General features: G+C 38.1%; 3 protein-coding genes across 7 annotated transcripts; 2 read left to right on the forward strand and 1 right to left on the reverse strand.

Annotated features, from left to right (window-relative positions):
• Positions 1-14,351: 14,351 nt before the first annotated feature.
• On the forward strand, positions 14,352-130,609 carry MTMR2 (myotubularin related protein 2). 4 transcript variants are annotated; one of them, XM_045483559.1, is made up of 16 exons: positions 14,625-14,663; positions 24,200-24,270; positions 54,625-54,730; positions 79,559-79,634; positions 84,546-84,640; positions 84,792-84,902; positions 88,264-88,365; positions 89,794-89,877; positions 101,497-101,646; positions 102,395-102,583; positions 117,356-117,541; positions 118,699-118,905; positions 125,217-125,309; positions 126,513-126,626; positions 128,366-128,542; positions 129,247-130,609. In XM_045483559.1, exons 4-16 carry the CDS (start codon positions 79,589-79,591, stop codon positions 129,406-129,408), a joined length of 1,716 nt encoding a protein of 571 aa, XP_045339515.1. In that variant the 5' UTR covers positions 14,625-14,663; positions 24,200-24,270; positions 54,625-54,730; positions 79,559-79,588; the 3' UTR covers positions 129,409-130,609. The 4 variants fall into 4 exon arrangements, with proteins under 4 accessions (XP_045339514.1, XP_045339515.1, XP_045339516.1 ...); XM_045483558.1 differs by lacking the exon at positions 24,200-24,270 and having other exon boundaries at positions 14,352-14,663; XM_045483560.1 differs by lacking the exons at positions 14,625-14,663; positions 24,200-24,270 and adding an exon at positions 29,869-30,137.
• A 7,266-nt stretch (positions 130,610-137,875) lies between these two features.
• Positions 137,876-179,592, reverse strand: CEP57 (centrosomal protein 57). Its single transcript, XM_045483562.1, has 11 exons — positions 179,072-179,592; positions 164,389-164,545; positions 154,982-155,161; positions 154,480-154,601; positions 153,025-153,141; positions 152,364-152,441; positions 149,280-149,387; positions 148,658-148,735; positions 142,066-142,307; positions 141,344-141,488; positions 137,876-139,700 (listed from the first exon to the last, which is right to left on the reverse strand). The coding sequence occupies exons 1-11, from the start codon at positions 179,114-179,116 to the stop codon at positions 139,467-139,469; spliced, it is 1,506 nt and encodes a 501-aa protein (XP_045339518.1). The 5' UTR covers positions 179,117-179,592; the 3' UTR covers positions 137,876-139,466.
• Positions 179,593-179,961: 369 nt separating this feature from the next.
• FAM76B (family with sequence similarity 76 member B) lies at positions 179,962-200,056 on the forward strand. Of its 2 annotated transcripts, none has more exons than XM_045483565.1 (10): positions 179,962-180,439; positions 181,265-181,329; positions 182,200-182,254; positions 183,279-183,434; positions 185,209-185,408; positions 188,931-188,978; positions 189,169-189,249; positions 189,913-190,045; positions 192,757-192,858; positions 197,373-200,056. In XM_045483565.1, exons 1-10 carry the CDS (start codon positions 180,353-180,355, stop codon positions 197,460-197,462), a joined length of 1,017 nt encoding a protein of 338 aa, XP_045339521.1. In that variant the 5' UTR covers positions 179,962-180,352; the 3' UTR covers positions 197,463-200,056. The 2 variants fall into 2 exon arrangements, with proteins under 2 accessions (XP_045339521.1, XP_045339520.1); XM_045483564.1 differs by having other exon boundaries at positions 179,965-180,439; positions 189,910-190,045.
• The last annotated feature ends 88,302 nt before the right edge of the window (positions 200,057-288,358 follow it).

Consider the following 288,358-nt stretch of genomic DNA (forward strand, 5'->3'; position numbering starts at 1 on the left):
TGAGTGAAAAACAAGTCATTGCTATTTTATTTTATTATGCTGTTTTAAATTGATTTTAGAGCGAGTGCAAGCAGGGGAGCAGCAGAGAGAGAAAGGGGGACAGAGGATCCGAAGCGGGCTCTGCCCTGACAGCAGCGAGCCTGATGTGGAGCTTGAACTCATGAACCACAGGATCATGAGCTGAAGTCAGACGCTCAACCGACCGAGCCACTGAGGTGCCCCAGTCATTGCTATTTTAATTGTCGTCTCCACCATTATCAGTGAGGTATATATTATTGGCTAATTTTATTTTTTCATCAAATTTTTTTTGTGTGTTCTCTGTCCATTTTTCCACTGAGTTGTTGCCTTTCTTATCTCATGTTCATTTTTTTTCCTTTTTTTAGTATGTCCAGTCCATCAACTTTCTTTTATCTTTGTTTATGGCTTCATTCACCAGAAACAAATTATGTATTTATATAATCAAGTTTGTTAGTGTTTTCCTTTTTCTTTTTGGTTTCTAGTTTCCTGTCTTGCTTAAGAGACTCTTTCTTGGGGTGCCTTGGTGGTTCAGTCAGTGAAGCATCTGACTCCTGATTTTGGCTCAGGTAATAATCTCATGGTTCCTGAGATCAAGCCCCCCAGGGGGCTCAGATCATGATGTCACTGTTCCTGAGATCCAGCCCCACATGAAGCTTTGCACTAAGAGCGTGGATCCTCCTTGAATCCTCTCTCCCTCTCTTTCTGCCCCTCCCCCACTCTCTTTCTCCCTCAAAATAAATTAATAAACTTAAAAAAAGAAAGTCTGTGTTTTCAAAAATTATACATACCCTATGTATTCCCCTCCCCCTGAGTGTGGCAGGATGTGTGAATGTGATAGACTTTTACTCATGTGATTAGCTTGCATTACGCAGCAAAGCCAGAGGGACTTTGCAACAATCTGAATTGTTTTGGAAATAGATTCTTCCAGTCAAGCCTCCAGAGGAGAACACAGCCTGGCTAACACCTTGATTTCAGCCTGATGAGATCCTGACCAGAGGACCAAGTGAAATCTTGCCAAGATTGCCTGATCCACAGAAACTGTGATAATAAATAAATGTTTCATGTTAGGCTGCTAAATTGATGATAATTTGCTACACAGCGATAGGAATTGAATAGAGACACATATCTAAACATTGTATTTCTAATCTTCTCTTACAGTGGGATGGACGGTGACTAAGTTCTGGCCAATCAGATAAGAGCTGAATTCAGGTGTGCAACTTCTGGACCAATATCATAAAATTAAGTGATGGACATACTTTCAATTCTTTTGGATATGATAGAATATGGATCATACGATAGTTATACTCTTATTTATTTATTTTTGTGGTAAAAAGTACATACACTTACTATCTTAACCACTCTTAAGTGTAGAGTAGCGGTAACTATATACAACTTATTGTTGTATATAAAAAAATCTTTTCATCCTGCATAACTGAAATGCTATACCCATTGAACAGCAACTCTCTTTTTCCTTCCCTGCTACCCCTGGAAACCACCCTTCTACTCTTTGTCTCTAAGAGTTTGATCACTTTGATTACCTTGTATAAGTGGACTCATATAGTATTATCTTTTTGTGACTCGCTTGTTTCATTTAGCATAATATCCCAAAGGCTCATCCATATTGTAGCATGTGACAGAATTCCCTTTCTTTTTAATAATTTTCCATTGAATGTATTTACCACATTTTGTTTATCCATTCATCTTTTGATGGACATTTAGGTTGCTTCCACCTCTTGGCTATTGTAAAAAGTGCTGCTATGAACATATTGTACAAATAACACTTTGAGACCTTGCTTTAAATTCTTTTGCATATATACCCAGAAGTGGGATAGTGGATCATATGGTAGTTCTATTTTTAATTTTTTGGAGGAGCCTCAAATATCATTTTCCATAGCAGTTGCACCATTATAGCAGTGCACCAACAGTACACAGAATTCCAATTTCTCCATATCTTCATCAATACTTCCTTTTTTTGGGGAGTTTTTGATAGAAGCCATCCTAATGGGTGTCAAACAGTACTCCATTATGGTTTTGATTTGCATTTTTTCAATGATTAGTGAAGTTGAGCTTCTTGTCTTGTGCTTATTGGCCATTTGTTTATCATCTTTGCAGAAATGTCTATTCAAGTCCTATGCCCATTTTCTAATACAGTTATTTGATTTTTTTGGTGTTGAATTGTTAAGTGTTCTTTATGTATTATGGATATATGTCATTTATCTTATATATATATTTTTTAATTTTTTAATGTTTATTTATTTTTGACAGAGAGACAGAGCATGAGTGGGGGAGGGGCAGAGAGAAAGGGAGACACAGAATCCGAAGCAGGCTCCAGGCTCCGAGCTGTCAGCACAGATCTCCACGCGGGGCTCAAACTCAAAGGACCACGAGATCGTGACCTGAGCAGAAGTCAGATGCTCAGCCGACTGAGCCACCCAGGGGCCCCTATCTTATATATTGATTTGCAAGTATTTTCTCCCATTTCATTAGTTGTCTCTGCACTTTATTGATTGTGTCCCCTGAAGCACAAATATTTTAGGTTTGACATCATCCCATTTATCTATTTTCTTTTATCTTTATTTATTTTGAGAGAGAGACTGCGTGTGAGCGGGGATGGAACAGAGAGGGAGGGAGACACAGAATCCAAATCAGATTCCAGGCTCTGAGCCATCAGCACAGAGCCTGACACAGGGCTTGAACTCACGAACCATGAGATCGTAACCTGAGCCGAAATAAAATGCTCAACCGACTGAGCCACCCAGGTGTCCCCCATTTATCTATTTTCTTTGTTGCCTGTGCTTTTGGTATCGTATCCAGGAAACTATTGCACTTACTTGACGCTGGCCTGAACTTATTCTCTGCCTTGCAGAAGTACCTGGAGTATATTGTGCATGTGCAAACTTTCTGCTCTTCAGAATGAAGGCATCTCAAGCTGTTCTAAGAGAGGGAAGTTTTTCTTTTATCTTTCTTTTCTTTTCTTTTCTTTTTTTATGTTTGTATGTAGGCTTCACACCCAGCATGGAGCCCAATGCAGGGCTTGAACTCACGACCCTGAGATCAAGACCTCAACTGAGATCAAGAGTTGAATGCTTAACCAACTAAGACACCCAGGTGTCCCTAGGAGGGAAGTTTATAGCAATACAGGGCTATATCAAGAAGCAAGAAAAATCTCAAACAACCTAGAAAAAGAAAAACAAACAAAACCCAAAACCAGTAGAAGAAAGGAAACAAGAAAGATTAGAGGAGAAATAAATGAAACAGAAATTTAAAAAAATAATAGAATAGATCAATAAACCAGGAGCTGGTTCTTTTAAAAGATCAACAAAAATGTTAAATCTTTAGCCAGACTCATCCAAAAAAACGGAGGACTCAAATAAAAATCAGAAATAAAAAAGGAGAAATAACAACTGATACCACAGAAATATAAAGAATTATAAGAAAATATTATGAACAATTACATGCCAACAAGTTGGACAACCTAGAAGAAATGGATAAATTGCTAGAAACTTATAATCTTTGAAAACAGAATCAGGAAGAAATAGAAAATTTGAACAGACTGATTACCAGCAATGACATTGAATCAGTAATCAAAAAACTCCCAACAGGGGTGGCTGGCTGGCGCAGTCAGCAGAGCATGTGACTCTTAATCTCAGGGTCATGAGTTTGAGCCCCATGTTTGGTGTGGAGCTTACCTAAAATTAAAAACTAAAAAAAAAAAAAAAAAAAAAAAACCAGAAAAAAAAAAAAAAAAACACCACCAACAACAGAAAAACTCCCAACAAATAAAAGTCCTGGACCAGATGGCTTCACAGCTGACGTCTTCCAAAAAATTAAATACTATTCTCCTCAAGCTATTCCAAAATACAGAAGAGGAAAGGAAACTTCCAAATTCATTCTATGAAGCCAGTATTACCCTAAAACCAAACCCAGACAAAAGCACTAAAAAAAAAAAAAAAAAAAAGAAAAAGAGAAGGAAAGGAAAGAAAAAAAAAAGAAAAAGAGGAAAAAGAGACGAGAGAACTACAGGCCAATATCTCTAATAAGCATCCATGCAAAATCCTTAACAAATTATTAGCAAACTGAATCCAATAATACACTAAAAAGTCTTGATCTTGATCAAGTGGGATTTATTCCTGGGATGCAAGAGTGGTTCAATATTCACAAAAATCAACCAACATGATACATCACACCAATAAGAGAAAGAATAAAAACCATACAATTATTTTCATAGATACAGGAAAAGCATTTGACAAAGTACATTTATTCATGATAAAAACCCTCAATAAAGTAGGTTTTGAGAGAATATACCTCAACATAATAAAGTCCATATATGAAAACCCCACAGTGAACATCATACTCAATGGTAAAAAACTGAGACCCTTTCCTCCAGGATCAGGGACAAGACAAGGATGTTCACTTTCACCACTTAAAAATTATTTATTTATTTATTTTATTTTTTAATGTAAACTCTATGTCCAACATGGGGCTTGAACTCACAACCCTGAAATCAAGAGTTGAGTGCTCTACCAACTGAGCCAGCCAGGCATTCCCACTCTTACCCTCTCTTTCAACATAGTACTGAAAGTTCTAGCCACAGCACTCAGACAACAAAAATAAATAAAAGGCATTTAATATTGGTTAGGAAGAAGTAAAACTTTCCTATTTGCAGATGATATGATACTATATACAGGAAACCCTAAAGAGTCCACCAAAAACTACTAGAACTGATAAATGAATTCAGTATGGTTGCAGGATACAAAATCAATATACAGACATCGGTTGCATTTCTATACACTAATAATGAAGTAGAAGGAAGAGAAATTAATCAATCCCATTTGCTCCACAAATAATAAAATACCTAGGAATAAACTTAACTAAGGAGGTGAAAGACTTATACTCTGAAAACTATAAAACAATGATGAAGCAATTGAAGATGTCACAAACGAATGGAAAGATATTCAATGTTTATGGATTGGAAGAACAAATATTATTAAATTGTTATACTATTGAAAGCAATCTACAGATTTAATGGAATTCCCATCAAAATAACAATCAGCTTTTTTTTTTTTTTTTCACAAAACTACAACAAATAATCCTAAAATCTGTAGGGAACCATAATTACTTCCCAAAGCCAAAGCAATTTTGAAAAAGAAGAACAAAACTGGAAATATCACAATCCCAGATTTCAAGATATACTACAAAGCTATAGTAATCAAAACAGAATGGCACAGTCACAAAAATAGACACATAGATCAATGGAACAGAATAGAGAGCCCAGAAATAAACCCATGATTATATGGTTAATTTTCAACAAAGGAGGCAAGAATATGCAATGGGAAAAAGACAGTCTCTTCAACAAATAGTGTTGGGGAAACTGGACAGCTGCATGCAAAAGAATGAAACTGGACCCTTTTCTTATGCCATACCCCAAAATAAATTCAAAATGGGTTAAAGACCCAAATATGAGACCTGAAACCATAAAAATCCTAGAAGAGAACACAAGCAGTACTTTGTCTGGCATTAGCTGTAGCAACATTTTTTTTAGATATGTCTCCTCAGGGAAAAGAAATAAAAGTAAAAATAAACTATTGTGACTACATCAAAATAAAAAGCTTCTGCATATCAGAGGAAACCAACAAAACTAAAAAAAATAGCTTACTAAATGGAAGAATATATTTGCAAATGAAATATCCCATAAGGAGTTAGTATCCAAAATATATAAAGATATAAAACTCAAAACCCAAAAGACAGATAAACTAATTAAAAAATGGGGGGACATGGACAGACATTTCTCTAAAGAGGACATCCAGATGGCCAATACACACATGAAAAGATGCTCAACAAGACTCATTATCAGGGAAATGCAAATCTAAACCACAATGCGATATCACCTCACACCTAAAATAAAAAATACAAAAAACAATAAGTGTTGGCAAGGCTGGGGAGAAAAAGGACCCCTTGTGGACTGTTGGTGAAAATGCAAACTGGTGCACCCACTGTGGAAAACCATATGGAGTTTCCTCAAAAAATTAAAAATAGAATTACCATATGATCCAAAAATTCTGCTCCTGGGTATTTACCCAAAGAATACAAAGACACTGATTTGTAAAGATATATGCACCCCTCTGTTTATTGCAGCATTATTTATAATAGCCAAATTATATATATATATATATATATATATACATATATATATACATATATGTGTGTGTATATATATATATATATATATATATATATATATATTCCATTGTATATATATATATAATGGAATGTTACTCAGCCATAAAAAGAATGAAATCTTGCCATTTGCAACAACTTGGACGGATCTAGAGAATATAATGCTAAGTGAAATAAGTCAGTCAGAGAAAGACAATACCATATGACTTCACTCATATGTGGAGTTTAAGAAACAAAACAAATGGGGGCGCCTGGGTGGCTCAGTTGGTTGAGCATCCAATTTCAGCTCAGGTCATGATCTTGCAGTTCGTGAGTTCACGCCCTGCATCGGGCTCTGTGCTGACAGCTCAGAGCCTGGAGCCTGCTTCGGATTCTGTGTCTCCTCTCTGTTCCTCCCCTGCTCACACTCTGTCTCTCCCTCTCTCTCTCTCAAAAATAAATAAAGATTAAAAAAAATTAAAAAAAAGAAACAAAACAAATGAACAAAGGAAAAAAGGAGACAAATCACAACACAGACTTTCTTTTAAAGGTTTATTTGTTTATTTTGAGAGAGTGGAGGAAAGGGTAGCGAGAGAGGGAGAGAGAGGATCCCAAGCCGGCTCCGTGCTGTCAGCACAGAGTCCAACGCTGGGCTCCATCTGATGAACTGTGAGATTGTGACCTGAGCCAACATCAAGAGTCAAACGCTCAACCTACTAAGCCACCCAGGCACCCCCCAAACCACAGATTCTTAACCATAAGAACTGATGGTTACCAAAGAAGAGGGTAGGAGGGAGGATGTATGAAATAAGTGAAAGAGATTAAGAGTATATTTACTATGATGAGCCCTGAGTATAGAATTGTCAAATATTGTACACATGAAACTAATATAACACTGTATGTTAACTATACTGGAATTAAAATAAGGAAGAAAGAAGGAAAGAAGGAAAGAAAGAAAGAAAGAAAGAAAGAAAGAAAGAAAGAAAGAATTTTGCATGCATATTATATTGCTGTAATGAATTTATGAAATATAGCTTTCTTGGGAAAATGCACAGATTACAGGGTGATTTACTCAAGTAGCATAATTTGCCAACATCATTTGTTTTCTGGAAATCTGGGAGAGGACCATTAAATATATGGTGGTGAGTTCTAAAACTCCAAAATAAAACTAGACTTCCAGACTAAAGAGGAATTTAACTAAGAAGCTTATAGAAGTACACAATAGCAAAGGAAAGTTTATGGCCAATCCCTAATCAACATTTAACTGAAAGGATTGTCATGAGAATTGCATGAATTTTTCATGAAGAATCACAGCATAGTGTGATTAAGGAGATGGGCATCAGAGTGAAGTAGCCCTAAACTCCAGTCCCATTCTGCTTCCTGTGACCTTGATATTTAAACTTCCAAGGCTTCAGAATTTTTTTCATCTATAAAATAGAGATAAAAATAATACCTTAACAATAAGATTGCTTAGAATTCATGCTGAACCACTTCACATAAAATATACAAACTTTGCAATTATTTAGTTCCATTTACAATGAATCCTTGACAAACGTTATGCTCTAATTTTCATATGTATTACATACACATACATTACAAACTCCACAGAAAGTGTAATTTTCACTTTAAACAGTCTTATACATTTTAAAGAAATTAAAAGGGAAAATATTCTTACATTTACCTAAATATTTCCCATTTGTTTTACATTTATTTATTTTTGAGAGACAGAATGAGACAGTGTATGAGTGGGGGAGGGGCGGAGAGAGAAGGAGACACAGACTTGGAAGCAGGCTCCAGGCTCTGAGCAAGCTGTCAGCTCAGAGCCTGACAAGGGGCTTGAACCCATGAACCATGAGATCATGACCTAAGCTGAAGTCGGACACTCAACAAACTGAGCCACCCAGGCTCCCCAAATATTTTCCATTTTTTATCTTCCTTTTGAATGTCCAAGTTACCTTTGGTATCATTTCTCTTTAGCCTGAAGAATTTTCTTTAGCAAACTTTGTATTTCTATTGGCAACACATTGTCTTAATTGTCCTTCATCTATTTTGTTTTTCTAAGTAAACTCTATGCCCAACATGGGGTTTGAACTCATAACTCGAGATCAAGAGTCACATGCTCTAACAACTGAGCCAGTCAGGCACTCCTGTACTTCACCTGAAAATGTGTACTTCACTATCATCTTTGAAAGATGTTTTTGTGGAACCTAGATATATTCTGTTTTGACTTTTCTTCTTTAAGTACTTTAAAGATGTTTCTCTATGGTTTTCTATCATCCATAATATCTGCTGAGAAAACTGTGACTCTTAGAAATGTAGTCCCCCATATGTAATGTGTCATTTCTCTCTTGCTGCTTTGATGTGTTTCTCTTTATCTTTGGTTTTCAGCAGTTCAATTATGATGTGCCTAGGCATGGTTTTCTGTGTATTTATCCTGTTTTGTGTTTGCTGAGCACTCGAATCTGTAAATTTATGCTGTTAGATATATTTGGTAGGATTTGGCTATAGTTTTTTTAAAAAATAGTTTTCTCTGCCTTTATTTTCTACTTCTTCTAAAACTCCAATTATTTGCGTATTAGATCTTTTGATATTGTCCCTCATGTCCCTTGGCCTCTGATAATATATATTTTTTATGATGATGTTTTAAAAATACTCTCTTTTTCATATTGGACAATTTCTATTGATTTGTCTTCAGATCTCTGACATTTTTATCTGTTAAATCCATTTTGCCATTAGGCCCAGCCAGTAAATTTTTTTTTTTCTTCTTCTCAGTATTGTGCTTTTCCTAAAGTTTGTATTTAGATCTTTTTTATGTATATGATTCCCCTGCTGAGTTTTAGTATCTTTTCATTGATTACAGTATATTTTCCTTTACCTTATTGAACATAGATATATTAGTTGCTTTTGAGCCATTGCCTGATAATTCCAATACATGTGTCATCTGGAATTTAGCCTCTCTTTAATATCTTTTTCTTTAAGAATACATTCCATTTTCCTATTAGTTTTTATGCCTAGTAATTATTTTTATTTTTTTATTTTTATTTGAGAGAGAGTGCATGAGCAGGGGAAAGGGACGGGGGGGGGGGAGAGAGAGAGAGAGAGGGAGAGAGAGAGAGAGAGAGAGAATCTCAACTAGGTTCTATGCTCAGCATGCAGCCCAAGTGGGGCTTGATCCCATAGCTCTGGGATGATGGCCTGAGGTGAAAATCAAGTCTGACACTCAACAGACTGTGCCCCTTATGCCAAATAATTTTAAACTTTGTACTTGACATTATGAATGTTGTTTTGGCGTCTCTGGATTTGGTTTTATTTCTGTGTAAACTATTGATGCTTTTGTTTAGCAAGAAATTAGCTTAAAATTGAAAATTTTGACTTGTGTATAGTGGGTAACAGCTCAAATCTTGCTTCAGTTCTTTTATCTGGTGGAAGGATATTCTATTTTAAGTTAGTTTATAGTAGCTCTTTGCATTCTGCCTTTGTTATTCAAAATGAATTAGGGCTTAGCCAAGGATTGTCTCAGTTTATAAACAGAGTTTAAAGTTCTCTGGTTCTGGTTTTTGGATTTCCTCCCTCAATCTCTAGCTGCCCTGGGCTCCCTTCTCTTGGTTCCTCAGGCCAGAAAGATAGCAGGCTTTCTTGCTTTCTCTTTCTTTCTTCCTTCCTTTCTCTTCCTTTCTTTCTTTCTTTCTTTCTTTCTTTCTTTCTTTCTTTCTTTCTTTCTTTCTTTCTTTCTCTTTCTTTCTTTCTTTCTTTTTCTTCTTTCTTTCTCTTTCTTTCTAATATTTTTTTAATGTTTATTTATCTTTGAGAGAGAGAAACAGCACAAGCAGGAGAGGGGCAGAGAGGGAGGGAAACACAGAATCTGAAGCAGGCTCCAGGCTCCAAGCTGTCAGCACAGAGCCCAATGCAGGGCTGGAACACATGAACCTCGAGATCATGACCTGAGCTAAAGTCAGTGTTCAACCGACTGAGCCACACAGACACCCCAAGATAGCAGGCTTTCTATATGAATTTTTGCCACCTTGTACCACACCACAATTCTGGTTTGTCCATAGGTCAAAGCCACTCAAAATGGAAAAGCACTCTGTACTGGTCACTTCCTATGCATTTTGCTTCTGTGTACTTCTGTCCAGTCTCTTTACTCCTCAGGGTGTTGTTTTATTGTCTGGAGTTTCCAGCTGTTATCTGTGGAAAGGTCAATCTGTTAGAAGCTTAATTCTCCGTACTAGAAGTGGAACTCTTTAAACCAAAGGAATAAAAAGATTAAATTTTTAAACATAAATAATTATAAGAATTATGCATGCTTGATCTCAGGATTATGCTTTTTTTTTTTTTTTTTTTGGCATGTGTGTTTTAAGAGAAGAATCCCTCTACTTGTCCATTCCTAACCCACCATTTTACTATCTCAAGAGAAGTTTATTTCCTTATTCTGATTCTGATTGTCTAATAAGCAGCCTTTGATAAGCTGACAGGCAACAAGCCTATAGATCCAAATCAGTGCTACTCAAATACATGAACTATTTATTGACTGTCCATGAGATGAGAGTAGAATTGAGAATACCTGTTTAGAAACATTCATGCAACTTTTATGAAGTAATTTCGTTATCTGTTAAATATAAGAAAAATAATTTGGCCTTGTATTTTGCGTGCCTTCAGCTTTTGCTCAAGTTTCATTTATCCAGTAATCAATTTTCTTATATTTTAAAAAGAGCATTAGTTGATGATGGCTTGGAAATTAAAAACAAAACATTGGTTCTTCTCAGAGAGAACTTGAGGAACTCTGGCCTTGATTTCAAATAAGAAAATTACTTTCGGGAAGATCTCAAGTTAACCATTTAATAGGAGAGATTGAAAGAGGACTTCAACTACCTCCATTTTCACTTCAGGTTATACTTTTTAATTGGTCAAGTTCTTTCTAGCATATTTCTTCTTTGTTAAAAAAAAAATGTTTATGTATTTATTTTGAGAGAGAGAATGAGCAAGAGTGGGAGACGGGCAGAGAGAGAAAGACAATCCCAAGCAGGCCTCACATTGTCAGCACAAGTCACCAACTGTGAGATCAGCCCTGAGCCGAAATCAAGAGTCAGATGCTTAACCAACTGAGCCACCCAGGAGTTACCTTGGTGTGCCCCTGCCCCACCCCCACCTCCAGCTTGTTTCTTACTCAGGCAAAAGACCCCATGGGCAAAGCATTCCCTGATGAGAACCAAAACTACTCTCAGGCAGTAAGGACTGCTTTGAACCAGCGAGACTCTGCCCATGATTGACTCAAAGATAATGATTTAACCTTTACTGCCCACCTGCACGTACCCACCCTTTGTCTCACACTTTCCTTATATAAACCTGGAAGTATTTTCAGCATTTTGGAGATACTGAAGAGGATATCCTGCTGTCTCCCCAGTGTTGGCCTCACTGAAATAAATTCCTTTCTTGTTTCACCACCAGTCATCTCTCTGCCTTTGGATTTTGTCCACAGGGAGTGGCTGAACTTGTGTTTGGGACCCCTGGAGCCAGGTGCTCTTGTGCCCTTGTGCCCCAGCTACAAGATGAACCTACACTATAGTTTAATTGTAGCAGTAGTTCCCGAAGACCTGGGATAGGCTAACATGTTCTTTTAAAAGATAAGGAAACCGAGGTGCAGAAAGTCCTACTAATCAAGGCGACTTCTCTTGGCTATATGACATAGCAGCCAACATGTCAGAAAAAGAATTACGCACTAATTTAACTTTCAGCTGAGATTCAAGTATTTTTTGCTTGTTGTTCACTCTCAGAAATTACTGCTTTAATATTTAGAAGCAGTTAAGTTCAGAGGAAGCACAGATGATAATAGCAAGATCCATTTACTGAGATCCTACTGTGCAACCAACTCTATGTAGGTAAAAACGAGTGATTATGTGGAGTTTTGTATTCCCATTTTAGAGATGAGCAAACAGTATTGGAGAAGCAACCTAATCAATACCATAGAGCAAGTAGGTGCCAGAATCATGATTCCAATTCAGATTTGTCTGGTTACAAAGTCTCTACGCTAACGTTATTGTTCTTTATTAATCACCAGATAGACTCATATACAAATTATGACATCATCAGGCAGATGGTTTTAACTGCTTTATTAATACAGTGATAGAAACAAACTGGGTAATAGAGAGTGCATGGGTCTCCCATTCAAGGATTCATCGGCATTCACCAAATTTAGATTAGAAAACCTACATCAAAGTATCATGTGACAATGAGTCAGCATTTTGGAAGGCAGGTAGAGACAGGGAATCAGTAAGTAAATTCTTTTATGAAACACTGTAGATGTTTATGCTTGTTAAGTGTTTGTGACTGCTTATTCTCTTTGACTATTAAAGGAGTACAGTTGAAGACCTCTTTAAAAACTATATAAACTATCAGCTGCCGTCCTATCCTTGCCAAGCTAGAGAATGGAAGAGAAAGGCAAAGTCGTTTGTGCTTAAACCCATTTTATTTTAGTAAGTATGCTGAACACAAGGTTAGGTTGTTCTTTGGGGGAGTGTACTTGCATGTTAATATTCCACTGGGGCTATACTTTAAGATTTTCTTAAAAAACATCAGTAGTCACTATGAATTAAACCTAGTTTGGGGCACCTGGGTGTCTCGGTTGAGCATCCAGCTTTGGCTAAGGCCTTGATCTCCTGGTTCGTGAGTCTGAGCCTTGAATGGGGCTCTCTGTTGTTATGGCAGACCCTGCTTCAGTTCTTCTGTCCCCTCTCTCTCTGCCCCTCCTTCCTGGATCATGCTATCTCACAAGTAAACAAACATTAAAAAAACAAACAAGCAAAACAGTTTAAGTGAACAGAATTCTCTTCATCCTAGCAAGGGCTTTTTTTTTTTTTTTTTTTTTTTTAATTATTCACTGTTATTCTACAGAAATAGTCTTTGCATCATTTTATATTTCACACATGAGGTAACTGGGATTCAGTCTCAATCAGAAAAATTCCTTTATGCTTTCCTTTTTTTGTCCTTCCTGTGTCTTCCGTAACAAAAATTACAGCAGAACATTTCCCCTTCACCCAGTTCCTATTCTCTTATCACAATTCTATCTCTCTACCCTCCCTTCCTGCTCTGCAGGGGAATTTGTGAGGGCAGGGAAAGATTGTTAGTTTGTCCCCTATCCAACACAACCACATACAATAGTATATAGATGTGTCTCATTCTTTTCGCGCATTTCTTGGTTCCCATTTTCCTCTTCCATACCCCCTTGTGTGTGCCATGGACTAACACCAAAGCGCTTCTCCCCTGCACACTTCCAGACCACACAGACTTTAACCCAAGTTATAGCAGGACTTAAAATTTCTGCTTTTCTAGTGCCTCCTCTACAATGTTGGGTCGGTGGGGGGAATGGAGATAGAATGAGGAAGATTAATTTTTTCCTACCTGTCCTGTACTTTCTCCACTACCTTTCCCATACCAATCACTTCTTCTCTGCCACCCTTCCTATATGTTCCTGTCCGTTTCTTGCAGCTGTATTAGAAACTGTTTATATGCATTAAAACATTACATGCATCCTAACAACCTTTACGAAGTAGGGAGTAATACTAACATCTAATATTTGAGTGCTTACTATGTGCCAAAAATTGTTTTAAGCATTTTACCTGCATTAACTCATCTAATCTGTGAAGTCATTAGTCTTCCTATTTTACAGCTAAGGAAGCCGATGTTCAATGCCTTGGGTTACACTGCATGTAACTGGCAGAGGCAGGACTTGAATTCACGTCCGACTCACTAAACCAGCCTTTAATCGCTATTTAATAATAATTAATTAGTATTTTCAGCCCCAAATCTGGTGAACACTTTTGCCATTTCGAGTTTCCTCATCCTTTACGTTCCCGTACGTTCTTTCTCTTCGTGATCCCCCACGTCCTTTCTGCCCCTTCATCCTACCGTTGGCCGGCATTCCTTTATTACTCCGTCTTCTCACTATCCTTGACCAGCACCATGCCGGCCTCAGTCATCCCCATGCCCATCATCCCTGCCCCTTTCTTCCCCGGAGACGTTCATCCCTAGTATTCCCTTATTCCTCTCTCTCATTTCTAAAATTCCCCCTCCTCCCACGGGGTCCTCGTCCCTCCAGCCTCAGGGGACCCTCTCACCCCCGGTACGGCCACCTCCTTTCCCAGGGTCTAGAGGCCGCGCGGGGCACGCAGCGAGCGCACGCAGCGAGCGCAGCGCGTCGGGGCTGCAGTCAGAGGGGCGCCGCGGGGTCCTCCGGCTCCTCGGCGGCCCCCGGGCGCGGTGCAGTCTGGGGGAACATGGCCGCTTCCGGTCTCCCTCCCGGGCCGGCGCTGGCCTGACCGCGGCCCCTGCCCGGCGCACTCCGCCCTCCGCTCCTCCCGCCCCGCAGCGGCGGAGGTCGCTTCAGCCTTTCCCTCCCGCTGCCCCCGCCGCGCCATGGAGAAGAGCTCGAGCTGCGAGAGTCTTGGCTCCCAGCCGGCCGCAGCACGGCCGCCCAGCGTGGATTCCCTGTCCAGGTAACCAGGATGCCCACGGCCCCGCCCAGCGTCCGAGAGGGATGGAGAGGGGCCGGGGACCCGCTGGATGGTGCCCCATCTCTCGGACTGTGCTTCCGAAGGCTGCGCCGAAATTCCTTCCCTGGGACTTGGGAGCCACTTCTTCCTCCCTCTTTGGGGTTTAGAGGCTGGGAAAAGGGAGGTTAAAACTCACTGCCGCCTTATCGGTGATTCTCCCTTTCGTGCAACGATCTCGTTTCATCCCTGGTTGAGGCAGCCCCAGTTCATTAGTTTCTCTTGTTTCTCATTCCATCTCGAATTATTTTTTTTGGGCAGCCCTTCCCCCAGCCACCACCCCTCATTTCCTCTCTGCCTGTCTTTCTTTACTATTTTCAAAACCATCCTCCAGTCTTTCTTCCGTCTGTCCGTATGTCTTTGATTTTTGGATTCTTGCCCACCCTTTCCTCTTTTTTTTCCATCACTTCACTTCCTTATCGCTTTCATGATTTTCCCTATACTCTGACCACCCGCCACCCTTTTCGTTTTAAAAATGTAAATAAAAATGCCCACTGTACGTCTCTTTTCTAAATCTTCCAGCTGAAAGTCATTATCTAGGAATCTGACTAGTCCTTAACCCCGAGTGAATAATGAGTGGTAGTTTTCTTTCTTGGACTACCGGTTCTCCTGGTTATTTCTCTTGTACCAGATGGGATTTTTTTCTCCCTGGAATTTTGAGGAGGACTTTAGTATGCAGTTTTGGAGACAGCTGTTGCGAATATTAACTAGACATATTTTTGATGAATTTTTTTCCTTTGGTTTTAAAACAGTGATTTAAAATTTCGGGAAGAAATAATAGAAGACCTGTGTATATTATATATCCATAACAAAATAAGGTTCTTTTCCATCGAAAAATAGTCTAATTCTTATTAGAGAGTTATTAAGATACTGATCTGCTATGTGAAAACATAATTTTCATTATCTTCTGAATAAACTGAAGTTTCTCTCTTTTAATTCGTTTTGGGGTTTCATTAAATACGGGTGATACTGCTGTGTTTTCCTATTACTGTTCAGATCTCATTGGGAAATGATTAGCTGATATCATCATTATAAATTAAGATTCTCTTCCGAAAGCATTCATAGCAGCCTACCCACACCTTTTCCAGAGTTCTTTTTTTTTTTTTTTTTTAATTTTTTTTTCAACGTTTATTTATTTTTGGGACAGAGAGAGACAGAGCATGAACGGGGGAGGGGCAGAGAGATAGGGAGACACAGAATCGGAAATAGGCTCCAGGCTCTGAGCCATCAGCCCAGAGCCCGACGCGGGGCTCGAACTCACGGACCGCGAGATCCTGACCTGGCTGAAGTCGGACGCTTAACCGACTGCGCCACCCAGGCGCCCCACCTTTTCCAGAGTTCTTAACAAACACAGTGTAATTGCTTGTTTAATTGTCTTTTTTGTTAGGCTATAAGCTACTGGAGGACAAGGACCTTACTCATTTTCTTATCTCCAGCATTTAATAGAGATGCTGTGTGTCAGAGGTGCTCAACAAAATTTTTTTTGAATTTGTAGATTTAATAATTTTCCAGGAGAGAAGAATTTTTCTTTGCATTCAATTACATATATTGTACATTTGTTTCAAGTATTTTTAAAATTTTATGTTTATTATTCTGAAATTTAGAAAGCTGAGGATTTAAAATTAAAGAGAAAACAGGTTGGAAAATTATATTTTATAGGAAAGTTATAAATGACAGCTATGGTTCAGAATAGAATGTAAAGAAAACAAATGAGGCAACCAGTAATCTCACCCAAGTAAGAGGATTTAGAACCACAGGAGGCAGCATAGTCTGTTAGAATGAACAATATACTGGAAGTTAGGAACTCTTAAAAGTCCCTGGCCCAGCTAGCTCTTTGGCTTGTATCATAATCTTTCTAGTCTACATTTTCTCATCTTTCAAAATAAAAAAAGTTGGTCTAGAAAAACTGTAAGGTCTCTGGGTGCTCTAAAATTCTATCATTCTTTATCTTAATGACAATGATTATTAAGATACATTCTTATAAACTACTAATTCCCTTTACAAATACTTTTTGTTAACGGGTGTTTGAAATTATACTAAGTAAATGTCTGTTATTATTACAAATTAACGTACCTAATTATGCCACTTAAGCACATTTATTGCCCCCCCCAAAAGAAAGCCCAGTAACTTTAACGTTTATACATACATTTTAAGTTTTAATTAAAGAATTGTTTTCTTTTAAAATTTTTTAAAATTTTTAAATTAAATTAAATTTAATTTTATTTTTTTAATGTTCATTTATTTTTGAGAGAGAGAGAGACAGAGTGTGAGCAGGGGAGGAGCAGACAGAGAGGGAGACACAGAATCTGAAGCAGGCTCCAGGCTCTGAGCTTCGAGCTTCTAGCACAGAGCCTGATAAGGGGCTCGAACTCACAAACTGTGAGATCATGACCTGAGCCAAAGTCGGACACTTAACCGACTGAGCCTCCCAGGCACCCCTTAATTAAAGAATTGTTACTGACAGATGAATATGAGAAAAGTAACTCCTTGAAAGAGTTTTGACTGGAATATGTTATCCTCATCCTCTCTGGAAAAAATATAAGTATGATCTACTTTCCATAGGAGAATGCCAGCTTTCATTCCTCTCCTCTGGAAAGTAGAAAAAACTAACATTTATTGAGTGTGTGCTAGGTAGAATTCACCCTGCTAAATTTTTACATATCTTTTATTTTATGAATCATTACACTTGTTTGATCAGTGTAGCATAGCTGCATTGGAGACACGTGTTAGAAAGCTTAAATTTAAACTTAATCTAGGCTAACAATCAATTGTAGGTGAGTCTAATACAGAGGCAAGGTAGACAACCATGATTAGAATAGCTATGCTAAGTGGCTATCCAGTAGCTTAAATTTTTGATTTGATAGCTTATGGTAAAGAAAACCATCAGTGTTTGGACTGTATTATCTCAGCCTTTTGCAGAAACGTTGCCCTTAAAGTGTAGTTTATTTTTTATGCCTTCTGTTTTTTACAGTTAGGACATTTTTAATTTCATATTTTCAATTAGGGAATTGCCATGTGAATTTTTTTGATACCTCCCATACAATAATAGTTTATATGTTCAATGTATTTCCTATGTCTTTTCCAGACTAGACAGACTGACACAGATTTCTGCTGAGTTTGGCTCCAGGAAAAATTGTTTATGTAAAAAATGTATGCTTCCCATTTGTTTGAAAATAGAAACTATGTAACTGCATCTTTCTCTCCAATTTAGCAAAAAGATTTCAGTCAGATTTGTAACTGAAGTTGGTAATACACCCCTCTCTAATTTCTTCAAGTACTTCTACTATTAGATGAATTCAGTTTAAGTATCATGTTATATTCGAATGTGTTAATTTGTAAGTTTTTTAAGCTTTTCTGGGATAGCGGGGTAATATAAATCTGAAAAATAATACACTAGTCTTTCTGGTTGCCCATTGTTTTTGTGAAAATGACACACCATTGCAGTGGGGTGACTGGCTCTCGTGGGATCTGTAGTTCACACTAAATGCATGTTGAATCTTGGTATCTATATCTACCTGTCTGTCTGTCTATATCTTTAGTCATCTCAGAGTTGCTATTGCAGCTGTAGGCATTGCCTTCTAGGTCATCATTGACTTGATACTTTTTGGCCAGAAAAGAGTGATTTTATTTTTCATATGATATCCGGATGGCAATTTCCTAATCAGCTATGGTCATGTCGTCTTGCATCCTTAAAAAAAGTAATGTTCTTTGGTGAGTCTTGCTTGGAGTTGCTCAACTTCAGTAGGCTGTTCAGTAACTCTTGTATATTCTGCTGTTGTCCATTTTTCAGTGCGTCCAGCTGATAGAGAGAGAGCTGGGAGCAAATTCACTTCAGCACACTGACAACCTGGCTGTATTCCATAATTTAATTCTTGCTGCTCTTTCTCTGATTCTTGACATAAGTATGACTTATACAGGATAGAGTTAAAACAATACTGTGGGCTAGATATGATAGCTAGGGTAGGCCTGTGCCTTAGAATTGTATAAGTTATGCAGCAGGATTTGACACACTCCTGGTAGTATTCTGCCTTCTTAGTCTGGTTTTCCATTTTTTTCAGTTTGTACGCTGTTATAAAATGTACTGCTTGAGTGGGTTTCTTTGATTATTTTTTACTATGCATAATCAAATGCTGACACATGTGATGCCAAATAGGTGCCCAGTGAACGTTTAAATAAAGAATGGTTGAATGTTCATTGCTATTTTATATGTTGTGTCCACTCAAAGGATTAAAAAGGGTTTTCTTATGTTGAATTTGGCCTGTAAAGACACAATTTCAGGTTCAAGCTAAAGTTATTCTTAAATGAAGTCTCTTGACACACTGAGCTGATTTAATTGACTACATTATCTTTTCTTGTGCCCAGTCCTATATATCTTCACAACATTGTGTTCCTGTAGCCTACCTGCTTTTCCATCTGCTACTCTTTATCATTTTGGTTTCTTTCTAACTTATCTTGTCAGTCATTTTATTTAATGCCTGTTTCTTTCATCCTTTATATACCCTCATGCTGGGCACCACTTGTTTGTCTCAGATTATTTTGTTGTATAAGTTGATTTCTAGTCTATAAATTCATTAGCATTTATATTTACATATTTATATGCACATATTGACATTTAGCTTAGATAAAAATCAAAGTGTGGCACCCAGAATATACTCAAAAAATAGCCTTCAACTAATTACATTTTTAAGTTACATGTCTTCCTTTAAAATTACCATCATCTGAAAACAGCAAATCCTGGATTTTTGTTTCCATGAATTTTGACGGTACTTATAATCTGAAAAGGGAGAAAAGTTTTTGAGATTTCTGAGACACATTTTGTTGTAAGGTCTGACCTTTAGTTTCAGCCTCAAGGTCACTTAGAGGTAATATGTTGGTAGGAAATATGCTTTAGGGTTGTTTTCCAGTAGTGGTGATGGATTTGTGTCCAATCACACATTCTTACCCACTTCCTTGTGACTCTTGGCATGTCTTCGGAGGCAGCTGACCAGGATTAGTGGTAGAAACTCACTGTGGAACTTAGAGAAACTCACAGGTTGAACTTCCAGCCTTGGCCATATAATTAGCACTTTGTGTCAGACATTGAGTGTATTGGTCACTTAAAAATTACTTATTTTGGATTTTATTTTTCCAGGACCCTAAAAGAACTTTAAAGTTTTGTCAGAGGAGATCCAATATTATTGTGAACTAATCAATAATTACTGTGTAGATTTTTCTGAAAGAGCATTTATTTTTTTTTAATTTTTTTTTTTCAACGTTTATTTATTTTTGGGACAGAGAGAGACAGAGCATGAACGGGGGAGGGGCAGAGAGAGAGGGAGACACAGAATCGGAAACAGGCTCCAGGCACTGAGCCATCAGCCCAGAGCCTGATGCGGGGCTCGAACTCACAGACCGCGAGATCGTGACCTGGCTGAAGTCGGACGCTTAACCGACTGCGCCACCCAGGCGCCCCCTGAAAGAGCATTTAAAAAGATTAATTACTAGTCAAAAGTATACAAGTATACTAAAGCTGAGATTGGGTCCCCTATATGTTTTCTTCTTTCCTCTTTATGCTATCATCAGTAGTCTTCTATTAACGTAGACCATTAGTTCCCAGATCAGTAGCATCAGCATCCCTTGGGGATTTGTTGAAAATACAGATTCCTTGGTCTTACCTCAGATCTAATTGGATAAAAAACTCTAGGGGTAGAGCCTGCGGTTTGTTTTAATATGTCCTCCAGGTGATCCTAAACTAAAAGTAAGAGTTTGAGAGCCACTGCCTTAGGTCTTTTACTAATTGTTTTCTAGTAACTCCATCAAATTTGCTGAAATAGACTAAGTTAAGGTCTGTGTTACAGCTACCATAAGCCTATTACTTGACAGCATTTTTGTACAAATATTGATTGAAGTAGTGGAAGGTAAAAGTCATCTTTTGTGGATTTATGATATCTAATTTTAGGAAATTTCTTGAGGGTTTTTTTTTTTTTTTCCTCAGCCATGAGTAACACATCAGAAATACGTGTTTTAGGCCTTTTCTTAAAAATGGGTCTTTGGAAAGATACATTAGGGGTAACATTAAAAAATATATTATAAAGAAGTAATTCCAGGAAACCATCACCTGAACCAGTGAAGTCTGGATTACGCCCAAGGGAAGGAAATAACCCTGATACAGATGTCCAGAAAGCAGTAAGTTTATTTTGTAAAGCTGCCAAGTTCATGCTATTGTATTCAAAATCACCAGGGCCAAAGGTTGTATGTGATTCAGGACTTGACCAGTGGAAATTCTCTAGATTTTAGTAGAGAGTATTTTTTCTTTTTAAGAAAATTATTTTTGAATAGGTAAAGCACTTGCCATCTTTGTCCTATTGTTTGATTTAGTTAAATCTGTGGATAGGATTGAAAACTATTGAGAGGTTATAATTAAGGACAGGGAGCGATTTTATAAGCCTGCTTTCCACAGGAAGTCAGGTTAAAAATGGAAATATTGGGGGAAAAAAAGGTTGGTACAAGGTTATTAAAATGAAAGACACTGGTGAAGATGCCCTCTTAATGAAAATAATAACCTCAGTTCACTTTCCTGTAATTCTATTACACAGAACTGATTGTGCTGTCCTTCTTAATGTGTTTCTGTATATGTACCAATGCTGTCATCACTATAGACTGCTAATGCATCAACTTTGTAGTTCTTCCCCTGCCCAAGTACTTAGTACTTACTGTGGCAATACTCGCTGATGAGTTTTCATTCTTTCAGAGACTCTTACTGGATGTGATTATCTCTTGGGCCCTTTAAATACTTTTTAGTCTATATTAAATAAGGGCAGATGCTATGTTTTCAATATAATAAGAATTAACTTTTAAAATATGTTTCAGGGGTGCCTGGGTGGCTCAGTCTGTTAAGCGTCTGACTCACAGACCACGAGATCATGACCTGAGCCAAAGTCGGATGCTCAACCGACTGAGCCACCTAGGTGCCTCGCGTCTGACTCTTGATCTTGGTTCAGGTCAGGCTCCACACTGGGCATGGGGCCTGCTTAGGATTCTCTCCCTCTCTCTCTGCCCCTTCCTTGCTTGCATGTGTGCGGGCACACACACGCACACACACACACTCTCTCTCTCTCTCTCTCAAAATAAATAAATAAACATTAAAAAATGTGTTTTAAACTATATACTTCAAAAACCCTAACTAGTGATACTTGGAAAACTCTTCTTATTTTTTTAAAGTTAAGGTTTTGATTTCACAGAGTATAAGAGAAAATCCAAACTAACTGGCTTAACAGAGATAATTTAAGTTTTTCACCCACATAAAACCCCAGGGGTAGTCAGTACAGATCCGATATAGTGGACCTGAAGTGTCAAGGGCACAGACTGGTTATTCCAGTGTTATCTCGTGAACCAAAACATTTGTTGAAGCGCTAACCTTTGCATTCATTGTAGTCACGAGAAAGGAGGAAGGGAAGAAGAAAGGTATGTTCTCTCTCTTTAAAGGATACTTTTTTGGAGTTACATGTAGTCTTTTAAGCTTCTATCCAGTTGGTCAGAACATGTTCCCATGGCCATATGTAGCCAAAAGGAAGGCTAGGATATATAGTTTCTTCTGGGAGGCCTGTGTTAAGCTAAAAATGGGAGGTTCTGTCTGTAAGAAATAGGAGAGAATTGGTATTGGAGGTAATTAGCAGCTTCTTCATATTATTTAAATGAATCATTTTAGCAAAGAAGACATTTTCCGGTTAAAGTCTACAATACTTCACTTCTGAGACTTGCAAAAGCAGTGACCAACGTAGAAAATGCACTGGGAGACATGATATATGGTAGCAGACTAGCAAAGAAAACTGTATCTTGGAGCACTCTCAACTCTTGAGTTTTTTTTTTTTTTAACTTTCTGTTTTTTTGTGTATTATTTTGGGCCAGATTTTTATAATCCTAATGTGGGATTATAGTGTAAAAGGGATATGCTTAATAATCGTCAGCTTGTGAAGTTAAAGGCAAATGGAAGTCAAATGAAGAATGATCGGCTGTACTATTTCATTGTTTATTTCCTTTGAGGAGCTCAAGGAATTGCGTGGTAAAGTGGCCGTGATGGTGAGGATGGTGGCCTACACTGCTTACTCTTCCGCACTTCTCAGCTCATTTCCAAGCCACGTGTCCATGTGTTTTATTTCCCACCCCCAAAATACTGCATCAGGTTCTATTTAGGTATTTTCTCTCATTTCAATTCTAACGGTTTGGTACCTGTAAGGGAAATAAAGCTTGCTGTTTGGGGCCATGTTAGTTTCCGAGTGCTTTTGCCAATATTTTGTGTGTTTTTATACCTTTGACCTACAAATTTGAAAATCCACAGAAATCTGTTTATTCATTTTTGTGTGTCCTAATTTAAATATTACTATTTTAAGCATGGAATGTCAAACATAGGTGTTTAATCATTTAGGGGTGAGTAGGAGAGGGTAGAGAAGTCTCCTGTGGATTGTATTATTCCTTGGATTCAGAGGGTTTAATAGGCATGAGTAACCAATATATGCATCTCCTTTCTTAACAGAATTGCATTCACAGATGACTGCAAGTGAGCAGTTTTTCAAGTAGGACTCTGTTAGCAGGTCGTGTGTTAGCAAAAGGAATAATAACTTTGGCTGATGATAGGCTCCTGGTTACCAGGAGCTTAATTTTCTTGAGCTGAGCCAGGATGCTCAGCAAGGTCAAAAATAAAATTTTATATGATACAGATGTCCTCTGCTACTGGTATTGAATAATATTCTTCCATTACCACCAAAGGCAGTACCTAAAAATATAAGCCCCTGGGATAAGCTTTGCTTTTCAAGTGGTGGACAGTTATTCTACTAGTAAATTAATATTGTTGTTGTGATTATTAATACTAATATAAATAATAAGTATAAATAATAACATTTCTGAGTGCTAAATCCTTTAATATGCATTTTCTCGTATCATCATCATAATTGGATAAAATAAACAGTGTTAACTGTTTCCATTTTACAGATGAGAAAACTGAAGATCAGGGAGAGCAGTTTGACATTTGGACCCAAGTCTTTTTAATGTTAGGGTCTTCGTAAAGAACTGATCATACCCGAAGATCTAGTGTTCAAGGTCCAGGCCAAAACCTGGTGGTTAGAGGGCAGTCCCGAGGCAAGTCGATGGGTGGTAGAGTGATTGGCTGCACTACCGAGAAGGAAAAGGATAACGTGTACACAGTAATTAGTGCGTTCAGAGTGTCCATATTTGGAGAGAATTTTCTCTAGCTTCGAATGTTGTTTTCTTCTGACAGAAAATTGGATGATTTTTTTTTTCTTTGCTTGATGATTAAGAGGATAGTGTCATTAGAACAATACTACATTTTGAACGTCAGATAAATTATGAAGCAGGTAGACATGGTACCAGAACCTCCTCTTGCCATTCCCTACCCCGCAGGCTTTATAGAATAATTTAGAATACTTTACTGTAGGGTTCCTTAAATATCTGAATTCCCCTAAGTTCCTTTGTGTGTTTGTTTACAGTTAATGTGTTAAGAGCCATTGACATTTGAAGATCATCAGAAGTGAAGATAAAACATCTCAAAAATTATAATGTAAGTGAATGGGAAAATGGAATTAAAAATGGACAAAAGTTAATATTGCCAACAATTATTTCTGGAATCCATATACTTTTGCCCCAAATGAAATTTATGCATTTGAGTAACCAGTAACTTCAAACTTGAGTCCCAATTCCAAGTCCCAGTCCTTAAAATTCTGTGTTGGAGTAAACAGTTGCTACGTTTTAGTCACCAGTAATTTTCCATTAAAATTCTTTGGGCTTCCGCATAATGTTTTTTCCCTTTTTCTCTTAGTAGTTTGCAGTTTGACAGCGGCTCCTGCTATATTTAAAATTATATGTGTGTACAGACTGAGGTTTTTGCTCTTCAGCTGGTGATGTATGTTCTACCCAATTTTAATTTTACTACCATTTTGTATGTTTCTTAGCCAAAAATATGACAGCTAGTCTCTTCCCTTCCTTTCTTCCTCTTTATAAATATTTATTTATCATCTACTGTGGCCTGCACATTATGCTAGATCCAGAATTCCTAAGACCTTGGTGCTTACATGAGTTGTGTCATTTTTTTATACAGTTAGGGACTTCAGAGATCATTTGTGAGTCACAGTGATGTGACTAGGACTTGTGATGACCTCAAGTATGGCTGAGGACCACCTGCATATTTCAGTCACCTGTGTTGCTTGGTGGACATTTAACTTCCTAGCTTCCAGTGCAGACATTCTGAATCATGGGGAGTGGGCCCAAGAATCTGCACTTAAAGTGAGAACCTTCAATCCAGATACTTTCTAGAATCTATAAGTTTGTAGATGCAGGAACAGACCTAGAGAAGTTTAATAATTTACCCAAAGGTACAATATGTGCTAGAAGGCCAGAGAAGATTGGTGTCGTTTCAAGTCCTTTAAAGTCACAGAGCTAATTAGTGTTAGAAGTGTTCTGACTCCCAGTTCTAGACTTCATTAAATCATGTAGTGACTTTTGTTGGGTCAGGCAACTTCACTGTGTATGTATAAAATCATAACTAATCTATCACTGGTATTGAAAAAATTAAATGCACATATGGGTTTTGTGTATGAAAAATATGGACTGTTTTTTCATCAGATATGTGACTGGTTCTGATTTTGAAATCATTAGATGGAAAAAGACCTTAGTAGTCCAAGTAGATCCCCCCACCCCCACTCCGGCCATGGTACTATTCCTACTTGGCCTTTAAGTTTTATGCTTCTGAGGAGGGATTTGATTTAATTTTTGCATCATGGTAACTAGCATAGTGCTTTGCAGATAGTAGGTGCTTGCTAAACTATAGTATGAACAGTTTACTGTTAAAACTTTGTCCCCCCACCCCCTTTGGATTCTGTTATATACTATTAGGAGTGGTTTTATTTTCTTGATATTTTATTCTGTTATTTTTTATTTTGGCGGGGTGGGGGGAGAAAAACGGAGGGAGAGAGAGAGAGAAAGAGAGAGAGAGAGAGAGAGAGAGAGATCTTAAGTGGACTTCTTGCTCAGCGTGGAGCCCAGTGTGGGGCTCGATCCCTCAACCCTGGGGTCATGACCTGAGCCAAAATCAAGAGTCACTGACTGAGCCACCCATGCGCCCCATGAATCTGATATTTTATATACCAAGCCAGAGACCTTAAACAATTGGTTATTTTATATTTTTAGTATTGAATTATTATAGCTGATAGTCACAGTATCTCTGAGGGATTGAAATAGTCTAAATTATTTTCTGAATTATAGAAGTTTGACTTCGTTTTAGTATTGTGTATATTTTGTATTGCGTATGGTATACTGATAGTTACTGAATTATAATCTTACATTAGGAAATGTAGTTTTCTAATTTTTGGGAAACATTCTGTAATTCTCAAATTTGTTAGTAAGTTTAACTATAAAATGCCATTTTCCAATTTTCTGAATATTTTGGAACATGTTTTAATTGTAAGATATAAGAAAAGCAATATTTAAAAACAACTTTTTCATTTGTAATAAGTTTAAGTAATGTAAATTTTCTTTCCATTGAATTTTTTTGCTCTGTTTTAACCACAGACCCCAATAAATACCATATAGCTGTAAAAGAGAACTTTATCCACTATGTAATCTAACTTTTTCATTTTTTTATGCTAGGACATTAAAGCTAAGTGATTTGCCTAAGAGTGGAAATTTTATGAATATTGCCATATATTTGTGAACAAACAGAATAATATTTATGGTATTTCTATGATGCCATGTGTGAAAAGCTTTTAAAAAAGTGTCACACAAGTAGAATGTATTATGATTACTGCTATGATGATAATATGTCTGCTAAGTTCCCTCGTGACTTGATTGAAAATTTTCACTATTGTTTAATTTAAAGTCAGAAAAAGAAACTGGTCAGATTTTACTGAATTTCCTTTTACTTTGCAGGTTCCCTAAATTTCTCTTTCACTGTGTGTGATCTAATCCAGATTGTCACCTTATGAAATTACACAAAATACTCAGGATGATATTTATTGGAAGAGTTCTGTCGGCCATTTTCCATGGGAAAATGATGAATGCCCAGTTTTATCCCTCAGTGTAATCAAAGTAGCTAATAGTAATAATAACACATTTTGGTGTAGTTTTTGTGGTTACAAAGCTCTTTGACCTACACCATCTCCATTGTTTCTCATAACAGCCTTGTGAGGTAGATCTTTGATAGATGAGTTACTGAAGCTCAGAGAAGTGATGTGATTGTCACAGTCTCCTGTGCATAAGAGATGGAGTTAGGACTTAAACTTTGACTCCAAATGCCATTCTGTTTCCACTTCCCAGCATAAATCTTAACATGGAACCCCTGAAGTTTCGTGGGGTATACATCTTGCTATTTGAAAGAAATTCTGAGTATTGGAAAATCGATGACCCTTTCATCTTGTCCAGCCAACCTGATTATTCAGTGCATACTTCTCTTTAAAAGTCTGACTCATGTTGCTACTTTTAAAATACTTAATAAGAGTTGCAGGTATCTTTTGGATCAAAGACTCATTCTCAGCATGGCTACCAGTGTGTGCTGCTTAAAATTATTTGAGTGTTTAAATGTTTTTTTTTTAATCCTTTTTTTTAACGTTTATTTACTATTGAGAGACAGAGAGACACAGAGCATGAGCAGGGGAGGGGTAGAGAGATGGGGAGACACAGAATCTGAAGCAGGCTCCAGGCTTTGAGCTGTCAGCACAGAGCCCGACACGGGGCTCAAACTCACAAACCACGAGATCATGACCTGAGCCGAAGTTGGTCGCCTAACCAACTGAGCCACCCAGGTGCCCCTAAAATTATTTGAGTGTTTAAATGTTTGAAACAGTAGTATGTTGAACTATACAAGCTCAAAAAATAAACTGTGATATGACACAACACAGTGTACCGAAATGTCTTGATTCCTTCTTAGTCCTTAGCTCTTTAGTTCTGATTCTACTTCTTGACTGTGACTCTGGATGGGTCACTTGATTTCTGTGAGCCTGATTCCCTTATCTGGAGAAAGGGTAAAATGATATCTGCTGTCCTACCTTTTATAGGGCTGCTTTGAGGCCTAAATATGAGGATTGATGATGCTGACAATAAGAAAAAATCAGCTAACTGCTGTGTAATGGATATCATCTGGTAGGCACAGTTTTAAGTATAGTTGGTTAAGCATCTGACTCTTGATCTCAGCTCAGGTCTTGATCTCAGGGTCTAGAGTTCAAGCCCCGTGTTGGGCTCCACACTGGGCAAGGAGCCTACTTTAAAAAAAAGTATTTTATATATGTTCATTTAGTTCTCATAACAGTCCTGCAAGGTATAAGAATTGTTACTATTGCCACTTTGTAGATGCAAAATCTGAGGCACAGAGAGGTGAAGTAACTTCCTCAGGGTCATACAGGGTGACCGAACCAGAATTTAGTACCAGGCAGTGTAGCCCTAGAGTTGGTAGTATGTGTGGAAGATAGTGTGCTTTGACCCTTGTAAAGGGCTGTGCTAATGTTAAACATTAATACTTTAAAAAATTGTTTAAAAAGAGAGATGTGTTCCTCATCCTTGTTATACAGATAGAGAAAAATGACAACAACAAGCAAGAAAAAAGTCTTTATGATTTATGATTTTTAACAATTAACTGACCTCACAAATTTGGAAGAATATTAGAAATTATGGAGAGATAAATTACTGAATGAGGCTAATACATTTGATTTTTAATTTAACCTTTCCAGGCTAGAATGAGAAAGAGACATTGAGTGCTTTTCTTTTCCTACTGAATGTTTTAACTCAATGACTGGAAAACAAAGTGAAATACCTGTGTTATTTTCTGGGATTTTGACGTTTGTGCAGAAAAGTTTTATCTCATTACACTGCCAGGGAGTGACTAGTTAATAGTAATAATTAGTTTTGCTTTGTCTAGGATTACAAAAAAAAAAAAAAAAGCAAACCTTTAGATAGTCTGAAGAATGAATATGTGACTTTATGGTTTAATGCTGAATTCAGATTTGCATGATGGGATGAGAAAATCATATGTGAGGTCATTTGTGAAGGAATGAATTCCCTATATGTTTTTCTGTTTGTCCAGCTCAAAGTGTTTTTGAGAAAGCATTTATTGCGTAATAGGTCAACTGCCTTTTTTTAGTGTTTCTGACCTTGTATTTCAATTTGGGATGGACGTATTTGTTTCTAAAAGGAAATGCAGTTTCAGAGTCGGGCACTTTGAGTTCTAATGATGTGACCAATTTTCAGTTTAGTATGACATTTTCTCAGCTATACTTAACTATAAATAACTTCCCCTTTAGGCTACTTATGAATCCGTATAAGTTTTAATTTTAGCTCTTGTCTTCAGAGTTTGAGTCAGATTTAGAAGTTCTGAGAAATTCTTTTAAGGGGCTGCTGAGGGTTTTGGGATTGGCACTGGGACTCAAGGTGCCTCTTACTCCATTTTTGCCCCATTCTCTGGACACACGCTAGTATTGGCTAGAATATTTTGGTTTTTACTTGTCCATTTATTTATATTTCCAGATAAGTGCTTTGAAGAAACACTACTCTGCAGAAAAAAAAGCATGTAAGGCATTTCCTTTATAGCCTGGTTTTTCACACTTGCTGGTGCATTACCACATAATATGCCCTGACTTTTGGGAAATATAGTTGACAGACCTGAAAACAAAATAATGAAATTAAAATGTCCCCAAGGTCACGTGTACCTTAGAACCTTGGGATTTTCCAGACAGAGTGCCAACATGCGCCAGCTGTCCCAGAGCTCAAATCCCCTTTGTTTCTCGGAAGAATACAAAATGTATTCTCTCATCTGTATCCATCAGATGCCATGATGAGAAGATCATTTATGCTGTATCTTTTTATACTATAGATCGGTTAAGAAATTTAGGGTTCTGGTGTAGCATTTCAAAAAATAATTATAAGCTATAAATTAATTTGGTTTTGGTAGTTGTTTTTCTATTTTGGGGATCCTGCAAATATTCTGACAATAAGTCTTTTGTGTGCCAATGTTTTATACACACTGCAGGCTTTTTATTATTTTTTTTTTAATAAAATTTTGAACAGAATGACTGATAGAACATGAACAGTGCTTATGACACTGTGGTCCATTGTGTAAGCGCTGAAAGCAAATTTGCATTCCTCGAAAAGCTTGTTCACAGGCAGAATATAGAACACATTCTTTAATGTTCTTGTGCAAACATGTTATGCGTGTGCTCAGGACATTAGTTTCAAGAGAATACTTTTTAAAAAGGACCTTTTCTTTCCATGGACTACTGAAGAAAAGTTAAATTGGCAGTAGGAGGGAGTGAAGCAATTTAAATAAGGCAAGTGGTTTAGATTTTATTGTAATGACTATGGTCAGTAGTACCTGGAAGTAAAAGACATACAACCTCTCCCAGATCCTCTGGAGGCGTTTGTTTACTAGGATATACGAAAAGATAGGTGAGTTGTTTTCAGGCTGGTTTGAATGAAGGGTATATATCATGCTGCTATGTTTATCTGTACCTTTAATTTTCATACATACTTTTTTACTTTCGGTAGAAATGTTTTTATTGGATTTTGAAATATTAGATCAGGAGAAATAAGAGTACTATAAATATACTTATGGCGTCTGTTAGTGCTTGGGTTTTATATTTCTGTTCACTATTGCAAAATACCTCCAAGTGTACTATGAATGACAATAAAGTAATGATAATTCCATTAATAGTCCAGCAAACCAGTAAAGCCAGAGAGGTTCAATACTTTGCTAATGGCTACACTGAAAGATTCAGGTGATGGAATTGGTTTTGTGAGTGAAGCTTTGGGCAGTCTTCTGTTTGACTGTGTCAGAAGTTACATAAGATGTGTGTGTATGTGTATGGGTGTGTAATATATGTATAAATATATAACATAGAAAAATATAAATATATTATTTATAGATGAATAAAAAATGAAAAACATAAATATAGTATATATTTATACATATATAAAAAACAACTTCATCCTGATATTTGTTCTTTGTTTTAAGTGATTCATCAAACTCTTTTTAAGTTTAAAAGTTAGTACATGCAGTTATCTTAATCAAATGAGGACATTTTACAGTATAGACCTAAGTGTAAAGTACTTTTGCGGCCAAATGCTTTGCTTCATTTTAATTTAATTAATCGATTCCTTCTTAAAAGGAGGCCCTTATTTCTGATCTCATTCAGTTTTCCCTTCTGAAGAAGATACTCTTATATTTCCACAGGGCTATTTGTTGAATATTTTCTATCACTGCCCATTATTTAGCACTAATAACTTTCAATAGGCCATGTTTTTGATCCTTATTATAGTCTTACACGGTATTGTTAACTTATAAAGAACAAACAGAGGCAGATGTAAGTAACTTGGCTGAATTGTTATTTGCTAAGTGGTGAAATCAAGTCTCTGTGACCCTAAAGCTTATGTTTTCAGCCACTAAGCACTTCTACATCTTGTTCTGTGCTTTGTGTTCTCTTCTGTTTCAGTTGTGTCCTGTATATTCCTTCATTGCTATACAGTACTATTATGAGACACTTTCATATCTGGCACCTTCATTAGGTTGTAAGTCCCTTGAAGAAAATGAATCTATTTTCAACTTTATCCCTAGTATGTAATCCATTGCTGATGTTAGTAAATGTCTGTGGAAGAGATAGATGGGAGGGCATGATAAGGGAGGTTCAGGAAGTTCCTTCTCCCCAAATGGAGGGGAAGCGTGGGAAGAGCAGGGGGGCAGATAGCTAAGAGGCCTTTAGCTAGAGGTAGGCTTTCTTAGTTTCTATCCTTCCAAGGAGCTGAACGGTACTTTGAGGCATGGGAATATTCGGAGGCGATAGGTGAACCCTGCTCTCTGGAGGCAGATTTCTCTGCCTTTGCAGCATTAACAGTGATGCTTGTAAGCCTAGTAGCATTGAGGCAAGAAGTACTTCTGTAGTTGGTACCCCAATTTATTTGTTTGAACATAATTTTCTTAATTTGCAACTTTTTAGCTTGATTAATTCTCAGGAATGATTATAATTTAAAAAAATCTCCTAACTGAAACAAAAAAATAGAATAATGGAGAGGACTTTATCTTATTTAATGGTACGCTTTTGAAAAGCACACGGAGAGTAATTCCTGTCCCCCTACCAATAATTAGTTTGTATAACTGCTCGCCTAAATGCTATACTTTGAAATGGCAGAACTTTTGATACCAAAAGGGTGGAGCATTGTTCTTAGGAGTAGTTTAGCAAAGGAAAAAGACACTCTGTTATAACAACAGCAGACCAGTAAATGTGTGGGAATGACTAAGAGTCAGATGATGGGATTTCTGTTTTGATCTTGTGGTGGAAGGAAAACTGTGTCACTCTGGCTAAGATAGTGGCAGAGCTATTAAAAAACAGAGTATGACTACAGCTGTTCTCTATTGTGCCTCCCTTACTGTAGACCTAAGTTCTGTTCTTCCATGGGTATGTGTGTTATTTTGTGGAACTAGAAGTTAACATTTAAATAAGATCAACTTGCTTCTTTTTAATTAGGAATAAAGAGAATAATATAGCTTAGGGTGGGATGAGGAGTGGGTTAAAGAGCAGGGAATTCTGAGGAGAGGGACTTTCCATTTATAGAGCCCATGGCCCTGCAAATTTGGATAAATGCATTTGTGAATGTAAATCGCTTGCACGTTCATATAATCTTTACTCTTCCTAAGAGTTGATAATGAATCAGAATTTAATACATTAGACTATAATTATAGATTTTTTTAAGTTTATTTATTTTGAGTGAGAGAGAGAGAGAGAATGTGTGTGTGTGCACACAAGTGCTTGTACTTGTGTGAGTGGGGGAAGGACAGAGAGAGAGAGGGAGAGAGAATCCTAAGTGGCTCCACAGTCAACGCAGAGCCCAGTGTGGGGCTCCAACTCATGAACCATGAGATCATGACCTGAGCCGAAATCAAGAGTCGGACACTCAACTGACTGAGCCACCCACGTACCCCTAAAGAGTTCTGATTTTTATTTGGGAAATTTTCTTGGATTAAGCATTTACTGAGTTTGTGCATTTTACCAAGTAGAACACATACACTGGCTTGAAAACATTAGCAAAGAACCAGTAAGAAATAGCTGTGAATTAAGGGTGAATGTGCTGAAGGGGACATATATCTGGGAGGAATGCTGTTAATCTGGAAATTCATCCTGGAAAGATGCCTTGTTTCTTAGACAGCCCCATATATATTTGTTTTTTGCTTTAAACTTAAATCTTAAACATTTAAACAGTGACTTCATTTTCTACATTTTAGCATGTTATCAGTTGCAGGACATTCCTGCCCTCTGCCTTTTTTTTTTTTTTTTTTTTTAGCAGTAGGATTTACCTATAAAAGAATCTTACAATTTAGGGGTGCCTGGGTGGCTCAGTTGGTTAGCTGTCCTACTCTTGATCTTGGTTCAGGTATTGATCTTGGGGTCATGAATTCAAGCCCTGTGCCGGGCCATGCAGGGTGTGAAGCCTACTTAAAAAAAATTTTTTTTTTTTTCAAAAAGAATCTTAAAATTCAGATAGCATTTTCAGTTATTTTTTTTAATAACTATTCAGTGAGATAACGAGCAAGTATTTTTTATCTCTACTCATAATATGAAGTTGAGGCTCTAAAGCCTAACCGACTTTCCATAATTTATGAGACCTATTTCTCTTCTTGTAGTTTAAACTCACATGTCTGGTTGGAGTGGGAGAGTAGCTTATCTATGTGTTAGCATTTGCCAAAGCATCCCTTGCTTTATATTGTGAAGATGCTTTTTAGTATGGTAATGTAATCGACTATAAAACACTTAACTATAGATCTCCTTTTTTGGTTGTGAAATTGTACATGGCAGTTGTGGTGAAAACAGAAAGGATCTGTGTTTCCAACAATGATTTAATAATTGGAACAGGTTGCTACAAGGGAAATGTAAAATTTTCTTCTGTAGAGGTTATTTTGGTTTGCTCATCTTGTTTTAAATGAATTGTATTAAGTTTCCTCAGGAGAGACTATTTGATTGTTGACAGTTTAGTTCCTTGGTTCTTTTAAAAAAATTTTTTTTAATGTTTATTTTTGAGAGAGAGAAAGGGAGAGAGAGCAAGCAGGGGAGAGTCAGAGAGGGAGACACAGAATCTGAGGCAGGCTCCAGGCTCTGAGCTGTCAACACAGAGCCCAACGTGGGGCTCGAACTCATGAACTACGAGATCATGACCTGAGCCGAAGTTGGATGCTTAACCAACTGAGCCACCCAGGCACCCCAGTTCCTTGGTTCTTTATGGACCAAATTATTAGAGTCTCATTTGCTTGGCTCCGTCAGTCCTGTGTTTAACCTTATTCTGATAAACTAGAGTTCTCTGATGGCAGTGGGAGGTGTCCTATTCCAGGCTCCATTAGGTAGAAATAGTTTAAATTGTTTTGGTGTTTCTGTTTGTCAAGTAATGTGCTAAACTCTTTGCACACATGATTTTATTTAATCTTTATAGGTAGGTGAAGTCTTCCTGGCAGTCAGTAATTATTAACTAAGTAAAGGAGATATAAAATAAATAAGTAAAACAAAAACTATGTCAGATGATAATAAGCACTCTAGGAAAAATGAAGCAGGGAAGGGAGTAGAGAATGAGTGGGTGGGTTTAGAGTGGTTTGCAATTTTAAATACAGTGGTCGGGGAAGATCTTACTAAGAAGGCAATATTTGAGCAAAGAAGCTGAAGGAGAAAATGGGAAATATGGGAGAATAAAGTTAGAGATAACTGAAGGAATAAAGGTCTTCAAGTAGGAAGTTGCCTAGTGTGTTTGAGGAACAGAAAGGAGTCAGTTATAGGGCAAGGGAGCAAAAGGAAGAATGGTAGATCAGGGAGGTTAGGATGGGAATGGATTGTCAAAGGCCTCATAGGCCATTTTGGAGACTTGGGCTTTTATTCTGAGTGAGATGGGAAGGTAGTGGAAGGTTTTTTTGCAGAGGAATGACAATATCTGATGTTTCAAAAAGTCTCACTCTGGCTACTGTTTTAAGAACAGACTGGGGGGGGAGCTACGAGAGTGATCCGGCTGCAACATCCGTCACCCCATTGATTTCCGGGGTTGACTTGGCCGATCTGGCTGCCTAGTCAGTTGTCCTCCTCCTCCCTCACTGGTCCATGTGCATCTGTCCCAAAGCTGTTTTCTTAGTTGAAGAGGACGCCCTTCCCTGATAGAGGAGGAGCATTCTTCTTAGGTCAAGGGTATCCGAGTAGCTGCGCTCCCCCACCTGAACCTCTAAACAACTCTCAGCGTCCGTTTGTAGGAGAACTTAGGGTAGTCGAATTTCCAGGACTCCAGATACCCCCAGATGAGGTGCTGCATGAGACAGTTTGCCTTTCTTAAAAACAAAACAAAACAAAAAAAACAGACTGGGATGCAGAAGCAAGGACACTGGTTTATCGGCAGTTAGAAGCATCCAGAGGAGAGAGATGTAGAAGAGGTAGAAGTGATGGATATGGGTACTGGACACGTTTTGAAGGTGCAGCCGACAGAATTTCCTGAGTGTTTGAACATGTAGTTTAATGGAAGTCTCAAAGATGACTCCAGGGTTTTTGGCCCAAGAAAGTATAGAAGGCTGGATTACCATTTACTAAGATATTAGAGCTGGTTTCAGGAAGAAGGGTAGGAGCTAGGTTTGGGCATCTTAGGTATCCACCTGAAGGTGTTAAATAACTAGGTTATCGGAATCTGGAATTCAAGAGAGAAATCTGGGATAGCACTAAAAATTTGGGTTCATCAACTCATTGCTGTTAAAGCTGTGAGACTGGGTGAGATTATTAAGGAGGGGAGGTGTTGTCAAGGACTAAGAGTTCAGGGGTACTCCAATGTTAAGAGGTTAAGGTGAGAAGGAAACATTGTAGGAGATCTGTGAGAAAGAGTAGCTAGTAGCTAGTAGGGTAGCCATGAGTTTTGGAAGCTGAGTGTTGAAAGTATTTCAAGGAGGAAAGACCAGTTATCTCAACAGCCGCTGATAGATGAGTACTAAGTATTGACAACTGAGTTTAATGGAGTGGATGTTGTTGATGACCTTGACAAAAGCATTTTGGCTGGCCTGATGGAAGTGGGTTCTGAGAGAATGAGAGGTGAGGGATTGGAGGTAGTGAGTGTAGACATCTTCTTCAAGGAGTTTGGCTAGAAAGAAGCTTAGAGGAATGAAGTGGTATCTGGAGAGGTTGACAGAACCTCTGTAGTCACAGTGCAGAGCCCGACGTGGGGCTCGAACTCACAAACAGTGAGATCATGACCTGAGTCAAAATCAAGGGTTGGATGCTTAACCCATTGAAACCCAGGTGCCCTGAATGCTTGGGGTTTTTAAACACAGACAGGAAGAATAGTCTGAAAGTGGCAGTGAGGAACAGGGCCCGATTTGCAGGGCCAGTGGTGGGAGAGGGGTATAGGAGAGAAAATGAAGATTTAATTTTCCATTTGAAAGAGCTATGGGGAGAGCAGTGTTTTTGGGAAAACCAGGCTTCAGTTAAGAGTAAAAGGTGAAGAGACCATTTAAGAGAGAGAGTAGAAGAAAAATTGCTGATGTTTGACCTTGAAAATCCAAAGTACAGGAGTTAGGGGTGAATGGAAGATGAGATCAGAAGAGAGGTTTGGGGTCTGGCCGTTCTGACTTCTTGTGGGAACTGTCGAAAACGGAGATGAAGGATATGATGAAGTTAGTCCTTACAGTTTTTGAGATGGGGATGTGGTGAGACTGAGTATTGAAGGGGGTGGGAAAGGTAAGGTCCTGCATGGACCACCCACAGTTCTGGTTGTTTCCTCTTCACTTTGCTGATAGTGGGGGTAAGGCCAAGGGAGAGATGGAAGGACAGTCTTACTCCTCTAGAGCATTTGGATTTCTGATGCCCTTTCTTAACTCCTGCAGATGGAGGCTAGTTGCTGGGGGAGAGTGGGTGGTGTCACTTGGAACCCAAGGAGCTGAATTAATGACCAATTTGTCATCTCTGTTTTGCATATAAAGAAACTAAGACTTAGAGAGCATCCTGCCCAAGGCCACATGGCCACTGGGTAGTGGAGTGAAAGGAAATGATGCACTCTTACACAGTAAAATAGATGACGGGTCAAGGAGCGGTAACATTCTGTGCGATAACACCACATTGTCATTGGAGCGTTATCTTCATTTACTTTCAGATCCTGCAGTATCACTTGGTTTTATACTGGATTCTAAATGAGGGATCTAATTAACAGTCTAGTCTTCTCATATAGAATGTGTTCCCTGTGTTTGTTGTCCAAAAACTTAAAGCAATTATGGGAAACAGGCCGAAAGGTACTGTTTTGGGGTAGTCTTATTCTTAACCTACTTCTAAATTCAATTCAGCTTTATCTTCCCCAGGAAGTATTCTTTGATTGTTCTTTTTTTTTTTTTTTTTTTTTTTTAATTCAAGATCTCATCTTGTCTTGCCTATTATTTTTTTTAATGTTTGTTTATTTTTGAGAGAGAGCGCGCGAGCGAGTTGGGGAGGGGCAGAGAGAGAGGGAGACACAGAATCTGAGGCAGGCTCTAGGCTCCGACCTGTCAGCAGAGAGCCCCCATGTGGGCTTGAACCCACAGACCATGAGATTATGACCTGAGCTGAAGTTGGATGCTCAACCAGCTGAGCCACCCAGGCACCCCAGTTCTTTGATTGTTCTTAACTGACCTTCATCCTTATACAGTGAGCTTATGTAGAAGAAATGTTGGCATGTCTGTGTGTGTGCTGCATGCATGCGTGTGTATGCATGTGTGTGTGCTCTATCTCCCCTGTCAGATAATAAGCACCGTGAAGGTATTTCTTCTTTTGGTTCCACACTCTTGTCAGAAGCAATGTGACTTAGGGGAATCTGATTCTGTAGTTGGCTCTGCCACTAATTTGATATGATATTTCAGACCATTCCCTTCACTTTTCTGGGCTCTACTTTATCTGTATAAATGAGAGGAGTTTCACTAGAAAGATCTCAGGGTCTTTGAAAGTGATAATATCCTATAATTCACTGGCCGACCATCAGAATAGTTGGTTAACTGATGCGTATAAGCGTTTGAAAAAAAGAATTTGAAAAATACGGTGTAATTCTAGTTACCTACTACACAGCTTAATGTCATTGTAAGGTGTGGGCAGTCACCAAGCAGGATCAGAGTGAGAAATAGGGCTGAAGAGAGGGTAGGCCAGATGGTACCAGTAGCAAGTATTTGTGGATGCGGGGCTGAGAAGACTAAAGATATGTTCGAAAATCTTTTGCACAGAGGTGATAACTGGAGCTGTGGGAGTCTGTATTTCTGAGAGATTGAGTACAGAGCGCAGAGCCAAGGTTAGAACTTTCAAGAGAATCTATATTGAGAGGGCAACTGGAAGAAAAGAGCAGAAAAAAACAGTGTAAAGAAGGGCAGTAGGGGTGCCTAGGTAGCTCAGTTGGTTGGGCGGCTGACTACGGCTCAGGTCATGATCTTGCGGTCCGTGAGTTCGAGCCCCACGTCGGGCTCTCTGCTGACAGCTCAGAGCCTGGAGCCTGCTTTGGATCGTGTGCCTCCCTCTCTCTCTGCCCCTTCCCTGCTTGGTCTCTGTCTCTGTCTCTCAAAAATAATAAACATTAAAAAAAAAAAAGGGCAATAAATTTTAATGGCAATGGAAGTGTAGGGAGAAAAGCAACTCAACAGGGAGGCAGTGATAATACTATCTACCTCTGTGGAGAGGTTAAGGAGGGTAAGACTGAGAGGAATGAGGTGCCCCTGCATTTGTTCCTCAGGGCATTAATGACATCCAGAGAGCAATATCAATTGAATAGTTGAAGGTAGACTTCAGTGTGTTATTAATGATTCTGACATAGATTCAGCATCTCACTATTGAGTTCCTGCTACCTGTCCAGTGTTGTGTAAAGCCTATGCATGCCTGTACACACACAGACACACACCTTCCAAAGGTGGAAAGACTGCCCTTAAACCTGAGAAGAGATATGTCATCATTCTTCTTTTTTTGAATGTTTATTTTTGAGAAAGAGAGAGAGAGAGAGGAGAGCAGAGGATCTGAAATGGGCCCTGCGTGGACAGCAGCCATCTCGATGTGGGGCTCGAACTCACAAGCTGTAAGACCATGACCCGAGCCAAAGTAGGACGCTCAACCAACTGAGCCACTCAGGCGCCTTGAGAAATGTCATCATCTAAGATAGGAAGAAGGAGTCAGTGTGGATATAGATAAATTTACTGAGAGAGGGACAAGAAGTTAAGACAGTTCATGCCTCATTATTTTAGTGTTTCCATTTATACTACATTATTGTCGCTAGAACATTGTATAGACTACGTTGACATAGTAATTGATTTAACCTATTAATAAATCCATTGGATTTTACTCTTATTTTCCTTTACTGCTCTGTAGTATTATATACTGTTAACTATTGATTTTAAAACATTCTTTTGGTTTTCACTAAACTCTTTGTTTTTTCCATCTACTTTTTCTACAGTTCTACCTCCAGTCTCTATTCTGTGAAAATAAATGTAGTTCCATTCACTAAATCTCACATCTCTTTTTGCTGTGTATGCTGTTCCAAAGCTACATGATTCAGTTTCATGGCTTTAGCTATCACGTAACTGTAACCTCTGCAGGGAATGTCAAAACTAGAAAAGTTTTGCATTTCCACTTACTTAATGAACACATTCACGTGGATATTTTGTGAGAACCTCAGATTCAACAACATCAAAATCTATTGCATGTTTCCACCTATCTCATTCAAACTTTTTCTCCTGTATTTCCTATTTTTGTTATTCTGTGGCCTATTTCAGTTGTCTATTAAGAGACCTAATTCAGTAGGCTATTAACTCAGTTCCTGTAGAATTTCCCCCCCATCGATATTCCATAAGCCAGCAAAATCTATAACACTTCTACTCAGAAATGTTTAATGGCTTCCCCTGCCTCTAGAATGGGATCTGAATTCTTGGTATCCAGGTTTCTTCACAGAACATAGTTCAGTCTTTCTCGCCTCCACCCCTGCCATGACCCACAAAGCCAGTCACATTTGCTTTCCCAAAGAATCTATGCTGTTCTCCCTCTCTCAGATGTTTTCACTCTTCCATTCTACCATTAAATCCTACTAACAGGCCAGTGTCCCTCAGAAATGACACATCTTTCAAGCCTGCCTCGCCTGTCCCATCACATTCAGTCTTTTCTTCCTTTATTCTCCTGTGGTATTTTTAAGCTACCCTTATAGCATTCATCACAATCAGATCCCCAGATAGTTAAATAGGAGTTTGCCCTTCCCACGAGGCTGTCATTTGGGAGCACACCTAATATTGTTGTATCGTACATACTGTCACAGTTGTCACAGTGCACTCATGTAACAGAGTAAGTAGTAAACCGACACTGCCTGCCTGCTTGCCTGCCTGAATGAATTGAATGAATGGATGAATGAAGAAATGCATGTCCAAGTAAAATGTGAAATCTTTTGGCCTACTAGTGTATGAGGTGCTGCATGTTTTCCCTGTGGATGCCCTTGATGCCACCTCAGTCTTAAAAATTTCAAGACGAAACTTGTCAGTTCCCCAAACTACCTACTTTTCTTTTTTGCTGCTTCGGCACACTGGTTGCTCAGTCAGCAAGACTTGGGATCGGATTTTGATCCCTTGCTCATCATGTCGCATTATTCGTCAAGTTCTATTGATTCTGTCTCCATGGTGTCCCTTGTATCCACTCCCGTTTCATTTTTACTGCTAAGTTAGGCTCTTAGTTCTTCTGACTTGGGGAGGTCTCCAAATAGATATTCCTGCCCTTGTCATCGGTTCTTTGACCTGTTCTTAAAATAATCTTCCTAAAACACAGAAACTTTCAGTAGCTTCTCACTGCTTTCAGAGCTAAGTATCTGAATATCTACTTATTTGTCATGACCTTCTACCATTTCAGGCTTTTCTCTGATTATGTGTTACAAGTATCCTATACTCCAAAGTGGTCTGTGTCTTACCGTAGCTGTAACATCCCCTCACTACTTTATTTTTTTTTTCCATGCTGTGTCTTTGCTTAGTGAAATTGTTCAGAAGGTGTTGAACCTCTTCCATATTTTGGCTAACCTCCAACACTGTCTCTTTCATAAAGCCTTTCTCAAGCCCGTACATAAGAGCTGTACATGAGCTTTTCAATTTCCAGACCTCTAAGTGGTTTATTTTTCTCTTATTCATTTTTCGTATTCTACATTTTGCTGTGTTTTGCGTGTGTGTGTGTGTGTGTGTGTGTGTGTGTGTGTACTTGAATTAAGGATATTAGAGTGAAAACTCAGCAGAGGCAGAAATCCTGTGTTATTTACCTCTGTATCTCAAGGAGTTCCTAGAACGGTACTGCCTGGCATACAGTGGGTACTCAACACTATTGATTACATTAAACTGAGATACGGGATAACTGAAACCATATGCTAGTGAAGGGAGATGACAATTTGTAGTATCAGGACTGAGAAAAGACCCCCGCCCCTTTTTTTATTTTTTACAATTGGGTCATTAGTAATTACAGAAAGAGCCATTTTATGGGATTCATTAGAGGCAGAAGCCAGATTGCTAGGGATTAAGGAGTGAGTGGGTACTGAGAAAATGGAGCCAGTGAGGATAGACACTTTGTTGTAATGTGGAAGGTGGCTAACCTCTTAAGAAATGGAATGTGATCTGCAGATTTGGAAAGAGAGTTGTGAAGGAAAACCACATGTGGTGTTTGAAGGAAAAATGAGTGTGCTGTCAGAAACATGAGTGCCAAAATTACTCCAAATCATACATTTTCATTTTTCACCCTGGCGGAGGAGTGCTCCAAATGAGTCAGGCCTCTGAAGCTAATACCAAGTTGCAGTGTATGGAGGGCACAAGGTTAGAGTAAATGAGCACACGTAGCATAAGAAGCCTTGGAAACATAACCATGCTGGGCATTGGGAAGGGTGATGTTCTGAGTCAGTGGAGTTTATTTTCCTGTGTTCCAGTTTAATGTGATGAACTTATTTAGAAGAGTTACTGAGCCAGTCATATATATATATATATATATATATATATATATATATATATATTTATTTATTTTAGGGAATCTCTTCCCTTAATTATTATACATATATGTTTTGAAATGTAAGATACTTAAAAAAGAATCATTACTTAGCTAAATTAGAATATTTTTCAAATGCATTTTAAAAGATAGATATAGTTCCTACAGTTTCATAGTTCCTATGAAAACAGTGAAAATATTTAAAGAAATTGTGGCTTAAATATCTTGATAGGCTGTCATTCTGTGTACCTGTAGGCGGGGGTGTTGAAGTTATACAGTGATAACTCAGAGCTCCTGAAATAAGTGTAGCTGTTATATTTAGTTTTAGTTTCCCTAAAGGATATTTGCAAATATCCCCTTAAAAACTATGTTGTCAGAAATACAATATTGGAATATTTCTATTTGGTCCGAGTCTTAACTTCATATTTAAGACTGAGGCTGTGATTATAGAATTAGAAAACGTAAGTAGATACAAACACATAACACTTTTTGGACAATTTAATTTTTCAGCACTTATTTAGATATTATATCGCTATAACACAAGGTAGAATACTCCTTTCAGAAGCCATAGACTATGTTAGAACTAAAAGGGATCATTGGGCCAGGGTTCTTAATCTTCAAGTCCCTGACATTGTAAGTAAATCAGAGAACAGCTTTCATGAGACTCTCAGAGACATCTAGGATCACCAAAAGGCACCACTAAAATGGTCTAATTGTTACTTTTCACAGATAATAAACCAGAATGGGGAAATGGGGAAAAAGTCATTTGTCCAAGGATATTGCTTGTTTTTTTGGTTCCCTACTACTTTTTAAACCATCCCAATGGAAATAACACATAGTCCAAAACCAATTCCCAGCTGTTAAGGATTATTTGTTACTCACTTAAGACATAATCTCTTTAAAGAAATGTTTGTTCCAGTGTGCTAAGGAGTTTTTAAATGTAAATGGAAGACTATATATGGTGTATAAAACAATATACACACATTAACTCCAGAAGGAAAATGAGATCATTTACCTTCCTCTGTCCTTGTTCTGTCCCTCCCTCTCCCCCCACTCCCTTTACCAAGTTTCTTTTTCATTTTGTCTTGGATATGCTAGTCATGGCCTCTGATGAATCATCCAGTCTTTGATCATTCTCATTCATTTTTTCACTCACTAGTTGATTCAAGAAATATTTCTTGAATGCCTGCTCTATGCCAGGCACCATACTAGGTCCTAGGAATAGAATGGTGAGCAAAATTGACATGGCACCTTCCTTCCTTGAAGTATGTGTTCTTGGGGGACATAGATGTTAATCAAACATTTGTAAAGATACGTAAGAACAGGATTTTGTAGTTAGGAAGAACTAAAAACACGAAGTACTGAGAGAACAACAACTATTAAGGTGTCTGAGGCATCTGTTCAGATTTCCCTGAGGAGGTGATGTTTCAGTTGAGAGCTTAAGTCAGGAAGGAGTTTGGCATAACCATGCTCCCTGCAGAGGGGCCAGCATATTTAAGGATCTCCAAGAAGGCCAGTGTGATTGGGCTGAGGAGAGCAAGGGGAAAGAGAGATGCACAAGAGGAAGCTGGAGGAGGAGGTGGGGAGCAGATCATGTAATGACTTGAAGGCTGTTTGAGGTAAGAGGAAGGGGGAGGCAGGCCATTGGAGGATTTCAAGCAGGGGAATGGCCAGACTGGTTTTGACTTTCTGGTTCTTACGAATAATGCTGTTAGGACCATTTGTGTACATTTATATGTATTCATGTGTTCTTCTTGGTGGACATACGTTTTTATTTTTCTTGGGAATATATTTAGGAGTGGAATTGCTGGGTCATTTGGAAATTCTGTGTCACCTTTTAAAGGACTGCCAGACTGTTTTCCAAAGTGGCTCTTTATCACTTTACAGTTCTCCCAGCAGTGTAGGAGGGTTCCAGTTTCTCCTTATCTTTGCTAACATTTGTTATTGCCTGTTTGACTATAGCCACCCTAGATGGTGTGGAGTGGCATCTTATTGTGAGCCCCTTGCTTTTTCTTAGCAAGGCTTTTAAGTCTGGCATTTAGGATTCTCAGTGATCTGGCACTAGGCTACCTATTTGCCCTTTTATCCATTTAGTTTGAGTAACTATTCAAAATCTGCCCTGTACTTTCCCAGACTCTTTTTAGAATTTTCTTGTCATATGTGCATATTCTTGTGATTTGCAAAGCCCTGATCTGTGCCTTGCAGTCTTTAAAGGCCCAGTTTTCTGTCTTCTTCATTTTATCATTGAGCCGTATGGAATTGTTGATATTTGACCATTTTACCTATAGAAATAGCAATTTCAAATGGTTCATTTTAATGTATTTCTTGCTTTCCTCTAATCCTCAGATTACTACCATTTCCCCTGAGTTTTTTTTTTTTTTCCTCCTAGCCTTTGTTTCTGCCTCTCATGGTATTGATGTGCTGATGTGGTATAGCTTCTCTTACAGGGCTGAGATCTCAAGGGCAGAGGCTATTCTATAGCCCAGTATTTTGTACATAGTAAAGGTTTGGTAATTGTTAACTGTCTTTACGAGGAATATGTGCACTATATAATGAATCAGTATAAACATAGTACGTCAGTATAAACGTTAGCTATAACTGAATGTACAACATGCAAACATGTTGGAATGCCTGGACTTATTGGAAGGAACCAGTAAGAATCACTTCGGGACTGGCTTCTTAGGGGAAATGAACCCTTGACAGAAGTTTTAGGTAGTTAAAAGCCACAGTTGGTCAGAAGAGAAGACATTTGGAGAGGAGATTAAAAAATACTCAAAGCGGAAAGTGGGAAGAGTCTAACTACATGAGAATCGGGTTTGGGTAGCCAGAGTCAATGGAAGCATGAGCTAGAATTAGATATGGCAGAGAGCTCTGACACTCTGAAAGCTGTGATGCTGAGATTTGATTTGATGAGGAGGCAGCTGGGGGCCAGTATAAGCACCTTTGTCATAATAAATGCAAGTGCTAAGGAAGTGTTGGAGAGATGCTTGAGGAAAATTCTTCTTGGAGGTTTGAATATAATAGAGAGAGATGAGACTAACATCCCTGAGTGATTGTAGGCATGAGCTGGTTCCGGCTTTTTCACCAAGTTTTATTGGCTAGAATTAGACATGAAAATGGGAAAAAGGGGAACCTGGGTGGCTCAGTCAGTTAAGCATCTGATTCTTGGTTTCAGCTCAGGTCATGACTTCACAGTTCCTGAGTTCAAGACCCCTGTTGGGCTCCACACTGGCAGTGTGGAGCCTGCTTGAGATTCTGTCTCTCCCTGTCTCTCTCTCTCTCTGTCCCTCCCCTACTCATGCTGTGCCTGTCTCTCTCAAAATAAATAAACCTTAAAAAAATTAAAAAAAAGAAAATGGGAACTAAAAATTATATTCAGTGTGAAAGAAAGGAAAGGAAGAAGAATGGAAAATACAAACTGTTTCTTCTTGGAAATTAGTTTGTGCAATTGGAATAGCTGTTAAGTTGAGGCAAACAGTTTTGGGAAATGTAGTTAGTTCTCTGGAAAACAAAAATAGGCCAAATGAATGAATATTCAGCTTCTACTCTTGGTTTTCTCAGAGAAGCGTTCTTCCTGTTACTATTTACATACTCTGGATCTGGACAACGCTGGCTCTGTCACTTATTAGCTGTGTGACTTTGGGCAAATTATTCAGCATATCTTTCTAGAGCATTTAAAGCTGTTTTTAAGAAACTGAGAGAAAAGCCCAGGGTCACGTATTTCTTATTTGATGCTGTCAGAATGATAACCTAAGGCCAACTGTATTTCCATCTAATGATATTTCCATCTTACACCACTGCTTTTAAGACTGCTGCTTGTCAACAGCGTGGTAGCTGAGTTCAGATAAATACTGGGTTCCTAAGCTTACTAGTAGTTTTTTCTTTCTTTCTTTTTTTTAAGATTCTAAAGCTTTGATATTTTGAATTTTTTAAAGAAGTTTTCAAGTATACACAAAAGAGAGAGTTGTACAATAAGCCTCTGATTACCCATCACCCACATTGAAGAGCTGACCAAGAGTTTGTCCTATTTGCTGTATCTTTTTCTTGTTTTCTCCTAAACTATTTTGAAGCAGATCATGTCTTCAGTGTGCGTATTTAAAAGGTATAAACATTTTTCCACATAATCTCATAATGACACCTGAGAGTATTAGGAACGGTTCTTTTTCTCATGTAAGGCTCCTCCATACCACGTTCCCCCAGTTGTCTAAAAACTATCAATTTGTCAAATAGATACAAAAGCCAGACATTACAAATGATTATAACCGTGAAGCCTCTTAATTTAGAGCAGTTTCCCTCGATTTAATTGTGCTGTCCTTGTCCATTTGCAGACTTTTTCTATAGTCCATCTCTCTGTGGTTTATTTACACGTTCGTCTGTACCTGTGCTATCCAGTGCATTCGCCATTAGCTACCTGTGGCCGTTGAGCACTTGAAATATGGCTAGTCTGAATTAAGATGTGTTGTGAGTATAAAATCCACATCCGATAGTATGAAATAAAGAATGTAAAGTATCTCATTAATACCTTTTTATATTGACTACATGTTGAAATGGTAAAGATTATCATTGATGACATCATTAGGTCTCTTCCAGTGGGACTCTTCTGTCCATTTTAATACTTTTTAGAACTTCATATCTTATTTTGTATAGAAGGAAAATACTTTTTTTGTTTTGTTTTAGAGAGAGAGAATGCACACAAGCACATGTGTGAATGGGGGAGGGCAAGACAGTGAGAATCTTAAGCAGGCTCCTCGCCCAGTGTAGAGCTTGACCTTTGCTCAATCTCATGACCGACCATGACATCATGACCTCAGCTGAAATCAAGTTGGACGCTTAACTGACTGAGCCACCCTGGGTGCCCCAGAAAAAAAATACTGTTAAATCAGAAATCTTCCACTTCAAAATCCAAGAGAAACTCCTTTGGTGACTTTCATCTTCTGTGACCATCAGTTCAGGGTTGCTTCCAAAATACAATATAAGCCAGGGCAGCTTAAATCACAGTAATTTATTTCTCTCAGTTCTGGTGGCTGGGAAGTCCAAGATCAAGTTGCTAGATGATTCAGTCCTGACGAAGGCCTTCTTTGACTGGCTTACAGGTGGCTGTCTTCTTGCTATGTCCTTGCGTGGCCTTTCCTCCTTTCCTCAGTGCATTTATTGTTTGGGGATGGGGTGGGGGAGGGGAAAGACTGAGGCAGGTGAGGGATGCAAGCCTTCTCTCTTTCTCTTCTTATGAGGCCACCAATCTTAAGGGAATAGGACCCCACCATTATGATCTCATTTAAACTTAATTACCTCCTGAAAGCCCTATCTCCAATTACAGTCACACCAGGGGTTAGAACTTCAACATAAGAATTTGGGGTGAGGGCACCATTCAGTCCTGAGTGATGACAGGCTTCATTTTTAAATGGCATTGACAGTGTCAACGCGTGTGCTTCTATAGCGATGGTAATATTCATTTTTAAAAATACTTTAGCATAACAGTGTCCAAGAGAAATAATTTCTTATTTTGTAAATACCAGATCTTTAATGTTAGTTCCTGCTATTTTACTCCCTTAGCAAATCTTTGGTTACAGTCACTGGGGGAATTTATATTCTCACTTGTAATATGTCACAGCTGGAATAGTATTAATGAGAGGTGACCCAGCAGCTTTGCTATTACGAATGTATTTATTCAACTAATCTGACTTGGGGGATAATACATGTTACATGTACAGTGATATTCCTTTGTCATAAATAATAATAACCAACACTTACATGTGCCAGATATTCTTTTTCAGACATTTTACATGTTGTATTGAGAGCAAGGAAGAGGAGAAACTATCTGTGCTAAAGAAAGAATCTTGGAATAATATACAATAACAAAAGTATCTGAGAGGAGCTTGTAAGTGAGTAAATGCAATAAAGTATACAGGTCTTATGATCAAAATACATACAGTGTACAGTAAAGGGAGATGAATGGGGCAAAGTGGGCATGGAAGTGCACGGAGGCCATTGCAGGTAATGTCAGCAGGATTAGCAAAAGACAGAGGTATGAAATTGCTAGAAAATACAGGGAATCTGCAAGCCATTCCCAATGACTTCAGATGAGTAAAAGCTATCGCTGGTTATATAGAACAAGGGCCAGATCATGGAAGACTTCAAGTGTTATGTTAAGGAGTTTGGGCTCGATTTGAGAGGGATTGAAGAATCACTGAAAATTTAAGTTGGGGAATGATACGATCAAATCTCCAGTTTTGAAAGGTCACTTTGGTATTCGTTTGGGATGCTATATTGGGTGTGTAGGAGAAATGAGACAGGTGATTTGCTATAGTCCAGGTAAGAGATGTTGAATTAAAAGAGTAAAAATTAGGATGGAAAAACGGATGCATTTGAGATGATAGGGAGGTAGACTGTATACAACTTCGGATTGATTGGATGTGATGGGTTGCTGAGCACTGCTGAGCACTTATGTCCTAAGGGGCCCCAGTTTGAAGATTTCTTCTATTAGTAGCCAAGCTTTAGCACAGGCGAAGACAGATCATTATATTGATTCAAATTTAGGGATTAACAGAGCAGTGATGGCCAATGGATAGGATATAAGGTGCTGAATATTTGCCAAAGAGATTTTAAAATATTGCTATACATTTTAGGTTGGATAGGGAGGCAAGTGAGAGGCAAAAGGAGAGCAAAAAAGCATGAATGATAATGACAAATGGAGGGGTTGAGGGATGAGTTGTCCCCATTGTGTTGAAGATTAGATGAAGGGAAAGTTAAGACAGTGAGATTTCTGGAAAGGATACCATCTGTCTGTGGACAGAGATTGGTTTCCTTGTGTTTAAGATTACCGAGACTGCGTAGTTCCCAGAACACCCTGATGAAGTCCAGGGTGTGACGAGAGAAGTGCATTGCTAAAGTGGGAATGTGGGTGAGGGATGTAGGAACTGAGGAGTTTCGAGACAGGTTGTCGCTGGTTTATCCTTGTGGACCTTGAAATTCCCATGATGATGGCTTTGCAGCAGAGAGAAACTCTGAAGAAGAGGAAGTAAGGCAACTGAAAAAAAGTTCTTAGTGAGTGACGAGGAGTAATGAAAAGGTAGGTGGATGACAGTAATAAGGAAGCTGTATAGCCAAATGCCAGGAACCTCAGAAGGAGCCTTTTACATAGGAAGGTGGAGAGGTAATACTAGTGGAGAAACATGGGAGTGGAGCTGGGAAAGTGCTGGTTTCACCTTCGGGTTTTGTTAGATGTGGGGGAAGAGTGTCTAGAAAAGGCTGCAGGGCAGTGGGTTCCCGGGAGGAGGTGTCAGCAGGGGCACAGAGAAGGAGGGAGAATTCTATTGAGGATGTGAGGCAATCAAGTCACTCTGGGATACAGATTCTGGTACAAAGGTTAGGAAGCGTTAGTAGCTGAAAGAAGACCTGAGCTGGGAGAATGGACAGAGGAAGCACATAGTCCAGAAGACCTGGCATTTTTGAAGAGAGGCTCAGGCTGACAGGGGCGGCAGGAATGTTCGGACAGACTGCAGTGAAGTTTGCGGGCCTAGGAAAACCGAGGACTAAAGTGGTGGTGGTGGTTACTTGATGAGGTTAGCAGACTGCAGTCTTTGCTCCAAGTTCAGATGCCTTGCCAATTACAAGATTCTTATCCTCTAGCAGCTTATAATTTAAGAAAGAGATGGCCACATAACCAAAGAACTCTAGTCTAATGTGGAAAGTGTTAGGTGTGATTATAGAGTAGAGGCAGAAGTCTGTGAAAGTGTAGAGGAATGGGACTTTAGTTCCAGCTGGAACACCAGGGGAAGACTTCTTGGAAAGCTTGCTTTTCAACTGGGTCTTAAAGAGCAGGTAGGATGTTAATAAACAGATGGGGAGAAAGAGACGTTCTGTTTTGGAATAGTGTGAGCAAAGACATGAATTCAGGGAAATAAAGAGCTTGTTTGTGGAATGGCTCATAAAAGATACACAAAGAAAGTTGGACTTCAATATGGAGCAAAGGAGCAGTGGAAAAGAGTAGTGGTCGTTAGATTGTATTATACCAGTGGCCCTTGACGATCAGAAGCACTCGTAGAACCCATCTGACGGAAGAAAAGCTAACTGAAAATAGAGCTCTGCATTTTAGGGTATTTATGGCTGCCTTCAGTCTGAGTAGCTGTAAAGGGCAGCACTTCCTGTTTATACCAAGAGAACTTTTAATGGTTCTGGGGCGTGTGTGTGTGTGTGCACGCACGTGTGTGCCATAATCACAAGAACAGCACTAGGATATATACCCTACTGTGGTCTCCTCCAGCCTCTCATTACTTGCCTGGGGATTGAAACCTTTTGTAAACTGGTTATATTGAAGTACACATCAGTGCTGCTTTACATATAACATTGTGCATCATAGTATCTTCTCTGAAAGAAGTTAATAATTAAAAGCTGTTTGCCACACGTTTGCTTGAAAGACTGATTCTTTGAATCCGAGACTACAAGTTATTAGTTGCAGAACTTAATTTTTTTTTGTTATTTTATTTCCCTTCGATTTATTTGCTTCATGCTTTGGCTTTAAAGAACCATTTGCTTTCTTAGTGGGACACGCTATTATATCTTCTCTGTCAGAATTATTTTTTCTGAGTAATATACTACCCGTAGTTCCAGATTGGTTTATTGCCTTTAATTTTATCTGTTCTCTCAGAAGGTCAACTATGCATAAGAAGTAGTACACATTTGAACTTGGCCAAAATAGACTTTATGAGGTGTTGCTATATCATTTAGAATTGTATTTGGCTGTATAGAATATAAAACTCCATTGCTGTGATTTAAGAAATTGAGCTTCATTTTTTTTACATAACAAAATTACACAAGTAGGGAGTTGGTGTGGATTCCGCTGCTCAGTGATACTATGAGGACTTTCTGTTCTTCCCGTTGTTTGGCTCCTTGTTCTCAGCAGGCCAGCATGTTGGTCATGTTTACAAGATGGCAGCAGTATTTCCAGGCTTTACTTTCTTGCTCCAGGCAAGACAAAATGGGAAAGGTTAAGGACTACCCTGCTGTTTCTGCTCTCCTTTATTAAGAAAATAAAAGGTTTCCATAACCATTAGCATGGTTCCTCTTAAATTCACTGACCAAAATTGTGTCCCATGGTTCTCCTAGGCAGGAGGGAGCCCAAAGGAAGCTTGTTATGTTGGGCTGGGCACATACTGCCCTCATCAAAGTCAGGAAAAACAGAGGTTCGTATGTACATGGAGTAGGCAACAAATCGTAGCTCTCAAAATACTGTGCCAAAGTTTGATTATTTTACCTGTTACTTTAATACAGATGGTATTTAATTAATCAGAAGTTGGCTACAACAACAAAAAAAAATAAAAGAGGAGGAAAGGAAGAAAACATTCTCAGTCTGTCAATTTCTCTTTCCTTACATTATAAAAAATTAGATAATAGAATTTCTTATGGCTGCTCCTTTGTGTAATATTATAGGTTCTTGGGTGTAAATAAATAACCACAGATCATACCTTGAAATAGTTAATAAAATAAATATATGTTTGCATTTGAAAAAAAATATTATGAAGTGCTTCCACTGGAATACCGTTTTTAATACATTTAAATGGATTTCTTTTGGGAGAGATGATTTTCACATTGTATAAATATACAAAAGTGTTTTGCAGATGGCATGATCTTATATGTGGAGAACTGTAAAAGCTCTACGAAAAAACCGTTAAAACTAATAAGCAGATTCAGGAAAGTTACAGGATAGAAAATCAACATGCAGAAGTCAGTTGGGTTTCTATTTACTAACAAACTCTCCAAAAGAGAAATTAAGAAAACAATTCCATTGCAATAGCATCAAAAAGAGTAAAATATTTAGGAAAAAATTCAACCAAGAGGTTAAAGACTTGTACAAAGAACACTATAAAACTGTGATGGAAGAAATTGGAGACACAAATCAATGGAAAGTTATCCTGTGTTAATGGATTAGAAGAATTAATCTTAAAATGTTCATGCTAACCAAAGTCATCTACAGATTCAGTAGATATTTTCTATAAAAAAATTCTATTTTCTATTTTCTCTATAAAAATTCCAGCAGCATTTTTGATAGCCTGAAATCAGTGTGTAACCACAAAGCCCCAAAATAGCTAAAGCAGTCTTCAGCATGAAGAGTAAAGCTGGAGCCATCATACTTCCTATCTTCAAACTGTACTACAAAGCTGTGGTTATCAAAACAGTATGGTACTGGCATTAAAAAAATAGATACATTGACCAGTAGAGCTGGATAGAGAGCCCAGAAATAAAACCACACACATACAGTCAACTTATCTTTGAAAAGGGTGCCAAAAATGTATAGTCATTTTGTTAAAAATGGGTATCCACATGCAAGAGAATGAAACTGGACCCTGATATTGCACGATACATAAAAACCAACGCCAAATGGACCAAACGTTTAATTTTAAGATCTGTAAAACTCCAAGAGGAAAATGGGAAAGGCTCCTTGGCATTGGTCTGGAGAATGGTTTCTTGGATTTGACACCACTAGCACAGGCAACAAAAGCAAAAGTAAACTAGCAGGATTATATCCAATTAAACAGTTTCTCTACATCAAAGGAAACAACAAAATGAAAAAGTGACGTAAAGGATGTAAGAAAATATTTTCAAACCATGTATCTATCTGTTAAGGGGGAAATGGGGAGATTCTGAGCAAAGGGACAACGTTTTAGATATACAGTGAATAGTTCAGGGACCTCATGTATAGCCTGGTGACCATTGTGAGGAATATTGTATTGTTTACTTGAAATTGCCAAAAGGATAGATCTCAAATTCTCTATACACACAAAAAAGGTAACTGTGTGAGGTGATGAGTGTTGAAATTAGCTTGATTGTGGTACTCATCTCACAGTGTATACATACATCACATCATGTTGTACATATTAAGGCATTGTACCTACACTATTTCACAATCACGCCTCAGTAAGGCTTAAAAAAATAACAGTAAAAAATGAAGTGACAGTTTCTTTTGGAGGAGATGATTTTCCCATTGTATAAATAATGTACTTAAAGGCAGGTTTATGGTGGACAAATTTTAAAACAAAAACAATTTTTTAAAGTTTGAGACACAGAGTGTGTGTGCACATGCAAGCAGGGGAGGGGCAGAGAGAGAGGAAGAGAGAATCTTAAGTGGCTCCCCACTGTCAGCACAGAGCCTGATGTGGGGCTTGAACTCAGGAACTGTGAGATCATGACCTGAGCTGAATTCGAGTCGAATGCTTAACTGACTGAGCCACTCAGGCACCCCAAATGTGTTTTTTAAGTATCACAATCTCAAGATGGATTCTTTTATCAAAATCTAATGAAAAAATTTTTACTTTTGGTGTGAGAAAGACTTTTAGTATGTTGGGAGTGAAGCTTCAGAAAAATATATTTTTTAATCAGAACTTTAAGCTTCAGTTCAAAGTGCCTGAAATTTCTCCACCATTGGTTTTTCTTACTTTGAATAATTTTAACTTTCTTTTAGTGATAAGAGGAAATGATGTAAATCATTCAGTTTTTGGCATAGGTATATTTTCACTGTGTTTTGGAATTTAACAAACATAATACATGTTAACAGTATACATAGGCACTGAAGTAGATTTTGTGGGAAAGGAAGACCCAGCTCTCCCTTTTGGGGTGATTAAAATGTAGGAAAATGTATATGCCTTAGGTCAGTATATAATTGGAGAATAAAAGTAGAGCGTGATTACTTAAGGTAATGGAAGAAGAAGACAGGCTTGTTTAAAGCATAGAATTTGATTTAGTGGTGAGGTAAAAGGTGCAAAGACAAGCTCCTCTTTTTGTCTTTAGCTTCTGTTCTGCTTATCCAGCCCTGTTGAACTCTTTGTAGTTTCTCAGAGTGTTCTGTGTTCTTTGATTATTCTACACCTTTGCAGTGCTTTTTGTTTTTGTATGTTTTTGGAATTCCCTTACTTGTTTTTCAGCTTGGCAATTTCCTGTCTTTCAATAACATCTCCTCTGTCACATCTTCCCTGATCTTCCTGAGTAAAGTTAGGTTCCTCCTTCTCCTTTGTCCCATTTTCCCCGTTTCGGTCTCTCTCTTTGTGTTTGTAATGTGTTAACCTCGAAGGTAAAACTATCAGTTATATTTCCAGCAAAATGGGTTTATTCAGAAATGACAGAGAATTGCAGTTTGAGACATGCAAGTTATGGCAAAACCATAGGCAAGTCCAGAGAACAAAGGAGAAGAATGAATTCTCTTTTATATGGAAAAGGGGGCTTTAGGAGGGGCTGTTCCAAACAGGAGGGGCTGTTATAAACAGAGAGTCCACTGGAGTAAACTGGGTTTTGAAGTGTAGTGTCTTTGATTGGCCTACTTGTGACAATCACTCTTTGGCTGGGCTGTTGCCAGGCAAGGAGATCATCTTCCTCCTACTGGGGTAGTAAAGGATAGGCTTCTTCTGTTGGGAATTCAGAGGGCTGCAAGGAGTGGTAGGGCACGAGAGTTCCACCTTCTGGCCTCCCGACTCCATTTTAAATGAGGCTTCCTTTATTCAGTTTCACAGTGGCCGGTGTTCTTATCACCACGCACCATTTACTTATTTGTCTTTGCCACCGCTTGTGAACTTCGTGAACATGAGGATTATATATTTATCTCCAGATCCTAGTGCCTGGTGTAATGGTTTTGCACATTGGATCATTCAGTGAGTGTTTATTGGATGAGTGAATGGATGGTTGAATGAAAAGAAAGAATTAGCCCAGAGTTTATTTGGGAGTACCAGGGAAGTCTGTTCAGAGGAAATGTGGTAAGAATACTTAACCCTGCAGGTATGGAGAGTTTGTAATTTACCAGTATTCGGAGATAAGATTGAATAGGCAATGTAGGACAGGTTGGCAATGAAAGTTTTAATACATAATGGAGTAATAATTAGTAAAATTTCTGAAATCATGTTTTAGAGCTCCCCTTTTTCAAGTATGTTTTTCAAACACTGTGCTTTTGTATTTTGTAGTGCTTCCACTTCTCATTCAGAGAATTCAGTGCATACAAAATCAGCTTCTGTTGTATCATCGGATTCCATTTCAACTTCTGCAGAAAACTTTTCTCCTGATTTGAGGGTATGTATGCTGCTTTTATGTTTTGATGTATCTTGTTAGCTGTTTGTTGCCAACACTATGAGTATAGCCTTGCATTAAGTACACAGGAGGTCTTGATGGAGCAGCCTCCCAAGACGTCAGTCTTTATAAAATATCCCAGAACAGCCCAGCAGATTTGCAAGTCTTATTTATTTGCAAAACAAAAATGTATAATTTATTTCTACATTTGATAACTTTTTAGTTCTTTGCCAAAAGATACTTAGTGGATTTTGTTGTGGTATAAAAGATTGTCACGATTACTCCCTTGCTGATGGCCAATAATAGCTAACATTTTATTGAGTACTTACCATATGCCAAGTGTCCTTCTAAATGCTGTAATGAAATGTCTCTTGTAATACTTCTTTCAATTCTGTGAGGTAGAGACTATTTTCATTATCATTCTGCAGGTAATAATAGCTCAGAGAGATAAATAACATGTCCAAAGTCTCATCGCTAATAAATTCTGTGGCTAATATTCTAGCTCATGTAGTCCACTTCTGGAGCTAAGTCACTTAAATACTATGCGATAGTTGCTACACATCTCGCTATAGTTTAAATACTCTTCTATTTGTTCAAGGTCTTGTTGCTATGAAATTAATCACATCAGTGATATCCCGTAGCATTTTGTACGTTTTTGGATTCATCTGCTTTTCTACAACTGTTTATCTATGAATGATAGAGCAAATGAATTTCATGTGCAGTGCCGACCCTTAATGCTTAGAATCTTTTTATTCCGATCAAGTGGCTACTTTCCCAGTGGTTATACTTCCAATTTTAATGAGAACATTGTTTACATTAATGAAGTCATTTGTTGGTGAGCATATACTGATACTGTATCTTTTCCTTATATTTCACTTTCAGAACAGAATCCGACAAATGTAAGAATGTAGGTTATAAACGTCTGTAAAGACTACTGCTTATTTGTCCTTATCTATCTTTTGTGAAATGTCAGAAAATAATAGCTTGAGTATGACATGACTTTAAATATCACTAAAAATAATAGAGATTTATCTTTATAATCTGGATATTTATTGTGCTAATTATGAAGGCTTCATAATATTGTATTATTTTGACACATAACATACATTTAAGGCAGGGTTCATCATTAATAATACGGGATATAAATCCATCATTCCCTGTCATTATTTGCTACTTAAAAATACATGTTATATATATATATATATGTATATATATATATATGTACATATATATATATGTATATATGTATACAAATATATATATATACACATATATATGTATATATGTATACAAAACAAAAGTTAGGTGTGTGTGTATATATATATATGTATACATGTATATATATATATATGTATATATGTGTATATATATATACACACACCTAACTTTTGTTTATTCATTATGTTAATGCAAATCCACTGTGGGCCTATAGGCCTCTTGATAATTTTGAGTTTTTTGGCCAACTTCTAGGCAGATTGTATTAGTTAAAAACACCCTTTGTTTTTAACTTTGTATTGTGACTGATAAAGAACTCAGAAATGAGAGAAATGTCACTTAGGCTTCTTGATATACTTACATTATTAATATTACATTCTACCTGCTGTTTCTTGCCTGAAATAAAATACAAATACATGGTTCAGAATAAACCATTTGTGTGTTCTTGTGAGGATTTAGTTAAACTACTTGAGTGGGTACATATGTGAATTGCATCGCTTCACAGGATGCTGACAGATGGCCTCTGCTGTCAGCTTCTTTGCAGACAGGTCCCCTGTCATTTCCTCACACACCATATGTATTATAAATAAGAGTGACTGACTTACATTGGAACAAATGAGGGTCATAATGTTAATCTGTATGTTAAACATAATTTATTTCTTATTCTTTTTAAATACTTCTTAAAATTTAGAGCAGTTTTGGATTTACAGAAAAATTTCAGAGATAGTGTGGAGTTCCTATATACTTGACACTCCGTGTCCCCTATGAGTAATGTCTTACACTTGTATGGTACATCTGTCAAAAATAATGAACCAATGTTGAAACATTGTTATTAACTAACGTCCATACATTTTCCAAATACCCTTAGTTTGTACCTAGTTTTCTTATTTTTGTTTTAGGATCCCATCTAGGATATCACATTACATTTAGTTAGTCATGTCTCCTTAGGTATCTCCTGGGTGAGACAGGTTTTTAGACTTTGTTTTTGATGATCCTGACAGTTTTAAAGAGCACTCAGGTGTTCTGTGGAATGTTTGATATTTTATCCACTATTAGACTGGGGTTATGTCTTTTGGGAAAGAAGACCACAGAGGTAAAGAGCCATGCTATCAACATGATTTATCACTGTTGATGTTAACCTTAATCACTTGTTGGAGGTAGTGTTAGGATTTTCTTTGCAAAATACTTTTTCTTTTCTCTTCTTTTTATACTATACTCTTTGGAACGAAGTGCTATGCACAGCCCACGTTTAAGCCCACCTTGCTGTCAGTGGAACATCTACATATTTTTCATAATTCTTCTACATGGAGATTTGTCTCTTTTCTCTCATTTATTGCTTTATGCAATCATTTATATCAGTATAGACTCGTGGATATCTATTGTATGTATATATTTTTAAATCTTTTGATTTTTTTTAATGTTTATTTCTGAGAGAGAGAGAGAGAGAGCACGAGTCGGGGAGGGGCAGAGATAGGAGACTCAGCATCTGAAGCAGGCTCCAGGCTCTGAGCTGTCAGCACAGAGTCCGATACAGGGCTCAAACCCACAAACCATGAGATCATGACCTGAACCGAAGTTGGACGCTTAGCTGACTGAGCCACCCAAGCGCCCTTCTATTGTATATTTTGAATTGCAGTTCAGTACTACTTTGTTGCTCAAGTTGTTCCAGCTCCAAATTAGGAGTTATTTCAGTCAGATCTTGTGTCCCTTTGACATATTCCCATCGTGTTTTTTTCTTCTTTTGTTCTGAGCTGTTTTAGTTTACTAAGGAAGCACTACAGGATGCTCCAGGCTCATCTTGATATTTCCTAAAATTATCCATTTCCCAAGGAGCCCAGGTTTCTTTTTTGGAGAATGGTATTGGAAACCAAAATCTGGGCACTAGGTGTGCTTACTTTCTTATTTCATTTTATAACTTGCCAAAAAGGAACAAAGCTCTTTTATTTTCTTTCTGAAGCAAAAGATCATTTGCATGCATTTTATTTGGAGGTAATATTGCGGATAGGGTGATCACACATGCACATCTGTCTAGAGTAGGCTTATTTTATGCCTGTTTTCCCTTCAGATTTAATCTTAGACACAAATGTCCTGAATTATTGACTTTCTCAGTACTATGGGGTACCAAGGGTATCTTTTGAATTTATACATCACCTTCATGACAGTAGGAATTATCTCCATTAGTGCCTTATGAATTTAGCATCTTTCACAGATAGAGGGTCCCTCAGAATTTTTATGAGGTGAATGAACTGTACTTTCCATAGTAGTGTGTAGGCTGCCTGTTACCCTATTCCCTCAGTTTTGTTGTTGTTGTTGTTGTAATGTTTTTATTTATTTTTGAGAGAGTGCAAACAGGGGAGGGGCAGGCGGGGACAGAGGATCTGAAGCCGGTTCTGCACTAACAGCAGCAAGCTTGATGTGGGGCTTGAAGTCATGAACCATGAGATCGTGACCTGAGCCAAAGTTGGATGCTCAACTGACTGAGCCATGCAGGTGTCCCCCTGTTCCCTCAGTTTTAAAGATATGTTTAGTTGTTAGTCTTCTTTTCAGGTGGGGAGGGAGAAGAATGATTAACATTACATCAAATGTTAGTATCCTTTAAAAAATGCAGCCCAATTTCGGGTGTGTGCTCTTTTCAGAGGTGGGATGGGAAAAAGGAGGTGCTTCTAATACTTGAGAAACATCCAGCTTGCTATTGATAAATATGTATACGTGCCTCATCTCATTTAACTTTCACAACAATCCTGTGAGACAGATATTATTACTCTGTTTGGCCAGTGAGAAATCTGCTAATTCAGAAGAGATGAATTAAGTCCTGTGCTTAAAGGCACACAGCTCAGTGTTGTCCTTACGCGGTCTCAGGTTGGTCATATTCCTGTACAGCACATTACCCAGAGAGACTGTCCTTCCAAGACTTGGCTGCTCTTTTCGAATGTGCAGTGAGATTTTCTTAAGTAACAAGGAATGTCTTTAATACATTTTTTGAGGTAGTAATAACAGCTTTCAATATTACTTCCTTAATACATGAACATTGCCTTTCTGAATAATCAGAAAACGAGGCTTTTTGTAATGAAAATCTGATCTCCCCTCTCCCCAATTTTCTTAGCGGATTGATATTTTACTTTCAGTGTGTATACCTTTACTGGCCATAAGGTAGGAGTGAGCTGTTAATTATAGGTGGACGCTAACTGGAGACAGCTGCGTGCTGTTCTCTGCCTGATCGCGGTGCGGCTCTACTCACGAGGTGAAGGGCTTGGTGCGGAAGTGATGGAAATCATCATTCACAGATGATCTGAAGTTGATTAACCTTTAGGCTCTGAGTTCTCCACAGAACCTCAACCATTTACCCCTGCCTTAATCTTTTTAAAACTCCTTTGTAACAGCTTCTAAATAAGTATAAGCAACACCGTGCATTGAAAAGCTAATCCAATTTCGTAAAAAATCTAAAATCACATTGCATAAGTTTTCTACTACAGGTGACACTTGCCTGAAAGGATAGTGTGTTACTTGGTCCAGAGGTGAATGTGAGAGCTTCTGTTAAGGATTTCTTACTGAAACAAGATTTGTTGCTTCTGCGCCAGTAAAGAAGGGGAAATTAGAGGACGTGTGGAACTGTACTAGACATCTCAAACTTGTATTTATCCACGTGCATTTCTCTTTGTATTTTTCATTTTTAGCCCTGCTTGTTGTGGAAGAAGTCAGATACAGATAAAATCCAGTACATGTGTTTCCAAAAAATTGAGCACAAATTCAGCCTTTGTAAATTGAATCATGCTTCCTCGTGAATAATTGTAGAGTGTGTTCTCTTTGCCTCATTTGCTTTTCACTTTGCAGTGAAACTTATTTAATTAAAAAAACAAAAAAAAATAATTTTTTCCTACATTTTTTCCCACCCACCCCCCTTTTTTTTCTCTGCCCCTCTTTCATACAAAAATTCTAAAGCAAATCACTTTTTTGTTTTTAAATAAATCTGCAGTGTTTAAAGTTAGGCTTTCTTTAATAAGAACATACTTTTAAAGTTTGACACGTGGTGGAATTAAGAACCTAGGAAGCTTGGCGTCTGTTTGGTTTATTTGCTGACTAAAATAATTTCCACGAAATATAGGATTTTAAGATTCAAACCCACAGCTCTATTTATTTATAAAGTGCAATTTGTATAGCATTGGGTTTTAGTTAAAGTAAGTTCCTTAAATGGTGGTAATTAAAAGATAACTTGAAAGTCGGGCTATGCAGCATTTTTTTTTCCTTTGTGATGGATGTGATAGGGCACTTATAAAAATGTTTATCTGTGATCCAAAATCAAATATTGAAATGGAATTGTATTTTATGTCTGTTATCCCTTTATTTTAGAAGGCCCTATGTTCTATATTATAAACATGTATGTATATATATATGAGGTAAAAGTTGTAAAATTCTAGGTTTTGTTTTTAGTCATCTGCCCTTATCTTACAATATTTAATAGGCTTAAATCAAGTAAATTTGATTATCTTTTTAAAATTTGTTATTCATATTTTCTTTATGAAACAAAGGTCAGAGATAATTGGATTATTTCTTATCTAGAATGTGTTCATGAATGTAGTATTGATATGTTCTGAAAGTATGCACATGCAGCCAGAATGAGTTACAACTCATAGAACAGATGTTAGATAGACAGTCAATAGTTGTCTATCACATATAATCATTTCAGTAGCCAGAGAAAAAAATGATTGAAGTTAGCACTTACTCATGATTAACACCACTACCCCTCACACCAGCATCAACTCTTGAGAACCTAGGAATTGAAAAGAACAACTTTAGCCAGATGAAGGATACCCAGCAAAACTCTATAGTAAGCCTTATACTTAGTGGGGAAATGTTAGAAGCGTATCCTTTATATGGATACAAGAAACCTGATGCTAGAATTCCTAGCCAGTGAAGTAAGAAAAGAATAAGTTATATAAGAAATGAAAAGAAGAAAGAAAGCCTTTTTTATTTACACATGATTGTCCATATGGAAAATTTAGGAAAAAATCTATATGTAAACCGCCAGCTCTGTTGCTGGATACAAGATAACTTCAAAAAGATAAATCATGCTTCTGAACCTTAGCAAAAATGTTTAGACAGTGTGATTTTAAAAAGATTTCCAGGGAGCCCCCGGGTGGCTCAGTTGGTTAAGCGTCTGACTACAGTTCAGGTCATGATCTCACAGTTAGTGGGTTCAAGCCCTGCATAGGGCTCTGTGCTGACAGCTCAGAGCCTGGAGCCTGCTTCGGAATCTGTGTCTCCCTCTCTCTCTGCCCCTCCCCCGCTTGTACTCTGTCTCTCTCTCTCTCTCAAAACTAGATAAACATTAAAATATTAAAAATAAATAAAAATAAAAAGATTTCCAGTCACAGGAGCAACAAAATTACATTACTGAGGGATACAACTACTAAAAGATGTACAAGAACTTTATGGAGAAAGTTATAAACTTTGTTAAAGAACTTAAATCTAAATTAATAGATGAGTAGACACAATAGCCTGGAGATGTCAAATATTTTTACTATATGTTTGTTACTGCAATATAATTTCAAACCAAATTTAAAAGTTTGTCTTGCAGAAGTTGGCAGCTTGATCCTAAAATTTATATGGAAAGGTAAAAGGTCAAGATTACATAAGAGGAAAAATGAAGAGGGGGGATTCACGTAATCCGTTGTAAAGCTAACGTAATTAGGACAGGAATAGATGAAGGAGACACATAACAAAGTTCAAGAATGATATTTTAGCAGTTCTGTATATATGACAGAGATGGTATAACACATCAATGGGGAAAGAATGAACTGTTTGGTAATCAGTGCTGAATTTGGTAATCAGTGTTGAAATAACAAAAAGTTCACACATACACAAACAATGAATTTGTTAGATTAAAAACCTAAAATTGAAAATGAAAATTTTAAAATTTTAAAAGAAAATATGTGATAATATCAGTATAGCTTGTATCAGGAATGAATTTGTAAATAAGACCTAAGAATATTAGCCATAAAAGATTATTATTCAATAAAAAATAGATTTTAAAAGTTTTATTTATAGAAAAAATAAAAAGTTTTATTGTGCTAAAGTGGTAAGTAAGGACCTTTTCTTGTTTATTGATTATGTTTTTCTGACCTCTGTCTTATATTAAGCTCTACAAAGGCAGGAACCCTGGTTACATCCCTAGTGCACAGAATAGTGCCTGAATAAAGATGACTTAAAACAGCTATTTTATACTTGCGGCCCCTTGCAGCCTGGAGTTCCCTGGGGCACTGGAAACCTTTGCCCTCTCATTTGCTTTGTTTCATTGGTGGAAAAGTATGAGGAGCACCCCTAATTGAATGTCTCTTGGAACCACTTGTTAGCTACATCTGGGAAATGAAAGAAGGAAATTCTCTATTTTATTCAGAGTTCCAAATAAAATCTGTGCATTTGTTCACTAACTCACTCCACTCTCTTGAAATTTCTGGAGTGTTATGGGGAAACAGTGTCTAGTAAGATGTGGTTTCTGCCAGCATGAAGCTTAGAGTCATGTAGTGGGAAAGGAGGTAAGCAAGTCAGTGATTATTACATGATAGATACTATGAAGATCCCTTGGGAGCAAAGAGGGCAGAACATTCTAAAATATTCTAAAGCAGAACATTCTAAAGTTTATATTATAGGTAAATAAGGTGCTGCTGCATTTAAAAATACTTATGAGAAAGTATTTGGATGGCATTTACAAAAAGAAGAATTTAAAGAAAAATAAATTTATTGGGTAAGAAAAAAGAATATACTATAAGCCCCTTGAGGGCAGACATGTTTGTCATATTTCCTGTTGTATTCTTAGAACTCACTATCTAGAATGTGGAAGGTACTCAAGAAAAATTTGTTGACTGAATCAGTAGAAGAGAATGAGAAATACAAAGTTACTTACTCATTTTCCTGTTTACTTTCCATTCTTAATAGTCCCCTAGTTGTTATGTCTGGTAGGCTTGCCTTTCTCTGGTTCAGCTAATGCACCACCATAAGGCTAATCCTCCTCTGACATCACTTTCATAATATGATACCCTTGTTTAAAAATTCTTCAAGGGGATCCCTGTTTCTCTGAGAAAGTGGAGACTTTTAAGCCTTGTGTTCAGGGTTCTCCCTGTTTGGTCCCATCAAAGCTGTCACACTGTATGTCCATCTTTTCAGAAACATAAGCCCACCACTTCAGATAGGGATTCTTGTTATCATCCCTTAAACATCATGTGCTCATTCCTACTTCCGTTCATGCTTGCTCACACATCTGGAATGCACTTCCTTCTACTCTTCAGTGGAACAGATCATGGTCAGTATGTTAATAATAGACTCAGCCCCATCAGGTGATTCCAGTCCATTATCTTTTTTTTTTTTTTCCTGATAGGAGATATTTGGATAATAATCAGAAAATGTTGAAAAAAACTTTGAAGAAATTAGGAAAATTTGGAAGAGAGACAAGACAGAAGGCAGTCACTAATTCACCTCTGTCATCAAAGAACCACCAAAATCCACCTGAAAATATTCACAGTGGTCTCATATTCATCCTTAATAGGGAAATGATTTCAGTCCAAACTGTCATGATTTCCATTTTACTGCAACTTTTCTCCCCAAAATTACCATTAACTCTCTTTTGTAAGATTTTGTATCTTTTATAACAACACTAGTTTTTTTTTTTTTTTATTATACAAGTAGTATAATGAAATAAAAATTTGTGGGAAATAGAAATAGGATTAAGGAAAAAATTAAAATCACCAGAACTTTTACTACTAGTACTCTTAGTATTTGATACACAGAGACTCTTCCATAAAAATTTCTACTTTGGGGGTGCCTGGGTAGCTCGGTTGGTGAAGTGTCTGACTCTTGATCTTGACTCAGGTCTTGATTTCAGGGTCTTGAGTTCAAGCCCTGCATTGGGCTCCATGCTGGGCTCCACACTGGGTGTGAAGTCTACTTAAAAAAAAAAAAAAAAAAAAGAGAATTCTACTTTGACATTTACAAGATTGGGTATCAGAGTAAAAGATCCTCAGCTCTGCTCACCACAAGTTTATGTTACCAGCAATTGGCTAGGCTCTAGTAAGTAATGTCTTGCCTACTGTACTCCATCTATGGTGTGTTCATTGGGTTTGTAACTAACTTGATGTGGTTTGAAGATATTATTAATCCCCTTAAGGCTTAAAAGAATAAAATCTCCAAATATCTTAAAATTTTTAGTAAAAAGAGCCAAATAATTATAATAGAAACATAATAGAGATTGTTTAAAAATTAGAAAGTATGAAAAGCTGATAAATGGGAAAGCATATTTAATATGTTCATGATGCAACAGAAATAATATTGACTGTATTCAATCGATATTGAGGAGATTAGGAAAAATGTATGCACCTAAAGGTTATTTAATTAAGTGGAATACTAATTAACATGGTGCTAATTCTGGAGAAGACAAGAAGTGTTTCAGACTTCAAGATTAAGCATAATGAAAGTGCTGCTGATAGAATTTCTGTTATAACACACACAAGATTCCATATAATCATCTTTATATAGAGAGAAAAGGCACATAAAAAGGTATTTGACAAAATTCAACATCTATTTCAGGTTTTTAGAACTTTTAATTAGAAAAGAATAGGTAAATACTTATGTAAGCATCTTGCTTAATAGTAAAATATTAAATTAGTAGAAGTAATCCCACTAAAGACCAAGATAAGATTACCTGCTATCATGCCTGTGTTATTTAACATTGCATGTAAGTACTGTCCAATGCAATTAGATAAGAGAAATGCATGGTAGGCATATTATTGAAAAGGAAGAGGCAAAATAAGCATATCTTTTACCTGGAAATAAAAATTGAGTGAAAATTATTGGAAACAAAAGACTTTAATTGAATGACTGATTATAAAAAGGAGTTTGGAAGTCATCAGTCACTCTGTCCTAACAAGTAAAAAGCAGAACAAGCTGAAAGTCAACAACTCTTCTTAGATCCTTCAGAGAACTGAGGTGACAGGGCAGATAGCTGACCTCCAAATGGGACAGATGGGTAGAGCAGAAACCCACAAGCAGAAACCTTCTCAGGAACCAGTATCAAAACAACTGTAATTGATGAATTGCTGGGGGCTCAGTATGGACAAATCTGAGAGTTAAGAACTCCAGGGAAGCCCCACACTAGTTCTACATACTTATGTGAGTTTTACCTACAAAAACCCTACCAGGTTCTCACACTGAAGAGTGAGAAAAATCTCTGTTGCTCTTCGGCAGAGGGAGGGGAAAAACAGCCAGTTTGAAATATGTTCAAAACGTTCTGTTTTTCTCTCTCTTTTTAAAAAAAAAAAAATATTTATTTTTAGAGAGAGAAGGGGGGAGAGAGGAGCAGAGAGAGAGAGAATCTCAAGCAGGCTTTACGCTCAGTGCAGAGCCTGATGTGGGACTCGATCTCAAAACCCCAGGATCATGACCTGAGCCGAAATCAAGAGTTGGATGCTTCAACTGACTGAGCCACCCATGCACCCCCAAAATGTTGTTTGTTTGTTTGTTGGATAAGGCCTGCCGTTGAGAGAAACTGTTTTACTAGCCTATCCTGCCTGATTTTGTCAGAGCCTACCTGACCTGGGAGAAAGGAAATACCCAACTCCAGCCTCCTCTAGTCTTCTGCCTGGGGGAAGAGAAATACCCATGGCTAGTCAGCCAAATTCAGGGTTGGGGAGATGTGGGTGTGGGGACTTAAGAACTTGTGAGTGTCACAACCCAGAGGCACAAGCTCACTGAAAGACTGACAACTATAGGACTTAGTCCTAGGACTACGGAACACTTCCCTTCCCACCTCCACACCTTACCACCACATCACTGAAGGCCTGCGTATTAAGTACTTTTTACCTAGTCGTCATGTCCAACTTTCAACAAAAAAATAATGGACATACTAAAAGCCAAGTTTGATATGTAAGAATCAACAGCTTTCTCTTATGAAAATACTTATAAAATATCAGGGGGGAAAGATCCTATTTATAAGAACAATGAAAAAATATAAAATATCCAAGAGTAAACTTAAGGTATATGTAGAAATTTTAAAACTCTGCTGAATAATATAAAAGAATGCTTAAATGGAAAGACATACCTTGTTGTTTGACAGAAATGCTCAATAGGGGTGCCTAGGTGGCTCAGTCGGTTAAATGTCTGACTTCAGCTCAGGTCATGATATCACAGTTTGTGAGTTCAAGCCCCGCATCGGGCTCTGTGCTGACAGCTTGGAGCCTGGAGCTAGCTTCTGATTCTGTGTCTCCCTCTCTGTCTCTGCCCCTCCACAGCTCACTCTCTGTCTCTCTCTCTCTCTCTCTCTCTCTCTCTCTCTCTCAAAAATAAATAAAAATTAAAAAAAAAAAAGAAATGCTCAATATTGTTCAGATTTTAATTTTTGTTTATTCTGTAAGTAATATGGTTAAAACTTGACAGGCTGATTCTAAAATTTGTAATAACATAAGTCTGGAAACAATAGAAATGTCTTTTGGTGGGGTGATGACTAATTTATATGTTTTTAATTGAATACTATGCAGTCTTTGGAAAACAGAGGTGGATCTCCATGTGTTAATGTGAAAGTGTATTCAAGGCAGTTAAAAAATCAAGAGTCAAACAGTGTGTATAAGTTCCCATCTGTTGGGAATTGTTGAGGGGAGGAGTAAAGAAGCTGTGGATACACAAGGAGGTAGTATTAATTAGAGGCAAGTAGAATGGAAACGAGGAAACATGTTTGGAGGCTCTTTGAATGATTCCAAGTGAAAATTGATAAAGGACAGGTACTAGGATGTGGCTGTAATGTGTTAAAGCTGCCTGAATGTTGCAGATCAGGGGAAGGTAGAAGTCAAAGATGATGGCCCCAGATGTCAAACCTGGTGACAGATTCTGGTTTCCTTCTTTTCTGATGCCCGTCCTTTCTACACTTTCCTATTCCTTTCTCCTCAGCCAAAGAGATGACCACAGTGTTCCCTTCAGCCCTTGTTCACCTCCCAGCTCCCTTCTTCTTTCTTCCTTGCGCTCTCTTTTATTCTCGTAGCTCCAGCTATTGTTTCTTTGTGGATGACTTCCACCCCTTGTCTCTGGTCCTGATCTCTTTCTCAGCCTGCGATCCGTCATGTCAGTTGCTTGCTGTGCGGTTGCTCTAGGATGCTGTTATGCTGTGATCATAATCTTAGGACAGTCCTACCTCTGTTCAAGTTCAGCTGCTGTTGCAAGGTGTATGCCACCTTGGAAAAGTTGCTTAACTTCTACAGGGGGCAGTTACTCCATTTATAAACGGGAATAGCACTACTACTTCTCTTCTGGGGTATTAGAAACACTAAATGAATAATGATCTTCTAAAAGCAGTACGTTAACTAGGCCAGTTCATGATATTTTCCTTGGTGTGAGGCGAAATGAAAGTAATTGAGATAATATTTTATTGGTCTACTTATCTACTTCTGTTTCATTTTTGACAGATATTCTGTTACGAGCCATCTTTTATCGAGGAAAGACTGTTCTGTATTACAAGAGTATATCCTCCTAACTTTTTGGTTTTAAATATCTGTTTTCTGTTATAAAATGATGTTGCTAATGGATAGTAGTCATTATTGTGGTTCTTTTAGTGTTCTCAGTTATAAGAAAATAGTCTGCAGCCGCATAATACCCCTCCCCCGTCTCCTGTTATTTACTTGGTGTATTAGTTTGGCACATTTGTTACAACTGATAAACCAATACTGATACTTTATTCTTAGTTAAAATCCCTAGTTTACATAAAGGTTCACTCTTTGTCTTGCACAGCTTGTGGGTTTTGACAAATGTATAGTGACACGTTTCCACCATTACTGTATCATGCATAGTAGTTTCACTGTCCTAAAATGTCTGTGCCCCACCGATTTGTCTCTCCCTCCCTTTCACTGAACCCCTGGCAACCCTTCATCTGTTTACTGTCTACATACATTTGCCTTTTTCAGAATGTCATGTAGTTGAAATCCTCTAACACATAGCCAGATTGACTTCTTTCACTTAATGGTATGCCTTTAAGGTTCCTCTGTTTCTTCTTTTGTCTTGATAACCCATTTTTTTAAAGTTTACTTAGAGAGAGAGAGAGAGAGAGAGAGAGAGAGAGAAGGAGAGAGAGAAGGAGAGAGAGCACGAGTGGGAGAGGGACAGAGAGAGAGGGAGAAAGAGAGAATCCCAAGCAGACTCTGCTCAGTGTGGAGTCCAGTGTAGGGCTTGATCTCACGACCCTGAGAGATCACGACCTAAGCCATTATCAAGAGTCAGTTGCTCAATTGACTGAGCCCCCCCGGTGCCCCCCCACCTTGTTTTTAAGTGAGAGAGAGCACGAGCAGGTGAGAGGGGGAGAGGGGGAGGAGGGGAATAGAGAGAGAGAGAGAGAGAGACAGACAGACAGACAGAAAGAATCTTAAGCAGGTTCCATGTTCAGCATGGAGCCTGATGTGGGGCTTGATCCCATGACCCTGGGATCATAACCTGAGTCAAAACCAACAGTCAGAGGCTCAACCAACTGAGCCACCCAGGTGGCCCTCATTTATTTTTTATACTGAATAATGTTTCTTTGCATAGATGTACCATTGTTTGCTTATCTGTTCATTGTATGAAAGACTTTTTGGTTGCTTCCAAGTTTTCACAGTTATGAACAGCTTGCATTCAAAATTTGATTCAAAGGGCACCAGTGGCTCAGTCTGTTAAGCATCCGACTTCAGCTCAGGTCATGATCTTGCAGTTCATGGGTTTGAGCCCCGTGTTGGGCTCTGTGCTGACAGCGAGGAGCCTGGAACCTGCTTCAGATTCTGGGTCTCTTTCTGCTCCTCTCCCGCTCACGTTCTGTCTCTCTCTCAAAAATAAATAAACATTAACAAAAAATTTTTTAAATTTGATTCAAGATTCAAAGTTGAAAAATTTTCCTGATATTAGGTGTATTCATTCTTAGGGCTTCTATAACAGAGCACTGCAAACTGAGTGGCTTAGAACACAGGAATTTATTTTTTTCACAGTTCTGGAGTGTGATATTGTGCTATATATAATAGGAAATATATATTTTGGTTTTCATTCTCAGCTCCTGGCCAGAGCTTCTAAAACCTTTGTAATTTACTAAGCGATAAAAGCCATAGGAAGATCTTTTATTCTAATACTTGGTTTCTGTTTCTGGCTCCTGAAGCAGTCCCAGAGTGATAAAAGTGAAAGGAACATCTTTTGTTATAACACACCCCTTTCAGCCATACTGAGTTAATGTTAGCCAGGTGCTTTTGGAAAGCCTCTAAGGTTGGGGGCCTCATTGTCAGGGGGAACCAAACCTCACCAAAGCAACTAGAGGTTTGGAACTTTTAGCCCCACTCCCTTCTCTGGGAGTGGGAGAGGGGCTGGAGGTTGATTTAATAATTAATGGCCCAGTGATTGGATCAGCCATGTCTAAGTAATGAAGCCTGCATAAAAACATCCCAACTGAAGAGGTTTGGAGAGCTTCTGGACTGGTGAATATCTAGAGGTGCTGGGAGGGCGATGATGTGCCTGTCCAGAGAGGGCATGGAAATTACATCCATCCTCTTACCTTGTACTTTGCCTTTGGGCCTCTTCCACCTGGCTGTTTCTCACTTGTATCCTTTATAATAAACTGGCAAATGTAGTTTGTAAAGTGTTTCCCTGAGTTTTATTAGCTATTCTAGCAAATTATTGAACCTGGGAAGGGAGTCATGGGAACCTGATTCATGGATGACTGGTCAGAAGTACAGGTGACAGTCTAGGGCTTGAGATTGGTGCTTCAAGTGGGGGCAGTCTTGTGGACTGAGCCCTTAGCCTGTGGGTTCTGTGCTACTTGCGGGTGTTAATGTAATAATTGGATTGTAGGACACCCAGCTGGTGTCCACTGAGAATTGGAGAATTGTTTCCTATGGAAAAACCCACAGTGTCAGAAGTGTTGAGAGTATGGGAAACAATTTTTTTTTAGGAGGTTAGAATCTGAAATCAAGGGGACAAAATTGGTTTCTTCCGAGGGTTCTAGGGGAGAACCTGTTCTGTACCTCTCCCCTAGCTGCTGGTGAAGGCCAATTTTCCTTGGTGTTTTTTGGCTTGTAGATCCATCACTCCAATCTCTGCCTCCATCTACACATGGCATTCACCCTGTATCTCTGTGTCTTATAAGGACAGCAGTTATATCAATTTAGGGCCCACTCTCCTCCGGTATATCCTCATCCTAACTAATTATATCTACAGTGACCCTATTTCCAAATAAGGTCACATCCCCATAGACTGTCAGTCAGGACTTCAACCTATCCTTATTGGGGAGAGAAGGGCACAACAGTTCAACTCATAGCATGAAATGGTGCTTGCCAGACTGTTCCTCTTTAGATACTTACCCTTTTTTGTTGTTGAATCGTTGATGGTGATATGTTATCCAGCTCTTGGTAGTTGTGGTTTCAACAGAAAACCAGATTGTCCTTGGCAGTGTTATAATAAGAAAGGGCTATCCTGTGCTCAAAATTGTGCTTTTAAATGTGTAACCAATAAGATTTATCCCAGATGCCAGTTTGTGGCTCTACCCGTTCAGTATTTTGTTTGTATGGTTTGTTTGCTTACTTTGTGGTTTGTCAAGTCAAGTTGTGTAAAAAATAAAGTAAAGTTGATGTTAAAAACGTTTTTTACAAGAATTATCCAATGAAGAATGGATACTTAATTTTTTCCTTCACAGTTTGAGTGTATAAAGAAACTAGAGAGGATAGTTTGTAATTTCTACAGACTCATTGTTCCCTTTCAGGTGATTATAATGTAGTGTTTTGCAGATTTCCAAAATATTCTTTCCTGTTTTTCTGTCATCTGACATTCCATGTGAAAACTGACCCATAAACCTGCTCCCTTCCAGATCATCATTATAGACAAGGTTTCTGAATTTCCTTTATAGTAATTTCCTGATTGGAGTGAAAGGGGAAGAGAGGGAGAGAAAGGGAGGTAGTTTAAAGTCACATGGAAAGTTACTGAGCAGTTTGAAAATAGTTTGATTAAGTGGGCATAGAAGAAAATGGGGAACAATAACATCATTGGAGAGCAGAACTGAACTGATTATGTTTTGGGAATAAAAGAATTATAAATTTTAGTCTGTTTGGTAGGGTTTTTTTTTCACCAGTAAGATTTTAATATGATGGATAGACTTTTCTTGGTAATAAGAAAATGGTTAAATATTATATTAAATGGTACCAAAGAGCAGACCTTACATCATCTTATCTTATTGATAGGCGTCCAGAGCTCCTGAGGCAGGCTGGGATCTCATCTGTACCAGGTTTTATGTATTCCAAGGGATTTCTCTCCTCCTCTCATCTGAGAGTTCTATGACTTTTTCTACACCAAAGATATGTCCATGTTAATGCAGAAAAACCTAATGAATCAGTCTGGCTTGGCTGTTTTCGTGCCCCAGCCCCCATTTTAGGAAGATAGACCTCTTGTTTTTGCGTGGTCCTCTTTTGATCTTGACTCCTCTCTTTGTTGAATCTGTATTTCTTCTTCCATTACTGACATATCTGGGATACAGTTCTTCTCAAGTAAAAACCATCCAGTATTACTCAAATAATTGCTTGTGTTTGTTTCATAAACCTAGGGTCAAATTTGATCACTTCTTCCAACAAGTGTCAAATATTCCTTTTTATTTCTACTACCACAGAGTAATCCAGGATTTTGATATTTTTCTGTTAGATTATTATAATTTCATCTTTATCATATTTAGTTTTGTACATGTTCTTGACTGTGCCATTTACCTTTATCAGAGACCTGCAGTAATTTTCCTTTACATGACTGGTCAAGTTTAAAATCCTTACTCCACCCCCACCTAATATTTTATCATAAAAATTTCCAAATACACTGTTGAGTTGCATGAGTTCTTCATATATTTTAAATATTAACCCCTTATCAGATATGCAGATATTTTCTCCCATTCAGTCAGTTGTCTTTACATTTTGTTCCTGGTTTCCTTTGCTGTACAGAACTTTTTTTGTTTGGTATAGTTCCACTTGTTTATTTTTGCTTTTGTTGCCTTTGCTTTTGGTATCAGATCTAAAAAATCATTGCCAATCCCAGTGTCAAGGAGCTAAAACCCTCTGTGTTTTCATCGAGGAGTTTTATGGTTTTAGAAATTACGTTCACATCTTTAATCCATTTTGAGTTGATTTTTGTGTATGGTATAAGAGAGGGTCCAGTTTCACTCTTTTGCACATAGCTGCCCAGTTTCCTCAGCTCCGTTTATCGAAGAGAATGTCCATTCCCTGTTGTATATTCTTGGCAACTTTATTGTAATTAATTGGCCGTATATGTGTGAGTTTATTTCTGTGCTCTGTATTTTGTTCCACTGATCTTTGGGTCTGTTTTTATGCCAGTACCATATGGTTTTAGTTATTACACCTTTGTAATATAGTTTGAAATCAAGTGTGATACCTCTAGCTCTGTTTTTCAAGATTGCTTTGGCTATTTGGGGTCTTTTGTGGTTCAATGTAAATTTTAAGATTTTTTTTGTTCTATTTCTGTGAAAAATGGCATTGGGAATTTGATAGAGATTGCATGAAACCTTTTATGTTTTTTTTTTAAGTTTTTTTTTTAACATTTATTTTGAGAAACCGTGAGTGGGGGAGGGGCAGAGAAAGAGGGAGAGAGTAGAGAATCTCAAGCAGACTCCACACTGCCAGCACAGAACCTGACAACATAGGGCTTGAACTCATCAACTGTGAGATCATTACCTGAGCCCAAGTTGGACGCTTAACCGACTGAACCACCCATGAGCCCCATACTTTTCTGTTTTTAATGTCACAATTTAACCCTTTTTTTTAAGTTTTAAAAATTTCTTTGCAAGGGGGTGGAGGAGCATAGAGAGAGGGAGAGGGACAAGTGCAGAGCCCTATGGGGGAATTGAGCTCATGAACCTGATCATGACTTGAGCCAGGATCAAGAGTCCAATGCTCAACCAGCTGAACCACCCAGGCACCCCACCTCTTTTTATGTTGTGTATTCATGAAGAAATTATACTGTCTACAGTTATTCTTAATGTTCTTTTCCTTTAACCTGTATAATATAGTTAAGTGTTTACATACCATCCTATTATAGAATCAGAGTTTTCTGAATCTATTATATTTACCATTACCAGTGAGTTGTATATTTTGCTTTGTTTTCATGTTACTGTTAGTATCTTTTCATTTCAGCTTCAAGAACTCCTTTCAGCATTTTTTTTTAAGGCAGATCCAGTGGTGATGAACTCCCTCAGCATTTGTTCTTCTGGGAAAGTCTTTATTACTTCTTTATTTCTGAAGGACACCTTTGCTGGATAAAGTATTCTTGGCTGGCAATTTTTTCCTTTCAATATTTTGAATATATCATTTCATTCTCTGCTGGCTAGATTACCACTGAGAAGTCTGCTGATAGCCTGATGGGGGTTCCTTTTGTAGGCTGCAGAGGGAGGAGGTCATTGACCTGGTACTTGGGATGTTGAGCATTCCTGTGGCTTAGATGAGGGCATCTTTGGAGGAGGTTTTCCCAGTGACTCATGGGTGGGTTTCCTTTTGGAGTCCAGAATGGAGAACTGCATCCCTTTAATGCCTTCTGAAATTCTTATCTGGCTCTTTCCTGAACTCCTCCGTTCCCCCACATCATGGAACTCTTGTTTTAAATCTTTGGGTGCCGCAGAAGAGAGATGGGTTTCTTTAGCAGTGTCCCCTGCTAGAGAAGCTGGGCACTCACTGCTCTCCCTTTTCCTCTATGGGAAGGATCCCTCACCTGCTTTTTCTTTGATCTGTGGAACCTTGTGGGGAGGGGTGATGCTGGCAGAGTTCCTCTTACCAACTTTTATGTATCCAAAACTTTATTTTTTCCTTTTCCTTCCAGTGGAGTGTTGGAACTTCTCTTCCAGAGTCCTGGACTTCTTTAAAGGCTTTCTCATCCATGGGTGTCTGCCCAAGTTAGTGTTTTCCAGGTGCTATAGCTAGGTTGGAGGTTTGGAGTCAGTTCACAGGCTCCTGCGGTTTCCACAGCCTGTACCAGGTTCTGTCTACCTATTACCTGATGCACAAGTGTGTGAGACTCCTCCAGGGTCCCTTGACATATGGTGCTGGATTCCATTGCTCCCATGGAGGTATTTTTTGTTGTTGTTCATGGACAGATGCCAAATTTTAGATGTGAGTGGGCAAAAAAAATGAGGTCCATCTTACGGTGCCATGATGATATCGCTCTTCTTGCTGTTTTCTCTAGAATCGTAAGATGGTTGCTGTTTTGTAGCTAAATTTAGAAGTTAGTAGTTCAAGGATTAGGGAAATTTATGACATGCTGTCTCAAATATTAATCCCGGTCTATTTTAGAGCAGAGGAACAAAGCACCATGTGATTAGGCCATTGTAGAAAGAGATGTAAAAACTTACAGTGATGCTTCTCTTAAGTGAATAAGTGTTTTTTACATTTTAATAGCACCTTGCAAATCGCCTTATGATGCAGCTGTCTCATGTCATATTCACAAACCTGTAAGGTAGATGTTGATATTATCTCGATAATATAAATGATGAACCTAAGATTCAGAGAGGTTACTGTGGTGGCGGTAAGTGGATTTTGGTGGGGGGCAGGAAGGTAGTTAACATGTAAAACTGAAGTCTTCACTATATACCATGCATTTCTTATATGTAAGTTTTAATTTTGATTTCCCCTTTTCAGCTTAATTACCACCTCAGGTAATTTTTTTTTTTCCTTTTTTAAAAGCAGGACATGTGGGTTATATTTTTGGTAGCCTGGCATATCTGAGAATAATTTCCTGTCGCCGTCAAAGATGTCAGAGGGGTCACAGCATTTTTCTCACAAAGATCCGATAACATTTTGTTACTGTTTTCTAGAATATAGTTTTACCAGATAAATTGAAGCTCGCCTGATCTTGTTTTTGTACATGACATCCCCCCTCCCCCACCTCTCTCTTTTGGCCTGTATTCTCAGAGGTTGTCTTAATTCTTAACAGTTCAAAAAATTTGCTGTGATTCACTTAGACCTATCTGTCATTGACTTTTATGTGGAACATGGTAAACTATTTTGATCAACAAACTTAGAACCTGTGTTCATTTCAAAAGCATGTTCTTCACTTATGTATTGGATTATTGCTCTTGATTTTTTTCCTTCAGGAAATAGAATTCTTTTATTGATACTTTAACATCTTTTGTCTGTTTTTCCTACAGATTCTTAGAGCAGTTTTCATGTTTGTCCTCAACATAAATGCTGTTTTCTGAATAATCAACTCAGTTCTTTATTATTTCCAACACAAATTTTGTTACTACGTTTTTAATTTTTGCAATCATTCCTTATCTTACCATTTCTCTTAGTCTCCGTGTGTCTGTCCTTATATCTTTGTTTTATTTCTTAGGGAATATGGTTGATTTCCTTTTGGGTGTATGCCAGATAGCTTGTAAATGTTTCTACTAATGCCTAAAAGAATTCTTTTCAGAAGACTACTTTTTTGTTGAGCTTCAAGCTGGTACTCCTTGTCCTTGTCAAATAATCTTTTTTTTTTTTTTTTTTCCCCTAGGCCCTGTTGTTTCTCTTCTATTTAAGGGTAGATTTGTTCATAGTCAGTGTTTGCCAACAAAGGGTCCAGATTGCCCTTGGCCCTGCTCTGTTTACTTGGGTTCCTTTTTATATCTTCAGCTCTAAAGTGAGTTGTTTTGTATATCCTCTAGGGCATGCCTTCTGTTAAAAATCTGTCATCTGGGGGCAGCTTTTCTGGGCAGATAATGGGATCTTGACTTGCTTCCCTTCGTTGCCTTGTTCTCTGACATTCTCATCAGAACAAGAGTGAGAGAGTCTATGGCTCTCAACGTGACTGCCTGCATGAGTTCCTGGTCTCACCTCTCACTTGATAAAGCTTTACTTACAAACCTTACACCTTCTGTACTACTGTGTGTCTGTGCCAGAACTGCCTTCCTCCCTACTTCTGTTTACAACACACGTTTTCTGGGGTGTGCAGTGTTCTTCTGAGTGTAGAAATACAGGAAGAGAGTAAAGTCATGGGAACAACACTGTGGCAGCTACGAGGATGTATACCTGTGCAGTATAGCAACTATTGCCCAGCTTTGTAAGTGACACGATATTTGTATTTCCAAGTCAGGTGGTTAGATGATGGGCAAAAGATAAAGCATTTCATATGATCTTTCACATGTGTAGCATGCTTGAGTTTTGTTCTTTTGTATACTGTGTGCTCGTAATTACTTGTATCTTTCAATCCAGTTCTGTTGTTTTCATAATTAGAAATTCTTACCAGATTCCACTTATCAGTTGTTGGTCTGAATTTTTATTATGACGATTAATAGAAACACAAGTATATATTATATGTCAGTCAGCACTGGTATAAATGTTTTAAATGTATTAACTCATTTAACATTTTTGGGAGGTACCATGACTATTATCATTTCATAGATGGGAAAAATGAAGCATAGAGAGGAGTCGAACACTCTGCCCAAGAGTTCTTAGCATGTGGCATGGTCAGGATTTGAACCCAGGAAGTCTATATATTTTCATATTGCAAGTTTTTATCCTGTTTTTCTGCTTCTTCATTGCCTCATCCTTCGTCTCTCCTTCCTTCTGTCTTAATTCTTTCCTTTTTTTTTTATGGTTTCATAAAATGCTATATCAGGAACTGGCAACTAGATGCCATTCAAAAATATGACCTTTTAGGAGTTATAGGATGTGGCATATAAAAAATTATATGTGTGTGTATATATTTTAGTTCTTTGGGTATTGCATTAAGGTTACTTTATGAAACAAATTGTTAAACTTTCAAAAGTATAATATTAATTTGGTTAGATTATAAGTTTGTTAAACAGAATTAATTTGTTCTTTGTAGTTCCTACTTTATTGGCCTTAGATGAGCGTTGGGCTATGACAATAATGTCTAACCCTTTTGTCTAGTCTTCCCTAAGCACCTGACTTAAACTAAAGAACGCTTGATCATCAGGAAGATTAGATTCATTAGGTTAGTACTGATCAGTATGAGCACCACTAGAAATATAGGTGATTGAAATGTAGCTGGCCTGGATTGAGATATGCTATAATATAAAATACACTCTAGAATGTAAAAAAAATTAAAAAAAAATATGAATGAAAGGATATAAAATGTCCCATTACTACTTTTAAAAATATATTTTTAAATTCTTTTTAACATTTACTTATTTTTGAGAAACAGAGAGAGACAGAATGAGCAGGCGAGGAACAGAGAGAGAGGGAGACACAGAATCTGAAGCAGGTTCCAGGCTCTGAGCTGTCAGTATAGATCCCGATGCGGGGCTTGAACTCACAAACCGCGAGATCATGACCTGAGCTGAAGTCAGTTGCTTAACTGACTGAGCCACCCAGGTGCCCCTACTACTTTTAAAAATATTACATGCCAAAATGACAATACTTTTATCGTCATTTTATTTTATTTTTTTATTTACTGGATTAAATTAAAGATATTATTAAAATCAGTTTTGCCTGTTTCTTTTTACTTTAAAAATTTTTAAATGTTTACTTATTTTTGAGAGAGAGAATGCAAGTGGGGAGAGAGAGAGACAAAGACACAGAATCTGATGCAGGCTTCAGGCTCTGGGCTGTCAGTACAAAGCCCAATGTGGGGCTTGAACTCACGAACTGTGAGATAATGACCTGAGCTGAAGTCAGACACTTAACCGACTGAGCCACTCAGGCACCCCTCTTTTTACTTTTTTAATGTGACTACTAGAAAATTAAAAATCACATATATGGCCCATGTTATATTTCTATTCGGTATTCAGAGTGTATAAGATATGACACCTCTTCTCTCAGAGTCTGGTAGCAAGAAAGTAGATGGTGTGGTAAGTGCCAGATAGGAGCTCATGCATAGGAGAGCCCTGAGTGAGTTTGAGGGCCTGCAGAAGGTGACCTTTAAAGTGGCTGCAGTACATTGTTTTCTCTTCCTTTTTACCTACTTTTGAAGACTCTACATCTGCTTTTTGGACCAAAGGAAATAAAAGTCAAAAGCTACTTAAAAAGTGTTTGGGCATCTTTTTTCTAGTGGTGTTGGTTCTCAGTCTAATGAAACAAGTCAAGGTTGAAGCAGAAGGCCTGAGTCTGCACAGAGACCACTGCTCAGCCCTCCCCCAGATGTGACTTAGGCAACGAAATGGATGCTGGTGTCGTTTGTGAAGTATGAACACAGGTCAGCTTGAGATCTGTGGAGTTCAAGGTGTTTGGGGGACATCTGGATGGGGAGGAACAGTAGCAGTTGGTTGAATGGAACCTAGAGTGCAAGAAAAATCTGAGCTGGCAGCATAGACCGAAGTTAGTAGGTAAAGCCATAGGTAACGTATGAGATATCAGGAAGTGAGTAAAGTGAGGTGTGGACAAATCTCTGAAGAACAGGGAAGGTTGGGGAAAGGGAAATAAAGGTTATTGAAAAAGAATGGTCAGAGAAGGAAGAGTTTTACAGGATGGTGTGCTTTCAAGAAGCAGGCAAGTTAGGGTGCCTGGGTGGCTCAGTCGGTAAGCATCTGACTCTTGATTTTGGCTTAGATCATGATCTCATGGTTCATGGGTTCGAACCCTGAGTTGGGCTCTGTGCTGAAAGCACTGAACCTGCTTGGGATTCTCTCTCTCCCTCTCTTTCTGCCCACCCCCCCACCTCAAAAATAAATAAATACACATTAAAAAAAAGAGGCAAGTTCTAGATGAGGTCAGATGTAGTTGAGAGATAAAAATAAAGACTGAGAAATGTTCATTATCTATAATAATGAGAAAGTTATTGGGAAGAAAGTGGGTTCCCCGGAAGGATTGGGTTAGGTGGCAAAACCACATTGCGGGATGTTGAGGAATTAACATGAGCTAAAAAATTGGAGACAATAAAGATTAATGTCTAGAAGTGTAAGAGGTGGAGGTGGGGAGGCTTGTGGTAGCTAGGGGGATGTATTTAGACTTAGCATATGACAGTTGTGTGTGTGTGTGTGTGTGTGTGTGTGTGTGTGTGTGTGTGTATGTGTGTGTATGTGTCTTGCTTGTTTCATAAATCCATTATGCAACCATGTATCTGTATCTTTACATCCTTGGAATCCAGTGTAGCATCCTTTGTAAGCTAACTATTCAGTAACAGTTGTTGGTCATGATTGTAATATATTAATACCTCTTTCTCAACAAGATACTTTGTCGCCATCATTTCCAAATTCTCTAAACATTAGATCCGCATAAGACCTTGATATTATCTGAGTTTAAATGCACTAAGGCCCCTGGTCGTAGTTTAATGGAAAGCACATGGGCTTTGCAGTCCACTAAACTATGATTCACATCTAGATTCTGACTTGTCAGCCACGTGGCCTTGAAGAAGTTAATGGTCACTTTGGGCCTGTTTTCCCTCATCTGCGAAATGAGGATAATAAGACCTACACTTATAGGGCTGTTGTGGGATTGATTCATTGAGAAAACACGTAAACTGTTTTGTATGGTACCTCATATGAAGTAGGCACTCAGTAAATGCCCTGTAGAAAATCAGCAGCTTCACGTGTGGCACGTGCCAGCACCATAGTTTTTGTAATTTGATTTCAGGTAGTGTGTGTGATACAGTGTGAAAAATTGGCCTTTGAATAAAACATGTTTCTTTTCTTGCTCCCTCCTCCCCTTTCCGTTCCAGGTCCTGAGGGAATCTAACAAATTAGCAGAAATGGAAGAACCACCCTTGCTTCCAGGAGAAAATATTAAAGACATGGGTCTGTAATGGTATTTTTTGTTGAATTTCCTTCTCCTTTCTGAGGATACAGACTGTTCAATACTCTCCGGGTACAGAGAGCAGCCTCACTGTCCAAGACACCTTATGTCTGACTGCACTCATTACTGCCAGTCTTCCTAGCATTTGGTGTGTCCTGTAAGCCTGGATCTACTACGCTTACTGGTCATGTGTGTACTTGGACTACTGGGAAACATACATAGTGAATTACACCCTGCTGCTCCTCTTTACATTCATTTGCTTTACATTCATTGAAAGTAGGTGGCTTTTTGTCAACTGTCACGAAATTTTTTATTTTTTTAATTAAAAAAATATTTTTTAATGTTTATTGGTTTTGAGAGAGAGAGAGAGACAGACAGACAGAGAGCAGGGAAGGGGCAGAGAGAGAGGGAGACACAGAATCCGAAGTAGGCTCCAGGCTCTGAGCTGTCAGCACAGAGCCCAACGGGGCTTGAACTCACAGACCAAGAGATCATGACCTGAGCTGTAGTTGGCCACCCAACTGACTGAGCCACCCAGGCGCTCCCTGTCGCGGAATTTTTTAAAGAAAGCTTCATTATTTTAAATGACTGCAGTAAGATATTGGCTTGCCTAGATAAAACATTGACTTGTCACTTTGTACAAGTAATTTTTCTCAAAACACGTTCTTTCTGCTTCCTTTATTTTTTCTACTCTGAATAAACTTAGGCTGAGTTTTGGATGAAAATATCTCATCTCCATTGCAAAGCAAACCTTTTGCCTATGGCTGCTTTTCTTTTGCATCCTAAAGAACTAAGCCTTAACGTATTGTATGGACTGGAAACAAGCATTTAATTTTGTTTTGTTTTGTGTTTTGGTACTCAGGCTTTTACTTTATTACATGTGTGTGGTAAACTACAAAATACCATTGCTCCTGAAATAAGAAGTAATTAATTAAGAGAATAAAGTAAATGGTTTCCTAGCCAATGAAACACCACCTTTCATTTTATTATCAATTATAATTTTTAAAAGGACTTAATAAATGCTTAATTTATCCTGGCGAGGTGTCATTCCCTCATGTAAAAATAAGAAAGTCAAAAGGCTTGCCTACCGTACATTTAGTTCCTTCGCTCTTGCAACATACATGTTTCTTTTTGCTTTTAACTCTTGATTGAATACCTCCCCAGTTTCTTTTTTGCTCCCTGCTCAGCCTCGTGTATGCCCTAAGTTCTTGTTCTGCTGAGCTACTAAGTTAGTATTCTATGTTATCAGCATTGGACATTACATAATAAGAATGGTTATCATTATTCAATGCCCACTGTCTCATGTAAGCGTCCTCACATCTTTTGAGAAAGACGTTAATCCCATTTTGTAGATGAGGAAACTAAGGCATAGGGAGATTACATAGCTAGTAATGTTACAGCTAGTCTTATGACTGACAGTGTTTTGCTCTTCTGAGCCTGAAGTACATGCTATTTCCACTGTGATAAATAACCTTATCAAAGACTCTGAAGTTACCACTCCAACTCTCGTTGGCTTCTGTTCCTTTAAATAGCGATACTCCTTTAGCACCTTGATCTGTTTCCCTTTTTCCTCTTACCTGCTCTTTTTGGTTGACCATATCTAAATTAGTAGCTCTACCTACCATATATTTACTGATGACTCTAAAATGTGTTGTTTTTAGTGTGAACTTCTCTCCTAACGCATATAAACAAATGCCTGTGTCCTATATACATGCCCTTGGATATCGTGTAGATGTCCGTTATACCCAGCATCTCCCAAACTGAAATCATCACCTTTATTCCTAAATTTACTCCTTTTCTTTTCTTCTCTCCCTCTGTTAGTACTAACACCGTTGTCCATTAACTCAAAGCAGAAATCTCAATATATCATCCTAGACTACTACTTTTTTTTCTGAACTCTGACATCCAGTGAGATCCAGAGGACTCAATCTCTAAGAATTTCTTGAATTTCTCTTTTTCTCTCAACTGTCCTGAGTCATTGATGTCATATGTGTGTATATTGAATTTCAGGTACCTTTGAGAAACTTCAAGTGAAGGTATTAAGTGGAGATACCTTAGGAGCTTAAGAGAGAGTTCAGGACTGGAAGTCCAGATTTGAATCATCAGAACATAGATATCCATTCAAAGTGAGAGGAGGAAATTAACCTTTGGAACATATAGTGAGGAGGGAGCCAAGAACATGGCTTTAGTAAACAGTTTACAATACTTGGTAGAAGAGGAACCCAGGAGGGAACTTGCAGAGTGAAGAGTGCGTGATACAGTGTATCACTGTAGAGAGAGCCAGACTGTATATTTACCTTTTTCCCCAAAAGTACTTTCCTTCTCCACTTCTGTATCTTGGGTTCGGTTCTTCCTCTGCATTGAGCGCCCTCTCTCTCTCTCTACCCACCTAAAGGATACCTGTCACTGGGGCACAACTCACATGCCGATGTTCCTGGAACATGTTTTCCATGTTCGATGTTTCAGTGTTTTCTGATCCTCCAGCTGGATGGATTTCCCCTTCAGTGTATTACTTAGAGTATGTTTGTGTGCCTCTCTTTCTGTACAGATTGTATGCTCTCATATATTATATTTGTGTATATTTTATATCCTTATAATATGTATTCTCAAGGTCACTTTAGCTCACCTCACAGAAACTATTATGGGTCTTTCCTCTGTGAACTCGGTGAAAATTTGAGAAGGTTGGTAAATCTAATCTCTCAGTACGACTAGGTGGTATTAGTGTTGCAAAATTCAGAGGAATACCTAATCTATTAAATATTCTGATTCAAAATAATCTATGTAGACTTATGTGAAAAATTTATGTTTAATATAAAGTGTAAGGCTAGAGTAACCTAGAATATGTTAATCCATGTAGATAAGGCATTTGATTTTTAGTTGGTCTAATATAAATCTGCAGTTTAATTTTTTAAAAGTTAGAGTAGTGTTAGGAACATCACCTGAATGCTTTAAGGAGGTAACAGTATCAGAGTATTGTGGCCTGGGTGTATCAGGAGTAGAGATAACTCCAGACTACAACCTTTCAACCTTTAACACAGGAGTCAGATTACGCTATATTAGTGGTTTAGCTTTGCATGACGTGATGGAAAGAGATTCGAATTTGTAGTCAGAGGAACCGCATTCAAGTCTTAATCTTAGTTACTAGTTCTGAAACGTTAGGCTATTCTCTGAGCCCTGGTACTCTCATCTAAACTTTGTAAGTGTAATTATAGGTCTTATATGCAAGGTTTATTAGGAAGGTTAAAGGAAGTACACAGGTGAAAAATACTTTATAAACTATGCAGTGCTAAGCCATCCATGCTGGTTGTTACTATTGTCATTTTCTCTGGAATGGTTCCTGGTCATAATCTCTCATCTACTTGGTACAGACCCTGATAGGCATAAATTCTCTCTTCATTGTGACTTAGCTGCCACCAGCCTGAGGAGGAGCAATAAAGTGGGCAGAACGAAGCAGAACCTAATGACTGATGATAATAGTAACATAGATAGAAACGCTTTGTGTATGTATACGGCTTACAATTTTGGAAGTACTTTCATGAATTTATGCATGATTTTAGAATAAAGGGTAAGGTGTAACAAAAACATTGGACATATCTTGCAGTAGCATATAGAATAATGAGATTGATTTTCTTGTGTGAGTAAAGAAACTGGGTCTGGAAAGAATCCAGAAATGTTTTAGTAGCACTGAGTAAAGCTTTTCTCATTGAGGTAAAAATTTATAAGGGCAAGAAAATGTATGGAAGGCAAGTTTATGTATCTTTCCTTAATGATGGGTTTATTTAATTTTAAAAGCTTCCCTCTAAATGAAGCATGCATTGGAAACAGTGATATAAAAAATGTAGCTCATACTTGAACATTCCCAAGGGAACTATTTTGAAGGTTAGAAATGTTTGTTGTAAGGTCAGTCTCATTTCAGATTCCATACAAAGCATTCAGTCCTCCAAAGTGGTGAGTAAAAAGCCAAGTCAGGAAGTTGCAATACCATATTAATAACGTATTTTATGTCCCTAAGTTCTCCCAGAAGCCCCTTGGACAATTCTTAGCAATTTGTTGCTGTTGCTTGTGCCTTACTTTCTTGGAGTGATGAAGATATTCCTCTGTTTGCTCATTTGCTGCTATAATGACATCACAGGGATTTATGAATATTTTAAGATGTAAAAAAGCTCATAGTGGGCATTATGAACTCTACCATATTAAATATTATTTTGAGCTAGTGGTAGCTGAGTTATCCTGCTTCATTAATGGATGTTTAAAAAAGCATAATGCTGTGTAGATTCATCGTTAATCATGTAATAGAACAATGCTTGTGATTATTTCTCTACAAAGTTTGACATCAGTAGCTTGGTCAGAAATACAACGTCCTCTTATTCTGTTATTTTTCTAAGAAATTATATTTCGAATACATTGCATTTCTCCTACAGTATTTTCCCTGTAAACATAATCATGTCAGGAGTTTCTGGTATTCGATCTTCCAGATGTATTTTCGGAGGGATGTTGATAAATTAGACTGACCAGAAGCCCAGCAGATTGGGGAGGTGATCTAGAAACTATAAGATGACTGGTGTCTGTGGCCTGAGACATTTCCATTTGTTAACCACACCTTCACCCTTCAGCCACGACTCCAACTCCCACACAGAACTTTATCCAGCGGGGAGCTAGCCTGCTCTTCTGTCTAAGGGCAAGTGTTTTCTCTGCCTCTTCAGTCCTTCCCACTTACTCTGCATCCCTTCCCCAGATTGCTATCCGGTCGGAAGCTTGGATTTGACCTCTGAGTTCTGTTTGAGTCACTGATTCTGTGATTTTTGAGCCCAGGTTAGAATAGCAATAAGAATTATTTTACTTGTGAAAAGATGAGAGCGCAGTTTTTAAAAGTGCACAATGTATGGTAAACTGTGGACTCTTTGCTTTTGCAGCCAAAGATGTGACTTATATATGTCCATTCACTGGTGCTGTACGAGGAACTCTGACTGTCACGAATTACAGGTTATATTTTAAAAGCATGGAACGGGTAAGACTGGTGGGACTAGATTTTTTACATGTACTTCTGTGTGTGGTTTGTAGTTTTGTCCATTTTTGATCATTTTTAGTTAAAGCATTTCTAATTACGATCATTATATCAATTGTTCCATTTTAATTGCTGTTTTCTTTCCTTCCTTTAGGATCCCCCATTTGTTTTAGATGCCTCTCTTGGTGTGATAAGTAGAGTAGAAAAAATTGGTGGTGCTTCTAGTCGAGGTGAAAATTCTTATGGACTAGAGACTGTGTGTAAGGTAAATGTTATAATATTTGTGCAATTTTTATTTGGTTTGAAAAGCTTTCTATTAAATAGAACCTGTGTGTAGAAACTGGTTTCCAAACTGTCAAATAGATTTCATACTGAAACATCATTCTAGAAGACAAAAACAACAATTAGGAGTAATAAAAGGTAGTCTCTCATGAATTAGGCTTGAATTCTTTTGGACCCAATACAAGTGACTTTGACATTGATTATTTCATGTTGAGCCTCAAAAAATCCTGAAGTAGGGATGATAGAAATGATTACCTTTAATTTACAGAAGCCTAGGGGTGAGCCTTCGTACTGGAAGAGCCAGCTCTGATGTATTCGTCATCACCTGTCGTTCCAGTCTCACAGTTTTTCTGCTTCTGAAAAAATGGTGTGAAAAACTTGACATTATAGACCTTCTCTATTTTCTTTTTTTTTTAATTTTTTTTTTCAACGTTTATTATTTATTTTTGGGACAGAGAGAGACAGAGCATGAACGGGGGAGGGGCAGAGAGAGAGGGAGACACAGAATCGGAAACAGGCTCCAGGCTCTGAGCCATCAGCCCAGAGCCCGACGCGGGGCTCGAACTCACGGACCGCGAGATCGTGACCTGGCTGAAGTCGGACGCTTAACCGACTGCCTCACCCAGGCGCCCCAATTTCTTATCTAACTCCTATCCTTTTTTCTCCTCGTGGTTGGCTCTGTTTTATTTTCGTCCCCGTATTTTCCTTTGCCATTTTCTCTAACTCAGAGCATTTACCTATCATATTTATCTTTAAAAAAAAATTTAATTCCAGTGTTGTTAACAAACAGTGTTGTATTTGTTTCAGGTGGACAATACAGTGATGTAGCAGTTCCATATTTTACTCAGTGCTCATCATAAGTGTACTCTTAATCCCCTTCACCTGTTTTACACCCCCACCACCCCCTTTCTGGTAACCAGGAGTTTGTTCTCCATAATTAAGAGCCTGTTTTTTGGTTTGTTTCTCTCTCTCTATTTTTTTTTTTTTTGTTCATTTATTTTGTTTCTTAAATTCCATATATGAGTGAAATCATATGGTGTTTCTTTTAGCATTATACTCTCTGGATCCATCCAGGTTGTTGCAAATGGCAAGATTGCATTCATTTTTAACACTGAATAATATATACATGCACACATACACACACACACACAACTCATCTTCTTTATCCATTCATCTACCAGTGGACACTTGGGCTGCTTCTGTGGTTTAGCTATTGTACAAAATGCTGCAGTAAACATAGGGGTGCATGTGCATTTGAACTAGTGTTTTTGTATTCTTTGGGTAAACACTCAGTAATACGATTATGATCTGAGGGTAGTTCTAGTTTTAATTTTTTGAGGAGCCTTCACACTGTCTTCACTGTGGCTGCACCAGTTTGCATTCCCACCAACAGTGCATGAGGGTTCCTTTTTCTCTGCATCCTCGTCAACACTTATTTCTTGAGTTTTTGATTTTAGTCATTCTGACAGGTGTGAGGTGATATCTCATTTTGGTTTTGATTTGCATTTCCCTGATGATGTCTAACTTGTATTTTTTAAATGCATTGATATTTGAATGAAACTTAGACTTTTAGATTTTCACCGTTCCGTTCAGTCATAGATCTTTCATATCAGGTGCCACTTCTTTGGTTGCTGTTCTCAATGTGGTCTAATTAATACCTGTGCGCATGTCAATTCTAGATCACCTTAATTTTTCTTTGGTTCTTCTGCCAGTGCCAAGAGTAAAAGCAAGTTCCTTTCTTATGCTACTCTTAGAAGTTTTGTGTATCTAGTAATAAAAGTAGTGACTTAATAATTATTTTTATGCTTTTCCACTGTTTTTTTTTTAATTTAACGTTTATTTATTATTGAGAGACAGAGAGACACAGAGCGTGAGCAGGGGAGGGGTAGAGAGAGGGGGAGACACAGAATCTGAAGTAGGCTCCAGGTTCTGAGCTGCCAACACAGAGCCCCACGTGGGGCTTGAACTCACCAACTGTGAGATCATGACCTGAGCCGAAGTCAGCCACTTAACCGACTGAGCCACCCAGGCGCCCCAATGCTTTTCTACTGTAGTCAGAAGGGATCTAAGAGTGCAGTAGCTTTCAACCATGTGTCAGGCATGTTTAGCTTTCAACCATGTGTCAGGCACGTTGTCTCCTGGTCACTTTTCTGTAATCTAACAGTAAATAGAGTAAATTTGTAGGCTCCCTGCTGTGGTACTTTTAGATAGCTGTGTGGTTGACAGAGTGATTCTGAATATCTCTACTAGTGGTAAAGATTTTTACTGAAGAAAAACAAGGTATCAGCTTAGATTTCCATACATGTTTGTTTCATAATATGGTAGAACTAGCATCCTAGTTGTGGGTCAGATTTCTAATAAAATGTTCTACTCATTCATGTACTGCAAGTGCATTGTAGTGTAGTCTCTGTATTCAGTTTTACAGGATTGGGTATAGTTTGAATTCTGCCTAGATTATAAAATACCTATATAAAATGGGTTGTTTGAAAGTATTCTTAATCCCCAAGTTTTTCTTAGTGCAGTTAAGATGCCAGTAAACCAGAACATGAATATCTGTGTTCAGCCCGAGCACAGAAAATTGCTTGAGGACAAATAACAGAAACGGGAGCCTCCTTGGTCTTTAGATCTGACTCTAGAGCCCGCATAATATCAACCAAACAATTGAGAATTCACCTGTTAGGAGATGGTTAAAGAACTTGGACATGGAGTAGACAAGGAGATTTAGGCAGAGTTTGATTCTATCAGTCTAATAGCAGGAAGCTTACAAAGATCCAATGAAAATGAGTCCTGGGAAGGGGTCATAAATAGGAAAGTCATCACTAGGCATAATGGGAATGAAGATACTTATGAAATATAACAAGAGCTAATCAGGTTTTTAATAGGGAAATTGATGACAAAATGGGTTTTCACAGGGGAAGGACATACGTGAGCTGTGTATCAGTCATAGTAAATTTCAGATATAATATCTTTTATCTCTAGTGCCTGTATCAGATGCTGTCTCCTTTACTGGCTTATCTTGAGTAAATACACAGAAATAAAATTTCTGTCCTCTGAATAAAATGAAAGATATATAAGAACATTATGGAAAGTTATAAACATTATTAAAGAACTTTAAATAAATAGATGAGTAGGCACAATAGCCTGGAAATTAGAGTACCTTGTGGTTTTGAATATTTCTTTCAATAAGGCATTGTGATTTCCCTGTCTCCAGGAGCTCTTGTCCTATTTTTGTATCCCACATTCACAGGTCTTAACATTTTACAAGATAGTTCCCAGTTACCTTATGTGTTTGTTCAATAAAAGGTGAACAATTACAGATGACTTGGATCCTAAATCTTTTCTAGGATATTCGGAACTTACGGTTCGCTCATAAACCTGAAGGGCGGACAAGAAGATCTATATTTGAGAATCTAATGAAATATGCATTTCCTGTCTCTAATAACCTGGTAAGGTGTTTTTTTTTTTCTTTATCTTAGAAAAGTGTGTATTATAATTTTTGGAGTACTATAAAGAAACTTGTCTAAGCTACCTAGAAACTACATTTACGATCCTACTTTGCCATTAAACCACATGCATAATTTAGGTTTAACCTAATCTCTTGGAATAGTTCTTTTTTGGTATGAAATGAGGAAGCTGGACTAGCTGATTTCTGAGGTCAGTGTCTGCCCACTGACATTCTGTAATTATATGATCTTTCTATCCAGGGCATTCCCATGATGAAAAGCTGTCTGTGGTCTTCATTAGGATTTGAAATCTTTTTGTTTGTTTGTTTTTGTTTTTTGTATTTTTTTTGTTTTTGTTTTTATTTTTGTTTTTTGGTTTGTTTGTTTATTTTGAGGGATGGAGAAGGGCAGAGAGAGAGAGAGTCCCAAGCAGGCTCTGCACTGTCAACACAGAGCTCAATACGGGGCTCGATCTCACACACTGTGAGATCATAATCTCAGCCAAAATCAGGTAGTCGGACGCTTGACCGACTGAGCCACCTAGGCGTCCCTGAAATCTTTTTTAATTAGGAGATGAGAGTTAAGTGTACCAATTTTAGGAGGAAAGGGTGGACAAATACTTAGCTGAGCTCTTGCTATCTGCTAGTCATGATGTTAGGCTTCCTCATCTATGTTACATAACCCAGCTTCCATGGTGGGTGTAGCCCTAGGGTGGGTGGCAAATATTATTTATCCCTATTTTGGAGTTGAAGCCAGGAACAGGTAGGCAGTTACCTCAAGGGCACAGCTAGTAGGGAGTAAAATTGGAATCACTACTGGTCTTTTGAGTCTCCTTTGAATGTTTTTCATCATAGTTGTTTCTGTCATTCTGTCTATTTAAATGATAAGTTTTCTTTTTGGTATACCGATTGTATGCCAAGAAATAATACGTTCAGTATGTTTTAGAAAATGTAGCATCAACTTTGGCTGCCTAACTGCTGACATCTGGGATGTCAAACCGATTAATTATATCAGAAGATGTCTTTTGTTATGTAAAGTCTTTCATTATTTAGAAGAAAACCTAAGCAGCTGATATCTGAAGGAAATATGGTGATATGTTAGCATTTGATAAATCTTGGTGGTGGGCCTCTGTGCTTTTCTATATGTTTGAAAAATATGAAAAAAAACCAATATATTTTCAAAATTATAAAACAAGAGCTAAAACAGCAATATGAAATAGGACACCAATACAAAACATCCTTACAGATGAGTAAATGAAAATTTTGGGTATGATAAGGATATATTTCTGATTATCTCCTTAAATGTCTTTTTTCAAAACATCCTTACAGATGAGTAAATGAAAATTTTGGGTATGATAAGGATATATTTCTGATTATCTCCTTAAATGTCTTTTTTTTTTTTTAGCTATTAACTCTGTTTACTGTTTTGTAGCCTCTTTTTGCTTTTGAATACAAAGAAGTGTTCCCTGAAAATGGGTGGAAGCTATATGACTCTCTTTTAGAGTATAGAAGGCAGGTATGTACTTTTTTTCTTTCAATTTTAATGTTATGGATTATTTTCATTACAACACAAAGCTTAAAGGTAGACATAAACAGCTTTATGTAAGTTGTATGGGTTTTACTGTTGTTCTTTCAATGAAGCCTAATCCTGATTTCTTGTCTGCTTTCAGTTTCTTTAAACTGGGTTGAGACAGTGCCAAACTCTGTTTGAGACAGAGAGCTTTTAGAAATCTTTGTCTACCTAAGAGCTTACAAGTAAATCAGCTTGTTTAAAAAATGGTTAATAATGGTAAAAATTAAATGGTAAATATGTTTACATTTTGATATTCTTATATGCCATTCAACATTATTCACACATATTCTTCTCTTTTGGATATCCTATAACATAATTCTAAAAACTTTTATAGTAGTTCTCCTTACAGCTTAGCTCCCCATGAAATTTTAGAAGTTTTAGATCTTCATAGAGGACACACGTCTACATAAAATGTTAACAAATCAAATGTGATAGTATACCAAAGAGATAATACATCGTGACTAAGATGAGTTGGTTTAATATTAGAAAACCTGTTGGTGGGATTCACCACAGCAAGAGATGAAAGCAGAATTCAGTCTGGAAATGTCTGGAAATCTGCAGCACAGTCTATCATTCTCCCTCTTCTTTCTCGACCCACCACTTCCCAGAGCCCTTAAACTGACATTTAAACTCTCCCTACAATAGTCTTTATTTTTAACTTTGCCCGTGTTCACTGTGCTTTCTTGAGAATTTAAGTTCAGAGACATTGATTGTTTCTTTGGTAATCATTAGATCTGATACCCAGTTTTTCTAGAATTCAGATATGAAAATAAACTGATTTTGTCTTTAGATTTCAAACATTTCATTTGAATTATAAAGCTTCCAATTGACTGAAGTGTGTTTCACAAAGCAAGGAGAGTAAAAACCCGTCACACCATTAGAGAACTAAAGATACCCAGTGGTTTGAAGCGCAGTTTGTTGCTCAGTAGCATGTGGCCAGTAAAATCGAGAATTTCTTATTCAGTTATAAAGCCAGCAGCTTGGCAAAGTATGAAGCAGAATACACAATCAATGGATCAATTAAAAATCAAGAGTCTACAAGTAACATTGCAAGATATTTGCCACTTCAAAAAGTCAGTGTCAGAACTGGGTCGGAAAGCAACCAGAAAATCCAACCAATGTCCTTGGAATGGTCAAAATGAGGAATATTCTGTGGGGATCTGGGCAGAAATTGCCATCTGTTCTAGTAGCATTCAACATAGAACTTTGGAAAGCAGGTGGGAGACCTGTGGCTACAGAAAAGAAATGTTATTAACAGAAAAAAATAAGTTAAAGAGTAAATGAACAGTTATACCCTAATTATAAGATTAGGAAGTGTGGCAGTCAGAATAGAGTCTCTACATTAAATGATATAGATGCTTTATGATCTTTGACTTACTGGGTGAATTTTTGACTTTTTTTTTTCTTAAAGAGTTAGATACTTTGTCTCTGAGTCAACTAAGCCAAATCATACTATAAATAACACTGCATTTTTTGTAGTTAGAAGATTCAGGTTTTGGGGTTTATTTTGGTGTATATTAAGTTTATGATAGGAGAAAATGAAAATAATACTTTAATAGAAACCTTAAGACTAAAGATGAAACATCAGAGTATTCCTTTTTTTTTTTTTTTAATTTTTTTTTTTTCAACGTTTATTCATTTTTGGGACAGGGAGAGACAGAGCATGAACAGGGGAGGGGAAGAGAGAGAGGGAGACACAGAATCGGAAACAGGCTCCAGGCTCTGAGCCATCAGCCCAGAGCCTGATGCGGGGCTCGAACTCACGGACCGCAAGATCGTGACCTGGCTGAAGTTGGACGCTTAACCGACTGCGCCACCCAGGCGCCCCGAGAGTATTCCTTTTCAATTAAAAAAGATTTAAAGTGGTAACCCTTACACCCTGCATAGAATTCAAAAGTACAAAAGGGTCTATTGAAAGGTAGGTTTCCCTTCCAGGACAGCCTTGTCCCTCAGCCACCCCAGCTCCTCTCCCGTTAGGAAATAAAGTTACTGGTTGCCTGTGTATTCTCTCAGAGATCTTATGCCTGCAAACCTGAGTATATGTGTGCATTATTTTTTTAAGCAGATAACAGCTTACTGTGCACACTGTTCTGTACCTTTCTTTTTCACTTAATATGTTTTGGAGATCATACCATCTCAGAACACACAGACCTCCCTCTTCTTTTTTTCTTTCACGTTGAGGTATAATTCATATTCCATAAAATTTACCACTTTAAAGTGTACAGTCCACTGTTTTTTAAACTTGTTTTTTAATATTTATTTATTTATTTATTTATTTATTTATTTATTTATTTATTTATTTTAGAGAAAGAATGTGAGCAGGGGAGGGACAGAGAGAGAGGGAGACACAAAATCCGAAAGCAGGCTCCAGGCTCTGAGCTGTCAGCACAGAGCCTGATGCGGGGCTTGAACTCACAAACCACGAAACCATGACTGAGCCGAAATCAAGAGAGAGTCAGACGCTTAACCGACTGAGCCACCCAGGCGTCTCTCCGTTGGTTTTTAGCATATGCCCAGAGGTGTACAACTATTACCACGAAATCCAGAGCATTTAGAAGACTGAGTTTGAATCCTATCTCTCTAGCTCTTACTTTGCCCTCACTCTTAGGTATGTGCTCTTGAATGAGTCATTCATGTCAGAGTGCTTTTATTTTTTACTTGGTCATAGGAACTCATTTATAGGAATGTCTGAAGGATTGTTAATATACAGGAAGATATTTTATGAATCAAAGAAATCTATTCAAATTATTATTGTATTTATTACATTGTAAAGCTTTAAAAAAAGAAATCATGACTGCTTAGATTCATTGTGTGCAGCTGCTAAAACATGAAAGAAAAGCCACATTAATTCTGTAGACCTATACATTATAGTGCTAATCATACATTATTTTTTTTTTTTTAAATTTTTTTTTTTTTTTTTTTTCAACGTTTATTTATTTTTGGGACAGAGAGAGACAGAGCATGAACAGGGGAGGGTCAGAGAGAGAGGGAGACACAGAATCGGAAACAGGCTCCAGGCTCCGAGCCATCAGCCCAGAGCCCGACGCGGGGCTCAAACTCACGGACCGTGAGATCGTGACCTGGCTGAAGTCGGACGCTTAACCGACTGCGCCACCCAGGCGCCCCAATCATACATTATTTTTAATGGATAAACCTATTAACAACTGTTTAAACTTGTTACGTAAGAGGATGTTTCTTTAGTTTACTCTTTTTTTTTTTAAGTTTATTTATTTTGAGAGAGAGTGAGCATGAGCAGGGCAGGAGCAGAGAAAACAGGCAGGAGAGAGAGAATCCCAAGGAAGCTCTATGCTGTCAGTACAGAGCCTGATGTGGGGCTCAATCTCATGAATCAAGAGATCATGACCTGAGCCAAAATCAAGAGTTGGACACTTAACCACCTGAGCCAGCCAGGCACCCCTCTTTAATTTACTCTTTTAAAAAAAATATTTGTTATGCTAAGTGAAATAAGTCATACAGAGAAAGACAGATACCATATGTTTTCACTCTTATGTTGATCCTGAGAAACTTAACAGAAGACCATGGGGGAGGGGAAGGAAAAAAAAAAGGTTGGAGAGGGAGGGAGCCAAAACCATAAGAGACTCTTAAAAACTGAGAACAAACTGAGGGTTGATGGGAGGTGGGAGGGTGGGTGATGGGTATTAAGGAGGGCACCTGTTGGGATGAGCACTGAGTGTTGTATGGAAACCAATTTGACAATAAATTTTGTATAAATAAATACATAAATATTTATTTTTAAGAGAGAGAACACATGAACAGGGGAGGGGCAGAGAGAGGGAAACAGGATCTGAAGCAGGCTCTGCACTGACAGCAGACAGCCCGACGTGACTCGAATTAACAAACCAAGACATCATGACCTGAGCTGAAGTCGGATGCTTAACCAACTGAGCCACCCAGGAGCCCCAAATTTACTCTTTTTTTAGAAAGTTGTATTTACTTATTTTGAGAGAGACAGTGCGAATTGGGGACAGGGGAGAGAGAAGGAGAGAGAGAATCCTAAGCAGGCTCTACACTGCCAGTGCAGAGCCCAATGCAGGGCTCACACTCTTAAACTGCAAGATTATGACCTGAGCTGAAACCAAGAGTCAGACACTTAACTGACTGAGCCACCCAGGCCCCCCCTAATCTACTCTTGGTGCTTGTAGTGATTATACAGAGGAACCTTGAAATTTGTGGATAAGGTCAAGAAAAATCATCAGTTGCTAAAACAGTAGAAATCAGTATTAAATAAATGAACATGGGTCTTCTGCAGAAATATTCAATCATAGGGTAGATGTATTATTGCTTAACAAATTTGGAAGACATTCAAATCCAGTCAAGGAAAACAGAATTTATCCTCAGAACTGGAATATATATAACTAAGGAAAGCTATAATCCAGTTAATTTAGTTGTAACTTGATTCTGATAAATGGGAACATTAACTGAAGGGCAGTGATTTGCAAGGAGAGTATAAACATGTATGCCAAAATCAATACTTGTCGGTATGTCTTTAGTACTGTCTACAAAGAGTGTATGCTGACTAGCCAACGCCACTTTTTGGTTTGGAAGCGAATTCCTGTAGTGGAGATAGGTGTGTCAACTTATCTAAGAATGAGGAAGACTGTAGTCATAAATGTAATTAATGTAACATAAGTAATGTAAGTCAGTGGTTCAACCCCCACTCTGACAATTTCCTGAAGCATGTTACGTACTGGTAACAGTCGTTCTTCGTGGGAGTGGTTTTCTTTAAGGATGTGTGAAGGGATTGACAGATGGGAGTACCTACCTGGGTTGGGAGTGGTACATTAGGTGATGTATGCTTTTAGGTGATCCAACCCTCTTAGCTCTCAATCCATATTTTCTAAGAAAACTTCAAAAGCCAATTTTGCTTCTTATGAAGGCTTCCATTTGGTTCATTGATTTATCCGTTAATACATTCCTTCCTTCCTTCACTCATTCATCCATCCATTTATCAAATTTATACAGCACTACTATATACTAGTGGCTAAGTCTTTGAAACAGGAAGATACAATCCTGACTTGCAAAGAGCATATATTTAATGGAGGATTCAAAGAAGTAAACTAACAATTAGAGTACACAGTGATGAATACAGTGACTGATAAAGCAGGTACTCCAGTAAGAGAATATGAGGCCGTTTGGGAACTAAAAGTATTTGGTACAGGCTAGACTAGAGTTTGGAGGGGCAAGACATCAGTGTGGAGAAAGTGGGAGGATGAAGGCCTTTGCTAAGTCCCATAAAGGAATTTCTTTTACAGTTTTATTGAGAAACAATTGACATACATCACCATACAAATTTAAAGTGCACAGCATGATGGTTTGATTTACACATATTGTGGCATGATTACCAGAATAGGTTCAGCTAACATCCATCTTGTCACAATAGACAGAATAAAAAAAAAAGGAGAAAGAAAAAAGGGGAAAAATTTTTTTTTTCTTATGAGGAGAACGCATTGGATTTACTCAGCAACTTTCCTTGTATATCATACAGCAGTGTTAGCTGTAGTCGTCATGTTGTACATTACATCCGTAGTATTTATCTCCCTTGTAATGGAAGTTTTACCTTTTTACCACCTGACCACTTTCCTTTAGTTTCCCTTCCCCCACCCTGTGGCTCTGGAAACCACAAGTCTGTTCTCTTCTTCTGTCCTTTGCTATGAGTTTTTTTTTTTTTCTTTTTTAAAATATTCCACCTGTAAGGGAGATCATATAGTATTTATTTTTTTCTGTTTGACTTCTTTCACTTGGCATGATACCCTCAAGGTCCTTCCATGTTGTTACAAATGGTAAGATTTCCTTGCTTTTTATGGCTGGATAATATTCCATTGTATAAGTATACCACAGCTTCTTTACCCATTTATCCACCAGTAGACATTTAGGTTGTTTCCATGTCTTGGCTATTTTAAATAATGCTGCTATGAACATGGGGGTGCAGGTATCTTTTCAAGTTGCTGTTTTTGTTTCCTTTGGATATATTCCCAGAAGTGGAATTGCTGGATCCTATCATAGTTCTGTTTCTGATTTTTTGAGCATCATCCATACTGTTTTCCATAGTGGCTGAGGCACTTTACAATCCCACCAGTAGGGTTTTCTTTCTTCACGACACCAGCATTTGCTGTCTCGTGTTTTTGTTTTTGTTTTTGTTTTTCTGGGTAACAGCCACTCTGACAGATGTGAGGAGATATCTCATTGTAGCTTTAATTTGCATTTACCTAATGACTATATTGAGAATCTTTTTTTTATATCATAATCGGTTTTATTTATTTTTTTAATATATGAAATTTACTGTCAAATTGGTTTCCATACAACACCCAGTGCTCATCCCAAAAGATGCCCTCTTCAATACCCATCACCTACCCTCTCCTCCCTCCCACCCCCCATCAACCCTCAGTTTGTTCTCAGTTTTTAAGAGTCTCTTATGCTTTGGCTCTCTCCCACTCTAACCTCTTTTTTTTTTTTTTTTTTTTCCACGTATCTGTTGGCCTTGTATATATACGAAACATTTTTTTTTTTTTTTGAGTATAGTTGACGTACAGTGTTACATTAGTTTTAGGTGTACAATGTAGCGATTTGGTGTATTGCATGAGTTCTTTATATATTTTGGATATTAACCCCTTATCAGGTACACAGTTTACAAATATTTTTTCCCAAACTGTAGGTTGTCTTTTCACTTTGTTGATGATTTCTTTTGCTGTGCAGAAAATTTTTAGTTTGACGTAGTCCCTTTTGTTTTTTATTTGTTTCTTGTGCTTTTGGTGTCCTATCCAAAAAATTGTTGCTGAGACCCATGTCAAGGAACTCTCTATTCCTATATTTTCATGGTTTCAGGTATTACATTTAAGTCTAATCCATTTTGAGTTAATTTTGGTGAGTGATGTTATACATGGGTCCAGTTTCATTCTTTTACATGTGAATATCAAATTATCCTGGCACCATTGATTGAAGAGATTGTCCCTGCTCCATTGAGTTCTTTGCTCCCTTGTCAAATATTAGTTGACTATCTATGTGTGAGTTTATTTCTAGGCTCTTGATTCTGTTCCATTAGTTGTATTTGTCTGTTTTAATGTGAATCTGTTTTGATAACTGTGGCTTTATAGTATAGCTCAAAATCAGGAAGTGTAACAACTCTGGCTTTGTCCTTCTTTCTCAGGATTTCTTTGGCTATTCGGTGTCTTTTTTGGAGACACAAGCTACCTTCTCACTTATTTGCATCTTGGTTCAATTTTTTTTTTGTCAGTGTCTTGTAGTTTTCAGAGTAGAGATCTTTTACCTCCTTAAGTTAAATTTATTTCTAAGTATTTTATTGTTTTTGATGTTACTGTAAATGACATTGATTTGTTTATTGTTTTATCGGAAATTCGTTCTCATCGTATAGAAACACTTGATTTTTGTATATTAATTTTGTATCTTGCAACTTCACTGAATTTATTGATTAGATCTAACATTTCTGGTCTTGGGCTTTTCTCCTTTGAGGGATCTTTTTAAAATTGTCTATTTATTTTGAGAGAAAGTATATGAGCAGGGGTAGGAGCAGAGAGAGAGAGAGAGAGAGAAATCCCAAGGAGGCTCTGCACTGTTAGCACAGAGCCCCATGTAGGGCTCAAACTCACAAACTGTGAGATCATAACCTGAGCTGAAATCAAGAGTCGGACACTCAACCGACAGAGCCACCCAGGCACCCTTGCATTGAGAGATTTTTAACTACTGATTCAATCTCCTTACTAGTAATTGGTCTATTCAGAGCATCTGTTTCTTCTTGATTTAGTTTTGGTAAGTTGTCTAAGCATGTTTCCATTTCTTCTAGCGGTCCAGTTTGTTGGCAATTAGTTTCATAGTAACCTCTTACCATAATTTGAATTTCTGTGCTATCAGTTGTAATATCTCCTTTTTCATTTATAATTTGTTAATTTAGACCCTTTCTCTTTTTCCCTTAGTTAGTCTAAGAGTATAACTAAGATATAGACTTAGGTTGTTAATTTGGGATCTTTCTTACTTTTTAAGGTAGGCATTTATTGCTATGAACTTCTCTTTTAGAAGTGTTTTTGCTACATCCAGCAAGTTCTGGTGTATTGTGTTTGTTTTTGTTTGTCTCAATAAACTTTATTTCCCCTTTAATTTGTTCCCTGACCCATTGGTTGTCCAGGAGAATGTTGCTTAATTTTTTCATGTTTGTGAAGTTTTCAGTTTTCCTTTTGTTACTGATTTCTAGTTTTAGGACACTGTGGTCAGAGAAGATACCTGGTATGATTTTATTAGTCTTATTGATTTTGCTAAGACATGTTTTGTGACCTAACATGTGGTCTATAGTAGAAAGTGTTCTGTGTGCACTTCAGAGGATGTGTATGCTGCTGTTGTTGGATAGAGTGTTCTGTGTATACCTGTTAGGTCCACTTTGACCATAGTGTTGTTTATATCCACTGATTCCTTATTGATTTTTCTGTCTAGGTGATCTATCCATTGTTGACAATGGGGTATTGACATCCCCAACTATTACCATACTACTGTTTATTTCTCCTTTGCTCTGTTAGTTTTTGCTTTATACATGTAGGATTTACTTTATACATTTAGGAGCTCCAAAGTTGAATGCGTAAATATTTACAGTTGTTTTATCTTCTTGATGTATTGTCCCTTTGCTCAGTATACCAAGACTTTTTTTTCCTTTTTACTATTGTTAGTTTAAAGTCTATTTTGCCTGTGTGGTCACCCTGCTTTTTACTTTTTTTTTTTTTTTTTTTTTTTTTTTTAAGTAGGCTTCACACCCAGTGTGGGGCTTGAACTCACAACGCTGAGATCAAGAGTCCCGATGCTTAACTGACTGAGCCAACCAGGGTCCCCACCCCTGCTTTTTTTTTTTTTTTTTTTTTTTTAATCATTTGCGTGCAATGTCTTTTTCCATCTTTTCATTCCCAGTCTGTGTGAGTCTTTGAGACTAAAGTGAGTCTCTTATAGGCAGCTGAATTCTAGGGCTGGCACAACTCCTCATTTGAGGATCTAAATTAGGGAGTTTTGTACCCTGCTGAGTTCCCTAGTCAGAGTGTACATGCCCCGGGCTTGGCTGTGCAGGTGAGCAAAACCATTGGTTTGAATTACTACTTGGACACAGCAGGTATGAACTCTGTTTCCCTGTAGTGTGAGATCAGAGTAGGGACTCCTACAAAGCGGATCCACAATGCTGGGGTGAGGGAGGGATGCTGCTGGTAGTCTGCTCCTGGCTTGTGCTTCCTACTGGAGGAGCCAGGGGTTCAGAGGAGACCTCTCTGTGTGGTGGTGCTGGGATGGCCTTGGGGGAGGGACAGTGTGGTCAACATGCAGCCACTTCTCTTCCCCTTCCATTGCAGGCTTTCTGGGTCTCCGTGTTGTAGGATTCTCTCGATGCTGTCTTGTTCCTGAATGGTTGTTAGTTGTTCTTCTTGCGTGGAGGAGCAAAGTCAGGAACACCTGTGTTGCCACCTTGGTGACTTCACTCCTCCCCATGAAGGATTTATACTTTATCTGAAAAGGAATAGGTAACCAGAGACAGGGGAATGGCATGCTAACTTGCATCTTAGATGATTATGTGGAGGCAGCATGGGGAATGACTTGCAGAGGGACAGGAGAGAAGTGGTAATGGCCTGAATTAGGGAAGTTCCAGTGAGGATGGAAAATAGTGACCAAAGTTTTCTTTTGATACTTTTAGAAGAAAAAAGTCATAGAAACCGGTCGTTGATTGGATGTAAGGGGTAAGGATGTAAGGAAAGGGATGAGTTAAAGATGGTATCTAAGGTTTTTGCTTGAGTACCACCTCTGTAAACTTGCCAGTTCACCATACTTTTTTGTTATAGCATGGGAATACATTTTTAAGCCTTTAATTCTTTCTTTTATTTCTAACAATAAGTAAGGATTTTACCTGAACCATTTTTTAGTATTTAAAAAGTTAAGGAAAGCAAGAGGGAAAGAGTGATGTGTATCATAAGAAGCTAGGTTGAGACTAGGCTAATGTAAATAGAATATAAGGCACTGATGAAGAAACACCATGGCTAAGAATTCATGGAAACTCTATTGATAGCATTTACCATATGATTACTGGGAAGAAATTTTCTTTCCTTTCTTATTTTTAATATTGTCTTGGGTATTTGGCAGTCGCTTGAGAAATACCTCTTTAAAGGGGAGTACGTTCTACCCTTTGATTTCAGATTTTTGTTAACAATTTCATGAACTAGGATATTAATTTTTTTTAGGAACAATGTACTTCTAAATAAAAAGGATAGGTTTGGAATGTACATGGAATTCTTTGTTACCTCCTTTGGTCAAGTTGCAGTGTACCACAATTTCTTAACCTATAAACTGAAGTTAACAGAACCTGAGTACAATAATATGTACATGTGTGTGTGTAAAAAGTCTGCCGACATGCACCTGTGCATAACAGGTACTCAGTAAATGTGTGTGTGGTGGGGGAGTTTACTATAATTTGGTTTCTTTCTATTCTTTCTTTTTCTGATTGATTATGTGAGTTGTCAGGGGCCATAAATTTTAAATATATATATTTTCTTAATTCCAGTTAATTAATGACCTTCTTTTCTGTGGAACGGAAGATGGGAAATTTTAAGTGTCTTATTTAAGTAACCCTTTATGTGAAGTAGTAGACTAGTTATAGCAAATCCTGAAGGACCAAATGAGGGCTTATTAATTGATTTGTTTTCAAAAATATTTCTCTCGCCTGTTGGTTTTGCCTTCTGATACTCCTTTTTTTTTTTTTTTAATTTTAGAGAGAAAGCATGAATGAGCAGGGGAGAGGGAGAGAAGGGCAGAGGGAAGGAGAGAGAGAGAGAGGGAGGGAGAGAGAGAGAGAAGGAGGGAGGTAGGGAGGGAGAGAGAGAGAGGGGAGAGAGAGAGAGAGAGAGAGAGAAAGAAAGAAAGAAAGAAAGAATATCTTAAGTAGCTCCACGCTCACACAGAGCCCCACGTGGGGCTCAATCCTACAGCCCGGGGATCATGACCTGAGCTGAAACCAAGGGTCAGATGCTCAGCCCACTGAGCCACCGAGGTGCCCCACTCTCTTGCTTTTCTACTGTGTGTTAGATTAGCAACATTCCATTACTACTATAATTTAGGAGGGAAAAATTCACTTCAGGTATGTAAGTGATAAGCATATGTATAGCATTCTGGTGGATACTTGGATACTTGATAGCTGCTCCCTGACATTACTTTATTTAAGATATTTGAATGGCAACAAAATCAATTATCCAATCAACCTGAATGAGACTTTTTTTTTAAAGACAGGGAACATTTTCAGTGTTACTGTGTCCTTCCTTCCTACTGGATATGTTTAGCACAGACCCAACAATCGATCAGTATTTAATGATTTAAGAAATCTTTCAATATGTAATTGAGTACCAAACTGAACACAGATCCCTGCATTGGAATAGCCTGGCCACTATACCAGTAGACAGTGACTATTCCAACAACTTAAGAGATAGTGGAGACGAGAGGTTAAATAGGATAGCTTTTATTTCATTATATTGTAATATTTTAGGTAGTAATTTGTCCTGTGTTTTATTTCACATGTAGGGAATTCCGAATGAAAGCTGGAGAATAACAAAGGTAAATGAGAGGTATGAGCTTTGTGATACATATCCTGCCCTATTGGTTGTGCCAGCAAATATTCCTGATGAAGAATTAAAGAGGGTGGCATCCTTCAGATCAAGGGGCCGTATCCCAGTAAGTATGAAGCTTTGATGAGACTTTGCAAATGCTTTTGTACTCTGCGTGATGCTGAAGTTAATGAATGGGAACATGGATGCAGGATAAAAATAGCTATAGCAACAGGCCTTTTATGGGGGTATTAGAGGATGAGTTATTTAGTAAAATGAAAAGTGGAGGAAAGACTTAAAGAAGTTTCTGAGAATCCGATATGGGTATTAGAGAACTGCACAGAATTGCAATTCTTAACTTGAAAACAAAGTTGGCTCTGTATTGTTCACTCTTTATTTTATTATATATTCTTTAATCATGGTGATAACTGCTCTTTTCCTTCAAACCCTGGAAAGAAGAAAACTTTGTAAATTTATGATGAAGTATTGTGTTTTAGAAAGATTGGCTTAAATAATTTTTGTTACAAAACTCATAGATTCTGAGGATGTTATAGTTAGACAGTTTGCTGATTTAGTAATAAAACTTTAAGAGGTTTACTTAACACTCTTTTAATATATTTTTTCCTAGAGACAGCACTTCCGAATAATCATGACTTTCATAACTCAATACCTGATTAAAGAATTAGACCAAATTGCCCATATGCCAGAGTTGGCTTGAAAGAAAGGCAATGATTTTTTATAGCAGCCTTATATATCCTTTCATGGTTAGGCTTTGGAACTAATCAGAAAGCAGAATTTTATAGAGTAATGTTTTTGAGAAGAATTATAAACAGAAACATATATAAAGGGTGTGTCACTGTTTTTCCCCCATTAAGGTTTTATCATGGATTCATCCTGAGAGTCAAGCCACAATCACTCGATGTAGCCAGCCCATGGTAGGAGTGAGTGGAAAGCGAAGCAAAGAAGACGAAAAATACCTTCAAGCTATCATGGATTCCAATGCTCAGTCTCATAAAATCTTTATATTTGATGCCCGGCCAAGTGTCAATGCTGTTGCCAATAAGGTGAGATTGTCTTTCAGTAATTAAGATTTCAGTTCCATGAATCAGCTGAGTTTGGTGGGAGCCACAATGTAGTAGAAAGATTTCGGGCTCTCCAGTGACAAAGATATAGATTCTAATGCTGGCTCTCCTGCTTGATGGTGTGACTTTGAGTTAGTTACTTAATCTTGTAACTTTTTATTTGTTTACTTTTTTATTGAAGTACAATTGAAATACAACCTTATGTTACAAGTTTACAATATAATGATTCAGTATTTGTACACACTGTAAAATGATGACCACATCACATCTGTTTACCATCTACTACGATACAGATTTTCTTAGAATGAAAACTTTTAGGATTTACCTTCGTAGCAACTTTCAGAATCATATCATTGACTCCATGGGGACTATAGTCCCCATGTTGTATGTTACATTCTCATGACTTACTTATTTTGTAACTGGTAATTTGTACCTTCTTATCTCCATGCATTTTGTTCCCTGCCAAACCCCCCACCCTGCAACCACCAATCTGTTCTCTGTATCTGTGAGTTTTGTTTGTTCATTTGTTTTGTTTTTTAGATTCGAGGTCTGAGTGCAGTGATACAGTATTTGTCTTTGTCTGACTTAGTTCACTTAGCGTGATACTCTTGAGGTCCATTTGTGTTGCACAAATGGCAAGATTTCATTTCTTTTTATGGCTGAGTAGTATTCCACATTTTCTTTTTAAAGTTCATTTATATTGAAAGAGAGAGCACAAGTAGGGGAGTAGCAGAGAGGGAGAGGAAGAGAGGAGAGAGGAGAGAGGAGAGAGAGAGAATTCCAAGCAGACTCAGCACTGTCAGTGCAGATCCTGATGCAGGGCTTGAACTTATGAACTGTGAGATCGTGACCTGAGCTGAAGTTAGGCACTTAACCGAGTAAGCTATCCAGGTGCCCCTATACCACATTTTCTTTATACATTCATGCACTGATGGACAGATAGATTCTTTCCATATCTTGGCTATTGTAAATAGTGCTGCAATGAACATAAGAGTGCATAGCTCTTTTCATATTAGTTTTTATTTTCTTTCAATAAATAGCAAGAAGTGGAACTGCTGAATTGCATAATGATTCTGTTTTTAATTAAAAAATTTTTTAATTTATTTTGAGAGACAGCGAGTGCACATGTGTGAGTAAGCAGGGGAGGGGCAGAGAGGGAGAGGGAGAGAGAGAGAGAGAGAGAGAGAGAGAGAGAGAGAGAGAGAATCCAAGCAGGCTCCATGCTGTCAGCAAAACAGCAAAAGTCTGAATTAGGGCTCAGTCTTACAAACCATGAGATCATGACCTGAACCTAAATCAAGAGTTGGACACTTAACTGACGGAGCTACCCAGGCGCCCCTATTTTAATTTTTTGAAGAACCTCCCTACTACCATTGCCGTCATGTTTATCTTTTTGATAATGGCCATTCTGACTGATGTGCAGTTATATCTCATTGTGGATATAATTTGCATTTCCCTGATAATGAGTGATGTTGAGCATCTTTTCATGTGCCTGTTGGCCATCTGTTGTCTTCTTTGGAAAAATGTCTATTCAAATCCTCTGCCTATTTTTTAATAGGATTGTTTGTTGTTATTGAGCTGTATAAGTTCATTATATATTTTGGATATTAATTCCTTATCTGATGTATGATTTTCAGATATCCTCTCCCATTTGCTAGTGGGGAGGTCCCTTCAGTATGCAGAAGCTTTTTGTTTGGTGTAGTCCCATTTGTTTATTTTTGCTTTTGTTGCCATTACTTCTGGAGTAGGAGCCAAAAAGATACCACTAAGACCAATGTCATGGAGCTTATCACCTTAGTTTTCTTCTAGGAAGTTGAGGGTTTCTTGTCTTACATTCGAGTCTTTAATCCATTTCAAGTACAGTTTTGTATATGGTGTAAGGTAGTAGTCCAGTTTTACTCTAATGCATGTGACTCTCCATAACAGTTATTGAAGAGACTGTCTTTTCCCCATGTATATTCTTGTCTCCCTTGTATATTAATTGACCATATATACATGGGTTTATTTCTGGGCTCTCTGTTCTGTTGTATTGCTCTATGTATATGTTTTCATGCCAACACCATACTGTTTTGATTACTATAGCTTTGTAGTATAGTTTAAAAAAATTTTTTTAATGTTTATTTATTTTTGAGAGACAGAGACAGTATGAGTGGGAGAGGGCAGAGAGAGAGAGAGCGAGACCCAGAACATGAAGCAGGCTCCAGGCTCTAAGCTGTTAGCACAGAGCCCGACGTGGGGCTCGAACTCATGAGCCGAGCTGAAGTTGGGTGCTCAACTGACTGAGCCACCCAGGTGCCCCATAGCTTTGTAGTATATTTTAAAATCAGCATGATGCCTCCAGCTTTGTTTTTGTCAGTATAATGGGATATTTTGTGGTTCCAAACAAATTTTGGGATTGTTTTATTTCTGTGAAAAATGCCATTGGTATTTTGATAGGGATGGCATTGAGTCTGTAGATTGCTTTGGGCAATACAACATTTTTTCAAATTAATTTTTCCAATCTAACATATATCTTTCCATTTATTTATGTCTTCTTCAGTTTCTTTCATCAGTGTCTTACAGTTTGCAGTGTAAAGTTTTCTCACCTTCATAGTTAAATTTACTCCTACATATTTTATTCTTTTTGATGCATGTGTAAAGAAGATTGTTTTCTTAATTCTCTGATAGTTCATTGTTAATGTATTAAAAAAAGTAATAGATTTTTATATTGATTTTATGTGATTTGAAGTGATTGTTACTTCACTCCATTCATATATTAGTTCTAATCATTTTTTTGGTTGAATTTTTAGGGTTTTCTCTATATAAAATCATGTCTACAATTAGTGACAATTTTACTTCTCCTTTCAATTTGGATGCCTTTTATTTCTTTTTCTGCATAATTGCTCTGGCTAGATTTCCAATATTTTGTTGCATAAAAGTGGTGAGAGTGGGTATCCTTGTCTTGTTGGTGATCTTAAAGGAAAAGCTTTCAGCTTTTCACCATTGAGTATGATAGTTGGGGACTTGTCACACATGGCCTTTATTGTGTTGAGTGTTTTCTGTACTCACTTTGGTAAGAGTTGTTGTCATAAATGGATGTTGAATTTTGTCACATGCTTTTTCTGCATCTTTTAAGATGATATGATTTTTATTCTTAATTTTGTCAATGTGTTTTATCACGTTGATTGTTCTGTAGATGTTGAACCATTCTTACATCCCCCAAATAAATCCTACTTGATCATGGCATATGATCCTTTTAATGCATTGTTGATTTGGTCTGTTGAGTATTTTTGCATCTACGTTCATTAGGCATATTGACCTGTAATTTTTCTTTCTTTTTTTTTTTTTTTTTTTTTTTTTTGGTTTGCTTTTGGTGTCAGGGCAATGCTGGTCTCATAAAATGAGTTTGGTAGTGTTCCTACCTCTTCAGTTTTGGAGGAGTATGAAAGGATGAAAGGATAGGTATTAAATCTTATTTGAACATTTGGTAGAAATCCCCAGTGAAGCTGTCTGGTCCTCGACTTTTGTTTGTTGGGAGGTTTTTGATTACTGACTCAGTTTCCTTACTAGTAATCCTTCTATTCAGATTTTCTGTTTTCTTCATGATTTGGTTTTGGAAAATTATGTTTCTAGGAATTTATTCATTTTTTTTCTTGGTTGTCAAGTTTATTGGCATATTATTGGTCATAGTCATCTCTTATATCCTTTGTATTTCTTTAATATCAGTTGGGACTTAACCCTTCTGATTTTATTTATTTGAACCCTCTCTTTTTTCTTAGTCTGGCTAAAGGTGTGTTGATGTTATTAATCTGGCTTAGTTTCATTGATCTTTTCTAATATGGTTTCAGTCTCTGTTTCATTTTTTTCCATTCTGATCTTTATTAGTTTCCTCTTTGTATGAATTTTGGGCTTTGTTCTTTTATAGTTTCTTGTTTCTTTAGGTAGGCCTGTATTGCTGTGAATTTGACTCTTAGAATTGCTTTTGCTGCATCCCATAGATTATGGTGTGTTATATTTCCATTTTCATTTGTCTCAAGCTATTTTTAATATCTTCTTTGATTTCTTTGTTAACCCATTGATTGTTCAGTACCATATTGTTTAATTTCCATATATTTGTGATCCACCACACACCCCCCCCCCCCCCCCCCAGTTTTCGCCCTACAGCTGATTTATAGTTTTGTACCATGGTGTGCAGAAAAGATGCTTGATATGGTTTCAGTCTTCTTCAATTTATTGAGACTTGTTTTGTGGCCTAACGTATGATCCATCCTGGGGAATATTCTATGTGCACTGAGAAGAATGTGTATTTTCCTGTTTTTCAATGGAATGTTCTGTTTGTATCTAATAAGTCCATCTGGTGCAATGTGTCATTTAAGGTTGATGTTTATTAATTTTCTGTCTGGATGATCTATCCACTGATGTAAGTAACCTGTTAATCCCCTACTATTATTGTATTGCTGTCAGTTTCTCCTATTAGCTCTGTTGGTATTTGCTTTATGTATTTAGGTACTCTTATATTGGGTGCATAAATATTTACAAATGTTGCATCTTGCCAGATTGACCCCTCTATCATTATGTATGGCCCATCCTTGTCTTTTATTACAGTCTTTTATGACAGTCTTCCTAAAGGTCTATCTTGTATGGTCAGTATACATATAAGAAAGTGATACCTGGTTTCTTTTGGTTTCGATTTGCAGGAAACATATTTTTTCACGTCTTTACTTTCAGTCTCCACATGTCCTTACATCTGAAATATGTCTACTGGAGGCAACATATTGATGGGTCTTGTTCTTTTTTTTTCTTTTTTAATCCATTCAGCACTCTTTTGATCAGAGAATTTAGTCCAGTTACAGCTAAAGTGATTATTGATAGGTAAATACTTATTGGCATTTTTTTTTTTTTTTTTTTGTCAATTTGTAGTTCCTCTCCATTTCTTTCTTCTTCATTTGGTTTCTTCCCTTTTGGTTTGATGACTTTCTATGTTCTTATGCTTAGATTCCTTTCTCATCATTTTTTGTGTATCTAGCATGGATTTTTGCTTTGTGGTTACCATGGGGCTCATATATTACTGCCTTTATATGTAACAGTCCATGTTAAGATGATAGCAGGTTAAGTTTGAATGCATTCTGAAACTCTACACTTTTAGTCCCCCTGATACATTTTGTGTTTTTGAATTCACATTTTACAACTTTCTGAGTATCTTTTAACTTTTTATTGTTTATACTTATTTTCACTTTTTAAAATCTTTATCCTAACTTTATAAGTGATTAATGTGCTATGCTTACTATATATTTCTCTTTACAAGTGAGATTTTTACTTTCATTTTTTTGTTATTAATTAGTGCCCTTTCTTTTCAGCTTAAAGAAGTCCCTTTAAAATGTTTTGTAAGGCTGATGAACTTCTTTAGCTTTTGTTTTCTGGAAAGCTCTTTATCTCTTCTTCAATTCTGAATGATAACCTTGACAGAAAGAGAATTCTTGATAGGAATGGTTTCCTTCAGCAGCTTGAATATATCATGCCACTCCCTTCTGTCCTGAACAGTTACTGCTGAAAATACTGCTGATTGTCTCATAGAGTTTTCTTTATACATAACATGTTGTTTTTCTCTTGCTGCTTTTAAGATTCTCTCCTTATTTTTAACTTTTGACATTTTAATTATAATATGACTTAGTATAACTCTTTTTGTGTTTATTTTATTTGCAACTCTCGACTTCCTGGAACAAAATGTCTCTTTCTCTGGTTTAGGGAAAATTTCAGCCATTATTTCTTCAAATAAGTTTTCTGCCCCTTTCTCTTCCTCTTGACCTTCTGGCATCCCTATAATGCAAATTTCATTCCACTTAATGTTGACCCATAGGTCCCTTAAGCTATGTTTACTTTTTAAAAATTCTTTTTTGTTTTTGCTGCTCTTTGGGGACGAGTTCCACTGCCCTCTCTTCCAGCTCACTGATTTTATCTTGTTTTCATCTGGTCTGCTGGTGAACCCCTCTTGTACTTTTCTGTTTAATTATTGAATTCTTCAGTTCTATGATGTCCATTTGTTTCTTATATTTTCTATATATTTATTGAAGTTTTGCTGTGTTCATTCATACTTCTGAGTTTGGTGAGCATCTTTATGACTATTATTTTGAACTTTTTATCAGGTAAAGTAGTTTTCTCCATTTCAATGAGTCCCCCCCCCCCCCCCCCAGGGTTTTAGCTTGTGTTTTTCATTTGGAACATATTTTTCTTTCTCCCAATTTTGCTCAAGTCCCTGTGTTTCTATGTATTAGGTGATAAAACAGCTATGTCTTCTTATCTTGCAGGAGTGGCATTGTTTAGGAGATGAGCCTTATCATTTAACCTTGCCCTAGTTTTTGGTTGTCTTTCAAATCTTTGGGATTGTGTAAGCAGCCTGATGTTTTTTTGGTAGGTCCCAGTTGGTGAGGTTGTACCAGGATCTTGAGTGTTACTGGAGGGTGGGGGGGATCTTAGTCATCCCCCAGTTGGGGGCCGATTGGAAGCTAGACCCTCAGGTAGCGGCTTCTAAGGTATGCAGATATACACAGTCCTATGGGACTGCAATTGTAGACCTTGCTGGCCTCCAGACCAAGTGATCTGGAGGTGTCCCCTTAGTGACAGTTGTAAAATTTAGGGCTTCAGACAAGTATATGGGCTTTTTTTTTTTTTTTTTTTTTCTGGAGGTACTGCCAAACTATAGTGGGACATAGTGAGAGCTCATAGGTAGTATCCCTCAGCTCTTGTTTTCTGAGAGCATTTCCATAGACTCAGGATGTGTTATAAACCTGAAGCTATAGATCACGTAGTTAGGCCATTCTCAGAAAAAAGGTTGAGGATATATTTAAACCTGCCAACTATACAATGCCCTGAGGGTGGTTGCCTACCAAGAACTGCCTCTCCAATTGTTTCAGACCCACAGGGCCCAGAAACACAATCCCCCTTGGCCACCAGAGCCAGGCACACAGTGGGTGTCCCCTAGTGAGCTACATGCACCAGCTGCCTTTGATGGTTCCAAAGTGAGGTGGCATGTGGGGGTGGGTTATTTAATCTTTTTAGACTTTAATTTGCTCTCTTGTAAAATGAGAATAATAATAGCTAACAGGGTTGGTGTGGGGGCAAAACCCATCTAATAAAAAGTAGTGCATGACCCTGTGCTCACTTACATAATAAATAAGTATTCAGCAATTATTTGTTTCCTTCCCCTTCTCCAAACTTGACAACTAACTGAGTTTATGACTGGCTAGAGTGTGCACAGCAGGGCTGTAGAAATCAGTGTTCTCCGTGACCGGTGCTGCCCTCTTCTGACTGTCCTCCACCTCTACGAGTTATTCAGACTGGAGACTTGCAGTTAGCTGGGGCAGTAGTCCTGGTTTCTGCTATAAAGATTTTCATTGTGGAAATAGAAATTTTGGTCCAGTTGACAAAATCTACCATAGGAGAAGGAGAGAGAAGAGATACAATTTCGCTTTAGTAAGTTACCTTTTTTTCTTTTTTTACTCCCAGTAAGTAATGTATCTGTGTCATAGAATTAGCTAATGCAGATAACCAAAAAGAACATATTTTAAAATTCTCCAAATCCTGTAATTAAGAGAGAAACACCGTTAAACACTGGTTGTACCTCCAGACCTATGAGTATACGCATGCGCACGTACACTTGAAATAGTGGGATAATTATACCTTCCTTTTAAAAACATTGACATTGTATCTTTCTATGCCAATAAACATTTATCTATAACATGATTTTAATGGTACAGTAACTAACAGTATCAACTGTTGTTGGATGTTTAGGTCATTTCTGGGTTTTTTTTTTTTTTTTTTGCCTTTATAAACAATGCTGGGATGATTGTCCTTTAATTAAATTGTGGTGCATGTGCCTAATTATTTCCATCCTGTTTAGTGTTTCGAGGGCATTGTGAATTCCAGGCATTCTCTATTAAACTTTAAATATTTCCCCTCAGGGGCGCCTGGGTGGCGCAGTCGGTTGGGCGTCCGACTTCAGCCAGGTCACGATCTCGCGGTCCGTGAGTTCGAGCCCCGCGTCAGGCTCTGGGCTGATGGCTCAGAGCCTGGAGCCTGTTTCCGATTCTGTGTCTCCCTCTCTCTCTGCCCCTCCCCCGTTCATGCTCTGTCTCTCTCTGTCCCAAAAATAAATAAAACGTTGAAAAAAAAAATTATTTAAATATTTCCCCTCAAAGGAGAAATGAGATAATGTGTACGTGAAGGCTGCAGGACAGGCACTAGCATATATTGTTCTAGTAATTACTTGTTCGTTCCCCTTCCAAAACTTTACTCTGAATTAGCAGGAGGGAGACTTAGTATGTTTTCTAGCATGAGAGGAGAAAGGAGAGAGAAATATAATGCAGAAAAGGTGGTAAAACAGACTTATATTCCATATCTTATTTTTTTAAATTATTCTGATACAGATTTCATATGGAAAATCCCCTCTTTTTTTAAAGACTGATATATTTTATTTATTGATACATTTTGCTGGTTATATAATAGACAGTATGGAAAAACTAGGCAGGCCTAGAAAAAAGAAATAAAAATCACCATATCCACTAATACTTTAATATATTTTCTTCCCTTATTTTTTTTTTTTTTGTGCATTTATATGTTGATTGTTTTGTTTCTTTGTTTTTCCTCTTAATATTATAGGAAGTATTTTCTCTAATTAAATATTCTTGAAAAATAACGTAATACTCATTATAGCTGTGTCATTCATTTAATCGTGTTTCTAATATTAGGTGTTCAAGTACTGATTTAGCATTTTAAATATAGCTGACATAAATATCTTTTGTTTGCATCTTTATTTCCTTAAAAGAGTATCCTAGGTATATGATTACCATATCAAAATTTAAACTGTGCATTTTTAAAGAGCTTTGTTACATATTATCAACATTCTTTGGGAAAGTTGATTCAGTTTACCAGCCTAATGTCTTCTCCCCACTGCCCCCGCCAGTTTTACTGAGATACAATTGACACAGAACATTGCACAAGTTTAAAGTACGCACTATAATGATTTGCTATGTTACATATATTATGAAATGATCACCACAATAAGTTTAGTTAACGTCCATCATAATTACAAGTATCTTTTTCCTTGTGATGAGAACTTGTAAAGTGTATTTTCTTAGCAACTTTCAAATATACAATATGAGATTGTTAACCATAGTCATCATGTTTTACATCACATCCCCAGAACTTATCTTTTAAGTAGAAGTTTGTACCTTTTGACTCCCTTCACCCAGTTTCCCCACCTACCACCCCCTTTTTAATTTGCAAAAGTGTACATCCTTGTTGCAACAAATATTTTTTTACCTGAGCTGTAAGAATATTCTCTGTAGCTTAATCACTGTGAATATGACAAGTCCTCTTGCAGTCATGACACATGTCAAGAATTAAACCTTTGCCAGCCACGAAGTCTTCCATGAGTGCCCTGCTCCAATCTAGTTCACCTTCTAATCCTACTAAAAGTAACCATTATCCTAACTTATATAATAATCGTCTTGTTGCATTTCTTTATGTTATTACCAAAGTGTATACCCCTAGACTATGGTTTAGCCTCGTTTTGAAATTTAAAATTTTTACTTTTTTTATGTTTATTTATTTTTGAGAGAGAGAGAGACAGAGCAAGCAGGGGAGAGGCAGAGAGAGAGGGAAAAACAGAATCTGAAGCAGGCTCCAGGCTCAGAGCTGTTAGCACAGAGCCCAATGTGGAGCTCGAACCCATGAACCGTGAAATCATGACCTGAGTAGAAGTTGGATGCTTAACCAACTGAGCCACCCAGGCGCCCCCAGCCTTGTTGTTTTAATACTGCATTTGATCTTTTTTTTTTTCTTCCTAATTTTATTTATTTTAGAGAGAGGCGGTGGGGGTGGGGGTAGGGAGTGTGAGCAGGGGGTGGGGGCAGAGAGAGAGGGAGAGAATGAGAATCCCATGCTGATGGTGTGGAGCCTGATATGGGGGCTCAAACTCACAAACCATGATATCATGAGCTGAGCCAAAATCAGAAGTCAGACACTTAACCGTCTGAGCCACACAGGCACCTTGTATTTGATGTGTCTTTTAAGTCTCTCTTAATCTGTAGTCTACCCCTTGCCCATCTCTTTCTTTTCTTGACATTTTATCTGTAGTTTCCCATAGTCCAGATTTTGCTGTTGCATTATGGTATGGTTCAACTTTTTTTCTGTCCTTTGAATTTCTTTCACATGAATTTAGAGGTTTATTCAGATCCAGGTTCAACACCTTTGGCAAGGCTATAGGGGGTATATCAGGAGGGAGGCACATCATTTGTGGCTGATTCTCCTCTGGGGGTTTTAGCAACTGTTTTCTGCTCAGCACCTAGACAAATTAACTCACTGGATTTGCAAAATGGTGGTATTTTAATTTCATGATTTCTTTTTCAGCTGTTAGTTGAACTCTCTCTATAAAGAAACACTTCCTATTGTCTATATTTTGGTTAACCAGCAATCTAGTTTATGTAAGAAAGCCAAGATAAATACTTGGTTCTTTCTTATTAGCCAGTTTTCCCAGTAATGAACTTGCTATCATCCCATGAAGGTGACTAATTTTTTAAAGTATCATTATGAATGTATGTATTTAAACATATTCAACATTTTCTAATCCATTGCAGAAAAAATATATATATTTTTAAATGTTTTATTTATTTTTGAGACGGAGACAGAGCACGAGCAGGGGAGGGGCAGAGAGAGAAGGAAACACAGCATCTGAAGCAGGCTCCAGGCTCTGAGCTGTCAGCACAGAGCCCGACGCAGGGCTTGAACTCACAAACCGCAAGATCATGACCTGAGCTGAAGTCGGACGCTTAACCGACTGAGCCACCCAGGTGCCCCAGAAAATATTTTTTTGAAGTTTAAATTTCTCATCTTTGGTCAGGGGGAGGCTTTTCAAGTTACCTCCTGAGTTCTTTTGACATAACCCTAATAATCTTCACTATCTGGTGTGAGGTGATATGCCAGACTCATCAGGAAGTCTTGTACATCACCTGCCCCAGACTTAGAACAAGTATTTCTCCAAGAAGTTCTCGTTTTTGTTAGTACTAAATGGTATCACAAACCAGGATGCTGAGGATATTTGCTTACTGGGTGTGTCCTGTTTCGAGGTCTTTTCAGTGAATAGGGTTAGGGAATATTTACATAATTTTAAAGATAAAGTACCTCCTAAGTTCATACTGGTGCTTTCAATTTCAATTCTGTGCCAAACATTGTTTACATAGCATCTTCTCAATTACATGTGTATCTCGTTTCTTCCATGCCAGGAATCCTGGTTCTCAGAGACACCAGGGAATGATATCTATGTTCCGTAACTACTTGTTTCCTTTATCCTCCCAGTCCCAGAATAACAATACTAATCCCACCATCACCAGTACTTACTGGAAAGTTTATTTTTTCTCATTTGCTCTCCCCATTCACCCCACTTTACGAATACATTATATTTCTTTACATCGTCAGCACATATAGCCTTGACACATTCTCCCTTTTGAACACATACTCTCCCTTTTACCTCTGACTTCGACAAGCAGCTCTAAGTTTTGTGCTCACAACCAATTCGTATATGGATGTCTTTCTAGACATCATTATTATTACTATGACTATTATTATTATTAATTATTATTGTCTGAAGTTCCCCTCCAAATATTTCAGCAGGGGCTCATGGGAACCATATTCTGAGTATTTGCATGCTAATCAGAGCTTGTGTCCTTTTGTTTGAAAGTCAGTTTGGCTGGACGTAAAACCCCTGGCTCACATGTGATTTTCTTGAGTTTCTTAAATATGTTGCTTATTTTCTTTTGGCATAAAGTTTCAAAGGCTAATGATGAATTAAGTTTCTTTACCTTCTAAGTCCCTCTTTTTTACTTGGACATTCAAAGGACTTTTTTTCCTTTTCTTTGAAGTGCAGTTATTGCCAGACTGTTGTTTCATGTTGTGTGTTCTGGGTCAATATTCTTGCAATTTTTTTAAAATCTTAGTTCTTAGTATTCTGTTTCCTTGTTTTGACTTTTTTCTTCAGGACTTCTGTGTTAGCTCCTCCTTGCCTTTCTTCATCATTTGTCACTTACTCTTGATTCTTTCTTATGTCTTTCTAATTTCATTTTGGTTGTAAATATTTTCCTTTTCTCTATTTCTTTTAACTTGATGTCTGCTATGTTTGTTTCTTCTTCTTTAGTCTTCCTGATCTTTTACTCTCATTTCTAATATGTTCCCAAGTTTTTTCACTTCATTTTTGAGTTTTCTTTTTTTTTAAATTTAATTTCATTTAACTTTTTATTTAGTTTATTTATCTTTTCATTTTTGAGTTTTCTAATTCCAACTTATTTTGTTTTTCATACCTGGTGTTATTTTTTAATGTATTTATGTTGCTTGAGAAGAGAAAATTTCAGTTTTGTGGGACATTTTTGTTGGATGTGTTACGAGTGCTGCTCATTCTCTTTTTAGGAAAGTGTCTATGCGACTTGACCTTGATCCTTTTCTAGCTCTCATTCTTAGGTGAAATTAGTTTTCCTGAACTATCGGGATGGTTGTTCAGTTAGAGGGCATGGCTCAAGGTAGGTGTACTCAGAGGTTAGAAGAGTTCATTTCACTGAGCTGCCTCTTGTATTTTTTGCATGTAGCGTTAAAAAATAAGAAGTCTTACTTTCGGAGATTTCCTGGCTCTGTCCTGTCTCTCCCACCCAGCACCCTCCCCCCATTTTTCTTATCAGAAAGATATTCTCTTCCTTGGTCTTGTTTTGTCTGGACCTTCTCTTCCTTTGTCTCTGTCCTGTTCACCTTTGATTATGTACGTAGCAGAAGTGGTCCCTGGCTGGACTGTTAGGGGAATGCATAAGCGTTACATTGGTTTGGCCCCTTCAGATCTGCTATAGATCCGTTAGACTCCCCAGCTGTTAGTATGGACAGAACCCTTCCTGGTTTACACTTCTGAGATTGACCTGTTGGGCTCTCCTGTAGTGCCAGAAGACGAAGGCCAAAACCAGAAGCAGAACAAACACTAAAAAGTATAAGGCTCTTTTGTGTATATGGTATAAGTTCTCCTGTTCTCCAGTCCATCTTATATCCATTACTCCCTCTACTGCTTCCCACAGGTTCATTGACAGCATTCAGCTCTTGTGGCTCTTGGTGGTATTGAAGTTTCACTGAATGCCTTGTATCCATTTCTGTTTTAAATGATTTGTGTGGTTTTAGCTTTACTATCTGGTTGCTATCTGGTTTTTTTTAATTGTTGATTTTATTGAAATGTAATGCACATGCCATAAAATGCACTCTTTTTAAGTGTGTATTCAAATATTTTTAGTATATTCACAAAGTTCTACAACTATCTGATTCCAGAGCATTTTCATTCTGTTTGTTTTTGTGACTGGTTCTGTGTAGTTTCCATTATCATCTTTCCAGAATATGTTGTAACCAATTTGAATTGAAAGTCTGTCTCTCTTACCCCTGACCTGTTGTGTTTCCACTCTCCAGGAGTAATCCTTGTTAATAGGTCCCTGCCGAAACACTGTTAACTTTGTACTTGTGCCAGTCTTGAATCCAAACTATTTCCCAGACTATCTAGTGTCAGAAAGGAAGCTTGACCTTCTGTGTTTTTTTCCCTAATTTGTTGTTGGTTATGAGTTCGTGAGTTTTGTTGTTTTCAATGGTGTGAGTCATACAATCACTTAATTTTATATAACTACAGTGGCCATTCTAATATTTGTCTCACTTTTTTCCATTAGTTCTCTAAGAAGTTTATTTTTATACATGAGAGGTAGGAGATAGAATACTTTGTTTAAAAAACAGAGAAAGATTCAGTCCAGAAGAATTAAGTTCTTTCCAGCCACAGCTTATTTTTAAGACCAAATATTTCTCAGTCTGTTCTGCAGATGTAGATTTAAGTATTTGAGGGTAGAGATAGTAATTTATTCTGGTATTCTGTGCTTTTATACTTGTTCCATCTTTTTTCTTTAAAAATAATTATGTGGCTAAAATAGAAGCAAGTCATTACGATTGCAAAGCATTTTACAAATATTCAGATTAAATGAGGTGAAGAGGAAGGGAGGTGGAGAAGCATGGGCCAGTAAGAAACTAGATAGATGTTGTCCCTGCACATGGAGCTGGTGATTTCAGTCTAATGTAATAAATTATGTTTGAGTAGAACTTGAAATGTAGGTAGGAAAAATTTAGTGCTTTAAAATGCTTAAGTATCAGGGTACCTGGGTGGCTCAGTTGGTTAAGCATCTGACTTGATTTCAGGTCATGATCTCACAGTTTGTGACATTGAGCTCCATGCCGGGCTCCACACTGAGCATCAAGCCTGCTTAGGATTCTCTCTCTCTCTCTCTCTCTCTCTCTCCCTCCCTCCCTCCCTCTCTCCCTCTCTCCCTCTCTACCACTCTCCCACTCTCCCTCCCTCCCTCTCTCCCTCTCTCCCTATCCATCTCCCTCTCCCCCTCCCCTGCTTGCACACTCACTCTCTCAAAAAATAAAACTTAAAATGTTGATCTTCATATATGTAATCACATTTAATTTTTATAACAGCTGTATAAGGAAGTCATGGTAAGAGTGTATCTTCCTGTTTTATAAAGAACATGTAGCAAAGAGTAGTTGTGTTAAGATGTCCTGAGCCATTGAAATTTTCCCATGGAGTTTTCCTATTCATTAATAATGTGTGTCCTCTTTCATGCTATTGGATATTCTGTGGCACTTTTTGATGTATGTTTACATACAATGGGTGTACACTAATTTATGAATTCCTGTGGTGTGTGCTTTTTTTCCCAGGCAAAGGGTGGAGGTTATGAAAGTGAAGATGCGTATCAAAATGCAGAACTCGTTTTTCTGGATATCCACAATATTCATGTTATGAGAGAATCATTACGAAAACTTAAGGAGATTGTGTACCCTAACATTGAGGAGACTCACTGGTTGTCTAACTTGGAATCTACTCACTGGCTTGAACATATTAAGGTTAGGCGTATGTTGTTATTTCTTGTATTATTGTGGAGAATCCAGCAAAGACTTTCTCTGTCCTTTTGTCTGTTTGTCACTTTTCGTACAATTGAAATTAAGGTGAAAATCTCTTTCTATACACTGAAAAATTGCTAGCTGCTTTGATGATTAGAACTACTTCTAAGGTGTGTTGCTTGAGTGAATTAGTCTCCTATACTGTGCATCTGGTTCTGTTGTAATCTATTCTTTCCCTCTTACCACCGCCTCCCAGAATTCTACCCACCATTTTAAAGGACGTTATAGTGTTGTCTTTCTTTTTGGTTTTAACTCAAGATCAACTTCAGAAGAGGTAATTCTTTTGCAGTGTCTGCATATTTTTAAACATAACTGAAGTTATTTTAAATACCATTTAAATTGCCATAGTAATATATTGATCTGCTGAGCAGTTTTCAGAAAATGCAGACTTCTATAGGCACGTACATATTAATATGATGAAATAAAGGGAAAGGAGATTTTTCGTGTTAAGGAGCAGACTTGTACTCACATTAGAATCTCTAAAATTCGGACAAAATTGAAGGCCAGTTTGACCTCATGAAAATTAGAGACTATTTTTATTGTCTGATACAGAAAGGTAGCTTACTCTAAAGTTTTATACTGTGCTTGCTGTAAGCGCTGTGACATACATCAAACCGGTAAAGTCAAAGCTATAGGAGCTATAGAATACATTCAGAGAGATCCAATATTATTGCTTTCATAGCTATTCTAATTTGGTGAAGTAAGCATTGTTTAAGTAATGTATAGGACTTCATTTGGCGAATTATTTTTATTTAAATAGATGATGTTGGGATATTTGAAGATTCTTAGAAACAGACCTCTTACAATTTAATCCTTCTTTTCTCTCACTCATACTGTTGATTTGTATAGAACCCAAAGGTTCTTCATTTGGCTTTTTCATTGTGCAGATTAATAGCCTGCATATATGACATTTTTCTAGTTCTAAAGGCAAAATGTTATAGATATTCTTCCATTTACAAGAATTCTTTTTAGGAAGGGACTGGTGTTTTTTCTCCACATATTATTGAGATAATCATCCATAATAAAACTGTGTTAGTTAATTTTAAAGAAGGAAGTACTTACTTTGTTAAAAATTTCATTAAAAAAAATCTGTTTTGCAGCTTATTCTTGCAGGGGCTCTTAGGATCGCTGACAAAGTAGAGTCAGGAAAGACGTCTGTGGTTGTGCACTGCAGCGACGGATGGGACCGAACAGCTCAGCTAACTTCCCTTGCCATGCTCATGTTAGATGGCTACTATCGAAGCATCCGAGGCTTTGAAGTCCTTGTGGAAAAAGAATGGCTAAGCTTTGGACATCGATTTCAGCTTGTGAGTAAAGAACCTTGACTTGATCTATCTATCACAGGCATTTCTCATATGGCGTGTGAAAACAATGCCTTTTATTCATTAGATACTCATCTAAAACTTACCCCTTTATACTAAACGGATAAACTTCTAGAGGGAACTTTGTTAGTTTTGGAAAGCATTAGGATGTCCTCTTTTGGCTGTGTAGTCTGGTGTCTGGCTCGGTCCCTTCTGTGATCACTACCAGGGGAAACATTAGATGCCATGCCTTGACTTCCACAAGGTGTCTCTACCATTAAATGCAGTTCGGTTTGGCATGAATGGTTATGGAATTACAAGGCACTTTTAATCTTTCCTATAGATGTAAAAGAAGCCAACAATTGTTTAATTATTATTCTTTAAAAAAATTTTTTTTAATGCTTATTTTTGAGAGAGAGACAGAGAGACAGTGTGAGCAGGGAGGACAGAGAGGGAGACACAGAATCTGAAGCAAGCGGGGCTTGAACTTGGGAACGGCGAGATCATGACCTGAGCCGAAGTCAGACACTTAACTGAGCCACCCAGGCGCCCCTAATTATTATTCTTAATTTAAGAATACTTCAAAGTAGCAGTGCTCACACAGAAACAGGGTCTTAAAAAAAAAAAAATCAGGCTGGGACCAAAAGAAGTATCAGAGAAAAAAATAAAACTTTCACTCAGAGTTGGAATAAAACAGCTTTTTGATTATCCTTCTTCAAGTACTAACACTATAATGACCATATATATGGAGAGTATTATAGTTAGTTTTATGGAAATGACAAATTTTTGTGCCCTCTATATGCCTCCACATTTATTTTGATGTTTTTGTTGGTTTCAGATCTGAGTTGGCAAGACCTCAGAGGCCAGACATTCATTGTTGCATGTCTTCTGTGGTATCCCCATGAAATGATTATTTAGTTTCTTCATTAACACCTCCAGAAATCAGCAGTCTCTTCCTCAGGCTATCTGGTCTCACTCTAGAAAGTATACCCACTAGAAAGTTCTTCCTTATAGTGAACTAAAATTTCCTTCTCATTCTCTTACATTCCCCTTTGAAGACAAGAACAAATATAACTGCTTATCCAAATAAGATAGCCCTTCAAGTATTTGGAAATAGCTATCGGCCCACTTCATGCATAAACTTCAATTCTTCTGGCTAAACATTCATTTTTTTTTTTTCCTCAATTTTTTCCCATCTTAATCCCCTCTTCACTCAAGTTGTCCTCTGGACTTTGATCATGCCTTACTTCAAGTGTGGTACCCAGAACTAATCACAGTTCCCGAAGCAGAGGAATGGGGTTATTATAGCCCTTTCAAAGGATACTAAGCTTTCACATTTGCTTTTCTGTTACATGATACTTTGGATTCAATTCCTGTACCTGTTAATTAAATAAACATTCAAGTGGTTTTTAGCTGTGTTTCTGTTAAAGACTAAATTTGCAATCCGAAAAGTTGGGAACAGTAACCTGGTAGGCCTTGGTTCACTTGTATTGCTTATCTGTGTTAGTTGTAATCATAGAACTTAGAGAGTGAGCAGTAGGAATATTTTCCCAAAAAAGAGAAACAAGGTGGGGAAAAGTCTAGGTGGGATTGAGTTTGGCAAGAGTGGAGTTTAAGGGGGTGGGAGGAGTTAGAGAATCACGGAGAGGAGAGTTAGATTGTCAGAGGTGTTGAAGCCACTGAGAGCTTAGTTCCTGGCAGCATTTTCTAGATTAGATGAAAGACTTTCTGAAAGATGTTTGCCCAGACACTGTCTCTAATGTTAACCTTTACTATTCTGTGGTTACCAGGGTGTGCCAGCAGTGTTTATAAATACAGATGACCCTTGCACAATGCACAGTGCAGGGGTTGGGGTGCAGTCAAAAATCCACATATAACTGTTGATTCTTCCCCAAAACTTAACTCCTTATATAGCCTATGGTTGACCGGAAGGGAGCCTTACTGATAATGTAATCAATCAACACATTTTTTTGTATGTTGTAGGTATTATATACTATATTCTGAAAGTAAGCTAGAGAAAAGAAAATGTTATGAAGAAAATTGTAAGGAAGAGAAAATACACTTACAGTACTATAAAAAAAATCCACATCAGTGAACCTGTGCTGTTCAGCCTGTGTTGTTCAAGATTGACCTATAACTTGAAAGAAACAGATATTTAAGGGTAGTCTGCTCTTTTGAACTTGAACTGTTAAATAAAATTGGGCATCTGGAGTATCTTTTCAGATGGCTTACATTTTTCAGTTCTCTCTAAAATATACTTACCATGAAAAAAAAAATGGGAAAAAAACCCCTCTTACTTCAAAGAATGAAGTTTTTTTTTTTTTTTTTTTTATGTTTTTATTTATTTTTGAGACAGAGAGAGACAGATCATGAGTGGGTTAGGGGCAGAGAGAGAGGGAGACACAGAATTGGAAGCAGGCTCCAGGCTCTGAGCTGTCAGCACAGAGCCCGACACGGGGCTTGAACTCATGGACTGTGAGATCATGACCTGAGCTGAAGTCAGACGCTCAACTGACTGAGCCACCCAGGCGCCCCTAAAGAATGAAGTTTTAATCAGCCAAAGCTGCCCATGTTCATATAAATGTGACCAAAATAGTAAACATTTCAGACTGTTGGAATTTTCTGTGGATTCCTAAATTGCTAACTCTGGATTCCTACTCCATTTTTTGCCCATAGTTTTTCTGAAAGCAGAATTTGACAATTAAGGGACAGCTGGTAAAGAGGATACGCACACCTTGTTAATGTAGGGTGGTGCTTCTCAAACTTTTCAATTTCAGGACCTCTTTCCATTGTTAACAGTTATTGATGACTCCTAAGAACTTTGCATATATGATTTATACCTACCAATATTTGCTGCCATTATAGAAATTAAATTTTTAAAAAATGTTTAAATATTAATTACAGAAATGATAAATTGTCTTAGTCTGCTTGGGCTTCTGTAACATAATACCACAAACTGGGTGGGTTGTAAATTTCAACAGAAATTTATTTCTCACATTCTTGAAGGCTAGAAATCCAAGACCAGGGTGCCAGCATAGTTTGGTTCCATTGAAGGTTCTATTCTAGGTTGTAGATTGTCAGCCTCTCACGGTGACCTCACATGGTAAAGAGAGCTAGGAACCTCTGTGGGGTCTTTTTTTTTTTAAGTTTTTTTTTTTTAATTGTTTTTGAGAGAGAGTGTGTGTGTACATGTGTACATGCATGCACGAGGTGGGGAAGGGCAGAGAGAGAGGGGGACAGAGGATCCGGAGCAGGCCCTGCACTGACGGCAGAGAGCCTGATGCAGGGCTTGAACTCGTGAACTGTGAGATCATGAGCTGAGCCAAAAGCAGATGCTTAACCATTTAAAATTTACTTATTTTGAGAGAGAGAGAGACAGAGACAGAGACAGAGACAGAGACAGAGAATCCCAAGCAGGCTCTGCACTGAAAGCACAGAGCTCAACATGGGCTTGATCCCACGAACCAAATATGAGGTCACGACTGGAGCCAAAATCAAGTCAGACATTCAACCGACTAAGCCACCCAGGCATTCCTGGGGGCTTTTGATAAGAGTGCTAATCCCACTTACTGGAGTTCTACCCTTGTGACTAGGAGCTCCCAGAAAAATGACTCTTGCCATTACATTGGGCATTATGATTTCAGCATGAATTTTGGTGGGGACATAAACATCAAACCATGGTACTACTATATGTTATCCTAGATAATTTTATTTATTTATTTATTTATTTATTTATTTATTTATTTATTACTTTATTTTCACTCTCTACACCCCATATGGGGCTCGACTCACAACCCTGAGACCAAGATACAGACTCCATGGACTGAGCCAGCCAGGTGCTCCCAACCTAAATAACATTTTAAAGAAAACTAACTATATTTTCCGAAACAACAACAAAAGAATTTTTTGCAAAGAGTGGCATTGTTTTACATTTTTTGCAAATTTCCTTCAGGTCTGGCTTATTAGAAGATGGCTGAATTTCACAACTACTTCAGCATTCAGTTTTCTGCAACGTTGCTGTTGCTTGAAGGCAGTGAGGAAAATCTGACTTTTGAGGAAAACCACACAGAGATATGTAGGTTGAGAATCAGAGAGTGTCCTCATAGATTTTTATAGGGAATTGTGGATATTCTTTTTTTTTTTTTTTTTAATGTTTATTTCGAGTGAGAGCACATGCGTGCACGAGAGCAGGGGAGGGGCAGAGAGACAGGTAGAGAAAGAATCCCAAGCAGGCTCTGTGCTGTCAGTGCTTAACCTACAGAGCCACCCAGGCGCCCCTGGATATTCTTTAATACTATGCCAAAATTTAACAAATGCTAATTTCTTCTATGACCCTTGTACACATTACATGTGGAGTCCAAAACTAAATTCATGAGGTTTTCACTGTTTGTTCCATTAAATTCCATTGGTCTGTCTTGTACTTGGAATACATTTTTTCTTTTACCCATGCGTGATTCTGTAACATCATGTATTGGTTCTTTGGAAAGTACTGGCTTACAGACTTATCCAGCTCTTCCAATGTTAATGAATTTCATTACATAATATCATAATATCCCATTTGTTAATATCACCAATGATTTTATCAGCAAAGTTTGTATAGTATTAAACTTATTGTGGCAGGTAGTTTTCCACAAATCTAATTTGCGCTCAAAGCTTGAATTTTGTCGTTTTTCTTTTTCTTTTTTTTTTTTTTTAATTTTTTTTAATGTTTATTTATTTTTGAGACAGAGAGAGAGCATGAATGGGGGAGGGCAGAGAGAGAGGGAGACACAGAATCTGAAGCAGGCTCCAGGCTCTGAGCTGTCAGCACAGAGCCCGACGCGGGGCTCGAACTCATGGACCGCGAGATCATGACCTGAGCCAAAGTTGGAGGCTCAACCAACTGAGCCACCCAGGCGCCCCTTTCATCGTTTTTCTTGAAATGACGCATTCATTTTGTACATTTAAAATAAATGTCTGTGGGATATTCAAGTCTTAATAACCATAGTTCATATATTAGTTGTTCCTTCAAGTTAAAATGACGTTCCATGAAAAAGTAGTGTTTGTATCATCAACTTCAGTTTACACTAGAAGAACATCATGCGTATTTTCCACTTTGTTACACAGGATGTTAAAAACAAAACAAAACAAAACAACTGTCCTTAAGGGGAGAGATTTTTTAGAAAAATTTTTTAATGTTTATTTATTTTTGACAGAGAGAGAGACAGAGCACAAGCAGGGGAGGGCAGAGAGAGGGAGACACAGAATCCGAAGCAGGCTCCAGGTCCTAAGCTGTCAGCACAGAGCCTGATGCGGGGCCCGAACTCGTGAACCGTGAGATCATGACCTGAGCCGAAGTCGGACGCCCAACCAATTGAGCCACCCAGGCGCCCCAAGGGGAGAGACTCAATAAGCTTAATTTTTACTGCTTCATCAGGGAAACTGGCTTTTTCCCCCTTGCACTTAACGGCAAGTGTGTGGCAAGGCGGAATATAACACTGCTAGTGCAGCTTGACCGCAGTGCCTTGCTTCATTTCCCCTAAAGTCCCCCAAGTTTTATCCTTCATCGCTTTTGCACCATTAGTACAAATGTCAATGCACTGAAAGAGGCAAATAATGTCTTAGTATCATTATGAAAATAGTTTGGACCTCACAGAGTTCCCCAGCCCCCACGTGAGCCCTAGAAATCTATGGACCATATTTTTAGAATCCCTGCTTTGGAGTATAGAGGTCTGTTTCAGTCATCCAGGGCAAAGGTCCTTTGAAAAGAAAAAAAAAAACAAAACAAAACCAGAAAGCAGGTGAGTACATGCTTGGAAGGTAGATGTCAAGCATTCTTTAAAGGTTTTCGAAAGTTTGTGTTAACGTGATTCTTCTGGATAAAGACGGGTGAGACCTAAGATACAGCAGAGTATCACACACTGGCCAAAAGTGTTAAAGGAGGAGGTTGCTTCCTGAGGCTTTTGCACAAGTGACTGTTAATATTTAGGGAATATTAAATCTCTGGGACAAAACATCAGGTTCTGAGATCTGACTGCTGCTGTCTCTATTACTAACTGTTTAGATTTGGGTCTCATTTATTAAACAATGTTGTATTCCTGTGACAAGCATGTCAGAAAATAATCTGGCAGTTTGTACGTCATAATGGTAATAGAGACTTCTATCTGGTAAAATTATGAGTGATTTCTATTTTCCTTGCTGTGACTCTTTTTAAAAGAGTTTGAACCTTAAAGAATATTGAGCCAGTATTACTTTTATTGGAAAATAAAATTATTTCCATGAAAAAGAAAAGTCCCACAAAGCTCATACAGTATTTCATTTTGCTCTTTCTCCTTCAGAGACTTGGCCATGGAGATAAGAACCACGCAGACGCAGACCGATCGCCTGTTTTTCTTCAGTTTATTGACTGTGTCTGGCAAATGACAAGACAGGTAACTTATCTAGGAAAGACATTCTTCCATCTTTCTTTTAAGCCATCCAGAATTGGGAGATTTGGTCAATGATTATCCTATATTTCATGTAAAATGGAAATTCTTGTAAGATTTCTCGGTAAGTTAAAGAATATCATTTGGAGATAGCAAGAAAACTTGACAGTTTGATCCATTAGCACTTCAGCCAGAAGAATCAATAATAACCCAAGAGGTTTCCTCCCACATTTTGCACAAGTAGTTAAGTCATGGCGATATATTTACCCAGAAGCTCATCTATACATTGCTAAGAACGGTAGAGGTAAAGAAATGAATAGGCTAGGTAACTCTAGCAAAATAAAATCCTATTTTAAGTAATTTTAATGGAAAAATATGCTTATTTAAAAAAAATTTTAATGTTTATTTACTTTTGAGAGAGACAGACAGAGGCATGAGCGGGGCAGGGGCAGAGGGAGAAGGAGAGGGAGACACAGAATCCAAAGCAGGCTCCAGGCTCTGAGCTGTTAGCACAGAGCCTGACATGGGGCTCGAATTCACAAACTGCGAGATCATGATCTGAGCCGAAGTTGGATGCTTAACCAACTGAGCCACCCAGCTCCCCTAGTAATTTCGTTTTATTTTATTTTAAAAAATTTTTTATTAAAAAAATTTTCTTTTTAACGTTTATTTCTGAGAGACAGACAGAGCATAAGCAGGGAAGGAGCAGAGAGAGAGGGAGACACAGAATCCAAAGCAGACTCCAGGCTCTGAGCTGTCAGCATAGAGCCAGATGCGGGACTTGAACTCGTGAACTGCAAGATCATGACCTGAGCCGAAGTCGGGTGCCCAACTGACTGAGCCACCCAGGCGCCCCCACCCCCCACCCCAAGTAATTGTAATGGAAAAATATGTTTAGATGTTTAGAGCTGCCAAAATTGCCAAAGTCAAAATTCATTACTCCACAAGTTTAGGAATAACAGACCCAGGGGATACAGAAACACCAAGATCAGACCATTCACACACAAGAAAAGGAGATTTGGGGAGAAATCTCAGAAAAGTGGTAAAGTGGTGAAGCAGATAATGCCATAATGGATTAGAAATATCTAGTTCTGAATATTGTTTTACCTAATTTTAGGAAGTGTTACAAATTATCTACCCATATGTGGGGATGAATATGCTTGAAAAAATGTGCTAATTTTATTTTTGTTTATGATATTCAATTTGCAGTTTCCTACAGCATTTGAATTCAATGAATATTTTCTCATCACCATTTTGGACCATCTATATAGCTGTTTATTTGGAACATTCCTCTGTAACAGCGAACAGCAGAGAGGAAAAGAGGTAAAATATGAGCCATGACCCTCCCCCCTTTACTCCCAGTATGTGTGATGTTTCCTAGACTAGGGTGTATTCTCTGATAGATTTCAACTTAACAGTTCTTTGGGATGATGTCTTTGGCCATATTTTCTTTCACATGTTGTAAGGTCCATATATCTGAACCTGATTTAGTTTTCAAGTACCTCTGTTACAAGGCGGAAGGTACCAGCTAGCTGTCAGGTGAGTTTATGGGTAAAAGTAGTGCCTGAACTGAAGTTACGTGTAATCTTCGGAGCGCCATTGCTACTCGTTAGTCCCTACAGGATGGAAATCCTTCCAAGCAGGTACAGAAAAATGCTGTTAGCAAAAAATATACATATGAATGAACGGACAGCTCAAATCCCCAGATGCCTTCTGCATACATATGAGCCATCTCAGGTTTTGTTTTTTTTTTTTTTTAATTGTAAAACAATACTGTAAAACATCCAGACACTGAAGAGATACTATGTAGAAAGTGTATGTTGCCCCGCTTCACCAGAGATAATCACTGTTAAGTGGTCGGGATTCTTTAGAGGAAGCTGTGTGAGGATTACATTTCAAATTTTACTTCTGACTTCCTCAAAATACATCTGTCCTGTGTATGAAATTCCAAATCATCTTGGTGTCTCCTTCTGCATCACTTCACTCTAAAAATGTGGTTGTAAACGAGTTTATTCATGCTCTTCTCTAAAGCATCGTGGCAGAGTGCTTGCTCTGGAGCCGGGCTGCCTGGGTTGAGATCTTGGATCTCTCCCTTACTGTGTAACCCTGGGCAGGTTAATTTCTGCTTTGGTAAATTAGGGAAAATACTATTGTGTGAGAGTTAACTAAGATAAACTACAAAGCACTACAGTGACTGCCATGTAGTAGACCGTAAGCTCCTTGAAGACGGATATTAAAAATTTTAGTACACCAAATCTTCAGTGTCCAGCATGCAGTCAGTATTGCTGTGCATGGGGACCACTCAAGAACTTACCAAATGTTAGCTAATTAAAAATACCTAGGTTCCAGAGATCCTTCTCCTCTCTTGGGAGCCTTGAATAGAATTTAACTCTATCTTGATTTTTGAAAAAGAAACTTTTTTGGGGGAGATAATTTGTAGTCCATAAAATTAAAATTAAAATTTAAGTACTTTTCAGAACATCTACAGAGTCGTACAAGTATCAGCATCACTGACTTAAAACATTGAAAAGGAACCGTGTACCCATTTGTAGGTACTCCTCAGTCTCTTCTCCTAGTCCCTGGCACACCCTGATCTCTGGACTTGCCTCTTCTGGATACATCATATAAATGGACTCATTCACAATGAGGCCTCTGTGTCTGGCATCTTTCACTTAGTGTGTTTTCAAGGTTCAATGTGTAGTAGGTAGCAATACTTTATTCCTTGTCATGGCCAAATATTATTCCATCATAAAAATGTGCCACATTTCTATCCATTCATCAGTTGATGGACTTTGGATTGTTTCTTCCCATTGGCTGTTATAGTGAATAATGTGGATTTGGACGTCTGTGTCCAGGGTTTTGTGTGCCTGTGGTTCTGTTCTCTCGGTATATACCTGAGAGTGGAATTGCTGGTATGGGGCTTGTCTAACTTTCTCATGAATTGCAGGGTTTCCCAGTACCCTCTGATTTTAATGTAAGCAGGGCTTCTCACTAAAGTGTCCCCGTTCTCTCCCTCTAGAGAGATTTTAATAATCAAAACTACCTATATTTCCTTCTTACAGAATCTTCCTAAAAGGACGGTGTCACTGTGGTCTTATATAAACAGCCAGCTGGAAGACTTCACTAATCCTCTCTATGGGAGCTATTCCAATCATGTCCTTTATCCAGTAGCCAGCATGCGCCACCTAGAGCTCTGGGTGGGATATTATGTCAGGTGGAATCCACGGATGAAGCCGCAGGTATATGCTCTTAATATAGTCAGTGGGGGTTTTCATCCATTCAGCTGTATCCGTTAGCTTTGTCAACTCCAAAGCAACTAGAAAATTTAGGTATATTTAAAACCTGCCTTTTTCCTGTTAATAGTTATAATAGGGTAGTAGAAAAAGCACCACATGGGGGAGTGCGGGTGGGTCATCAGTATACTTGACTCTTACTGAGTTTGCTCATATGGTCTTGGAGGAGACACTTGTCTTTTCTTCCCTCCTCTGTAAAATGAGTGTGCTGGACTGGATATCTTCTAGGCCATTTTAATAGGTTTGAGGAAATGGCTTTAGGAAAAAAGCCTGACACAATTCTGGTCCATTTTGAAGCAGGTTACGGAATATATACGTACTACTTAGAACTGCTTAAAAGACTGAAACTCTACAACTGAATGATAGGAGATCTTGAATTTTGGCCTGTAGGTTTTCTTGTTGCTTCTCTGTTGTATTAATAACTGCCAGTTTCAGGGTATTCTGTGGAAACAGTTGGGGGCACCGGGAAAGAGTGGTGTTGTCAGGGTCCAGCTAATTCTCGCCCATATGCTGGAAAGGTGGGCGTGGCCCCACAGCTGAGATCCTGCAGCCTGCAGCATTCAGGGAAAGACCTATACACTGGAATGATTTGACTCGGGTTCGCTTACGATTGCCTGCCTGAACGATTTGACAATGTTTTTCTCTTGTAGGAGCCCATTCACAACAGATACAAAGAGCTTCTTGCTAAACGAGCGGAGCTCCAGAAGAAAGTAGAGGAACTACAGAGAGAGATTTCCAACCGATCAACCTCATCCTCTGAGAGAGCCAGTTCTCCTGCACAGTGCGTCACTCCCGTCCAAACTGTCGTGTGAAAGGACCGTTCGAGAGGGGCCGTCGTTGCCATGAACTCTGGATCCCAGTGGCAGCTTTAGGAGCATAAAGTCTTCTGAAGTTAGAACCCACCTGTGAGAGAAATTCAGTTGCTTTATTTATTGTAAATCTCTCCAGGATGGGTTTGGAACTGTAGCAGTGCAGGTGGCATAAGTGAATAAACCCCATATGTAATTACGTGATTATGACACTAATCTTCTAAGTCACCCAAAGAATATTAAGATGCTTCCATACCGGATCCACAGTGGGAACAAGTTTGATTTTAAAATCAAACTACAAACCACTCCAGAAATATACCTCTTGATGGAAGAGAACTCACTGGACAGAGGGAAGGAGCATCAGTTTTCACACCAAACCAACACTGAAATTCTGTGGCATTATATATATTGAGCCTCGATGTCATGAAAGTTGAAAATCATTGGATACACCTTTCCCCATCATGGGTTTTTCTTTTTTGTAGTAGAGTGATTTACTTTGGTCACCTTTCTGCACCCACACGCTTCACATACGGTATGGCAAAGTCTTGAGGACATTATGATGTTAGTAGTAGTTGAAAACTATTGCTGTTGTTATTCACGTACTTAAGATGTGTTAGGTAGCCGTTCCAAAATGATGCCTTAGAGAGGTGCTTGGGGTTGGGGGGCGGGATGGAGAAGAGAAAGCAGTAGCCGTCCAGGATTTCAAAGAATCATATGCCCTTCGGATTACTTTCCGTTGCCCAATTACTAGAAAAATAATGGAACATATTTTACAAGTTCATTATCACTTTATTTCATTTACATTTTTGTGTGTGTGTCTGAATATAGAAGTTAATTGGTAAGTTGTGAGGCAATATTTTATAAGTTTACTAGGATTGACTTTTTTCCCCTGAAGTCTGTATAAATAGCTTATGGGTGAGAAGTACTACGCTCAAATTTTACATGAAATTATTTTACTACTACTTTACTTTGCAAATTCCGTAATTCCACTGAAAGATTAAGTCTACCAAAGAGCTTACTGCATGTCAAAATGTATTACAGTCTCAATGCCAGTAAAGGAAATACTGCTTCACTGTTCACCTGCCAGTAACAGTTCAGCACTGGTGTAAACATTTGACTCCCTGATACCCTAAGAGCCATATGTTATGTACTGTAACAAAGGAGCTTCTTCTTGGGTCTTTCATTAAAAGAAAACTTCAACTGACTTTTAAACTTTGCCCTTATTCTGTTTGCCTGAAGTTTCTTTTGCAGAAATGTTATTTGGCTAGTTTTCGAAGAAAGGGGTCTCTCAGCACCGGTTCCAAATTGAAATACTCAGTTTGAACCCATTTTGCTTCTAATACCCAAATCAAACAGTACTCAAAAATGCAGTATTCTTTCACTTTCTGATTCACCATAGTCTGAACCTTAGCCCCTGTTCTTGCGTCTTGCAGTGAGGAACTAGAATTTCTCTCAGTACATCCAATATTAGCAAAATCAGTACCAAAATGATACAGTCTTTATGTGATATTGGTTATAAGAAAATGAGTAATGGTATTTAAGTGGCCAGCCTATCAAAGCTAACTTTTCTATTCCAGATATTTTACAGATTTATTCTTTCCTGCCCATTCTACCTATTTGCTTATTTAAGCCTTTGTCATCTTGGTCTGATACTACATAAAAGAATACAGATGACTGAAGAGATCAAGAATTTCAAACTTGCAGTCTCAGTACCCTCACATCCACTTTAAATTCCATTCAAAGGCCAGAGCAATCTAAATGCAAATCACTTATCATTTTTAAACCTTACAGGGGCTTCCTTTCCTCTTCTGCAGGAGCCTCCAAAGTGGAGCACATTTTAGATAATCCATTGGTGGTGATGTCAGCATCACAATGGCATGAGACATTCCTTTCTCTCCCCCTCAACTTACAACTAATTGGACATCCATGACCGAATATAAGTGCCTCTGCCTATGACACCAGGACATCCATCTATGCACCTGAAGTCCAAGGAGGCTATGGAGCCAGGGGTGTTGCAGTGGCAGTGAGAGTAGCCACCTTTCTAGCAAAGGCGGTGGAAAAGGGGGTGCGTGAAAGTCTGCTCAGCTGCATGGGCTGCAGCTGGAGGGGTTCGCTTGCCTTTCAGGAACACCCAGATTTCTGAAGAGAGACCTCCGTGACTAGGTAGAGGGAAATTAAAAAGGCAAAGATTGCTGAAGGGACGTGTTTTCTCCCATATGTCCTGGGACTCCATCAAGAGGTCCATCCACGAACCTCTGGGAATCACTCAGTCTGGGATTGCCCTAGCAGGCTGTGAACATGCCTAAAGCCCCAAGTGCTAACTAAGCACACCTCCCCCCACTCTGTTTCCAGTCGTTTTTAAATGCCATCTTTTTAATACACACTTCCAACTTAGTCACTTCCACTATGGAAACCCCAAAACTTGTGCTATAGCACCACCTTCTGGAAAACAAATGAAAGTTTTCTAATTGTCAACCTGTTTTACTATTAAAATCAAAGTGAACAAAGCCTTACCTAAATAAGAAAGGTGTTGCTACTTAAAATGTGGCAGCACAGGCACATTTCATCAAATACTATGAAAAATCATGATAACACAGTATCACAAAAAGACGGTGACAATTCCCCAGCAGGTGCATCCAAAGATATGGAATACTGCAATCTAACTAATAACGAATCCAAAATTCCAGCCTACAAGAAAATGCAGAAAGGCAATCCACTGAGCTTAGGAATAAAATTAATGAACATAAGGAGTACTTTACCAAAGAGACTGAAAATTCTAAAAAACAACCAAAAAGACAAAATGAGATGAAGAATGCATTAGAAAGCATTGAAAATGGAGCAAGATCGGATGGAAGAGAGAATAAGCAAGCCACAAGACAGGAATTTAGAAATGATTCAGGTGGAAGAGGAGAGAACTAGTACATTTAAAACATGAACATACCCTAAAACAACTATCAGACTCCATTAGAAAAGCCAACATAAGCTTAAAGGGTAGACCAGAAAGACAAGAGAGGAGGAGGCAGAGAGTTTATAGAAAGAATGGTTGAGAACTTCCTAAACCTGGGGAAGGAACTGGATACACAAGAATACAAAGCTAACTGACCTTCTCCAAGGCACATTATAATGAAACTGTCAAAAGTTAATGATAAAAAGCCAGGGGGAGAAAAGTAAAAGGAACCCACACCAGGAGGCTATCAGATTTCTCAGCACAAATTCTACAGGCCAGGAGAGAATGGAATGACATTCAAACAACTTAAAAACTGCCAGGCAAGAATACTCTAAGTGGCAAAGTTATCCAGATATAAAAGCTACAGGAAGATTTCTGAAACCAAAAAAATGTGAGAATTCACCACCACTAACACCGCCTGAAAAGTTGGAAGTAGCTCTTCAAGCTGAAAAAATGAAAAGGGCATCAACAGACAGAAATAACTATTTTCGACTATAAAATACAGTATAAAGCTTAAAGGAAAGAGCATTAAAAATAACAGCTATTAACATTTAACAATCCACAGAATAATTTGTGAAAAGTATAAAAGGAAGGAATAAAAAGATGAAATTAAGTAAATGAAGATAAATTTTTATCAGTATAAAATGACTCTTTTATCTATGAGATATTTTGCATAAATCTCCTGGTAACCACAAGGCAAAATCTAGACCAGAGACCCAAAACAAAACAAAAAAAAAAGACTGAGCAAAAAAACAAGGACAAACACCAGCTTACAAAGGAAGACAGAAAAAAAAGGAAAAAGAAACAACGGAGAGAGAGAAAATAACTAGAAGGCAAAAGATAAAATGGCAGTAGCAAGTCCTCACATATCAATAATCACCCTACATATAAAATGGATTGAATTCACCCATCAAAAGGCACAGAGTGGCCGGATGGGTTAAAAAAAAAAAAAGACCCAACCGTATGCTCACTACAGTACACTCATTTCAGCTCTAAACAAATACACAGGCTCAAGGTGAAAGGATGGAAGAGGATATTCAAAGCAAGTGATACCAAAGGAAAGTGGACATCGTCTTACACAAGACAGACATCAAGCTAAAAATGGTAAAACTGACAAAGGTCATTAAAGAGGTCCATACATCACAAAAATATAGCAATCATAAATTACCTGACCACCAACACATATTGAGCAAATACAAGTCTTAAGGGAGAAAGAGATAATAAAATAAGAATAGGGGACTTCAATACCCCACTAGCACCAAAGTGAAGATCATCCAGACAGAAAACCAACAAGGCAAACACTGGAATTGAACGATACGTTAGAGCAAATAAACTTATTAGACATAACAGAACAATTCACCAAACAAGCAGAATACTTAAGAAATGGTTCTCAAGTGCACATGAACATTTTCCAGGACAGATCGTATGATAGGACACAAAACAAATCTTAGCGAATTTAGATTTAAATCATATCGATTATCTTTTCTGACCACACAATGGTATGAAACTGGAAATCAACAAGGAAGAAATGAGAAGATCTATAAATATGTGGAAATTAAATAACATACTTTACACTGAACAACAAATAGGTCAAAGAAGAAATGGGAAAGAGTTTATAGTAATAAACACAGATGTTAAGAAATTAGATCTCAAATAATCAAACTTTATACCTCAAGAAATTCGACAAAGAACAAAGCAGAAGGAAGGAAATAATAGGGGTGCCTGGGTGGCTCAGTCGGTTAAGCATCCGACTCTTCATTTTTGGCTCAGGTCTTGATCTCATGATTCATGGGTTCAGACCCCACGTCCGGCTATGCATTGGCAGTGCAGAGCCCGTCTGGGAATCTCTCTCCCTCCCTCTCCCCTGCTTGGTCGGTCTGTCTGTCTGTCTGTCTCTCTCTCAATAAATAAATAAGTAAATAAATAAATAAGATCTAAAAAAAATGCAAAAGATGCAAGGATGGTTTAACATATACAAATCAATAAATGTAATACCAATAAAATGAAAGATAAAAAAACCACACAATCATTTCAATAGACACAAAAAACATGACAAAATACAACAGCCATTCATAATAAAAAACCATACACGACAAATCCAGAGCTAACGTTCTACTCACTGGAGAAAAATTGAAAGTTTTTCTCCTAAGATTGGAATAAGACAAGGATGTCCACTCTTACTTCTTTTCAAAACACTATTAGAATTACTAGCTACACAAAGGAATGAAAGGTATCCAGATAGGAAAAGAAGTAAAATCGTCTCAATCTGCTGGTGAAATGCTTTTATATGTAGAAAACTCTGAGTCAAACAAAAAACTGTTGGAACTAATCAACAATTGCAGGAGAGTTGCAGGACACAAAATCAGTTGCATTCCTTTACACTAATGAAACATTCGAAAAATAAACTCTCACCATTCACAATAGCATAAAAAACTATAAAATACTAAGGAATAAATTTAAACAAGGAAGTGAAAGATCTGTACAATGAAAACTGTATGACTTTGCTGAAAGAAATCAAAGACAAATGGAAAGACACCCTGTGTTCATGGACTGGAAGAATGTTGTTACAATGTTCATGCTACCAAAAGCCATCTACAGATTCAACACAATACCCATCAAAATATGAAAGGCATTCCTCACAGAAATAGAACAATCCAAAAATTTTTGTGGAATCACTACCAACCCCAAATGCCCAGAGTAATCCCAAGAAAAAGACCAGTGCCAGAGGCATCCTTGAACAATCGAGCAGTTAGGGGTACAGACCCCTCATACAGTTTAAAATCCTAGTATAACTTCTGACTCCCCCAGTACTTAACTACTAATAGCCTACTGTTGACTAGAAGGCTTACCAATAACAAAGAGCTGAAAAACACATATTTTGTATATGTATTATATAGCGTGTATTCTTAAAGTAAGCCGGAGAGAAAAAAATGTTAAGAACATAAGGGAAATACATTTACAATATTGTACAAATTTCATGTGTAAGCGGACCCACACATGGGACCCACACAAATTTCATGTGTAAGCGGACCCACACATGAATTCTAATTCATGTTGTTCAAGGGTCAACTGTATACTGCAAAGCCAGAGTAATAAAACAGTATGGTACTGGCACAAAAATAGACACAGACTAATAAATAGAACAGAATAGAGGCCAGAATTAAACCCTGGCATATATAATCAACTAATACTTGACAAGGGAGCCAAGAACACCTAATGGGGAAAGGACAGTCTCTCTAACAAGTGGTGCTGGGAAAGCTGGAGAAATACATGCAGAGGACAATGAAATTGAACCCCTATCTCATAACACTCACACCATTAACTCACAATGTACCAAACACTTAAACGTAAGACCAGATACCACAGAATTCCTAGGAGACACAGGAGGAAGCTCCTCGATGCTGGTCTCAATGATTTTTGACACGATGCCAAAAGCACAAACAAAAGGAAAAATTAACAAATGGGACTTCATCAAACTCAGAAGCTTACACACAAACAATAAAAAGAACCTACAGAATGGGAGAAATATTTGCACACCATTTATCAGATGAAGGGTTAATATCCAAAATATATAAAGAATTCATACGACATTCAAACAATCTGATTAAAAGTTAGGCAGGAAAAACGAAATAGACATTTTTTTCCAAAGAGGATATCAAAATGGCAAACTGACACATAAAGATGCTCAACATTACTAATCAGGGAAATGCAGGGCAAACCCTAAGTTCTCATCTCACACCTCTTAGAAGGGCTAATATCAAGAAGAGACAACAGGTGCTGGCAAGGATGTGGTGAAAAGGGAATCCTTATACACTGTGGGTGGGCATGCAAATTGGTCCAACCACTATGAAAAAACAATATGGAATATCCTCAGAAAATTAAAAGTAGATGTACTTATGATCCAGCAATTCCACTCCTGGGTATATATCCAAAGGAAATGAAAACAGACTTTCAAAGAGATGTATGTGTTCCCATGTTTACAACAGTATTATTAACAATAACCAAGATTCAGAAACAACCTAAATGCCCATCAGAGGATGAATGGATAAAAAAAGATGTGCTATAGGTACACAATGGAGTATTATTCAGCCATTAGAAAGGAGGACATCCTGTCATTTGCAACAAAGTGGATGGAACTTGAGCACATTACACTGAGAGAAGTCAAAGATGAATACTCTATGATATCACTTACATGTGGAAGAGTCAAACTTGTAAAAAAGAGTAAAATAGCAATCACCAGGAGAGGAGGTAGTTACCAGGGATGGGAAAAGAGGATAAGACTGATGCTGTTTAAGGATATAAAGCTGCAACAAGTAGTATTAAAAAGCCAGAGAGATCTAATGCACAGTATAAGGAATATAGACAACAATGTTGAACTGTAAGTATGTAAAGTGAAATACCACAACAATGGCAGTCATATCACAATATGTAAATGTATCCAAGTCACACATTGTAGATCTTAAATTTACAGTTTTATGTCAAATTTACTCAAACACACACACACACACACACACACACACACACACACACACACACCCTTACACATTAAAAAGATTTCTGAGGCACCTGGCTGAGTAAGTCAGCAGAGCCTATGACTCTTGATTTCAGAGTTGTGAGTTTGAGCCCACTGGGTGTAGAAATTATTTAAATCATAAAAAAAAAAAGTTTCTAACAAAGCTTGGAAAAAAGCACAATTCATGGGGGGGGGGGGGGCTGTGGAAGCAGGGGAGGAGAGTGTTAGCATTTTTTATATATTTATCCACACCAACAGAACTTCGAGTTGACAGACTACTTACTGGATGTGCAGGTGCCCTTGGTTCCTTTATCATTGGGGCTATAAAAAACACAGACCTATGTGGTTATGTCTAAGCTCTTTAGCCTCCTGTAACTTGTTGGCTTCCCCTTCTACTCTCACCTGCACACCTCAGCTTTTATGTACAAGTACCACTCAGCTGTCACAACTCTCCCGTGTCAACTGCAGATTCCGGCCTCTACACTTTTCTTTTCTCCTGTTGACTTGGAACTGTTCTTCCTTCTGGCTAATTCCAGTTCTCCAGAGTTGAGCGATCACTGCTCCCTCCAGGATGTTACCCCCTGTTCATCACTCCTCTCTGCCATGCCTGCCAGCTTCTTGTGTCCCCAACAGCGCTGTGTCCATGTTATCACCACTGCGTTAACCACACGGTTTGACGTAATTCAGATGTCTACCACCTACCTGTAAGCATACCTTTCTTACTTAGCCTGGTATCCAGATTGGCATCTTACACATAGAGGACACTTGTATTTGAAATGCATTTCAACAGTGCTCTTCCAACAAAAGTAGATGTGTGACCACGTACTCCTCTGCTATAAACTCTCAGATAAGGAAACTGAAGCGGCATTGGCATTTTCTTATTTTCACTTCTCACCTGAGCGTATTAAAGGCTGGAGTGGATATTTTAGTTTGACTCTTACCCAAGGGATGGGGTGGGTTTTAACACCATTAAGCTTCTAATTAGGACATAGAGCCACTACAATGCAAAATGAGTCTCCTACAATTTAATGACCTGAAATTCAAACACAGAGATAACAAAAGTTTAATAGTTTGAAATGGTGGTTGAGACACAAGAAATGTTTTCCATATCAACAGAGCAGTGATTGCCTTGGGTCTGTGGACTCACTGTTGTGAGTTCAATGAAGATACACAACCACACACTCAAGCAAAGGTTTACAATTTCAGAACACTCACAAATAGCTCCAAATTGAAGGACCCTAAATCAAGAACTCTGTGAAAAATTAATTCAATTAAGAGGCCTAATAAGCTTAGTGCCCAGAGAGGCACTGCATTTCATGCTGGTTACCCAGATAAAAGCCCAGAACTCCATTTCGATCCCAGGGGAGGCATAAAAACGTAATCTCTTTAACACCTGGTTAATGTGTTCATTAGGACTCTTTAGGCCTTGAGACAGTTCAATCTTGTTGGGTTTAGTTTCTATGTGAGCATGAGATAGGCAAATAAATTATATAATAGCACATATATTCTTATTGTTTCTCGTAATATGTTAGTGTCCTATTTAGAAATGCATTTTTTTGGAGAGATTACAACAAATATAGCCTTCGCTAACAGGCTGTTAAGGAAAATTTCAATGTTTCCTTAATAAAGCTGCTTTATTGACTTCAGTGGCAAATTTATAAAAAGCTAACATGTCTTGATCTATTCAAAATTATGATTTACATTATTAACACAATGACAATGGCACATGTACAGTTAATACTGCACTCATACTATACACCGATAACAGGTCCCAAGAGCTCTTCTGAGTTTTTAAGATTAAAAACCACAATGCTTTGAACTGAATACCATGATTACAAACAGGTATTATTTAAAAACAACATATGCATATGCTATACAACACTTCCTCTTCACTCAGAAACCTCATTTACTTCATTAATAATTCGTTTATACTTTAAAAAATGCTTTATAATTTTTGCAGTTAACTGACAATGAATGCTTGGGTCTTTCAAAAATTTTTAATGATGGATTATATCAATAGAAGTGTATTTAATATTGATCAGTGTTCAAAATGTCAAAAAGTGAAACAAACCAATCCTCTTAAATTCGTATAAATACTTACGCATAGAAAACCTGTATCCATAGTCAAAACAAAGTATATTTAAGGGATGTATTGGAAAGGAGAAATGGGCGATTCATGCCAGGGGAAGATTAAAAATGAGACTTTTTAAGCAAACATTGCCTATGGGACAGCCTCCTATTTTGATAATTTGAACCTAATTTTACTTAGATATCTAAGGAATTATTTTAAAAATCACACCCACAAGTAAAAAATTGGTAATCTGTTTACAAAGTGCAGTATTTCAGTACAGCAAATTCATCTCAAACATAGATGCAGAGTGTGTGGCTTCCTAGCCTTTAAAACTCCCCTGGTTTCCATTTAGGTGGTTTAACATTTAGTCATGATGCGTAACACAGGACGCCTGTGTGATGAAGCTTGGGCCCCTTAACACCTGCTATTCATTAATTCCAACATAAGAATATGAGACCTGGAGGGTAAATTGTCAAAATCTGATTTCTGAGGTACAGATTATCTGAATAGAATTTATGACCTGGTACCAGTCAGTAATCCCAACACAAACTATTGCTTTGTAATGAACTCTGTATGGTTTGCATGTCCTTCAACAACTGAAGATTTTTCCTGCTTTTTTCGCCAGGTCTCGGTTTGGCAACGTCCTTCTTATTTGTGGTCCCCGTGATTCCAGAAGAACGACTGCTGCTGTTTCCTTCTTCATCAAGAGTCTTTCTGGGGGTCCTCAAGTCCCTCTTCTGCTTCTCTATCTTGTGTTTCTCCAGCTACAGCAAGTAACCAAGGCAGGGAAAAAGGAGGATTCAATGAAAATGTCCTCTTCTGGCAACTGGTATTTTTAATTCTCATACAAGCTAAAATGCCAATAATACATTCTGAGTGTATTTCTTTTTTTATAAAGTCTTCAAAAATCTCTGGTACTAGTGATTTGACGCTAAGTGCTTAAAAACAGAAAGCAACATACAAACGAGTGAACGGAAGGAAACACATCAATACTGATGCTGTTTCAGAAGGTAAGGCAGCGTGTGGCCAAAGTGCAGAACAGAGCGAGTAAGAAACAAGAGGGTCTGGGGAAGGTCTTACAGAAAACAAAAGAAAAGTGTTCTAGAAACTAGTCTGAGGAGGTAACGAAACATGTTCCAGATGGATGAAGAGATGTAATGGTAATGTATTAATACTAACAAAAGGTTTTGTTATTTCACTACTTTAGAATAACTTAAAATAGCTTATATTTACTTATTTTTACAGAGCTTTACTTTTACTTTAAACTGCTGCTAGGTTGGTATTCCGTTAGAGAGAATAAGGTTGAGCCTGATGTATAAGAAACAAATTAGACCATTACTCCTGCAGCGATCATTTGCTCCTATTTATTCTTTTTTTTAATGTGAACTTTACAAAAAATGCTTAAAAGCCCCGGTTTTGGAGTTCAGAGGAACCACGTTTGCATTCCAGCTCTGCCGTTCACCAGTGAGCTGGTATGTCCTCACACAGAAGTTACTTAATTTCACTTGAGGATACACCTACCTCCCAGGACACTCAACCCAGCTTCCTTATCTGTAAAATAGTACGCCCAGTTCACAAGTCTTCTACGAAAATTAAGTAAGATGACATATTCACAAGCACTTAACACTGTGCCTATTATAGAGCAATCCATTAGTAAACGTCAGCCATACCTGTTCTGTTCCCAGCCTTCTCCATTTCCATCAGGGGTACCACCATCCTCTCCCTCCAAATGACACTCAGCAGCAAGTTGCCCTGATCATTCTACTTCCAAGACCTACCTCAGATCTGTCCGCTTTCCCCCACCTACACTCATTCACAACCTCTGATTGAGAAGAGCTTCAGGCGGCCGAGCTGTTCTCGGCCCCTCTGCCCTGTGTCCAGCCCACTCCCAGTGGTCCCAATAATCTCTGACATGAATCATTATGTATCTCTCCAGATGAAAATTCGGGAGTATGCCTCCCACTGCACTTACTTAGTAGATATTAAATAAATGGCTGCTCTACTAATTTAATTAGCAACATAAAGATTTTTTTTCACATATTTGTATCTACTTACTCCTTTCGAAATCAAGAATTTCCAGGTGTTTTTTAAAAGACTTCGGAAAATGTGGAACCATTTAAATTCAGCACAGGAGTTAAAGGTTGTTCTTATAAAGGTAAAAATATTAAATATATTCAATATTCAAAAGAAGTGTCTTAGATGATAAAATCTACTCTCACAGATTACAAGATGGTGTCTTCCTTCTTAGCCCACTTAACTCCGATTCCTAAAGAAATACTTCCTGTAGCTCCCTATCTGTGATACACTTGAATGTCATCAATCAATGTATTTGGGGAAAAGGGTTTTTTGGTTCTGCCTTGTTCTTGTTTTATAATCATTAGAAACAAGGAAAGGGAAATGAAGTTACCTGGGCTTGGTATTTTCGAACTTTAGTTATTTGGTTAGCTTTGGCCTCCATCCTTCCCACTAACGCCTCCAGCTCACACTCTAAGTTGTCTTTCAGTTCCACAGTTGGGGATTCTTGGATAAGTTTCGCAAGCTGCTGGTGATCACTACATAAAAAACAAAAGTAGGGCTTGATAAAGCTTCCCGTTTCATGGTTAGGGCCACCATGTCTCACTCACCATGGGACCACTGCTCTGTGCATTAAAAATGACTCCGGTTTTTAAACAGAGCAACAAGATGGTTTAAAGGTTCAAGAAAGGCACTGGAGGTAAATGTAAAAGCAGTTCTTAATTTCAAAGGCTTAATTATTTTTATTCCACCTCCTACAATATTACACACGTAGAAAGGAAAGCCCAGAAAGAAAGGATCCTGTTCCTCAAATACATCCTAACCTATTCAAGTTTAACTAAACTCAATGTATATCAAGCTCCCAAACAAGGAAATAAATCTGAAGTGTGAACCTTGGTCTTCAAAACATTTAACACTATTCAAAAAGGGAGAGATTTCCCCTAGAACAGTTGCATTTGTTAAGGTCCTAGTAAATCGCTCAGTGGTTGCTTCAAGAACTGTGCTCTGATACTTACTGAATAGAATAAATTAACAATACGATTAATGAAGTCACCAAGAACTTAAAACCAAGTTTTACAACTAAATATAATTTAAAAAACAAAAACTAAAACTCACAAGCTCATTTGCCCAAATTCATCTTGTAAAGTCTGTAAGACTTCTGACAACTCTTCATTAATGCTGCTGGAGGAGGGAGGCGTTACTGACACCTTCTTACTTTTACCATTTCGTGAAGAAACTTGCTTTGCCAAAGGAACACTGTTGACCACTCGATCATTGCACAAGGCTTTAGTATGTTGCTTCATCAGATGCAAGACATGCTGAACATTGGCTACCACAGCATGGCTAGGACTGGTGGACTGAAGAAAAATGAGAATTAATTGAAGCCACATCGTCTAAATCTGTTTTCTTGTTTACTCCCTGAATAAAAAGATCTCTACCCATAAAAAGCCTAGGATATAAACTTCCTAGAGTAAATCCAATTACCAAGTCCCATGGACTTAACTTCTGAAATACCTCCAATCCACCTCTTACTCTCCACCCTACTGTCATTCCTCGGTTTATGCAACCATCTCCACTAGCTATAGGAAGAAGATCGCAATTGGCATCGCTCTCCTCAGTTTCTAATTCAATAAGGCTATCAGCTATCTTCCTAAAATAATATGCTAATAGTAATATCAGTTTGTTCTCCTATTTGAAATCCTTTGATGTTAAGCCCACTAACGCTAATGTCCAAACTCCTTAGCATAGACAAACGGTCTACTATCATTGAGCTAAAACTTATACTCCCTGGCCTTTTGTCCTATCATCCCCTAATTTCTCTGTATTATTTCCATAAACTGTATTTGCACATGCCATTTCTTCTGTGTGGCACCATTTTACCATTCTTTAAAACACAGTTCAAATGTACAACTTTTAAAGACTTCCCTAAAACCTCCAGGTAATGAATTGGTCCAATTAAGTAGTCCATTCTCAGATCACCCAGAGCATCTCTCTCTCAGTGAATTTATCACAATACACTATAATCATGTTTCCATGTCTATTTCACCTGTTAAATAGCATATGTGCTTCCAGGTGGTAAAGACAGTCACTGCATTCATTTCTCTATCCTCAAATAGTAGGGGGATCTAAGTTTACATAAACATAATAGGAAAACATAACATAAACAACAATAGGGAAAAGCTGGTAGCCCTCTCAAAATTTCTGGTTTCATTTTTAATATGAAACAATAATCTCAATATGCTATTTTAATTTACAAAAAGATGGCTGGACTAACTTGGCTCCATAAGCATCATCTAGACAGCTTGTTTACAATGCAGATCCCCAGGCAGCACTCCAAACTCAATCAGTGTGGGTCAGGGCTTGGAAATGTGTATTTTTAATTTTGCCAGGTGATTCTGACCAGTCAGGTTTGGAAGCCACTGTGCTAAGCTAACAGATACTCTTTATCCTAGTCTCTACTGCCAGGTAGCAAATTGAATCCAGCATTACATACAAAGAAGTATGTATACCCTATCCAAGTGAGTTTATTCCAGGAATAACTGAATTGAACTAGTCAATTATTTAATTCAATTATTAAAAAGAAAAAAAAGCAGTGTAGTCTAGCATATCGACAGTAAAAAAGAGAAATCACATAACCATACCATCTAATAAAGAAAAGCATATAAAATAATCCAACACCCAATCAGGTACTCAAAAAAGCAGAAACAGAGGGAAATTTCCACCAGTTGGTGAAGAGCATTGACAAAGAACCTACAGCTAACATTGCATTTACTGGTGAGACTGAATGTTCTCCGCCACTAAGATGAGGAAAAAGACAAGAATGTCCACTCTCTTCACTTTTGCTTAAAGTAATACTGGAAATCCTAGCCAGTGCAGTAAGGCAAAAAAGGAAATAAAAGGCATGCAAATTAAAAAAATAAAACTGTCCCTATTTACAGGATGACATACCTCTCTACATAGAAAATTCTAACCAATCTAAAAAAATAATCCCTAGGACTAATAAGGAATTCAATGAAATCACAAAATGTAAGATCAACATACAAAAACTTACTATACTAGCAATGATTACATAGAAACTAAATTAAAACTAAATACAACTTACATTTGCTCAAAAAAAAATATGTGAGTATATAATAAAGCAGATATGGGACCAATATGACAAAAACCACAAAACACTGATGAAAGAAATCAAAGATCTAAATAAAAAAAGCTACACTGTACTCATGGTCTGGAAGACTTGACATGACAAGAATGTCAATTCTCCTAAACTGATCTGTAAATAAAATACAATTCCAATCAAAATTCTAGCAAGACTTTTTTTTTTGTAGATAGAGAAAAGTTTATTCTAAAATTCATATAAAGAGAAAAGGAACTAGAGGAGCTAAAACAATTTTGAGAAAGAAGAATGGACAAAGAATCACTCTTCCTGATGTTAAGACTTACTATACATAAAGCCACAGTAATCGACGTAATCGAGGCAAAATGGTACTGGCAAAGAAGTAAACATACACATCAATGGAACAGAATAAAAAAATAAACCTTGACCTAACAAGCCTCATACTGTATACAAAAATCATTTCAAGTGGATCATAAATTTAGACATAAAACATAAAACCGTAAAATATATATGAGACGTTAAGTGAAAATGTATAGGATGTTGGTCCTGGCAAAGAGTTCTTAGACCTGACAGAAGTATGATCTAGAGAAAGCAAAAATCAATTAACTGGATTTCAGCGAAACAAAAAGCAGCTCTGTGAAACAGTTTAAGAGGAAGAAAGAAAAGCTACAGACTGGGAGAATATATCTGCAAACTACATATCTGATATGTGACTTGTATCAAAACGCAGAACTCTCAAAACCTAATAGTAAACAAACAAAAACAATTAAAACAGGCAAGAAATACAAATGGATATTTCAGTAAAGGATACACAGATGGTAAATAAGCACATGAGAAAGAAGATGATCACCATCATTAGACATTAGGGTAATATAAAATAAAAGCACTATGAGATATCAAACATACGTAGCAGAAAGGCTAAACTAAAAAGTAACAATATTAAATGCTGGTTAAGGATGTGGAAAAACTCCATCTCTGGGACACTGCTACTGGAAATGAAAAATGGTACAGTCACTCGAAAATAGTTGGGTAGTTTAAAAACAAGAAATACCACTACACATACAATCCAACAATCAAATTCCTGGACATTTATCCCACAGAAGTGAAAACTTATGTCCACACAAAAACCTATACACAATGCTCACACTGGTTTAATTTGTAAACTCCCCAAACTGGAAACAACCCAAATGTCCTTCAATAAGTGAATCCTTAAACTGTCGTACTTTCACACCATGGAATATTTAACTGAGAGAAAGAAAAGAACCATGGATACACACAACCGTTTGATGAATCTCAAGGGAGTTATACTGAATAAAAAGGTCAATCTCATAAGGTCACATTTTGTATGACTCCCATTTGTGCAATGGCAAAACTGCAGATATGGAGTGGTGGTGGTTACCGAACCCACATGTGATAAAACTACACTGACCTAACCTGTACATGGGTGTGCATGCACACACACATATATACACAAGTACAACTAGAGAAATCTCAATAAGGTCTGTGGATTTAGTCTCCTGGTTCTGATACTATACTATAGCTACGTAATATATTCCCATTGTAGTAAACCAGGTGAAAGGTACATGGACCTTTATTATTTTTGCAACTTCCTATAAATCTAGAATCATTTCAAAATAAAAGTTAATCTACGTTTTTACCAAGATAATTTAAATTCAACTACAATTAAATGGTTTAGCTATACATTCTCCCTTGTAGCTATGCAGTCATCAATACAGCCTTGAATATCAAGAACCAAATTCATTTGTCTCAATAACAACTTAAATGCTGATCTACATGGTATTCATTTAAAGTGTGAAAATATGAGTATGTACAATCACTATTTCACCTGTAATTTGATATATACAAGTTATATATTCACTATACTAATGCCTATATATGCTTCAAAATAAACAGTATATAATTTTAAAAATTCTTTTTCCTGTTACTTTTCTGATTGTACCCATTAACGGAATTTTATGTCTGTTCAATCTAGTTTAAAAATCAGGACGTGTATTTTGTGTCTTTAATTTCATTTTTCTAGTAATTCATTTTTATTGCATTTTACATATGTATTGGTTTATGACAATGTATAATTAAAAATAAAAACTGGACCTTCACAATAGTTTGAGGAACACTCGGCTAGGTGACAGCACATTCTTAGCTGTTTGAATAATATTTCACAGAGTACCAACAACTTCAGAAAGAGAGCTCAGGTTGAAAAGACTGATCTTTGAATCTGTCCCTTTCAACCTTTATATTAAATGACTTCAATGAGAATTACTGAAGATAGGCAATTATATTTGGGAATAATACAAATAATGAATTAGATTCTAATATAATATAGGATAGGGTGAGACTCTACTTATAGAGTCTCATTTACTTACAAATTCTGTATAAGATAATTAAATCCACAAGTATAGGACCTACAGCAGCTGATCCAAAGCTTCAGGAAAATACCTGTTACTTCAGTTGACTCTAAAGGGCACCTGGGTAGCTCAATGGGTTAAGCGTCTGACTCTTGATTTTGGCTCAGGTCATGATGTGGAATCAAGCCCTGTATCGGGCTCTGCCCTGACAGCATGGGGCCTGCTTGGGACTCTCCCTCTGTCCCTTCCTCTCCCTCCTTCCCTCCCTCTCTCTTTCTCTCTCAAAATAAATAAACATTAAAAATTAACGAGTGCCGGACGCCTAGGTGGCTCAGTCGGTTAAGTGGCCAACTTCGGCTCAGGTCATGATCTCATAGTTCACAAGTTTGAGCCCTGCATTGAGCTCTGTGCTGACAGCTCAGAGCCTGGAGCCTGTCTCAGATTCTGTGTCTCCCTCTCTCTCTCTCTGCCCCACCTCTGCTTGCGCTCTCTCTCTCAAAAAAATAAACATTAAAAAAAATTTTTTTTAATTAATGAGAGGGAGGATGAAGCTTCCCACAGAACATTAATATGATGCTAGGCTGAGTTGACAGACTCCCAGAATGTGACAAAGACTATTCTGTGCTAGTCACACTGCATTTAGAGGGCTACATTCAATTTAGAAAGAGAGTGATGAGGTGGTAAAAAAAAAAAAAACAACTCATAGCTGAAGAAAAAGGAAGTGTTTGTTTATAACCCAAAATAGAATAAGGAGATGAGAATAAAGTTATTTTCAAAAGTTTAAACATTTCCCTACAGTCAAGGGCTCATGTGGATCCCTGAGAGCAGAAAAAGAGCAATGAATAGAATTTACACAGTGAAAGATTTCAACTCACTTAAGAACTTACAAATAAAGTGGTCTAGAAATACATCTGAACAGAGTACACAACCACTGTTTTGGATATTTACATAATGAAAACACTAGGCAGAGAACTTTATTAAGTGGGTCCCAAATCTAACTGAACATTAGACTGAAATCAGGGAAGAGTAAAAACAAACACACACACACAACTTTCTAGGCCCCCATCAGAAAATTCTGACTTAGTAGGACTGTGGTGGGGCTTCATAATCGGCTTTTTCAAATGCAGTACTCAGTGATGCTAATGTAGCTGGTCAGCCCTTGAGAACCTCTACTTCCAACCCAACAGATTTTACGGTGAAGCAAAAGCAGGTTGGTAGGATTAAGAGACAAAGGAAGAAACACAGGTCAAAAGATAATCTGCAATCCAACAAGAGATTAAATTGAGGATAAAGAACAGCATAGAGACAAGGGCATTATTTAAATATAAATACATATATAGATATATATACACATATATATGTGTGTGTATATATACATATACATATATATATATATATATATATATATATACATATACATATATATATATATATATATATATATATATGTATTTTTTTTTTTTTAAGTGATTTGTGCCTCACACATCCACAAAGGGCAAATGGAAAAGTTAGAAATTAGTTCACTCCCCAAGCTTTCACCAAGGATTTATTGTGGGGTTAAAAGAAATAAATAAATAAGATTAAAATCTATTCCCTAAGCCTCTCAAACTCACTACTTAGTTGGGTATTCAAGGCATCTATGCAAGAAACAACCAGCAACATAGAGCTAATGAAAAAGTGCTATTAACTAACACAGTGCTAAGCACTTATTAGAAATCACTTAGTACTTCCTGATATTTGACAAAATTATCATCTCTACATTTAAACACTGAAGGAACATAAGATTCAGGTCTATTTATGACTGCTTCTTGGAGAACGATGCATGTGAGGACAAATAGGATGTGATTTCTATTTATTTAAATATCTACTATATTTAAATATAAATGAGCAGGACTGATACTAAAATTCCAATGCTACAAGTAATACCATTTGCCATTTCATTTACTCTTATCTACAACCATACCTTCTCTAAACCAGTCTGTGATATTGTTCATATCTTTATTTCCACAAATACTTTATCTGCTTTAAAGTCCTCCTAGCCTTTTCCCTGCTCCCCCAATCCCATAAAACCTTCTTCCATCTCTTTCTTATATCACTATGATCCATACGAGTAAAAGGGCAGAAAAATGTTTTCACCATTTACAGGCATACAGGCAGATGAGTGGATCTAATTCAAAGAGCTAAATTGTAAAGGAAAAAAAAATCCAGAGTTGGACCAACTCACCTTTCCAGCTACAAAAGGCATATCCCCCAAGCATAATCTATAATGTGGTTGTGCAGTAAAATAGTTCCTAGAACCTTTCTGAATGGAAAGGAAAAACAAAACAAAACAAAACAAACAAAAAACAGTAAGTTTACTCACATGATGATAAGTTTACTTACAAGTTTACTCACATGACTAATCTAAAATTTCAGTGTACTGTTGGGCTACTACTTGCTTTATTGATATTGGTATATTCTTGAGCTCCTAGTAATACCTGACAACAGGTATTCCTCGGAAAGGCTAGGAAGGAAAAAAATCGTACCTGCCAAAACAGCAAGTACAGTCTAAGAACCAGTATGTATATATATGTATGTATGTATATTCACATATACATAAAAACACTGAGCAATACTGAATAATACAGATCTGGGCAATGTTTTGCAGTTCTAAAATGCTTTCATATATACCATCTCACTACCAGGGTAAAATTTAAAAGTAGATACTACTTATCCCCATCTTCCCAATGAAGAAACGGAGAGTGAAGATTTATTCCAAGACTGGGTACCACACAGTTAGGAGTATTTTCACACAAATTACACTCAGTAATAATCAGCACTTTGACTTACTGGTCCTGTTTTCATACCTTTTCTGGTGGTTTTGACTTCTTTTTTTTAACTCTTCTTGCACTGGGAACACATGGAGCTGCCTTATTTTCAAAGATAATTCTATTTGTTTCTAGACCAGTCTGCAACTAAGAAAAACAGGACAGCCTAAAGTTAATGCTACAGAAATAAAAGCTATTAGATTTGCCATGTAAAGATCTGTAGAAACCTATAATAGAGAAACAGAAAAACATTATCATAGCTGCGTAACTATGTCTTGAATCAATCTGTGAACATTTTCCAAATATTTTAATTAATTATTTTTTAACGTTTATTTATTTTTGAGACAGAGAGAGACAGAGCATGAACGGGGGGGGTGCAGAGAGAGAGAGGGAGACACAGAATCCGAAACAGGCTGCAGGCTCTGAGCGGTCAGCACAGAGCCCGACGCGGGGCTCGAACCCATGGGTCGTGAGATCATGACCTCAGCCAAAGTTGGACGCCCAACCCAGGCACCCCAAATATTTTAAGTCAATACAAGTCCCTCATTTTATCCTGAAGTACTGTGCTACAACTTGTCCTTTTTTTTTTTTTCCCCCAGTTTGGAACCGTTTAGCTCCATTATTTGTAGTTGCTCCATAAATTATACCTAATGAGCTAAATACAATATATCTGAATCCAAACCAATGCTTCAATATTTTCTTCTTTTTTACACATGGCAACTACATCAGTGCCAGACACAAAGCGGCTGGAGAGCAAAATACATTTCTCTCTCTTTAAAAACTAACACCCTTTAGGGGCGCCTGGGTGGAGCAGTCGGTTAAGCGTCCGACTTCAGCCAGGTCACGATCTCGCGGTCCGTGAGTTTGAGCCCCGCGTCGGGCTCTGGGCTCAGAGCCTGGAGCCTGTTTCCGATTCTGTGTCTCCCTCTCTCTCTGCCCCTCCCCTGTTCATGCTCTGTCTCTCTCTGTCCCAAAAATAAATAAACGATGAAAAAAAAAAATTAAAAACTAACACCCTTTACATCATAAGAAAATGAAAACTGGAAATTTTATGTCCAAAAGAACTGGAAGGTATGTCAGCAAATACTATCACACCTTTTGTCTTTGTCTAGAATGGTTTTCAAACGAGCTTATGTATCAAAATCATCTGGGGTTTAGGAGAAACATTCAGATTGTCAGGATCCTCTCTGGACCTCATTGTTTTTAAAAGTATTTTAAAGTTCCCCAGGAAATTATGATGGAGTTGGAACACTCAGAACCAATGGATGAGTTAAAAAGAAATACCGAGAATACTAACTCCCACAATGACTGCATTCTTTAGGGACAGAATCTATTCAGAGACAAAGGAATACAGGGATGCCTACCCTCGGGAGCATCTACATTCTCACGCATCTAACAATGCTTTATACACAGTCAACTGAATAGACAGAATTCATTGAACATAAAATTACTACTCTGATAAAATTATTACTGTGTGAGACTTATGAAGCCAATGGGTTTGAATAGTATAAAAGTAACAACTTTTTAAAAATGTTTTAACTTCCAGTTTATTTAATTCTTCCCAGTAATGGTCATATATTTGTGTGGCAGAGTTTTAACATTTTTAAGTGCTTTCATTGTCTTTTCTCTCATTTGATATCTCCAACACTAGGAAGATATAAAATGAAGACCACTTCATCAATGGTAAAATCCAAGCTCTGAATGGTTAAATATCTTGCCCAAGACCATACAAGTTAAGGTTGGCTTGACTTGGAACGACGTACGATCCCTGGTCACTGGTGTTCTACTAGAATAGCATTCACTCTCAGAACTCAAAAAAGCTTTACTGATATAATAACTGATTTGGTCCCTATATTATGCCTGCTAAATGAAAAAGTGAAAATATTGTAAAATAACTTTTTAAATTAATAAAATAACAAACTTGTTTAATTTTATTTCATGTACAATAAAACTCACCACCACAACGTATATAGAGCACAATTTATGAGTTTGCATGTTACAAGTGTGGAAATGGACATACAGTAAAGTGGCTGACCTTACAGTAGAATGGGCAGAGAAACCAAGTCATTTCAAAACTTGTTGTGATCAAAAATAAAGCCACAGGACCACAGAACTCAGCACAGTGAGGAAAAAATACAACACAAGGTAAATATTTGAGAAAGAAAATATATCAGGTTTAATAGAAAGAGACTATGTTAAATCAGAGAGTTCTGGGAGGTTCTGGAAGCAACAGACAAGGTGACAAGGATAACAAGATGTTTACAGCCCTGCAAGCCCACATATGAACGGAACTCAGGACACTGCTGGCCTCTGACCACAGCCTAAGCTGCAGACCCTCTGCTCCTAACTGTTCTGGAATCAAGACCTGCTTCTTGTGTTAATATGAGAAAAGATACATATGAATGTTTTAAGACTCTGGAAGTGGGAGGGAAAATAGGAGGTATTTGAATAAATAAGCTCTTAAAAGAGTCTTCAATTACGAACAAGGTATTTTATTGAGCCTGTCAGTAAGACTCACTGGGAACAAAAGTATTGCTGCATCGTTTAGAAATGTGGTTCTGGTTGGTATACATAAAAATTCAATGTTTGTGTGGATTCACACTGCCTTACCTATTCTACCTGGTGGCCAATGCATGGGCTAAAACCAAAGACTAGGAGCAAACAGAGCTCACTTTCCTTATCCAGTAGCTTTTGTGAATTGGTATGGTCACTACTGATTGGGGCAGCCCACTACCTCAATTTCTGTCCTGGTGTTTTGAGGCCACCAAGGGAAAGGAAAACGTGTAAGCAGGAAACTAAATGATGGTTTTCCAACATTTCCAACAGTGACCCAAGTGAGAAGTTTTACATCCTCATGTATTATTACTCTGATGGTTTTTAGTCCATTGATTTTTTTAAAATGCTGATTAAAACCCACAATTTGAACTCTAAAAAACTGCTCAACTTTTACTCTTCGCCTACAAAAATATGTTAATAATTTTCTATATCAAGCTATGTCTGAGAATTTATATAGTAGACTCCTCCAAAATATAAATGATGTAAGAAGTCCACAATGAATCTTTTGTTTTGACACAAAGAGGTGTATGAAATCTGGGAAGCCTGCCTGCTGACACTGCAGCTTACCTGGGCTGCCTTAGCTTGCATACGTTTCCGTTCCTGTTCTTCTTCGCGGAGTTTTGCTTCCAACTCCTGCATTTTTTTCTAGTGATATAAATATTAAAAGTGGTTAGTGAAAGACTTAGTGTCTGTTTGTAAAATTTTAATACAGCAACACAGGAATGTGCTATAAAATTTTAGCACAGTAAACACAAGCTTGTTCACTCTAGTAATGACTCTGTGCTTGCCAGTAACCATGACGCTCTCCTCTGTGATTCATTATTAGTCATTTGTGAAGTAGCTGTGAGGTAGTTAAACAGAATTGTGGGTAAAATCTATGGCCAAAGAATACAGTTCCGTATGAAGGCATATAGGCTACATGGAAGCTAAATTTGGAATGTTAATCTCAGTGGTATTAAACACCTCCCAAGTGAATCAATTAAAACTAAAGGCAACAACTTAAACCAAGTGATACAGGTCTTATTGATGCTTAAAACATTTAAGCTTCCAACATTTTCAAAAAGAACTTCTTATGTAAATCAAGATTAGAAAATGTGAACACCCTTTCCAAATTTACATTTCTTCCTCTTAAAAATTCCTGTTTCTTTGCTACAAGATCACTTTTCTTATGAATAGCCGGTATTATAAAATGATCAATTTTACAAAAGAACCAGTATCATGCACTGACTTCTGCCAGGGCCTGCATTGTGGTAAGTTTGTTATACTCCTGTTCAAGAAGATCTAACTTTTCAAGCTGGCTCTGCACATGTGTTTGATCATGTTGTCGTTCTCTTTCGAGGGAAACCTGGAAAATAGTAGTAAACACAAACATGAGAATTTGACAAAAAAACAAAACACAACTAATACTGGGCATAACTTAGAATATACTATAAGTAATATCTGGCCTTTCACAGAACTTCTATACTACAGAGAAATTCTAGGAAAACAATGTTAAGATGAAACCACAGGATAAAGAAATCAATAAATACAAGTGGAATCCTGCTCCTACTATATACCATTATAACAGTAGGTTCTATACCCTGAGACTTTCGTTATACTCAGCTGAGAGTTTTTAGATATATGGGCTAATACTTTCAATGAGTCTGGTTCTCTTACACAGTTAATCTCTAAAGGCAATAATTATGTTTTTTGTATCTATAATTTATGCTTCCTCTGAATTCTATACAAAACATCTATTATTATTATTTTTAGGTGGAGTATTAAGGCTTTGAAAAGAATGCCCCCTGACAGTCACAGGGTAAACCATTAAACTAGGATAAGTAGTAGAAATACGCTAAGTTGAGGTCTATTGGTAAAAAGCCAAAACACTAAGTACCTGAATTTATAAATAGTATATCTTCATAGATAAGACTATAGCAATAGATATCATACTAACAGAAATATGAATATGACTAAATAAAGCAGTAATTTCCCCAGGAGATTGTGTCAATTACTAATTCCTTCCAATCCACCTTAGTGGATCCTTCCAATCCACCTTTATGCATATTTGCTGCCCTTAAAAAATACATTAAGTTAAAAATTGGCGAAATCATATTTTATTTCCAGTATCAGAACCATTCTTATGAAATGGGCTATTTAAAATTCACTGATGATAAAATTCACTGATAAATAAACAAGGTTATTTAATATATATGCTTAATAGAGATTAGTCAAAACATCTCACTTATAGATGCTTTCTAAGCTAAGAACTGGAATATTCCAAAGTAGAGAATGACTATGTTACTATATATGTTTTGCCATTTCCAATCATATGGCAGATTGAACGGACTACCCTCTTCCCCACCCTATAAATGATCCCAAGTAAGTTCAGTCATGGGCTGTTATATTGTTCAAAAGCAGAAGCTATCAAAGCTGTGTGCAGAAGATATGCAGTGTGTGTGAGGGTCATCCAAAAAGGAAGCCTCTTTATAGCTATGTTAAAACAACAAATCACATTTTTCTCAAAGCTGACACTTAGTTGTTTCTCAAAATGAACTACTGGTACTACTATCAGTGATTTGGATTAAAGGAGAAATGATTATTATAACAGAACCATTAGTCTTCACTGAGAAAAAAAGATCTTTATGTCCAGTCTAATTTCCCCCATAGCTACTGCTGTGAACGAATCTGTGAGGCACCATACCTGTTTTTCTAAGACAGATGTCCTTTCCATTTCTGCATGCTTTATCATATTGCGCATGTATTCCAACTGTTTTTCTAAAAGATTACATTTATTTTCTGCAGCTAATAACTGAGATGTCAATTCTAAACAGAATACATAAACAGAAATTAGCTCACTCATACAACAGTTGTAACAAGCTGTTAATGGGAATTAAATCTACTGTGTATACAATAAACCCTCTCCAATAGCTCTAGAAGCCTATTCAGATGACCTAAGTCATTCTCTTTCTATATGCTAGTCCAATCTGTCTTGAATTTGATCAGTAAATATAATGCAAGGCATCACCACGTGTTCCTCAGAATGTACTCAAGTATAATGCAGTTCTGGAGTGCCCAAAGATACTGACCACTAGAAAACACTATCGTGAATTTGCTTTTAGAATAATTTTACAAGTCTTATTTTGTGTGTTTCATTTTGTATTTTGTGTATTTGTAAGTTTCATTTCCTTCATAATTAAACAAACCTTGATTATGCTTTGACTCTTCATTCTTTGAATTCTCTCTTTCTTGAATCTGTTCATCCAATACTTTCTTATATTCAATTGTTTCTCTAGATAAGGTTTTCACACTTTCTTCTGCCTGAATCCTTTCAAGTTCTAAGCGTCGAATCTTATCTTGAAGATTCTTCAGAGCAGAAAATATGGCTGCCAAATCCAAACATGAATAATGTAACAATATACATGGAGAAAGTTCAATAAAAAACATACTTATCTTGGGGCACCCTAGGTGGCTCAGTCAGTTAAGCGTCTGACTTTGGCTCAGGTCATGATCTCATGGTTGGTGAGTTCAAGCCATGAGCTGTCAGCACATCAGACTCCGTGCTGACAGCAGAGTCTGCTTTGGATCTTCAGTCCCCTCTCTCTCTACCCCTCCCCAGCTTGTGCTCTTTCTCTCCCTCTCTCAAAAGTAAACACTAAAAAAATTATTTTTAAATATGCAAATCTAAATAAAAAATAAAATTGACAGGTGGGCCCAGGAGAGAATCACTCTTTGGGAACAATGGAATGTTAATTATTGCCACGTAATTGTTTTTTTTAAAAACCTACTTAAAGATATCTTCTGAGTCTCTGAAATGTGCTAGGTACTCAAGTAAACAAATTATTATGGCAAAAGATTACAAAGATTTTATAAAATGGTAAAAATATTTAATCATACAAAATTAATCATACAAAATTCACATGTAACCTCAAGTATATTAACTGTCAATCTTTTTCTGTTTTATTAACAGAATCCTATGCAGAATCCCATTGTAGAGTTAAAGATATCAAGCACAAAAAGGATTATTTTTTTAAGTCTCAGTTTTTTCATTATATAGGAAAAATTCTAATCACTCTTTAAACTGACCTCCAAAAATTTCTGATTATAAAATATATAAAAGAAGAATATATATAAAAAAGCAGCATACGTGTGTGTGTGTGTGTGTGTGTATAACTTATAATCCTACTACCAAGAGATAAGGACTACCAATTTTGGTTATTTCTTTCAATCTTTTTTGATATATGCAAAATAAATTGAGATTAAAATTTATGATTTCTTTTTCACTTTAGCACTATAATAAACTGAGCATTCCCTCATATAATCAGATCATCTTAAAAGATTATCTCCTTATAATAATAATTAAAAATTAAAAATGAAGTTACTGGGTCCAAGAATATCCATATTTGAAACATCCGTATTTGAAAGGCTCTTGAAAGTAAAGTACCTTCATAAAGGGTTGTATCAATTTATACTTTCATTAAAAGTATGTGTCTTTGCCAACACACCCCACTATTAATTACACTATTTCTGTTTCGGTTAGTCTGATTAAGAAACAAAAGCTACTACTGGTTATTTTAATTTGCATTTCTATTAAAAGTTTGAAGATTTTTAAATATATACTATTGGCCAATTTTCTTTTGAATTCCTTAAGAAAAAGTTGCCCCTTTGATTTTATTAGTTTATTAATTCTAGTTTAAATGCTGTCAGTTTTGGTATAAAGCTGTTCTGATTTTTTATATCATTATAATGAGAAATCTTTTGCATCAAGTTCTTTACAAAGATAGAATGCTCTTCAACGTCAAGAATACATAAACTTTACATGTTCCTTTTGTTACACTTAGAGTTTCACATATCCTTACATTTAATTCTTTATGTGAAATAAAAGATACTTTTGTTTTGAAGGAAGAACTTTAAAGGGTGATTGCCTCATATACCAAATTCACACAAGTACTAAGATATATAGGTATTATTATTACTAACACACATATACCTTCTACCATAGTCTCATACACACATACCTGAAATTACAGTTTCAGTATTTTTATTCTGATTCATTATTCCAGTATTTTAATTATTAAAACCTTATAAACATCATAGTGACAGTCTCCCACACTATATAAACTTTTAAAACATTTCAAAGTTATTTATTCTTACCAATTAAATATTCAGAACCATTTTGCCTAAACAACGATTTCCATGAAACTTCATGGAAACCGCATAATAGGTCGGAAGAACTGCTGTCTTAAAAATCGAGGGTTCTCACTCAAAACAAGGCACACCTTTCCATTTATTAATGTAATTCATTCATTCACCAAATTTTAGTGCCTAGAATGTTACAGGCCCCAAACATGAGATTGATACATTTTATAATAGAGCCAGTTTACCCCTAGTATGCGGTGACACTACAGTGTAATTAAACATAAACATGAAACACATACAACTTAGAAAACTAAAAAAATCAACTGAAAAGACTATGAGAATAGAAGAGTCCAGATTTAAGATTAGTATTTAAAGGAATTAAATAATTCTCTAAAATACCTGGAATAATTATATAACACATGTAAGATGAAAAGAGAAAATTAATAAATGTTTTTTTAATATCAATTTGAGGTTTTTTAAAACGTTTTCTTCTAAACCACTAAGAAGTATTTATTAAAATAAAACTTTGTAGGGGAGCCTGGGTGGTTCAGTCAGTTGGGTGTCCGACCTCAGCTTAGGTCATGATCCGGTGGTTTGTAGGTTCGAGCCCTGCGTTGGGCTCTGTGCTGACAGCTCAGAGCCTGGAGCCTAGCCCCTCTCTCTCTGCCCCTCCCCCCCTCTCTCTCTCTCTCTCTCAAATAAATATTAAAAAGAATTTTTTAAAATAAAACTTTGTAATACCAAACATTTCTTGCATTCCTTCATTAGATTATACATAATTGTGTATGATTTTGCTAGTATTTTACTTCCACATTTATGGTCATTAATGCAATTGGCTGGAACACACGATTTTCTGTTCTGTATGTCAGCAACTGTAGTATCACAGGGATGTACTGGATTAAAAAAAGACCCAAGGTGGGGTATATGCTTTCCTTTTCTACATTCTGGAATGGCTTATGTATCAGCAAAATTATTTGTTTAAACACTCCTCAACAACACAAAAAAAAATGGAAAGATATACCATGCTCATGGATTGAAACATTGTTAAAATGTCCATATTACCCAAAGCAATCTACAGATTCAATGCAATCTTTATCAAAACTCTAACTCTATTATTCAAAGAACTAGAACAAATAATCCTAAAATTTGTATGGAACCACAAAAGACCCTAAATAGCCAAAGCCATCTTGAGAAAGAGAAACAAAGCTCGAGGTATCACAATCCCAGATTCAAGACATATTCCAAAACTGTAATCATCAAAACACTACGGTACTGGCACAAAAATAAACACACAGATCAATGGAGCAGGATAGAAAGCCCAGAAATAAAAGTACATTTATATGATCAATTAATCTATGACAAAGGAGGCAAGAACACACACTGGGCAAAAGATGGTCTCTTCAATAAGTGGCATTGGGAAAAGTGGACAGCTCCATGCAAAAGAATGAAACTGGACCACTTTCTTACACCATGCCCCAAAATAAACTCAAAATGGATTAAGGACCTAAATGTGAGGCCTGAAGCTATAGAACATCTAAAAGAAAATACAGGCAGTGATCTCTTGGACACCAGCCTTAACATTTTTATGGATATGTCTCCTTAGGCTGAAGAAACAAAAGCAAAAAAATAAGCTTTTATGCAGCAAAGGAAGCCATCAACAAAATGAAAAGGCAACCTACTGAATGGGAAAAGATATTTACAAATCATGTATCTGATCAGCTGTTAACATCCAAAATAAACAGAGAACTCCTAAAACTGAACACCAAAAACCCCACAAATGATCCAATTAAAAATGGGAAGAAGATCTGAATAGACATTTCCAAAGAAGACATACAGATGGCAAACAGACACATGAACAGATGTCCAACATCACTAGCCATCAGGGAAATACAAGTCAAAACCACAGTGAGATATCACTTCACACTAGTCAGAACAGCTAGTATCAAGAGACAAGAAGTGACAAGTGTTGACAAGGATGTGAAAAGCGATCCCTCACACACTGTTGATAAGAATATAAACTGGGGAAGCCACTATGGAAACATTATGGAGGTCTCCTCAAAAAACTAAAAACAGAAATATCGTATGATCTGGTGATTCCCCTAGTGAACATTTATCCAAAGAGAACAAAAATGCTAATCTGAAAAGATATATGCACTCCTATGTTTATTGCAGCATTACTTACAACAGCCAAGATACAAAAGCAAATCATAGATGAATAAAGATGTGGTATATAAAATATTACATATTCCACACATATATGCATAATGGATTAATATACATATACAATGGAATATTAGTCAGCCATAAAAAAGAACAAAATCTTGCTGATACATAACAAGAATGGACCTAGAGAGTATTATGCTAAATGAAATAAGGCAGAGAAAGACAAATACCAAATGATTTCACTTGTATGTGGAACCCAAAACAAACAACAACAAAAATCCCACACCTGACACACAAACAAAAACAGAAACACACTCATAAATACAGAAGACCGGGAGCTGCCGGAAGGGAAAAGAGTGGGAGATGGGCAAAATAGGTGAAGGTGATTAAGAGATACAAACTCCAGTTATGAAATAAGTCACGGGGATGAAAAATACAACATAGGCAACATAGCCAATAATACTGTAATGACACTGTATGGTGACAGATAGCAAACTACACTTACTATGGTGAGAACAGAATACACAGAAGAGTCCAATCATTATGCTTCACACTTGAAACTAATGTAATATTGTATGTCAACTATATTTCAATTAAAAAATAAATTCTCACACAAAAGAGTTTATACAGAAGGCCTGAACCTTGGCTAGCCTCTGGAAACTAGGCTCTTGGAATGCTCCCTATGTTACTAATTAATAAGGTTGTTTTGTATGCCTAACACTAAATCCTTCTGGGCAAGCCTGTCTCGATTGTGAAAACAATGTGTTTTATAGTGAATAGCATGACGGTGCAGGCGCCAAATATTTGTGTGACCAGCTCCAAATAAAAGCCATAGTGTCTGAGCCTTAAGTGGGCTTTCCTGGGCAGAAACATTGCACACATCATACAGTTTACAGCTGTAGGAAGAAGTGTCTTTCTGTGTGACTTCCATAAGAGAGAAATTTAGAAGCCTGCATCTGGGTTCCTTCAGATTCTACTGTAATAAGCCACGGCCATAATTAGAACCACTTCTGAAACTTGTGAGGTCAGTCCTCCTAGTTAATCGGGTACGTGGCCCTGAGATCCCAGAATATGAAAAATTCACCAATGTTTTCAGTTTCCACAATGCAACTAAATTTTAAGAAACTACCAATGGCCACGTTTTAGAGTAGTATCAAATAAAAATATCCACAAATTGTTGGAAAAATTATTAGAATACTATTTATTTTCCACCTACACATCTGTGTAAGGCCAGATTTTTTTTCATACTTCAATCAAAACAACTTATCAACACAAATGGAATGCAAAAATAGAGGAGAATCAAGCTGTCTTTTATGAAGCCAGAAGTAGATTTATAAAGTATAAAATAAAACAATGTCACTCTTAACAGTATATTTTTTTAAATTTGGAAAATAGTTATTCTTCATTAAAATGTTTATGCAAACATGTAATGGGTTTATTAGGGTTTCTTGGATTAAAAAAATTGAGAACAAATGCTTCAGGAGAACAGATGGGCAGTAAATTGTTATTAATACCTAACACCATAGCCATAACTTGACTCCTCTCACTGATCACAAGAATACTGAGCTTTTTCCAGTAAGTGTGACACAAATTTGTAATAGTTCAAGACTGTTTCTCTCTAAGCTCTCAGCCATGAGTGGTTTGGCACCGTAAAAGATACCAGACTAGGCGCCATCAGCCCCATCAGTTTACCTCCATGAGCTGTACATGTATTATCATTTCATTTTCCACATGTACTATGATGAAATGAAAGGTTTGGAAGCACTGGCTAGTAGTATTGCCTCATATTTGGTTACCTTGCTTCAAATGTCCAAGCCATTCTGCATACTACCATCATTTGAAATGCATTAAACTAATAACATAAACAACAGGTTAAACTTTTTTGGAATGACATACATTAGTTACCATTTTTTTAAAGGGCTCCAAGGACAATACATTTTCTGAAGGCACCAATAACTTCCAATTTCTTGTTCACCTCTTTTCTAACTAAAACGCAAAATGAGTATGAAAATGAGAATTACAAGAAACATAGTTTAATTATCCCTTTCTATGGCATTAGTCAAATTATATTTTCAAAGTTATTAGCAGAGTGCAAAGTGAAATAGTAATTTATCAAATGAAAAAATTAAACTAGAACTTAAGAAGAATCACAAGTCTTTTTTCCCCTAAAGTATTAGTGCAAAAAAAAAAAAAAGAAAAAGAAAAGCATTTATTACGTGTAAAGAAGAAAATTTTTTTAATAGGGAGTATCTATTCAAAATAAGACTTAACTCATTCAATAAATATTTGAGGGTCCACTAAACAGTTGGGGAAAATGTGGAATGAGTAAAGAGTTATAATATTACATTATTAAACTAATCATATTTGAGATGTTACTCTATGTGTAAATTTTGAATATAATTATATAATTGTTCTGTGAAAATTAAATGAAATATATTCACTTTACCACACAACCACATTTTGCTGTTTTAAAATTTGTGTTTAATCACTAGTACTAGGCCAACTGTATTTACTAATGATTCTCTACATAAAAGAAGTGTTATGTTTCAACCACATATAGGTTAAACTGACATTTGTAAACTGTGAACTGATTGTGTAGTACAGTACAAGGTAGATAATAATATTTAAGTATAGTCACCAATGTAAAAACCTAGGCCATAATGAGGTTTCAAAAGTGTTTACTAAAAAAGTTAACCAGAAGTCTGGTGTTTTTTTTTTTAACATTTATTCATTTTTGAGAGACAGAGACTTGAGAGACAGAGCATGAGTGGGAGGGGGAGGGGGAGAGAGGGAGAAGGAGAGGGAGAGGGAGAGAGAGAGAGAGAGAATATATCTGAAGCAGGCTTCAGGCTCTGAGCTGTCAGCACAGAGCCTGACACGTGGCTCAAACCCACCAACCATGAGATCATGAACTGAGGTGAAGTCGGATGCTTAACCAACTGAGCCACCCAAGTGCCCCAAAGTCTGGTGTTTTTTAATATATTTGATACTCAACTTACTAACCAGAAACCTCTTATTTATAGGATACGGTGTCTCAAAGATGATGATAATAAAGAAAATGCTAATTAGAGCAATTGATAAAGTGCTACTCATCAGAACACAGCAGTTAAAGACTTTGGCAATTTCAAAAAATAAAACTTGCAAAACATTCAAACAACATATGGTAAAAAAGCACAAAAAAATATACAAAGCCCACAGTGGAGAAGAATCAGGTAAGATTTAGTAATAATTTAGCACACACACACAATAATCATGCCAACAGAGGTCTGCCACGAATACGTGGTCTAGGCATTAGGAATCAATCCTCCCACTACAACATTACATCCAGTTCTGATATTTACTTCTATATAAAGAAACTTCTAAGATAAGTTCAGAGAAAAGTAATTACTAAAGAATGAAAGAGTAAGAAAAGTTAAACGGGGCAGATTCATTCATAGAGCAGAGAGTCAGGAAATGTTTATTTAGTATTTAGACCAGTGTGTTAACAATAATATTAAATTCTGCTTGTGCGTCACTAGTGGTTTTAAGGAATATGAGAAGAGCAAAAACGGTGATGAAGAGGAAAGTAAACACAAGAAAATATAATGTGTAAGATAGTAAACAGGCTTCTTTTATCCCTTCAGATCACGGTGTTGTGAACTGTTTAATTAGGATTCATTAAGCTTTTATGATTTTTTTTTGTATCAATCCAATAACATCTATAATTTTACAACAGAAAGATTTCAAAAAGAGGGCACAGCATGAGAAAGACTTGTAAGCCTGACACATGGCTGGTGTGGAAGGCAGAATGGACACCCAAAGATAGCTATGTCCTACTCCTTGAAATTCTAAATACCTGCTATATGGCAAAAAGGACTTTGGGAAAGGTTACTAAAGTTGCAAGCCTTAAAATAGGGAGATTATTCCTCATTGTCGACCCAATCTAACCAATCACACAAACGCTTAAAAGCAGACAATTTTCCCCAGCTGTGGCTAGAAAGATGCAGCAGCAGAAGTCAGAGTGTATGACGCATGAAGAGAGACCTGACCCACCACTGCTGAAGGGGGACATAAAGAAAGCATGGCAAGGAATGCAGACAGCCTCCAGGAGCAAAATCCAGAACTGACTGCAAGTCTGCAAGACAACCGAACCTCAGCTCTACGACCACAAGTAACTTAATTTGAACAAAAATCTGAATGAGCGGGGCGCCTGGGTGGCGCAGTCGGTTGAGCGTCCGACTTCAGCCAGGTCACGATCTCGCGGTCCGGGAGTTCGAGCCCCGCGTCGGGCTCTGGGCTGATGGCTCAGAGCCTGGAGCCTGTTTCCGATTCTGTGTCTCCCTCTCTCTCTGCCCCTCCCCCGTTCATGCTCTGTCTCTCTCTGTCCCAAAAATAAATAAAAACGTTGGAAAAAAAAAAAAAAAAAAAATTAAAAAAAAAAAAAAAAAAAAATCTGAATGAGCTGAGAGCAGATTCTTCCTTAGACTCTTCAGTATGGAACACAGCCCAGTCAAAACCTTGCTTTCGGCTGTGTAGGGCCGTAAACAGAGAACCCTGTTGAGCCCATCCACATTTCTGACCTACAGAAACTGTGATAATACATTTGTGTTAAAGCTGCTGAATTATGGTAATTTGTTAAGACAGCAAGAAAGCTAATACAGATGGCAAGCTCCACGAACAAATATACAGGTATTTCAAAGAAGCCAGAGCGAAGGATGTGTGGGCAAGAAGAACAGAAGAGAAGCAAGGGATGAAACTGGTAAGGTATATTGAGGCAAGTTTATGAAAAATCTACGAATTTTTTATGTAAGCCATGAGGAGGTGCTGAAATTTGTTTAAGTGGGAGAGATGATGGATAACAGCAAATGGCAGGAATAGGGCTGAAAGGCAAACCACAGGCTAAGCAATCATGTAGGAGTGCATTACAATTACCTATGCAATAGATGATGAGGGCCTGAACTAAAGCAATGCGAATGGAGAGACAGAACAAATAAGTCTTTGGGATACTTCAGAGGCAAAACACCGGTTTTTGGTCCCTGACTGATATTACAGATGACAGAGCAGTCCAGAGTTCCCAAAGTATTTAGCCTTGATGATTTGGTGGAAGATAGTGTTCAACGATCAATAAACAGAAGAAAGGTACTATATTTTGAGAAGGGAAGAAACAGGAAGGGGAAAACAGACTTTCCTCTAATTTTAAAAATACATGGAAGACATAACGGTTTTTAAGCAGTGGGTAAACAAACAAACAAACAAAAAACCCATCTGTTTTGTTAGGCTCTATTCAAACAAACAAAAAAAAAACCCAATCTATTTTGTTAGGCTCTGTTACCTCTGCTGTTACTTTCCGGATAGGCAAACGTAGGCTTATTTGGAGAGCGTCGTAGATCACTATTAAGGAAAGGCTTATCAGGTGGATATACTACATATGGAGATGAGGAATGGCGAGCCACACTTCCATTAGACCTTGAAGGTTCGGCTAAGCTCTTCTGAAAAATAAAAATACAGAAATTACTTTTCCAATTTTAAAATGCCAATAGGATATAAATACATAGACACATTTGTTCATGTATTGCCCATATTCCACTGATGGAGATAACAGAAAAAACAGAGCCCACTGACTATATAACAGAATTCAAACATTACTTTAAAATAATAAAACTTCCAAAGTGTTTCACATTTGACTACATATAGCCATTTGCCAGACACTATAAAAAAGAAATAATGTTCACACAACTTGAATACGAATACTGCACAGAAATACTTAAATATACTCATAATTAAGTTTAATATATATTACTTAAAAATATGTAATGTAAGGGGCACCTGGGTGGCTCAGTCAGTTAAGCGTATGACTTCGGCTCAGGTCATGATCTCACAGTTTGTGGGTTCGAGCCCTGTGTCAGGCTCTGTGCTGACAGCCCAGAGCCTGGAGCCTGCTTCAGATTCTATGTCTCCCTTCTCTCTCTGCCCCTTCCCCGCTCATGTTCTGTCTCTCTCTGTCTCTCAAAAATGAATAAATGTTAAAAAAAAAAAAAAAAAAATTAAAAAAAAATGTAATGTAAAATATACTCAGAAAAGTAAATATTTTTTATAGTATCTGAAACTGTTACAAAATGACTGAATTAATCTATCCCCACTCAACTAAATACTCCCTGAATATTTATCAAATGTCCAAGACTCTGCAGTAAACAGAAAGGCATAGTCCTTGCCTCAAAAAATTTATATTTACTTAAGAAAAAAAGGTGGAAGAGGGGGTTTAATTAGAAAACATTAAAGCTTATCAAATACCCAAAAATATAAAATTTTGTTTCCACACAAATGAAAATTTTATTTCCATTCATTCTGTCATGAATGGGATTCTGTTCAATTTGGGATTACGTTCCACATAATTTCAGTGCAGGGATGCTAACTGTGGCATGTTGTTAGTTGTAGGTGACTTCCTATTGGTAGGCAGACCGGGAGTGGGGGAAGTAACGGAGAAGCTGAAAGCTAGGGTGGAAGACAGAACTGCTAGTTGTTCAAAATTCTCATTCATTTTTTTTTATTTAAATAACCACAGCAAAGTAAGTTCTCAACTCTTATCTTTGGAGAATTATACTATACAGCTCCAGAACAATCTACATCCAGAAAAGTACAAAGGGACAATGAATATTTACAATAACGGTAAACAACCTCCTGGAATAAACAAAGACAATCACAATGACCACACTGTATCTGCATTCTATTAAAAACCAAAGACTATTTCCACGTAAAATCATGCAATTTTCCCACTGATTTAAAAATACAGAACACACTATGGCTATGAAAACTAAAGAAGAGGGCAAAGAGCATGGAAGGGGTATAGGAGTGAAGTCTCAAAGTGGTACTCAAGGAAATCAACGTTAAGTCTATATAAAAAGTGTTTTCACATGGACAGGATTAAGAGTTGGCATTTTTCGGGGTGCCTGGGTGGCTCAGCAGGTTAAGCATCCGACTTTGGCTCAGGTCACGATCTCAGTTTGTGAGTTCAAGCCCCACATCAGGCTCCAAGCTGACAGCTCAGAGCCTGGACCCTGCTTTAGATTTTGTGTCTCCCTATCTCTCTGCCCTCCCCTGCTTGTGCTCTGTCTCTCTCACTCTCAAAAACAAAAATAAACATAAAAAAAAAAAAAAAGAGTTGGCATTTTTCAAACTTTTTGGAAAACTGACAGGTTTTGGAGATGACTGGAAAACAGGGTAAGATTTCAATTCTTAAAATATATAAAACTGCTAAAGCTCTTACAAAGCACCACAAATTGTCACTTAGCTTAATTTTAAATATGATTTTTCAGAGAACCTTAGGTCTTCATACAACCTACTAGAATCCTATTATTTAATAACTACCATTCAAAGTCACTGGTTAGTAAGTATTCCTTAACAATATATATTTATGAGCATAAATCACCTGTATATTCACTTAAGATGTTCAAAACAATTTTTATTAGAATTATTGAACACTGCACAGATACTAACAGAACTATGCATAGAGGATTTACCCAAAAAACCCAAACCAAAACAAATGAAAATAAACCATCTTCATTAAATTCACTGCCTACTAGCTCTTATAAAAGTTCCAAATTTATCCCTCCTGAAACATTTTTCCAAGGATACTCGAAAGGCCAACAGGTACATGAAAGATGCTCAACATCCATTAGTCATTAGGGAAATGTAAATTAAAACCACAATGATTATCATCTCACCTGTTAAGGATGGTCATCATCAAAAAGAAAAAAGATTACAAAAGCCGGCATGGATGTGGAGAAAAGGGAACCATTGTGCACTGTTCCTGGGATCGTAAATTGGCAGAGCCATTATGGAAAACAATATGCAGGATCCTCAAAAAATTAAAAATAGAACTATGATACAATCCAGCATTCTGCACCTCCATGTTCATATCATAGCAACATTATTTACAATAGCCAAGACATGGAAGCAATGTGTGTCCATGGATGGATGAATGGATAAATAAGTTGTGGCAACACAATGGAATATTATTCAGCCATAACAAAACAAGAAAATCCTACCATTTGCAAAAGCATGGATGAACCTTGAAGGCATTATGCTAAGTGAAGTCAGACACAGAAAGACAAATACTGTATGAACTCACTTCTATGTAGAATCTACAACAAACAAAAAACCAAACTCTACGGAAAAGGAAATCAGACCTGTGGTTACCAGAGTTGAAAAACTGGGAAAAAGGGGAATTAGAGGAAGGTGGTCAAAAGGTACAGACTACCAGTTGTAAGTATTAAGGATGTAATGTACAACATGATGACCACAGCTGACATGGCTGTATGATATATAGGAGAGTTGTCAAGACAGTATATCCTAAAAGTTCTCATCACAAGGAAAAGAAATTATTTTTCTTCTCTTTGTATCTATATCAGAAAAGGGATGTTAGCTGTACCTATTGTGGTAATTACTTCACAATATATGTAAAACCATCATGTTGTATGCCTTAAACTTGGGCAAGTGACGCATGTCAATTATTTCTCAATAAAACCGGGTAGAGAGAAGATTTGTCTTTCAACAAAATTTGGCACATATGTATCATAAAAATACTGCTCAGGTTGGGTCAGCAACTTATGGAAGTACTTTCTATATAAAGATTCAAGTTATAATGAAATTCTTTTGAAAAGCTATTAAAAATGTATTCCATTTTCTAAGTCAGCCATCTCATTTTGAATGTTTGGGTTTAAGCAAAGTCACAGTTACTACAAATGGGTTGGGTCAATGTCCTCATTTGCTACCAGCAGTTTAAAGCATAGAAAGAGTAACAGATCAGCCAAAAGCAAAAGGAAGACAGAAAATAAAATGGCCTTGCAAAAATTATTTATAAGAACTATTTTGAAATAAAATTAAACCAAGAAACACAAAACTGGCAACTCATTACATATACACACAAATGTGTCTAATAAAAATAGTAAAGGATAAAATGTCGTGTATATATACAATATTATTCAGCTTTAAAAAGGAGGGAAATCCCATTATATGCTACATAATTGATGAACCTTGAGGACACTATGCTTAGTGAAATAAGCCAGTCCAGAAAAAGACAAATACTTCATGATTCTACTTAAAAAAAATTTTTTTTAACATTTATTTTTGAGAGAGAGAAAGCAAGCAGGAGAGGGAGGGAGGGAGGGAGAGAGGGAGAGGGAGAGAGAGAGAGAGAGAGAGAGAGAGACAGAATCCGAAGGAGGCTCCAAGCTCTGCTCTGTCAGTACAGAGCCCAATGGGGGACTCGAATTCACAAACCATGAGATCATGACCAAAGCTGAAGTTGGACACTTAACCAACTGAGTTACCCAGGCGCCCCATCTACTTTACATAAGGTACCTAAAGTAGTCAAATTCATAGAAACTGGAAGTAGAATGGTGGTTACCAGGGAGGTTGCAAAGGAGAGCTATTTAATGGAGAGAGAGTTCTGTAAGATGAAAAAGTCTGGAGATGTTTCACAACAATATGAATACCCTTAACGCTACTGAACTGTACAATTAAAAATTAAGATGACAGTGTTAGGTAAACACCTAAGAATAGCAATATAATTAGAAAAAACAGTATGTGTTCTTAGTAGCCAGTTTTTCCAAGTGAGAAAAACAATTGGGGATGTTATAAACGTCAGGGATTAGAAAAGTAGTATTTTTAAGAGTTGGAAAGAACCATAGAAACAATCTAGTATACTTCCTTGTTTGACAAGAGAAAAGGAAGTTCAAAACAGTTGACTTGCCTATCTCACCTCCCCTTATAGAATCAGGGGAACCATATTCTAGGTGATTCACTGAACAATTAACCAGTTCTCCAAAGAGAACCACCAGCCTAACTACACCTGTTCTCATATAACCTGCCTTCCCTCCCTCGAAACAAGGAATGAAGTTTGTTTAATGGACCTATCTCCATCTACTATTCAGTCTTGGTTCCTATAAAACCTTTTCCCCTCCTGATGCTTTTTCTCCCTACTAGATCTTTCACATTGTCATTAAGGACAAAACAAAAGCTTTCCTAAATTTGAGGATTCCCCTCCAGTTCTTGCCTCATTTCTCAGCTTTTACAACAAAGTCCTCAAAATAATTATTTGTAATTGCTGCCGCCTTTTAAGCACCTCACTCTCTTAACCCTTTCCAGTCACACTTGAGTCTTCACCAAGTCAGAGAAAAAGCTCAACCTCACCAATGACTTATATTGCTGAATTCGGCGACCTTTCAGAAGCATGTGATACAGATCACTTCATCTCAACACTTTCCTTAGAAGATAGACCACACTCTGGTTTTCCCGATACACAGGTCTCTTCCTAAGAATCTCCCTGGCTCTCTCTTTCCTCTTTCTAAATGCTGCAGTGCCCCAGAGCTTAGTCCTTCCACCTCTTCTGGTTTTCTTCTACATTAATTCCTTTGATGATCTCATTCCATTTTCATCTACATGGGTTCCTCTGATCCTAGCAACATTGAGGGCTTTGAAAAGCCTCTATTTGCGAAATTTTCAAGTTTAAATATGGAATCCAGGAGTCCCTCTCTTGAATTCTATATTCAAAATTAAACTTCCTATTATCTCCACTTGGATGTCAATAAGGGTACCTCAGATCATGTCTATAACAAATTCTTGAACCCAACTGCCAAAACCTGCTCCTCTCCCAGCACACCCAACCATCAGTACCACCATTTACCCACCTGCTCAGGTCAAAACCCCTGGATGGAATCATTTCTCATACATCCCATATCTAATCTCTCAGTATATCTTGTTGGGCCTCTGTCTTCAGAGTATGCCCAGAAACTCACCAATTTCTCATCAATTCCACTAGTAATACCCTGGTTGACACCACTGTGATCTTTTGTGTGGATTGCCATTAACAGTCTCCTAATCACTCTTGTCCACATCTCCTTAGTCTGTCTCCAAGTAGTAATCATTATCACTTAAAACAGTAAATTAATTTGAGTAATACCCCTAATTATAACCCTCCAACAGATTTCCATCACAGAATAAAATCCAAAATTCTTACAATGGCTTTTAAGGCCCCATGTGTCTGACCCCAAGCTAACCCTGACTTGATTCCCCCCCACTCTTTCTCCACACCACCTTTGCCCCCTCATCATTTCCCAGCTATACTGACCAACTTTTAGATTTCTAAAATCCACAGTACACTTCATGCTCTTTTACTATGTTTATCTGCTCCCTGTCTCAGGCCATTCAGTCATTTGCTCAAAAGTCTGTCAGTAAGGCTTTCCCTGACTACCCTATCAAAAGTAGCGTCCTTCTGTCAGCCTATCTCCTTTATTCTTTTTTAAAAACTTACCCCATTTTATATATTTATTATTTGTATGCCCTGTGGAATAAAAAACATAGTTTTGTCCTTGGTTCTTGATACAGATTCACAAACTCTTGGAATTTCTCAAATGACAGGAGTCTTTGTTATGTTAATAGTGGGACCCCCTAGTAACCTGAGGATGAGGGCTGGTAGCCAGAAAAACCAACCAAGTGATTAGAGTCAGAAATTTTGGCCCCACACCCTAACCCTAGGAGAAGGGAGAAGGGAGGGGCTGGAGACTGAGTTCAATTATTAATGGCCAATAACTTAATAAATCATAAGTACATGATGAAATGTCCATAAAAACTCTTGGGACAGTAAGGTTCTAAGAGTTCCAGAGTTGTCACAGAAGCCCTTTTTCATCTTGCCCTATATATCTCTTCCATTTAGCTGTTCCTGAGTTGCATCCTTTATAAAAAGAAAAGGGAGAAAACAAAAAACAAAAAAAAGCTATAACTGGGGCATCTGGGTGGCTCAAAGGGTTGAATGTCTGACCCTTGATTTTGGCTCAGGTCATGATCTCACAGTCGTAGGATAGAGCCCCGAGTCAAGTCGGGCTCTGTGCAGAACCTGCTTGGGATTTTCTCTCTCTTTCCCTCTACATTTTTCCTGCTCGCTCACTTTCTCTAAAAGTTTAAAGAAAAGGGGGGGGGGGTGATAATAATTATTCCCGGAGTTCTGTGAGTCATTCCAGCAAATTAATAAACGTGAGGAGGAAGGGTCATGTGAACTCCTTAATTTGTAGTTGAGTGGCCAGAAGTGCAAAAACCTTTAGGACACCTGGGACTTGCAGGTGGCTAATGAAATAGGGGCAGTCATGTGGGACCTAGCTCCTTTATGGTGTGTGTGGCCTGCACTACGTCCAGCTAGTTAGTGGCAGAATTGAATTGAATGACGGATACCCAAATGACCCAGGAGAATTCATGTTGGAAAAACACAGTCATTCCCACTACAGTTTAAATTCCAATAAAAACACTCGATATAGAAGTTTAATATATGTTGAATGAATGAATTACACAATTCCTCTGCAAAACAGCAAAATTGCACATTGTCCATAGACTGAATTATCCTACTCAATAAAGTATATAAATTTAAAAGTATAACTGCAAATATATTTATAAAATATAAATTACAAATTATAATTTCCTTTATGACAAATAACAACAAAGAGCACAAACGTCATAGAAAGACTGGAAAAAGAGAACACAGCAGACACGAGACTGCTATACTTAGAAATGTCTACTTGCAAGGTTGGTTCCTGGCTGGTATCTGGGAACTTAAATTTAGGGAAGGTTCCAACTATTGTCACTGTGATTGTCAGCAGTTCACAGGACCAGCCCAGTTTCGATGATTTGCTAAGGACTGACAGGACTCAGAATATAGTTATTCTAGTGATTAGGATAAATTACAGCAAAAGAATACAAAGCAAATCAGTAAAGGGAAAAGATGCATGGGGGTGAAATTTGTAAGATATCAGGTACAAGCTTTCAAAATTCCTCTCTGGGTGGAGTCCTACAGGATGTGCTTAATTCCTCCAGCACAACAGAGCCACAACAGTAACAACTTTTGTGAAGTGTTATCTACCAAGGAAGCTCCTTAGACTCAGTGGCCAAAGTTTTCACTGGGGGGCTGGTCGCATTCCCAACTCTCGAAAAGAAAGCTGGTGTTCAACAGAAACCACATTGTACAGTTTAGGCATAGTGAGGCACTCTTGTCATTGAGGTTAAAGTTTTATATCAGTGTAGGAAATGGTTTACCATTTTAGTCCACAGTTGCCTACCAAAGAGCTAACCTTGCAAACAGGGCCTTTCTAAAGACAACAGTCATCTGAGATGATGGAAGATTTCAAGGGAATTCTTGTTTTCAGTGCCACAGGCCATCCAATCATGAACACCTGAGAACTACTGAAGGGCAAAGGATCTTTCAAGCAGAATATTTATGCTCCCCCCACCAATTATACATGTAATATATACATATGCAAAATAAAAACAACCCACAAACCTCAAACTTGCATGGCACTTTATAGTTTACATTTCCATTATGAATTGACCCTCACACCCATCCTGACAAGTAAGAAAGCATTTCCACTTTAGAATTCTGAAAACTGTATTTGGGATTCATTTTCAGAACCCTGAACATAGTGTCTTAGATTTGTCAGCACAGTGTTTTTTCTAAGCACATTCATATTATCATTTAGTTATTACAAGGACCCCATGAAGGAAGCACAGCAAATATTATTGTCCCCATTTTGTAGTGAAAAAAGGCGAGGCTAAGAAAACTTAAGCCATTTGCTTAAGGTCTCATAGCTACTAAGGAACCCAAGTCTAACTCCTAATCAGCACTCCTCAAGACCCCAAGCATTCAATAAATATTTTCCAACCAAAATGATATGATCCTAAGAGAAACTTTCAGGATTAAAGGCAAAATGTTTAACCTGACCACTTTCTTCCTTGGCAACTTTACTTTCTACTTAGGAACACTTAAGATTCAAATATTTACTGAACATCTCTGTCACTGCCTTAAGTATGAAGGATGGTGAAAAATGTGTATTATTTGCCTTCTTTTCAAATGGAATATGCAACATGGCTGGAAGACATCAGGTACATAAAAATTTAAATACAATTTAGCAAACCATACTCACGTATATAGAGAAGATAAGACAGTATAATCAAAGTGGGGTTATTGCAGGAATGTAAGACTGGGTGAACATTAGAACATTCATCATGTTAAAGTCAAAATCCATATGATCATCAACAAATGCAAAAAAACAATCATTAAAATTCACTCTCCAGCCATTATTAAAGAATTATTTTCTTATAGCAGTAAAGAAATTTACAAAAAAATCATGGCAATGTATTTAATGGTACAAAACTTAAGTCATTCCTTTTAAATTCAGGAACAAGGCAAAGATATCTGCAAGACAACTTCTAATCAATGTTGTGCTCCATTTTGTAGCCTGCATATTAAGATCACGAAAAGTAACATATGTTAAGATTAAAATGAGGAATCAAAATTTCAGTTATAATCTAAATAGAAAATACCAAAGAGTCTTCAATTATTAGAATTAATTAAGAGTGTAGGGGTGCCTGGGAGGCTCAGTCGGTTAAGCATACAACTCTCAGTTTCGGCTCAGGTCATGATCTCACGGTTTCACGGGTTCAAGCGCCACATCAGGCTGTGCATGGACACCGTGGAGCCTGCTTGGGATTCTCTCTCTCTCCCTCTCTCTCTGCCCCTCCCCTATTCACGCTCTGTCTCTCTCAAAAATAAATAAACTTAAAAAAAAGAGTTTGAGTTTAAGAAAACTTGCCGAGTAAAGTTAATATGAAAGGAATGAATACTAATTCTATATACGAGCTGTAAAATGCAATTTATGAAAACATATAAAAAACAAATTTAATAAATGATTCACAAGATTTGAAATTATAAAACTTTACTGAAAAATGTTAAAGATAAAAAAAAAACTGGAGTAACAATATGTTCAGACAGAAGACTCAATATCTTAAAGGCCTCAGTTATTGCCAAATTGAACCTGAAATTCAATACAACTTCAACTGAATTTCCAACAGAAGATTTTATAATTTCTATTAAAGAACTGCAAAAGGCCAAGAATTGCTAAGATTTTTCTTTAAAGAACAGGGAAGACAGGTACTCTCTCAGACAAAAAGGAGAATGATTAAGACAGTGAGTATAGACACAAGGAGAGACAAATATAACACTGGAACAAAGAGCCCACTGAAACATACACACCCATATGGAAACCAATATATTGATAGCTAGAAATGTAAACCACTGGGTAAAAGGTAAGTTTAATAAGTAATTATGTAGCAAATGTGGATCTTAAGTAGAAACATTAAACTGGGTTCCTACCTCACAAATTAATTTCAAGCAAATTAAGGATTTAAAAGGCTCCAACTTTAAAACTTGGAGAGAAAAATGTGTGAGAACGTCATTAACAGCACAGGATATAAGACTTTCATGACCAAAAAGTACTAAACATAAAAAGACTAATAAATTTTATCCCATGAACATTAAAAACTCCCATCAAAAGTTATCTTAAAAAGACAAGCCAAAGAGCAATTAAAATTCAGCTAACAGACGAGGATTAACATCTAGAATACATAAGGAATGACTATAAATCAATAGGAAAAGACAAACCAATTAAAAACAGGCAAAACACTCAAGCAGGCATTTCACCGAAGGGGAAAAAAACATGAAAACTAGTAAAGTTATGAAAAAATAAAAGGTGCATCTTATCTTCAACACTGATCAGGGGAGCACAGTGAGAAGAACAGGATAACATTTCACACTTCTCTTGGCAAAAATTCAAAAGTGAGACAATACCACCTGTTCAAAAGGATACGGATTAAAGGTGACTGTTGGTGGGAACACACTAGTACAACTGCTTTAGAAAACAATTCAGCATCACCAAAGAAAGCCAAAGGTGCACCTTCTATGACCCTGCAATTTCAATCACAGAAAATCTGCTGAGCTTTTTCTCTCTCCTTTTTTTTATTTTTTAAAAAAGATTATGTCCCTCAAGTCACTAAACATATCCCACCACCCACCACCTAGTTATAAGCCACAGCCCAACTTGCAGTTTGAAAACCACCGCTGTCCCTCTCAAACATTTTGGGTTTAGGGACCCCTTCACACTCTTAAAAATTATTAAAGACCCCAAGCAGCTTTTTTGTTCATGTGTGTTATACCTAAACATTAAGATACTAATTTAAAAACAATATACCCATGATGTTACCATAAATATAATCTTTAAATATAATTTGTCAAATTGGCTTCCATACAACACCCAGTGTTCATCCCAACAAGTGTCTTCCACCCACTTTCCCCTCTCCCCCATCCCCCATCAACCCTCAGTTTGTTCTCTGTATTTAAGAGTCTCTTATGGTTTGTCTCCCTCCCTCTCTGTAACGTTTTTCCCCTCTACCCTTCCCCCATGGTCTTAAGTTTCTCAAGATCCACATGAGTGAAAACATACGGTATCTTTTGAATGAAAAATAACTATCATCCAAAAACTTCAATGAAAAGTTTTTTTTGTTTTTTTTTTTTTTACATTTTTACAAATCTCTTTAATTCTTGATGTAAAAGAAGCCTGCTGGATTCTTAGATTAGCTTTTGCATTCACTCTGCTAGATGTTATTTTGGCTGACGTTTAAGAAAATCTGGTCTCCCACAAAGTGGCTGGGTAAGGAAGGTAATTGTAGATCCCGTTGTAGGGACTTAGGGACTCCCAAAGGTCTTCTGAACATGCTTTCAAAACTGCTGCTCTAGAGAAATTGTTGCACTTGTGGAACATACAGGAATGATCACAAAAGAACTCTTTTTGAATGGCTGGAAAACTAGTGAACAAACTGGCTCTATGATGTACTAGTTGTGTAATCCTGACTTAACCTCTCTGTTCCTCATTCAAAAATGGAAATACTAAAGACGTAATATATGAAAAGCATTTAAAATCATGACTGCCAGTTAGTGCTATATAAGTTTATTTTATTATAATCTCAAAATGTATAGTGGTGGTGTGTATGTGAGAGAAAAGCAGGAAGATGCAAAAAGGGGCACAGAGGTATTCATTTTATTATTCTCCAAAATAAATGTTTTATATATTCAATGTTATAAGAATCTGTGTTAGGGGCGCCTGGGTGGCGCAGTCGGTTAAGCGTCCAACTTCAGCCAGGTCACGATCTCGCGGTCCGTGAGTTCGAGCCCCGCGTCGGGCTCTGGGCTGATGGCTCAGAGCCTGGAGCCTGTTTCCGATTCTGTGTCTCCCTCTCTCTCTGCCCCTCCCCTGTTCATGCTCTGTCTCTCTCTGTCCCCAAAATAAATAAACGTTGAAGAAAAAAAAAAAAAAAAAAAGAATCTGTGTTATATTCATAAAACTTTTAAGAGAAAGAAAGAGTTAAAGGGCGTGGCTAAAATGCCACGGAAACCAGTTAGGAAGATTAGCTTATTAAATCCAAAGTGACACTTAAGAGTTCTGACTACGGTTACTGGGAAAATAAAAAGGGACGGACGGGAAAGACAGTCTTCAACACTATGCTGCCTATACTTCCACTGAAAATCACTACGCCAACCACAGTTGCTTTCCTGAGCCAGCCACTAGGAAAATGATAGCAATCACTCAAAGTTACCTGCTGTTGTTACTTGTCTTGCTGCTGTTGCAAAATATACTTAAAAAAAACAACAACAAAACGATGTGAACGTATCACGTGTTTCCATCTTGTTCACATTTGAGATTTACATGGTAGCTGCTTCCTCCTGAACGCATCTGTTAAAATCCTAGCCTAGTAAAAGCACCTCTATTTAGCACTATTTGCTAGCTCCAAGCTGGGTTTATCAGCGTTGAATACAAATGAATTGTTAATGCTCACAATCCTAAAATCTGAATATGAGTAGCCTCTGAGTTTATGCTGTAGTTTTAAAAGGTGTTTTTGTGTTGCCTTATTTTATGATCATCTGTTTATTAAGCTAAAATGTTTTTTAAATTTTGTTGGAAATGCCAGCCTTATTTCTGACAAGACAATTAAAGTGTCTAAGCAGGGCCATTTCTTACACACTGACAAACTAAATTTAGTCATTTTTGTTTTGAGACAGTGACTTTCAAATTAGACATTCTGATGTAGCAAGTCAAATTGAGACGGTTGTTACACTTTGATTTCCAAAAGGTCTTAGATATTTGAAAAGTATATTATTGATATTTAGAATCCACTTTAAAGCTGAGCTAAGCATGTAAAAAACATATGTGCTTTCCTATTGAACACTCTCTGAAATTTATGTCCAGGCTACCTGAGGGGTCAAGGGTTGACATCACATCCTAGTACCCGGGCACAGCTAGATGGACTTGGCAAAGTACAGCTCAATTAACATTAAGGAGTATTTCTTGCTCAGTCTAAGTTTTGAAAGCAGTGAAAAGCCTTCTTCTCCCAATTAACCACAACTCCTATATAATCTCATCCAACTACTTACAGATACTTCCTCCTAATAGTCTAATAGTTCCTCTTTTTCTATTCCCTTTCACTGACCTAACTCCTGAATAAACTCTAAGTGCTTCATTCAATCCTTTTCCTTAATCTTCCCTTCCCTTCTGCACACTTGTTACTCCCATTCTGCTAAAACTCTTGAGTTACTTCTGGGCTCGTTAGGGCAAATCTTTTTTTTTTTTTTTTTTTTAATTTTTTTTTTTAACCTTTATTTATTTTTGAGACAGAGAGAGACAGAGCATGAACAGGGGAGGGTCAGAGAGAGAAGGAGACACAGAATCTGAAACAGGCTCCAGGCTCTGAGCCACCAGCACAGAGCCCGACGCGGGGCTTGAACTCACGAACCGCGAGATCATGACCTGAGCCGAAGTCGGACGCTTAACCGACTGAGCCACCCAGGCGTCGTTAGGGCAAATCTTAAGTCACCAAAAGGTGAAACTGAGGAAAACTGTCTTCCCCAAGGTAACTCTGCTGTTAGTGCTCCCTAAACTTTCCCCCTTAGCGTCTATGACATAACTTTACCCTAATAATCACCTGTTTCCTTCCCCATCCCTCTTTTCTCATGTTTTCACCTACTGCCACAATTCAACCCAACTCTACCGCCACACGACCTCTGCTCATTCCAAATTAGTTTCCCCAAAGCTCCTATTGCCTTGGCACCTACCCAGAAACGCCCGAGGTGCCTTTTTCTTCTTTTCAGTTCTGGTGACCAGCATTTACAATTCCCTCCCCACCCAGCTAGCTAGCTCCATCTCCCCTACTAGGAAAACAGTTTCTAGCCTATCCAAGCGCTGCTAACCACTCCTGCCTAGGTCCTTCTAGTAGAGCAGCAGTTCTCAAACAGAACTGGGGAACAACCTAATTACAGGTAGTTTCTCTTCAGTGGCTGCTTCTTCACAGCACGGATTCCATCCTGTTCACCTGGGTAATCACTCTCAGACCTAAAAGTATGCCGGGCACTCAGCATTAGCTAACTGAAGACATAAAGGCTCCCTTGGCCACCTCACATTTCCTGCCTATTCCCAATGCGGCGGATCCCCAAACGCTTAGTTAGCATTCGACACCCCAATTCGACAAATAATAAGTGACTGTACCGGCTGGTGGCCCTTGTGGAGGCGAAAACAATATTAAGGCTCAGCTTCCCCCATCGCTCTAAAACGGCGCGTACACGTTGCAAAGTAGGACGCGCGCGCTTTGGGTTAAGACCAGCGAGAACAAAGTCACTGGGAATGTACGAGGGGAAGCCCTGCAGGCAAGGAGTCAGCACAAGCAGCAACGAGTAAGCACTTGAGGCTGCGGACTATGCAGCCGCCGCCAATGAAGCCAACCCGTGCGCCTACCTGGTCTCGGAGACTCTCCAAAAGGGGCCGTTACACCCACGTGACCAAAGCAGCACCGTTTTCGCAAGGCCAGGGCGTGGGCAGCCATCCCAGCGAATGCTGGCAATGTTCGGCAAACTGGACTGCTAGGCCGGAAGGTGAGGGGAGCACAAGGGATGGAGGCGGGCCAGGCCTATTTCGATACTAAGGGTGCAGCCTTCACAGAGGCGCACTGGACGTCAGGGGAGCACGGACGACCAGGCACTCCCGGCCGTTCCCCAGGATGGGGTGAGACTCTGGGCCGAGAGCACTCTGAAGGGTGAGGAAAAGCAAAGAGGCGCCAGGTCCGAGCCTATTCGAACGCCTACCGCTTCTTACCGAGAACTGAGAACCAGAAGTCGCAGAGACCGATGCTGCCGCCATCTTCCTGCCTCCCCAAAGGACCTCCGCAGCCCTGGGGGGATGCGGGTTCTCAAGCTCTTCCCCAAGATTCGAGAGCCGCCCACCAGGGGCGACCCTAAGCCGAACCCCTGATGGAAGGGGCTGGGGCGCTGGTGCCGGGTCTGGGAACCCCTGCGCACACCCCCCACGGGGACGCCCGCGCTCACGGTGCACACGGGAAAGGCAACAACGTCCTAACGGACGTCTTGCATAGCCAATCAAAAAAGCGGACGTCTTCCGGTAGTAGGAGAGAATCCGCCTCTTCCCTCGCTGACGTCACAAGGTAGCGCATAGCAGAAGCTGTGGGGTCCGCTAATCCTGCCGGCCACCGGACCGCTCTGACGGCACTGTACAAAAGGGGCGGGCCTCCTGTAGGAGGAAACATGGGCCTGGGGCTGTGGTGTCTCCAGTGGCAATTGAATCGAATGACTGAAGTTGAATGAAAGAGAATGCGAAGTTCAAACACTCCATCAGTTCCCTTGAACTAAACGCCGGAGAGAGCGTGAGCCCCACTCAGAGACGCCTCTCCAGGTGAAGTACTTAGCTTTTGGCCAATAACAAATAGAATCAGGAGGGGCTTTAGTGGTTTGGTCCAATGGAAGTGAAGGGAAAAAAAATACTGGAGGCAGAGAGTAAACCTCCGTCAACAGTTGCCCAATTGGATTGGGGAGTTCTCACTCAAACCTGCGACTGGCTGCTAGATACAGCTACTGAGGGTTTTGGGCGGAGCGAGTTTGAAGCGGATTTCGCGCGCTGATAGCGTCGGGCTGTCATTGGCCAGCAACTTCCTCCCTTTGTGGGAGCTCCCTGCGTACCCGGGGTTAGGGGTTGGGAGGAGCGACCGAGTGACGCAGTAGCCCTCCCAGCCAATCCGAGATGGGGAAGGGAGGCCGAGAAGGAAGCGGATCCGCTGCCGCGCAGCTAAACCGCATCGAAGTATCCTCTTCGTCTCCCTCCGCCGCTATAGGGACCTAAGCGGGAGCGGCTGGGACGGCGTCACTGAGAGGGCTGGGGGCGGAAGTGGAGGCGGAGGGAGACAGTGTCGACCGCAGGGCCTTGGGCTCTCGCGCCGAGGCTCTGGTGGGCGCGAGGCAGGGGAGGGGGAGGAGGAGGAGCCCGCAGCCCGGGCGGCGGCGGCAGCGGCGGCGCCCGACTTCCCCGTAGGGCCCCGCCTCGGAGCGGGCTGCGGTGGAAGAGAGGAGGAGACTGAGGAGCAGGATGGCGGCCTCGGCCCTGTATGCCTGCACCAAGTGTACCCAGCGCTATCCGTTCGAGGAGCTCTCCCAGGGCCAGCAGCTCTGCAAGGTCCGTGGGCGCTGGATGGCGGGCGGGCGGGGTTTCCTTGGTCGGAGCCCGAGGGAGCTGGGTGTCCGCTGCACTGCAGCCCGGCTCTTTTCGTCGGCGCCTTCGGAGCTTGGAGCTCTCGCCTCCTCAGCCGGGACCCCTTTATCCGAGGACGTGGGCATCAGATGGGAAAGGCCCCTGAGAGGAAGACCAAATTTTGCCCTCTTCCAAGGCGTCCCAGGAGGGGGCCGGGCCCCAACAACATTCAGGGGTCTCAGGGGTGGGGCTGAGTGAGGAGGCAGCCACCTGTCTATGCCGCAGAGACCCTGGGGTGGAGATGTTTTCATCTCGGTTTTCTGCTTGGTCTGTCCTCTCCTTCCACCGGGAGGCAGGGGACGGTTTTTGCACTTTCTTGCTAGGAACCTGAAGCCGCAAAGCTGATGGCATCCTTCTTCCCTGTCCAGGAAAGCGAAGCGACTGGTTTGGGGACAGAATGCTCTATGATTTGGAGCTCCTCCCATCCCATTAAAGCCGGGATGCTGTCTGTGAGCAACGGTGCAAAATATTAAGTAGTTTCACATTTAACCAACCCTTGAAATCGGCCCTGACAGCTTTCTTAATTTATTTGTAGCATTACCCCCACATCAAATAAAGACAAAGACACCTATGCCTTCCCTGAGGAAGTATGCTGTAATTGACCACTTACATGATAAATCACTCAATTGGGTCCATTGGGGGACAGGTATTGTTGATGTTTTAGAGATGTTTAGGTTGTGTGATAATCTTCTACCAGAAAAGTGAAATTTGGGACTTTGAGATAGATACTAATATATTGTCTTATTACAGGAATGTCGGATTGCGCATCCTATTGTAAAATGTACTTACTGCAGATCAGAATTTCAACAAGAGAGGTTTGTATACTGAACAGTTTTTGATTGTTAAAGATAGCACTGTCTGTAAGGAACACTTGGGGGTTGTCGTCCAGTATTTGTATTAAAGTGTTCTTAAATAATGGTTTAGCTTCTTAAATTTTAAGTTGTAAACCGTTTATGTGTGGTGAGGGAGACCGTGTTGCCAAAAAATGGTCTTTTTGTCACCTAGACTTCAGTTTAGACATGAAGAGAGGGAGAATAAATGATTGCATGGAAAATGTGCAGCTTTGCTGTCAAAAAATGGAAATACAAACAGTTACTATGAAGCTTAAAAAAAAAAAGACAAAACATTAGTGATGACATGGACATGAGGAAAGGTCTATAATATTACCAACTACCTTTCAAGGGTGAAATCCAGTAACTTGTTACCATTAGAAGAACAGTACATACTTTTTAAGAGGGTGATTCCTCTTAAGGATCGGGGCACATACAAGAGAGTAGCCTAAAGAGAAGGACAAATAATTTCTTCATGTGTGGATACTGGCATCATCCTAGTGGACAAGACCCTGAGGAAGGTTAGGTAGGCAGAGAGATGTGATGCTGTCCATAAATGGTGGCAAATGTGAAAATTTTGGAACTGGATAGGAAACACGAGGATTTTGGGGGGTTTTGTTTTCTATACCAAGAAATATATGATAAAAATGTATAAAGACATTTATCTAAAGTTAATGAATAAGGACTGAATTTGGATAATACACATCCCTAAAAAGATCTTTGGTCTATCTTAGAGTAAGTTTTAAGAACTACTGAAGCAAACAGTCAAATCCAAACTATATTTGCTTTAGTCCAGTGGTGTATTAATTACCTCAGCTATGTAAATTTGCTCATCTATATTCAATTCCTTTTCAGCAAAACTAATACAATATGTAAGAAGTGTGCTCAAAATGTGAAGCAATTTGGCACAGTAAGTATGTCTTACATTTTTATATTTTGTTATTGTTACTAGTCAACATTTTTCACAAAGACGGACCTTGTAAAAAATATGTATTGCTATGTCCTCAGACATTCAACACATTGAAATATTTCAGGAAAGAAGTTTTCTGTAGATAGTCTCATTGGAAGATGACAACATTTAACAGTCATTTTATGGACACGTGTGTATTGAATTTGATCGTGAAATTTATGATTTTATTCCATAAAGACTCAAACATAGCAAACAAACTTTTCGTTATGGAGAACCCACTTATCTAAAGTTTGCATAATCACACTTTTATCCTCTCTTCAGAACCTCTGACAGTTTTTATATAACAGCACAATTAGGCATTTATTCACAAAATCTTGACATTATTCTAGAAGAAATTTTGTGTTATGTGTATATTACAGTCATTAGTATAGTAAAGTCATGGTTACCCAAAGTGCTGGCCTTAAGTTTCTGTAAAATCCTGAATTGTCTTTTGAGTATCAGAGAAAATCAAGGTATGTTTATCATAATTTAGGTTGAATATGGTTGTGCCAGTTCTTAAGTTGAAAGCTCACATATAATATATATTCTTTTCATCATCTTTACCTGTAGATGATGAAGTTGTTAAGTGTTTTTTTTAATAAATGAAAGAGTAAGCTAACCAGGATATGAAATTAGTTCATTCTCCTAAATGCTGAATATGGGAAACTTTTATATCAGTATCTACCTTTATTTTCAGTCCTCGGGATCTTTGTCACATGTAGCTTTTATATAATATACTATTCAGTCATAAATACATTTCCATGATCTTATGTAACTATTTAATAGAGTTAAGAAAAAGTTGCATGACTCTAAAAATAAATGTTCATAAATAAATAGGAAACATGATAAATGTTGTTAAATATGAGAGGGCGACATACCTGACAAAATTTTTTTACTTGTTTCCTTAATTAGTCCCAGAAATATATTGTATACTGGTCTATGTTTTACTGAGCAAATATAGTAAAAGTGTGTATCTGTTTTTCAGCCTAAGCCTTGTCAATACTGTAACATAATTGCAGCATTTATTGGTACAAAGTGTCAGCGTTGTACAAATTCAGAAAAAAAATATGGACCACCTCAGACCTGTGAACAGTGCAAACAACAGTGTGCTTTTGATCGAAAGGAGGAAGGAAGAAGAAAGGTATTTATAGTATGATATCTTCTGAGAATTAACTGAAACACCACACAGGTGGGAAGTTATTGTGATGAATGCACTAATACCTGATGTGTCCTTTGGGTCCCTGAAAACAAGTAGTTAGATGGAAGAGTAGGGACAGTGCATTTTCTTCTTGTTGCATCACATACAATGTGTGTTGATTAGTTGAGATTACTGTATTTTGAAACAATATTCTCTGATGGCTGTTCTGTACCATTTGGTCATCCAACGTCTTGTTCAGAATTACTAATTGCTTTTAAATCCTTTCAGCTACTTACCCTTTTGCTGGTTACATGAAATTGCTGGTGTGAAAAAATACCTGATGGCACATTAACATGTGTAATTCAAAGTTAGTCTTGTGCCTTTTGATTCGGGGCTTAGTTTTCAACCATTGTTTGTTTTTCTCTACCTACAGTGACTTAAAAAGTATGTGTATGCCTGTGGCATTCCTCTGCTGATCAGCATTCACACAGGCCTCCTGTTGTCTGTCAATTTCAGTTGATTTGGAGGATGACTGTCTCTTTGAGAAGCAGGTTCCTCCCCAGGTTCCTCCACAGCAGTATTTGTACCCTAGTTGTAAGACATGTCCCTCCACCACTTACTGTGTGAACAAGTAGAAGAAAGAAAATTTTATTTCTACAGGTTTAGTCTTAATTTTGGAAAAAAGTCTCTTCCCTTCCCGCTTGACACATGTGCAGTTGATCCTCATTATTTGTGGTAGTTAGGTTCTATAAAGTTGCTGCAAACACTGAATTAACGAATATTGAACTATTGCTCCTAAGGGGGCAGTACAGGATTAGGTTCTTGCCTGTGGTCACGATGTTGTGATTAGTTGATCAATACTTAATCTTGTTTTGTGAATACTTCTTTTCAAAGATATCTTACTTGATATAAATTGTTGTTTGATTAAATGAAGTCATGGTAAACGCACTATATGCCTGAATGGAGTTTATCCAAGATGTGTATTTTCTACATAAGGTACATCACAGCCTTCTTGTGCTAAAGAGCACTATACATCACTTCAACGCTACACTTGGGGTTCATTGTAAGCAGTGGAATCATCAATAGAAAGCACAAATGCAGAAACCATGGCACTAGATAGACCATGCAAAGGACACTTGTTTATGGTATAAGAGCTGAAAGAAGGCAGCAGAGTGTCACCTTGTTAAACTTCAGCAGGGAACATTTGCTCTCCGGTTCCAGAAATTTCTTGCTGCTGTGTGCATGTTCATGAATGATCCCCAAAGCACTGTAAGTTGATTTGGGGATTACAAATAAATTTTAGCAAGTAGGTTGTGAATTTGCAAATAGGAACCTGCGAATAATGAGAATCAACTGTATATGTCATTTAAGCTCTCCTTGTTTCCAAAACTAACAGTTTTCACTGTGGTGGGAACTACTGTGTCATTCAGTAAATACACAGTGAATTAAGAATTCCCCAGTGCTTAGGTAAGATCTTTGAAGCACATTATCAATTTATGCTTTTTTCCTTGTAATAAGAAAAGTTTCTCCAAATTAAAAAACACTTCAAAACTAATGGAGGTCCATATATCATCCTCACCAATTTTATGATATGCCAAACAAGCGTTTTCTGAAGTTTCAGTGAAGTCTAATTTTATTTCCATTTTGCAACAATCTCAGTGTGTGTGTATAAGAGAGAACACGAGTGTGCACACAGGAATTGAATAGTTTATCTTACCTGCTTTCACTTAATACTCAGTTTAGAGGTACCTTTAATACAAGTATTTTCTTTAAAAAGGTCGATGGAAAGTTATTATGCTGGCTCTGTACTTTATCATACAAGAGAGTTTTACAGAAGACAAAAGAACAGAGGAAGAGCCTGGGATCTTCACATTCAAACTCATCTTCTTCATCTCTTACTGAGAAAGACCAGCATCATTCAAAACATCATCACCACCATCATCACCATCACCATCGTCACAGCAGTAGCCATCACAAGTAAGTACTTTGAAGTCATATTTTCTAAAATCCTCTTGGCATTTTAATGGCGTATATAAGTGTTTAACTTTTCGCAGACACTAGTTTCCATTGTACATAGTAAGCATCTTGAGTTTAGGGCTTTTTCCCTACTTTATTCAGTGTACAGGCATACCTTGTTTTATTATATTTTCCTTTATTGTGTTTCATAGATACTGTTTTTTACTAATTGAGAGGTTGTGGTAACTCCTGTTGAGCAAGTCTATGGGCAGCCATTTTCCAACAGCTTTATCTCATGATCGGTGATCAGTGATTCATAACTTGCTGAAGACTCAGATGGCATTACCATTTTTTTAGCAATAATATTTTAAAGTATGTATATTGTTTCAGATGTAATGCTGTTGCACACTTAATAGACTATATAGTATGTATAAACATTACTTATGTGCAACTGGGAAACAAAAAAATTTTATTTGACTTGCTTTATTGCAATATTCTTTTTATTGCATGGTCTAGAACTGAACCCACAGTATCTTTGAGGTAAGCCTGTATGAAATTATACACAGGAGTGTGTTTAGCTGTTTACCATAAAAATATAGGTAGGGCATTAAAGAATTATTATATAAAATTACGATCATTTGAAGTCAAAATACAAGTAAACCAGAGTTAGTTAATGTTTCATTGGTTTATGTTATCAAAGGCCTCAATATTCTTTTTTTGTTTAAATAATTGTTAGGATTTTACTTGTAAAAATGTTTACAGTTATAAATACAAATCACAGTCATATGGAGTTATGTTTATCAGTTATCATTAATTTGTAACTTGTTTTAATTAAACCAGTGACTAGGATATGTATGTTCAGTGTTTTTGCAGAACAAATTATAAGACTGTCATTTGTGATCATGATAGAAGCATTCTAAATCGTGAAGGTTCCAAAAGTGTATGAAAAATAATCTCTTAAACTAGTAGTACTTTGTTCTTTTTTAAAACACATAGGCAGGAATTGTATTTGAATATAAACTGATTTTTTTTTTAATTTTTTTAATGTTTTTATTTATTTTTGAGAGAGAGACAGAGCGTGAGCAGGGGAGGGGCAGAGAGAGGGGGAGACATAGAATCTGAAGTGGGCTACAGGCTCTGAGCTGTCAGCACAGAGCCCTACACGAAGCTTGAACTCACAGAGTGTGAGATCATGACCTGAGCTGAAGTCGGACGCTTAACCGACTGAGCCACCCAGGCGCCCCTAAACTGATTTTTAAAATGCCTTGGGAGGAAAAAGTTATATTGTAGTAATATGTATGTAGTATAAAGTTGTTTGAATTGTGGTTTTAGTCTTCATGGAAAAATCAAGAGTATTACAACATAAATTAAATACAAATCAAAATGGAAAAAACAGTGACATGATAACCAATTTTCGGAAGAATTTATCTTTCACCAGAATTCTCTGTGAGTCTTTAAAGGTCTAGATAGGTAAAACACAAATTCATTTATAGCAAATTGATGCCTACAACATTTAAGAATACGTGATATTTTTAGAATATAATATAGTTCTAATAGACAGATTTGATTTTAAATTGTAGGCAAGCATTTATTACGAGGTTTTATTGAGGTAGTGATGTTCAGTCGCATTTTTTCCACTTGCCTTACCCTGTCATCGTGCTTTCTGGATGTCACAGTAGTGGAGTGCGTAGTGACTTCTAATCTGGCTATTCTGAAGAAGTCTTACGGTGTTTCTGTCAGAATATCCCAGGGAACAAAATGAACATCTTGTTTCTGCTCTTTTAAGAAAACATATGACAAAATAACTGTCACAATGATATATTCCTGAAACTCAACTGAAGCATCCCTTTCTTTTGTCCTTTATAAATTTTTCTTAGCATGTGATAGGACACACTGAGAGTATGTTTATAAAGATCATTCTGTGACAGTAACTTCATCTTTTGAAAGAATAACAGGTTTCAAAAGTAAAGGTAATAAGGATGGTATTGACCTTTAATTTTTTTTTCCTTTTTATTGCTTAAGAAATAAAAATACTTTTATATTTGATGGACATAGACCATTTGATGAGTAGGCAGTCAGTTTGTGAGATCCTATTTTAAGTTCACTAGATTGGAACAATTATGAGGAGCATACATATTGTAATATATAGTAATGGGTGGGGTTAGAGGACAACAAAAACAGATCAGTCTGGATCCAGGAATGGCCATCTCAGAAAGCAAAGATGAGAATTCCAAGTGTTTTCCTTAAATCATTATTAATGTGATTATTCCCACGTTATTAATGTGATTGGAACACACCAACTGTCCCAGATCACTTGGAGATCTGGATAGTGCTATTCATGTGTGGTTATATGGTTTGCTAATGCTTATAATTAAATTTGTAAAAGAAATGGCAACTGAATTCCTCAGTAGGGTTGCCATTTATTGCCACAAATAAAGAGTAACTCAGGTTTATAGAGTTACGGCATTATTTCTCCAACTTGGTATTTATCTTATGACTGATTCTAAAGAACATAATCTGACTTTTTCTTTTTTTACTTTTGCTTTAAAAACGTCTACAGCTACAATAGTGGATTTTATACACATAAATGTATATACGTATTTGTATTTATTGTATATATGCAAGTAGTGTATGAAGTGCTTTTATGTACGTAAACTCATTTAAGTCTCATACACTTATAAGGTATATATCATACCATTTTGCAGATGAGGGAACTAAGTCTCAGGAATTTTAAGTAACTGGCAAAATGTCACACAGCCCAGGTCTTCTCTAACACCTTACATTGTATAAATATGTGGCATCTGGTACATAGGAGATGCTCTATTCACAAATCAATAAACGAAGGGTTAGTGCAGGATTGGCTGATACACAAGTACAGGACAAAAGCATGTAGGATTCATAGTGAATTATAAAGTGGTTATTAGTGTTAATGGCATGATGGGAAAGAATTCATAATACAGCATTTAATTGTAAGTAAAAGTAAAATTTGTTTTTATTGTGAAACTTCTCAGTTTTTTTCAGCATGACTGTTCCAGAGTACTGACCAGAGAAAGATCTAGAGACTTTGGAAAGGGTTCTAAGGAAAACTAGGAAAGAAACAAATTAAGACATTTCTTGGTTCAAGTTGACACACTGTTCTGAGCAACAGGAGTTACTCCAAAGGAGAAATCTTCATACAGAATTATTAAGAAGGCCTTAACTTTAAAGATCAAATATTTTCTGTCTGAAGTAGTAAGGGCAGCCTAAGTATGATGACTGTCCTACTTTAAAATTGTAGAACCTTATCCTGGTGAAGAGAATTTAATCCCTATAACTGTACCTTTGTTAAAGAATTTAAGATGGGTAGTACTTGCTTGATTAGAAGTTATCTCACTAGAATGTGATTTATTCAACATATATTATCTTAGTTTGAAAACTTAAGTATGTCTTCTCTGAATAAAAAAATTCTAAACCTGTGTAATTTGAGTCCATTGGGAAGAATGCTGTTAAGCATAGATGTATTAAATAAATGTTGTTGTTAGATGTCATTTATGTATTTTTCAGAATCAGCAATCTGAGTCCAGAACAAGAGCAGGGACTGTGGAAACAGAGGTAAATATGTTAACATATTTTCTGAAGTATCTTGAGACGTATTTTCTTTTTAACGTGACTTCCCTTTAACTTTGTTACTTATGTTTTTAAAAAATCGATGATGATTGGTAATATTTTAGAGGAAGAAGAATTATCAGGTGGTGCCTCTGCCCTTTTTACTCTAATTATTGTTATTAATGTTTGATTTCAGCCATAAATCCTCTGCAGCAATTCAGAATGAAACTCCAAAGAAAAAGCCCAAATTGGAATCTAAGCCATCTAATGGAGATAGGTAAAAATGAATTCCTTTAGCGCTGTGAAAATTCAAGTTAGTTGAACAGTTATGGTTGATTGCCAGCTATTACTAGGTAAAAGAATAGAAACATGTATCTTCTACATTGACTTTTTTGAGTCACCTAGAAGAGTAACCATAATCCGTTAAAAATTTTAACTTAATTTTGGCAATAAGCAAGTGGCACTGAACTGTTGTTCTATTTGGGGAATAAATTTGGGTTTTGCAAAAAAAAAAAAAAGAAAACATCTGAATAGAACATTCTATTTATCTTTATTATTCTTCAGTGAAACACAAATCTAATGTGATATTTTAAATTGACCTGCTTGGAAAATGTATTTAAATTTAAAGTATTATGAGCGTGAGTTTGTTTTAGTTCATTAGCCAAAGTTTGCTGATGTTACTGTACAAATTGGCTGCCTATTGCTTTACACTAGAAGTATTGACCCCCTAAAAGCTAATACTGAATTATATTTCTGCAGGTGTATGTAATGTGTGCCATTAGTAAGGTAATTTGCCAGTTGCATCCATTTCTGTCAGGTACATATTTTTTTGCATTAGCCTTAAGGATGTTTGTGGAATTGTCTAATTTATGCAATTTGAACACCTGCTAATTTTCCTTCTACTTCATTTAACTGTGTTTTACTTTTTTCTTTTTAGTAGCTCTATAAATCAGTCAGCAGATAGTGGGGGAACAGACAATTTTGTCCTTATAAGTCAACTGAAAGAAGAAGTGATGTCACTTAAACGTCTCTTACAGCAGAGAGACCAGACCATTTTAGAAAAAGATAAAAAGGTAAGGACATGGTTCATTGAAGCCTGGTAAGATTTACATCTTGCCTTTTGCTGGGTAATTGCAAATTTTATTAGACTTCAATAACTTGGTAATGTTTATTGTGTATGATTCTTACGAGACACATTACAGAAGCCAAACTGGAACATAAGCCATCTAGTGAAGATAGGTAAAAATGGTCTTTCAGAATTTTAGTTGTAAGAATTAACTGAGGGCCAATTAGAATTGTAATATTTGAACATTAGTTTTTACTAAACCTGTAGTGTAGAAATAGGCCTGATGTCTTCATTTGGAAATGACACGTAAGTGAAATATTATGTGATTTCTTATGATTTAAGAGGGTAGTTGAGTCTTTGACATACTAATCATGTATGTATTTCACTCCAGATCAAATAACTGGTGAAAAATAGTCCAAAGGGAATTTCCTGTGTGGTAGTCAGTGATTAGAGTTAGGTGTCTAAGATCATTTTATAGGAAGTAAATGTATTTATTAGGACTTTGTTTATCACTTAGATTAAGAATATCAAATATATTGTCAGGTTAGCGAAAAGTTCTAACACTTTTTTTGTGTGAACTTGAACAGAATGGTTTCACATCTTTGGTGCTCAGTTTTTTGTTTTTTTTTTTTTTTTTTTTTTTTTTTCATTTTAAAAATGGGAATATTGATACCATCTCATGAGATAGTTACAATTACATGAAAGTATGAAGTACTAACAGCTCCTGCCACATGTTGAGTGTTCATAGCTGCTGTTATTGATGCTGGGTCATCTTTGAGGGCAGAACCTATTTTTGTACTTGTTTATACTCATAGACTATCTAGTTTGACTTACTTCAAACATCTTATGCAATAGGAAAACATTAAACGTATTCCTTTTAAAATTGTGAACAAGACACGATTATAAATATGTGTATGAATTATCGGTCTCTGAGTCTCCATAGTGTTGCTTGAATCTGAACTTTTTCCTTTGGCATTTCACAACTTTTGTGTTACAGTTTTCCTATGCCGTGATGGTTAGTAGTTTTAAGTTTATCTTAATACATTTGGACCTTACTTTAAGCAAATTCAGTATATTAAATTTAGAATTGATGTAAGATTAAAAATAGGATAGTAATGATTGTCATATTTTTTATGGTTCTTTTAATTAGCAAAATTTTTTGAATTACTGAGCTTTTATGGAAATTTATTTTATGCACAAAATCTTAGAGACATTGCTATTGCATAAAGATTTATCTGTATTAATCTAGGTAAAAGTTGAATGAAACAGTAAGTTGACTATAAAACATTCCAAATGAATTGTGGAATTTTGACTGTTTGAAATTTTTTTTCCATAGTTTGACTCTTGTATGTAAGTGCAGTTTGTTGGAAGTGTTCTGCTTTTGTTAGCATTCCTTTTTTTTTTACAAAAACACTAACAGGAAAGGAAATAATAGTGTCTTAAGAAACATAATAATTCTTAGCCTAAAATAACTACATATTTGCTGTTTTTTCTTATGATGTAAATGTAAGATAACCAAGGCGTTTTCTTGAATTTATTTCACTGTATTCAGTGACTTCTAGAGCTAACCATGTACTAGATCATGAGGATTCAAAGATGAATAAATAAATAAGACCTGATTCTTATCTTCCAGAAATGCATAATCTGAAGGCAACACACAGTGGAGTGACAAGAATAATTATCTTAGCTGATCTGATGTGAATTGACATTTCAGAACAGGAATTCCTTTGTTAATGTAGAAAACAGAGAGAGAATTCAGTTATTCTTTGAATTTAGCAAAAGCAAGGGCTTTTATTCAGACAATAAGAATATAATACACCATGATTCCTTTCTCTTTTTGCTGTTATACATCTTTGAGGTTACTGGCTAATTACAAAACAGAAGTGCAAACCTTTAAAGCTCATGTAATGAAAACCATTTGAAAATAACATAAGTTTTCTTTTCCATGGTTCTGATAATGAAATGATAAAATATGGACTTATTTTTTTAGTTTGAGCTCATAAATATCTTGTATTTTTATGTATGCCACTGATACTTAAGAAAAGAATGTAGCTTTCTCAAACCACTGACTTTTTTCTTGAATTTGTCTAATTTAGCCAAAATTTTAAAGTAACTCCCTTTTCTTTCTCATTCCGTGTTAGTTGTATTTCTGTGCTTTTTTCTTAATTTTACTTCAAGTCTTAGGTGGTATTAGATACATAATTCTGGACATAAATTTTAAAGTAAAAGCAGTATAGCTTATGGTTGATAGAACCATTCCTCTTTGTACTTCACCCAGTGTGAAACCTTCTTTTTTGTTCATGAAAGAATATTTTAACCTGAAACCACTTTTAACATTTAGTGCTTATGTATAATATGAAGTATGTTGTAATTGAAGCATTTTTCCCCGGTATTGGCCATTAAACTTTTTTGTTGGCATAGCAGGTGCCAAACTCTATGTCCAGTGAAACCATCTTGAAATTGAAACAAAAGAGGCATCTTCTCAAAAGGTTTACTGACAGTTTGGTATTATCTTACCATTAAAATACACTGTAGTAGCTTTCATTTCACAAAACAAATTCTAAATAGGTTATAAGACTCAGGAAACTGCTAACATTTTCCACTTCTGTAATGAATTGTGATTTTATAATGAAGTATGTTGAAAATGTGTTTGTGCATGTATATATATTACACTTTCATACACACATATTTATGTATATATGCTTGTTTATCTCTCAGCTAACCGAACTAAAGGCGGACTTTCAGTATCAAGAGTCAAATTTGAGAACAAAGATGAACAGTATGGAAAAAGCTCACAAAGAAACTGTGGAACAACTTCAGGTAAATAACATTTATGTAAACTGTTAGGCAAGGAGGGCTAACCTTGCTTATAATTAATAGTGTATTATCTTGGACTGGTATTGGTGTCCCTATTTTAGGTGTATTTGGTGCTTTTTCAACTTTAATCTTGGTTTTATAATACTTCTTAATCCTGCTCCCCTTAAGTGTTATTGCTTGAAATCACTTGATAGGGGATTCAGTCTGTTAATTCTGAAAACTTCTGTCTAAACTTGATACAGGGTTTTCAGAGGAGGATACCAATGGAGTATGTTCAATTGATCATTGGGTGAAAGCAAAAAATTAAAAATTGGATTCATGAAACTAAGGTGAAAATAAGGTCTTCAGTACGTTTTATAAGCATTCTTCCCGTTTCCTCCCAGATAATGGGAGGTGGGCATACAAAACCAATTCTTAGGGACCTCAAGTGGAGGAAATTTATGCCACATGCAGTGATGAAAGGCAAAAGAGTGCACTTTAACCTTCATACTGTGATGTTCAAGGTGTTCAGTAGGATTCTGCTGTGTGCCGCAGCGGGCAGCTTCTAGTGATCTAGGCCAAGGCCAGCCTCAAGATAAGCATACTCAGGAGGATTTCAGTGTATGTACAACTGAATGGTGAAGCCAAGGGTCCCCATAGTGACAAAGACGGCAGTATCTGGTATCCGGCATGCAGAGATGGAGAGCATCCAGCAGGGACACGGATTATTCCCTTATTTAAGCCTTTTTGCACCTAGGTTTCGTAAATTTAGAAATCAGACCACACTAAATTAATTACATGTTCTGTTGATTTATAGATTCTGACGTTTTTAGAATTAATCTTTGGGTAACAGGGTTTTTAAAGTTCAGTAGTTTTAAGTCATAAAAGCACAGAGGATGTGTGCCAGCTCATAGACTGCAGATGGAAAAGTGCAGCTTCAGAAGGAAAGGATTAATACTGCCCTGGGTTTTTAATCATTGTAGCATCAGGGTAAATGTGCTGTTCCTACCTTTTGGTTTGTAATTCCTCATGCTTCTTTGAAGGTAGCTTAAATTGAATAAAATTGTAAAGTGCATCTAGGAACCTGCTGAAATTTGAGTGATTGCCCTAGTTTTAATGCTTACATTAATGATCTTACAAAGAGTTTTAAAGGGAAACCTTGTGTGGAACCTAGCACATAGTAGGCACTCAAATAATTTGTTGAATGAGTGTTGATTTATCGAAATGTCCATCTGCCCTCTGTCCTGAGAAATTACCCATATGATTAGGGTTCTTGTACATTATCATCCACCAGCAAATATTTGCTTTATGGTATTCTTATTTTTCTCATTCAGTTATTAATACTGAATGATTACCTGGCAACAGAAGCTGTTGATAAATGATAAAATGATAAAACTTAGTACTTCTCAGTGTTCAAAATAGCAATTTGTTGTTTTATTTTCCTGCTGTAAGCACAGAGGACCTTCTTTTTGACATCTTAGTCTGATTGGTATCTTAAGCCTAACTTTTCTTGGTCGGTTGCTGAGGTTTATATAATAGAAGAGTGACTGATGTTTATATAGAAGCATGACGTTTCTAACATGATTTTACACAGGCTGTCTTATTTGCTCTTTAGAGTAACTTTGAGTTCCCATTTTACAGATGAAATGGTGGTCATTTAATTAATCATAACTGACGTAGAAACGTACATCTTCTGACAGATTAAACTGTACTTTCTCCTGTGTTCCCACCAACTCGGGTCACTCAGGTTTCTGTTTAATCCTTGTTTTCAGACCACTTCCCTATATCTTTTGTGTTACTGCTGGAGACATTCTGTTACAGTTGTATGCCCTCTTTTAACTGTACTCCCTTCAACCATGTACGAGTAGGGTTTTCTGCCTAGGTGTGTAAATATAGTTAACTATTTTTCTTATCTTTTTGTGATAAAATACTGAACCTGTAGCAGAAGACTTACTTTGTTTTAATAATTCTCAAAACATTTTTAACTATCAAACCTGGGAAATAAATCAGTGAGCATCACAAGGCAAAATTATGCAAAATACCAAAATAAACAACCTAAGTTGTCTAAAAAGACTACCAAATAAAAAATTCTACCTTTTGTTGAGGAGCTAAGTTAATAAAGGGAGAAAGGAAACATGCTTTGAGTGCCTACTATGTATCAGCCTCTGTGTTAGGCTCAGTGTTTTATATATTTCGTTAGTTATTTCAACTCCTGTTGGGGTGGTGACATTTCTGTTTTACATAGGAGAAAATAGACTGCGAGTTTTTGTAACAAAATCTGTATGATTTCAGATAGTCTTTCCTTTAGCCAGTGTTTCTAAACATTTTTAGCTTAATTTGTTAAGAGTCGTAAATGATTTTTTTCAGGGTGCATAATAAAGAAATAACATTAGCATAAAAATTTTAAATTGCATGCATATTTAAGTGTTGCATTATAAAATGTTTTAATGTACCTAAATTAGAATAATACACATTTGGGCTTGTCTCCATTTAACAACTGATGCACTATTTATTTTTCTTAAAGGCTTTTTTCTTGCATAACTTATCAGCAACTAAGTTTATTAGTGATGTGATTAGGAGACTGAATATATAAAGGCAAAGTGAAAATTAGCTGCTAAAAAATTAAAAGGGAGAACTGCTTTCAGCACTTAATGTTCTTGTGTTTCATACTTAGAATATGAAAATTATGAACTCTTTAATTTTTGTGTTTGCTTCTAATTGATGACTGAGGAAAGATAATTCAAATATTAACTTTTTAATGATTTGGTATGTCAATATAAAAGGCTTTGCATAAAGAAAACTTAGATCTGATGGCAATCTCTTTGAGGCACATCTGCAGACATAATTTTTTTTATGTCCACTAATCTGTATTTTAAATTTTCTGTTAAGATTTCTGTTTTTAGCAAGAGTCTATTATAAGTTACATAACATGTAGCTAACAATAAAAAGAAAACAATTTGAAACTAATAACAGTGGCTAAGACTGGTCAGCCGAGTAATAAACCAGTTGATCATTGGTATACTCACTTGACTTACCACTAACTACCAGACATTCTCATTATTTGTCTTCTGAGTTTCTCAAACTGTTTAATTTTAAAGGAAAAACAAAAATCCTTTTAAATTCTTTATGATTTTCTAGATTTCATATTGAAATTGAATTTGAAATTGAAACTCTTAATTACCATCTTATTTAACAACTGTTAGAGAAATGCTCTATATGCAGTTGAACATAAAAATGATTAGATGTGCAAATACGAGATAGTTCTATGAATATTTGCATTTAGGAGGTAATAGGCATTAATTGGGGAGAGTTTGGTTGAAGAAAAGTGGGGGAGTGGAGGTACAAAGCTTGGAAAAGGTGTATGTTTCATGAAACTGGTTTAAGATGGGTCACAGAAGGGGGCAGGGTGTTCTCTTGCCCTACAGAGGCCAAATTAGAGAAGATGAAGCACCGAGGTTAAAAAGTATATCTAGGTAATAAAAAATCTTGAGATTTGTGAAGGAAAATAAATGGTATTCCTCCCTAAACCAGAGAAAAAAATTTGTTCTTAGGGCAGTGCTCAGACTCTAGTCCACTGTCAACACTCTCCACACTTGGGCTGAAAAACTCCAAAGGTATTTGATTATGAATGTATTTGTAGATATGGAGGGCCCTTATTACCTGTGCTTCCACAGTTAAGAGAGGCAAAGGCAGTCAATGTGAAAATACTCACTTGAAGGTCGTCCCTCCTTACACATTCCTCCTCACTAAACACTGGTGATTGTCATAGTGCATTGTTTCAAGGACAGTGTCTTTGTCAGTGGTCCGTGGGACGTTTGCATGATGTGCACAAACAGTTCAGATTGAGGGCAAAGTGAAATTTTGAATCTTTGAAAAAAAAGTTTCAACCTTTCACAAATCTGAAAACAGTGATGGTGTGTAAATGTTCAAATTACATCAAAACCAGTACCAAATGACTGTTACGGCAATTAAAGGAACACAAATAAGATCAGACAGGGTGCTTCAAAAAAATTGTTTGAAGAGCATTAGGTTGAGAAAATTGGCAAAGTGATAAAGAGTGAATGTTTTTGCAAAAAGGACCTCTTATGCTTATTCTATAAATAGGTAAATATATGAAAGATTTTGTACAGTTTTGGGGCAGTATTCCTCCCAAATCATCACTTGAGTCATTATAAAATTTATTTTCATTGTTTTCATTTTACATCTTTAAGATAAAGAACTAAATATGTTTTCCTTATTTAAAATTTGGCCCTCTTTTAAATGGATTCACTCTGAGTTGCCTTTTTTCTAACTGATTGTATCTTTGACATTTACATTGACATTTTACAAAGGGGGGTGATAAACCAATCTAAAATTTTCCTTCTCCATATCCAACATTAAAGAGATGAACCTAAATATACTAATTCTTTCATTTATTTTAAGTGCTTCAATGAAATCTTGTTCTATAAGTGAAAAGAACAGCATTAAATAAGTAGTATTCTTCAGTGTGACTTAATATTTCAAGCATTTTTCATCTTAAATGTTTTTGTCTCCCACAGGCCAAAAACAGAGAACTACTCAAACAGGTCGCAGCATTGTCAAAGGGTAAAAAGTTTGACAAAAGTGGAAGCGTACTAACATCCCCTTGAGAAAGTAGTTTTTCATGTAGTGTTTCTGCTGAAAATGTACATTTGAAAAAAAATTCTGTGAAGCCCTTAAATTCTGTGTAGTGGAGAAATATTTTTGCACACCAAATGAATTGGCGTGTTTCCTATTCACTTTTGTAACTGATACACAGCATTTTTTAAGTTGTAAAACGTTCAAATAAAACTTCAACTGGTTTGAAGTTACTTTTTAATTATTTGATATCCAGGAACTTTTTTGCCAGCAATAGTGTTAAACACTTGTAAAGGAGTGCATGAGTAGTGCTCTTTATAAAATGCAACAGGCAATAATAGATTACGGTTTTCAGAAGTCAGAGCAGCAGGGTTTGTGTTGGTTTTGTTTTGTGTTTTACACTGTGCTAATTTCAGATAAAAGTTTTCAATTTAGAAATACAAAAACTTTTAAACAAGGAAAATGGTGAACACTGGTTTTTTGGTAATTGTGTTTTTACTTTGCATCAACATGAACTTAGGAGAAAATCATGGTGCTTTTATTAAATGAACTTCAGAATATATGTAAATATGTTTTTAAAAGTTACATCATTAACATTAGTTAGTAAACTGGTATTTTCATTATTCGTATAGGAATTAATGTTTATTGTACAGTATCCAAGGTAAAATGTGTTCTGTTTTGTACAAACTACTGTAGATTTTTACTTACAAGTGCCTTTTTGCCACCTAATGTTTTTATTTATAGGAATGCCGATCTTTTGTACATACAGTTTGTTTTAAAATCATGTTTAATAAATGTTTGTATATAAATGCATATGTACAGAAGCCTATTTCAAAAGGAAATCAAAGTTGTTAGTAAAATGTTTGAGTTTGCATTAAGAACTGATAATGCATAGAGACTCTAGATGATTTTGTGGTTTGTGTGTGATATGAGAAGCTGTTGGTCACTGAATTCATTGAATTATGTAAAAATACTTCCCCAAAGATTTAATTTTAAATCGTTTCTGATAGAGTAATTTTATTTTTTATGTCCTATGGCTTCATGTTCATATTTTGTGAGTTACATATTTTACTTTCTTTTTGTTTTATAAAAGTTTTTTAAAAATTTATAATTTTTCTGCAGTGGTCCATATATCTGCTTTCCCTATAATATGTGGTTATCTAAGTTAATATTTATGTACACCGTACTTGATTTGTAAGTTTAAAGCAAATCTGGAAAAATTTAAATAACTTAAATCAATCCATGATTATCTTTGAATAAATTGGAATCTACTGTAAGATACAGGCACTATTTATAAAAAAAAATTATATCAGAGTCTTTAAAATTGTCTATTAAAGGTTAAGGTAGGTTGGGATAGGTTATGTAAAGTTATTGACTAATTATTTTCTGATCCGGTGGTTTCTAGTCTTTAATGGAATTGATCTCCTCCTTAATAAATGCCAGTTCAGACGTTTAGTTCAATTTTAAAGCATCAGGCATTGCTAGATATACTGTATAGAGTGGAAGAGAGTGCCTTCTCTTAGGAATTTATGGGCAAGGCTAAATTTGTTTTAATTAAACTGTTATTAAATTTATTAGTTTTAAGTTGTTTTTAAACAAACAATGATTATGAATGTCACATCAAAGATCATCTTTCCTCAGAACACAAGATGATTATAATTGTTTTTAAGATAACTGGTGTTTTAGGAGATTATTCCTATAGCTTGTCATTATACATTGATACCAGATAATTCTTTGTCTAATTTGAAAACATGTAATCTAGGGTAATTTTGAAGTAATAGCAAAAAGATTGAATCAGTCGGACTTGGAAAAATTAAATCAGTTTATTTTTATGAGCTCTTCATGCAATAATCTTCCTAAATTTAGTACTCTCAACAATGGTAGGTAATGCCTTCTTAACACAGATTTTAGTGTTTGCAGGATTTGCTAAATTCGTAAGATACTCATTACCTTTCTTTAAAATTTATAACGTTTTATATTCTGGTTTCATAGCCATTTATCAGTCCACAGAGGTCATTATGATTTTAAAAATAAATTATGTAATAGTTCTTATAACTTGTTGGAGCTGCTACTAAAAAACAAGGTGCCCCTTTCCCCTTTTTTTACAAAACAGATTAAAAATTGAAAATCAGTCTAAATGATTAAGCTTTGTAAATTCCAAGGCTAAAGCCTTTTAGGGGCTTCACAGTATTTAGTCCTAATTAAATACCATCTCTCTATTCCATGACCGTATTTTATAACTTAATTTTTTTTGCAATTGTATAAACTAGTAATTGAGTCCCAGTCCTGGATCTGTAGTGTATTGACATAATGAGCTGATACTCTTTAAATGTGGACCTGTAAGGAGATACTATGGTGTGCCGTATTGTGCTTTTTAGCCCGTTTTCCGCAATTAATTAGCATTTACCAGTGAGGGTCGTTTTGGCCCAAGTTATTTATGTATTAATAGCCTGTGAATATTGCAGTCCTTTTTAGATTGTATTGGTCTCAAGATGCATTCTGCGGTGAACCTGGTAAGCTGTTCACATGTATAGACTATTGAAATACTGTACTTGTACACATCTGACTGTTGACATTTTGTACTTTTTTCTAAATCCAATATTTCACAATAAAAACTTGTCAAAAAGTTTTGTATTAGTTTCCTATTGCTTCTGTAATAAAATACCATAAACTTAGTGGCTTAAAATAGGAAAGATGGATTCTCTTTCACAGTTCTGGATGGCCAGAAGTCCAAAATCAGTCTCACTGGGCTGATGTCAGAGTGTTGGCAGGACGGTTCCTTCTGGAGGCTCAAGGGGATAACCTGTTTTCATGCCTTTTCCAGCTTCTGGGAACTGTGTTCTTTGCATTCCTTGGCTCTTTGCCCCTTCCTTCATCTGCAAAGCCAAAAAGTGTAGCATCTTCAAGTCCCTCTACCTCTGTCATTATGTCTTTTCTCTTCAGTCATGCTCTCTCCCTTTGCTGTCTCTTATTATCCCTCTCAAGGACATCATGGAGTCCATCTGGATGATCAGGAGTCTTCCTATCTCAAATCCTTAGTCATTTCTGCACTTCTTATTGTCACATAAGGTAACATATTCACAGAGGTTAGAACATGGACATCTTAGAGGACCATTACTGAGCCTACCTGTAAGCTTCATCTACATTTTCCCAGAATGAGGCTTTACAACAGATTTGAGAGAACTGGCTGAGGCAAACATTTAGTTTTGCTACATGTTCAGTAAGACTGCTTTCAGTTAACTGTTACTGAGATACTGAGATATTTTCAAGGTAACAATAAAGCAAATAAAGCCATAGGTAGTTACAGTTTTGCAAACTTTGGAACATGACTAAAACCAGGCAATGTTGTTTGGTAGAATTGAGTTAAGGATCTGATTCTTTATAGTCCAGTTGGGGAGACCATAAACATGAAAAAATATCTGGAACTTAACCTTGGTATTATAAAGTGTAATAAGAAGCTAATAGCTTTAGCAAGGGCAATGTAAGAATTGTGGTTAAGGTTAGTCTAAGTCACTGCTTTCTCAAACTTGAGCATGTATCAGTCACAGGGAGGGATGGGGGGGGGGTTGTGAGGCACGTGTTGCTGGGCCTCTGCCCCAATTTCTTGAGTCCATAAATCTGGGATCGGTCCCGAGAATTTGCACTTCTAAGCTCCCAGGTAATGCTGATGTTTCCGGCTTAATGCCCACACTCTGAAAACAAGTGGTATATAAAACAAAGCACGAAAAGTTTTCAGGGATAACGAGTAGAGGAAATTTTGAAAAGAATTGGGGAATGAACTTGGAAAAATTACTTGGAACTACATTTTCAAAGCAGTTTGGGTAGTCTCTACTAGAGTTGGAAAGGAAGTGATGTAAGACCAGATAATTTAATGCTTTGAAAAGACTGTAGGTATCATTTTCTCCCAACTGCTTTATTTTATAGCCAGGGAAGTAGAGCAGCAAGTGGTAAATGACTTGAGTACTGACTTTTATGAATGCCTTGCCATTTTCCAAAAAGAATTTGAGGTAGCTTGGCTTAAGTGACTTGTACCTAGATAGTTTGCCACACAACTGAAAACCAGTATTACAGAGATACGTGTATAGTCCTGTGAGACATAGCTAAGAGGTTATCCATTGGATGAACATCATCCATTGGATGTCAGATGGAGAAGACAAGCTTATGGGCAGAGAAAAGTCTCAATTCTAAGCAATGTCTCAGCATGTAAGGTGCAGAATTTGTTTTTTAATTGACAAGAGGACAGTAGATGACAAGCCCAGTGTTTTTTTCTCTCCTGTTTGATTCTGGTATAACTGTGTTGGAATTTTTGTGCTAGTCACTACTTTTCAAGAAAAAAATACACGCTGAGAAGTTACATGATTAGAGGGTTGAGAACTGTATTTTGACTATAATAATTGACTTGTTTCTAAAATAAAGACCAACAGCCCTATAGAAACTGAGCCAGAGAAATGAGTAGACTATTCAAAGGGAAACTGCAAATGCTTTTTAACCATGTGAAAAGATGACCTTATTCATAAGAAAAAAAAATCAAAAATAAAAGTTTGTGGAGTTAACCATTTCTCACCTATAGGTTTGCAATATTCCAAACCTGACAACATACTTTGTTAACAAAATTGTAGGGAAACACACTCTCCGACATTCCTGACGGTCATTGCAAAATAGTCCTATGGAGTTTTAAGAGCTGGCAGCATTACATATATAGTTATGCTTTGACCTAGCAATCCAATTTCTAGGAATCTATCCCAAACACAGTCTTACAAAAATGAAGAGGCATATGTGCAACTCAGTTATTTGCAGTAGCAGTAACAGAAAACAATTGAAATTAAGGGATTCTTAAAAAGAAAAAAAAAACTGTATATCCATATAACGGAATCTATGTAACTGTAAAATTTACTCAGCTACTACTCAGTAGGTTGTTAAGTGAGAAAGGCAAACTAGAGGAAAGGGTGTTGTAGCATGCTGAGAAGGGGGGGGCTGTACACACATACACAAAAGTATCTGCTTATATTTTTCAAAAATTGAAACCTTAACCATAATTGTTTAAAATGGTTACCAATTAGGCATGGGGCAGAAATGTTGGAGGAGACACGGTTAGAGTCTGGAGTTCTTTGAACGTACCATGTTTCGTTGATTTGACTTTGGAGTCCCTTGAATACTTTTGCAAGGTTATAAAGTAAAACCATCTTTAAAGTTTTTAAATTTTTTATGTGAGTATATTGGACACATTAGTTTCAGGTATATAGCCTGGCGATTAGACAAGTTGATGCATTACGGTATCTATGCTCACAAGTAGAGCTTCCATCTGTCACGATACAACACTATTACAGCATCATTGACTACACTCCTGGTGCTGGACCTTTTATTCCCATGACTAATTGATTCCATAACTGGAAGCCTGTATCTCTGACTCCCCTTCACCCATAAAGTAAAACTATCTTAAAAAAACAAACAAAACAATTGTACCTAAATATAGAGCGAGTTGGTACCATAACCACACAGAAGATTATTCTAATTGCTATAAAATGCAATAACTTGTGCCTTCTTAGTGGGAATATGTTCTAAGGTAAAAGACGAACTGCAAAAATAATTTTACACTGTTGACCAAAATCCTATTGTTGATGACAGTGTCAGTATTGTTATTCTGAAATTATTGTGTGGGATAAGATTTTGTGGAATAAAGCAATAATTATGGGATATTCTATTATTCCACTTGTTGGCTCAGGACTGGTATTCTTGACTAAAGAGGTAAGAGATACAAATTCAGCAAAATCTGTGTGGTCATGTTTTTAGTTAGAATTACCAGTATAAACTCAAGATATTTTATCTAAGAAAAAACAGAGATACTTGGTAGGAAAAGTATGCATCATCTTGTCATGCCAGATAGATAAAAAACTATCAAGGACTATTTGGTATGCTCTCAAAAAGACTCAGAAGCCAATTGGAAGATTGTACAATTTGCACATCAATATAGAAAATTATAGCCACATTGCGTTGAAACACTGAATAAGTTTTTTATAAACATTTTTTTTATTTTAACGTGTACTTATTTTTGAGACAAAGAGAGACACAGCTTGAACGAGGGAGGGTCAGAGAGAGAGGAAGACACAGAACCTGAAACAGGCTCCGGGCTCTGAGCTGTCAGCACAGAGCCCGACACGGGGCTCGAACTCACGGACCGCAAGATCATGACCTGAGCCGAAATCGGGTGCTTAACCAACTGAGCCACCCAGGCACCCCAAACACTGTATAAGTTTTAAATACATGATTCAGAATGATGCTAGATAGACAAATACACCATACAAAAAACAAAGCACTAATTGCTCACCACTAGGGGATGCTAGAGAGCTAACTCATTATTTCAAAAATTGGTAAATAAATAGAAAAGAAACAATATTTCCTACAGTTCTCATACAAACTGTACATCTGGGTAGGTAAGTAATAAATGAGGGGTACAATCTCTTTTGAAGAGGCATTCCAGTTAAGTGAAAAAGGAATGGTTAAAATTGCAATATTAACACTTTGCAACTTCTAATGAATTGATGGAGAAAATAAACATTGTTTATACTTAGGTCCGCTGCTCAAGATACACAGAGACCCATTTTTAACATCACGTGTTTTCTTATTGAGGAACATACTCTACCCATACTTTTTCCAGAAACGAATCAAATGTACATATGATCAGACATGTGCCAATTTTCAGGAAATAGGGCAGAGATTGTGGTGCATGACAGCAAAGGGATGCAATTGGGATACTGTTTCAAGAAAGTGATGGAGAGGAGCCTACAGAGTGAGAGGTACTTAGGTGATCCCAATCAATCACAATGTGTGGACCTTGAATCAAAGAAAACTTAAAAATTGAAAAAAAAATTTAATCACTTATGATGCAACTGGAAATTTAAATGATGTTTAATGACATTAAGGAATTATTAACTTTATTAACTCCTTAAGTGAGATAATGGTATTTTTGTAGCTAGTTTAATTTTTTATTGAGATATAATTAACATGTAACAGTTTCAGGCATACAACATATAATTTGATATTTGTATAATTTGCAAATATGTTTAATTTTTAAGAGTTTTGTAAATGTTTATTTATTTTTGAAAGAGAGAGAGTGCAAGCGGGGGAGGGACAGAGAGGGAGACACAGACTCTGAAGCAGGCTCCAGGCTCTAAGCTGTCAGCACAGAGCCCAAAGAGGGGCTTGAACCCATGGACTGTGAGATCATGACCTGAGCCGAAGTTGGGTGCTTAACTGAGTGAACCATCCAGGTGCCCCAAATACGTTCAATTTTTTAAATAGTCTTTCTAGAGACACCTACTAAACTACTTACAGTGAAATATCATGATGTTTAGTACTCTTCAAAATAATACAGGGAGCAAGGTGGATGGGAATATAAATGAAACAGGATTGTCTGTGAGTTGTTAATTATGGGAAATGAGTAATTGGGTTCTGGCAATTCATTAAACTATTCACTTTATGTAAGTTTAAGGTTTTTTTTCATAATAAAAAGTAACGCAATCACCACCACCATCACCCCTGCCAAATTATAGCTCACTTTATAAACACATACTCACAGAAAAAAAAAGGGTGGGGGGGGGGGATAACAATACAAAAAATGAGTAGAGAAGCTGGAACAAGCAATCCTAAAATTTGTATGGAACTCTAAAAGACCCCAAATGGCCAAAGTAATTTTGAAAAAGAAAACCAAAGCAGGAGGCATCACAATCCCAGACTGTAGCCTCTACTACAAAGCTGTCATCATCAAGACAGCATGGTATTGGCACAAAAACAGACACTGAGACCAATGGGATAGAATAGACTCCAGAATTGGACCCACAAACGTATGGCGAACTAATCTTTGACAAAGCAGGAAAGAATATCCAATGGAAAAAAGTCTCTTTAACAAATGGTGCTGGGAGAACTGGACAGCAACATGCAGAAGAATGAAGCTAGACCACTTTCTTACACCATTCACAAAAATAAACTCAAAATGGATGAAGGACCTGAATGTGAGACAGGAAACCATTAAAACGCGAGAGGAGAAAGCAGGAAAAAACCTCTCTGACCTCAGCCACAGCAATTTCTTATGCAACACATCTCCAAAGGCAAGGGAATTAAAAGCAAAAATGAACTATTGGGACCTCGTGAAGATAAAAATCGTCTGCACTGCAAAGGAGACAATCAACAAAACTAAAAGGCAACGGAAGGAATAGGAAAAGATATATGCAAATGACATATCGGACAAAGGGCTGGTATCCAAAATCTACAAAGAACTCACCAAACTAAGTCCACACCCGAAAAACAAATAATCCAGTGAAGAAATGGGAAGAAGACATGAATAGACACTTCTCTAAAGAAGACATCCAGATGGCCAACAGGCACATGAAAAGATGTTCAACCTCACTCCTCAACAGGGAAATACAAATCAAAACCACACTGAGGTATCACCTCACGCCAGTCAGAGTGGCTAAAGGGAACAAATCAGAAGACTATAGATGCTGGAGAGGAGATGGAGAAATGGAAACCCTCTTGCACTGCTGGTGGGAATGCAAACTGGTGCAGCCACTCTGGAAAACAGTGTGGAGGTTCCTCAAAAAATTAAAAATAGAATTACCCTACGACCCAGCAATAGCACTACTAGGAATCTATCCAAAGGATACAGGAGTACAGATTCATAGGGGTACATGTACCCTAATGTTTATAGCAGCACTTTCAACAATAGCCAAATTATGGAAAGAGCCTAAATGTCCATCAATTGATGAATGGATAAAGAAGTTGTGGTTTATATATATAATGGAATACTACGTGGCAATGAGAAAGAATGAAATATGGCCCTTTGTAGCAATGTGGATGGAACTGGAAAGTGTTATGCTAAGTAAAATAAGTCACACAGAGAAAGACAGATACCATATGTTTTCACTCTTGTATGGATCCTAAGAAACTTAGCAGAAGACCATGCGGGAAGGGAAGGAGAAAAAAAGTTACAGAGAGGGAAGGAGGCAAACCATAAGAGACTCTTAAAAATTGAGGATAAACTGAGGGTTGATGGGGGGCGGGAGGGAGGGGAGGGGGGGTGATGGGCACTGAGGAGGGCACCTGTTGGGATGAGCACTGGGTATTGTATGGAAACCAATTTGGCAATAAATTTCATATTAAAAAAAATTGAGTAGAAATAAAGGTGAAAAAAAGACCACCTTTAATTCTACCAAAATCTGTTTTGTACATTTTTTATGGAATTATCCATGATGGCTATGATCATATTACAGTATAATTTTGATTCCTGCTTCCACTCTTCACTTTCTAGATAAGCTCATTAAATATTCTCTATAAGATAATGAGTCCCAAATTTATATCAACAGCCTGACCCTTTCTCCTAATTTCCAGACTATATATCCAATGTAGCTTGACATCTCCATTTGGGTGTCTAAAAAGCCTCTCAAATGTAACATGCCTGCAACTGTGTGTTCCTGATCTATACCCCCAAGTCCAAACAAATCCCTAGCCAGCTCCTCTTACTGTCTTCCTACCTCACTTGATGGCAACTCGATTCTAATTGTTCAGGTTAACATCCCTGATGTCATTCTTGACTCTTCTCTGTCTCTCCGTATTTGTTCCTTCAAATATTCGGTCAGGTTTTCACTTCGAAATATATCCAGAATTTGACCGCTTTTCACTATCTCCATTCCTAACTGGTATCTCTCTTGCCCGCAGGCCATTCTCAACAGAGAAGCAGAGAGTGAGCCTGTTAAATGATGTTTTATCATGTCATCACTCTATTCCAATGGTTCTCAACTGTGTGCTATTTTGCTTCCTTGGGGACATTTGGCAATGTCTGCAGACATTTTTCTCCGTCAAGACTGGTGGTTGGTGGGGGTGGGGTGCTACTGACATCAACTAAGTATAGGTCAGAGATACTGCTAAACATCGTACAATTCACATAACAACCCGCCTCCCAAAGAATTATCCAGCCCCAAATGCCAATAGTGCTGAGCTTGAGAAACCTTGTGCCACTCAAAACCCTAAAGTGGTTTTTACATTTCAACTCTTACAATGGCCTAAAAAGCTTTCAACTTAACACAAGTCTTCTACTACACCATAGCTTTTAAGGCCCATCAGGGAAGCAGCTATTACTTCTTCTTAATTCCATGATTTAAATATTAAAGAGGAAATGAAATGTATTTAAGATTGTACTGTTTTTGCCTAAATTCCTACTTATGCCCACTAGGTGGAGCGCTTCACTGCTAAATAATACCACTGCCAGGTGCATTGGCGGAAAGGCCACAGCATTTCTGGGATAAGAGCAAGCATTCCCATAACGCTCCTTTTTAAAACAGATTTTGTTATATACGGTAAGAAGCAATTGTTCTTTTCACATTACCACCATACGATTTTTCAATTCAGTCAACGGATTAGCTCACAAAGAGTTTGTCTTCAAACAGATTGTTTTTGAATTCGGAAGTATTATTTTTAAAAGAGTTGCTTTTAAAATTTCTGTCTTGAATTTTTGGGCACATTTCTCTTTCTCCCTAAAGCCAGTACCACTTTTGCACTAAGTGCAACCTTTTTTAGGTCCTCCCTCCTACCTGTGAGGGAGTTCCTGCACCCAGTACAAGGGCAACATAATAGGTCAAGGCATCAACGGATCTAAGTCAGAAGCCTACCATGGCCGACTAAGAAATGTTTCTCAGAAAGATTTGACAGGGACACAACAGAGACGTATTTGTCTATTTCAACAGCACGGTGGAGTCCTGGGGTTATATAATGCACAGCCTGTGTCACTGTGAATGATGGTGGCCTGGGATTTGGAGGGCCCACTGGGCTGAATAGTATGCTCTGAGTCAAGCTATTGAATGTATTGGATGGCTCCTAAATGATCATTTCCTCGTAGATTTTGCTCAATTTTTGCACATTTCATGTGACATGGATTTTTCTTTGAGAGGGTTAAGACCTCCCTAATTCATTAGTAATGGCTCAGATCTGCCAGGTATCAGGAACTCACATGGGCTGGGGCATTCAGCTTCTATTTGAAGCTCCTCTTTTTATTTCTTAATTGTCAGTGCAGCTAGAAAAATCATTTCTCCCTTGCCTATGGGACAACCAAACTGCTAATAGAGTCTGCATTCTTATCACTTTCCATCATTTTCAAATTATCTTACAGTCTTTTCTAATATAAATTTTATTAATACAAGTTGACAGTTTAAAAATGGCTGCAGGAATTCAGATGAATCTTTTAGAAATCATTTCCAAGGAATGAAAGGCATTTTATAGAATGTTTTCTTTACATCACCTTGTGATTCCTTCAACATAACAGCGCTGAGCAAACAGAAGCCACACGCAGGCTTCTGTTGTCATTGGCTGCCTGCTCCTATGGTTACCAAGATGGGCCCACAGTGCCTGATCATCTATGTCAGTAAAGTGGCCTGGTTCCTAGACTATAAATATCTGTGTAGCTGTACAGAGTAGAGGGACAAAAGGGCATTTGTCAGTATTTAGCCTCTCCTTTGGGTAAAGAAATATGAGGATGTTGTGATACAAATTATTTTTAAAACATAAAGCAATATATGTTGCCTGTGTTTTTTAAGTAACTGTTCTCAATCTACCTGTCTCAGAGTACCTTTTGGGAGCATATGAAGAGTGCAAGACAAACATTTGAATTAGGAATTTGATGATGAATTCAGCTTGTGCATCCAGATCATTTGTGACAGGACATGCGATGAAAAGTCATGACTGGGACACTAAGACTCAACAGACAGCAGATTCCAAAGTGAGATGGGCCATCCTTGAAGACCTGTAGAAAGGAGGTCACTGAAAACACAGGACACAATTCTTCAACCCTTCCCCAACACTAAGGGTCTAAGAAGGTTGAGAGTGTTACCTAGGAGAAGATTTTTTATTTTATTTTATTTTTATTTTTTTTCAACGTTTATTTATTTCTGGGACAGAGAGAGACAGAGCATGAACGGGGGAGGGGCAGAGAGAGAGGGAGACACAGAATCGGAAACAGGCTCCAGGCTCTGAGCCATCAGCCCAGAGCCCGACGTGGGGCTCGAACTCACGGACCGCGAGATCGTGACCTGGCTGAAGTCGGACGCTTAACCGACTGCACCACCCAGGCGCCCCATGATTTTTTTTTTTTTAAAACAGCTGAGCTACAAGCCCTTCATCTTCTCAGAAGGAAGTACTTGTGGGGTGTAGCCCTTCAAAAAGGGGATCTTCAATGAGTTCATTTGAAGAACTTGATATGTTTCCTGCCACTGTGTGGACAGAATGGACTGGTGTCTGACTTCTCCCTGGAATATCGCGCATCTACTAGATATGGCTGGCTTGACTAGCTTCTCTGATGGCCCTAACAAAGGAAATGTTGCCATATCAAGATTAATTTCCATTCGCAGAGATTATTGGGTCAAGGACATCTGAGTAGTTTTTCCAAATATGGGAAATGTGATTCAGCCTGCTTGGAGTTGTTCCAAATTTCGCCCAAGAGAGCTGCTTTGGGTGGGTAGGAGATGAACAGTGAGGAGAGTCCAGCAAAGAATCTTCACTGAATAGGGCACCGGGGTGACTAAGTCGGTTAAGCATCTGACTCTTGGGTTCAGCTCAGGTCATGATCTCATAGTTCATGAGTTGGAGCCCCATGTCAGGCTCTGCACTGACAGGGAGGAGCCTGCTTGGGATTCTGTCTCTCCCTCTCTCTTTTCCTCCATCTCTCTCTTTCTCTCTCTCTCTCTCTGGAAATAAATAAATAAATTGAAAAAAAAAATCTTCATTGAATAGTCAAGAGGAAAACCTGGGCTTTAAGGCCACACAGTGAGCCATAGGAAAGTATCTCGTCCAAGTCATGGGGAGTCCAATAAAAAGTTCCCAGTGGCATGGAGGAAGATCTCAAAAGAAGGTACCAGTGCTGCCACAGCCACCTGTTCCATCACAAGGCATCAGCTCTAAACATTTGCCAAAACCAGAGAGTGAGGCCATCTTATAATAGTATCATTAAGAACTCCCACTCTGCTAACTCCCCTCGCATGTCCCTGCTTTGATGCTAGTTGGGTCAGAAACACAGGCAAGCCACAGAAGAGGACAAATGCTCAGTAGGAGGAAAGAAGGATCATGATCTCTCTACTGACTGCAAGTAGCTGGTCCACTGCATCCTCAGTTGAAGAAGAGAAGACATCTTAACTTTAAAATTGTAAAGTTTCCATTAATATGTGGGTTGATAGCTGTCTCCAAAACGTAGCCCGCGAATCACACCTTCCAGTAATCACACCCTCGTGTAGTTCCCTCCTACACTGAATCTGGGATGGCCCTGTGTCTTCTTTTAACCAATATAATGCAAAGGAAGTGATTCTGTGCCAGTTCTGGGCCTAAGCTATAAGAAGGTCTGGCCATTTCCAGTGTTGTGTTCTTGGGGAATCTTTCATGCAAGAAGGCCAGTTACACTGCTAAAGAGACCACCTGGAAAGGAAAGTCTGAGACTACATGGAGAAGGAAAGGAGACCAGCTGTTTCACTCAAGTTTAAGGTGAATCTTATTTCATCTATATCTATATACCCAATTTCCGCCATTTATCTTGAAGCAAATCCTAATCATCATATAATTTCACTCGTAAATAGTTTAGTATGTATATCTAAATGAAAAAGGGTCTAAAAACATACCTCTTAATCCCATTATCACTTAAAAGTTATAATTTCTTGGGGCGCCTGGGTGGCTCAGTCGCTTAAGTGTCCGACTTCAGCTCAGGTCATGATCTCAGTCTGTGAGTTCAAGCCCCGCGTGGGGCTCTGTGCTGACAGTTCAGAGCCTGGAGCCTGTTTCAGATTCTGTGTCTCCCTCTCTCTCTGCCCCTCCCCTGCTCATGCTCTGTCTCCCTCTGTCCCAAAAATAAATAAAAACATTAAATTTTTTTTTCAGTTATAATCTCTTAGTAGTATTATCAGTGTTCAAATTTTCCTAATTTTTCACCTGTTAAAATTAAGATCTTTATGAAAGCCAGATAGAACTTTACAAAAGTGGAGTCTGCAAAAGAAGAGACTTCCCTGTAGTGAGCCAGTCCACCCCACAGAGAGCTTACAAGGCTCAGAACTTGGAGGTGTCAGGTCCTATGGAAGTTGGGAATGAGGCACAGAGCTGAAAAGAAGATTGTTTGAAGGTCTGTAGCCAACAAAAGAAAGCTTGAGTTCAGAAATCAGCAGTATCAGGCATCACGTGTGGCTAAGGTGAGAGGCAGACGAGAAAGCAGGGAATGGGTGCGAGTCCACATTCAGAAAATAAGACCAGCTAGCTCTCCAGCCACTCTCCCTGTCCAGGATATCAGAAGCCCGAGAATGAATAAAACAGGATACAAATATGCAAGGATAGAGTAAAGGGGATAGGAAACCACAGCAGGGATGATATGCCAACAGATACCGTTGAAGGGAGAAACCTGGTGGATGCCAACTTAGCCAAGTGAAAACAGCTGAAACATAAGTGTCTGCAGAAAGAATGCCACAATGAGGCTTCACTCCGCAGGACCCAGCAAAGACTGGGGAATTGGAGGCAGGGCGAGGACGGCTTAATGAAGATTGATTGAAATTTAGACTATTCGAACCCTTCTCCCACCACCATAAACCCAGGCATCTAAAGGTTTATTTTCCAAGGGCACCTGGGTGGCTCAGTTGGTTAAGCGTCCGACTTCGGCTCAGGTCATGATCTCATGGTCCATGAGTTTGAGCCCCGCGTCGGGCTCTGTGCTGACAGCTCAGAGCCTGGAGCCTGTTTCAGATTCTATGTCTCCCTCTCTCTCTGACCCTCCCCTGTTCATGCTCTGTCTCTCTCTGTCTCAGAAAAAATAAATAAACATTAAAAAAAAAAAAAAAACTTAAAAAAATAAAGGTTTATTTTCCAGAAAAATTGGAACGAAGTCACTCGGGACTTAGTGATGATGGGCATAGCCTGGGGTCAGAATGAGTCGCTTTATTAGCAATAACAATTCCATTGAATTCCTTATAGGGAATCATAAGATCTCTCTGTTTCTCTAGCTGGCCTTTCAAATCACGGGCACTCAGTGTATTGCACAGAGGCAAGAGTTTGAGAGGATTTAGCTCTCTAAAGGAAACAGGCATGACAAGAACTAGGGTGGTTATTACTGTGGTTATTAGTAAGAAACCAGCACAAAATTTAGTGGCATACAACATAAACCATTTGTTACGCTAATGGTTCTGTGGATCAGGATTTCAGACAGGCTATTCTCTAATAAAACTTAAGTGGGGATGTTTGTCCCTCACCTCAGCGTCTCAACTGGGAACACTCAACCACCTGGAGTGACTCAAATGAATAGGGACTGGAATCACCTAGAAACTTCTTCAACTGTGGGTTTGGTGCTTGGTGGGATGGTACAGACTGGGTTCAACCAGGACTGTCAACTAGAATGCCCACATGCAGTCCTCATGTAGTATGAGTTTCCTAACAGCATGGTGGACCAGTCCAGCAAAATCAATAGGAGCTCCCTGGCCATTTATGATCCAGTTTGCAAGTCATATTGTGTCACTTCTGCTGTACTTTATTAGTCAAAGAAGTCAAAACTCACCCAGATTCCAGTGGGCATGGGCATCATTTCTCAACAGAAGCCGTGTCAAAGAATTAGTAGCCACGTTTTAAAGCCACCACAGTTACTCATGAAAGCAGTCAGCAAACGGTCAATGGCTTATCAGGGAAATCAAAGCGGAAGCCCAAAGAAAAATCTGACTAGCCCCTGGTTGATAAGGATTATGGCAACAAAAATAACTTTCCAATCCATCTGAAGCTGGCCTGATCAGCTCTAGCTCTGGAGTTCAGGGGAAAGGCATCCAGGGCTCTAGGGGTGCTGGGAAGATCAGGGAAGGTCAGTATGGGGTGAACCTCTAGAGTCCTATCAACCAAAGGCTCAGTGGGACCTTGTTTGGACCCCGACTCAGGAAGATAACCGGGGAAATTTGAACCTTTGATGATACAGAAGATTAACTGTAATTTTGGAGTATGATAATGACATTATTGCTGGGTTAAAAATGATATCATTTTGTTTTTTAAAAAAACAGTCCTTATTCTTTAACAATGTGCTAAAGTAAATACAGATAAAATAATATGAAGTATTAGATTTACTTCCAAATAATCCAGTGAGGGAAGGAGGAAGAGATGGGAGTATAGATGAAACAACATTGGCTATGTAATTACAGAAATGGGTACATGGGAGGTTTTATACTTTTTTCTCTTCTTTTCATGTTTGAAAACTTTCACACTAGAAAAAAATGTTTTAAGTTTTTTATTTATTTTGAGAGAGAGAGAGAGAGAGTGAGAGAATCCCAAGCAGGCTCCTCACTGTCAGCACAAGGCTGACATGGGGCTCAAACCCACGAACCATGAGATCATGACCTGAACTGAAATCAAGAGTTAGAGGCTTAACCAACTGAGTCACCCAGGTGCCCCCACGTTGAAAAAATTTTAAAAATTGACACACATTCACATATAAATAGGAATTAACCTCTAAAGTGGATTTGCCTCATTTCATTTATTTATTAATTTGCTTATTTATGTTTTTTTATTTAAAGGTTTTACCTTTAAGCAATCTCTACACCCAGCATGGGGCTCAAACGTACAACCCTGACATCAAGAGTTCGATGCTCCATTAACTGAGCCAGCAAGGTGCCCCTGCATATGCCATATTTAAAAGAGCAATGAGGAGGGGCGCCTGGGTGGCGCAGTCGGTTAAGCGTCCGACTTCAGCCAGGTCACGATCTCGCGGTCCGTGAGTTCGAGCCCCGCGTCGGGCTCTGGGCTGATGGCTCAGAGCCTGGAGCCTGTTTCCGATTCTGTGTCTCCCTCTCTCTCTGCCCCTCCCCCGTTCATGCTCTGTCTCTCTCTGTCCCAAAAATAAATAAATGTTGAAAAAAAAAATTAAAAAAAAAATAAATAAAAGAGCAATGAGGAAATTCTAACATTAATTTATTGGTAAATTTGTATTTATTGAAGTTAGTTTTTATCTTTATAGATAGCAATAGTGTAGCACTTTATGTTTTATTAGCCTCTTGGACTTTCACAACAATTCCACAAGGCGAACTTAGGTGTAGAGAGATAAAGGGACGTGGTTAAGGTCACACAGGTAACTTGAGGTTTTGGCTTCGTAACTTATCGCCACTACATGATGATTTACTTGTTCAGCAGTGGTTCATAGCATGTAGTGGTTATGCGATCTTGATCCAAATTGATAACCTGATCAAATCTAAAAAACTTCTTCCCAGAAAAATGTATATGTGCACACATCCAAAAATGTGGTAAGAATTTTCAGAGATGGAGAGGTTCATGGCTCCTAAGAAGAACATGCTTGTTAGTCAAGTACATTTCTCCTTTATTTGCTGTCATTACCCAGCCTTTGAACAGAGTTCTAGCTTCTTTCTTCATGCAATTAGCTGAATCAGACCTGTTCTCTTGCTTTCTCTCCTTCCATCTTTGCACTGACCATGTGGGTATCTTTGCTCAGCCTTAAATCAGCAGTCCCAGAAAAAGCTATTTTGCTTTGTAGTGTTTAACTTTGTGCTCCCTGTATTTCTACGATGTCTCTAGTTCAAAACTCTCAATCCTGAGATACTCAGTTATATTGACCATAATCTACTACTGAAATGGTACCTTCTCTGGGTAGCTTTTCCTATGGCATGGAAGATTATTCCCTCTTCTGTGTTCCTATAGTACTCTGAGCAAGTCTCCGTCAATGTTATATTATAATGATCTATATTGTATCTATATTATAATGATCTAGTTACACATCGTGCTCCTCCAGGAGACTGTGAGCTCCTTGAGACTGGTAACCATATCACTCATACCTAGGGAATGGCTAACACAGGGCATGACACATGATAAGCATGAAATGTTTCTGAATTAATAAGCAAATTACTGCAGATACCCTATTTAACAAATTACTTAAAATAGTAAAACGCATTAATTAAAAATTAAACAAAATAAAATAACAAGAACAACAACAAACTAAGGTATATTATCCCATGGTCAGGTATATTATCCCATGGAAGTCAATTAAGTAGGAATTGTTTTGAATGCTTCCTTCTATTGCTCTTCTGGAGACTGGAAGTCAAGAGATAAAATTTGATTTAATATTATTAAAAGGTCTCAGTTTTATTAACTATCAACCTGGAGATTACTTAAAGACTTGATCTAATTAAGATGTTCACTCCCAATGACTGGCCAAGAGGCCTTTGTTCCTACCTGGATTGATTAGATGTACTCTTTTGGGTAAACAACAAAGGCAGAACTGTTGTCTCCAGAAGGTATCTGCTAAAAAGAACAGATGTTACCTTGGTCAAAAGCAATAAACCTTGAGCTAGTCTCCCACCACCACTGAAGTGTGGCCCACAAATATGGTCCCTGAATGGGGAGGTGGACTCTGAACAGATGGCTAATTGGGCAGGAAATTCTGTTGAGAGACATTTTGGAATGAATGAGGAGCACGAGGTACTTCATGGGGAATCCAGAACCAAGAACGTGGCTGAGGAACAGCGGTGAGGCAGGGAGTGTTGCTGAGGGAAAAGGACACATAGCCTTTTAAATGGAAATGCTGCCAACTGGACCAAAGCAGGATTTCTTTGACCATTTATGCTTGGCTTTTCCTTAAATCTGTTTAATGATGGAAAGGGATTACTGTAGTCTTTGGAGGGGGAAGGTTAAGTCTTTTGTAGATTAATGTGATTTTTACTTAAATCAGAAAAGCATTTTGTCTGCAGTGTAACAGCAATTAAAACAAAATGTTTGACTTCCACCTCTAAATATGATGGAGTAACTGAGATTGGATTTTATCTTCCACCAAAAACACTAGAAAATTGGATAGAAATACAATAAACTGTCTTCAGACTTTGGACAACAGACAATGCCAGCCTGTAATCCTTGAGAGAAGGTAAAAAGGCATTGTGAAGTCACTCTTTCAATTATTCCAGTTTTCTGTACTTTCTGGATGGAGAATTGTAGAGGGACGCCCAAGTAGAGCTCAGTGGTCTCGTTGTGTGGAGGACCCAGAAACCAGAAGCTGAGGAGGCTAAAGTGGTTGGCATTTGTAGGTCAGTGAATTGGAGAGTAGAAAGCAGAGAAAGAAGATCAGAAACTTGCATAGAGGTCCACTGGAGTCTATTATTAAATACTAATCTATGCAGAGCATGAAAACTCCTCCCAGCCAAGCAACGAACCACTAGGGAGCTGTAAAATCAATAATTTTCAGAGATCATACTTGACTAAAAACTATTTCAAGTAGTCAGAGTAGTGAGGCTTCATTTAATATTAAATAGGGACCCCAGAAGGTTCACACATCAGTAGTGGGGCTAGACTAACTCTAGAGTAAAGGCTACTCTAGACATTCCTAAAACCTTAAAAACAAACTTCAAAATGATCATGCTCACCTTTGATCGCTTGCCAAAACAAACACACTTTCATGGAAGATGACAAAATCCAGGCATGCAGATTGTAACAAGTCAAGGTTCCCAGCATCCAATAAATATTACTAGACATGGGGACGCCTGGGTGGCTCGGTTGGTTAAGCATTTGACTCTTCATTTCTGCTCATGTCATGATCTCACAGTTGGTGAGATCTATCCCTGCGCATTGGGCTTGCCCTGACACCACAGGGCCTGCTTAGGATTCTCCCTCTCTCCCTCTCTGTCTGCCCTTCCCCTGCTCATATACTTTCTCTCTCTCAAAATAAAGAAATAGACTTAAAAAATTATTAGACATGTAAACAAACAAGAAAACGTGAGGCATAACCAGGAAAAAAAATAAGTCAGTGGTAAAAACCTAGAAATGATGATGGAATTAACATATAATCGCTTTAAAATTGCTCTAAATAAATGTTCTAAAGGAATTAAAGAAAACCATGAAATTAGTGAGGAGAGAAACAAAAATGTCTAAAAGGAAACCAATGGGACTCCACGAATGAGAAATCAGTGTCTACAATAAACATGTTACAGGATAAAGATAACAAAAGACTGGATGTTGTAGAAGAAAAGATTAGTGAAGCTAAAGATGTAGGAATAGAAAATATCCAAATGGAAACAGAAAGAAAAAGGACTGAAATAATTGAATACAGCCTCAGCAATCTTTGCAATGATGTCATAGTACTCTACATACATATAATTGGAATCCATGCAGGAAGGAAGGTGGTAGAATAAGTATTTGATGAAATAAAGGGAAAACATTTCTAAATTTGATAAAACCCCCAAACTCATAAATCCAAGAAACTCAGCAAATCCTAATCAAAATTAACAGTCAGATAAACATTAAAAAACCCCACCAAGGCATCACTTAATCAAATTGCTGAAAATCAGTGATACAGAGAAGATCCTAAAACAGCTAAAGGAAAAGAGAATTATCCTATAATGCAAAAAAAGAACACAGACAAAGATGTTAAACTTCTTTTGAGAAACAATACAAGCCAATACATACTGGAAAAACAGATATAAGCTACTGAAAAAAAGAAAAAAAATAGAATTCTCTATTAAGCAAAAATATCTTTCAGAAACTGAGGTAAGAAAAAGGTTTATTCAGACATACATAAACAGCACATTGTAATATTGTGGATTTAAACCCAACCATATAAAGAATTCATGAAATGTAGATTGACTAAAGGCACTAAATAAAAGACCATGTCAGTCAAATTGGATTAAAAAAAGCAATACTCAATTCTATGATACCTGTAAGAAACCCACCTTAAATATCAAAACCCAGATTAAAAGTAAAAGAATGAAAAATTACCAAGAAAAAACAAATTAAAAGAAAGAGTGACTCTACTAGACTCAGAACACGGAATTACTATCAGGATAAACAAGAACGTTATCAAGGCTTCCACTTTAAGAAGATGCTATTGATGGGGCTCCTGGGTGTCTCCGTGGGTTAAGCTTCTAACTTCAGCTCAGGTCATGATCTCATGGGCTCATGAGTTTGAGCCTCCTGTCGGGCTATGTGCTGACAGCTCAGAGCCTGGAACCTGCTTCGGATGCTGTGTCTCCCTCTCTCTCTGCTCACTCACTCTCTCTCTCTATCTCAAAAATAAACATTAAAAAAAAAAAAAAAGAAGATGGTATTGAACACCCCAGAGGAAATAAACTCCTAACATAAACAAATGAAAATAATAAAGATAAAAACAGAAAGTAATTAAAAAGAAAGTAGACTAACAGAAAATCAATAAAACCAAAAGCTGATTCTTTGAAAAGATGAATAAAATTGATAAGCTTGTAGCCAGGCTGATTAAAAAAAAAGACATAACATACAAATATCAAGAATAAAACAGTATTTATCACTATAAATTAAAAGGAAAATAAGGAAATATTATGTACAATTTGTTCTAAAAAAATTGACAACTTGGATGAAACAAGCATTTCTTGAATAGCACAATTTACCAAGACTAACATACGTAAAAGTAGAACACTTAAATAGCTTGTATCAATAGAAGACATTGCATTTAATGTTAAAAGATGTCCTACAAAGAAAACTGTAGATTTCTTGATTACTTCATTGGTGAATTCCATTAAACACTTAGGGAAGAAATAATACAAAGTCTACACAAACTTTTTTGAAAGCAGTAGAGAAAGAAATACTTAATTCATTTTATGAGGCCAGCCTTATTCTGATGACAAAGCCAGACTAAGACATTACAAGAAACTGGGTATTCATTTAGAAAAAAAGTAATTCAAACATCCATGACTTCACCTCATTCTCCTGTAGTAATTTGAAATGGCTCATAGACCTAAATGTAGAGGTCAAACTATGACATTTTTTTTTGCAGGAAAACATGAGATAATCTTTTTGACCTTGTGCTGGCACAGATTTCTTAGAAACACAAAATATGAAATATGAAGAAATATGAAGAAAAATTTGAAAAATTGAACTTTATCATAATTAAGATGTTCAGCTCTTCCTGAGATACCATTAAGGAAATGAAAAGCCAAACTTAGGAGAAAATATTTTTAAAACATATATCTGACAAAGAACTTGTATCCTGAACATATAAAGAACTCTCAGAATTTAATAAGATAAAGCCAAGCTTAATATAGGCAAAAGATTTGAACAGATATTCCAGCAAATAAGACATACGAATTGCCAATAAGCACATGAGAAGATGCTCAACATCACTAATCATCAGGGACTGAAAATACAATGAGATACAATCACACACCCACTAAAATTACTAACATTAGAAAGATTGGCAAGGGCAAATATTGGCAAGAATGTAGAATAACTGGAACTCTTGTAAATTACTTATGGGACTATAAAATGGTAAAACATTTTGGAAAACAGTCTGGCAGATTCTTACAAAGATCAACACAAAATTCCTATAGGACTAGCGATCATGCCTAGGAATCTACTTAGAGAAATAAAAGCATATGTCCACATGACAAGCTGTCCATGAATGTTCATAGAAGCTTTATTCATAATAGTCAAAAACTGAAAACAATTTAAATGTCCATCAACAAATAAATGAATAAACAAATTATAGTCTAACCACACATGGAATATTACTTAGCAAAAAACAAAACAAAACAAAAAACCATTAAAACATGTAACAACATGGGTAACCCTTAAAACATGTTGCATTCATCAGTTGATGGACATTTAGGCTCTTTCCATAATTTGGCTGTTGTTGAAAGTGCTGCTATAAACATTGGCATACAAGTGCCCCTATGCATCAGCACTCCTGTATCCTGTGGGTAAATTCCTAGCAGTGTTATTGCTGGGTCATAGGGTAGATCTATTTGTAATTTTTTGAGGAAACTCCACGCTGTTTTCCAGAGTGGCTGCACCAGTTTGCATTCCCAGCAACAGTGCAAGAGAGCCTAAATATCCAACTGATGAATGCATAAAGAAATTGTGGTTTATATACACAATGGAATACTACTTGGCAATGAGAAAGAATGAAATATGGCCTTTTGTAGCAACGTGGATGGAACTGGAGAGTGTGATGCTAAGTGAAATAAGTCATACAGAGAAAGATACCATATGTTTTCATCTTATGTGGATCCTGAGAACTTAGCAGAAGACCATGGGGGAGGGGAAGGAGAAAAAAAAAAGTTAGAGAGAGAGGGAGCCAAACCATAAGAGACTCTTAAAAACAGAATAAACTGGGGGTTGATGGGGGGGGGGAGGGAGGGGAGGGTGGGTGATGGACATTGGGGAGGGTGCCTATTGGGATGAGCACTGGGTGTTGTATAGAAACCAATTTGACAATACATTTCATGTTAAAAAAATAAGAATAAATAAAAATAAACACGTTGCAGATGAGAAAATACACAGAGTGAATTTATAGAAAATTCTTGCAATGGCAAAACTCATCCGTAGTGGCAGAGGAGTTGTTGCCTGGGACTGGGGTGGAGATCAATTACTACGAAGGGGCGAAAGGGAACTTTTAGGGGTGATGGAAATGTATTGAAGACAGTTGTGCAGGTGAATATATTTGTCCAATCTCATTAAACTAAATATTTAAAAATGGGAGCATTTTATTATATATCATTTATTTCTAAATTAGGTTGATTTTTAAAAAGACATTTTTGGGGTGCCTGGGTGGCTCAGTCTGTTAAGCATCTGACTTTGACTCAGGTCGTGATTTCACAGCTCTTGAGTTCAAGCCCCACGTCGGGCTCTGTGCTGACAGCTCAGAGCCTGGAGCCTGCTTCGGATTCTGTGTCTCCCTCGCTCTCTGCCCCTCCCCCCACTCACACTCTGTCTCTCTCTCCCTCAAGAAAAAAATCAATATTAAAAAAAATTTTTTTAAGACACATTTGCATCAGGAGAAAGGAAGGCTGCTATGAAGCATGATTGATTCCCTGAGATGACCACTGGTCAGCCAGTAATAATCATCCTTTAATTATAGAATTTGTGTTATACTAACTTGATATCCAAGCTAGGATGTGAATATAGCTTCATTGGTACAGTTGTGGGGGTTTTGCATGGCTAGAATTTATCATGAGATCTGGATGGTGGAAGGTATGAGTGAGAAATGCCAAAGGTAAAGAAAAGGGAAGACCGAAGTGCACAAGTCTGTCACGTGGTTAATGGTGTCCTTGACCACACACCACTTCAACTAGGTTCTAGAGAGATCTAAGTAGAGGGCAAGGCCAAACAAATATATACTATTCCCTGCCGGGCTTTTGGACCCACATGTTGTATCAGCCTTGTGAGAAGTGGATACTAAGAGATGCAGAAAAGGGAACAGAGCATGAAGAGAGGGCAATTTACATGGGAACAAGTGTTCATAAACTTGTTACTTCTCTGTTCCTTGTCCTTCACATAGTAATGGCCCAAGTTTACATAGTGTTCGCTCTGTACCAGATATACAGATGGATGGATGGATGGATGGATAGATAGATAGATATAAATACAGAGATAGATAGATATACATATATAAAATCTATGTATTCATGACAATCCTTATTATTATCCCTGTCTCATAGTTTAGTAACTAAGGCACAGAGAGGCTAACTAACTCACCTCTACTAAGAGACAGATCCAAGATTAAACCCCATATAGCATGGTGTGGAGTCTGTGCTTTTCGATTGTTACGTTATTCTACCAGTTGTACTCTGAAGTTATCAGCATTTCAGAACTATTCCTCACAGGTAGAATCAAGCAAAGAGAGTCTTCACCTCCACCTTCAGATTGAGAAGTTTAAAAAATCCTTTTTCCATTTCTCTCTCCCTCTGTTTCTCTTTCTTCTTTGTTGAGGGTAACTGCCAATCAATTATCTTATCTTTTGTTTAATAGATACACGTCAAGTGACCTCTATGTGCCTGGTATTATGCCTATCACTGGGGGATTCAGAAGTAAACACGATGTCATAGTAGCTGTCAAAAGACGGGACGTTTTTCCAAGATGACTTGGAGAAAGGCCCATCATGCCAACGGGAGTTTGGAGCACCTGCCACACCAGCATAATCCAGGGATTGAGGCAGCACAACTTGTATCCATGTGACCAGGAGACTGTCTGCACTTGACTAACTGAAGGTCACACCTGGGCATCCCTGGGGGTCCTCTTAGATTTACCATTAAGCAATCTGAAGCCATAAAAGGATTAGGGTTGGCACACTTTTAGAGGATTAATGTGCTAACAAATTAGGTGATTTCGCTCAGCTTGGCTATTGAGGATAACATATTGTGAATTTACTGAGCTCATCTGTGACCAGATTCCTCTGCAGGGTAATCAAAAGTGAATGGAAATGGCTATTTATGTATTCTAAGCCATTAGATGTTGCTTTCATCTCTGATTTCGTTGGATGATGAGTCAAAATATATACTGAGATCACTGCCTGCGGGTGCTACTTTGCATGTTCAATTAACTAAGGCCCGTGCACAGCACTGGTCATGAAAAGGCAGATGGTGAAGGGAAGCTAAACTGTTCAGCTTCAGAAATGAGTCACTGGCCAAATGGGAGGGTATTTATGAATTACATCTCCTTTTTGTTAGGGTTTGATGGTCACTAGGGGTGTGTGTGTCCATCAGTTATATTCACAGTCTAAAGGCAATATTGCCTAAAGTTTTGCGTGGATGTTCAGAGTAGCTTTAAAACCTACCAAAAAAGAGTTCATGGTGAAATAGTTTTAGGAAGTCCTGTACTGAACAGAGTTCATGTGTTTCTTCAGTGCAGGGTATTTCAGACCCACAAGCATATATATATATTCATTGCAAATCTCTTAAGAGCAAGGAGGTTATAAAATTGTCAAACATTTACAAGGAATCCAGCATTCATTAGGCACCTATGTATTTATTACATTAAATGTAATGTGTACTAAATATTTTATATAGATTATTTCGCTTAATCCATATAACCATTCTATGACGTGTCTTTATTTTCTGGAATGATGGCACTGAGGCCTGGAGTGCTCAAAAAACTTGCTAAGGTCATAATAAGCAGCAGCTTTACTGGGATTTGAACCCAAGCAGTTTTCTGCAGAACCCATACTCTTGACCATAATGCTCTATTTTCTTCCTTTTTCACTTTTTATTTTTTCTAAAGACTATCTTGTTCAGGCAGAATCCCACAAATCACCCTTCAGGAAGGACATTTCTAGGGCTAAAGATGTCAGGTATTGCTGGGAACTGCCCCAGATCAGAGTGGAGACAAGGAAACACAGAGTCAAGTTCAGACATTTTTCCACTCCGCCTAGCCTGATCCCTATTCCTCAGAGTTCTAAATAAATTAATGACTCCTGGACTTTTGAGTGAGAGCTGACTCCCCATTTTCCTGAGCGTTAGAATTGCCTTGTGCTTATCTGGGTCATTCTTCATATTTCTATTCAAGCATCACAAAATCCCTGACAATATTCTTTCATTAAGCTTACTCATTTTTGAGCGTGTATCAGGCCCTTGCTTAACAGTGGCATTCAGAGCTGATTTAGCCATACATGTGGGAATCGAAGATAGATGCAAAACTGGTTTTCTGGTGAGGCTGACTATACACTGTGGTTTAGAAATGGCATCTGCAGTAAGCCATCTAAGACTTTATTTCTGAGCGAGGCTGACTTACCCACCCAGGTCCTGGAAGAGCAGGCTGGCTCGAAAGGGGACGTGGATGGGTCTGTCTGATTTCCTCTCCTACATTTCACAATGAAGTAAGCATCCAGAGAGGAGGGAAAGAAGGCTTAGAGAGATACTAGAAGTTCTGAAGCAGGAGGGAAGGAAGGCTGGGGAGACAAGGTGACCAAAGGAAAGTCATTTTGGTCTTAGGGTGACCCTTAACCTAAAAGTCATCAGGTCATAAAAAGAGGCACAAGATCTGACTCATGGAAGACCACAAGACCCTACTTCCTCCCACAGTAAAAGTTGTAAAGCCTGGACATGCTTAAAATTGCTCCCTGTGGGTAATTGCACAACCCTAAGACAATGGAAAAACTAACCGCCCAATGTAAGTGATAAACCCAAAGATACAGTAAGCCCCTCCCTGTATGGTTGGCCAATTTTTACAAGAATTTATAAAACCCTTTATCTGGGAGGAGAGACTGCTACTTTGTCTATGGAGTAGCTCCTTCCTTACTTCTATACTCAATAAATCTTTGTCCCATTTTCTAAATGGCTTGCTCTTGAATTCTTCCTAGCACAAAACCAAGAACTGTCTTGGTGATGAACCTGAGGCCCTCCCTCTCAAGCCTCGGCCCATCCAGCATCAGTTCCTCCATGTTTTTCTCTTCTGAGGAGGGGAGTGGACATTCCTCTCTGGCAAGTGGGGAAAATAAGTGGGGAAACAAGTGTTCTCCCACCCTGGACATTAGTGACAGGAGATAACACAGCTAAACACACAGAGTCTCTCAGAGAGCTCAGAGTCCAGTGGGAGAGACAGGCAGACAAACATGAAACACTCTGAGATGAAAGTATTCATGAAGAGGGTATAAAGCAGAAGGTTATAGAAGAAATACGGTTTCAATTTCAACCACTTGAACAAAATTCACGTTGTTTTTTTTTTTCTGTCAGATTACATTGTCCTGTATTAATGTTGTTCATTCATTGATTCATCAGACATATGGTGAGTACTAACATGTATTGAGCTCTGTAGATACAACACTGACTAAGATGAAGCCAGAAGCTGTCCTCCCCCTTAAAAAAAAATCACTTTAGGGGCGCCTGGGTGGCGCAGTCGGTTAAGCGTCCGACTTCAGCCAGGTCACGATCTCGCGGTCCGTGAGTTCGAGCCCCGCGTCGGGCTCTGGGCTGATGGCTTAGAGCCTGGAACCTGTTTCCGATTCTGTGTCTCCCTCTCTCTCTGCCCCTCCCCCGTTCATGCTCTGTCTCTCTCTGTCCCAAAAATAAATAAACGTTGAAAAAAAAAATTTTTTTTAAATAAAAAAAAAAATCACTTTACTGGGTGCTGGGTGACTCAATCGGTTAAGTGTCTGACTCCTGATTTCAGCTCAGGTCATGATCTCATGGTTCATGAGTGTGAGCCCCATATTGGGCTCTGCACTGGCAGTGCTGAGCCTGCTTAGGATTCTCTCTCTCTGCCCCTTCTCTGCTCTCTCTTTCTGTCTCTAAAATAAATAAATAAACTTAAAAAATCACTTTACTTGGATTAAGTAAGTGTGTGTCAACTAATTCATTCCCAATCAACTGGTTTATCTTTTATGTGGAAAGTCTTCAAGGTAATGCCACACAGGGGGTAAGCTTTGAGTAGTGGAGATATGCACAAGTCAGGGCCATCATCAGAACACTGTACATTGGAAGGGAGAAGAGGAAGAGAAGAAGGGAAGTGTGGTAATAAATGGGTTGAGAGTCTCGGAAATGAGCTGTGCAGGGCTCCCTCCCAGCCTTCATTTGCTTCACTACTTCGCCCAGAGTATGTCTTTTATTACGATAGTCTTGTGCCTGTGGAAGTTCACATGAGGTCCAGGGAGTCAAATGAAAGCTTTAGGGTTGAACTTCTAGAAGTCTGACAGTGGTTGTACTATTCTGACGTCAAAGGACACGAACCAGTAATTATTCTATTCGTGAAGGGAAGATGGAAAGATTGAGTACTTAGAGATAGAGAAGTCAAATTAGTTCTAATGAAATATAATGGACATAGATAATTAGGATACCAGGGTATCCTAATATGTCCTTCCACAAAATCAGATCTGGAAATTAAAAAAGTCAAAAGGACTTTGCAAAATTCCATGACTTAGTTGCTTAAATGGGAAGGGAACAAAGCTATTCCTTGCCAGTATGAAACCCTGTTCCAGAGGAAAGGATGAATGTCTTCACAGAACCCTCACTGTTCTGAATACCAACTGTTGAACAAACAGAAGAGAGCTTTCTACTCCTCTCCCCAACCCCGACTCAGCAGTTGTAATCCTGCTGACTCTGTTCCATGGTTTTTTGTTGTTGTTGTCGGGTTTTTTTTTTTTGTTTTTTTTTTTTTGAGAGAGAGAGAGTGCACAAGCAGGAGAGGGACACAGAGAGGGAGACAGAGGATCTGTAGCAAGCTCTGCAATGACAGCAGCGGGCCGGATGCAGAGCTCGAACCCACAGACTGTGAAATCATGACCCGAGCTGAAGTCAGGTGTGTAACCAGCTGCGCAATCCAGGTGCCCCCACAGTTCATTTTAAAATCTATAACAGTTGTCCTTAACACATGATATAATTTGCCTCTTTATTACATTTTTTATTTGTTGTTCATCTCCCTTACAAGGACAGAGAACTTCATTTATTCCTTAATGTATCCCCAAGTGCCTAGAAGAGTACATGCAACTCTAGGTCTTTAAATACTCCTCGCATGATGAACTCTTTGCCAACTTCCTCCAAGGAACCAAAATGGAGGTAGTCACTCTATGAAAACAAGGGAAAGTGGTTCATGAAGGAAAAGTGTCATTTGAGAAGGAGAGTGAGTGGGCTATAATAGATCATACTCAGGTTCTGACTTAGAGAGGAAGACACGGCCCTGAAGGGGAAACCAGAGCTTGGTGATTTGGTTACAACAAGCTGCTTCCCAGCAGGTACTTAGATAAGAGAACTACTACAAGAAACTTGGACTTACAAAACTAATTTTTCCCCATCCCTTCTGGCGATCATTTTCAGATAAAAAATGTCCAGGTAGCCTTTGTTTCTTCTGATGGTGATTTAGCCCACTGTTTTTATGGAAAATCATCAGTTTGCTTGCTCAATGGCTTACCAACCGTGGATGAGCAGGACGCATCTGGAATATTGAGGGCTGTAAAGATTCAGTAGCACAGCTGGGTGCCTAAGTGGGTTTGAGGGTCTTCCTTCAGCTGCTGCAACTGGGAAGGGATCGAAAATTGTCTGTGTTTTTCCTTGTCTCATCCTGTACTTGTTTTCTCTTCTGAAGACTGGGTTAATTATACAGTGGCTATTTTAGGTTGCTTCTGACTACATAATGTTTGTGCCCATGTATTTTCATCTGCTAAAAGGCAGGCTCATTCCTGGGTCCCTGAAATAAAAAGGAAAACAACAATAGCTAACATTTGTGCAGTAACGATCACAAACTCAGCTTTGTTAGGTTGTTACAATGACCCTGTGGAGTGATACCACGCCTGTGATGGTTTTATTTCAAATAACCTGAGGCCCAGAGTTGTCAAGTTGTTTGTCCAAAGATGTGCAGCTAGGAAAGTACTCCAAGGAGTACTCAGACCCATGTCTTGGAACTCAAAATCCTGGGCACTCTTTACTGCTCCCGAGTTATCAAAGTCCTTCTACAACAATGGCTTAATTGTTAGTCTTGTCATAGCAGTCTGCCTAGAAAATTATAGACTTAAGAAGTACATGAATTCCTTGGACTTTAGGGTCATAATCTTTTTTTCAGACATAATTTGTTTTAATTTTCGAAATAACTTCACAATGTCAAAAAGATGAAAAGGAAACCATATCTTCCAATTTTATTGACTAGTTTCATTTGTCTAAAAATATGCCAACCTTTGAGATTAATGTCAAGATAAGATTTGAACCATTACTCCTTCTTTTTTTTTTCTTCCTATGCTACAACTGGAAGAGCCAGAAATAACACGAAAACTTCCAACCTCCCCCCTCCTTTTTTTTTTTTTTTTTTTTTTTTTTGCCTCATTACCACCAATCTCTATGCCACGAGAGGCCAAAAGAATAGGGTTGTTGTGTGATGGACTCCAACAAGACCCCCATTGGGAAGTTCTCCTTGGATATTGATTTATTCTAATAATGTTTCATCACTAGGTTGTCTTTTTTCCTTCCTCCTTTTCTCTCTCTCTCTCTTTCTCTCTCTCAGAATGCCAGGACTTTTGGCATTTTGAAGAAGCATAAGCTCCTTCATGTTGATACATGCAATTTGAAATGTTCCAGAATAGCACTATATAGGGAATCATCCACTCTGACAGAAATTTTTGAACATTTTCCAAATTCTGCAATATGTGTTTATTCTAGCTTTGGCCCAGAGTTGATTGCTGCCCTCAGCTGTATTCCTTGTCCTTCCCCTGCCTGACTGGGCTGATTCTTGTGGGCTGTTTCCCAGGTTCATGCGTCAGCTGGCTTCTGGGTCAGGGTGGCCAACAGGAAGCCATGCAGAAGATTGGAGGGTGAGAGAATTGAAGATGCCAGGGCATTTCTCTCTGTCCCTCTCTTTCTTGTGGGTATCTCTGGATGAACTATGTATTTTCCATGGAACTAATTCCTGTCTGACAGGCCTGCCATGAAACTGGCTTCTGCTTGGTGACCCTGACATCAGGGCTCTGGTAACTTTGCTTCTTCTCTTTATCTTTCCAGCCTAAGGATAGCAATGGTTCCATGATATTAGTAACTTCTGGATTCCCTCCCACTATTCCATTTGGCTTCTCAGCTCCTTTGCCACCAGTGCAAACAACTTCCTGCATTAAGTATCTCTGTTTTAAATCCTTTAAGTGAGTTGTGTTTTCCGGGCTATACCCTGGCCGAAATGGGCACTGATAATCATTTTAAGATTTCTGAGACAAACCACTTTGTTAAACTGTAATAGTAACAGATACTGACTTACATGATGACAGAATTTGCTTACATTCTGAATGAGTTCATATTTCCTTTACTGGACCAGTAGAAAATGAATGGGCAGTGATACTCACATAAAGTCACTGTTATATACAAGGCAAAGCTATCACTTCGTTTTTTTAATTAATAAACTTTATTTTTTAGAAAAGTTTTAGGTTCATGGCAAAATTGAGTATAAATTTCAGAGTTTCAGAGTTGCCATGTATCTCCTTTCCCCACACATGACCATCACTGTTTTATTTTCTCAAAAGAAGAAGCCTAAATAAATAAATCCTAGTACTGTTGTGAGGGCTTATATTGAGAAGGCAAAAGAAATGTAGCTTCTTAGAATTTTCTGCCAGGTAATATGGTAAATAACAGCTACTCCATGTAGTGAATGCCCTGAAAGGAAACACAAGCCATGAATCTATTCAGCTGAAGGAATTCTGGAAGTGGAGTATAGGAGTGCCTTCTGGGCCAGAGAAAATGGGGACAGAGTGGAGATGAGGTTAGGTGCTGCTCATAAGAGAGGGTAAGGAAGTCTGAGACCTCTCTCACAAGCAGGTGGTATATGCTGGGGGGGCAGGAAGGGATAAGGAGGGAGCCTATATGGATACATCAAGACACAGAAAGCAGAAGTGAAGTCGACTATCTCCTGATGGGTGAAACATTTTAGTAACTCCACCTGAAGCCATTGAGGCTTTTTGCACAAGAGAACAGGTTGCACATGTTGAAGAGAAAAGTTGGGATTTCCACGAATAGCTCAGATAGCACAGGAGTGAGTGCTGAAATTCACTGGGAAGAATTTGGCAATGTCTCAGCAGCTTCGGAGACCTTAGAAGTCACATAGAGATGTCCTGGCATTTTGAGAGACATCTCAGACATTGTCCCCTTGTTTCTGACTCCTCTCTCCCTTCCTCCCTTCCCTCCCTTCCTTCCATTTAACAATTATTAAAAAAATTTTTTTACGCTTATTTATTCTCTCCCTTCCTCCCTCCCTCCCTTCCTTCCATTTAACAATTATTAAAAAAAATTTTTTTACGCTTATTTATTCTGAGACAGAGAGAGGGAGAGAGAGAGAAAGAAAGAGAGAGCGAGCAGAGGAGGGACAGAGAGAGAGGGACAGAGAGAACCCCAGGCAGTGCAAGGCTCTGCACTGACAGTGCAGGGCCTGATGCCGGGCCCAAACTCATGAACTGTGAGATCACAACCTGAGCCGAAATCAAGAGTCAGACACTTAACCAACTGAACCACCCAGGTGCCACATATGAGTGTCTACTTAAGTATCAATCTCTGTGCTAGGCAATGGTGACACATTAATAAATAAAAACAGACAAAAAAAATCCCTTGTCTTCAAAGAAAACAAGGAAAACAGTCGATCAATATAATAAGTTATAATCGCATGGTATGCTAAAAGGGAAAAGTGCTATGGAAAAACTACAGCTAGCGAGAGTGTTAGGGTGGGGTAGAGGATAGGGTTGGAATGGTTAATGTAGAGTTTGTTGAGAAGGTGACTTTTGGCAAAGAGCTGAGGAAGTGAAGGAAGAGCATTCTAGATGAAGGGAACAGCAAAAGCAAAGGCCAAGAGGCAAGAGTTGCCTTATAAAGTTAAACATACATTTACCCTATGACCCAGTAATCCCACTCTTAGGTATCCAATCAAAAGAAGCAAAAACAAATGTCTACACAAAGACCTTGTACTAATATTTATATGGGCTTTATTCATATTAGCCCCAAATGGAAAACATCCCTTGTATCTAAGAGGAGAATGGGTAAATAAATTGTGGTATATCCATACAATGGATACAACGGAATACTACTCATAAATTAAAAATAAAGAGCTATGAATACAGCTACAACAGTAATGAATCTCAAAACCATTGTGTTGAATCAAAGAATCCAGACACAGAAGAATATATACTATTTGATTCTGTTTACGTTAAGGCTAAGAACAGGTGAAACGAAATCTGTGATGACAGAAATTTAAGTTGTTGCTTAAGGGCATGGGGAGGAATTGACTGGAAAAAGTCCTGAGGAAACTTTCTGAGGAGACAAAAATGTTCTAGATCTTGATTTGGGTGGTATTTACATGGATATTTATAACTGTCAAAACCCTATGAACTGTACACTTAAGATTTACATGTTCTATAGTATGTAAATTATACTTCAATTTTTAAAAAGTGCCTAGAGTGTTTGTTACGGATAAGCAGGGAATGAGGGTGTTTGGTGTGGAATGAGTGAGGAGGAACGTAGCAGGAGAGGAGGCCAAAGTAGAATAGGGGATGAAGCTAATCATATAAGGCCAGCTAGGCCATTGTAATGCCCCCGGCTTTTGTTCTAGATGAAATAGGGACCTTCTGTCAGATTTGGAGCAGAGGCATAAAACGATCTGATATAGGTTTTAACAGGATCACTCTGGTTGCTGTGTTAAGAAAGACTATGGAAAGCCAGGCAGATCCATTCAAAGAGCATTGCAATAATCTGGGCTAGAGCCAATGATGGCTTGGACGGGGGGCAGCAATGGAAAGAGACAAATGTGGATGTCGGATATAATTCTGAAGATAGAGATGATGGAATTTGTGGAAAGATTGGATGTGGGATTCAAGAGGAAGAAAGGAATGATTTGGTTCCAAGTTTTGGCTTGAGCGACTAGAAAGATGAAGTTGCTATTGGCTGGGATGGGGAAGCCTGGAGCACGTTTTGTGGCCAGGTTAAGTGTGGGCTGCCAACTGACCACCCAAGTAGAAACAATGATTAGGCGGTTGGATATTGGGATCTTCACATACAGAAGTTACTAAAAGCCACCAGACTGGGTGAGATCAGCAAGGAATCAAGTGTGAAGAGAAAAAAGAGATCTGAAATTATTTGGATGTCAACAACAGTCAAGGGATTGCTGGCCCATGTTAGGCTGGAAAGGATATACGACCACAGGAAAGGGATGGAAACCTCATCAAAGCTGGGTACAGAAGACACAGTTTCTTCTCCCTTTCCCTCCTCCCTGGCTCCACATCACAGGAGGATTAGATGGCAGGATGAGGAAGGGTGAAGGGGGGAGGGGTCAATAACCCTGTTGTCTTCACCTTCCTCTCAAACTTCAAGAGTCAGGTGTTTAACTTGTGCTGGGGAGAAGAAGAAAAGGACTTTGAATCAAATCTGAGATTTAAGCTAAGTGAATAGCACGGTTTTAGGATCCAAAACGTGATTTTTTTTTTTTTAAATAACTGAAAGAGTCTACAAAGCTGTGGAACCAGAATAAATTACCTTCAGGGAGTCTGCTACACAGCCTGGAAAATGATATGGGCTGGAAACGGTGGGGGGTGTTCACCAGAGCATAACTATTATTGGTTATTGGGGTTAAAAAACCTTTCAGGTTTTTCATGTTTATATCCTGTGAGTCAAGATGGCTCAGAAAATTGGGTACATCAGCATTTGACACTATGAGATCTGTGTGAGAGAGAGCTCTGGGCATTAATTGCTCACCCATAAAATAAGTAGGTTGGGCAATATGATAATCTACAGGGTCATTTCCAAATATCAAATTGTATCACTTGATTTGAAGCACTTAAGATTAGTCATAGCACACTGGCTGGTACTAAGCCAACAGTTTGCTAAATAGTGATTTCTTTTTCTTTGAAACTACATTTGTGACAACAGGGTTTGACCAAGTGAGTTACAGAGAAACGAAAGAGCTTTTTTAAAATTCAGTTATTAAAATACTTTTAAGATTCTGCTTTTAAAGGCAAGCACTACCAATAATAAGGGGCAATGTAATTTCTATCTGTATGCAGAGCAAGCATATCAACAAAATTTCAGTTTATGCAGACACCTGCTTTACTGGGTTTAATGAGAATCTAAAAATAAGAACTAATGTCCTTTGTGGAAAATAAACACACTGACAGATTTGTTTGACACAAAGAGTTCCCAACATTGAAGCACACATCATTCCAACTCATGTTTTGGCCTCTTTAAGCCTTCAAACAGCCATCTTCCAGCAAACTTAATGACGGATGTGTTGCAGAAATGATTCCTATAATTCTTCCACATTAGTATAGAAATCAGCTAAGGCCACAGAATGCAAAGCAGTGATTTTACCATACAAAATTTATTCTAATTTCTCTCTTGGGAAAAACTTTGCAATTGAAACACATTGGTTTTGAACATATTTGAGGCTCGTTTTGCAACTGTAATCTACAAATATTGAAGCTTAAACAGCAGCTAATGGTCATGGTGTCTCTGTGACTATGTCTGTTATAAAACAAGAAAAACCATCTGAAGTTGACTTTTGGAATGCATTGCTATTTTCCCAAAATTTAAAGGATCAATAAAATTACCAAAAATAAGATCTGAGGGAAGCTGGGTACATCATTCTAATGGAAAAAAAAAACTTAGTAAGATCTTATCAGATATACTCCAAACAGTCCTGTGCCCAAGGCAGTTACTGACAGATCAGTTGATTGGGGTTTTCACACAGATCGAGGCATCAAATGTAGAAAAGATGCATCTAATTCACTTATTTTTTCATTTAGTAGGAACTGAGGTGAAACTGTCGACTTTATCTAGGCAGTAATAAAATAGTATGCTAATATGTTAATTTCAGTAAAATTAAAAAATTGGTAAAAAATGTAAATTTAATCGTTCTAACCCAGAATATTGAGGAGTTGTAATTGTTTACCTGTGTTACATATTTTTCTAATTTTTACTTCCTATATACACACTAAAAATTCTAGAAATACTATTTTCTTTGGAAATAAAAAATGTGGGTATGATACATATATGGATAGTATATAAGTTTAGTAATATAGTAATGTATGTATGTGTACACACACACACACACACACACACACACATATATATATATAGAGAGAGAGAGAGAGAGACATAATATAAAGCATGCCATATTGCATATGATCAACTGCAATGTATAAGTTGTTTACATGGTTTCTCGGAGTAAGTTGTGAGATCAATAACAGTCCTACTTTACAGATGAGGAAACTAATGCTCAATAAATCTAAGAAAGCAGTTTCAGGACATAGAGCTAGTTAATGGCAGATAAAGATTGATTCTTAGTCTTTTTGATTTTAAGTCCTACTTTTTTCACTCTGCTGTGCTATCCCCTTTCTGCAAACCTACTAAAGAGGAACTACCAATCTACAAAGAAATGAAAGAGAGATGATTGATTATTTCCTTTCCAAATGAATTCACTCTAGAATTTTTCATTGATCAGTATTTAAAATGTCATTTGCCTTTTATGTAATTCATTATAACGTATAGACTTTTCAGAAATGTAAGTATTACATGATATAGACATGTCTTTTAAAATGAAAATTGTAGGTTTGTCTGGGCTTCAAAAGATCTTTGTTGCTATAGTCCATATGTATCACTTCCTAACATCCTGACTAATACCACAGGGAGAATTTTTTGCATCAGGACACAAATGACAAAGGTTTATTGAGTTCCTACAGTGTGTCAGAAGGCATTCAGGCAAGGGCAAACACATGCACAAAACTTCCATACCACGAAGTACCATGAAATAGTATGGTTCAGAGGCAACACTGAGAATTCTATAGACACAGAGATAGAGGGATTTTCACATATTTCTAGTGATGTATACACCATGTTTCCCAACCCACACTAAGTAAGAGATAAAAGGAGAAGGTCAGAATAGCAGTGTGAATGTATTATTTCTCTGGCTCTGCCTAATTCACCCCAGACTCCTTTAAAAGCTTTACAGAGTTATCCTTAGAGTGTTTCACCATAATGCATACACCCAAACACCATCCTTTTACTTCTTTCCAGCCCCAACTTTGCTGCCTAGGGTAAGGTCTGCTGCCAGATTTCTCAACGCCAAAGAGCAGATGTTGCTGCCCAGGGCGCTTGCCTTGGTTCCCCTCTACCTCCCACCTCCTGCTTTCCTCAGTACTAAAGCTCTTTGACTGTGCCAGAGCCACTGATGGGGGAAGCTTTAGTGCAGAAATCTCATGCTGTGCTCTCCACTGGTCTGTGGAGAAACCCTCTCTCCCTCTTTGTATCACATCCCTGGTATATGTGTGACTCATGTCCTCTGGCTTCTCCAGTCTGTGGGCAGAAATGCAGTCACATTAGCATAATGTCCAGAATTCACTGGCTTCTTAGCCCTCATTTATAAAACTGTAGGAATTTACCACTCCTATCCTTGCCCAAGTCTCTCCACTTAAGTGGGGGAATCCTTAGTGACCATCTTGAGCATGCTGGAACAGGTCTGTTCAGATTTTTCTACCTGCTGCATCCTCTGTGGAGATGTCTCTTCCTACTCCAGTCTCTTTTCCTTTCCTTCAGACAATAAAGAAAGCCTTCTTGCAAAGAATGTTTGAAAAGAGTCTCTGGGATCATGAGCCCTAGACACATGATCTTAGATTCTGAGGCAGTACAGTGTCCTTGTAATAAATTCCTATGTTTTGCTTTAAGCAGGTTGAAGTTAGTGTCTGTCACTTCTGACAGGATCTCGAATGATACAAGTGTGGAAGGAAGGGTGGTATGTTTGTCTCTGAACATTGTATGCTACGTTTCCTGTTGTAAATCATTCCGGTTTTTCAGAATTCTCAAGATTGTCCAAAATACCCCATCACTAATTATATCTCAGTGAATGAAGGAGGCTCTCTTCAATTAATTAATGTTCTGGACTCCACTCTTTTTCTGATGTGATTTGTTGTCTTCATTGATTAATTGAACAGATTGTTAGGTGATTTCATTTTCTTCTGATACTGCACTGTTTAACATTCTCGGTCTCGTGTCTTTATGTCTATAAACCACTAAACTGAAAATTGTTCTTTTTTATTGAAGTAAAAATGGTATACAACATTATATTAGTTTCATAGGGACTGCATAATAATTTGGAATTTGTATACACTACAAAGTGATCGCCATAATAAGTTCTTTTGATAAACAACTCTCACTGTAGCTGTCCTGCAAATAGTATGGACTCGTAAAGTCCAGGAAACCTGCAGTTTGGTCTTGGGTCCTTCTCTTATTTGCTGTATGACTTTAATCCAGGCCCTTAGTACCTCTGAAAGTATGTCATCATCGATGAAACAGACATATGTCATCTATGACATATGTCATTTATGAATGACATACGTTTTACAAAAAAGGCATTGAAAAATATGAAGCCTAGAAAATGTGGAGTATTAATAATGAAAACTGTAAACAAAAGGACATTGAGACTTTTATCTCGGTTTCTCTATAGAAGTCAGGCATGCAAACTTTTCATATATGAGCTTGTCTCATAATACTTTTGGAAGTACTGTAAGAAAAATATTTCAAATAGTATTCAAGTTAAAACTGGTAGAGAAATAATAACATATTTAAATGAGTAAAGCTTTTTGGTAGGATAAAGTATGTATTTATGAAATCATAGGTGGATATGAAATATGTATTTACATCAGAATCTTCTTTGTAGTATTTTTAGTGTTTGATACAGGTGATATCTTCTTCTTTAGATATACTACCATCAACCTAGTTAAATAATCATTAACACTTCCAGATTTTAGGATGGGGGAGCGGAGGCAAGGACAGTGTTTAATTCTATGTTTGCTTCAAGGCTGGTAAAGATGGTAAGATAGCCAATTCTTCAATAGGTGCTAGATATCATCACCTGAACTAGGTTAAAATTAAAATTGAACTAGGTTAAAGTTAAAATTAACCAGACAATGAATTCAGGCTTAAATAGATTTGTATGACTTCTGGTGACAGTTCACCCCAGGACATCCTCTAATTTGAAGTTTCACATTGCTTTCTCCTTTCATTTCCATCCTAACATCATTTCCAGCATTATTTTACAAATAGCTATTTGTATGTTTGTTGAGCCCTTGGGTTCAGTTACAAGTAGCCATGGTGACACTAATATTATATCACATATCCTGAATGATTGTGACTAAATTATCCAGTACATAAAAAAATCTAAAAGGGTGTGCTCCTGGATGTTTAATATAACTTAACATGGTTGTGTTTCTATCAAGTCAGTTAATGTAAATAGAATATACCACAAGCTAACACTGTAGCTGCTTTCATGTTCATTCAATAGAAGCACATGAATTCTTTCTGAATTGTCAAAAATTCTCAATTAGTGATGTACAAATTAATGAGATAAAGTTGCTTAGATGTTAAGTTCAAATGGACTGTCTAGTGTTTCCTTTATCGCATATTCCCTGCTTCCAGAAATAAATTGGATAAAGCTTCCTTTCACCCTCTGCAAGATAAATTGCATTTCCTTATGTGAAAGCAAAGCAACTAGAAAAATATATATACTTTTTCCATTTTGGGCAGCTCTGTTGAGCTATGGCGTCATTGCACAGCAGGCTTTTACAGATAAAAAAAAAAGGCAGGTGTGGAAAGACAAGAGTTCTCAAGAAGAAAGAGGCAAATTAGGGGAGAAAGGGGAAACCATACTCAGCAAACCTGTAGTTGGGATCTCTCCAACAAAAGGGAAGACAACGTGTTGGAGTAGAACGTGGTCTGGACTAAGGGAGGAGACTTGTGTGAGGTCCCAGCAAAGCTGCTGGAAGTAGACAGTAAATGTGCTCGGCAATTTATGCAATTACATCTAATCTTCATACCAACTCTGAAGAGTAAGTATTATTATCTAAAGTTTTACTGGTTAAGAATCTGTAGCTCAAGGAATTGAAATGACTAGAATGTGGAATGTGATCCCAGGTCTTCTGATTCCAATAGGTCCATTCATGTCCCGCTCACCCCTACCCTCTCCAGAGTCCCCTTTGTCATCAACAAAGCGCTTGTTGGCTGGATTAAAAGGCAGTCCGTGGCTGTGGGGCCCAGAATAAAGGATATGTCACTTCTCCCTTTGGGAGCAGTCTCACCACATCTTTACACACCCTGTGGCCGTTAGACTTAATGAAATCCTCACAACATAGGTGCTCTCTCTCTTTGTGTGTGTGCTGAATGTCACTGCTTCAAATTAGACTATAAGCTCCCCAAAGGCATGGGCCAGTTTTGTTTTGCTCACTGCTTTATATGCAGTGCAGCACAGTCCAATGCAAAAGTATGGCAACGTTTGCTGAAGGTAGCATGGATAATTTTTATTTTATTTTTTTTAAGTTTATTTATTTATTTGAGAGAGACAGAGACAGCATGAACGGGGGAGGTACAGAGAGAGGGAGAGACAGAGAGAATCCCAAACAGGCTCTGTGCTGTCAGCACAGAGTTCAACAAGGGGCTCAGACTCATGAAACCTTGAGATCATGACCTGACCTGAAACCAAGAGTCAGATGCTTAACTGACTGATCTACCCAGGTGCCCCTTGAATGAATAATTTTTAAAATAAACTTTCTTTTTAGAGCAGTTTTAGATTTACAGACTTGTAAAGATAGCAGTCTTCCCATATACTCCACATCCAGCTTCCTCTATTATTAATATTTACATTAGTATGGAACATTTGTCTGATTATGAACCAGTATTGATATATTATTGTTAACTAACTCCATTCTTTATGCAGATTTCCTGTGATATCTTTAGCTTGATGTTTTTTGGTTATCCATTTGTTTGTTCCTTTTGCTGCCTTTTTTTTTTTAACCAAATGTCCTTTTTCTGTTCAGAATCTTAGCGAAGATATGTTGCATTTAGTAGTAACGCCTCCTTTTACCTGTGACAATTTCTCAAATTTTCCCTGTTTTGAGGACCCTGATGGTTTTGTGGAGCACTAGTCAGATATTTTATAGAATGTCCCCTAATTGGCATTTGTCTGATTTTTTTCTCATGGTTAGACTGGGTAACGTGTCTGGGAGAATAACCACAGAGGTAAAATGCCATTGCCATTACATTATATCAAGGGTACGTACTATCAGTATGACCTCTGGCTGTTGATATTCACCTTGGTCACCTGCTGTGAGGTGGTATTTGTCAGCTTTCTCCACTGTAAAGTTACTCTGTTTTTCTCCTTGCCATTGTACTCTTTGGAAGAAAGTCACTTTTGGAGCACTGTGCTCCATCTGCTTTAGAGTGGAGGACTAACATAAATTATTTGGAATTCTTCTGTACGCGTTTGTTTCTTGTCCCCATTTCTGTATTCAATCATATCAGTGTCAACGCACGGATATTTACTTTATGTCTTCAGTTAGAATCCAATGCTCCATTATTTTGTTTACTCAAGTTATTCCAACCTTTGCCATTCAACTCTTTCAGTTGGCTCCTATATGCCTTTGACATAGCCCCACCCGAGCAGGGTTTTTGCTAGATTTTGTTTTAAACAGTTTCTTACTTTCTGGCATTATAGGATGCTTTAGTGTCATCTTGTATCTTTTCTGCCCGAGTCCTAGAATCAGCTATTTCTCTAAGGGGACATAGTTTCTTTTATTGAAGAATGGTATTAGGAACTAAGCTCTGGGCAGCAGATATGCACATTGCTACGGGGGGTATCATTGCTTCAAAATCCTCTCAGATGACAGAGCAAGGAGATATACGTGTATATTCTTACTGGAATTTATACACATATCCATAAACATTTCCATAGGTAGTCATCTGTATATGTATGAAGCTATGTATGTAGTTTATTCTGATGCCTCCTACTCTAACTCCTAGATATTGTAGGCTCCTCCCACTGCTTATATGTAATCTCCCATACTACTCGTGAGAAACCTGGTTCCCACCATCTGCTATCCATTTACTTAATTGTTGAATTCCAGTATCCATGTAAAGTGGTTTCAGAATTGTTAACCTAGACTTTGTGGGAAGCAACTTTATCAACTGGAGTACATATACAGTCCCTTTGCCTTTAGACTTACAGATTCCACTGATCTCTAAAGTTATTTAGGTCAGCACCCTAACCCTCCAACCCACTCAGTGAGGTTGTCCATACATTTATAATATAGTTTGATTCTTTTGTCACATTCTGCTTTCACTACTGGGATCCCCTGACTTCCAAAATGATTTTTAAACATTTGTATGTACTAAGGTAGCACTTTGTATGGTAATATTCTGTAGGCTTTGACAAAGGTATACTGTCATGTATCCACCATTACAGTATCATACAGAAGAGTTTTGCCACCCTAAAAAAAACCCTGCAGTTCACCTGTTCGAACTACTACCCACCATACCCCCTACCTGAACATCTGGCAGCCACTGATCTGTTTACCATTTCTATTGTTTTGTCTTCTCCAGAATGTTATATAAACGGAATCATATGGTATGTAGCTTTTTCAGACCGGCTCAAAATGGATGAAAGACATAAATGTGAGACAGGAAACCATCAAAACCCTAGAGGAGAAAACAGGCAACATCCTCTTTGACCTCAGCCGCAGCAATTTCTTGCTCGACACATCTCCAAAGGCAAGGGAATTAAAAGCAAAAATGAACTATTGGGACCTCATCAAGATAAAAAAAAACTTCTGCACTGCAAAGGAAACAATCAACAAAACTAAAAGACAACCGACAGAATGGGAAAAGATATTTGCAAATGACATATCGGATAAAGGGTTAGTATCCAAAATCTATAAAGAACTTCTCAAACTCAACACCCAAAAAACAAATAATCCAGTGAAGAAATGGGCAAAAGACATGAATAGACACTTCACCAAAGAAGACATCCAGATGGCCAATCGACACACGAACAAATGCTCAACATCACTTATCATCAGGGAAATACAAATCAAAACTACAATGAGATACCACCTCACACCTGTCAGAATGGCTAACATTAACAACTCAGGTAACAACAGATGTTGGTGAAGATGTGGAGAAAGAGAATCTCTTTTGCATTATTGGTGGCAATGCAAGCTGGTGCAGCCACTCTGGAAAGCAAAACAGAACTACCTTCCAACCCAGCAATCGCACTACTAGGTATATATGCAAGGGATACAGGTGTGCTGTTTCAAAGGGGCACGTGCACTCCAATTTTTATACCAGCACTATCGACAATAGCCAAAGTATGGAAAGAGCCCAAATGTCCATTGACAGAGGAGTGGATAAAGAAGAAGTGGTATATACACAATGGAGTATTACTCAGCAATCAAAAAGAATGAAATCTTGCCATTTGCAGCCACGTGGATGGAACTAGAGGGTATAACGCTAAGCAAAATTAGTCAGAGAAAAACAAATATCATACAACTTCACTCATATGAAGAATTTAAGATACAAAACAGATGAACGTAAGGGAAGAGAAGCAAAAACAATATAAAAACAAGGAGGGGGACAAAACATAAAAGACTCTTAAATACAGAGAATAAACTGAGGGTTGCTGGAGGGTTTGTGAGTGGGGGGAATGGGCTAAATGGGTAAGGAGTATTAGGGAGGATACTTGTTGGGATGAGCACTGGGTATTATACACAGAGGATGAATCACTGGCATCTACTCCTGAAATCATTATAGCACCATATACTAACTAACTTGGATGTAAAGTAAGTAAGTAAGTAAGTAAGTAAGTAAATAAATAAATAAATAAAAGATTTAAAAAAAATATTCATTCATGTCCTTTTGTGGCTTGATAGCACATTTGTTTTTATCGCTGAATAGTACTGCATTGTCTGGATGTACCAAGTTCTGTTTATCCATTCACCTATAGAAGAGCATCTTGGGTACTTCCGGTTTTTGGCAATTATGAATAAAGCAGCTATAAATATTCATGTGAAGATTTTTCTGTGGATGTATGTTTCCAAGTCAGTTGGGTAAATACCCATAAGCACAATTGCTGCTAAAACTGTATTAGTTTTATAAGAAACTGCCAAACTGCCTTTCAAAATAGTGATACCATTTGCATTTTCACCACCAACAAATGAATTTTTTTCTTAGTTCAACTTCAGTAGTTGTGTAGTAGTTTCTTTGTTGTTAAGTGGATGTATTTTTTATAGAAAAGTCATGCACTCACATTTCCTGTGAATGTGTAACTTACAGATCATCTTCTGGACCAAACCCTTGTTTTAAGTCAGTGAGTTGAGGACCAGTGACTTGGTAAATTCCCAATGAAGTTTGGCAGAAGGGAGATCATACCAAGGCCATCAGTGTGATCATTTTTTTTTTCTTTTTTACAATAATGATGCTAGCTTTTGTGGGTAGAATTGGAAGAACTCCCACTGGCAAGGGATATTTTTAAGAAAATTATGAGACGACAGAAATACAGGCGGGAACTATGGGAATGAGCAAATCTTTGAAGCCAGGCACTAAGACAGATGAGGTAATATGGGGCCACGTTTATGCGGCTGAGGCAAAAAGTCACTTTATGTCCAGTCCTATTAGCTTTGTAGTAAGAACAATGCTACTTCCTGACCCTGAACTTGTATCTTTTTAAAAACCTACACAGATTAAATCAATTCTATGGGACACTGGAGGGAGAAGTATACTGGCCTATCTACTACATTTACTGTGTGTAAAACAAAGAGACGGAATAAGAACATTTGCTCTTTACCTAACCTTTTTGTCTGGACGAGAATGTTGACCGCAAAATCCAGTGAAGTTTCATCCCAGTCCAGAAATCCTTTTTTTACCAGTATCTGGGGGAATTCTTTGTCTTGTATTTTATTAAGATAATAAAAGAATTAATTGATAGTTAATAAATCTATATTATGAAATTAAATGATATGAATTTTACTATATAGTTGAGTAATAATAATAGTAATTATTATTATTATTATTATTATTATTATTATATGTAACACACTAAATTATCCAGTTCTTTAGTAATTTGGAGGGATTGGTGAAACCTTCTGCCAGATATGACTGAGGAAAACAATTCTGTTTTAGTCCTTTATCCAGGGCCTCACTTGCTAGTCTGCTGTGCCTCATAATACTTACACCCCAGACTCTCTTTGAAGATAGATTACTTTCTTCATGGGTTTTACATTGAATTGCATTTGTGTGTGTGTGTGTGTGTGTGTGTGTGTGTGTGTGTATTTCTATTTGTGATTGCCCAAGGTTCAGATGCAATGTTTGGAGTGCAAAGATGTTTGTTATCTCTAGCCATCTTTTTCATGTAGTTGCTCAGCTACAAAGCTCAGAAAGATCCTGGATTCATCTCTCTGTATTTCTCTACACCATGCATGATCTGATCTAAGCTGTCGTGATGGCCAGGGTATGGGGTTTTGCTTTGTGAAGGGAAGAGAACTTGGCCCAAGTAGGTATGCCCTGAAAATGTTCCCCAAAGGCACAGAACTTGTGGATTCTTTAGATTGATCAATTTCCCGGTGTGCCAGTTGGAATTGGTGTTGCCTGTGTTATTTCTCTCCATCTAGAATTGGTGGCTGGTAACCCTGGGTGTCAGCCTCCACGTAAGGACAATACTTTCTAAAGGAAAAGTATGCTCACTCTGCTAAACTGCTTTGGGATCTGTAATTCCTGTGTACTTGTGTGACCTGAAGACATGTGATGGATCTCAAAAGCCTAGCTACAGGATTTTCTGATTTTATTCTCTTCAGCTTCCCTTTCTATGTTACTCCTCTGAAGACCCTCAGACTCAGGTTATTTAGAGTTCCCCTCATATCACCACGGAGCAGCCATGATGTGGGTGCGGGAAGAAAGTTCTGGGAGGAGGAGGAAGAGCTTACATACAAGATAAGTTTTTAAGAGGCTCTATAAATCCTTTTGACTCCTTTACCCAAGCATTTCCCTTCCTGATTCTGTCAAAGTTCTTGGAATTCCCCCAGTGTATCTAATCCCTTGGGTTCAGGCACTATAGCCGTTTGTGCCATTTAGGTGCAGGAGCCGTAAGCAAATTTAACTCAGGTTAATTTATCAGTTAAGCCACAATAGTTTAGCAAGAAAATAGGATATTCCTCAGGGAGCAGAATGTGGAGATGGGGGAGCTGATGTGGGAAGAGCAGTGCTTCTCACCCTTGATGGTTGTGGACTCCTTAGAGAATATTTCAAAAGCTATAGACCTTCTCCCCAGAAAAAGTGTACATACTGTGGAAGTGCCTTTTGTAGCCAGGCATATTCAAAAGTCAGAACTAGATAAAAACTTGATAGAGAAACAATTTTGCCTGAAAAGCCCTCAGATAGTCTAGGAGGTATCCTATACGTGGTTTTAAAATATTTTGCTGTTCAATAATTGTTAAGCATATTGAAATTTGATTACCATTGATGTAGATCAAAGTTGGAATAGAAAGAGTACATATATTCTGCTGTCTGGCCCTTCACAACATTCCGCCTTTGAAGAATCTGTTAAATCTCTAGAGGAGAATGGGGGACAGGTGTAAATTCTAAAGCTTGCCTGCAAGGCATATTCCATTCTGGTTTTTACCTTTAAGCCACTGCAACCTTAATGCATGACAATGACTTTGTTTGTGGTTGAAGATTAGAAAAAAATAGTGGCAAGCCTAGGTTCTAGGGTCAGAATATAAAATAAATTTGTTCAAAGTGGGGCTCCACTGTACACACAAAACTAACTCCTGATTTGGAGCATTTGTTGTTTCAGGTGGTTGAGAGAGTGGGAAGCAGCACAGCTGGGAAGGGGTGGGGACTGGAAGAGATGAGAACGTTGTAGAGAAGACAGAGAGATGGAGAGGATTGGGTTAAGCCCCCTCTACTGACCTTCCATTTGTTCTTGGGCCAGCCCCAGCTGCAGACCTTTCTTTTTTTTTTTTAAGATTCCCTTTGCTCCCTCTTCTGTATGCTCCTCCCCCCTGGCCCCTCCTGTCCCCCCTCCTTTGCACTTTTCTATGTATGTGTTCCAGCATTCTCCTTTGGCCTTCTAGCACTCAGCAATGAGGCCCTCAGGAAGTTCCCAGTTGGATAAGGGAAAAGTATAAAGCAGCCTTATCACTACATTCCTGATTCTTCTGGGTTTTATTGTTATTAATTTTCTTATGCAGATTTTCTGTGAGGCAGCTGTGTTTTCAGCTGGAGAAAAGTTTGTGACCTTAAGGACAGGGGAAAAAAGGATGCCATTAAGAAAGGGAGTGGAGAAGTTAAAAAGTCAGGATTTCTTTAAATGGGGTCAACTCTAGCCAGTTGTTATCTTTCCTATAAGATCTTGCCTGGCTGAATAGAAGGTAGATAGCCATTCTCTCTGGTCTGATGATTTTCTATTTCTTTTTTGGCACAGGGTCACGAACAACAAACTTTCTTAGTGTCTGCTGAGATCATTCATTTATTCCCCCTTTAAGCAAGTCCAGAAATCCCTTAGTGAGGAAGTTAATTTGTGGTTTAGGAACTCTGGCCATTGCAAAAACTGTAATTTCTATTAGTATGTGAAGGCACATCTCTAGCTCTATTCCTATTTCCTCAGTTGATAGAAAATAAAAGGGAGGTCATACGATTTAGTGTATTTTTTTGTTGAACATCAAGATCAACTGAGGAAATGCATGTGAAAATTTCAGTCATAACTTAGCACATGCAAACAGCTCTGTATATGTTAGTTATACTTTCCTTCTCTGGATACTCCCATATGAATACTCCCACATTCCACACATTTCTATTTCTATCAGAACCTAGTGCCTACCATCCAGAATCCTGGTAGGTGACAAAAAAAAATAAGACACATGTATTCATGTTTAAAGCTTTTGGGAGCTTCTGAAGTCACACATGGAAAGGGGGGCACGGAGTAGTATGCAGCTAGCGTGATATTCATTATGATAGATTCCTCCAACTTTAAGTTCTATTTCTCAGGTTCAAACTCTATTGGTTTTCTAGAGATATATCCCCCCTGATTGAGATTGAAAATGTGTACAATACCTAGCGATGTTATCTACTCTGAAAACTAAATTATTTTGTAGTAAAACAGTTAGATTTTTACATTTCTTTTTCAAAAGTAGTTGGACTGACACTCAAGCTCCATGAGGGCAAAAGTTTTTGTCTGTTCTCTTCACTGCAAAATCCCAATCACTCACAGCGGTGCCTGGCACCTTGTGTAGACTCAAAAATATTTGTTGAAGAAATGAATGAAAAAAATAAATCAATGATCTGGTTCCAGCAGTCTAATGAAAGAGCCGATCTAGGCTCTGCCACTCTAGAATATCTGAGAATCTCTATTTTCAGGAGTAGAGAAACTCAAAAATGTTTTTGAGAGGTTATTATGCATCTGGCATTGTGTTGGGCCCTTGGAATTTTAGGGTTAACAAGATTGTCATGCTGCCTGCCATGGAATGAGCATATACTGTAGCAGAGAAGAGAGATATTGTATTATAGAGTAAATAGTAGAGGATTGGTTTTAATGGAAAAGAAAGTACAGAACATCACAGTGCACTGCAGGGGGCCACCGCGTGAGAACAAAGGCAATATTCCCAAAGCAAGTGTTACAGAACATGAAAACATCTTGAAACCTTGAAAAAAAAAATTTCAAATGAAAGGCAGTATCGATAAAGACCTTGATTAATTAGCTGGATCTTTCCTGGTGCTCTGTCTCTTTCTTAGGATACAGGGAGAAGTGTAGTTGTTGCTGGAATTTTTCTCATGTGGATATGACCTTGAGATGCAGCAAAAGAACCAAGCCCAAACAGTACAGCAAACAACTTGTTCTAAAATTCTTCTTTTGAGGAAACATCTGTCTCTCTTTCAGGATGCCAGCCATCACATGGGTCTTCGAGCTTTAGCATATTTTTCAGCCATCTGCAATGTTTGCCTCCCACACACACAGGCTTAGTCACTGCACACAAACACACACCTTTGCCCAAATTCCGGTATCAGGCTTTACTATGAAAGTCTGAAAAATCTCCTTGGGACTACCTTAAAACTTCATAGACCAAGCATATTTTTTCAAGAGTATTTTTCAAGAGTATTGTGTCGCTACTTTATTTGTAATCTATCACTTTTAAGCTCTCTTGAATGTCAAGGGAAAACACAGAAGAGTGTTTTGTTTTGTTCTGTTGTTTTGATTATTATTGTTTTCCCTTAGAGCCCTAGGATGGAAGAAAGCTTGAAATGTCCTTTGGTATCACTTCCTACTAAGCAATCAGGGAGCCCACTCTTACATGAAACCTCTACTACAGTATCTTCTCATTTCTACATCACCTGGGGGTGAGGGGAGATGAAATTTTGTAGGTTCCTATGATAAATTCTTCCAGAGTTAATAAACCTGTTTTCAAAAATTCTTTTTACATTTAGCTGAAGTAGCTCCCATTGCCTCTGGGGATATGGGTTAAGTTTCCATTGTAGGATTTGATATAGTTAAGAACTAAGGTCTGGGTTCAAGTTTGACCTCTGCTTTAGATGAATTGTATAATTTGAGACCTTTACATGGCTATTTTGTATCCTAGCTTCCCCATCTGTAAACTGAGGAACATAACACTCCTATCTAAAGGATATGTCCGTGACCCGGCATTGATCTAGTTTTCCTCACATGATGAATTTTGATAAACAGTAATTATTATTATTGCTCTGTGTAAAGTATCTAATAAGAGTAACTTTGGGATCAGGAACTATGACTCATTTGGGTTTGTATCATTCACAGCCCTTGAATAATACCGTGGATATCATAGAATTTCTGTATAAATGAGTAATAAAAAAGTAAGATAATTAGCGTAGGAAACGACTTGCTTTTCATTAACTAGCTGCATGACAGAACAAACCATTTGCGGTTCCTGAATCTTAGTTTCTTCATTTGTAAGATACTTGTTTTATGAGCGAAACTTTGTAATTAAACATTTGTGAGTATCTGTTCTGTACTATCAGAACTCCAGAGAATGAGGTTCTTTAGGCAAAATTTCTGTATCTAAGAATTATTTCTTATTAATAACATGATTAAAAAAAACCTCTCAGATGTTTTATATAACTACATTTAAAATCATCTTTGAGAGGAAGTATTAGAAACATCCTATTTTCTTGGTTCGAGATGAAAAGGCATATTAGTTCATGGACAGCCATAGGACCAGTACTTAATGGTTTTTTCACTGGTTACCAAGTGAAAGTAGAGGTGGGGGAGAGGTGAAGGAGCAAACTCTAGAACGATTTCATTTCATTTGTTGTTCCGGTGACTAATGGCTTCAGCTTTCTCCCTGGAGTGTTTCCAAAGCTCTTTGCTAGATGTTCACCTTGACTCTCCCCAATATTCTCAACCTCAGCTAAATGAAACTGCAGTTTATGACAGCATAGAAGCGGAAGGAATGCAGCTTGTGAAGCCTGGGCATAATTTTACTTAGAGAGATAATGATAAACTCACACTTCTATTAATTTAACTCTCTTGATTTGTTTTCTCAGAATTTTAGGTAGATCAAGGACAGAAGTATGTGATGGGGAAAAGAGGAAAATTCTTTGGTGGTGGGGGGTCTTAAACACACTTTGGAGTTTCCTTTTACTCCTGGATTTTTTTCTGGGGTTCTGAAGGTTCCAACATGAATATTAATTCTAGAAAATGAATTATTTTGTCAGTTTCACCAAAGGCCCTTATGAATTCCCAAAGAGCACAGTAACCTTCAGTTAGGCAAATAAACCATGAAGTAAAGAAAGGAGTATGTCAATCTCAGCATAATCTTCTCATTTGATCCACTAAACTGCAAATTTTATGGTGCTCCTAGTATATACACAGTGTTGACTGTGGTAAATATTAATAACACATAAATATTAGTGATATATAAATAGAAAAGGGTAAATAAGACTATGTTCATAAGAGCATTGACTTACAGAAGCCTAGTTATGTGGTGGCATTCTACATTAGAATTATGCCATATTTATTTATTTTGATGGATAAGTGGCATTCCTTAGACTTTTGGGCAGACTACCTTATAATACGAGAAAATTATTTGTTCAACTTCTAGTTAATTGATAACATCAATGAGAATAAAATTCGGGCTTGTTGGTACAGTCTCACAACTTTGTTCTATTAATACTGGCTTCATACCTTCACATTCAGCAGTTCACTTTGTGCCGGTGACATCAACAAAAAGAAATCCAAATGCAAAGGAAATTTCCATGTTAAATCAAATAATTATAAATGAGTTATTTCTTAACTTTCTAAATTCTACAGCAGTGATTCCATCGGATGTAGAGCAAAGAGTCTTTCCTTTGAGAACTTCCTTTCCCACAACCTGATTAAAATTATACAATACAGGAAATCCTCTTAGTACAAACCAGGGCAAATTGATATGAATAAAAATAAGGCAAAGTGAAAACAGTGGGTAGAGTCTGACATATTTATTTAATAAAATATCATAGTTATAAATGGCACAATATAATTTGGATTCCACTAACATTTATTTAATATCATTATCATATATCTCATTTAATGTTTACATTACACTTGTAAGGTAACTCTTACGATTCTCTCCTTTTCCTGAAGATAAGGAAATAGATGCAGAGAGAAATTAAATAATAGCCCCCGACAATACATACTTCATATGTATAGGAATCTAAATTTAATTCTGGTTTCATCTGACTGTAGGCCATGGTTTTTCTCATTTTGCTCATTTCTCATCCTTTTCTCACTCAGTGAATCTGATGATTTCTGTCCTTCTCACCCATCTGTGGGGGGAGAAGGTGGGAGTTTTCTCCTCCAACACAATCTATGTGTGGGGTGATATGTGTAGTTTGGAAAAGATGCCAGAGATAATTCTACTTCCCTACCATCCACCCCAATAAACATTCTCTGCATTATCCTACACTTTACATTGATGGATTGATTTTAGTCTATTGACCTTAGAGTAGAGTTTCTTTCAGCTTTTCCATTTAATAACTTTGTAGAAAGCCCCCCTCCCCCCCCCCCCCCCCCCCCCGCCGCAAATTTACCAGGCAATTAGTTTCATGGAATATTTCTGGGTTAGCATATTTCCTTCTCCCAGAAATAAATCTTGGATTATATGAGGCAAGGATCTCCTACCATAGAGTTAGATTGAAGTTTAATTAGGATAAAATATCAATTCAGAGGTTACTATACGAAGCTAGAAATCTCTCCTCTGTCACATCTTTGCATTTACTACGTTCTCATGTAGTAAAATTCTTTGACCTTGCCCAAGTTCAAGGTCATGACTTAGTGACTAGGAATTATTCCACTTAAGCTCAGTCTGATACACAAAGCTCATATATACTTCCAGAATGGGGATTGAATGCCTTTCACCATACCTTACCTGCAGGTCCTTTATTTTCTGGCCAGAGTTGTGTCTAGTTGTCCTTGAGGCTCTCCCCCTGAGCCACGCTCAGCATTGACTACCATTTTCACCCCTCCTCTTTGGTCCTCTGACATCTTAGCCAAACTATATGCATTCTTAATATCCTATTGTGTGTTGTACTTGTTGCTTTAGTCTTTCTTCACCATCTCCTCCAAGGTATACTTGTTTTTCTTATTAGCGAAATGAATTGGTGACTTTTGTGATATTGAACTTGGCATAGGGACAACACAACATGCTAGCGTTAGGGCCATGGAGCTGACTAAATGGTGCCCTGAGCCCCCTGAAAATAATATCAAGTAGGCTGAATTATATAGCTTTATGTCCAGTCTTTAGGACTCATTTTGCCGATCTCACTCTCCCTCTCCCACTCCCCTCTGTCTCTCTCCCACTTAAAAGGGACGTTTCTGCTTTCTCTCTGTGCTGGTAGTTTCAGTATCAAAATTATATTCTTTCAAAATTATTGGAACAGGCTTTGCAGGTTTTTTTACCTGAGGGAAAGGAGCTGTTACTTTTCATACAAAGGCAGCCGCAGAAGCCAAACCATGGGAAGACTTTTCACAACTGGCCTTACTTATTCTAAAACTCTTGTTGGAACAGATGACTCTGCTTCTAAACTCAGAAATTAAGCGAAAGGAGAGAGCCTCATATTTTACATGTTAATCTCCATCTTTCTATTACTTTCAGTCTGTGCGGAGTTCTAACATTGGCGGATGGTGGAGTAAGTGGGACCCAAAATGATATAATTTCAGGAACAGATGTAATTTTCAACCCCTGTCAAGATATCTGAGATCTTACCCTGAGAGATTCATTCTTTTGGGACTCTCTTCAAGACTCCCATACAGAAGTGTAAACACCATTGGAAGGCATGGTATTTTAAGCCTTATACTTTTTTGCACTTAAAACACCTTGAGTCAACGTCAGTCCATAACTGAGGGATAATTCGTTGACAACTGGCTAAAAGCGAAATAATAGGAAAAGCAGTGATTCTCAGAATCAGTTTGCCAGGGAATGGTGCTAAAACAAAACAAAACAAAACAAAACAAAACAAAACAAAACAAAACACAGCAAACAAAGCAGGGACAGCCTTTGACAAGCTCACACCTTTTGGGTCCTCTATATGTAGATATTCAGCATCCCATTGCAAGAGGCTTTGGCACATCCAATCATAGGACACACATTATAGGCTGTGTTAAAAATTAACAGTAGTGAATATTAGTCTCTAATAATAGACAGACTAGTATACATGTTAGAATGTGGAATACTTTATTTTTCAGCAACAAGTGAAAATATGATCACAAAGTTGGATGTGTAGTCATCTCTCAAGTAGATGACGGATATTTTTGTTTTTGTTAGCTAATTGCCCATTTGGATATTTGTGGCCCCTCCCCCTTTCTTGGAGAGATCGGAAGTCTTCCCTGGACAGGATGAGAAGGAAAGAAAACCTCTTCTCAGAGGAGAGTATGTGGCCCCAGACTATGGCTGCTCAACTTGGCCTAAGAACACACCAGCCAGGCTACAGGGGAATGTCCTACTGTGTCCACAAATAAGAAGTGGCCAGAAGTTGGGAGAAAAGTTCAGACAGAGAAGATGAGAGTGAGAGGAGCAGATTGTCATCAATGAGTTTTGGGGACAAATGATAGGAATTGAGGATTGGGGCCTGGAGCTGGAACTTTACATATTCCTGCTGCCCATTGCTTGGTTGGCTAGATCTGTTCATTGGGCCTGGGCTGGGATGAATTTATTCTTGTCTATTGTCTATTTTCCATTTTCCGTGTGTGTGTGTGTGTGTGTGTGTGTGTGTTTTGAGTACTTCCTATGGGGCAGGCTCCATGCTATTCCTTGTGAATATAAACACTACCACCAATAATGCTTACTATTAAGCACCGTGATAAGCACTTTGCACACATTAGTCATTTTTTCCTCACAAATATCCCATTAGGTGAATGTTATCTTTATTTTATATATGAAGAAACAAATTTAATGTTGTCAGGAAACATGCCCAAGTTTATATGGGATTTAAATGGTAGAGATGGGAATGGAAAAAACTCAATTTTTTCTCTTTCTCTAAAATTTATAGTCTTAGCTACTATACTTTAAAGCTGGCTATATCCTTAACCTGTTGCTAAATATTAATGAAAACAAGGACTTCAAGAATTTCCATAGCATCACTGGGTAATTAAAATTAAGTACATTGGCTTATTGGATAGTGAGGAATCCCTAGAAGCAAAGAAAAAATTACTCATTCTTTGGCTTTGCCTATACTCACTCCATCCTTCTGTCCACTGTGCTGTGTGGATAAGGGAATATAGGGTATGTGGTTAACAACTGAATTCAGAAACCTCTTACAAAGATAAGCTCCTTTGAAGAATTACACAGAACACAATGAAAGAAGTTTTGGAGAAGAAATGATGAGATAAAGAAAAAGTTCCTGGTCCAAGGCCCTATTCTTGGTGCTGTGTGAGATGGATAAATATCTCATGTCACCGCTGCCCTCCAGGAACTTAAAAACTTGTTGGAAATGGCACCCCAAAACATGGTCCTACTTATAGGAACAGGAAAGAGTTGCATAATAAAACTTATAAGAGGTGCCACTAGACAGTTTCACTGATAAGTAACTGTTACCGACCACGTGTAGTATGAAGAACTGTAAAGACTGACAAGAAAGCTTTCATGAAGGGAGGAAAATACTCTTAACTAGTCCTTGAAAGATAGACAGGTTTGGGCTAAGTGGTGAGGCCAAGGCAATGAGAATGAAATGGGCAAAGACATGAGAAAAAAATATAGGACATGAGCAATCCAGTCTGGTGCAGAGACCTGGTGGCAGATGAGGCTGAAAAAGTGGACTGGAGCAGAGTGTGTCAGACCAGGCTGCTAGGTGGTAAGAAGAAATCTAAAACCCTCCTTCCAAATTTCCAATATACGACTCTTTCCAAGCTTCAAAGCTGGCTGTTCTTACCTCTTTCTTTATCCTACAGTTCAAGACACACTTGTCCAATTGATGCTTATAAGTATTAGAGATGGCTCTGGGCTTGCAAAGCCATGGGCATTTGGGATGCTTGGCCTTGAGGAAGGGATGGTTGTGAGGAAAGTAGTGGGGCGGATGCAGTAGGTGGCGCCCTCCAACCAAGACAGGAAGAGCCAGCAGTAGGTGATCAGGCAAGGTCAGACTCCCGCTCCACCCTTCCTTAAATCTGAAGTAAGGAGCTTCCCAACTGGATAAAAGTATCATCATGCCTTTGTTCGAGTATTTCTTACAACTTTAATTTTAACTCTTTAACTCTTTTGTGACATTTTGAGGGGTAGGGGCTGGGAAATTTATTTCTTAAAGATATTATTAAAGCTCATTTTGGCAGATGGAATTGAGAGTTGCATTAAGAGCTCTTAATATTCTGCCCAGATGTCAAGTAGATGGTAGTGTTTCAAAGAAAAACAACTTGCATGCCCATTGAAGGTCTATTTTATTTCTTTTCCAGGGCTTAGGTTTTGCGTGATATTGCTAAACTTTATGGCAATAAATAAATTAATTAATAAACAATAAATAATTGCAGCTCTTTCTCAGAAGTGTGAAGAAAAGTCTATTTCTATTGGAGATGAATATTAGGAATATTTAGAATAGACAGTTCAGTGTTGGTGGGACGTGAGGTGTTTTCACTGGTTGCTATGGTAACATGTATTCTATGGCTTGGTCCTTGGCCCAATGGAAGAAGAGTGCTGGGCTCAGGACTTGACTCAGAATAGGGACTCAGAAAATAGTGAGTTGAGCATCCACTTTCTCCATATTTTGTGTTGAAGAAAGTAAGGTATTTTATATTTGCTCACTTTTCCTTTACTTTTTATTCCCCTGAATCCTGCAGCAAAAATATTGAGGGCTAAGTGGAAGCATAAAGTCCCACCTAGGGCAGCCTTGTGACATTTTGTTTTTTAGAACCAGCTGATTCCCTTTCCCTTCCCGTTTTCCTATTCTTCTTGCAAATGCTGTGAGGCTCCCTGGTGATGATGGCCCCACACTCTTCCATTCCACCTGGATCTGTTGCCTCATCATCCTCTTTCTCCATGAAAACAACCTCGTTTCATGCCTATGATAATCTAACATTTGTTCTTCTAGTATTGTTGTGACTTCAAAATTTTTTAAAGTTCATAATTACATTTTTACTTGTGCAACCAATTCTAGATTTGGGTCAAGTTTAAACTATGTTCACTGTGTTCAAGACCCCTTGCTTGTTAATATGAAGAAATGGCCTTTTCAGTGTTTGTAACGTTAAGAGCTAAAAGTGTTAATCATTCCTTTCTCCCAATTACATTTTAACATTATGCCTGCTTTAACAAAGGGAGTGAAGAATTTTAGGCACATGTCAGGCTAGTGAAGGAGATGATTTGGGGGTAGGTAGGTCGTTTAGTTCTGTCACATCACACTGTCTTTGAGAAGAGTTATATATAGCAACCAAATCCCTTGGGACCCTTCTTCTGCAGCCCTGTGATCTGCCAGTATGTAGTGTGGCATACCCAGATAGAAATAATCCTGCTGAAGCAATATTCTGGAAGGGCTATTGCTAATGTTTACTCTAATCACCAGAATCTTGGTTATGATTGTCCATTGGGCACATCCAGTCCAGCTCATTTATCCCTCGCAGTATTTGTGGGAGAGTTTCACATCGGTTGTTATAATGAACACAGAAAGGATTAAATGAGGATAATTAAACACATATCAAAGAATGTACTACGTCCAAGTTCTGAATAGTTAACAAGTAAATGCACACGTGCACATGCGCACATGAAACTACAAATAATATATACTCAAGCAATCACAGGATCTTAACTCATCAGGGAACTGGTAAAAGACTTAGCCAGGAATGCCTAAGAGAAATGTCTATGCTCAATCCACATATAGGTCTCCATCTTTCCTCCCACTTTTTGTCAAATTCTAGGACATGATTTTATTATCATCTATGTGACATGCTGTTCCATGTTTCTAATAGCACTGTCTTGCAACAGTGACTTCTCAAATCAGAGTTCTTAGACTATGGAGATTTCTTAGGCTCTCTGTTTGCAGCTGGTTGGAGTTCACACTTTAATATGAGTTTCTGTCAGCTGTGTTTCTTTAGCTCTAATTACCCCTCTCCCTAAGTACTACTGCAGACTCTGTGTAAGGCTGGAAATTGTGGTTAATTTTTTTTTTCAGTCAGCTCACAGCATTGGTCACCTAAGAATGACTTAACTCCTATGCCTCACGTTTTAATTTTTTTCAGCCCTCTCACTTAGTGGAGGCAGTGTGTATAGTTATATATATATATATATATATATATATAACTCTGGCTTTTAATTGAAGAGAAAACAACATCCAAGTAGAACGACACAGCAGTCTTTGTCGTCATGAAAGTGTCATTAACTTTAGGCTAATTCCTAGATCTTCTTGGTGTAGGTGGAGGTCTTTAACCATTTTTTGTCCATTCGGTTATGCAACCCTAGAAAGGATCTTTCTTCACCCTTGGGTACTCGTTCTCATTCTTGTCTTGGGGCCACAACAGAAGCAGTGCCTGTGGCACACTCTGATGAATGCTGTAGTCCTTTTTCTAAAGGGAAACCAGCACAAAGAAAACAGGCAGTGTTGCTAAAAGCAATCAGCTGTGAATAGTTGGGTAGGTCAGAGAGAGGAGAACAGCTTTTTCCCATAGAAAGAACGCAAGGCCTGAGAATATTCCATCCTTTATAAACCCTTCACTAGCTTAGTGGCTGGTTGCTAGGTATCCTGGTAATAGAACTCAGTGAGGTTTCAGACTTACCTCATCTCCACATATAACCAAGCTGCATAAGCCAGTTAGCTAGCTTTGTCTCTCTGAAGACAGTGGTTGAAACTAAACTGGTCAGGACTGTTTTGGGTTGGAGGCTAATTTCTGGACTGAATTAGGGATCACAGAGACTTAGAAGGACTGAGGACAGGTTATAGTTTTGGCTGAATGTGTTTATCCTTTGAGTACAATTGTTAAAGAAATGCCATGATTCAAGTTGATGTGAAGATGTGTGTGTGTGTACGTGTATGTCTGTTAGTCTGTGACTGTCCGTGTATGTCTATGTGTATCTGTGTTCACATGGCTCTTTTATCAGCTATCAGAGCCTTACCGTGATTCCCTGCCTTCTTTCCCCCCAACAATCATCATGCTGTATTGAATTAACTGGAAATGATGGATGGAAAGGTTTTATTTTATTAGTACTATAAATCAGTAGTACCAGAATATGTTGCCTTGGTAGGTCTGGGCATTTTAGTCTTTGAGTTCCCTAAAAGTCAGAGGTGTTTTGTTTTTTTAAGGGTATGTATCTCCCTCTCCCTCCCTCTGCCCCTCTCTCCCCCTTGTGTGAGTGCTGGCTCTCTTACAAAAAAAAAAAAAAAAAAAAAAAAAAAAAAAAAAAAAAAAAAAAAAAAAAGGAAAAAAAAAAAGGTGTATTGACTTTGGGTCCTGAGATTGCTTTCCTGCTTAGGAGAAGGATAGATGAGGGAGAATACTTTTAAAAGCCCTCTTCTAGAAATGTTTCTCCAGGTTACTGCCTGTATGAATTGCTTGGACATTTGGGTTCTTTTTATAGGGAAGTTTTTCTTCATTGGAGTGAAGGAAGTTAAAATGCCCTGAGAACTGAGGCTGCTTTGTGCAGCACTTAACACAACAGCACAAAGTTGCTCAGGATGCATTTGCTGACTAAGTGATTGAAAAGTCAGCCCTAATCTGCTGCCCGACTCCTTTCTCTATTAATGAAAACAAATGTAATCCTGGCACACAAACTGTAATCTGGAAATGGGTTTTAGAAATCCACTCCACTGAATAAATGGGCCATTAAAGCCCATCATTATCAAGGTTAAGAAAGTACATTAGAGATGGAGGCGGGAGATGAAGGGGAGGGGGAGAAGTATTTAACTATTTCAAGATATTGATAGCAAAAAAAAAAGTTTGCCTCTATGTTATGATCTGTCTAATATTCTTACCGACAGCCTAAAACCTCATAATGTCTGGAAACTGTCAAGAACTGTGAAGGGTTGAGATTCTACCCTACTTGTAAGTTAATACATTAGCCTGCTACAGCTGCATGGATCCTAGCAGAAGACACAAGACTCCTGGGTCAGAGACAGATAACTTTATTACTCAGAGAAGGAGCAGAGTATCAAAATTTTTCTGTGGCAGTTCACTGAGCCCCAGTTCCTACAAAGTGCCACAAAAAGGACCGGGTGACATCTGCACTTGCAGTAGGTTGCATGGCAGGAGAGGAACCCTGAGCTTGGGGATCCCAAATCCACTACAATGGACAGTAAGTAGTTCAGTCCTTCCCTCTGGAAGGAACACTCTATCTCCCAAGGTACTTTCTATACAAATATCCTTGATAAGATAGTCCAAAACAAAGGAAGTCATTGCCTCTACTCATGAGATGTTCAGAAACATGAGAGTCCCGTGGAGACACTGTCTTGAAAGAATGTGGTATCCATGCCCAACGCGTGTTCTCTCTCTTCCACTGCTATTTCTAGACCACCTTCTTAACTGGAATACAATTGTTCTCACTACCTCCAGTTTCTGATCTCAAGCTGGGTTTGGAATTACGCTGGGTATCTTTATTTTCTTTGAGTCGGAACCAGTAAGGATTCCTAGGGATCTTTGCAACCAAGAAAGATGACTAATCAAGTAGGTCACTGGAAGGAGGAAGTAATTTTTTCTGGGGTAGTGACATATGATTGACCTAGGTACAAGGAGGAGTGAATAAAAAGGAGAGGAAAGGATATAGTGTGTGTGTGGGGGGGGGGGGGTGGACAAATGAACGATAAGAGGAAAGAGAGAGGAAGACCAAAGACTCCCACTTCCCCTTCTAATAAAAGGCTGTGTATTGTGGGGAAGGAGAAATACAGTGAACAGTTATCTGACAGAGATTGGCAACCACTGTTTATGACAAGCAAGCTGAGAGCAGGGGGAAAAAGAGAGAAGGAGACAAAAAAAGAAGGGGAATATCTAACTTGGTTAATTAAGATTTTTCCTTGAGTATTTCTATTTGACATTTCCAACAGACCCAGGGACAGTTATTTAGCATCTATTTATGAAAAGTAAAGCAATGAGTCATAGAATACTGGTAAGGCTAAGGCCCCAGAGGAAACTGTGTGGGTAGCAGAGAAATCAAGCTTTCATATATTGAACTAGCTGCAAAAGATAAAGATACTTGAGAAAAAGTCCCTCTATTTAGTATAGCGAACAATTCAAGGGAAACTTGAAGAAAACACATTGTGTAAGTAAAAGGTGAATGTTTGATGGTTACAACTTACAAGGAAACTTAATCCCAGAGTTTTGTATAGGTAGGAATGGGACTCTATCAGCACCAGCTGACTTTGATTGTGAATGGTACCTGTATCCAGAAGGCATCGTCTTGATTGAACTTCTTAATTTTCTCAACGTCCATCCAAGGCTTTAGTGAACCTCTTTAGCAGCAGAGGAAACACTGGCACAGAAGTTAAACAATTTTTTCATCAGCGGACCAAAAACATGAACCGAGTCACTGGACTCTGAGCCCAGATTTTGACCCACAATGTTAAACTTCAATGGAAACTAATAAAGTAGAAAAGGAAGAAAACATGTTATTTCTTCCTCTCTCTTTGCTCAAAGTTGACCCTCCTCTCTAAGGTAATGGGAGAGCACATAACAGGTAGCTGATTTCCCACAAACCCACAGAACGCTCCATACATGGAACGTCAGCAAAGGCAAACGGACAAATAAGTGAAAGGGATGTGCTCTTCAAATGGGCAGAGATGAGCAGCCCACCCTTGGGATCTTTCTTCCAGAAGGACCTCGGTTTGTAAAAGGTAGAGAAAAAGCTTTCCACAGTGCTGCCCTTAACAATATTTTTGGGTTCTTACATTCTAAATTTTTTCAAGTAGCTGAAAGTCCTTACAAAGTACAGTGGTCTCTCTTATCATCATTCAAGTGATTCAGCCTGCTGTACTGGAAATTTGTTGAGCTTGAGACCCAGATTCCCTGAAAAATAGTTATGTGCTCTTGTACAAATCCTGGAATCCATGGAGAGGATGAGATAATGGAAAGAGAGTGTCAAGTCCTAGATGAATGAAAATAATCATTGTTATTATCTAAGCAGCATCCCAAATCCATCTTTCTTTCCTAAGGAGATGATGACTTATATGAGCCCTGTCCAGAAAAGAAATTCTAGCTAATTTTCTTTTTATCTCCAACCACCAACATCCCACCGCTGGTCTTATCTAGCACGATGCCATTCCTCTTGTCTTTTTGCTCCTCTTCTTTCCTATTTCCGTTTGTAGAGCAAAAATACTACTTCTAATCTTGTGTAGATTTCGTTTCAATGATTATTCCACTCTGTGTGTTTTCTAAGCAATGATCCTGTAAATATTGGCTGTCATAGAGTGGAAATCTCTCAAGGGCATGGAATCTGTAACTGTGAGCTGTGTCTACAAAAGTGACAAACACAAATAGGTGTTGGAAAACACTTTGTGATACCTTGAAAGCAAGGTTGGTGAGGATAATGATGACAACGTCCTTCAGAGTTTATGAATAGTAAGGAGAGCAGTAAATTTGTTCCCAAAAGCCCTCAGAAAAAGCCTCAGACACAGTCAAAATTATAGAGAGAAAGCAAAAATAGTAGAAAGAGGAAGAAAGAAAGAAAGAAAGAAAGAAAGAAAGAAAGAAAGAAAGAAAGAGAAGGAAGAAAGGAAGGAAGAAAGAAAAGGAAGGAAGGAGAAAGAAAAAGAAAGAAAGAAAGAAGGAAAGAAAGAAAGAAAAGGAAGAATGCCAGACTTGCCCTTTTTAGTGTATGGAGAGCATTTCCACTTATACATTGCATCATTATGTGAAATTCAACATGCTTGAAACCAGACTCTCTATTTTCCCTCTCAAAGCAGCCCTCCTGATCAGCATCCCTATTTCAGATTTACTCTAATAGCTTTCTAAGCTCAAAACCCCTGAGTCATTTATTACCGCCGCCTCTTCCATACACTCATATCCAATCAGTAATCAAGTCCTGTTGTTTCTGCCTTCAAAAATAATTTCCATATCTTTCCCTTTCTGTTACCATGGATACCAGTGAATCTCTTTTTTTTGCTTCATGCCTGGACCACTGCAGTAACTTCCTCAATCTCTCGGCTCCAATCTACCCTGCATACAGCTGCTATGGGATAATTTCTTTTGTCATGTCACAGTGCTGTCCGAAAACCTTCAGTGGCTGCTCTCTTCTTTATAGTCCAAATTCTTTAAAGTAACTTGCAAGGTCTTCCATATTCTGACCCTATGTAAAGGATCCCTGCTAAAGTGCAAAATTGAGACGGCGCCCCCTGTGGGCTACTTGGAGGATGAAGCAAGTCTTTGCGTGAACTGTAAAGGGTGGTTGCATCCTCAGGGTGCATCCTCTCCTCTGTGGGGTACACAGTGTCCTTGTGGGGCAGAGCACAGGCTGTTTTCCAGCCTCCAACCACTCGGAGGCCCTTGCAGGTCACAACCTCTACAGCCATTGGCAGCGTCCTGCAGCCTACCTGTTCAACCTCCTTTCTCTTTGCTCCTAAGCTCAGGCCTCCTCTCAGACAACTTTGCTTTCCTTGAACATGCTGTTCTTAATTTTACCAGTGTACCTCGAGTCATCTTTTTTGCATTTCTTGAAATGTACTTCTTCCTCATAGCTGGATAACGCCTGCTTGCCCTTCAAAAATTGCTTTCCATGTTACTGCTCTAGAAAGCTTTTTCTAACTCCATAGTTGAAAAAACTGACTTTCTTAGTTCCCATCACACTATGAATACTCGGTAATAGTATCAACGGGTCGGATTTGATAACTTACCACTTAGATGGGCCAAAGTATGTACTTTTCAATTTTTTTTTGGTAACTGACTTCATCTTGCTCTGGTGTCTTCATCTCTGGCAATGCTGGAAAACCTTAAACTTGCCCCTTTCAAGGTAACTCTATCTCTTTTGGATAACCAGAAGCTGCAAAGGTTCTCTCTCTCAAGAGACTTGACGGAGTCTGAGTGAGGGAATATTTGCATGGACTAGAGGTGAAGAATCATTTAAATGTTGTCCTCCTTTACTTCCTTCTGGGCCTCTGCTTTAGCATCTCGCACCTGGTCTTTGGGAGTCAGCCTCTATTCACATTAAAACTGCTGTGGAGCATCAGCAGTTATGACTCAGTTTGGTTCTTCCAGGATGGACGGCACAGAATGCTTGCTGCCAAAGAGCCTGGCTGTTGCCTCCTGTCAATGAGGCCCATCTTGACTCTTGTTACTGCTTCAGCTCCCCGGTGACTCTGTTCCATCCCCTGCTGGGCCTATCTTTGCCTCTAGCAAGTTCACAGCCAGCACTTACGGTCCACATTCCGTGAGGCATCCAGAAGTTTCTGGGTTCCTTCCAAACAATATAAGCACCACACCAGATGTGCCATACCAGAGTCAGGCATGCCGTCCTCGGATCCCCTCTGCTGATGCTTCCTCCACTCTTCCCTGCTTTACTGCTGCAAGGCCGGCTTAGACAGCTTGGGGAACAGGGCGCTGGCACCAATGTTCTTGATTTCCACATCAACAAGTCGTGGGTTATCGTGGCAATCTCTATTCTGGCAACATCTTCCTCTCTCCACACACACCTGGCTGCTGTACTGGGGATACACTCAGGAACCTCCTGTCATTCTCTCCACTCTCTGGTCTTTTTTAGATCTCCCTATCTGACCACTGTCCCTCAAGTCAGAAGTTCCTTGCACCTCCTTCTCATTGCTTAGGTGGGTGGCACCTTCCTTTAAATTGTAATCCCTACTATTCCTCTCTATCTAGAGTTTATAATAAAATTTTGTTTCAAATTTTCAAGTTTTGCTCCTAGGATGAAAAGCCAAGCTATTGAACTTTAGGAACACCTTTATTTCTGAGCAAACTCTGATTTTCATCCCTCCTGTTTTGCCATGGGCTTCAATATCCTCTCTTACAAAAGCTGAACAGTGCCTCCTTCTCTGCATTCTACTTATAACAACAAATTCCTCCCAGAGGTAACAACGTATCTGGTTCCACATTCTCAGGCAGGGAATAGCACACCCACCATGAAGAACATGGATGAGCATCAGTTTGGAAGCTTCTGGGTTCCTAAGCAACTGGGTCCTCCCCTGAGAGGTAGAATTTGCAGACTTATCAATGGGTCTTCATAGGGGTGAGGACTAGATGAACGCTATGTTGGTTTAGGTTGCCTTTAAATGAAAACAACAGTGTCGTTCTTATGGAGCTGGCCAGGAATAGTGCTGGCTCCTGTGGCCCTCAGGGATTGGATGCTCATGCACAAGTAATAAGAGCAGTAGAATGATCAATTATGGAGCTCATGCTGTATGCCAGGCTCTTTGAAGAGCTTTACATATTTTAACTTGTTTGATCCTAACCACGGCACTGTAAAGTAGCTTCTATTATTAACTTTGTTTTACAGATGAAGACACGGAGGTGCAGAGAGGTTAAGTGACTTGTCTAAGGTCACACAACTGGAAAGTAGCAGAGCTAGGATATGAATTTCAGGTGCACCTGAAATTTACACTCGATGATCTTACATATGCAATTCAAACACAACTCTGCCTAAATTCAAACTGTTGTATTATAATCGAGTGGGATAAGTCTATTTTATGCTTCAGGCTTATAGTCTTCAGCATATCTAGAGGAGAACCCATTGACGAAAAGGAGAAAAACGTGTTTTAAGTGGCAGATATGCAAGGAGCATCCTAAAGGAAAGCCACCGCGCACCCCCAGCCAAAAAAATTCTTTCCTGGGAAAATCCACTACTACACATAGAAAATTTGCTTTCATAATCTGAATGGTTTTCCAGCTTTATTTAAAATAAAACTTCTTTTTTCTCAAATAAAATCTTGCAAAGCAGTCTAGTAAAGTAAGACGGGTCAAAGTGAAGCCACAGAGGTGGAAACCACCATGAGGACTCAGAGTCTGAAATGCTCATCAGTCTATGTGTTGCCCAATCCTCTTTTCACCCACACCCACATCACTGAGGAACAGATGGGCCCTATGGAGCTTTGGACAATTTCATCATACCTGTTCTGTGCAGCAGGAACTTGGTTACATTCTACTACAAAATGTAAACAGTCCAAGCATCATTATTATTACTGTTGTTATTATTATTTTAGAGAGAGTGCATGTGTGTGCAAGTTGGAGAGAGAAAATCTCAAGCAGGCTCCATGCCCAGTGTGAAGCCCATCATGGGGCTCGATTTCACAGCCCTGGGATCATGACCTTGGCTGAAATCAAGAGTTGGATACTCAACTGACTAAGCCACTCAGGCACTTCCAAAGTTCAAATATTATTTAAAAAAGAGGGCTCCTGGGGCTCCTGGGTGGCTCAGTTGATGAAGCATCGGACTTCGGCTCAGGTTATGATCTCAAGGCTCATGAGTTCAGGCCCCACGTCAGGCTCTGTGCTGGCAGCTCAGAGCCTGGAGCCTGCTTCTGATTCTGTGTGTGTCTCTCTCTCTGCCCCTCCCCCTACTTGCGCTTTGTATGTCTGTCTCTCTCTCTTTCAAAAACAAGTAAACATTAAAAATTAAAAAATAAATAAATAGGAATGCCTGGATGGCTCAGTCAGTTGAGTGTCCGACTTCAGCTCAGGCCATGATCTCACAGGTCCATGAATTCCAGCCCCACGTCGGGCTCTGTGCTGACTCAGGGCCTGGAGCCTGCTTCAGATTCTGTGTCTCCCTCTGACCCTCCCCCACTTGTGCTCTGTCTCTCTCTGTCTCTCAAAAATAATAAACATTAAAAAAACATTAAAAATAAATAAATAACAGAAAGGACTACTTTTCAAAATGTAGCCAGTGTGAAACTTGCTTTGTGGTGAGTTATTTGAACACATACACAACACATATCAGATGAACAGCTATGAGGACAGCTGTTTGCTTACATGACCAGGTATGTGGATCAATAGTTTTGGGAAAAAAAGAAAAAAACCATTGTTTTTATTATCTTATTTTCATATATTCACCACATACTGATACGTTCAATTTTCTGAACTAAAATTTTGGTCTGGTACATTGTCTGATAATGGAAAAGAGTATTTCAAAGCCTAGACTGTCTATATAGCTTATTATATATGGTTGGCAGTTTATATATGGAGGCAGAAAGATCGAGTTTTGAATCTTGATTTCATATTTGAGGATTTAGGGCAAATTATTTGATTTCCCTATGCCTCAGTTTTCTCACCTAAAATAAGGAAAAAAAAAAAAGTTAGAGAGGGAGGGAGCCAAACCATAAGAGACTCTTAAAAACTGAGAACAAACTGAGGGTTGATGGGGGATGGGAGGGAGCGGAGGGTGGGTGATAGGCATTGAGGAGGGCACCTGTTGGGATGAGCACTGGGTGTTGTATGGAAACCAATTTCACAATAAATTTCATATGAAAAAAATAAAATATGGGATAACTATAGTACTTACATCTTTTAAATATGTTCTAAGTAAAATGAAATCACAAAGGTAAAGTGGCATAGTACCCAGCCCATAGTAAGTATTAGCTATTATTATTATTATTATTATTATTATTACTAGGCTGGCAAAAATAATATCTTTGTCTTGGTGTCACTTTTCAACTATGGCCAGCTCTCAACAAGCAATGAGTAAAGAACAATTCATGCATGCATGTATTAAAATATACTGGTTTCACTGATTGGTGCCAGACACTGTTAGATATTAGGTGTACAAGGTCAATAAGGCCCATCCTCTATCCTCAAAGAGTGTACATTCTAATGGCAGAGCCAGAGAAGACCACTATTAATGGAGCTGTGAAGGACATAGTGTTATCAATTTACACAGGGTACAATGTTAAAGGATATAACGAGGACACGTAAATGCAACTGTCATTAGAACAGGTTTTAAAGAGGCTAAGATTTGAAGAATGCATTGGTGAATTATGGACAAAAGGAACAACATGTCCAAAGGAATAAAGATAAGAAATAGCTTGACGTATTATTGAATTCATAGTAATTTCTTACGTCCCAAGCAAAAGGTCCATAGAGAGAGGATGAGTTAGGGAGTTTGGCTAGTGCCGGACTTTGTAGGGTGTTGCATGCTAAGAAAAAGATTTGAAAAAAAAAATGAAGAGTTATTATGGAAGTTTAATCAAGAGAAGTGATATTATCAGCTTTGCATTTTAGAAAGGTCACTCTGGTATGGAGAATGAATTGTAATGGAATAAAACGAAAATCAGATGACTAATTAGGAAATTGTTAGGAAAAGAGTTAGGAAACTATTATTATAATCAAGCATAAAGTGAAAGAGCACAAACTAAGGACTGACAGTACATATAGATAGGGGCAGATTTAAGAGATATTTAGGAGGTAGAATCTACTAAACTTGGCTAAGCAGTTGGATTGTGGCGAAGGTGGTGATGGGTGAAGGGGAATATGGCCAACACTTATTTTCTTCTCCTTTGGGTGACTGAGTTAGAAAGACCGATATTTATCAAGGTTGCAACTGTAAGAAAATGTGCAGATCTGGTAAGGAAAGATTGATTGGATGTAATGACTTGGAAGCCCTTTGGGGTTTCCAGGAGTAACTGTCTCATAAGAAATTACGTATGTAGATCTCAAGCTTGGCCAAGAGATACAAGCCAAAGAAATATGTTCGGAGTCAATAATACACACATAATTAAGAATTGAAACTGTGTATGTAGGTGCATTCTTCAAGGAGAATACATGGCGTGGGAAAGCTAGGGTAATAACAGAGCTCTGGAGGACAAAACATTTAAGAATTAATTAGTGATTGCAGAATCTACAAGGAGATTGGGAAGAAGCAGCAAGAATGGTAAGAGGGAAACCAGGTGAGAACTGGGTTACAGAATCCAAAGGAGAAAATGAAGTCATTACATAAAAAATAAAGTAGCCCAGAGCATCAAATGTCACGGAGGTCAAGTAAGAGAAAACTTTTGGAATGTCCACTAGAACTGGAAACTAAAGGAAGTCACTGCCATTTTGGGGGGAAGGTAGAGTCATTGGAAGAGCTGAAGGAGAAATTGAATGACAAATAATGTGGCTGTAAAGGAAAGAAGAGGTGGAATGGGAGCTTATGGAAAAAAGGGCTTGAGGTTAAGGAACGGATTTTTTTTAGTGGCTTAAACACCCACTTATTATCTCATATTTATCATACAGATATGTATATGAGAAGTCTGTCATGTCTTAACTGGGTTTCCTCCTCAGGGTCTCCCAAGGCTAAAATCAAGGTGTCAGGTTGGCTCTTATGGGGAGAATCTAAGGAAGAATCTACTTCCAAGTTCTTTTAGGTAGTTAGAGAATTAAGTTCCTTATGGTTATAGCACCTGAATTCCTCACCATGTGGTCCCCTCCATCTTCAAAGCCACAGTGAAATGAATCCTTTCATGCTGCAAATCTTTTTCTTTTTCTTTTCTTTTCTTTTCTTTTCTTTTCTTTTCTTTTTTCTTTTTTTTTTTTAGCTACTAGCTTGTATTTAAAAAAAATTTAGGGGAACCTGGGTGGCTCAGTCAGTTAAGCATCCAACTCTGGCTCAGGTCATGATCTCATAGTTCATGGGTTCAAGTCCCGCATTGGGCTCTGTGCTTACATCTCGGAGCCTGAAGCCTGCTTCAGATTTTGTGTCTCCCCCCTCTCTCTCTCTGTTCCTCTCCATTTGTGCTCTTTCTCAAAAACAAATTAAACTTAAAAAATTAAAAAAGAATTTTTTAATTGTCGTAAAACACACATAACATAAAATTTGCCATCTTAACCATTTTAAGTATACAATTCAGTAGCGTTAGGTATATTCACATTGTTGTGCAACCAACATTCAGAACTTCTTCATCTTACAAAACTGAAACTCTCTACCTTATTAAGTAACAACTCTCCATTTCTCTCTCCTCAGTCCCTGGAAACCACCATTCTGCTTTCTGTTTCTATGAATTTGACTACTCTAGGTACCTCATATAAGTGGAATCACACAGTATTTGTCTTTTTGTGATGGCCTATTTCACTTAGTATAATGTCCTTAAGGTTCATCCATGTTATAGCATATGTCAGAATTTCATGGGGAGGGAATTTTCAAGATGGAAAATACGAGAAAACAATGGACAGAGCAGGCCACAGTTAAGATTGGAAAAATTCTGCTTAAATTCCAACCATCTGAGGGCCATTTATTTGATCCTCAAGATCTTTTGTTCTTTCCATCTCTCAGGTAAAAAGCAAATATACCTGGAGATAAGTAAGACTTTAAACATCCAAAGATTGGGGCTCCTGGGTGGCTCAGTTGGTTGAGCCTCCAACTTCGGCTCAGGTCATGATCTCGCGGTTTGTGAGCCGGAGCCCCGCGTTGGGCTCTGTGCTGACAGCTCAGAGCCTGGAGCCTGCTTTGGATTCTGTGTCTCCTTCTCTCTCTGCCCCTCCCCATTTGTGCTCTGTCTCTCTGTCTCTCAAAAATAAATAAATGTAAAAAAAAAATGTTTTTTAAACATTCAAGGATTAATTAGTTTTGATTGGTCAAACTCTAGGACGTATATGAACGGGGAAGGCAGGTAGGTACCTGGAAAGGGGAAGTAAAGAGTGCAGGAGTGAATGAAGAAGAGGTGAAGGCTGGTGAAAAGGACAAGGGTCAGACCGGTGGTCAGAAGCCATCCTTCTTAAGAAACCTACAAAAGTCATATAGATTGTCTTAGAATGCAAGTTACAACCTTACTGAAGAAGATTTTCAGTTTCATTTTTTTTTTTAAATTTTAGTTTAGTTGGCTACCAATACTGTTTGCGTTTAGAGAAGACACTCACGATAAGGGGAGAGAGCCCAGAAAGAGCCCCGGGGGAGTGGGAAATCAGACTGAAACTAATACTTCTGTGGAGAAATTTTTCTCCAGGCATGTCAGTTACACCTGGAGAATTGGGAATGACTGTGTTGGAAAGCTGGGGTAGCACTTTGCAAAGAGTTCAGCCGTCAGGGCCTTAAGAGACTCTATCTTTAGCTATGACCCCTCCTCCGACCTCTTGTATACTTAGCTGCCTCCTTGACACCTCTATTAGATGACTAAAAGGGATCTCAGAGTTAACATGTGCAAATGCACGTGGCATTTTTTATCCCTTCCCTAAATCCGTGCCTCTTGTACTCTTTGCCAGTTCAGAAAGCATCACCGATTGTCAATCCGGTTGTCTAGGCAAGGTTCTAGAAACCCTTCTCACTTCCCTCAATCTATCAGCCAATTCTGGTAGTTCCACCCCGAGAGTCATTTCCCTCTTCCTATCTTCACTGAACTATCCAGTTCAAGCATTATTATTTCTCACCTGAAATATGCAATTGGCCTGACTGGTCTTTTTCTTTTTTTTCTTTAAGTTTTTATTTAAACTCCAGTTAGTTAACATAGAGTGTAATATTAGTTTCAGGGGTACAATATAGTGACTCAACACTTCCATACAACACCCGGTGCTCAACATGACAATGCCCTCTTTAATCCCCGTCATGTATTTCTCCCATCCACCACCCCCCCCCCCCACTGTCCCTCTAGTGACCATTAGTTTGTTCTCTATAGTTAAGAGTTGGCTGGGGCGCCTGGGTGGCTTAGTCGATTGAGAGTCCAGCTCTTGATTTTGGCTCAGGTCATGACCAATGGCTTGTGGGGTCAAGCCCCCTCAGTGTGGAGCCTGCTTAAGATTCTCTCTCCCTCTCCCTCTGTCCCTGCCTCCCTCTCACTAAAAGAAAGAAAGAAAAGACTCTGTTTCTTCATTGGTGTCTCCTTTTTTTTTTTGTCTTTCCTTATTTGTTTTGTTTCTTAAATTCCACATATAAGTGAAATCATATGGTATTTGTCTTCTTCTGACAGACTTATTTTGCTTAGCCTAATACTCTCTGGATCCATCCATGTCATTGCAAATGTTAAGACTTCATTCTTTTTTATGGCTGAGTAACATTCCATTGTGTATATACACCACTTCTCCTTTATCCTTTCATCAGTCCATAGACATTTGAGATGTTTCCCTAATTTGGCTATTCTAGAAAATGCTGCTATAAACATTGGGGTGCATGTCTCCCTTTGAATTTTTATTTTTTGTATTCTTTGGATAATTAACACCTACTAGCGAGATTGCTGAATCATAGGGTAGTTCTATTTTTAACTTTTTGAGGAATCTCCATACTGTTTTCCAGACTGGCTGTACCAGTTTGCATTCCCACCAGTAGTGCAAGAAGGTTCTTTCTCTGTATCCTCTCCAACACTCGTTGTTTCCAGTGTTGTTGACTGTAGCCATTCTGACAGCTGGGAGGTGATATTTCATTGTAGTTTTGATTTGCATTTCCCTGATGATTAGTGATATAAATCACTTTTCATGTGTCTGTGGCCTATCTGGCCTTGCTGCTCCATTTTTGCCAAACTAGAGTCAATAATTCAGCCTCAAAATCCTTTAATGTCTTTTTGCTGCACTTGGCATAAAACCCACGTTCTCTATCATGGGCTCTGGACGCCGTTAAAGTTTCTGATCTCACTTACTATTTTTCTTTTCTCTTACCACTTTCTAGGTGCACCTGACTCCTTTCTATTTCTCAAGCTTCCAAGTTTTGTTCTTGTTTTAAGGCTCTTCTTTCCACCTCCAACTCTCTTCCTCCAAATCACCTCATTTCTGTCTTATTATTATTCTGATCTCAGCTCAAATGTTACCTCCTCAGGAAGGCTGCCTAAATCTAAGGAAAGCTTTCACCTCAGGCCCACCGTGGTACACCACCCCCTTTTATTTCCTTCATAGATCCTTTCACTACCTGGAAAGGCCAATTTTTGTCTGTGTGTTTGTTGTTGGAGTATAAACCCCAAAGAGAAAAGATCTAGTCTGTCTTGCTATGGCGCTCTCGCAATGCAGAACAATGTCTGGAACAAAGCAGGTGTTCAGTAAATATGTGTTGACTAAGTAGGTGAATCCTTTATGTTGCCATTGGGTGAAACAGATGGCAAGCAAGACACCCTGTTTTCAGAATGAATTTCTGCCCTTGTGAAAAGATGAAAGAAAAGCATATTATTCAACGAATTAACAATAACAGTTCTGGATTCTTCCGGTTACAGGGTAAATGTGTTTGAAGGTGAAAACAATGTGGTGTTGATCTCTCTTCCTGGCTTTGCACAGAACCAGGAAGATGAAATCAGTGATTTCAAAATGAGTCACTGGAAACAAGTGGTTTTCAAAGAACACACCTTGAAGTTAAAACAGGTGACACCAAGGGAGGAAGAAAAACATGATCATCTTTCAGCCCTTATAAACTTTTAGCAGTTCTGTGGAGGTTCATCAGTTAAAATATGTGCACTGAAACACAGGCTACAGCATCCTCAAGGAATGAGTGATCCTGGTAATCATGACGGCTTTTTTTCCTGGTAGTTAATGGCTGACTTGTAATTGCTGTAACTGATTGTTTTCAAAATGGAAAACGTTCTGAAATTTTCCCTTAATTAAGGGAGGTGATGGAAAAAAACAAGGGCTTTAGAGCAGGCTAGACCCAGGCTGCGTCCAAGTTTTGCAACTAAAAAGCTCTGCGGGGATTCCTGGGTGGCTCCGTCAGTTAAGCGTCTGACTTTGACTCAGGGCATGATCTCACAGTTCATGGGTTCAAGCCCCGTGTCGGGCTCTGTGCTGACAGCTCAGAGCCTGGAGCCTGCTTTGGATTCTATGTCTCTGTCTCTCTCTGCCCCTCCCCTGTTCTCTCTCTCTCTCAAAAATAAATAAACCTTAAAAAATTCTGTGACGTTGGGACTTAACAAGCCTGAGCTGCAGATTCTTTATGTGTAAGATAGGACCAATGGTAGCTCATAAGTGTGTTCTGTGTGTGAAATGAAACAATGATTATAAAAACATTCCCACACAAAATAGGAATTTCCGAAATGATAAATATTATATTACTTGTGAAACACACTCTTTAAAGATATCAAGCCACATAGGAATGCCTCATTGCCAACGTTACAAATAGATAATTCCTGTGATGTCTTGTTAAAATTGATAGGTGCATGCAGTAGGAAAGCTGGGTGTAGATACGTGTCAATACCACTACAGCATTAGCATTGCGCTTTCCTGAAATTGACTCTGATGTCAGGTTAGTTTTACTCATTTATTTGCCTCTCGTGAAATTCAGGTGAACATGGCAAATTTGTGACTTTCGAGACAGTCTGCTCTGGCCACTTCCTGCAAAATGAATTAGTTCAGTAAAGGCTGTCCATGTGTGGAGTTTGGATCCTCCAGAAGGGCCTCCCTTCTCTCTGGTGATGTGCTCTTTGACAGGCTGTAAGGCAGTGTTTCTGTAAGTCTTTTCCATGAAAAACTGGACTTATGAGATGTTTCAGTGAAAAAGGATTCTGTGATGAAATACGTTTGGGAATTAGACTCACAGCACACGGTGACATCTTCAGGAAATGTCACTAGAAATGTCCTAGAGCCAGAAAAACACATTCCGATTTGCTTAAACTAATGTTTGTAAAACTATTAGATTTTATGTTTTTAAACATAACACCTATTAATAGAAATTTTTTTTGCTAAGGAGCACATTTGAAGTAATATTGCTATAAGAAAATGCTACGTTTCTGAATAAAATAAAACCATCAACACCTTCAGTGTTGTTCCTGGAAGGAGAAACTCCTGTAGGGATGAATGAGACATTATTCTGACCCCAGAGTTTTATCACCTTCCAAGGCAGCATTTCCCCGGGGAACCCTAAAAAAGGTGGGGACGCTTTCCTATTGTGATCGTACTTGTACATTTACATAGAAAAAAACGCACATACTTTATATTTCATTTTTCTATTATATTATAGTTTGGGAATTATGTTAACTTCTTTATTCATACATGTAGATCAGTTATATTCCCTCCGAATTTTGTCTTAGGGTAATGGAGAGAGGGTTACAACATATTTGTTCCAAAAAGATGTTGCTGGTTTGGGAGGGGTGAGTAGAACCACTCGTTTAGGCGTTTCTTACTTGTTTCGGCTACCACCTCCACACGGGTCTGAAAGCATCAGGATGTCCTCCTTCTTTACATTTTGTCCTAAGCGTGGATAAGGCTCCTTTCCTCAAGTCCTCTCAGGCCAGACTCAGGCTTGAGGAAAAGGAAAACAAATCAAACCAAACTCTGTTACCTGGTAAAGGAAAAAAGTAGGGAAATAATTATGGAGAGTTGGAAGGATCCTATGTAGGATGAATCTAAACAATCTGGCCTCCAAGGTATAATTGCTTCGGGGTCTTGTAGGATCTGTCCCATTCCATCTGTACCCCAGAGATGTAAAAACGATTGACCTCAGTCTGTAACTTTCTAGGATCCGGCTCGACTCCATGAGTTATCAGTTTTTAAATGTGTCACCCAATAAACACTTTCTTAGAAATCTACATCCTCCAAGTACATTAGACCCTCTGGCTTCTTCTGGTTAACCTCTCTGCTGTCCCTTAGGGGCACTGTGTGTATTCCAAGATGTCTGCTGGAGCCCCAATTATACCCACACAACATAAACAGAATATACCAGTCAACAGAAAGGGGAAAAGAGAAGAGAAAATCATCCCTTCTCCCTTGTGAGACACTTTCCAGATTTATTTGCATCCCATTGGCCAAAACTTGGTCGTATGGTTGGTTATATCTAGTCACAAAGGTGACTAAGAAATGTAATCTTCATTCCTGGAACCCATAAGCTCTACCAAAAATAAATGGGTTCTTTAATAGTTTTTTTTAAAAGGGAAAAAGTCTGATATCCTCTTGTTGTACAAGAATCTTCAGATTTGTTCTGGATTCCATATTTCCAGACTTGCCTCTTTCCTATGTGACTGAGTTTAGGAATGACATCATACACTTCAGGTGTGACCAGCCACTCATACAAGTCTAATTAGTTATGCAATGCCTTATATTATCACAATAACCTCCATATGGTAAAAAATCATCATATACTTTAGTGGGGTACGGTGAGATGTTTTCTTGTGTGAGTGCAATTAATTTTTTTCTCTGGTTTCTGCATCACTGATAGTGAAAACATCTTCAAAATATTTTTTTTTCCACTTGCAGCTTCTCTGGTGAGATGTGATTTAATGAATCTTTTTCTCCAACTATATTTAACTTTGGTTTGTCATACCTTGGTTGGAGACATGAAAATTAGCCTTGTATAAATGTACACAATTACATCAGCTTCAATTATTCATAAAACATTATGATTTTTTATTGAGCATTAAACCAGAAATAGGATAATTAGGGAGTTGTATGGCTGGAAACTAGAGAAAGTGTGTGAACTCTTTGGTTTATGAAAGGTGCATCTTTACTATATCTCTGCAAGCTTGGATGAATGGCTAAAGTTGCCTCTTCATATTACCAACATCATAGCAGGTAAATAAACAATGTTGTTTGTTCTGACCAAATTGTATGTGTTAAAAAAATTTTTTTAATGTTTATTTATTTTTGAGACAAAGAGAGACAGAGCATGAGCAGGGAAGGGGCAGAGAGAGAGGGAGACACAGAATCTGAAGCAGGCTCCAGGCTCTGAACTGTCAGCACAGAGCCCGACGCAGGGCTCCAACTCTTCAACTGCGAGATCATGACCCGAGCCAAAGTCAGATGCTCAACCGACTGAGCCACTCAGGTGCCCCCAACTTGTATTTTTAAAAAAAAATTTTTTTTAATGTTTTTATTTATTTTTGAGAGGGGGGGGAAGTGAGTAGGGGAGCAACAGAGAGAGAGGGGGACACAGAATCCAAAGCAGGCCCCAGGCTCTGAGCTGTCAGCAGAGCCTAATGTGGGGCTCGAACCCATGCACCGCAAGATCATGACCTAAGCCAAAGTTGGATGCTTAACCGACTGAGCCACCCAGATGCCTCAACAACATATATGTTTTATAGCATTCTTCTTGCTTTTCAGTGAAAACTGTGTCCTCAAATTCTCTAGTCTTTAAGGGTCCCTTACTCTGAATAATTAATGATGATGATGATGATGATGATGATGATGTAAGCATCCTCTCCATAGGACCAGAAAATGCTGTATTTCATCATCACTCATCCCCACATATTCCTGAGAATCCCCAAAGAATGTCTACATGCCCCACAAATCTATCCTTGTGTGGCTTTCCCCTCAGCTGATCATTCTGTTCCCGGTGACTTCTCTGTGCTCTGAGCATCTCTTGCCATAACATTCTCGAGGTTGGTGCTGTTTTCCTTGAACTGATATGTCCCTGTATGGACCCAGGCCCTGTCCTTAATTTCCCAAAGCATTGATGAGGTTAACAAAAGTGACTGATGGCTTGGGAAATACAAACAGAAGGGAGAAAGGGAAAGCTTAAGCTTTTTCACCATATATTGCTCTTCCTGGACCCCTCCTCCCCCTCCCACCCCCCCCCCCCCCCCCACCCACCGTTCATTGCCTGTCAGAAGGGAAATCCTGTCTTGGATAATTTTCTCAAGAGGACTTTAGGAGTTACTTTTGCTGATAACAGTGCCTTTGCCCATGCCCCTGGTCCCCATTCCTATCCTCCTTCCCCTACTCCCTACTCCCAAAAGCTGTGCAGACAACCAAACAAGCAAACACTATGATCCAGTACTAGTTAGGGCAGCTGGGAACATAGTCTATTTTCTTTTTTAAGATCATCAAATATGTTGTAAATTTGTGCACTTTGCCTTTCATTAAAAAATAATGAAATTTGAATCGAGGAATAGTTTCACTGAGATGCCAAACTTTTGCTTACAATATGGTGCCAGCAAAGTAACTGTTAAGTCTTAGTTCTGCCTTGATGCAGTGAACAGAAAATAACTCCACTGACTACTAAGCCATATGCCAGGTGTTGTGCCTTTGATGAGGTCCCTGGATGTTTCAATGAGTATGGGGTACAGGGCAGGTGGTTGTGGCTTCTCCTCTTTTCCAATCCCATCTCCTATGATCTCCTATGTTCTGCTGGCACTCTCCTTTGACTTCTTTCCCCTTGGCCAAGTTCTTAACTATCTTCCCCCAGTGGGCATTCTCATGGTGCCAGAAAAGCAACTTCTCACCTGTGGTGTCACTGTCCCTAAAGTCCATCTCTTCCATGACCTCCATATTAATTCACATTTGTCACCCTCTTTCCTTTTTTTCTATTTTCCTTCTTTCTAGCCTCTTACATTTTCTCTCATTTTATTCACATTTCTTGGATAATGAAATATATAGATATTGCCATCTAATGAGAGTCTTTTCTTCCATTTCCCACAGCCATGGGAGGAATTTAACTCCTCAGAATTCTGTGTTTCCTTCATTTGATTTTGGGTTTTAGAAATTGCTTCTCTACCACTGAGAACTTTTTGCTTTGCTCTGTTGAAGTTTCCCGGGGCTTTTTGCACTTGGAGCTATTCCAAAAGTCTAATGGCTCCAGAAGACTCCAGTTAGGAGAGCCAGGGTTTTTATGTACATAAATTATTGTAACATTCTTTAGTATTCAGTGTATGCTGCATACCATAATGTTCAGACCTGAATCAGAGGTTGAGTATTCCAGGAAGGCACATCTCAATCTTGGGAAAGGGTATATCTTTGGGTTATTGATGCTCCAGCAAGATGAAGTTTTATTCTACCCATTATTGGTTTTAGGGGATTGTGAGTTGGTTAACAATGATTTAGGATATAAGATTAGCTGTAAAGAAGAAATAAAGTTTGTATAAAAGATTCTAAATATAATAAAAGAAAAAAAGAAGGAGTGGGGAAAAACCACTGTATTAATTGGGAACTTTTTGATTGTAAGTAACAAAATTAACTTAAAGAAATGGGATTCATTGGTTCATGAAGCTAGAAAGAATGAAGTACAACTGGCTTTCAGGTCAGCTGGATACCAGGAGTCTCTCTTTGCATCTCTACTGTCTCTGCTCCCCTTTGCCTGGTGGTACTCTTTTGTCCTATGGTAGATATATTTTCTCCATGCAAATGGCCAAGGTAGCTCACATGATTTATTCATTGTTCCAGGCTTAAGGAAAATCTTCCCAGTTCAGTGACCATGGAGGAACAGATGGACCTCTTCCACCCTGCTTCAATGCATATAAATCACAGTGAAAGAATCAGATTTGCTCAACTCAGGTCACGAGCCTATCACATTGCTGTAACTGGACTATACCTGGACCGGCCCTTGTCACTTGTCCACTCCTGTGGCAGGTGGTGTGTGTATACATATGTGTGTGTTTGCGTGTGTGGGGAACTATATTGGCAGCTCCCCAGATCACACTGTTTTTTGAGGGAGGTAAAAGCAGTTACCTCCAAAGAAACAGTTACCAGTAAAAGGAAAAAAAAAAAGACAAGAGATATTTAGCAGGCAAAACAACTAACATTCACTATAGAGATGAAAAAAAGAATGAAATCCTTTCCCAACTTTGGAAAGGGAGTAGATGCAAAGTAGAATAATAAGGCAAGAAATGCAGGAGGAAAAGGACAAATTGGTAGAGAGGAAATGAAGTTAAAAACAATGATCACAATGACAAAAATATTTGAAGATCATCCTAAACATTTGAAAGTTTCAGGTATTGAAGAATAGTTAATAGTAGAGTGTGCTATTAAAAGTAGGATAAACTGAAGTTTGGAAATGTTTGAGGACTAGAGTAATGGATATTGACAGAAATAAGTGGTCTCACCGGTTTAAATGTCATCTACTTGTTGGTTTAGGATGGCATTGAGTGGATTTCCTGGAAGACTCAAACCTCAAAGTGGATTTGCAGTGAGAAAGAAAGAAGGAGCAAAGGTGGGAGTTTTGTCTGGGAAGATATGTGGATATGAGAAGGTATGCAGATATGCCTTCAAAGCTTTAAAGAGCCGGAAAGTGCAATGGTGACCTCAGCCAGAATTCCTGTCTGCAAACCAACACAGCCAACCCCAGGCAGCCTGAGCACCAGAGGAAATTTCCAGAGAGGATATAAAACAGCTTCATCTGGATGGAGGCTTGTGCCAATGTCAGGAATCACACAAACAGTACAATACAGGGAAGTGTGGCCTATGTTTGGCACCATAAGGTCCAAAAGTTCATGGATTATTCTTTCCTTTGGAAATAAACAGTTGGAAATCAAATGAGGTAAAAGGAAAATTACTCAGTAAGAACAAAGCATAACTTCTTTAGGGTTACTGATTAAGTAAATGCATACCTAACCTCTGGAGAAGTTAAGACTGTTACAAGCAAATACTCACTCCATCTAACCCCCTTAATTGGCATAAGATGCTGATCAGGATCTTGATCTGCCTTCACAGCATAGTAAAACAGCCTGCTTCTAGGCTTATAAAATAGTGCACTAAGATGACAAAAAGTGGGCTTCAATTCTAGCTTTACCACTTGGGTATGGCATAGTAATTTAACGGTCTGAGCCTCAGATTGCCCATTTGGAAATGGGGACACTGGGACTAATAACCTGGATCCCTTATTTCTAATCCAGCGTACTTTTTCCTAAATAACAATATTTTCCCTCCAATAGGGCAGCTGTGCAAACTGAATAAAAGAATACATGAAAGCACTGTATAAAGTGTAGACAGAAAAGATGACTGACATTTATTGAGAATATACTACTCTCCAGGCATTTGGGATATAGACATGACTAACAGAGGACCTGCCCTTGAAGGGTGTGATAAACAGATTGAAGGTCCCCCCAAAGTCCACATCCTAAGCCTCCCAATCCGTGAATATGTTACCTTGCCTGGCAAGAGATTTTGTAGGTGTGGTTAAGTTAAGGCTGTTAAGATAAGAAGGTTATCATGAATTATCTGGTATGTCTACTGTAATTACAAGGGTCCTTATAAGAGAAAGAGGGAGGCAGTAAAATCAGAGTCAGAGAGAAGGTGATGTGATAATGGAAGCAGAGGTCTGAGTGATTTGAAGAAGGAGCCTTAACTCAAGAAAAGTGGGCAGCCTCTAGAAGCCGGAAAAGGGAAGGAAATGGATTGACCCCTAGAGCCTCCAGAAGGGACACAGTTTTACCAACACCTTGACTTTAGACCCATAAGACCCATATTAAACTCCTGGTATCCAGCACTGTGAGATAATACATTTTTGTTGTTTTAAGCCACGAAGTTTATGGGCATTTATTAAATTTTTTTTTAATGTTTATTTATTTTTGAGACAGAGAGTACAAGTGGGGGAGAGACAGAGAGAGAGGGAGACACAGAATCCAAGCAGGCTCCAGGCTCTGAACTGTCAGCACAGACCCCAACACAGGGTTTGAGCTCACAAACCAAGAGATCACGACCCAAGCTGAAGTCAGACACTCAAACCACTGAGCAACCCAGCGCCCCAAGTTTACGGGGCAGCAACAGTCAACTCATTGAAGTGGCTTACGGGGTATGAGATGAGGAAATCCACAGTGAATTTTAATTTGGTATGATAGAGCTTCAACAGGGTGTACACAGTGTCCTGGGGAAGAAGCAATGCCCCTCGCCTAGTTTGGGGTTACGTGGCAGGGCTGCTCAAAGATGGCTTTATGGGGGCAGTGAGCTTGCTCATAAAGGTGCCTTTTCTCTTGCCTGTATTGTCAGTGTACCTTTCTCTGTTGTTTTTCCCTATCAACCTGTCAATATGATCGATCCTAAATCTGTAACTTAAAAAGGTCTGCTGTCTACCCTGGCTTTCTCTTTGACTATGTTTGTATTGCTTCTTTTCCTCTAAAGATCAAGTTCCTTGACAGAGCCGTCTGTCCAGCTGTCCCCACTCCTCACTTCTGTCCCATTCCTCCCAGAGTTTCTCTCTCTAAAGCCCTTGGTGCCCCCTAACTATGAAAGCATTTTCAGATCTTTCTTGACCCTGCTGAAGTCTTCCTCAATCTCAAATGTTTTTTACTTCTGTTCGCAGTAACACCTCTCTTTTCTCTCTCTCCTCCTACAACAGAATGTGTTGGGGGCAGTTACAAATGGGTCAGTGTTGCTGAGCCAGAGAGTATAAGGAGGGAGCAGTGGGTAATGAGGCTGGGGAGGCAGTAGGGCCTTGCATGACTTGGTAAGGTGCTTGTACCTTATTATGTAAGCAATGGGGAGCCATTGAAAGTTTTGAGTAAGAGATAGATAGGGGCAGACTTTATTTTTAGAAAGGTCACTCTGATGACATGTAGAAAACACTCTGAAAGGAGCACTGTCTTGGGAAGCTTGTTAGAAACTTTCCTCACCTGTAAAAGGAACACAATAAATATTGCTGTGTCTCAGGGTCATGTGAGTTGAGTAACAATAGGAAGAAATGCCTTCGAAGACCACACAGGACTGTACAAATAGTGACTATTTTGTTTTACCAAAATGTGCTCTGTTGCTTCTCAGGAAATACAATATATTCATGATGTTTTTCTTGTATAGAATCAGAACATTAGAGCTGGGAAGTATTTGAGCTGGAAGGAATCTTAGAGATCTTAGATGATGCAATAACCTTATTTATACATTAGAGCCTGGGGTTCCCTTCTCTCACCCCTTCAGAGAAGGGAGAAGTCACTGCAGCTGGAGGAAAGAATCATGTGCAGGGGAACCCCCTGAGCAGAAGTCCACTTTGATTGAAGGATACACCAACTCAACAGGAAGAGAACCAGGGTCATAGATATCCCCTACTTCTTTCTCCCTTCTCTCTCCAAATTTCTGCTGGGAATCCAAGGATGAGGATACTCATGATGTCATCTGGCAGAGGAAAGTGTGGAGAAAAGTGAAGAGTGAATGGGGATGTCCAACACAGAACCCATGCCTGCCTAATTCACCAGTATGCCCAGTGCCAAGGGCAGAACCTCTGTCATACAAATAAATGAATAATAAATAAAGTGGATTTGTTTCCTAATATGTGTCTTATTCCACTTCGTCTCTCCAATTCTCACTACTTTTAAGTGGATGCTATGGAGATTTGCCTAATTCAGGTTAGTCTGAGCACCTTTAAGTATCTGGGCCTTCCAGGAATCTCTTTGCTTAAGGAATGAGAACTGGAAGGGGTAGAGGGCAGTGACATCAGGGACAAAACTAGAAAAATATCTCCACTCCTTAGAGAACAATAGCTGACATTTAACTATTTTGGTGATATACTGGATGGGGAGGGAACTTGCCTGATTGGATACAAAGTCAGGATGCACAAGCTTTGTACTGAGAAGGAGGAAAGGGACTGGCCACCATCACTCTACTGGCACTTCCTCCCAATGGTTAGTTGATGGTAACAACTGGAACAAATGCCTGGGACCCGGATATGAACCCGGGATTTCAAGATGGCAGAACTGCCTACTTCACTGTGCAATGACAGGAATAAACTTTTATCCTATGTAAGCCACCATTTGTTTCTCGGTGAGTGCAGGCTGCATCCAAACTAAGACAGGGAGCTTCAGGGGATGAGGAGGCAGAATCCCAGGACTGTACTTTTCAGGTGAGTTTGACAGTTTTTAGAAGAGGGATTCAAGAACAAGGAGTGAGTGAAATAAAATCTGCGACGCTGAGAGTCACAGTATGAACCTAAAAGGATGCAAGTTACTATGTATTGCTCTGTGGTCTCTGGATGCAGAGGAAGCATTTCCTAGTGAAAGTGGCATGTGCATTCTCCATGGGACAGTATTGGCACCTAGATAACATAGGAGCAGTTGGAGGTATAACCTTGGTGAGCTGGCATCAGGAACCAGGTGGAAATGTAGAAGAAGCAGGTGGCAGATGGCGGCATATTTGGAGATGGTTTATTTTGAGTAGGAGGGTGTGGTTTGGATTTTCATTGAACATATTTTGGGGGAAAAAATACGATATTGTTGATTTTATGACACCACTTGTACTCCAGAATGATGGCCCTGGGAATACCTTTTACTTTGTCTACTTATGATAGAAGAGTTTTAGGCCCAAATCAAATTACCATGCTTTGGTTAGAGAAGGCAGGTACAAGGAAGGAAGGAAGAAGCCTGAGTTCCTAGAGAGGGTCAGTGGGGGGACAGACTGTGTCACTAGGAATTCAGTTTGCTCAGTGTCTCAGTCAGATTGGACCAGCTCTCAGGGGCCTAATCAAGATAACAGAACTCTCAAGGGGCACCTGGGTGGCTCAGTTGGTTAAGCATCAGGCCTCACCTCAGATTTCGCCTCAGACTTTGCCTCAGATCTTGTGGCTTGTGTGTTCGAGTCCCATGTCAGCTCCGTGCTGACAGCTCAGAGCCTGGAGCTTGCTTGGATTCTGTGTCTCCCTCTCTCTCTGCCCCTCCCCTGCTCACACTCTGTCTCTCTCTCTCTCAAAAATAAATAAACATTAAAGATAACAGAATTCTCAGAGGTGGATATGTAAATTGGCATTTTAATTATTCATTTATAAAGTAACCATTTCTTTCCAATTTCTGGATTTTATAGAACTATCATCTATGCCCCCTGTTCCTGGTAGTGCAAAAGAAGCTGAATTATTATATTGCTGTAATTTTTTAATGTTACTGATAATTAGATTGAGCCATGGATTGATTACCATTTTGGGGGAAAACAGCCACATTTTGAACAACCAGTACCACATTAAATATGCACATAAGAAGACACTTACAAATGTCATAAAAGTGTGGAAATACATACATCACCTGTTAGAAATGACAAAATACTGTAATGATCCAGAGCTTCCTTATGAATAGAGGTTCAGAGGAAAGCAGGCAGACATATAAACCCGTGGTTCCCAAATCAAAGGACCTGTAGTGGCATTTGGAAAGGGGAAGGAGAGGCCTGCCCTCCTGAGACAGCAGGTAAGGCTTTCCAGGAAGAGGTAGGATGCATAATATTGAAAGAACATATTCAATTTATAATTATTTAGATTCAATTCTAGTCATATATATATATATATATATATATATATATATATATATAATTTAGTTTTAATTGCAAATTACCCTAAAAGAGAGTGAAGTTTTAATATTTAAAAAATAAGAAATATTTATTAATTCAATAAATATTTGAGTACCTGTCATATGCCAGGCATCATGATAGATACTGAGGACACCGTGATAAACTAGACAGCCTCTTCCTGCATAGAACTGACAGCCAAGTGGTAAAAACTAAGATACTCTATTCCAGGCCCTGGGGCAGCTCAAAGAACAGTGACACCACCATGTCAAAGAATATTCTAGTGGCCCTGTCAGTTTCCCCACTCAGAACAATGTGGGACTAACACTGACAAGGTCTCACTGTGGCCTTCCTCTTTCTAGGCTCCCCATGCACCATCTTGTGTCTATACGTTCTCTCTCTTTAAAACAAATAAAAATAATAGCATTGATTAGACTTCAGGTTTTTTCTTTTCTTCTGTGAATGTAGTCATTCACTTTCTTGTTCCTGATCTTTTGCCTGCAGAACATAATGTTTTACAAAGTGTTTTTTAGAGATAACAGATCATACCCATTAAAAATTAATTTATTGCTGTAACCTTCAGAGAGAAGCCTTATTTCCAAGCTCTAGTGGACATCTCAATATCACCTCAACCTTGAGGATAGAACATGCCAATCACCATCAACTACCACATTTATTGAGCACTTTGAATGTAGCCAGTACTGTGCTAGACATGCAAGGTGCAAAGATCAAAAGGATATGGTTCTTGGTTTCCAACAACTTAAGGCTAAGGTGCATATGCCTAAAATGATAACTAGTCTAATGAGCTTATGCCAAATCAGGGCCATAGACAGGAAGCACTGAAGTTCTGTGGAGGAAACTTGTGGGTTGCCAAGATTTCAGTAAAGATAAGCTACTGTTTCTTCTCATTTAACTCCTTAAAGTTATTTCCATCACCTATAAGTTAAAAACCTATTCAATCTTACCTATTTGGATCAAGCCTATCCTTACAGCTTCACCTTCAAGTTTTTGCTACTATCCAGTGAATTCTTTAGTTTGGGTTTTAGTTTGAGCCAAGCTGGCTCTCAGTGAAGTAAAAGATCAATTCTTGAATACACTGTGCTAGGCACAAAATGAGCATATTGTAACATAAGGCACCTCTTCCTTCTGGGGGGTTTACAGTCTAATTGAAGGTGATGAGATGGGAACCCTGAAGTTAAGATACAGAGTAGTATAAAGTCTAGACTAAAATACTAAACCATGGAATGCAATTGGGGGAACTCTCCTGACCTTATTATTGGTAGGTAGGTTTTCACTTTTCTGGCAAAAGCAAATGTTTTCCATGACCAGTGGCATGAAAGACAGTTCACAAGTCCAATGGGACTCTGAATAAAGGGAGTCTGGGCAGGGGAAGGGTTGGTTTAGTCAATTTTCCTGATGGGTGATGGCAGCTGAGAACTAGGAAGTAGTTGCCCAGGACTCAGGCCATCCTGGGGAGAGGCTGCTCTCCTGTGGCTCAAACAACGCAGGCCATGCCTTGTGAGCCCTTCATGTTACATACTTAGAGCTCAGGTGTGCTCTCCGCTCAAGTTGGTCAGGCAGTCAGGGGCTGAAATGAAAGGAAGTGAAAGCAAAATTACCACTTATGGTGGATATACTATGTTCTAGACACAGTACAATATATGGTTAATATTTTACTTACGATATCTCATCTTACTTTTACAAGAGATGACACATATTGCCATTCTCTTTTTATAGGTCAGAAAAGTGAAGATCATGGAGTTTGAGCGACTTGTCCCAGGTCAAATGCCTAGTCACTAGCACAGTTGAGATTCAAACACTGACGTCACTTATCTTACTCCTAAGCCTGTGCTCTTCTTAGGCCTTCCTCAGAGTGGATGCTGAGGGGACAAGGGCCTCCCAGGCAGCAATTGCATAGGCCACGCCCCCTCAGCGGGGTAGCCATCTTGCCTTCTGCAGTGCAGAAAAGAGAAGGGAAACATGTTTCTGAATGCTTCCCTGTGGCCTGTCCTGTGTTTTTTAGCTACAAGTTTCTGCTGGCAGAAAGTATAACCCACGTGTACTGTATTTGCAATGAGAAATTATTAGTTTAACTCCAGTGAAGGCAGTGAGGCAACAGAATACAACATCCCCTTCTATATTGTATGCATGCAATAAACAGTGAGCAGAAAAGAAAAAAAAAATCTCAACATGTTCAGATGATGAAACAGCTGGAGTTCATCAAGGCATTCCAAGACAAAACCCACAAAACTGCAAAAATTCTGTTTAATCCTCACTGTCACCTCTTGGCCCCTGCCAGTAACTCATGAAAAATAATGACATGAAAGATATTTCTTGTTTAGAGTTTTTCTCACTTTTTACCAACACTCCCCAGTGAAGACTTTTCCTGTCCTTCCTGATGCAGGGTGGAGGCAGAGATGTGCAGTAAAATAAACACAGATAAAGGAATTAGGACGCCTGGATTCTAGTCCTAGCTTGCTTGTAACAGTTATATAATTTTAGGAAAATAACTATTGATTCTCTGACCTCCATTACCTCATTGTCCAATGGGAGAGTTTTTCTATTAGAACCAGCACCAATATTCAATGGTGTAGAAACTGAAACGGAGTTTAGGTGACCTCATCCAATAAGAAAGATGCCCAGATAGAAGGGATTTGAACATGGCTGAATGGTTTGCACAGGAAACAAAACAGGAGACAGTGGTAAAGTCATTTCTTTCCTTGCCAAGGGCACACCCAAGAATTATTTTGCTGATTGCTCCCTACCCTTTGCACAGTTTGAGACCAGTTACTAAGTTATTAAGGAATAAAGCTAAAAGGATGTGGGAAGAGGAGATGACAAGGAAATCTCTTACTCTGGATGTTTAATAGAGATTAAAAAAAAAACAAAAAACAAGCAATTAAGGTAGAACTTCAATAAGATAAGAGAGTATGAATAGACATTTCTCCGAAAAAGATATATAAATGGCTAACAAACCCATGAAAAATTGTCAACATCATTACTCATTAGGGATATGCAAATCAAAACTACAATGAATTACTATTCCACACCCACTTGGATGGGTATAAAAAGTGGAAAATAGCAAATGTTGGTGGAGAGAAGGATACACTGGCATCTTCCTTCATACATTGCTGATGGGAATCACTGTGAAAAACAGTTTGGCAATTTTTCAGAAAGAATTATCATATGACCCTGCAATTCCTTCTAGGTATTCCTTCTAGGCAATACCTTCTGGGTATATATCCATAGAACAAAAAACAGATACTCAAACAAATACTTGTACATGAATGTTCATAACACCACTATTCATAATAGCTACAAAGTAGAAACAAACCAAATGTTCATAAATGAGTGAATGGCTGGACAAATTGTGGTTTATACCTACAATGGAATATTATTCAGCTACAAAAAGAATGAAGTGTTGACATTATGCTACAATGAGGAAGAACCTCAAAAACATTATGCAAAGTAGAAGTTGCAAAGAAAAGGTTACATACTGTATGCTTCCATTTATGTGAAATATCCAGAAAAAGTAAATACATAGAAACAGAAAACAGATTGGTAGTTTCCAGGGGCTGGAGGCAGGGAGGACTGGGGAGTAACGGCTTAAAAGATACAAGGCTTTATCTGGGGACAATAAAAAACGTTTTGGAAATAAGTAAGGGTGGTGTCTATACAACATTGTGAATGTACTAAATGCTGCTGAACTGTTCATTTAAAAATGATAAATTTTATGTTATATGAATTTCACCTCTCCCCTCCCCCAAAAAGCAGGTAAGAAATGAACATGTCTTCAAACAGGGAGTTCTTTAGTATAGCAAGCCTGCTTTGATATCATCTCACATGCTTTAAAATCCCTTCTATGTAGAATTTCAGGAACTCAAAAGATGTTGAAACTCTTAAACTGAAAGCACCACTCCATATATCTGAGATAATCGCAGAATATATCAGGGACGTGCTGATTCCTTGACAGGTACATACCCACTCATCATATACATCTATCATTTTCAACACTGTTTTCGTAACCAAGCCCGCAGCTCTTCAATTCTATCACTCCCTGTGGTGTGTCTTCAGGTCCCTTTCATTTCTTTATCCTTCTTTTTCCTTCAGGGTTACATTTTTTGTTTGGTTTGGTTTGTATTTTCCTTCTGTGGAAAGTTGTGGTTTGTATGATGACTGGAGCAAAAAACAAACCAAACCAAAACAAAACAAAACAAAACAAACAAAACAAAACAAAACACACCAAACCAACCAACCAAACAAAAACACCTCTGATGGTGAGCCAGAAAATAGCTTGGGTGGAGAGGCCTGAGTAAAAGGAAGGGAATTGGAGTTGGAAAGCACGTGGAACAGTGTCCAACACTTGACATTGAAGAAGGCCATAGCTCAGGTGGTCCCATGCCTATAAAACTCTGCTAAGCACAACCTATTCCGATTTACTTAGTCTAAGAGCTCTTTATTTCTATTAAAATCCCACAGTGAATTTTCAACGTGACTGAAAAATCCAGTACAGGGATCTTGGTACACAAGCCCGAACTGGACCATTCTCGGCTTGGGCACAGTCTGTCCAAAGTATAGCCAGCTTGCTCACACACTCTGTTCACCCCCTCACTCTGACCTCTTAGTGTGTCTGGACTGTAGAGACACTTTCTTTTGTGGAGTTTTCAGTGACCACATCAACTGATCTCCAGCAGTGTGCAGTGTTTAGAAATGTTTTTCTCTCTCAAGTCAAGTTTCCATTTTCTTGTTAAGTGCAATAAACCAGCCCAGAAATTGCTTCCATCAAGCTCTGTGTTTGATTCTCTGGGGTTTCAGTGCAGTACATTGTGTTGCTTATGACATCATCGTCTCCATGGCAACACCCCAATGAGACTTTTCATGGTCAAAAGAAAAATAAATGCAAAGAAATTTCTGTTCAATTTTAATAGCCTTGGTTATTCATTATTGAGAGCAAAGGGAGTAGGAAGAATTGTATTGTATTACTTGAGGCTAACCACAGACATCTGAAGCCAAATATTTAAGACTCCCAATCAGCAATCTCCATTCTTCCCCATTTGTTCCTTATCCTCTCCTTAAAGTGCATGATAATGGAACTCTTCTGGGGCTCACTTGGATAGGTATTCTGGGTACCAAGAAGTGAAAAAGAACCTGACTGAGAACATGAGAAAGGCCCCAGATGGCAAGAGCCCTGGATTAAGACCCCTGCCCCATCATGGTAAACTGGTTCTTGACTGTGTCATCTTTAGCTAGTCAGTCAAATTCTCTGTGCCAGTTTCCTAAAGTGCTGAAAGGAAGGAAGTGCAAGGCAGAGTGTACATTGTGAGGATAAAATATATGATTTCTTAATATCTCAGACTATGCATTTTTAGAAACCAACTAGCAAAACATATAATATAGTTATGTCTCATAATCAGTTGTGCAATATATTTCAATTATGGTGGTTGCTAGACTCATAACGCTTCTAAGAAAATATGCCTCCTGCTAAAGAGGGAACATAGGTAGCCATATTTAATGCTCTGCCACCCTGCCCCTGCCATTAGCTACATGTAAAAATTCTATAATCCAGCCTGATCAGAAGAGGAGATAGACAAATCAGATTCTCTTTATCTGGGATTTTCCTTGGAAAATTGTTAGAGTCAGGATCCAAAACTGAGAGTATAGGTAGAGAATAGTCATGAGGTGGGGTCAGAGCCAAAGGAGACTGTGGGGCTTGCAAGCAGCAGAGGAAGAATCAGGATAATGGTAAAGTCAATTTTATAAGGCAGCACATACTGAGTTCAGTAAAAACTACAGGGAAAGGATGAAAAGGTTAACTTGGTAGCAAGAGGAAAATAGTGTATGTTGCAGAGGGAAATGGAAACCAGGAGATACCACTTACCCAGCAAAACTTAGCTGGGTGCCTATTGTGCAATGCTGGGCATTGGAATCCACTAGCAACCCAGACACAGTTCTGTCTTCATGGAGCCAACAACTGAACAGTCAATTATTTTTTAAAAAGATGCCCTAAGTACTCTGACAGAGAATAAATGGGGGTACAGTAGGAGCACTAAGCTTGTCTGGGCAGTTCAAGAAAGACTTCCTAGGGGTTCCTGGGTAGCTCAGTCAGTTAAGCGTCTCACTCTTGATTTCAGCTCAGGTCATGATCCCAGGGTCTTGGGGTCAAGTCCTGAGTTGGGCTCCACGCTGAGTGTAGAGCCTGCTTAAAATCCTCTCTCTCTTCCTCTACCCCTCCCTTGCATGGGCATGCACATGCACTCCCTCTCTCTCTCTCTCTGTCTCTGTCTCTCAAAAACAAAACAAAGCAAAAATGGAAACTTGCAATTTAAAATCAAGTGTGGCCTATGGACAAGTAGGGGTAATTCTGATGAGAAAACAGAGATAGTGAAAGAATATTTCAAACTACTGAGAAAATATACGAAAAGACTTGGTAGTGAGATGTCAGCAGTTTTCTAGGACGAAGACACACGTATTTCTCTAATTAACTGCATTCTCTTAATCTTTGCTTTGAGCAAAACTTTGTTCCTCTTGACCTACAGGGTGTAACTAAAGCAAATGGCTACAAGACTTAAAGCTCACATGAAGCTGAGGTGTATGGGGATATAGAAGACATGGTCCTGCTTTTAAGAAGCTTAGGGTATAAATTGCAAATGGGCCATCAGAAATAAATCAAGTAAGCAAACTGGTAATGACATGTGCTACATTCTAAATACCAAGTTTATAAGTACAGGTAGCGAATGGTATATGAATTCAAAGGTGGCAAATCATAATTTTTAAA

The sequence above is a fragment of the Leopardus geoffroyi genome, chromosome D1 (assembly GCF_018350155.1).
Source record: "Leopardus geoffroyi isolate Oge1 chromosome D1, O.geoffroyi_Oge1_pat1.0, whole genome shotgun sequence".
Lineage (NCBI taxonomy): Eukaryota > Metazoa > Chordata > Mammalia > Carnivora > Felidae > Leopardus > Leopardus geoffroyi.

What these genes read in the sequence shown, in the direction of transcription:
- FAM76B (XM_045483564.1), top strand. Translation starts at nt 180,353, where the DNA reads ATGGCGGCCTCGGCCCTGTATGCCTGCACCAAGTGTACCCAGCGCTAT. An exon ending in AAGCCATCTAATGGAGATAG is followed by an intron (nt 189,250 to 189,909) that starts GTAAAAATGAAT and finishes TTTTCTTTTTAG; the next exon opens with TAGCTCTATAAATCAGTCAG. An exon ending in AAACTGTGGAACAACTTCAG is followed by an intron (nt 192,859 to 197,372) that starts GTAAATAACATT and finishes TGTCTCCCACAG; the next exon opens with GCCAAAAACAGAGAACTACT.
- CEP57 (XM_045483562.1), bottom strand. Translation starts at nt 179,116, where the DNA reads ATGGCGGCAGCATCGGTCTCTGCGACTTCTGGTTCTCAGTTCTCG. An exon ending in CATCTGTCTTAGAAAAACAG is followed by an intron (nt 153,142 to 154,479) that starts GTATGGTGCCTC and finishes ACTATTTTCCAG; the next exon opens with GTTTCCCTCGAAAGAGAACG. An exon ending in GAATTTGGGCAAATGAGCTT is followed by an intron (nt 141,489 to 142,065) that starts GTGAGTTTTAGT and finishes TTTTTTATGTAG; the next exon opens with TGATCACCAGCAGCTTGCGA.
- MTMR2 (XM_045483558.1), top strand. Translation starts at nt 14,584, where the DNA reads ATGGAGAAGAGCTCGAGCTGCGAGAGTCTTGGCTCCCAGCCGGCCGCA. An exon ending in TCAATGCTGTTGCCAATAAG is followed by an intron (nt 102,584 to 117,355) that starts GTGAGATTGTCT and finishes TTTTTTTCCCAG; the next exon opens with GCAAAGGGTGGAGGTTATGA. An exon ending in AACAGCAGAGAGGAAAAGAG is followed by an intron (nt 126,627 to 128,365) that starts GTAAAATATGAG and finishes TCCTTCTTACAG; the next exon opens with AATCTTCCTAAAAGGACGGT.